Below are 211,679 nucleotides of genomic sequence, written 5' to 3' on the forward strand. Positions count from 1 at the left end.
TTTGCATGGTCTGGCTGGCTCTTTAAGTGTTTTAAATTAATGAGCTTTCTAGTGCCTTTGTGAAGGAAGGAATTAGTGCACAAAGAGTAACCATAATATACTCAAAGCTTGCTATAGCTCATTAACCATGGATGGATCTTGATGGTTACTTTCATGTTGTTACTGGTAAACCATTCTGTAAAACTACTTGGTTTTACTTTTTGCCTTCCCAGTCTGAGATCTTGCATTGTGCCAAATTTTAGAAGCTATCACCCCTTCACCTTGATGGGGTAAAAAATAAAGACTGAAAGCTTGTAATAATGGGATGTGATCTCCCAGCAATTACCTCTCCTTAAAACTGGTAATTCCCTGGGTGGTGCAGGTGCAGGTCTAGCAGTTGGTTGTCACCTTTGACTGTTGCCCGTAATATTTGACTAAATGTATTGGTTTTGCACAGCCTGGGTTTTGGTAGCGGAGGGGCCACAGGGGTGGCTCCTGTGAGGAGCTCCTGGAAGTTTCCACCATGGCCAGCAGAGCCAATGGCCGATGGCTCTAAAGATGGACATGCTGCTGGCCAAAACTGGGCCAATGAGAGAGGTTGGTAACGCGTTTGTGATGACGTATTTAAGAAGAAAACCAAAACAAAGTCATAAGATTTTGGATTCTAGTCAGAGAAGAGGAGGAGGTGAGAACATGTGAGGGAAAACAACATGGCAACACCAAGGTCAGTGCAGAAGGAGGGGGAGGAGGTGCTGCAGGTGCTGGAGCCGAGGTTCCTCTGCAGGCCGTGGTGAGGACCATGGTGCAGCAGCTGTGCACCTGCAGCCCATGGAGATCCACGGGGGATGCAGAGATCCACCCGCAGCCCGTGGGGGAGGTGCCCACGGTGGAGCGGGTGGATGCCTGGAGGAGGCTGTGATCCGGTGGAAGACCCGCTGGAGACAGAGGGCCCTGCTTCCAGGCTGGAGCAGCCTGTCCTTGGAGGACTGCACCCCGTGGAAAGAGAGACCCACGGCGCAGCAGTCTGGGAGGGCTGTGTGCCCGTGGGAGGGGCTCACGCTGCAGCAGGGGCGGGGTGGCTGCTGCCTGTGAGGGTGGACCCACGCCGGACAGGTCCTGTGGGAGGGACCCCACGGTCGCACAGGGGAAGGACTCCTCTCCCTGAGCAGCGGAAAGAGATGTCGGTGATGAAGTGACCAAACTCCCATGCCCTGTCTCCCTGTGCTGTCGGGGGGAAGGAGAGAGCGGCTGGGGGCGGGGGGGAGGAAGGTGTTCCAAGGGCTTATTTTACTTCTCATTATCCTCGTCTGATTCTGTTAGCAATAAATTCACTGTGTGACTTTAAGTTAAGCCGGTTTTGCCCTTGAAGTGTTGTTTTTTGGGTTTTTTTAATCCCGGTCCTTAACTCATGGAGCCTTTGTTAACTTTCTTTCTCTCCTCTGCCCAGCTGTGCCAGGGGAGGGTGAGCAAGTGATTCTCATGAGTGCCTGGCACTGGGCCAGTGTCAAACCTCGACACTAAAGATGAGTGAAATGTGTTCTGGCTTTCTTGAGCAGAGCTTCACTTCCAGCCTAGATATGTCATCACCGAAGTTACAACACAGCTGGCGACAAACACCCTTGCCTTCCTAACAACCTTCTAGTAAAACTAGCAAGCCTGTTCGAAGCAGGAAGAGGGAGCATTTTTGATGGAGCAACACCTCACACAGTTTGACCAGCTGGATGTGGAAGCTCTGCAAAAGGCTGTTCCTGAGCTGTTACCATCGCTATGTGAAGGGAGATGCTCTTGTTCTTGTTTATTGACAAGAAGATGCGGCTGGGAACTTGTGCTTGGAGCACTGAGAAAATGAGTACTGTTTGGTTTGATGAGTAGTGGGGAGTGATTGACACTGGAGTGTTCTGGCTTGTATTCACACTTCCATTGATCACAGACTAACCAGAGCAATGAGTTCCATGCCCAGATTGTTTTATGCATGTTTAGTGGGACTGATGTGTTCGCTTGGTGCATTCAGAAGGACAATTTCACTCTTGCTCTCAACAACAGCACACACAGCTCTTGTCCCAAAAATATTGCATCTTTCCTGAAGGAGCAGCAACCTGAATGTGCACTTCTGAGAGGCTGTGCTTCCAAGACAAGCCCAACTTACAACAGAGAAGCGTATCTGCTGGGTGACAATTATTCTCCAATGATTCAAGTGTCCCAAGGTCCACTCTCCTTTATGCAATAGTGGTTTCTTCCTGTTTCTCTTATGGTGGTTCCTGTAGCTTGGCTGGGTGGGTTTTTTCCATACAGGCTCAGGAGAGTGACAGATTGCCCATTTTCCCCCAAGTCACCCCCCCCCCCCCCCCCCCCCCCCCCCAGGAAGCAAAGTTCATCCTGTGCCTGCTCAGCTTGCAGAAGAGTGGGAGGGAGCAGCTGGATGCATGTGGTGCTTTGACCCCGGCTGAATGCCGGGCACCCACCAAAGCTGCTCTGTCACTCCCCTCTGCAACTGGACAGAGGAGAGAAAATATAACAAAAGGTTCACGAGTTGAAACAAGGACACGGGAGATCACTCACAGATTACCCTCACGGGCAGTGTGAAATGGGGGAAGATGAGGGACTTGCGAGACGACGTTGTGGCCTTTGCCACGGAATAGGGGAAGATGAGAAATTTGCACCTCAGCGTTGTGCGCTTTGCCACGGGCGGGCTCCCGGCTGGACCACGCAGGGCGGGCTCGCTCCGACCCCGCCCACGGCCGTGACTGGCCGCGGGACGGGCCAGGGCTGCCCGTGCCGTGGGTGCCCGCGGCGGGAGCAGCGCAGAGTCGGGCTGCGCTCCGCTCGGCGGGATGGGCCGGGGGCGGCGGGGCGGCTGCGGGCTGCTCCCGGTCCTGCTGCTGCTGCCGCTGCTCGGCGGGGCGGCGGGGTCCGGGTGCGGGGGCTTCCCCCGCCTGCTGCGCTTCTCCGGGCAGGTGCCCGAGAACAGCCCGGCGGGGACGCGTGTGCGGGGCTTGCGGATGCCGCTGCGGGGGCTGCTGTGCCCCGGGGAGCCGGCCGGGGAGTGGGCGCTGGAAGGCGACGGCGCCTCCCGCTTCTCCCTCCAGCGGCGGCCCGGCGGCGGCCGGGGGCTGCTGCTGCTCCACACGGCCGAGCCCCTGGACCGGGAGGCGCAGCCCGAGTACGAGCTCCGGCTGCGGCGGCGGGCGGGACGGTCCCCCCGGCAGGCGCTGCTGCGGGTCCGGGTCCTGGACCGCAACGACCACCGGCCGCGGCTGCCGCCGGCGCGGCCGCTGGAGGTGGACGAGCTGGTCCCGCTGGGCACGGAGGTGGCCCGGCTCCGCGCCTCGGACGGCGACGAGGGCGCCAACGCGCGCCTCACCTACCGCTCCTGGCCGCCGGGCGCCGGCAGCCGCCTGCTCTTCGTGGTGCCCCGCAGCGGGCAGGTGCTGACCGTGGGCTCGCTGCTGGGGCTGCGCCGGCTCCGCCTCTGCGTGGCGGCTCTGGACCACGGGCGGCCGCGGCCGCTGCGCAGCCCCGCGCGGTGCCTGCGCCTGGCCGTGCGCGGGCGGGGGGCGGCGGGCGGCGCGGGGCGGCGGCGGGGGCCGCGATCGCTGCAGCCGCCGCCCGAGCTGCCGCCGGGATCCGGGGCCCGGCGCTACACGGCCCGCCTGACCCCCGGGGTGCGGGTGGGCGACACCGTCTTCACCGTCCCGACGAGCCGAGACCGGGAGGCGGGCGGCTGGTTCGAGCTGGCCTCTCCCGGCGCCACTCCCGTGGGGGTCGACAGGACGTCGGGGCGGCTCTACCTGCGGCGGGAGCTGCGAGCGGGCGGCCGGGCGGAGGTGCTGGTCAAGGTGCACCGCGGCGGCGGAGGAGGTAGCGGTCCGGGACGGGCCGGGGAGGGTGGTCAGGATGGGGTCGGTTCTCCCCGCGGCGTTGCCCCGGGTGGGTCGGGATGACCGCGAAAGGGACGGGTGGGCATGAAGGGTTGCCCCGAAGGAGGGGGATACTAAGCAGGCACGGCCGTGCCGGGCATTTGCCATTCGAGGTAATGCTGCCCTCCGTGGAGTGCGGAAAGCCGCAGGGGGCTGCGGGAGCTGGGTGGATGGCGTGGGAATGTGCCGGCTCTTCCCCGGTACCACTCGCAGAGCTTCTGCCTCTTGCCTTTGAAGGAGCAGCTGGAAACGTAGGGAATGGTGTTTTGGTTATATTGTCTTGTAAGGAATTCTTTTCACAGTCGGTTCGCTTTTGTGGGACCAGAGGTGTCTGCTCAGGGGTTAACAAGCAGATAGGATCCGGTAAAGAAGGGGCCACACCACAGTAAACAGCTTGTCTCATAGTGGGGGCAGTTAGCAGGGAGCCTCTTCTGCTCCGGTCCTGCTGGAAGGACCTAGGAAGGAAGAGGTGACGCTGTCCTGGGTGTGGGCACTTGCAGACCTGCAGCTGCAGCCCCCTGCGCTGGGGGATCCCGCTGCACCCGCTCCCTGAGCCACGCCGAGAGAACCCTGAACCATGCTGAGAGTCAGCTACCGGACTGGCAGAGCAGCGCATGGGAAGGGAAAGAAGTCGTTGCAAAACAGATGTCAGCGAGCCTAAGACAAGCAAAAAAAAAAAAAAAAAAAAAAAAAAAAAAAAAAAAAAAAAATCAAGTCTGAATCAGGAATCCTAGGAGTTGGTGTAGAGAACTATATGGAGATACTGTAGTTATACCGCTGTGTTAAATCCTCTATACATCAAGAGCTTGTATACTGTTACAATAACACAGCAAAGAGAATGGCTAGACTTGATAAAGTTCTTAAACCACATTAAGCTTGAGGTGTGTTATGGCTACATGAGCCATCCTTTCCATGCGTTTCTTTCATCTTAGAGCAAGTTTTAGAGTGTGTTTGTAAGTGTAGCTCAGGTCTCTGATAACATCACTGGTTATTTCCTTGGGTTTGTTTTGTATTGTTTGTTTTTCTTTTTTCTTAGATGTTTGCAACTTTACTAAAGAGGGCATATTCACCAATTTCTATCAATGAATTTTACAGCCTAGTGCTCAGGAAATGTGAAACATAGAGGTGGGAGGAAAACAAACGTGTTGAAGCATGCTGGGGGCTGTGATCTTTACCAGACTGCTGTGTGCAGTCTGAGAATCCAGAGCTGCCTGCCTGAGAAATTTATTCTTGCAGGAATGGGATGTGTTGTGCAAGTGACAGACACTTAACATTTGAAAAACTCTGCACAGTATTTCTAGGCACTAACTTTAAACAAATTGCCTGATGTTTGAAGTAGAACAAGCTAAAGATGGAGTTGGAAAGGGGACACACAGCTTGACTGTCTTGCTTATTTATAGTGAAGCAAATAACCTTGTGAACAGTGTTCAACGTATGATTAATTGTGTTGTCCTCTCCAATCTGGTGGTGTACAGCATGTTTTTACCACTGTCTGTGCATTAATAATGTATTGACAAGAGATGAGCCTCAGGGAGAAAGGAATTCAATGATCAAGTGGGACAAGGTCATTTAGACACTCCTTTAAGCTACTTTGAAAATCAAAACTCTGTCATAACTTTGTACAGCAACAAATTTGGGATCTTTTTCTGTCTGCCTATTTTAAAAAATATGGTGAAAGGGTGAGACGATTTGAGCATCCATTTTTTTATCTGAAGAAACCTGGTGAACTGTCAAAAGCCAAACAGAATTAACTTTGGTCTGCTCCTCATTTCTCCTCGCATCTCTTGCTAAATGTAATTAACAGTCAGTCACAAAGTAATCAATATTATGGAATATATGTCAAACTTTTAATCACCGCTTTAACTGAAAAACAAAGCTATTGGACCTTTATTAATTGCCATCTCTTATGCAAAAGTCATGAATGGACTCAGGCATTTCACAGGTGCTGCTTCTCCAGGCAAGAGTGTGTCTTGGGGTTTTGGAAGTATTTGCCTTTTTTTTTTTTTCCCCCCAAGAAAAGAAAAGCTTTTTTAAAAAATAAGCTTTAAAAAAAAAATAAAACAGGAGGTCAGAAAGTAACTTAGAGCACTGTTTCCTGCAACAGCAGTCCTAGGAAGACAAGATATTCCTGTGCACAGTTGAAATACTGAAATAAACTGAGCGCAGAGTACAATAACCTTCTGAATCTTCCCAGTTGCTCCCTAGCACATGTAGCAGTGGTAGGGAGGGGGCTGCCATCTGTTTTGTGGGGACCCTGTAGCAGGCACTGTGAAAACACAGCTCTTCTCCCATTGAATATACACTTGGTACATGGACTGTGCATTGTAAAGATGTTTGCACAACTTCTGTGGCTTGTCTTGCTTACCTACACAGAGCAGTTTGCATCTTCTTTAGGAATCTGGCAGCCTCCATCTATCTGACAAGGCCTTGTTGTTCTGGGCTCTGTGCATACATAGTTAAGGGTTGGACCTGGAGTTCAGACAAGACTTACACAAAGGTATGAGCTGAAGACCAAACATTTCTCGTCCAGATTTTCTTTTGGAACATTTCACATCCTGGAAGCATTGGCTGCACCATCAGAACAATGTGTGGCCTGAGCATGGAAAGGCTGGGGGTAGTGAGGAAGGGTTGAAAGGGTCGAAGTTCCCTTTCTCTTCCAAGTCTGCCTCTGTTCATGCACGCTTGCAAGTACCTACACAGGTTCTCATACTTGTAACCAACTCACACAGGGTGGGACGTGCAATGGCTGTTTCCTCTTCTGCCCCCTCAGCTGCCCTCTCTGATGCTGGCAATAGGTACTGGTGTGCACTGCATAGAAGTCTGACTTTCAGGACTTTGTCTATCATGCTTCAAAAAGCAATTTCTAACCCCTGTTCTTCAACTCTTGAAGACTTTTAGCTCTCTTGGGGGTTTTGGTTTGGCCGGGGGGAGGGTTGGGGTTTTTTTATTTTTGGTTTGGGTTTTTTGTTTGTTTTGGTTTTTGTGGGTTTTTGGGTGGGTTTTTTGTTGTTGGTTGGTTGGTTGGTTTGGTTTGGATTTTTGTTTTTAATCTTAAGAGCCTGTCACAAAGGGCTTACAGAGTGTACACTGCCTTGGCTTGAAATAGTGAGACCCAGTGGGGGATGTCCATGTTCCTGCACACTCTCACACTGCAGATACACTCCACATGCTATCTAACTGAAAACAACTGTGTAAGAAGTCACTCCATAATCTACGAAGGTTAATTTTTTTTGGCAACAGTAGGAACTCAAAAAAAGCATGGCAAGACAAATCTCCTCCCCTCCCATGAGTCTGCAGAGCTCTGAAGGGTTAAAGGGTTGACGTTAGCAACCCTTTAACTCTGGGATGCCTGGAGACATCAAAGCAGGGTAAACACCAGCAGGTAGTTTAAGACTGAAGTGAATGAAACAGTTGTTCAGTATTTTCCTGGTTTTGGAATTGAGATGGATATCTCATTCCCTGTTCTCTTTCAGATGGGATAACAACTGTTTACTACTGTAAGTGAATTCCAAGGAGATAGATTATAAATCTGACTGAGGAGGCTGTAGCATAATGCAGTTCCTTCAGTGCAGTGTCTTATGGTAGAATATGATGGGTATTGAACCCTTATGACTCATTGGAAGCAAACTGCATTTTAAAAAGATGTCTGTCAAATCTTGACATTCCTGAAAATACAACATAGACTGCACATGGAAAGAATATGTGGTTTGAGTCCCTTGTACTTTCTTAAGAAACTTCCATCAGGATGCCTACTGGGAAGGGAAACCATTCAATCCATGTAATACAGCTTTTTTAAAAGCTAACAAGTAATCCATATATGTTGCTGGCCATGATTTCAAATAAAGACATAGATTAGGTTTGGGGGGTTTTCTTCTTTTTCTTTTTTTTAACAGAGCCAGAAATGGCCCACTGCTTCCTGGTACCCCCTGACATTTTTAGAAAATAAATCTCACTCCAGAAACAGAAATTTGATCTGATCAGGTATGGAGGTCATATTATATGCTGCTTTTTTTTTTTTTTTTTTTCCCCTGGGCCTGGGGGGCAGTGTTTCCTCCTGGTATCAGACTGATTAAAACCATCTGTGGATGCCATTAGTGTGCCTCCAAATTCAGGTACTGACAGAAAAAGGTTGCTTCACTTAACCCGTGAAACCACTTTAATGGCCAGGGATCATTGAACGAAAGAGCAAGCTCCGGGATGAAGGTTATTATGTTACCCTGTCTGTATCTTTGCAAAAACCTTGCTGGGGAAAAAAAAAAAAAAAAAATTAATGTAAACATATATAATGATCCAGAGGCAATAAATAAGGCTTAAGAATGCCTGATAAAGTCAGAAATTTTGAGAGGCCAACAAAAAGCTTAAAACGGAAGAGGTAAATGTAAAGCTTATGTCACAAGTACTCTTGGTAAGTTTCGCAAGCTATTTAAATGATGAGAAAACCTCTATCACAACAAGTTTGAGAGAAAAGCAGTGGGACACCTTAAAAATAGAACATTCAGCCCTTTATTCTTAAGATTAGCATCTTGAATCCTTTTATACAGACTATGATTTAGTATTTCCGAGTTTTCATTACATTTCAACAGCAGGAAGGCATTTAAAAATCTGGTTTTAGACCCAGATCAAAGCTGCACCATGCCAGAAACACCCCTGCATGCTCCTGGTGTTGTCTCACACTCCAGGAGCACTGCAGTGTGCAGCAGTGTTTGATTTTTGTGTACTGGGGCTGCCTTTACACACCTGCATTACACACGGGAGGCCCAAAATTCACACATACCATGTTTGCACAGGCAGTCTATGCATAGTAGCTCCCCTAGGCAGGTGTGCACATAGCCTTCTCTTTTGGGACTATGACTGAAGTGGAATTGAACGTGCTCCTGTTTGTGTGTCTCCCGTGGACTTGGAAAGCTGTGTCCTCCCCAGAGAGCAGTGGCTTCACAGCCGGTGTTTTGGGGCAGGCATTAGGGGTTTCCTTGCTGGAGCAGTCAGACCCTGGCTAGTGCAGAACTCAGCAGTACTGCAGTCTGAGCAGTGAGGTTGGCTTGCTGGTGGAAACTGCCCAAAATTTAAGAAAAAGTAGAGCAGAAAGTTTAAGAAAAGCCTTTAAAAACCTGACCTGAGGAAACAGGCTGACAGAAGGGGCTTGGAGTTCTGCTCCTGACATGGATGTTGCTGATGGAATGACCTAAAAGCAGTGCTTGATTATTACCGCAGGCCTAGGCCCTAGGGTATATCACCGTGTCCCACAGCTGTAGGGAGGAGGAGAGAAGATCCGGCCGACAGGAATTGTGCAGCAAGATTGATTTATTTAGTTATTTTACAAACTCTTTTATAGACTTTTTTCTTCATAGTCTAATTGGACAAAGGATCAGCCACCACCTGGGATGATTGGCTAAAATCCTAAAACATCCATTGTCAAAATATTTTTCTACTGTACCATAAACAGGACTTTTCAAGGTTGCAGGTGGTTTGGTTGTTTACATAACTGCTACCTCTTCTGTGAGAGAGAAAAGTCTCTTACGGGCTTAGAAAATAGCAAGAAAATCCTCGCTAGCAGCATATTTGTATCTGCACTTGATGACAACCAGGGTAAGGAGCTGTAAGTTCCTATGGGTGACTCAGCTTTTGCCTGAGTAAGCAACCCCTGTGTATAGCACAGACACTGCTTTGTGAAAGAGAAGTAGCAGAGTGTCAAGGGCCATGTCTGTGGAAGGGGAAGAGGATCTGTTTAGAAATTTAGTATATAAGGACAACTGGAAAGCAATCTAGCAACTTTACCTTTTCATTTCTTAGGACACAGCATAGTAGCCAGCACACGGCTCCTTTGGAGGCTGCTGCTCCAAACGCCTCTCAGTGCTGCTGCCCGGCTTTCCCAAAGGGGCCTGTGCTGCTGGGTCTGAGCTGCTTCTCACAACTGCATCCAGTGGTGCTAATGGGGTAAAGTTAATATTCCTACAATTTTTTTTTGCATATTTGTGTACACATCAAACACGTTTGCTGTTCTAAAATGATTGTATTTTGCTGGTGACGTAAACTTTTAAAGCATTTGGAAAAAAGTTAATACACTCTAAGTATGGTCATAGGAAGAGCTGTTACCGCATGAAGCCTCAGCAAGCAACTTTCTAGTTTAAAAACATTTGAACAACCTACAGGGAGAAGAGACTTAATTTTGTTAAAGGACAACACTGATAAATGGCTGTAGTTTTTCACAGAAAGTGAAAAATTGGCTGAAGATTTTTCTTTGTTGTCCATGTGTGCAGTGGCACCTGCAGTTGCCTTTTAGCTCAATGGTCCCCCTGGGTGAGTGCACAGGTAGTATTGAGAAACGCAAGACCTTGCCTCTTAAATTGGGTGAGGGTGTGTATATATAGAAAATGTGTACAGGTGCTGGTGTATATTAAGAAATATGTAATAAATATAATGCAAAATGATCTCTGCAGGCTGCTCTTTCAAGCTTGCTGATTGTGGTTAACTGAGGAGGGAAAATTGAGATTGGCATAGCTTTAGACGAGGCAGTTGGTACAGTCACATTGCCCACGTGTACTGTGGCTACTGTGTTTACCCACAAGCTGCTGTAGTGGTTTGTGGACTGCCGAGGGAGTAAACAAAGGCCTATTGCCATAACTGATGGTAAGGGTGTTCCCTTGCCTTCAAGACACTGTACTTACTGCTTGGTCCAACATGAGTCCAGCCAGTGCCCTAGTGTGTTGCAAGGGAATATGATGCTCCTGGGTGTTGTATCCAAACCTTAGGAGCATTTGTGAGACACCAAATCTGTTAATTAATAAAAACATCACACTCAGGAATCTCTCATCAGTGTTTGAAGTGGAGCTGACCCATCATGTTCATGACAGCTGACTAGCTGGACTACAGGTGCTCCCATACAACTTTCCTTAAGGGAGTTGGAGAAAAGAAATTCATAAAATTAAGCCTTCGGTTTTGAAAGGGAAATACGTTGTTGTGAAGGCTTTCCCCATTGTAAGAGCTTCTTGATGGCCCTGCACTTCTCCCAGAGGGAGTGACAGCACATGCTGTAGCTGAGGCAGAGATATGAGCATCATAGGTGTTGCTGACTGGACTAGTCCTCAGGACTAAGTTAAAGCTGCTTTCTCTTCTCCTTTACCTCAGTGAATACCTTTTTTTGGGATGCTCATCTTCTGGCCAGCTGCTGATGTTCAAGCTTGTAGGAATAATGTACCACCAGATTCAAAAGCCACCTGGGCAGGAGAGAGTGGCACAGTGGACAGCATGACTGTGTAAATATCATTAATATTGTCATTAAAATGCAAAAAAAAAAAAGCATTTCTAGAAGTGATGATGAACTCTGGTTAAAGATCAATTACTGCCACAAGAAATTTTGGTTTAAATATCCCCAAGTAGATTATGCCTATGATCCTGAAGATGACAAGGGGGTTTTAGCATGGTAGTAACCATTTCCCAGGTGTAGATTTCCTGGCGATGGTTCAATAATGAGCCAAAGCTCCTGATGTCTTGCCCTACCGCTGAGGACTAGTGGTGTGGCTGACAGCACAATGAGGGACTTTCTAGGCATTCCACCTCGGTGTCCTATTTCAAGCTGGGTACTTCAGAAACTTCTTCACTTACCACACTGTCTCTTTTCAATTCAAATGATTCTTTTTGCCTGAGGGGATAGAAACAAAACATAAACTAACATTTTTAATGCACATTTTTTACTTCTCAGTTTTCCACCATTAGTCCCCTCAAACCCACATCAATCAGTGCAGCTCTAATCGTAATCTCAGGGAAAGAGATTCTCTTCTCTTATGTTCCTTCTTCTGGTAAGGGAGGAAACTAAAGGATTAAAGGCATGAAATTGATACAGGCTTGCAAGAATAGCCACTTGCAGTTTCAAAACCCTTTCCAGTTCTTTCTTTGCTTTCATATTCCTGTCCAAGGACGGTGTGGGTGTATCTGCTCTGATCTGCTGAAGAGTGTTTAGCCCTCCAAGACACAAACTTTGCATCTCTTCATTCCCCTCATTCTTGCACTTGCTACATCCTAACATTTTTACTTAGGATGCTCTTAGGTGGTGATTGATTGACATCCCTTTTGTTTATATGCCTTTTTTAGATGTAAGCAAGAGGTAAAGCTGAAGCCTTGGGGATACACCACTATCTCCAGGAAAATCACACGTTAGTAACTCTTCCAGACTGATCATACCAAGACTCTTTCCAATATGAGGTGCAGAGGCCAGACTATCCTGTCGATAGTCTGGTTTCACAGGGTGTAGAGCCTGGTTTCCTGATTATTTCCTTCCTTGCAGTGGATGATTCATATTGACAAAATGGGTGAACTACAACATCACTAGGTGATGTTGCATTTTGATTTAATAGGATGCTGTGGTTGTGTCAGGAGCAAAATAAAACACAACTGATTTCAGAGGTTTGATCTGCTAATGCCTTTGCAGCTATGACAGTTGGAAACCCAGTGCATTCCTGGAGAAAAACTTTACTTTGTCAAGGCTGGTTTTGTTTCACTGACTTGTTTCAAGTCAGTGTGATAATTTTACACAGTGTTTGGTTGCCATGTGTCTGTAACACCTTAATATCCTTGAGGTTCTCACACCTGATGTGTGTGCAAAGGGGAGCTACCAGAACAGAAATGTCCCTACTCACAGTGCTGCTTCTGAACAGCCCTTTCTGGATGATAGGGGAAATTAGTGCTGTTTGACTGACCTCCTGTTAGTCTCCAGACCATGTTCAACACTGCTTTTTTAGGGTTTTGGACTTGATTTGACTAAAATCTGCTCTTCGTAACTATCTTTTCTTCCACTGATGCCCTGCTAGAATTAGGGCTCTGATCTATGTGGATATAACCTGGACTGTTTTGTCAGCATGCTTGCAGGTTGCTTCAATTTAAATTTTGTTTATGTGGATGGAGAAAACAGCTTCAAGTCTGAAAACCTGAAATAAATGCTGAGGGCCTGAAGGAGTGAGCCAGATCTCTGCTGCAGAAAGACATTCCACCCTATAGCTGAAGTTTATTACCCCCTGCTGCTGTACCACAGCCCTCCAGGTTTGGCCTCACCCCATGTTTTTCCTTTCATGTGTGGTGCTGGATGTTTCTAGAGTGCCATTCGCTCCTTTTTTCACTTCTTACCCTTAAGCAAACAGCAAAGATAAAACACGAAGTCCAAAGAATGTTTATGTCAGAAGTTCTTTCAAGCTGCAGGGGAATGAGTGACATGTGGACATGTATGCCTCAAAAATCAATGAGATGCAAAAGCTGTAGGGCAGGGAGATTAAGTTGTGATGGAAAGGATTTAACAGTCTTGCTGGTTCCATGCACCTGCCTAGAGGCAGGTTTTGCCACAACAAAGCGATTGCCAGCAGGTATTTGTCTAGTCAGGTCTTAAAGATCTCACTGATGGATGCTGTCTCACCTCTCTGTCCACTATCAAGGGCTCCATTATCCTTAAAATTAAAAACATGCTGAGAGATCCCACCCCCAACATCTAATGCAAGTCTTTTCCTTGGGAATGAGAGGTAGTTATATTTTGGTTTGCAGGTTATGGAACAGCTGACTGACTTCATACATCAGTCTTCAGCCTCTTAGATCACTGTTTGCATGTCTCTTGCAGTCTCCTGAAAATCTCCAGGTCTTTTCAACTCTCTTGAAGGCCATGCTTCCTGGTTTTGCTCTTGGCTTTTCTCTGGACACTTGCCAGCTGGTCCATGTCTTTCTTGAAATCCAGCCCCTAGAACTTTAGTTTAGCCCAGGGAGGTTTTGGAGTCTTGTGGACATTTTTCTGAGCAGCCAGCTCTAGGTAGCCCGGCTTGAGCAGAGCAGTCGGACCAGGTGATCTCCAGAGGTCCTGCCAACCTCACCCATCCCATGAGTCTGTGATCTGAGGCTTTGCTAAGTGTCACAGTTTTGCCAAGGTTCAGTGAGGGCTGAATATGAGCCAGTGTGCACCCAGGTGGCCAAAAAGGCCAGTGGCATCCCAGCCTGTATCAGCAGTGGTGTGGCCAGCAGGACCGGGGCAGTGATTGTCCCCCCTGTACTGGGCACTGGTGAGGCCACACCTCAAGTTCTGTGTCCAGTTCTGGGCCCCTCAGTTCAGGAAGGACATTGAGATGCTGGAGCACATCCAGAGGAGGGCAATGGAGCTGGTGAAGATTCTGGAGCACAAGTCCTGTGAGGAGCGGCTGAGGGAGCTGGGGGCATTCAGCCTGGAGAAAAGGAGGCTCAGGGGTGACTTAATCACTCTCTGCAACTGCCTGGAAGGAGGCTGTAGCCAGGAGGGGCTTGGTCTCCTCTCCCAAGTATCAAGGGATAGGACAAGAGGAAATGGCCCCAGGTTGTGCCAGGGGAGGTTTAGATTCGATATTAGGGAAAAAATTCTTCACAGAAAGGGTTGCCAAGCATTAGAACAGGCTAGAATTAGAACATCGTCCAGGGAAGTGGTGGAGTCACCATCCCTGGAGGTATCTAAAAGACATGTGGATGTGGCATTTTGGGACATGGTTTCATGGAACCATTGAATTGTTAAGGTTGGAAAAGACCTTTAAAATCATCGAGTCCAACTGTCAGCCTAACACCAGCACCATGTTCACCATTAAATCATGTCCTCAAGTGCCATATCCACATGCTTTATCAACACTTCCAGGGATGGTGAATCCCAGGTTTAGTTGTGGGGTTGGCAGTACCATGTTAATGGTTGGACTTGATGATCTTAGAGTCTTTTGCAACCTAAATTCTTCTATGTTTCAATTTAAATACACCTTTCAGAGAAGGGGAAGGTGACGTTTTTGTAAAAGCCTAGAAAATATGGTTAATTTGAACAACACAAATATTTTCTCTGGCATGCTGTCCTGAACTCAGTGAAATTTATTCCCTTGTCCTTTTTAAAACATAAAGCTCTGTTTTAGTGCTGACTTTTGGTGGGTTTTACAGTACCTACAGCAGGATTAGGACCTCGTTATTTATTGGTACTTAACACTTGGATCACCTACATGGAGCAGTATTAAGAATAATCTGTATAATTACAATTTTTGAAATCATTCTACAGGTTTCACTAAATGGGAAAAATACTTGACTAGATATTCAATCTCTGCAGAAATTAGAACTGCCTGAATTTGACCAATAAATGAACAAAAATATCTTTAAATGCTCATGCCTACAAGTTTTCATCCCTTTACTTGACCCTAGCAAAATAACACCGTCTGTAGCTGGCTGCATTCGGACATGTATTTCTCAACCCTCCTTCTTGGCTGTAGATAAATTAGTGACTGCTCCAGCTGCTCTCATGAGCCACTAGCTCATGCTGTGGGCTGTGCCTTGTCCTACACAGCAACACAGAGGAAAAAAAAGTAAACCAATGTTCCCGTGTGTGCAATAGTGGTACATGAGAAAACCAGAAACCATGTAATCTAAGAATTTCCTCTGGCTAAGGAAACCACGTCTTAAATGATCCTAAATATGTTAAAAGCCCACAAAACTTCAGTTAAGACTTTTCCTTCCTGGAAATTATTTTCTCTGGGAAATTGTCCAGCATGTATTTTTACTGCAGGGTAAGGCTGCTCTTAAGTACACGTCTGACATATCAGGGTATGTCTATCTGTGGGTGGCCTTTTGTTTAGTATCACATCCCTGAGATGTGCACTTAAAATTGTTTGGAATTTCTGGCTTACTTCTTGCCTTTGGTGCTGGTTTTGTCCACGTGCTCCTGTCTTCTTCCATCCTGTGTGAAACATGGCCTTCCTGAAGGCAGAGATGAAGGGTTTCCGTATGAGACACACATACACCTGAGTGGGTGTTTAATTTGATAGTGGTGTAGCCCTTAACAGACCTGCAACCTCAGTGCAGTTTGCTGAAGTATATGATCATATTATAACAGGCAGAAAACATGTATTTCTCATATGTACCTTTCCACATCCCCCCTTTCTACCTTTAGTTTCTCTTTTTATTCAAATTTATTCTCTAGATTCAATAACATATTCATTTTAATTTTAAGTCAAGTCTTAAGGCCATTTCTGGAACACAAATGTGCTTAGGAAAATTTTTTCAAGAAGCCCATATATACCTTTAGCATCTGTTAGTGACTTGTTGTGAGTTAAAGAGGCTTGAATATAGGTCTCTCTAGAGGTAAAAATACTGTGATTAAATCTCTACATGTCATTTGCAGTGGAAGATTCTTTCTCAGTTTGTTTACAGATGGCAGTGGATAAGATCTTAACATTCCTGACTAAAGTTTGTGACCAAGCTGTCTAGAAATGCATGTGTCTTTTGCAGATGATGACTGGTACCTCTGCCACGTGACACTCCTTGCCCCAGAAGAGGAACTTCTGTCCTGGGGCATGTACCCATACCCGTACCTGGCACGTGTCGATCCCGATGCGCGCAAAGGCACTCTCATCTACCAGCTTGTCGCACGTTACAGTAGCCATGAAAACGCCACTGCTGGCATAGCTTACACACTCATTGCAGGTAGGTCTACCCTGAAAAAAAGGTAAAATTCTGTTAAGTTGCAGATGTTTCTGAACAAGTTCCCATTTTATAATTTCATTGGTAGATTTTTCCCTTGGGCAATCCTTAAAGATACAGCAGGTACAGCAAGTAGAAGCTGGAAGTGCTGTAAGTATGTGGATGGGAATCTTTCTTGTTGCCATTTTCTTTGCTTTACTTCTATTTTGAAATTGATGGCAGCTTTACTGTTAGCTTAAGGCTCCATTTCTTACTTGTTCTTGTCTCTTTACACTGCACTGGTCAACAAAATAGTGCAAGTGAAAGATAAGGTGAACGACTGGAGAGGTAAAAAGAACTGCATACAAGGACATAGGTGGATGGGTTGAAGATAGCTTACCTTGAAATGGTGAAGGTGCAAATGTTCTTGCTGTGGGGCATGTCTCAGACTGGCTTTGTGCATGTATTGATAGGTGGTGAGGAGCGATTCCGAGTGGATAAGGATACTGGCATTATCATGACAACTGGCTTGCCTTTGACGTGGAACAAGGAGTATGTTGTTACTGTGGAAGCCTCTGATGAGTACGGCAACAAAAGCCCCTACGCCTCCGTTTCCATCCTGGCAGGCTCCCGACCTCCGCAGTTCACTAACATGTCCTACAATGTGTTTGTCCCTGAAAATACTCCAGCAGGAGAAAAGTAAGTTTTACTTCTTTAGGTGACTCGCTCCCAGCAGTCCGAGAGGACCTTCACAGAGTAGAGTGAAACTTTTGTGGTTTCGCTTCTCAGGACTATGCATATGAGTTAAAAGACTCATATATGCATTTGCATTTGCCTTACATTTGCATTACACTTTAAAAATAATGTTGTGTTTTCTAAAAGAAGTTATGCCTGTTCTGATGTTTCAGAGTCTCCAATGTAGCACATGGGATATAGTCTGGGACACTGGAATTACTTTAATATTTTTGGGGTGTTAGTGCATTGCATCATGAATTAGAACACCCAAACTACTGGCTATGGATCTCCTGGAGATTTAAACAAATGCTTGAAAAATAGTCTTTTAATTAATCAGGTTTGGAGCTGTTTGTGTCCCGTTTGACTTGTATTTAAATTTCCAGAAAGACAAGTCATTGCCAGACTCTTGAGATAGCAGCACCAGTGTGAAGTACAAAAAGATAAAGCTCAATCTCCAAGCGGCTCTGCTGTTGCATGAAGAGTAGCTAATCCCAGCCACAGTGGGGAGATGCTCCCAAGCTGGCTCTGGGTTTATTGGCACTGTGCAGCTACTTGAGAGCAGAATGGGCTTTAAGGCCTCGAAGGAGCAGGTGGAACAGTGCCATAAGGCCTCTAAGGAGCAAGAAACCTCAAAATAAACTGATGACCTAGGAAAAATTGCTGGAGATGTGCCACTAATCCTTAAGAAAGACTGAACAAGAAGGAGGAGGGAAATTTTTCTTCTTCCCTGGAGCTTTCAGTGAGATGAGCTAAAAGTATATTGTCATGCTGGTGAAAGACTGATGTGAGAGGTGGAGCTTCAAAACATAAGTCATAGTAGGGAGGCAAATATTCCTTTGATGTCCTGCCAAGGTGGACAGCAGGATCTGGAAAGCCCTGTGCTCCATGGGTTTCCCATCCATGTCTGAACCCATTTCTTTTCTGCATATACAACTTCAGAGAAACTCAGAAGTATAGTAGGTCACTTATTTCTGAAAAACTGAGAAACTGAGGGTAAACCAGTAACTGCTGTCAAGTGTTTAGAAAGGTACAGTGGGAAAGAAAAAGACGTTTTAATGTTAGTGGGGGTTGAAATGGATTATTTCATCACTGCTATGTCAGTGAGTAAGTTTGGTGACAGAAGAGAGGGTAGATGGGCTCCCTCTAGCAAAAGGGGTTTCCAGTCTGAATTTAAAGCTGAGCCAAGCATTGACACCTTTCCTCATCCTCATCTTCCTCTCCTAGGTGCTGAGGAGGCAGCTTTTGTTGTTATTGTTTTGAAGCAAAGGGTTGTTCTCTCATTCTTTGCAGAGTAGCAGTTGTTGAGGCTGTTTCCTTCCAGAGCCAGCCTCTTTCCTACACTCTCCTGACGAACCCCTCTGGGCTCTTCCGGGTGAGGCAAGAGAGCGGAGAGCTCAGCCTGACCCACGCCGTGGACTACGAGAGTGAGCACCACCTCTATCACCTCTTACTGAAAGCCATGGAAGTTGAGAGCACTCTCAGCAGTGTGACTGAGGTACACGAATCACTTCACGTCCTACCCACGGTCTGCAGTCTTGTTACCTTGCTAGAGGGACCAGTTACACAGATGGACAGCCCAGGACACTCGTGAGGATGCTGGGCAGGGAGGAGGCCTTGTAGTACAGGCAGAAAGCTGGGCTCTGACCTGGGTTCAGATCTAGGCTCTGCAAATACCTCTTGTTACTACTTTTTGGATTTGCCTCCCATCTTGGGAGTGGAGAAGGAAATACTTCTCTGTGTTACAGGAGTAGTGTGAGAAAAATAGCATCAGAGGTGTAAGTAAGGATGGGAGAGCAGCAAAAGCACTGACTGCCACTGCAGTGTCCAGAAAGAGGTGCTTTTTTTGCAGAGTGCGGGAGCTAAAATCCACTCTCAGTGTGTCCTTTTGTCTCAGGTCATGGTCCATATCACTGATGAAAACGACTGTTCTCCTGAATTCCAGCGTTCCATTTACAGCAGAGACAACGTTCCCGAAACCATTCCTGTTGGCACATCTCTACTGCAAGGTGAGGACCATCCTGTTACCTTTCATTTCAGTCTTGCCACAGACCTGCTGGTTTGTTACCTGTTTGTGTTCTGGCCATGAGGAAGTGCCCTCTTCCACAGGCGCTGCCTCTGTAAGATGTGGATGGCAGCTTTCCTGGCCGTCTGTGGATGGCTTTTAGGTATTCTGGAAGTAGAGTTGTGAGTGTCTTCAGGTGAGGATCACTGTACTGTGCCCAAGGAGAGATCTTGTGGTATCCAAGGGCAGTTAAAGCAGCTGGTAGGAGGTGACTTAATGGATTGCCATGGCTTGTTTCCTTTAAATGTTGTCTTTTAACTCATACTGGTAACCTTTTTGTGTCCCAGAAGCAGCTGCAACTAGTTTTTCTTTTCTTATTGTGTTAAGAAAAAACAGGGCTTTTAAAAATAGGCAGCTATTTTTATCAAATAGACATTAATGCTGTATAACTGACTTGCAAAGTGCTAAAGGCAAAAAATTTGGGAAGCCTGTGAACTTACATTTATGGTTGTGGCTTACCAGTCATCATCCCAAGTTTGTTGCTTTTAACATGGCTATTTGTCACTTGCATATAAACCCTGAGTGCAGAGATGACATTTTTAGAGGCTAAAATAGTATCCTGTTGAAAGAGTTCAGGGGTGATGAACCCTGAGAAATGTGTATGTGCCAATGCAAGCGTTAGCAAAAAGACAACAATGTAAATTTCCCAAAATTGGAGCTGAACTCTGCAGGTTGCAGAGGTGATAAGATGCTTAGCTTTCCTTGTGCAAGGGGGCTGCAGGGCCTGCTTTCTCTAAACACTTGCTAAGAGAGTTCAGAGCTTGTCATACTTCATTTTTAGATTTAATGGCTCTTGGGAAGAAAGAAATTGCTCAGAATAATCAACTCCTAAAATTCCTAAGCATGCGATTTTCCTTAAAGAGGTGAATGTTCTTCTCTCCAGGAGACTTGTAAAGCTCATCAAAACTCCACTTGTGGGGGAAAAAATGTATGCCCCATGTCCAAGCAAGCAGAATGTCAAAGCCGTGCAATTGCATCCCATGTTGTTGTCTTGCCACATGGGGTAGATTTCAAGGGAAAGAGCCATCTTAGAAAAGAAAATGTGAGGTGGAAGTATAGTGACGATCAGTGGAAATGGTGTGTGAAGACTCACTTGCTGTAGAAGGGCTGAGCAGAGTTGTTAGTGGCTGTAAGGGAGCTGTACCATGTGCAGGATGAGACCTGTGCCACCAACTGACTGCCAAAGCAAGTGTCATCTCAGGAAATAAAAAAGGCAAACAGCTCTACAAACGCTGTAGTTCCTTAAGGGGTGGGATGTTGCAGCCTCAGAATGACCCACAAACAAAAATAAATGTGAATATGAGACAGGCTTTGCCATTCTGAGCATGCCTGTAGCTGTTGATGGCAGTGAAAAAGGTAGCGTGATACATGCTTTTGTTAAAACTGTTGATTATGTGAATGTAGATTTCAGTTATCAGCCACTTTTATTTTAGCACACTCAAAGTCTGAAGCGTGCAGAGTGCTCTCAGCAGGGCCCTCAGCCTTCAGCTGCATGTGCCAGCAGAGCAAGTCTTGGAGTTGTAGCTGGCAACACAGTCGGCTTTTGAGCCAGAGGTAGCTTGCACTAAGCTAGCTCGGAACATGTGCAAGGCCAGCACAGAGCTGCTTGTGGCTGCCATATGATCCTTAAAATATCGTTTGCAATGCACACCAGTTTCAAGGACAGAATGAAATGGAGGGGAATAGAATTCCCTGTTGCTATTGGGAAGTAAGGCCTGTTACTGTCATGTACAGGTAAGCGCCCCATTCCCTATTTGCCTGAAAACTTCTGGGGCAAAGAAGCGTATCATTAAGCAAAGAGAATGTATTTTTGTGAGTGGTTACAATAGCTCACTAGTGACTGTAGATTAAATCAGAATTTTTCAAATCAAATATGTTTTTCACATTCTGCATGCCTTTCTAAAAACAATACTTAACCACTATATTTCACAGATTTAAATCACTGTCATTTTAGTCTTTGAGTTTTTAATATATTTTGTCTCTTAGTATAACAAGAGAGTGATTAACTTTAAATCCCCTTAATTTTGTAGTCCATAACACACACAAATGTTTATTCACAGTGGGTTTTGGAGAGATTTTAAACAAAATGTTACAACCAATCTAACTATCCTTGTAAACAAAGATGAATAACTTTCCACAGGCAGATGTAGTGGAAATTTTTTGCAACTAAGTAGAACAGTTTTTCAGTGTAGTTTTGAAATCATTCTCTGCTCCTTTCCTATTTTGAGTTAATATTCAGATAGGGATGGGTTGTTTCCACCACCCCTCTGTGGATGATGCTGCAGCTGTTTGCTGGAGTGTCCATGCACTGCAGTCACTATTCTGCTTCCAGAAGGCTGTGTGCTACCACAGTGGCTACATCTGGATCCTGTTGGTAGAATAAGGAGTTTGTTTATTACCAGTGTGGGTATGATGTGAAGCCTCATTGTTTGGCTAGAAAAATTGCAAGGTAATTGGAGAGGTGAGCTTCCTCTCTTAAAAATCACTTTTGATGCTATGCTGTGAGCTCCAGGTCTCTGTTGTGCAGGTTTGCTGCTTCTGAGCAGATGGATCACTCAACATACTGAATAAACTCTTACTGGGAAGGAATGTTTGATCACTCTTTGTACCTTGAAGCACCAGGTAATTAAAAAGTATATAACTTGCTGGGAGCTAATTAAATTTGAACATGGCATTCCTGGAAAGAGTGAGGAACCAGTTTATGACTGATAACGTTCAACCAATGTGCATACTAATTATGTGCTAATTACCAGTGTTGAGTGCTATTTGTACAAAGCATTTTGTGCAGTATTGGGATCACAGCTCTCTTGCAAATTCACCTGGTTGCGATCACTCAGGCTGGGTTGGAGCAGAGAGAAGAGTTGTTTCGACTTTTCACTCCCAGCCTCCTGCTAAGTTCCCAGACTCTAACTACAAAAAAAAAACGAAAAAACTTTTATGGATGAAACCGATTTAGGTGATGCCTGTTCTCAAAAACTAACAAAAAACCAGAGTTGACTTGTTAGGAAACAACATAATCAAACCTCCTTTGCAGTATGACTGTTCTGTTAAATATGTTCTCTAATAGTGCTTGCAACAGACTGCGACTCTGGCTCCAACTCTGAGATCTCTTACTTCATCCAGAGCACTGATTTTTCCATCACACGTCACGGGGTCATCAATTCTAACCAGAGGCTGAACTTTGAGCGAGCAAACCATATGTACGAGTTTGTGGTGATAGCTGTCGATAAAGGACATCCCCCTCGAACAGGGACGGCGTCCGTGCGCATCCGAATGGCCAATGTCAATGACGAGGCTCCTGTCTTCTCCCAGCCCGTGTAAGGCACCTTGAACACCTGCTTTGGTTTTAAAAGATGCTGTTCATACGTGTAACCTTACTAGCACTTGGCTAAATGGTCACTTGTTTAGTGCGACTGTAAGTACCAGTGAAATTGAAGGGTAATTTCTGTATAGAAAGGCTTTAGGAGTTGAACTTTCATTTCTAGATTGTATATTAAAAAAAATACATCAGTTGTGATACCAGTGTATTGACTTCATAGAGAGAGAACAGAATGAATCAAAGACCTGTCTATACAGGGGATGATTTTGACCGTATTGACTCATAGGTCTCAAAGTGATTATCCATGTATAAATAGATGACAGATAAATATGGTAGTTAGCAAACACTAAAACTTAATTTTAGCATCAACAGATTGAATTGTAAGCTAATTTCATGAGTCCCTGCTTGTTTAAGATGCCTTTTTTCTTTCCTGTCCCTGATCAATACGATTTCTATTCTTTGCACAATTTTGAAGTATGAACATGTTTTAAATACAAAACATACATATATTTATTTACAAAATTAAATACTTTTTTACATTCACCTCTGTAGTATCTGATGCTTTCCATTAATATATAGGGACATCAGAAACACTGCTTGGCAGATACTAGTCCTTTTTCTCAACTTTAGGAGATATATGATCCTGTTTTACAGTACAATGTATTATGGTGCATATTATTATGCTCCAAAAAGATCCTTTGAAATTATGCATACCAAAAGCACAGCATTACAATCCTAAAATAAGTACCCTATGCTGAACAAAGAAGACCAAAGTCCTGTTTTAAACCAATGGAAGATTCCATGGTTGCGTGCCCAAAGCTTTAAAACAAAAACATCCATAATGAATTCATAATCTTGCCTGATGGTTAACATGGTGATGGTTATTCTGGTACTTTGTATGCTGCCATTGCTCCCTTATGTCCATCAGCTACAGGACTTTCCTTTCGGAAGATGCTGGTCCCAGCACCTTGGTGGCTACTGTTCGGGCAGAGGACCCTGACGGAGATGGGCTACTTTATCTGATTACAGGAGGCAATGAGGAGGGCAACTTTGAGCTGGATAGCCAGAAAGGTAAGGTTTTAGAACACAGTTATTCACTGTCTAATCTTTACTGACCCTGCTCCACTTGTATGTCAAAAACCATAAGAAAGCACCATATCTATATAATCTGCAAACGGGGGTGCTTTGTATCAGTGAGGATTAGTTTTTTGATATGATGGTTGTTCTTCAACTATCAGCCACAACTTGGGATCCTGGTCCAAGGCTGTGCAGACTAAGATGTCAGATTCCTGTGCTTTGCAACCAAAATACAAACTGAGCCAGCAATACAGTGACAGAGAAATGTGATGCTCACTTGATGTTGTGGTTTACACAGTAAATTAACATGACACTTTATGCTTCCAAATTCAGGTATCATTAAACTCCGCAGAAACCCACCGCCCAGCCTGAAAGGGCCACAGTACACCCTGAATGTCACTGCGATAGATGACAATGCCTCAGGGGGACCCACTCCTCTCAGCAGTTTTGCTGAGGTTATTGTAGGAGTTAACGACGTTAATAACAACAAGCCTGTCTTTAGAGAGGTAAGATGTCTTTCTGCAGATATTCTTGATGTCTTTCTGCAGATATTCTTTTCCCATCTAGGCTGTAACTGGGGTTATAGAGTCTCCATGCTACTGGTGATTGCTGGTGGGCTGAAGGGTCTGTGTGTGCAGAGCAGAATGAACTTGTAAGTGGACAGTAGTCAGCTTTCTCCATACGGGAAATGTAAAGTCTTCATTCTCCTTTTTCCTTCCTCTCCCTTAGAGATTGATTTCTTTGTGTGCATAAGTAATAGTAGTGATTTTCTTACAAGCTTTTCTCAGACCTGCTGGAAAAAATATTGACACTATTGACACTGCAAATTCACGTGACTCTGTGTAATATTTAGGGTCGGATGTTTGGGTGTATTTTTAGTGTGCTTACTACAGTGGCAGCACCTGGGTTCTGGAGAATCAGCCTCCAGGCACGCACGTGCTACAGGTAGAAGCCTATGATGCAGACCTCGGCATCAATGGAGAGGTGAAGTATGGGCTCATGCACCGAGATGGAGCTTCCCTAGGCTTCAGCATTGACCCAGACACAGGTCAGTAGCTTCAGATTACTGAGGAAAAATGACAATGACATTGTATTGTAATGAAAATGCTGCTGTATCAGTGTGTCCATGTGGGCTCATGCTTTAACAATGTAACTGCAGGGTTAGCTGTGACAGTTTATAGAATAAACACTGGAAAATGCTCAGGGTATGTAGATAGCCATACACATAGATTAGAATAAATGAAGGTTGTAGGGATTCAGATCATAGAAGCAATAGAATGGTTTGGGTTGGAAGAGACTTGAAACATCATCTAGTTCAAACAGCCCTGCTGTGGGCAGGGACACCTCCACTAGACCAGGTTGCTCAATGCCCCATCCAACCTGGCCTTGAGCACTTCCAGGGATGGGGCATCCACAGCTTCCCTGGGCAACTTGTGTTGAGCAGTGTCTTACCACCCTCACAGTAAAGAATTTCTTCCTGATCTAAAGCTGTTGTCCCTCAGTTTAAAGCCATTACCACTTGTCCTATAACTACATGCCTACAGACGCTCTCCAGCTCTTGTGTAGGCTGCCTTTAGGTACTGGAAGGTGCTGTGAGGTCTTCCTGGAACTTTCTCTTCTCCAGGCTGAAAAATCCCAACTCAGTCTGTCTTCACAGGAGAGGTGTTTCAACCCTCTGATCATCTTCATATCCCTCCTCTGGATTCACTTCAACAGATCCACATCCTTATACTGGGGGCCCCAAATGCAAATTAAACAGGAAAACGAACCCCTGTACAATAAGAAGATAAAATTGTGTTCTGTATCACCTTCCTATTTGGATCAAGGGTAGCTATAAAAATGCAGAGCAGAAAGTGTGATTTTTACAGGTTAAGTTTATTCTTCCCTACAATGTGGCCACAGTTTATTTCTCATCTCATGCACAAATAGGAGATCCAGTGCACTGCAGGCAAAACCCTCATACCAGAATAGGGCAAAGATATCTTCATGTATGATTTATTTCAAATTAAGATGTTATATAGTTGTTGATGTTTCTATAGTCAAAACAGGAAAAAGGGATATTGCTATGTCTGGGACTGTGCAGGAGACTGGAAGGGACTACAACAGAGCTGACGAACTCTGAGCATAGTAGAGAAATAGGTCTAGAAGTGGCCTCAAGAAGGCCAGTTTAAAATCTGCTAACCAGAAGAAAATAGCTGAGGCGGGGAGAGACTTGATTAGTACAGACGAAAACCCAAAGATTTGAAGAAAATTGTTTGATTTATCCACTGTAAGTTTTTACCCAATTTTAATCTGTTGAATGAGGCAACCTCCATCTCCTGTAGTAGAAGTTACTTTGGTCACATCACTGGTGTCTTCTGTGGTGTCACTCTTCCTCAAAGTAATAATAAGCTGATTCAGTTACTTGGAATACCACTGGAGTAAACCTAGAGAGGCCCTTCAATAAGGAGAAAGTCCTTCTGTGCTCCATAAGCGATGAGATAACAAGGTACTCAGACTGAGCTTCTTATCAGGGCAGCAGGAAAAAAGCAGCATGTGACATACGAGGAGAGGAGAGAGGGGAGACCTGGAGTTGGTCTAGTCCAAGACATGCATTGCAGGGGCGGTGAGGACCAGCCTTGACGATTGTGTAGCATGTGGTCAGAGCTCCCTTTTGCACAGGAGATGTGCAGATTCCTCTCTGCAAATTCAGTCCTGAGGCTGTGACACGCAGAACAGGAGGTGTCTATGTTTCCAGGAGTCATCACCACCACGCAGACTTTCGACCGGGAGCAGCAGAGGGAATACACACTGTCTGTTACTGCCACTGACCAGGCGCAGGAGCCGCTGATCGGCGTGTGCCAGGTCACCGTCCTCATCGCCGATGTCAACGACAACGATCCCAAGTTTGAGAACAGTCGCTATCAGTGTGAGTGTTACTTAACTGCCTGTCCCAGTACTGACACATGAACCTGGTTAGAAGGTTATTCCTTGTAACAATGGTCAGTTCTTTAGGTGACCAATCTTCCTTTTTTGCCCACTAAGCCAATTACTGTTTAACTCATCATCAGGAGAAATGTGCAGAATTAACCAGTCCTCTTTAGTCATTGCAGTTCTCTTAAAAACATTGACATCCTTCACTGCTACAGATGAGGCTGATCTGATCCCTTCTCTTTGCAGTTTTCTCTGCCCAGCTTTCTTCCACACTGAATTTTTATTTGATGTCCCAAAACAAAACATGACATCCTAGCTGGGAATTCATCAACCCTGACTAAAAGTACAATTGTCATCTGTGTCTCTGTAGCACAGCACCTCTGTTTGAATAGACTGAAGTGGCATTTATGTCTTGTCAAACAGCACAAAATCCTTGGTTTCTAGGCTGCCTTTGGCTGGGAGCCAATGCCTGCTGTATCTGTCCTGCTGAGCTAGCTTTTCCCATTTGCCCTGGTGACATTCCCTTTTTCATCCCCACATGATATGCTTTATATCAGTCTTTTGTTTAATTTGACTTGATGCTTCTCCAGTAGAATCCTGCATTTTGTTACACTTGGACTCTCTACATTTAATGTCATCCACAAGTCATGAGCATAATCTCTAATTGTTGGACTGGAACAGGTCCTTCCTGCATAATTGCCTGAAAATGGAAAAAAAAATTGTTGCTGATGCATCTGCCAACAACTTCATTTTAGAGTTTTTTGCCACTTGTGTGGAAATGTCATGCAGGGCAAAGCAGTGAACAATGCCTTATTAAAATGAAGATGGCTTATAAGTAAATCGTCTTTAACATCACAGAGGCCAGCACTTCAAAAGGATTCAAAAATAGGTTGGATGCTTATACTTTAGGACTTTAACGAGAAGTGAGCTGCTGGGAAATAGGCTAAAAATACATCCACACTTCAGAATTATGCCCAAGGACAGAAAGAAAATTGTGTTGCACCTTTTAAAGTATCTTGTAGTGACTAACTCTAAGTGCCAAATTGGTTAAAATGTGTAGATTTGGAATAGTGCTTTCTACAGTCCTACCAGTATCTTCTGCAAACCTGGCCAAAGCAGCACTGAGAAATGGAGTAGAAATGATCCCTCTGGAGAGAAATATTTTTGAGCAGAGCAGAAAAATCCCTGAGGTAAAGGTAATGTTTGTGCAAAGATGAACCTTTCTATTCTACCATCACACATGTCCTTCAGGTGAAACTGCCCAGGATTTTTGTTTTTCAAAAGCTGTGCAGCTGAGAGGTTGCATTTGTAATTGTGGTGGCTTCAGCACTTCTGAGGAACAGGCAGATTTTTTTCTTTTTTCATGAACACAGGGTACCAGCAAAAGTTCTGAAACAAAGGCAGCTCTTTGAGATGGCAAAACTGCAGATAATGAGGTCACGTTATGCCTAGCACTTTCCCAGCATCTCTACATAAGTAATCAATGCTTGAACGTCACAGAATTAAAAATAGCTTCTTCCCCAGATAAAGATCAAATGCCATTAGTTATAGGTCTCTATTCATCCTGGAAAGTGCTGGTTCTTTACTCTCAGCACTAGGATGTTTGTCAAATCCGTGATTTAGCCATGCATCTTATCATCTGCCTGCAAAACAGACATTAAAGAAATGCTTAACTCCCTGTGGTAGGGATGGTGCAGTAAATGTTAACGTTGTGTCAGCAGCAAGAAAAGCACACGAAATGAGAGAGTACAGCCCTTCCCTGCTTTTTTTCTTACAGTGCAATTTAACAGAATTTGACTAGTAAAGGCAGCATAAATACACACAAAAAGCATAAACACAAAAAAGGAGTATTTTACAGTGTTTTTAGCAATTAATTCAATTTTCATTAATCTGTCTTAGTGCTGGTAAATCTCTTTTGAGGTTAGCTTTGTCTATTACTGACACACCAAAGACATCCTGGACAATTAAATGACACAGGGATGAGTGAAGCCAATTAAATCTCAAATTATTGTTCATGGAGCAAGTGGTTGTTGTGGTTTAAAGTTGTACTGCTCCACTGCTACAGACTGTCGACATTAAGGGAGAAGACTAAGTCAGAAAACATGACCACTCCATAGGTAGTATGCAGTTCTGATTATCTTACCTCAAAAATGCTAAAGGAGATACATACATGGGAGATCAAAGATGTGAAATAGTTTCTGAACAAGACATGAATTAATAGACTGACTGGATTGCCTAAACCCAACTGCAACAGCCTTCCCACTGTCAGAGCCATTTTAATACACTGAGCTGATGGAACTTTAGTGCAAGGAAACAGCTCAAAAGTACAATCAGGCAAGCACACATAGCTACTTGGAAGAGGAATTGGGACTGAATGGCTGAGGACAGAGGGAAGAGCTGGACCAAAAATCGGTGCAATGTAAAGATGAGTGTGGAAGAAAGGCAGCTGACAGGGATGCGGCAGCTTCATACAGAGCTGTGCCTTGCAGAGTGAAGGGGAGCAGGAAATGACTGCTCATGATTTCCCCTCATTTTGTTGGTGTCCCTTCCAGAAACCAGGCTTTAGGAAGACCAAATTTATTACTCTTCTGTGCAGTAGGCTCTTCAAATGCCTGACTCTGCCACCAGATTTTTAGATCACAATTATCCAAGCAGGTTCAAAGAAGGATTGGTCTGTCTAGAACTATGGGCAGAAAGACACGACCTCTGTCACAGGTGTATCTCTGGGAACAGGGAGTGAAACCTAAGGAAAGGGATATACATAAAATTATCATTGCCCTTGCCCTGGATAGCTTCTCCAAAACACTGGGGTGTTGGAGGCATCTTCGCTGTGACCTGAGTCTTTATGCTTTGCAATTACCTAGTGCCTCCCGCTGGCAGTGCTGCCGGCACCACTCATATTCAAGATTAATTCAATTCACACAGAATTCCCTTTGATGCCAACCTGCTTTTATCATCAGCTGAGCCCAGCAGGCTGGGCTGTGATCCAAAGCAGTGGGCATGTGAGCAGCTGTGGGGTTTGCCAGCGCCACCGTGGAGAGGCACAAGTGCTGGCGGCAGCAGCGTCAGTAAATCTGCATCGCCAGCAGCTCACTTAACAACCCAGCATGGCAGGGGCGAGGGAAGGGGAAGCTAAAAGAGTACTATAGACACTGTTGGTGGCAATACTTTATAACCTGTCTCAGTACAGAAATGTTTAATCTCCCATGAAGGGAACAATGATGTTTTACAGGGATGTTTCTTTACACATACAGCCTGATAAACCAGAGCAGACCTGCTGATAATACCTTTGTCTTTTCAAAGACTTCCTTAGTGAAGACACTCCAGTGGGGACGAGCTTCCTCAGAGTTGCAGCTCACGACAGTGACCAGGGTGTGAATGCTGCTGTCACATACTCAATGTTAGAGCATCAACTGGAATACTTCCAGATCAACCCCAGCACAGGCTGGGTGTATGTGAATTGCCCGCTACCCCAGGTAATGTAGCTTGGAACAGAGCAACATCCCACCCTTCTAACCCATTGCAGAGGGTTAATTGCAATCTCGTGGTTTGTACAAAATGGTTTTCGAGCATCCTCTGTGTTTGTTTTGTAGACAATGCTCATTAGCCGCTATATTGTGGCGAGAGATGGCGGGAACAGAAGCAGCACCGTGGAGCTGACGGTGACTGTCACTACTGCACTGAGCCAGCCACCCCGGTGGGAGCAGAGCACATACTGGGTAACCATCCCCGAAAACACCATTCGTGACACCAAGATTGTGGTATGTTAGAAGCGTGATTACTTCCCTCCCTCTTCATTTCCACTTCTTCCTCTGTTGTGCTCTGTCTCTAAGCCAGAAGTACGCGGATGCCCGCTCTGCAGCCTTACTGCGTTGCACTGTTCCCTTGTGAGCCTTCACTGCTGAGTTTGTCAGGCGTACCTGCCACGGAATAGGCTGGCATTTCAGCTGGCAACAGTTTTCCCAGTGAATTCTTACATGAATGGCCCTCAAGGTGTGCTTCCACAGGAGCAAGACTTGTGCGCTGCCAGATCGGGAAATCCTTGAGTGTTCCCACCAAGAGCCGGCTCCTCACTCCTCCATCCTCAGTGGGCTGTGCTACCTGTTTGTGTTTTTCTTACAGCTTTTCTCCGTTTAGCATGGGAACATGGAGTGATATAGTTTGCTTTGGGCTCTTCCAACTCAAACCAATTCCTTTTTAACCCATACAGACTTAGTCTTTAAGGACAGTGCCTTCCATATATTGCCACATAATTCCTGCCTTTCTCCTCCTGCATGTAATATTTGAGCACTTGCAAACAATTTAGGGTTTGTTTTTATTTTCTGTAACTTTCTGGGTAAAATGTACAACTCAGTGGAGAAATGGTCTCCTTATGGATCAGTTTTGCTTTGGAAGGAGGAGAGAGAAGGGATTTCCTTTAGCTGTGCTGCAGTTCTGGCTTGGCACATTTACAGGCAGGTAGCATCAAACCTAGATATTGTAAAATAAAACTCAGCTCTGTAAACTGTTCCTATTTTGTCTGTTACCCGAGTCGTACAGGCATGTATGTTCTTGGAGAACATACATGTGTGCATGTTTCTGCCATCAAACTCAACACGTAACACTTGCAACCCCGAGCTTCATGAATATATGTGGTGGCTCTTTTCTTCTTCAGACCATCAAAGCCACATCCCCTCTTGGTGATCCCAGGGTTACGTATAATCTGGAGGAGGGTCAAGTTCCAGAGACTAACATGCCAGTTCGTTTCTATCTGAAGCCAAACAGAGCTGATGGATCTGCTTCTCTTCTAGTCGCTGAACCACTTGACTTTGAGACAACTAAGTTTTTCACCCTGACAGTCCGGGCACAAAACGTAGCAATGACTCCTTTAGCTTCCTTTGCCACTGTTTGTGTGAATGTAACAGGTAAGCTTTGCTGCTGTTCAGAACAATATTCTTGTTACTTTTAGTATAATGCCATGAATTAAGATAACAGCTATTAAATGCCAAGCCACCTCAGAATGCTTCGTACACTTCTATACTGTAAAAAGTTGTGCAGTCATTAAAAAGGTCTGAGACAATTCCTAAGTACAGCTATCAAATGTGGAGATGTGATAGTGCAAAATGCACTGTCTGAATGTTTAGGCAGCAGTAGTGCCTGGTTCTGTAAAGGTAATTAGAAAGATTTTCTTTCGAAAGGAAGAGAAATATAGTAAATGTTCCCAAGCTATTGAAAGGAGATGAGTATTACTGGAAATAGTCTGTGCTGTAGGAAGAGAAACAGCCCAGATAGGCTGGGTTTATGTTGGGTATCTGTTCAGGGTTTTTTGTTCCATTCAGAATTTTCCATTTCACGCTGAGATTTAAACTATAGAAATGAAAGGGTCCGTATGATAGGTGCAATTTTCAAAAATTTGATCCAACCCTCCTTATCATAGGATGTTTTCATAAGGTTCTGTTCCTGTAGATCCATATAAAACTATAAATCTGATATTAATCCCTGATTTTTGCAGGATTAGTGGAGTTACTTTTGCTGGGCAGACATTTAGATGAAAATATGAGTAAGTGAAGTCTCCAGCAAAAAAATTTGTCTTGCCCACCACCATGGAAATGAGAATGGGGTAGTAATTTGAAAGGGATTCCAACTTTCTTCCTTCACTTTATCACAGCACTGTCCTGTCTTTCACAATCTACCAATGCAAAACCCCTTCAGGCTGTAAAGCAGGGTCTGAACCTTGTTGGAGGTTATGGATCCTGTCCCCAAAGGTTTTTCCTATAGTGCAGTTATTGGTACTAGAATTTGGCAGAAACTTTATTCTGCTCACAAGAAAAAATCCTTTTAGAGTAACTTAGCTGTGGATGAAAGCCCTCCTGGTCCTGGCATTCATGGACTAAGTATCTCTCTGGTCAAATCATTAGCCAGTATCTCAGTTGAGATTAGGCCACTGTCTCTCAGTGTCTATAAAATGCCTCCTGACTGCTACCCCGAGAATGGGAAAACCCAAAGCAGAATTGCTTCTTGCTATAAACAATGTAAGTTCTTCCTCCAAGCAAAATACAACTGTGGGCGGGGGGAAACCCCCACAGGAGACAAAGAAATCTTTAAATATTTTCTTACCATGATCCTCATCACCTCCTTTTTCAGATGTCAATGATAATGTTCCATTCTTCATGTCTTCTAACTATGAGGTGTCCGTGCCAGAAGGAGCTGATGTTGGCACGTCGGTGGTTCAGGTGTTAGCTATGGACTTGGATTCCGGCCTACATGGAGAGGTTTGACCTTATGTCCAATTCTTTTCCTCACAATACTCAAGTTGTAGTATTGTAGTTAGTGAGAATGTGCAGTCAGCAGATGGCAGGGTAATGAGCCACCAGCACTTCTTACAGCACTTGTCAAGCATTTGTCTATCTTAGGCCTGATGTGCATAACATGGGATGCAGGCAGAGAAGATGCTCCTCTTGATCTCAGGGTCCTGCATCATGGCAGCTCGTCCTGATCCGGCAACCACAGCAAAGCACTGCTGCATGATTCTCAGGGTTGCTCCCATGACAAGACAAGTGGATGTGGCTGCAGGACATGTTTCCAAACTCTTGCCTCTTCAACTCAGTTTTTAATTGACCATCAGTGATTATTGTCAGTTATTAACAGCCGTTTAAATATGGTCTAACTATCATTGGTTTAACCAACATTTGACCATCATAGTAATAATGACCCAACCCTAGGAAAAAGCAGAATTCTGACAGAAATTACTCATTTTCTTTGCATTTTCCTGAGCCATTTCTAAAAATCCTACTAGCTCTTCTGTGAATAAACTCTAGCTAGTGGAGATCTGCTGTTCTGGAACTGTCATTTTGCAGCTTCTGACGAGCCACCTGTGTGGTAGAACAGCCTGGTGGTGCTTGTGGCATGACTTGGGGGTGGGGATGGAAATGGGGGTTTTTTCAGAGAACGAAGGGAAAATTATTAAAGGGAAAAATGTGAACAGCTTTCATTGGTGGGTGGAGGTTTTCATTTTTTCAGTCATGTTGAACAGGACCCAAATTATTAGCTTTTTTTTTTGTTTGTTTGTTTGTTTGGTTGGTTTTTTTTTTTTTGGTGATCAGAAGCACAGTGGGTTACTAGAAGGTGAGGAGACACCAGGGAAAATGCCAGTCCATACATTTTCTCTCCTGTTATTCATGATCTTTCCTAACTGCTCCTGCTGGCCACTGTTGGAGATAAGATAAGACCGCTGTTGGACTTGATGTGCCTTGATATCACTGGTACAGATGTTCTGTTTGAGAATTCTTCACTTTTAATATCAAAATGAACAAAATACTTAGAAAAATTATGTTCAGATGATTTGTCTTCCCTCAGAGTGTTGCTACTTTGCAGGCAGAACCAGGAGGCTACTGAGGAAGGGGCAGGTCACAACACTTGGACATACAAATGAAAATTGAAAAGGTAACCTCTTTTAACTATTTCCTTTTTAGGTTCACTACTTAATATTAAAAGATGCTAACAAGGATTACCAGTTCTTCACTATTGAACCTGAGACAGGAATTATTTCCACCCAGGCATCTTTTGACAGAGAGAAAAGAGCCTCTTACTTGATTGAAGTTCAGTCTCAGGACTCATCAGAATCTGCTAGACCTGGTGTTCACGGGCAAACCAACACAGGTAAAACTAAGAAGGAATTCTATATTGGGCTCTTTAACTTTCATAGGCTTGGCAGGTTATGTGAGCTGTTTGGAATAATACAAGGTATTCCACCTCTGCCATTTCTACTCTGCATGTTCCTCCTGCATCTCCTTCTTAGACACAGCCTACATAAGGATTTTTGTCAGCGATGTGAATGACAACTCTCCGGCATTTCCTCGGTCAGTGTATGAGGTCAGCATAGACGAGGACAGGGATGTTGGAAGTCCTGTTGTGACAGCAACAGCAGATGATCAAGATGAGGGTGAGTGGACCCTGCATGTCTTTTAAAGTCCTTTTAGTGTTAACATGTGCTTGTGTATAGGGCTACTTCCTTCATGGACAAACAATTCCGTGCATTCAGGAGACAATTACACATTTCAAGCATTTGAAAGTGAGGAGAGAAGTTTTGGGCACATGTGAACATTTTCTTTAGTTAGGTGCTCAGGTCTGTAGTGCAAAGGTTAAGATAGTTGGGAATCTCTTTGGGGCAGAATGAAATCACCTGGAATCACAACACTGATGTAACTTCACACTCACTCTTTCCTGAGCACATGCTTGCTTTTTGCTGACTCCTGTGCTTTCTGGATCTCCCTAGGAATCAGTTTTATTTACCACTATTGTAAGAAAATCAAAAGTGTGCTTTTTGGTGGGTTAGTGGGTTGAATATGCTTGTGTAATAATCTGACAAACAGTGAAAAATGTGGGATGACATGGCCAGAAATAAAATCAGGAAGAAAGGGAAAGTCAGACCTTCTGTTTGGCCTCACACTGATACCAGCTCTGATGGTGTGAAGCTGCCCCTACAGTGTGGTGAGAACAGGTGGGCTGAGCCAGTCCAACAGCATGTACCAGTCAGTCTCTGTCTTGCTTTTTTGCTACTTTCATGAGCTGGTCCAGCTCAACTTGCTCAAGAGAAACAAACCTATTGAATAAAAGAAGGCAAGCTGGTGACAGAGCCCAGATGAGAACCAGAGGGACGTGCTGCTGGGAGCAGGTGAGAGCTGGCCATTCCTTTCAGTGGCAGTGCTGCAATGCCTGTGCCTCTTAGTGCCCATGAGGGAGGTGTAAAGAGGCCATTTGAAACCAGCTGCTGCACTTGGGAGAATTTGACAAAAGCTACTAGCAAGTGATGCTCAAACTCTTGCTGCAAAGGCACTCAAGTCCTTCCAAGCACTAATGTTGAGCACAGTCTTTTCACTTTCTAGCTGTCCAAGTTGCTCTAGTCTTCTCATCTACAGCTGACTCACAACTTAAAAAGCTGAATGCTCTTTTTACTCCTAGCAGTTCACCTATTTAATTTGGGAAATGACTTTGTATACTGGAATGCAATGTCATGTATTTTTTAGCTTTCAAAATAAGCAAACAGGGAACACTAAACTATTTGTTGCTGTTCCTAAAAGTTTTGCAGCAATCAAACAACTGCTGTTGTGCAGGTGGAATGTTCTAAGATGAATTCTTGCTCAAAATAGAGGACATCTGTTATATTTTAGCACCACCCAGTGGTTTAAAAGAAGTTAAGGAATATTGGCATTTGAAATGAGAGGCTTAGGAAACATAGAGTAAAAGTAGCTTCTAGTATTTTCATAGTATGTCACTTTTTTATTATTGGCAAATGAATGCTCAGTAATTTCGAGGCACACAATTCCTCCATTATTAATCAACAGGCCCTTGTCCATGTCTGTAAATTATACTTGTAAATATAAATGCAGACCTAGCCTCCCATCTATCATACACAAACCCTTCAAATGACATACACGGATCATTCTGTGTGTGTTTCTATGCTTTACCTCACACACACACACTGTAACAGTCTGGGAAAATAAGGTGTCTCTTGGATACATGTCTCTTGTGCATATCTGGATTGAGCATTCATAGAGTGAACAGTCAACAATTGTTTCTTTCTCTTATAGGTGCAAATGCCAAACTAAGGTATCAGATCACTTCAGGAAATGTGAAGGGGGTTTTTGACGTGGAACCTGAGACTGGAACTGTCTTCATTGCTCAGCCTCTGGATTATGAACAAGAACAACATTATGAGCTCCAGCTTGTAGCTTCTGATGGAAAATGGGAAAACCACACTCTTATCATCATCAATGTTGTCAATAAGAACGATGAAGCACCAGTCTTCACTCAGAATGAATACCAGGGCAGTGTCTTGGAGGAGCTCACAGATCTGCCTGTACTTGTCCTAAAGGTAAAGCAGTTTCCATGAAGCAGAACAAAACCTGGCTTTGTGTTCAGATCAATCCCATCCATTCACACAAATCCAAAAGTAGTTTATTTTGGGTGGGTGAGGGCTGGTATTAGGACTTAGCTAGCAACTGTCTATAAAGAATAGAATAAAGCAAGCCTGCTAATTTTGCGTGGTGGACTTGCTCTCTTTACCAGCATAAATAACAGTTGGATTTGATGATCTTAAGGGTCTTTTCCAAACTGATTCTAAAATTATGTGATTCTAAATATAGAAAAATGTGATGACTTTCCTTTACAAAGAGGATTTGGCACATTTTTAGTAACTGTATAAGCACAGAATGGTTGGCATGTGTACTTCATGCATGTAATGGTTAAATTTATACTACCAAATAAACATTACCAGAAATTGTTCTTTGACTCCAGCTCAGTCATCTTCACTGTTTTGTTGTTAGAGCAGTAGGCCCAACTAGCAATCTCCCAAACAATCCCTGGATGCAAATCAGTATCTGGGATTTCTCTCTGGCCTGTGCTGATCATCAGCTTGGATGTATGGCCTGTTTTCACAGCATTCTGTTCACTCAGAGAGGATCAGCCTGTGCTTGCCTTTGTGTTCCAGCTCCAAAGAATTTCACAAGAAATATTTGCTCAGCAGGACTGTTATTATTTTCACTTGATTCTTCCTACAGTTTTTTCCTTTTTCCAAAGTATACTGGGAAGTAGAATATATTAGTCTGTCAAAACGTCCTCTTTGTTTCTCTAGGCTGTGCATGATGTTTATTGAAAGAGTACTTAAATGACTCAAACCAATAGACACTTGCTGTTAAAATGCATGCTGTTCATTTAGCCTGCACTGTATCAGCTGCCATCAATAAGAGAACAGTGATTTCCCCTTTTCTTTGACATAAACACTTGCCTGCTCTGCCTTGTTCCAGGTTTCTGCAACAGATCCAGACCAGGCGGCAGATCAAAATGCCATTATCTATTCCCTGCATGGGCAGGGGGCCAGCAGCGAATTCAGCATCAATGAGAACACAGGTGAGATCAGCGCACATAAAAGGTTAGACCGTGAGAAGCGATCAACGTGGCGCTTTCTCGTTCTTGCAACGGATGAGGGCGGAGAGGGACTGACCGGCTTTGCAGATGTGATCATAGAAGTGAGGGACGTGAATGACAATGCACCCCTTTTCCTCTGTGTGTCGGATGGCTGCTTCACAGGCCACATCCCCGAGGACTCTCCGGCTGACACGCCTATCATGGAAATGACAGCAGTGGACCTTGATGACCCAAAAGCTGGTGTAAATGCTGTGCTAACATACAGCATCATTCAGAATGTCAAAAACAAAATTAATTTGAACTTGTTCTCAATTGATTCAGTTAGTGGCACCATCTCTACGGTGCTTGGGTCCCTGGATCGGGAGAAGGAAGACAAGTACCTAGTGGTGGTTGAGGCCAGAGATGGAGGAGGGTTCACTGGGACAGGCACCGCCACTATTTTGGTGACTGACGTAAATGATCATGCTCCAGTCTTCCTGCAAAGGATTTACACAGCATTTGTCTCTGAGAATGCAAGTATTAACTCTGAGGTGGTGGTGGTGTCTGCTGTGGACAGAGATGAGGGAGAAAATGCCATGATGACATTCAGCATCATTGATGGGGACAATGACCACAAGTTCTCCATAGAGACAGATGAAGTCAACAACTGTGGGTTTATCCGACTACGCAAACGGATTGACTTTGAGAAGCCTCATGAGAGGGTATTCAATTTGACTGTGAAAGCAGAGGACATGGATTTCTTCAGCATCGCTCACTGTGTGATCTATGTGGAGGACTCGAATGATCATGCTCCTGTCTTCTATCCTCAGTTCTATGAAGTGGCTGCACTGGGGGAGGATGTACCAGTTGGCACCAAAGTTATTCAGGTTTCTGCTGTTGACTTGGACTCTGGCCTGAATGGAAGGTTTTCGTTCCATCTGCTAAACAAGTCTGATCCAAGTGGGCAGTTCTCTTTGGCTAGTGATGGATGGCTGATGGTTGCAGGATTGCTGGATCATGAGACAGTGACACAGTACCAACTCATTGTCATTGCCACTGATATGGGGCAGCCCCCTCTGACTGGCAGTGCCACTGTTTCTGTGACTCTGCAGGATGTAAATGACAATGGGCCAGAGTTTGAGGCACATTATAACCCAGTGGTCTGGGAAAACACAGCATCTCCACAGGTTGTCCAAATGAATGAGACCTCCACACTGCTGTACGCCAAGGACCGAGACACTGCTGCGAATGGAGCACCTTTCTCCTTTCGCCTTCTCAGTGATTTCGATGGCCTGAGCAGCTTCAGCTTGCAGGACTTCCACAACGGAAGTGCCATGCTCACCGCACTGCATACCTTTGACAGGGAAGTGCACAAGGCGTTCTACCTGCCCATCCTGATCACAGACAGTGGGATCCCACCCATGAGCTCCACCAACACACTAACCGTGAACATCGGGGACCAAAATGACCACCCGCATTCTGCTGGCTACATGGAATGTCTCATTTACAGCTACGATGGTAAATCTCTCCCTGATGTTTGCTTCCAAGTGTGACATAAGGTCAAAAGAGGCAGCTGTGAGTTTCACAGGAGGACTCTGTCCTGTTCCACGTAAGCTGTTAGTAAAGGTGCTGCTGAAGTTTGCTTAAACCCCAACAGAGAGCAGTAGGTATGTGGGGCACAGGACTCTGGGCCACTTGATTTGTGGAAGAAAGTGAGTCAGCCTTGAAGAAAGAGCATAACTGGCTGCATTTCTTGTCACCTTTCTATCAAAGTTGAGTAATGATCTCTTGGTTTTAGATACAGTTTTTCAGCAGCATTAACATTTCAGGGGAAAAAAAGTTGCTGAAGTTCATAATGATGCTGAGAACCTTCTTTCTCCTCCTTAAACCTTTTTCCATCTCCAGACTGAATTGAGTTTTAGTGAATACACTCAAGCTGAACTCATATGTAAACTGCTGAAACATTAATCTAAATCTTCAGCTGACAAATACTGTTATGGGGGAATTTTCTGTGAATGCTGGCTGCAGGCAGTGTGAGAGCAGCCGTCTTTCCCTTCTAGCTTTAGAAATCAGGCAGCAGGATTCTTGATCTGCTTCCCCCCATAATGACCCCAACAGCAAAATAAACCACACAGCTAAAAAGATTTTGGGATGCTTGCATCCACGTTGGCTCGGGGCATTCCTTCCTCTTCTACTCTGCTCCGTGTCCTACAGTTTTGATAGCACATTAAACAGATTGTTTGTTGTGGGCACACTAGGAACTACTTCTGAGTAGATGCTGTTCACATTTATTTGTACTGAAATGTTCTGCCTGTTGCATGATTAGTCAAGTTCAGCTTATTGTTAATTTGAATAGAATTGTTTCTATTTGCTGAGAAACTCTGCCTGTAGCTTAAATACCAAACATTTTCATTAAGCCTGAATTCCATTTTCATTGTATCTTTTAAATCATTGGTACTTTGGTTAACTTCTGGGAGGGACTATTCAAGACCTCAGATCTTTGATTAATTAAAATATAAAGGAGAGACAGAATCAGAAGGCTACCATCACATTGTATATTATATTCATATACTGTGGGAATCAAACACCAGGGCATCCTGTATACTGTCTCCTGCAAAATACCCAGTGAATGTTGCCACGGTTGCCAGAGAGGTACAGTTTTCTCTCCTTGCATTCAATTCCTCAGGGTTTGTGCCGTTCCTTGTCACAAGGTGAAGTCCCACATTTATCCTCTTTGTGTATCCTTGATACTTTACACAGTAGATCTATAAATTCAGATACTTATGGACCTTTCCTTCAGAAATAAGTTTTGTAAATCCAGAAAATACTAATTTGTGAGTTTCGCTGAGAGGATACAAAAGCAGCAGAATACATGCTGCTTTCCATCTCACCCCAAAGTCCCACCATTTACTCAAAATAAGCCTGGTTACTGTATTTTGGACATCCTCTCTATCTTGCTGTAATTTCTATCTTGCTGTAATTGCTATTGGGTTTTGCCCTTTATAACCCAGTCTGCATTTTGGTTGTTTATCCTGCCGAACACCAATCCCTGTCTAAACCACATCGTAAGTTGGTTGGATAATGCAGGTAAAATAGTGAAAATTTTCAAAGGTGGCTTTTCTTTTTCCTTCCCATTGCTTTTCATTGCAACCACCTGTAGAATTAAATCTATGTGGCCAAACAGCAAACATCTGATAAGCAAGGCACCATGTGGCATTTGCAAACTGGTGCACATCTCTGGAGGACTACCACAACTATTTTTGTAGAGTTCTTAGGCTTACAACACATGTGCTTAGACCAGTACGTGTTTGTGTTCATGTGAGAGGTCTGACTGTGCCACTTGTGTGCTGTGTTGTTCTAGGTATTCTCCCCACAACTGTACTGGGCCAGGTCAGTGCCCCTGATGCTGATGACTGGGATCACAAAATCTACCATTTTGAAGGGAAAACATCAAGGTATTTGGAGAGAAAAATGGGAGTTGTGTAAATTTTATGGGAAAATTGACCACACACAAAATCATAGCAAGTATTTACACTGACTTTTTTTTGAAAACAAGACTGCAAAAGCATTTTGTTGGTTAGACACTTCTGTGTGTAGATCTCCAAAAGCCCTTCTGAGTGTGAGACTGCAGTAAATAACACTGCCTGCCAAACCAGTATGCTTCCCATTGCCTCATGGGCCAGAATTCTAAATTCCTGTTTACAGTCATACCCATAATCTGTATCAGTGAGCCGCTACAGAAATAATACCCACAAACTTCCAGATTCCTCCATACAAGCTCCTGGTGTTTCCATGTCACCACTAGTTTTAAGACCTTATACTGGATGTGTAGACTTGGGAGTGTCTGGATTGTGACTGGGGCTGAGATGTACGTGTGCCACTCAGAGGTTTTGACAGAGGTGTCACTCTCAGTGAATGTATCTACACTAGGAGTTTGCACTGTTTCCAAAGCTATGGCTATTGCAGCCTTTGTCTTCCTACACAGCAGCAGGAAGAAACCTTCATGGTATACTGGTGAAGAGTCATTAGGAGCCAACAGGGGGCAATGTAAAAAAGTTCTGTTCCGCTCTGTTCCTTCTTGAGGGAAGACATCTGCTTTCTTTGATAAGTAGAAGGTGGTTCAGAAAAACCATCAGTGATGATAATTCAGTACTTAGCTTTTGAACTTCTCATAGCTTGTTCCTTGGCTTAACTCTTATTACAGGTACTTTATCCTTAATGATAACTCAGGTTTGCTGACTATTAAAGAAGGAACTCCACCAGGAACATACAACATAAGAGTTAGAGTCATTGACGGAGTCTGGCCAGATGTTATCTCGACTGCAAAGGTTATCGTGAAGGATATCAAAGATGATGCCCTCCATAATGCTGGTTCTGTACGAATAAAAGGTAAGCAATGTGCTCAAGTATGGTCTATGTCTTTAATGTTACTGCTGTGATACTTATAATTCTGCTTAGAATGCTCTTAGATGTGTTGGAGAATTAATAGCTTTCTCGGTAAGTGTTTGAAAATGCATCTTTGCACATTCCTCTGATGCTGCATGTGAAAGAACATGTATGGAGAAAAAAAAGCAAGAAAAAGTTTGTCTGATTTCTACATCAACTTTTAAAAACCCCAGAAACTTGTATTTCAGAAGAAAACTTTCATTCGAACAAGCGTCTGCTTGAAATTCATCAAATTCTTTCAGCCTTTGTGAAAAAAGTAAAATCTTCTTAAACATGTTTCTGATTTTAAAAAATAATTTTTAAAAAATCAGAAATTAATAAAAGTCTACTAGATTCAGAACACACATGCTTAGCAGAAGCAAGCACAGAAAATTTCAGAGCCTAAAAATGAAAATACTCCTGAATTTGCAGATGAGTCCATTTTCTCCAACCTTAATATTTATGCTGTGATGCTCCTCTCTTCTATTGCTACAACAGTTGCAAGAAATATGTGTGTCAAGTTATCAACTTCTATTACAGGTACCACACCAGAGGAGTTCATATCCCAATCCCCTGAAAAACAAAGTAAATACTACCAGATGAAGAAGCTGCTTTCAGAAATTCTCTCAGTTCAACTGGAAAATGTTCACATTTTCAGTGTACTGAATAGCCCAAGTCCAACCCAAGGGATTGATGTTTGGTTTGCAGTTTATGGTCCACCTTATTATAAAGCAGAAAAACTTAATGGCAATGTAGCAGCTTCTAGAGCATGGGTAAGTGTCCATCCTGTATATGAAACCTCAGCATCTTCTTGTTGTGTCTATTCAGGTAATGCCCATTACCTAGTGAATGTGAACAATCAGAAAGATTGAGGGAGTAATGTGTGAGGAAAATAGATAGTTCTAATCAGTAAAATCAAAAAATCCTTTTGCACTTATACTAAAAGTTTCAGATAGGAATGTTTTGGAAGCCAGATTCTAAATACATATGAAGTCACCTAAACACAACATGCTTTTAGGACTGTGAACATGTTTTTCCTATTGAAAAGACTGTAAAACTCTGTATAAAGAATGTGTTTGGTTGTTGCCTTTCTACATGATGCCTTAATGTTTTAATTTTTGGTTCTCTAGTTAAAACTCAGAAACCAGTCAAACGTTTCAAGTTTCTAAACTTAAGAGAGCAAAGCAGTAAAAGAGCCACTCTTCAGTAGAAACCCAGATTGAAAATGTGTGTTTTAAATTTAGTAAAGTTCCTTCCCCTCTTGCAAAAAAAACCCCAAAACATTGAGAAGAGTTAAATTATTTGCTCTGTTGGAAACATATTATTGCAGAGCTGTACCAACTCCTTCTCGCCAGAAAAGCTATTTCTTCACTATCTGATGACAATTCCCAGTATCTTTAAGTCAGAAGTTCAAATTAAAAATATAGTTCGGATGCTGTGTAAATAATGCATCAGAAGCATTAGTGATAAAACTTTATCCACTCAGTCTCTAATGAATATTGACAGTATTTTTGCCCTCAAAATGCTTATTCAAGCTGTAATTGACTTACACCTTGGCACTAATAGATGCCAGATTGAGCTGCCTTTGGTGGTATAGGGTGAGGTAGACATTGGAAGGAATTGGCACAGCAGCCAGTTTTGAAAAGAAGTAAGACTTGGGCTTTTCATTGCTGTCATCGGTGAACTTTGTGGAAAAGTCTGGTGAATGCAACTAATTGCTCTTCACAGTTGGAAAGCATTCTGGACATAAATATCACCCAGATTGGCATTGATGAATGTGTGACTGCAGACTGCGCTCACAGCAGCGGATGTATCAGTAAGCATGAACAGAACCATGTACCAACCATAACCACAGCTGGAAGCGTTTCACTGGTGTCTGTGACAGTCCTGAGTCATGCTGTGTGTGGCTGTGCTGCTCGGGAGAATCCTCATCTTTCCTGCTCCTCATACCAGACAATCCCTTGTCTCAATGGTGGCACATGTGTGGATACTGATTTTGGGTACAGGTTGGTAAAGCTTCATCCGGTGTGCAAACAAAATGCATGTAGTGCAGTCTGTAAGGAGGATGAGTCCAAGCTTCAGGAACCATTATTGCATGTCTTCTCAATGTGGCAGATCTAAGTTTTGTTATACTTCACACACAGGTCTTGCAAAAGAACCTCTATTTTCAGGTACATATATTTTACGTTCAACATAGTCTCCAGGAAAACCTCGGGAATATTCCAGGCTGCACCAGTCCCTTTAATGCCACCCTGCAAAATGCTCTTAGTTTGTGCAGCCCGCCTTCAAAGCTTTAATGCTGTTAAACATCCAAATCACATCTCTTTAGTCACTTAATAACTTCTTTCCCACATTTCTTGCCTCATTTGTTTCTCCAAAAATGAGATCTCGTAGATAATATAGTATAAAGATAAAAAAAAGATGGGACTGTACTAGCTCAGAATCAGCGTGCTCCTCTTCCAGAATGTGGTTTTCAGCATGTTTGCTTAAAAATAATCATCCCAACATAGGAAAGCAGAAACACTGGCCAGCCTCTTCACAGCACCCTTGGTAGGGGTGACAGGACTCAGACTGAAGCTGCAGAAGATCTTGTCATGTTAAAGTTCTCAGTCTGACCTTGCTGCTCAGGTGTAATCAGACAGGGAAATTTTGCTTCCCAGATACTCTAGGTAGGCTCTGCCACCTATCATTTGTTCAGCTCCGAGGTTTCTTTGCTTCTGCTCCATTTTCAGTAGCTTTGTGTGTCATATTTTTCCTGCATCCTACCCCCGTCATTCTGCTCTCAGTAGATACTAGCAATCTATGGGAAACAGAAACTAAGAAATAGGACCCCAGATGATTTCCCTTCCTGTCTTTCTGCCCATTTCTGTTGTTCCTTCGGTTTCCCACTTGCAGGTTCTGTTACTGTCATACTGTGGTTACTCTTTTCTACAGAGTATTAAAGAAAGTACTCCAAGCATCTATTGTTTGATGGTGTAAGAGAAATAAACTAGCAAGTATCTTGCAGTAAGAGTGAAGATGTCAAGATCTATGACTACCACATCTCACTTTTTCTGGGTGATATTACCTTCCCACACCCTTCCTGTGGAGACCCTGATGGGACACAAGCAGAATTTTTTCCCAATGAGAATAATCAACCATTGTATTAATCTGCCCAGGGAGGTGGTGACTTACCCAACAATGGACACTTGAGATTCGACTACCAGGATTCTGGGCCATCTTGTCTAGATCATTCTTTTGCCAAGAAAAGTTGGACCAAATTATACTTGAGGCCCTTCCAGCCTGGCATTCTATGATTCTGTGATTCCTTTGCTTTTGCTCTCAGCATTATACAGTCTTCAAACAAGCTGATAACCAAGCCTAGTGAAAAGTGTGTTTTTCATTTTTTATGCTGAAGAGATAAGAGGTTTTCATGGGCTTTATTTATTACAATAGGTCCATCATTTATTCACAGAATATCCTTGCATAGACATATTATAATTTGGACTAAATTTATATTGTGTTTGTACAAACAAGTCAAAACATTTTTTGACAGAAGTTTTGCTAGTGCTTTACCTGTACTATGGCCTAGGGAACATGGGGTCCTGTGTTTAAAGTGGAGAGTCCTGTTGTCAGAAGAGACCTTTGCATCTTCTGTTTGCATGGTGGATATTTGCTTTTATTTTTTTATTTAATAGATGCAAATGTGCTGCAAATTTTCATGGACCAGACTGCCAGCAGACAAAACACAGCTTTAGAGGCCACGGTTATGCCTGGTTCCCTCCTCTTCAGCCTTGCTTTGAGAGCCGCATCTCCTTAGAGTTTATCACTGAAGTTGTTGATGGCCTTCTGTTGTACCATGGACCAGTGGCACAAGGGCAGCCTGGACAACAGGAAAATTTCCTCGCTTTAGGTTAGCACCTTATAAAGCATTTGTTTGTGTTTGTGTGAAGGTGAGATTCTACTTAGTTCATAGGTTTGGGGTTTTTATTTTTAAAAAGTCTCAGAAAGTTACTTTTGGAGAATAAGGAAAATGCACAATAGTTTGCCAGTATGCCTAATTCATATCCTTGTGTCACTGTTAGAAGCCGGACTTTTTTTAAGCTGTCTAAAGATCTTTTCCAACTAAAATCTAACTGCAACAGTCATTTCAACTTCAATTGAGTGGGAACATGGTTACTGCATATCCAATAAGAGTCTTTTCTTTGCAGAACTCTCTGGTGGTGTCCCATCACTGACTGTGAGACACAGCTCTGGTGAGCTTTTCCTGCAGCTGTCACAAAAAGTTAATGTTGCAGATCGCCGCTGGCACAATATTAAAATTATAAATGATGGAAAGGCAAGTGTAAATTTGGGAAGTCCTGTGTAAGCATTAATTCATGTACCTAGTTATTCCTCACAAATCCTTCCTCCCTTCTTTAGAACTCTTTTATCAATCAATCAATCAATCAATTTTCCATCATCTCTGGAAAAGCAGGGATAGAAGTTTGTCAGTTTGCACATCCTCTTAGTCTTGAAGCAATGAAGCAGAACATGGCCTGGAGAAGTTTGATCCACTTATGAAACAGGCCATGTTATTTCCTCTGTTTAGTTATCCTGCCTGCTGCTTAGACAACAGAGTTGTGATAATCCAGGGGCTAAATGCTTCCTGATGTGATTGAGTGAAATATTCATGCTTTATCTGAGTGAGAAGCCGTGCCCCACCAAGAGACTTTAGATGTGTAGCACAAAGGAGATAGATACGCTTTTGTGTAGAGGGAACATCTTGCTGATATAACACTGCTGAAGGCATCTGCTAGGTTCCCCCTTTCCCTCATAAGACAAGCTGAAGGGCATGTCAGAATCTGGGATGGGAGCCTGACAAACCTTCTGCTCTGCTAGGTTATCTCTCTGCATTCTGATTTTGCAGAAAACTCCAAGAATGTCCTATGATCCCTTTACTATGTCAATGACTCGGTACGGTCATGGCAGAGGCAGATCTTTTTTTTGTGTGGCTCTTTAGTTACACACCATGTGCAATAACCTTCCAGATTAGTATGTGGAGCATTTTATTATTTTAACTAAGTTTCCTGCACTGTAATTGTAGTTACTAGTCTACCTTCTGCTAAGTGAAAGAAAATATGTAATTAAAATATATGCACATCTCTGGATATAATTGTTTTAAATAATGCCTTTTTGTAGGAGGTGAAGCTGATTCTTGACCACTGTGTAAATGTCTCAGTTAGAGACAATGGCAGTGTCACTAAGAAGACGTCCCAAATGGATCTGTCTGCCTGTGAAGCTTCTGGAGAGATTGTGGGATCTCAAAGGTAAAAAAACAAAACCAAAAAAAAAGGAAACACAACTACTCAAAAGAGCTGCTGAAAAAGGTGGGGGTAGGGTGGTGAAATCAGCCAAGCTGCTGTATTTTGTGTGCCACTAATTCTTTCTTTCCGTCCCTCCTCTTCAGCATGGGCAAGCTCTTGAGCGGCCGTCAGCCCCTGCAGCTGGGTGGAGTTAAAAAGACCTTGCCTTACCACGACTCACAAAGGCACTTCAGAGGATTTGTGGGCTGCATACGCAATGTCATTGTTGATAGCAAGGTAGGGCCACAAAGATCAGTTTTGGGTTTGCTGCTGATAATTGTAGGCACCTGATGTGATGGTTTTCTTTGACCTTTTCCAGGTCTATGATTTAGAGCACCCTGCAGAGTCCCTCAACAGTGTTCCTGGCTGTGTCCTTACAGATGAAATGTGTCAGAGTGGTGGGATGGCCTCCTGTGGCACCCATGGCAAATGTGTTGGTGGCTGGGATTTCTTTCACTGTGATTGTTCCCCAGGATATGCTGGATTGGCATGTGAAAAAGGTATTGCAAGTTCTAGGGAGAAATTTGTGGTGAGGATCTGTGGGAACAGCATCAGATATACTGTTCTAATGTTCAAAGTCATACTGCCATGACTTCGAACTGAATAGATTAGTAAGACCATGCTGTAGTCTGAGAATGATTTAGATCTCCAAAGATGTAAAGATCCTTTTGACTCTTGTTAAATAAAGATAATGTCGCAGATGAGGGTTGTGTTGAGAGCTGCTTTATTTTGCAGGGGAGGGAAGTGGTCAGACAGGTTGTTTTGTCCTTTTTATCACCATCTTATTTCTCAGTGGTGAAAGGTGAATTATTCTGCCTTGTGCCTTTTTCCTCTGCTCATGCTGATCACAAAATGAAGTTTAATGAACATGTGAAACCTGTGGGCATAGCCCTCTTGTTATCTTCAGGCCCCATTTTGCATTTACATAATGGTGATAATTGCATTTGCATTTGTCATTAGAATGAATTGCAAGTTGAGCAATGCCCCTAGACCACAGCAGTGGGTGTATGTGGGGGCATAATATCAGGCTGGCTGCAACAAATGTGTTATCTTGTACAAAATCAGCATGAAATATGTATCAGAGAACAAAAGCTTCACATGGTGGATAACGAAAACCTCAGAGACGTTGGAACAAAGTGGGAAATTTTAGCACAATTCAAAAAGTAAGGAAATACATTATTTGACTCCTAGTAGCCCACAGCCATGTTCAGGGTACAGGGGATATACACTTGAAGTTGCCTCTATCCCCTCTATCTTAAAACCTCCATCAGCCAAGCAGAAATCAGAAGTGAGTGGCAGGTATTTATTGGGACTACCTGTCTCTAGGTACAAGGTACAAATGATGGGGTTGATCATAGAAGTCTGTAAAGAGCACTAGTGCCCCATAACTCTGTTTGTTGGAAGAGAATTATCCCACTCAGTCCTGTAGTTTGAGTGAGGGACAGGTGAGGACGAGCAGCAGTGAGCACCAGGAAAGGAGTGCTTGCAAGCTAGTGTTGGATCAATGTGTTGGAATTAATGAACAGGACAGTGGTGCATTACACATATCCTTTCAGCTCAATGCACTTAATTTTCCGTCTTGTATACAGAACAGTAATACCCTATGCAGGCAGCCAGACCCTCTCTTCTTTCTCCATCTGCCACACAAGACTTGAAAAGTGTGACAGTAAATTGCTCAGTGGAAGTTCTGTCTGTCCAACAAGGGGGAGGACTGAAATTGTAATTGCCATGGTCTAGGCCTGGAGCATTCACTGTTTAAGGTGTTCATAATGACCACAGAATTGGTTAATATAGTTCAGCTATTTGCACAGTGTTTTACAGACAGATTATAATTGTTTATAAATACCTGCCTGGATTCAAATCCTACTCTGTTTTGCATTATTATGAAATGGTGCTTCACAAGCCCAACTGCTGTATTGGTTCTACCCCTCATTACTGTGGGACAAGCCAAGGGATCAGAAAGTAATTGTTCCAAATCCATAAGTCATATCCTGATGTAACAGAACAACTTTGATTGGCATCATCTTCTTGTAATACATTGGGCTGCAAAATGCTGGTGTGCAGCTGGTGCTTTACGAATGACTGTGACACACTCACAGCAAGGAGCAGACAGCTGGGGAGAGGAGTCACTGGAGCATCCCAGGAAAACCCATGCCTGCTCATCAGCTAGAGCCTGTAGCTGCAGAGATAGAGAACGAGACAACTGGGTTAGGAAGAATAATGTGAGGGGGAAAAGCCAGAGGAAAAAAGAAAACATGCTTCAAGTAAGGAAAGAGAGAAGACAAACAGTGAGAGGAAAAGAGAGTGCAGAAATTAAGTCTCTTGATCATTTCATATTTCATGTCCTGGGAACCAAATCCCAGGATGAACTGGGTACTCTTCGGATTTCTACTTGCATGACACTGACCTCTGATGAGCTGTTGGTGACCCAGCGTCCATCCTGTCTTATTAACTAACTTGAACTATCTCTTTATTTGGTGAAAAGAAACTTCTTTTTTTCAACTAAGCTTGGCCCAAAACAGATCTATGATTGCTGTCAGCTAATGAGACTGAAATAGGTGCCTTCTCTGCAAGAGCATCAGGGCCTGAGTAGTTTAGTGGTGTTTGATTTCCACAGAAGTGTGCAGTGCAACTTCATCAAACCCTGTCCTGGACCCTGGGTTCTTCAGAGTGATAGGGAAGCAAGTAATTTCAGTGCATTTTCCCTGGTTAAAATAGTAAACACTGACTTAATCTCCCTTTGTAATTTAAAAAATCCTGTTCCTTCCCTGAGGCTTTCTCTTGTGCCAACTGAAATGGGAAGTAAAGTGCATATTTTCTAACAGTGGCAGTTTTAACCACAGGACTAAACTACTGAAAAAAACATTTGATCCTCTCTTTTCTTTGGTTGTTTTCTCCAGGGGTTCTTTGGTTTTTCTTTTTTTCAGATCAACATGAGCTACTTTACTGGAAAATATGTTTCAGATTTTAAAAAAATAAGTTATTTGGGCACAGTGTAGGAGTGATTGGTAGAACATATAGATTGTAACAGGCAGACTGAAAGAGACAGTACCTAATTGTCCGTTTCCTGCCTAAATTCTGAATGCCTTAATTTGTTGGTTTTCTCTTAATTCCCTTCAAAGTAGGGCAGGGGCTACTTTCCATGATGCTTCATTATATTGCCAAAATTCCTTAAGAACTAAAACTCTGATGTTCAGAGCTAGTAAATTCTCAAAGAGCAGAAATCTGAGGGAGAAGCCATTTCTGAGATTTTCACTTTGATTTTATGTGCTGTGCTTAGTTCTTCCAGAATGGGCTTTTGGAAGGGACAGCTGGATCCATTATGAGCCAAGAAGCATCCTCAGCACTCGAAGCACTCGGATCCAGCTGATGGTGCGCACCCGGCTCTCCCACAGCACCCTCCTCAGCTTGGCCTCTGCAGATGGGAACAGATACATGCGACTGGAGGTGAGCAGAGCTGTTCTGCTTGAGTGCTCTTATTTATCATAGAGTTCCATAGTAAGAGAAAAAGATGCAGTTTCTGATTAAAGACACCTGTTCTGTAATGTAATAAAGAGCAAGAATTTTCCATATGAGGGTAACTACTCTCATTTGTGTTGTCCTTCTCAGTATTACTCTTTCATGGCATAAATTCTAGTTTGCACTGCCTGCAAAATGTCCATGTGATGCATGTGAATGAAGAAGATTGTTCCATCCTGCTTGCTTTTTCCCTTTGCTTCTGTCTGTCCCTGTCTGTAAAACTTGTTTCTACACTTTCATTGCTGTTGAAAAAGCTGTCTGGACTATATTAGCTACAGAGAGGGTAATTATTCTAATTGAAACAGGAGGGTCAGCTGGGAAGACCTAGAGATAGATATTAGTAGGGAGAATACTGATTAAAAAGTTCACGTGAATTAGAAGAGTTGCCTGTAAAAAAAAGAGTTGGTAATTCCTGCACCTGCAGTTTTCTTGTGGTAGCCTTTATCTGGGAATAAAGCACTTAAAAACAAGAGTGCCATTTCCATTTTAAAAACTCACATCCCTTTCTTGAGGCAGAACTGTGTAATAATATTTAGAAGTGCATTTCTGTTATTAAAGGTGTTTATCATCTTCCTCTAGGTGGTTGAGGGGTTTTTTAGCGTTAACTTCAGTTTGGGGGACAAAAATCACTCCTTGAGAATGACGACATTACGTATAAACAATGGCCAGTGGGTTCTTCTGACCATGGAGCGCTACAACAATGAATTTACCCTGCGTGTTAACAGTGGTGGAGGTGATCAAGAAGTCACCTCTGTCTTGAATACGAATAGATGGCTTGAAATTGATTGGGCAAGCATCGTGCTAGGAAACCACCTTCCCAGTCATTCAGAGAGTGATTTCCAAGGTAAGTGATATGATGGATTCCTAATAGTGGGGAATTAAAGCCTGAAAGTGGCATCTTTGAGTATATTGGATAGCCTAAAACCCAGGTAACAATTCCCATTAGACTGCTATGCCCCTCCTTTACTGGGGAATTCAATGTTCAACCCTATGTGCCATTGTATCTGGTTCTAGTGAAGATGTGAGATTTCCTGTAAATATTAAGAAACAGCACTTCAGTTTTTTGTTTCATAGAATCATAGAATGGGTTGGAAGAGGTCTTAAAGATCATCTAGTTCCATACCCTCTGTCATGGGCAGGGGCACTTCCACTAGATCAGGGTTTCCCATGCCTCAAGCAGTATACTCATGGTGTGAGCTTCACTCCTGTTTTTGCCTTGGAAGGGTTTAAGGAACAGGCAAAATAACTCCTGGCAGAAGGAGAAAGAATTGCAAGGCAATTTGTGGTGCTCTCTCCATTTCCTCAGATGAAGTGCTGAGACTTTGAGATTGTGGTTCAACACGAAGACAGCTTTTTCCATTCTGTTGCTTCTTATTCAGCCCCAATTTTACGATTATATCTTAAATCTAGATTAATTTAGTGGAGCTGTTCTGGTTCATAGCACAGTTCTGCTTAATTGTGTTATTGGTACAGTGCAGCTCTCCTGGAGAAGTACTGTCAATCTGTAATTGACCAGAGCAAAATAGACATATGTTCTGTAGCTCTCCTTCTAAAATAAAACTGATAAGGGGTATAAGGATATTTTTAAACCATGTTTTAAGTTTTCAGCAATGCTCTATGTTCTCCTGCTTACGTGCTTGGGGCAAGGCTTGAGATGGGGAAGTAGCTAACTTAAGGTACTTCTCTGCATACTTCTCTGCTTGGATGCAGGTTGTATGCGTGATGTCCAGCTGGATGGTCAGCCACTCCTCGTGGAAGGCAGAAGCACAGAGTTCGGATTAATTCTGAAGCGGCAAGGAGTCACCATGGGATGCCATTCCAGTGCCTGCAGCAGCCAGCCCTGTTACAGCCCCTTCCTTTGTGTAGACCTGTGGAGAAAATATGAATGCCGGTACATGAAGCTTTTGTTTTCATCCAGGGATGGCTGGGAAGCTCTTTCTTTCCACCTTTGACCAGGCAACTTGCTCCTAACAGTGAAATTCCATGTGGCTGCTGGCCAGAGAGAGCCATTCCAAGGACAAATCCTTCTCTCCTTCTCATCTCCTGTCATGGACTAGACTTGCATTTTTCTGCAAGTCTGATATGGAGCCAAATTACTCCGCCTTTTTTTCCATGGTGAGAAGATCACCAGAAGGCCAGTGAGAAAGTGAAATGTCCTTTGATAAAAGGTGGATTGGAAAAGCTTTGGTCTGTCCTCTGTATGAAAATACTAATAAAGTATATATATACACTTACAGTGCATATATACAGCGTTGTTATGATCCAGTTTTAAGGTTATTAGAAATGCCTCTGCCCGAATTAAGGTGCAAACAAGACCATATGCGAGTGACAATAGTAGGGGTTTTATTTGATGGTAAATATGAGAGAGATAGAGAGAGAGAGAAAGAAAGAAAGAAGTAGAAAATTTGGGGCCGGGGGGGACAGAAAGAGTGACAGGGACAGAATAAGGAAAATATCATCACTGTGGATCCCAATGCTGTTTGTTGATCCTCTCCAGCTGGTCTTCCTGGTGGTGAAGGTCCCCCCAGAAGGCGCAGAGTCCCATGGGTGTACATGCTCAGGCTGGGGGGGCATGTCCAGCCATGGCCCCCTGGGGTGGGAGTCAGTCTCTCACAGCAGATTCTGGGTCTGTTGCACCACGTGCAGCCCTGTGGGGCCAAGCCTCTCACGTCAAAGTCCCGTGGATGTGCCCTGTGGGGCTGGGGGTTCCACAGCTGGGCCAGTTTGTGTAACGGAGGATGGGTGTTCACTGCCTCTGACCAGAGGTTGCACCATGCACCCAAAACCTCCTCCTCCCCCCTCGGCTGGGGGGAGTCTCTGTAAACCCGGCTTCTGTGAGCTGTACTCTCCCCCACCCCAAACTCAGCTAGGGATAGTTGCAGCTGGTGGCTTTGGCATTTTGTGGATGCATAACTTTCCCTCAGCCTGAGATGAACACTGTGTTTCCCTTTATCTAACCAATAGTTTGACTTTGAGTTCGAAGTCCCACTCTTCAGGGAAGCTTCTTCAGTTGTAGCTTCTTTAAAATGAGCAAAACTTTATATCAATGTTTGAGGCATGAACTATTTTAAGTCTCTGATAAGAGTGTGTGTGTGTGTGTGTGTGTACGTATGTATGTACACACAGATATATACATCTATGTATATAAAAGATATATATATTTCATACATATGTATGTAAGTATATTGCAAATACAATGCATATTTACATATATTTCCTGTAAAGAACTTAAAATTAATCGTAATTTGTATGAAACAATGAAACGTTCAAAATTAGATTGTCACAAAACTGGATTCTAAAATTGGCTTTCCCAGGGTCAGAGCCAAAGCCCAACAGCTGTTATCCTACACAGTTAGTTTTTTGGAGAAGATCCACTGTTTAAAGAAAAATTTCAAATTATTTATTAAAATATGCAAATCAAAATACAGGCATTTCTGTTTAAAAAACCAAAACATAAATACATGCAGGACTGGGAGGAGGAGCCACTTGAATTCTTGGAATTCAGACAAAATTTGGCACTTCTGATGTCTGGTGATTCTTTGCTAGAAGAGGCTGTGAGACGGTTTTAAGTATGCCTTGGGACACTCCTTTCTTCAGACAGCTTGTGAAAGAACAATATGAAGTCTCTGCCATTTTTTCAGTAGAATTTCTCCCTTGGATTGCAGAAAGAAGGTCTGTGACCTCACATTATACCACTAGGGCCTCTTCAATTACACGAGAAGAAATCAATCCTAAAAGACAAGACAGGTCATACTGAGGAGGTCAGTGACATTTCTCCCCAGGGTCCAAAGGAACATTACGAAGGAACATTATATCAAGTGCTTGCTAGCTCCTTTCCCATTGATCTCAGCTATCCATTTTCTTTCAGGGGCTTTGATTAGAACACGGATGTAGAAAAAGGGTTAGTCAGAAAGTGATGGCTCCTTTTTTTAAAGAAGGAGTGAAGCTCTTCTGCATATCTTCTGGATCAGGAAACCAAAGGTGTTCATGTTTTCATAAGTCTTCTAGCTCACTAAACTAGACTTTCCATGTATTTCAAACTTTCAATGTGGATTGTGGTTTGCTTGAAAATAATTAAACTTTACCTTAAAGAAACAGTAACAAACTTTGCACAAAACATATAGCTCCAGATGCTTTGCTTGCCTACAAGATATCATCTGCTTTGATCGTTCAGGTGCCCAGCTGGGAAAGTAGAAGTGACTGACACCCTTACAGGGCTCAGACACTGTACCTCATCCCCTTGTGGACACTGGACCTGTAGGAATGGGGGTACATGTGTGGCTCAAGCTCAAGACAAGACTATCTGCCAGTGCCCTGAAGGTTACAAGGGAAGATGGTGTGAAATTAGCCAGGTGAAGGCTGGAAGACCTGTTGGACTAAGCTCGGGCTCTATTCTGGCAATCAGCATGTGTCTCCTTGTCTTCCTAGGTAGGAGATCATGTCCCTTTTTTCCTTATTTTTTATCTTGTACCTTATTCCACTGAATTAAGTTTGCTTTACCTCTGAGTGTTGTGATCAGTGTTTCACCTTTTCTGGAGATTACTATTTGAGGATGCTAAGAGACAGACAATAGCACATAGTTACAGTTTGCTTGCTTTGAAGCCAATTCAAGCAAGTTTAGGACTTTTCCAGAGTCACTTACTTTCAATCCTTCTTAAGTAAGAGCTTTCCATCTTTGTGTGCAACTCTGTGTGCAGCCACATCCATTTGAAACTCCCACCTGCCCTGAGCCCTTACACTTGTAGTAGGTAGGACCTATAGCTACATATGTTCTTCACATATTAGGAAGGAAGAGATCTTCTAGAAAGCTCATGATCTTAAAAGGGAAGCCTCATTAAGAGTCTGGGGCAGAGAGAGATGTTCCTAGTGTGTCCTTTTTCAGCTGCCCTTTGGCTGACAATTTAATAACACCATAAAACTGTGTTCATGTTGATAAACTGCATACACATCTCATAATAGCAAAGACTCCATGATTATATTACACTTGTAACCTCCATTAAAACAGTGGTTTACTTACTTTGGGTATCTTATTTACTCAGGATTGGTGAAAGGCCAGAGATTGGCCAAAATGCCTTCTATTTAAATGGATTCCTTTAGGTAAGTAAAATACCCTTTTAATGAAGTTTATGATGTAATATACATAGATTATTCTTTATATTCATGAATTTAAATTGTTTATATATTAAAAATACTCATTTCTTACCTGCAAATTTAGTTGTCAAATTAAGAGTTGATATCCCAGGAATTATATAACTACTTGTTTATCATGCAACATACTTTGTCATATGTCATATAACAAATATGTGTCCTTATTTCTTCCAGCACTCTTGGTTTCCTACACAGTGTGGAGTCAGTGGGGAAGTTCAGGGTTTCGGAAAGGAGGAATTTACCACATTCCTGAAGAGCGTGAAAGCTGGGAGGATGTTAGAGAAAATGTCTTCAATTATAATGAAGAAGGAGGTGGAGAACGTGACCAGGTATGATGCAGCTTCAATCCAACCTCTCCTCACTTTCTTTTCCCAGACCTTTTAGTTAACTTATTATAAAATTGGGGTGGTTTTTTTTCTTTTTTCTTTTTTTTTTAACCTTTAGTCCTCTTAAGTGGGAAGATTCTATTTCAACCCAATTTGTACCTTTCATGATGCTGGTCATGTGTGCCCACATTCAGGGGGCTGCTGTGGACACATCATTGTTGCTTTAGCTGAAAACTATCATTTCACAAAGGGATTTGGTATGATCTGAACTTAGTCCTCTGAACTAGGCACTCTTTTCTTCAGCTTGCAGGAAACTCACAGAATTCAGTATTGTGTTGCATTCTGTTGTAAAACATTTTGTGATCTGTTTCTTTTTGAGTTGTTTCTCTCTGATATTTGCATTCTTTTTGTTTCTAGAATGCTTACAATATAGATGAACTGAAGAAACTTCTCCATAAAATTCCCCACTCCTCCTTGAGAGCAGCTGCTCCACACTCCAGGACACCAACTGGCCCAAAAAAAGACTCACTCTCAAAACATGCACATCAAAACCAATCAATATCAGCTGTTACCAGCATCCCAGACTTCAAGGAATATGTTTCTCAAATCATACGGGATGCAGACAATGATCTAAGGAGTCTTCCAGCTGACACTCTTCATTTTTACTGCTTGGAAGGGCAATGCTCTCTAGCAGGGAGCCTTAGCTCGTTAGATTCCATCAGTGGGGATGAAGATCTAAATTATGATTGCCTCCAAGAGTGGGGGTCAAAGTTTGAGAAGCTTAAAGAACTCTATGCCGTCTCAAATGAAAATCTGTAACCGGAGTTAAAGGAACTTGACACATTGTCATGACATATGGACACTATTTTTAAAAATGCCCTTTTTATATATAAGTTACATCAAGTAACTTATGTGATGCAAGTTTTTAGTTACAATAGCATGATATACTCACTTTTCCCAGGAGTGATATTCTGAATGATCTTTTTATATGCACTGTACAAAATTATTTCATTATATAAGTGCAAAGACTTTTAAAGCATGAATTTTCTTGAAAACTTTGGAAGGTAGGATATCTATAGAATAGTATTATAATATCCTTTTTTTATTTGTGTAGACCACAGTGACTTACTAGAATTATCCTGGATGCAAGAACTTGAATTATTTTCTCCCTAGTATTAATATGAAACCTATCAGGTGGGTAACAATGCATAGGGCATTCTTTGGGGTTTTTTTTTTAATTGAATTAATTTTGACTGTGAAATAATTAGTACCAATGTTAAATATAAAACATTTGCGATTTCTGGTTTCTTGTCAGCTTTTTTGTATCCTCCAAAACTCTTCTCTTCCATGACATGACACACACCACCTCACTCGCTACTACAGGCTGCCCAACTCCATGGGGCTTTTTGTCTGACCCTTTTTATAATTACGTGTTACAAGGGGGAAAGAATAGCAAGATCCCATCTGTGAACGTTACTTTGTGACAATTTTACACTCTTAAAGGCAGTTGTAAGACCTGGAAAAAGTTTCTGTTCAGTAAGCTTTTATGTCCAACTTTGCTTTTCACATGGAACCCTTTTTCAAAGTGCGCAGCTGGAAAACAGAAGAGCTGATAGCCAGTGTGAACACAAGCTAGAAGGGCATCCAGGCAAAAGTTGGAACTGAATTCTTTCCATCAGGACAGTCACTGTAAAAATTGGAATCCTCAAAACAGAAAGCATAGGAAACCTAGCCTCTACTCCTTTGCCTCCTCCTACTCCTGCTCTGGAGTAGCAGGTTTAAACGACTGGTTTTAGCATGGATAAAGGGAATCAGAAGCTTCTTAAATCTGACATTGACTTGAATACTCACTTCTGTGACCATGGGTAAATCACCTTGTTCTTGCCCTTTCTCTTAACCTTTCTGAAGTGGGGCAGCAACAATGCATGGGGTGATGTGTGAATGTTAATAGTGCTTGTAAGCTCTGAAGTGCCAAGGGTTTTTTAACTGTTTTCAACTCAGTGGGTTTTTTAAATTATCACAATACTCAACATTTGTTTTTTATTGAAGTCTTGACACTTGCTTTGATTATAAATAATGTTTTAAAATTAGATCTTTCATCACTCTTCATCATCTTACTTGGCATAAAGAATGCAAATGTAAATTAGTTTTATAGTCAGAAGGAAGATTTTGATACCATTAGAACAAATAGTTTACATCAAAAATCGATTGAATAAAAATACCATGTGAACTGAATAAAACAATCTGCATTCATTTCAAAAATTATTTGTATCAATGATACTAAATTAGCAATATTTATTAGAAAGATTTCAGAATGAGTCAGCATGAGCCACTCCTTCATGCCAAAGCCTCATGTGGCTGGGCACTGATCATTCTTACAAAAGTCATAAAAAAATAAATGGTGGCTATATTAATATATAGCCACATCTTGCTTAATGTAAATTTTCCCTCCTTTCTAAAGATGTGTGTGTAGTGTGGTAAGAAACTACAACATTTCTTACACCAAGGAATACTACATACGTTGTTGCTTCAAATGAAAACTGCAGTGCCACAGAACTTCAGTAAGGTGACTCTTCCAAGTGTTGACTTCTTACAACATTTTCATGAAGTGCATATACATTTTTGTTGTACTTTATTAAGTTGCCTCTTCTGAACTTGGTATCAAGTAAAGCTTAGCATAATTATTGGCAAACTGTCTCTTCCAAAAGAGACTAATTTGAACAATGTGCTACAAACCATGCTAACAGGCTATGAGGTCTCTGAGGATTATTTTGTAACTCATATTCTGAAAGTGAACATTTTACACATGGATGCATTAAAGAATAACTCAGGAAAGCTGAAGCAGTAGTTAATTTTTTCCCCTCAAGTATCTGAACACAAAGTAACATGCACAACAGAAGATAAATTACGTTGACTTCAGGACATGTAATGGACTTCTGTCCTCATGGAATATGAGAAAGAAGAATTTTCCTCTATCTCCTTGGGTCACTTACAGCAAAATGCAGAATGCTTATAGCTGAAAGCTGCACATGACAGCCCCAAGAGTCACACCGTTTGCCTGAAAGCATTGTCCAAACACTTCTTGAACTGGTGCTGCGACCACTTCTGAGGGTAGCCCGTTCCACTGCCCAACCACCCTCTGGGTGAAAAACTTTTCTAGTCCTGTAATATTATTGTATGTAATCATATATCTACATTGCAAACCTTGTGAACTCTTCTCTTGGTAAAATATTAGAGACATTCAGCCAAATTACTGAAATAGATAAAAGCTTCTGCTAGCCATCCTGCTGCTCTCCAGGCCATCTTCTCTCCAGGCGATTTATGTTCTAAGAACAGGGATACCTGAAAAGCTTCAGAACCAGATCCTGGCTAGTTGCAGTTGAGAGAGTGGCACAGTTGGACATGGACTATGCAAATACTGACACCTCAATAATACTGGAAGTTGTTACAGCTGAAAAAGTAGCTCTTCTGCCACTTCAGTCCTGAGATGGACATGGAGTTGTTGGAGCAAGTCCAGAGGAGGGCCATGAAGTTGATAAGAGGACAGGAGCATCCCCACTATGAAGACAGGCTGAGAAAGTTGGAGCTGTTCAGCCTAGAGAAGAGAAGGTTGTGTGGAGACCTCATAGCAGCCTTTCAGTATCTGAAGGGAGCCTACGGGGATGCTGGAGAGGGATTCTTTGTCAGGAGCTGTAGTGATAGCACAGGGAGGAGTGGGTAGAAATGGAAAGAGGGGAAAGTTAGGTTAAATATTAAGAAAAAAACTATGCTATGAAAAGCCAGTGTCCATAAAAGAGACAGAGGAGTCCTGCAACTTTATTCTAGTAAAGGGAGAGAGTCCACTAGGCCATTGCCCCATGGGGTCTCTCTCGAGGTTTTGGAGGACGCAGCCTTCTTTTATCCTAAACTCCCAACTGCACATTGCCCTCTTCCTTTACCCCTTGTCTGAGGTACTAGGAAGGTACAGCTTTCCCAAACCACCTATCACATATTCCCCCGTAAACATATATCGTGATTTCCCCCCAAAGTTCAGAAGTTCAGACTGTCTGGGTTCTGCGGATCCACCAAAAGTTCAGACCATCTGGTCTCTGCAATAGACTTTGCACAGACCCATTTCTCCTACCACCCTAAAGTTCAGGAATTAAAACTGTCTGGTCAAAATGCCTGGGTTCTGTAATGAACCCATGTGGCTTGATGTTCCTAGAGTCCCATTTCGAAAACAGTAACACCCATTTCTCCTAAAGACCCTCACCCATCAAATCATTTGTAAAGCCATTAGCACCCATCTTTCCTATCAGCTGTGAGGGTGGTGAAACACTGGAACAGGTTGTTCAGGGAGGTTGTGGATGTCCCAACCCTGGAAGTGTTCAAGGCCAGGCTGGACTGGGCTTTGAGCAACCTGGTCTGGTGGGAGGTGTCTGCCCATGGCAGGAGTGGTTGGGACTAATGATCCTTAAGGTTCATTCCAACCTCTTAACATTCTATGATTCCATGATTCAAATCTGCCTCCATGGATCAAGGTCCTAATTTCTTTACCCTTTCATGAGGCCTTAGGGTGTGCATGGGCAGGAGCATGGAGGGTGAGCCATTTACCGGCCTGAGTGCTCACAGGGGGACGCCCTGTGGGGACAGGACCGCGGCGGATGCACAGGCGGAGGGACGGCTGCGGGGCGTGGCAGGGGATATGCATCGAACTAGTGATTTCGGAAAGAAAAGCGCCAATTTCGTAAGGGAGTCAGGCTGCTCTGCCGACAGGCCCGCCCAGGCCGTGCGGGCAGCGCCCAGCCTCGAACCCGCGGCAGCTCCGCATGGCCGCACGCTGCCGCACCGGCGCCACGTTCCCCGCGCCGCGGCGGGCGGGGCCCTGCACGGGCCGCCTCCGAGGGGGCGGGGCCGGCGGCCATCTTGTGCAGCCGGCGGTGGCTGTGCGGTTGTGTGCGGGGCTCGAAGCGGAGCGGTCGGCATGAGCGCGGAGGCGGCGGACCGGGAAGCTGCCACCTCTAGCCGACCATGCACGCCGCCGCAGACGTCGTGGTTCGAGTTCGTGCTGGAGGAGGCGCTGCTGGAGCAGCATCTGCAGAAGCCCTCTCCCGGTGCGTGCCCTGCTGGCCGCCGCCTCCCTGCGGCCTCGGGTTCGGGCCGTCTCCGGTCCCCGGCCGCTCCTGGGGCAGGATCATTCGGGGGGGCTGTGAGCCGTCGGTGAGGGGGGCTCCGCTGCGGTGCTGGGGAGTCGGGGGCAGAGGGAGCCAGGCACTGCCCGCGGTTGTGCGGCGGCATTTACGCGGTTTTCTTATTTCACATTATCTTTCCTATGTAATAACTTCATTTCTCTGTCTTTCTTGTCTGGTAGATCGCTTTTTCTTTCGCATATGTGAATGTTGTGTGCGGAAGTGTTGTAAGTTGTTTGTACGGTGGGAAGTGCTGCTTGTGAGCATCATTGCAGTTCGCAGCTGGTTTTCTCCCGTTGGAGTCTTGTTAGTGTCAGGAGCTGAAGTCCTCCGAAATATTCAGTGCTGAAATTGCTCTCTGGACCTGGAATAAATAGAAATCTCGTCTGACGTACTATAAGAAAGTGACCATATTTAAAAGTAGCTGATCTTTTGATAGTCATAAGTGGTAGTCATCTTTTTCAGTACCCAAATTCTGTGGGGAGGCGGAGGAAACAGGAAAACCTGGGCCAGTGTTGCCTCTACAAAAAGTAAATTTAAGTATAATCTAGCTTAGCTCTTATGCTTAGATCTACACTTAGATTCTGTTTTGCAATTAATTAAGTAAATTGTTAGTACTTGTTTTATGTTTCACAAAGTTCAGTGCTATTCTTGGGCCTCTTTTTTCAGAAGAACTCAAAGGTATTGGCCATCTTATTTTAAGGGAGAGATTTGGGTGCTTTTTTTAATGTTGTTTTTTAACCAATCTGAAAGTGTTTTTAAAATGTATTCAGAAGTACCAGCAACTGGTTGAAAATATACTTTACATGCAGAGGAGAATTACAAGTAGATATGTAGATTTTACAATAGTTCACTTGTGATTTCATTAGGCAGCATTTATTTTCAGCAGATGCAAGTATTATAATTAATACAAAATAGTGAAAATAAATAAAGGCATGAGAGTGTGGTTACCATGGTCAAGTGAACTTTAAGGTTAAGTAAAGGTATGTTAATAATCTAATTTGAGTCAGCATATGCAGGACACCATTGGGGATTAGAACCTTACCAGGTAACAATACCAGCACTATAAACACCAAGGATAAAAACCCCTGTTCATAGCTGGAAACCCCCTCCTAATTTCTGGGCTTACATAGAATTTGAGGCGTGGCTGTGGTTTTTTGCAGATCCGCCACCTGTGCAGCTGATTGTTCAGTTCTTGGAACAAGCTTCAAAACCATCAGTGAATGAACAGAACCAAGTCCAGCCACCACCTGATAACAAAAGAAACCGCATTTTAAAACTTCTTGCTCTCAAAGTTGCTGCTCATCTGAAGTGGGATTTGGATGTATTAGAAAAAAGGTATAGTCTGTACATGTTCATGCTGAACTTACTAAATTGAAGTGGCTTGAGATACTTATTTTAAAAAATAGAAATCTGTCTTGCTCCGTTTTCTGACAGTATCTCCCTTTCATTAAGAACCGTCTTGGATGTGACAATTGAAATCAAGTTTTATTTCAGCTGTAAGTTAGGAAAGGGTTTTGATAAAGGCAGTGTGTCTGAACAAGTCAACACTATTTAGAGACAAAAAATAGCATGTCTTAGACATGGAGGTATGTACATGGAAACTGCATTAAGATGAATTGGAGGTTATGTTTTCTTCAGTGACAAAATTAGCATAAGTTTCCTCATTCTGACGCACTTGAAATTGGAGGTCTTGCTCCAGTTCTGTTGATATGAAGAACTCCATATGTCTGTGAACTAGGTCACTGAAATGACTGTGATTGAAATAGACAAACCCCACCTTTGCATCTTTCCTTTTTAAATTTTGGCTGAAGTATTGTCTGATGAGCTAGAACAGTCGGGAACTACTGCACATTAGGGAGCTGCATTTCACAGAATCACAAGATGGGTGTGGTTGGATGGGACCACAGTGGGTCACCTGATCCAACCTCCCTGCTCAAGCAGGGTCACCCCAGAGCATGAGGCACAGGATTGTGTCCACATGGTTCTTGTTTACATTTGGTTTCCTGTTTACACTTAGATAATGGCAGGAGTTCTTTATTAATTCACGCAGGTCTCTTGCCTCTTTTACCCATAATTTAATGTAAGAACTTAGGGGTGTAATAATTGCCCTGGTTCTAACTTGCATGGAATTATAGAATCATTTAGGTTGGAAAGGAGCTTTAAGATCATTGAGGCCAACCATTAACCTGACACTGCCAAGTCCACCCCTAAACCATGTCCCTAAGTGCTACATATACATGTAATTTAAGTACCTTCAGGGTATGGTGGTGACTCAACCACTTCCCTGGGTAGCCTGTTCCAGTGCCTGACCACCCATTTGGTGAAAAATTTTTCCTAAAATTCGATCTAAACCTCCCCTGACACAACTTGAGGCCATTTCCTCATGTCCTGTCACTTGTTGCCTGGGAGAAGAGACTGAGCATCCCCTTGCTACAGTCTCCTTTCGGGGAGTTGTAGAGAGTGATAAGGTCCCTTCTGAGCCTTCTTTTCTCCTGGCCAAGCACCCCCAGCTCCCTCCACCAGCCGCTCCTTATAGAACGCTCCTGATAAAACACAAGACCTAAAATTTGTTCAACAGAAATCCTGGATTTAACTGCTGAAAGTGTAGTTTCCCTGGTTGTTTTCAATACTGGTTTCAAAGAATGCAGATTTTTCACAAGATCAAAGGTACTTTGGCAGTAGCTGATCTAATTTCAAATAATGTCTAAATTTGTAATAGTATTTTAGTTCTGTTAAATTATACCACAAAAGCTTGGAGCAGTGCAGTCCAGCTTTCATGTCTTCTCATTTTATTAGAGAGTTCTGTCCCAGCTGATGTGTATTTTACTTAATCTGTGTTCATAGAGTTCCTAGTCTTCACTGTTCACTTTATGTGAGTGAAATGTCATTTGTGATGGAAATGGGGTTGTTTATGTTCGGGGAGTGTGGTCTGGGGCTGCTTTGAAATAATTTCTTATTAGCTGAGTTGTGCTGTTATAGATGACTGGATTATTCTGGTAAGGTGCCTGTGTGGGCTAGTGCAGTGGTACAGAGAAGTCCAACTGTCAGGGCAACCGTCCACTTGGGCTTAATTTGTGCAGCTAATACTGGTAACTGCTTTACATACCTGATCTCAAATGCTGAATAAACATCCGTGGGATGTTAAGTAATAATCCAGTACTGAACAGCAGTGTATATTGTTTAACATTCCATAAGTAGATTTACTCTATGAAGTATATGATTCTCTCTATTTTATTTTTTAATAGCTTGTCTGTTCCTGTGTTGAACATGCTACTGAATGAACTTCTGTGTATCAGCAAAGTTCCCCCGGGAACTAAACATGTGGATGTAGACCTGTCCAGCTTACCCCCAACCACTGCAATGGCAATACTACTCTACAACAGATGGTAAACTACTTCTAGGCAATAATATAAAATAATTATAGAAGAAAGTAGTGTTTTGTTCTATGTGTATAATCGTACATTGAAGGAGAAAGAATCCTGAAGTACTAACAATATTGTGATCTGTTGCTAGGTTATAGTGAAGGAGCTGAGTCTGAAAAGCTGCTCTAGAGCTGGTTTTCTTCCCTAAAAAAAAAGACAGTAAAGGTAGTGGTTTGAACTGTCACCTTATAAATACATGTCTTTTGGCTTTTTATGAACATAAGAGCATTTCTTAACTACTAGATGTGCTCTTGAGTAAAGGATTTATTCTGATGGTATGTTTCTGAAATGGTAAACTGCTATTATCAAAGGCCTGTACTCTGCTTATTACACTTCTGAGGCTAATACCATTCTTTGCTTAATTTTTCCCCCTATGTAGGGCCATAAGGACCATCGTTCAAAGTAGTTTTCCTGTAAAGCAAGTGAAACCTGGTCCACCTCAGTTAAATGTGTAAGTTACAGGTATAATTCATTTGGATGTCGTGGCTATTTTATAATCAGCAATGTAATTCCTAAGTTAATAACATACAGTTGCTTAGAATGTCTACTTGTAACATGGAAAACTTGGATTTATTTCAAGTATATTCTTACTTTCCTGTCAGACATGCTTGATACATATACTTGTTTTTCATTCCACTCTGTCAGTGTTATAATCTTTGTGACTTCATCGTGGCATGAAAAATCACGGAAGGAAGGGAGGTGACAATTTGCCTTGGCAGAATGCTTATGCTCTAGTTTAGATGGCATACATTTCTTGCATTCTTTTGCATCCCTAACTTAGAGTAGCTTGGTTAATATGGTTGTTGTGTTATACCAGTTTGAAGCATTGTGTATGATAAGCTAAGAAATAATGAAGTATTTTCATTTGCTTCATTAGACAATAATTTGTAATTTAAAATCAAGTTTGCATTTTGCCTTCTAGAAGCTGTGAGGCTTTAGAAACAACTTGTCCTTGGAATTGACTTTTATGTTACAGATTTCTCCAAAATTTGGAAGTATCTAAGTGGTACTTTTCGTATGTTTTATGTTAATTTTATAATTTAGCATTAGACCATACTTGCTTGAGAGAGTCTGTTAAATATGTTGATTAACCATACTCCTCTTCCTCCTCCTCATTTTACAATAAATCTTGTATTGTCCTATATGTATCAGAGTATGGTCCTGAATAAAATGAAAATCTGTGTGGGGAAAATAATTTAAAAATACTTTTAATTTTTTACATAGATGTGTGAACACGCTTCTGCCCCCGACATGTTTGAGCAGATCTAAATGTTGAAGCTTCAAGAGACTTGAGGCTGTGGAAGCTTTCTTCATGATTGTTTTGCTATTGAATTGCTATTAGCAGTCTGATCTTAAAAAAGGCAGTGATAAATTTGCAACTTTTTGTTTTATTGAGCCACATTCCCATGCAAAACTATCTTTTTATTATATAGTTCTGTGTTTCAGGTATAGATAAGAGCAGTCAGTGGGCCTGCATAATGATGTTGAAAATGTAGTCAAGCAAAACTTAGTATGAATGAATTATTGTGATCTAGAACATGAAATAAAATAACATGCAGGTCTGCCTTATAACTGAACTCTTGACCTGTTGTGTCTAACTTGCAGTATGAACCAGATTCAGCAAGAAAAGGAACTAACTGAAAATATTTTGAAAGTGGTGAGACTCTTTTCCCTTCTTATTTTTGCTCGATTTTACATGTAAATATGAATTTCCATATTTTACAAGAAATACAGAAGCCATTTCTACATGGCAATAGAACAGTTGTGTAAGGACTTTTTTTAAAACTATCCTTTTACTGAACTGTTAAAATTCTAACACTAACTTAAACCCACAGTTAAAACCAAGAGGTTAATTCTTTTAATGAATTTGAACTATTACAGTTGAAGGAGCAGGCTGCTGATTCCATCCTGGTCCTAGAAGGAGCACTTAAATTAAACAAAGATCTTTATGTCCATACTATAAGAACTCTGGATTTATTGGCCATGGAACCTGGTATGGTGAATGGAGAAACAGAGAGTTCCACAGCTGGACTGAAAATCAGTGCCGAGGAGATACAGTGCCAGGTAGCTCACATTTTGTACTAAAGCTTTCAATTAAATCTGTTTCTTTAGACAAAGTATTAAGTAATAATTTTGAGGTAAATTGCAGTATTTTTCTATTAATGTTCCCTGTGTTGTTTTGGTTTTTTTGGTAATGCAATGAGATAATACTGGCTTCATTTTACATTAATAGAACTTTTTTTATCACTGTAAATATTGTTGCTTCCCACCAACCTCTCACTTTTGCTCCCTCAATCCCCCAGAATAACCCATTATATGACAAGGACAGCTTATTGCATTGTTTTCAATGATTATAGGAAAATCATTCTTCAATTTTGTAATACTTGTGCAGAATTACTCAGACTGAGATTGCAGTTAAAGAGGAAGCAATTGAAGTATGTGGGGAAAGGTGTACTGTGTGTTTGATATCAGTGCTGTTTGCAGGTTTGTTATGATTTGGGTGCAATCTATTTCCAACAAGGATCTACAAATGCAGCTGTTCATGCAAAGGCTAAAGAAAAGTTTTTCAGAACAAAGGAGTTGATTGCAAAGGTAACAAGTGTTCTTTTAGCATGTGTATTCAACTTTTCTGTAAATAAACCTTTGTCTAAATTATTGCTTCCTTCTTTAGCAGTTTAATTACTCTTAAGGGTGCACAGAGTTTTTAAAGAAACTTCCTGAAGTTTTGACAGTAATTTTTTTTTCACATTGTGCCTGGTTTGAAATTATATTAATTGGTTGCAGTATATTGCTGCTTTGTTCTACATTTTGTAATGAATATTCTTTTACACAAATTGTATTGGTGCAAAAAATGCAGAAATAACATGTCCAGTGCTAATACTGAGTCAACTGAACACTACTTCCTGTGTCCATGGTGATGATGTGTTTTTGAGGAAGGTAACCAGAGAGCACTTCCTATTTTATTTTAATCTTAACTTTCCCTTGGAAATCAGATTGCCTATGATCTAACCTTTTTAAAAAGTACATTTTAATTTATAAGTAAGGTATGCTTCCTTTTATATTTTGCTTCATATTCATATTTCCAAAACTGCGGAACTCCAATTTTTATTTAAATGAAGTGTGTACATGCACATTCTTTTGTTCTTTTGCTGTTACTTGGGGAAATTGTAAGTCTCTGTTTCTGAATAAAACATATGTATCATAATACTTTGGCTACTAAGATCTGAATTAACTCTTACTTTTCAGAATGGCTCATCATCACTTCATTTTACCATAGATGAAGAACGGTTAGCTGGGTATTGTCAAGCTTGTGAGGTTCTTACCTCATCTTCTGATGATGCATCTCAACAGGCAACTCCATATAGTCAAATCCACAGCTGTATGAAATCTGGCAAATATCAGGTAGGATGCCTAAATAAACCCACATATATTTGAGGGGGTTTTTAATCTTTCCTTGTGGATGATTCCATTTGAACGGGTATGGATTTTAAGAAATTTTAAATGGCAATTTAACCATTAACATACTGTTTTAAATCCTATGTGTTTAGGAATATAACATAATCTGGTACATATTAAATTAAAATATCTTGTATTCTGTACAATGGTAAATAATTCCCTCCAGCTGAGATACAAGATTTTGAGGTAGATTTTAATTCTTTGAGTTTCAGGGAATATTGCTACTTAGATGTTGCAAGTTTAATTTGGTTTTTTTTGGTTTTTTTGTTTGTTTGTTCTTTGATTTTTCTGATGATAGCTTTCTTTGTTACTTGATTCCTTTTTGGTTGTTCAATGAATTTTAGTATTAAATAGAGATGCAAGCTGCTTCTCTCAGTTTGATAATTTTTACCAGATAAAATAATTTTCTGTCTGTTTATTTTGCATTATGCATTGACTATTCCAACTATGTTTTTATTACAGGACTTAGTGAAGATATTCCTTGAAGATAACCTAACCCTCAGTTTACCTGAACAGTTCAGACAATCAGTGCTGAGAGAACTCTTCCAAAAAGCTCAGCAAGGGTGAGACATTAAATAATGACCAATGTTCAGTGATAATGAAGAGCAATTTTCATTAGTTACGGTTTTTGTGGAAAGTATGTAAAATCTTTTAACAACAAACTACTTACATCCAAGGAACTTCAGCCTTCATTTCTGGTAGCAATAGTCTAAACTAAATTTTACATCACACCACAGCTCTTCGGTTGGATCTTACTGTGGCTGTATATGGAAAAAATGTAATGAACGTTAACAGTTAATTTTATCACTTTACTGATTTTTTTTTTTTTTTTATAATTTTTTTTCTAACTGCTGTGATACCACTCTTTGTTTGTCAGAGCTATCCTGTGATCTTCAGTTTTGTGTTCATGCAGGAATGATGCTCTGGATGAGGTCTGTTTCAAAGTCTGCGTGTGCAACACAGTCTGCGATGTATTACAAGGTCGAATAATTGATATTCAGTTTTGTCAACTGTTCCTGAAACCCAGCAAAGAGAAAATAGACTTCCTTCTTGAGGTAAAACATTCATCTAAAATTAGAAGTGAAAATGGTATTTAGTGAGAGATTTCTTTCCCCATATAACTATTATTGTTGCAAGTAATGCTCAGATTTCTGAAGCAGAGAAAGGTAACTTCTCAAACATTATTCAACTTGTTTGCAGTTAGTACAATTACACTCAGTTCTGCATCTGTGTTCATAGCTCTGTTTCCCTCTGTTGGGGAGGATCCAGTGGTGAGCTGTTGCTTCAGCTTGTATTTGAAATTGCTGCTATTCCTGGTATCATTAAATTATATGGAGACATTGCTGAATATTTGTTTTTGTGGAACAAAGAATCAAATTCTCCAAGACAGAGAGAATGAGTAGAAAAAGTACCTGTGGAAGAGGACCGCTTTTCCCTTACCAGCTTTGTTGTAGAAGTTAGCATGTGAAGTGATCCTGAGTTACTGTTATATGTGAGACCTACACTGTTACCCTTATTGAAGCTTTTTAGGAAACTGTTATTGCTCAAACTAAACTTAATCCTTTTATTGCTTTGCTGTTATTTTAATGTTTTTTATTAATTTGAGCCTGGTTCTTTTGTTTGTCTCTTCAAGCATGTGAGTACTCTCTACTGCAGAGCAAGTAAAACTTAAATCAGCTCTTCGTATTGGGACCAAAACATTATTAAAAAAAATTCTTGCAAGCTGGAAATTAAATTCAACTATCTAGTTATTTTTCAACTGCTGTTTTTAAAAAAACCCCAAATCCAAGTGAATCTTGTCATTTTGCACCTAGAAATATTTCATTTTTAAACTCATGTGTTAAATGATCTTGTGAGGCTGACTGATAGTGTGGCACTCAGTGTCAGTGGATCTCTATACCAGAGGAATAGGGAAAAGGAATGTGAATTATGTCTGAGGGAAGATCACAGTTGTCTGAAACATCCTGTCTTGTGTACAGGTTGAGGGAAGCTGATCCATGTGTGATAGCGACAGCTTTTATCAGGTTTCCTTCAGAGACAGTCATATTTCACACAGTTGTACTGAGATTTCTTTATCAAGCTTTGTCAGTCAAATCTCATCTTTCTTTTTTGGCTTACGAGCAACCCTTGAGAGCTGGTCTCATCTCTACAATTAGAGTAACAGAGTCATGACAGGGTTACACAGAGCAACACAGACATACTGGTTTGATTCTAGATGAATTAGGCTAACCACCCAGCAAAGCTGCACTTGGTTCCCACCCAGCAGCACTTGACCAAATTTAAAAATTACACTACAAAGCAAAAACTACAGACAGGCTGAAAGAGTTGGGGTTGTTCAGCCTGGAGAAGCAAAGGCTCCAGGGGGATCTTGGAGCACCTTCAGGTACCTGAAGGGGACTGCAAGAAAGCTGGGGAGGGATTTTTGCAGGGGCATTGAGGGACAGGACAAGGGTAATAGGTTCAAACTGAAAGTGGCAGGTTTAGATTAAACACTAGGAAGAAATTCTTTACTGTGAGGGTGGTGAGGCACTGGAACAGGTTGCCCAGAGAAGCTGTGGATGCCTCATCCCTGGAAGTGTTCAAGGCCAGGCTGCATGGGGCTTTGAGCAATCTGGTCTAGTGAAAGGTGTCCCTGCCTGTGGCAGAGTGGTTGGAACTGGATGATCTTTAAGGTGTCTTCCAACCCAAACCATTCCATGATTCCATAACTTTGTTGCCTCACTGGAGATAGAGATTTACTGACTGTTACTACTTGTGAGACAAAAAGCTGGTCAGTAACACTGGCTGTAACTAAAAATGATAAATTACAAGGGGGCTGCTTAGTTCTTTTCTGCTTTCTTTTCCAGGTTTGTTCAGGGTCAATAAACTTGGAAAATGCTTCTGAAGAACTGAAGAGAAAAATGGCAGGATTTCTCAAGTGTGTACCCATATTAAGATAACATGAATTTGCACTTTGTAAGCGATGTAATACAGCACAATAAATATTTCAAGAACTTGTAAGTGGAAAAATAAGCACCTTCTTCCTGCTTATGTACTAACATTTTTATTTGTTTAGAAACTTGTGTTTGGGCATGGAAGATCTTCAGTTTGTCTTCATGATTTCATCTCATGAGCTTTTCATAAAACTGCTGAAAGATGATGAACGGAAACTGCTCATTGAGCAAATGCGGAAGAGATCTCCTCGAATCAACCTGTGCACAAAACCTGTGACTTCTTTTTATGATATCCCAGGTAATTTTCAGAGTATTTTCATTAACTTATAAGCAGACAGTGCCCTGTTTCTGTGATGAACACCTTGAGGTTGCTAAGTGCAGGTTTGTTCTCATAAAGGTTGAAAGAATACTTTCTGTTGTTATTTGGTGCATGTCATACTTGTTCAAGAAGGTTACTTGTTTGTATCTCAAGTGAGCGTAAAAGATAAGCTCAAATGAGTGTGTCCTGGGTGACCAAGTGAGAGAGTATGGTGTTGGTTTGAACCAAGTGTGGCTGTGGCAGCTGTTCCCAGAAATGGAACCCTGCCTCTGGACTTACATACATTAATGATGATGTGACTGTGTGGTAAGCTGGCCCAGGAGTGCCATCTGAAGGAAGTTTTAAACCTACCGAAGTAAAACAGATCTTTTCAACCAGTTAATTTCCCCAGTACAGCTGGCTGGCTGTGCAGCTGCACAAGTCAAAGCTAACGAGAGGTGCCAGATGTTGGCTGGAGCTGGAAAGACCTTACCTTTTTCAGCTCTAATGCAGTCTTGCAGTAGCTTAAACCAGTTAAGAAAATGCATATTTTTACTAAAGCAGTATAGGAACATGCTTTTAATGCAATCTTGAAGCTACTGCTTTACTATAGCAAGAGCTACTGGAGTGGGAAGGGGGGTGTTGCAAGCAGCCCTTTAGGTCAGGGTGCTAGGAACGTAGCACAGGGTGTTCATGGAAGGGCACGAAAGGATGGCTGGACCTATGGAAGCATGATGTATCTGCTGCTCTTACTATGTTCCGATTAAAATGTTAAGTACTAAAGAACTGTAAGTATCTACATGGAGAAGAAGTGTGCTGGAGACCTGCTTTTCTTCTAGCTTCAGCAAGTGTCAATATTGGCCAGCTTGAACATCAGCTCATACTGTCAGTGGATCCCTGGAGGATTCGCCAGATCTTAATTGAGTTGCATGGTATGACCTCAGAACGCCAGTTCTGGACAATTTCTAATAAGGTAACTTAGTTCTTGTGGTCACAAGAGATAGTAATTCAGGGACTGGTTAGGTATCATACTGCACTGAACAATAAACATTTTCTAATAGATCCTCAGGGGGACTTATCTTTTCCCTCTCTGTGTAGTGGTGTTTTAATAAGAATGATGATACATATCTAAACTCACATTCTATGTGAAGAGTATTACAAAACTTACAACCTTTGTTTTAAGGAATTACTGGCAGTATCACAGGCTTTCCTTATAAGAAAATACGTTCTCATAGCTTTTGCTTTTAGTGTTCTGACTAGATAGCAATATTGTTTTAGCTTAAATTTCTGGAATTAGAAGGTGGGAGCAGGAGAGACAAAGATCTTTTTGTATAAGTAAAGATTTCTTGTCTTTTATTTTGATTCCTCCCCTTAATTATTGCATATTCAGAGTGTGAACAAAGGGTAGTTGGGTGTTTTTATTGTACTTGTAAATGAGCCATACATTACTTGTGATTGGATGTAAAGACAAGAGTTGGCAGTCATTTTCAATGTTTGGGGTTTGTTTAGGGTGTTTTAAGCAGTGATGTGAATTCTAAAACTTGTTTCTGTGCAAATGTCCTATGCGTTTCTCTCCCAGTGGGAAGTACCAAATGTTTACGGCAATGTTATTTTAGGAATCAAAGACAGTCTGACTAGGGATTTGGTCTACATCCTGATGGCAAAGGGATTACACTGCTGTGCCATTAAGGTGAGCAAACCATCTGAGCTTACTGGTTGGTTTGGACAATTGAATCTTAAGAAAATGGAAAATTTGGATGGCCCCTTTTGAGAAAAACAGCGGAAGAACTGGGAGGTGAGGGAGGTGTTGTAACAAGCTCCATGTGTTGTATAATGGTTCAGTATTTCTGTCTCTCAAGAGTTCCATCAGCAGAGCAAAGATAATGGCTTTCCAGTGAGTTGGGCCTGGAGATAATTTCATTCATATAAAGTTTTGATTATATGTTCTAAATTATCTGGCATCTAAATCCAGTGCTGATTTGATTTACTAATATGAAGTACTTTTCTTTTGGATGAGTGTTTTACATAAGGAATTTATTGGAATGCTGTTTTATTTTCCTTGTAATTGACAAGTTTGCTAAATTGCAGCTAAAACAAAATTGTACCAAACATACTAGTAGTTGGTTCTAGCATGTTTTTCCTTAAACTCTTTGTTTTGTTTTCAAAAAATCTGGAACTCTTAAGCTTAATAGCAAGTCCAAAGGACTCATAAGTAGACACTGTTGAGATGCTTGAGCAATGCTGGTGCTAATGGATGCTGAGGCTGGTTCAGCCAGGATAGAACTGAATGGCACTTCAGCTTGTATTATTTTCCCTTATGAATTCTTTAGGAATCATTAATGCATGTAATTTTTTTTACAGGATTTTGTCCACGCAAAACAGCTTTTTGCTGCTTGCTTGGAGCTTGTGACAGAGTTTTCTCCAAAGCTCCGTCAGGTCATGCTGAATGAAATGCTACTTTTGGACATTTACACTCATGAAGCTGGAGCTGGTGTTTCTGGAGAACGTCCTCCTTCTGATCTTATAAGCAGAGTCCGAGGATATTTGGAAATGAGAGTACCTGGTAAGTACATTGCTGTCTTTCCTAGGATGCAGTAAAGCACAAACCTTGAGAGAAGGGGGGGGGAAACACAGCAAAATAAAACAACTTTGTATTGCAGATTTACCACTTAGGTGTATAAGTAGAAAAACAGCAGTGACTTTTACACTGACCGGTTTTAGTAAGTCTTTAAAAGTTTCATTTGTTTTTAGAAGCTGGAAATGAGCTTGATGCCTACTTGTTGCTAAACATTGACAGTTTCTGTTCAGTGCCACTTAAAGGACTTGAACAGGATAAACATGTCTGCACTTCTACCTGAAAAGTTTTGCTGGTTGCTAAAAGGTTTTTCCTGGTTTTGCAGTGAGGGAGTAACTTAGTACTGTTGTAATTAGAGGAAACTCTTGTTGCTCCTAATTTCCAAAGGTGAGGTCTCTTGTATGGCTGAGCATCATATTTTCCTGTGATAGCTGTGAAACAAAACCAGCTGATTAGAGGGAATGGGATTTGCTTATTTTCATACAACACTCTTTTCTCAAAAAAAAAGGAAGTTAAACAAAGAATACCTTTTCTTTTAGATATTCCTCTTCGACAAGTTATAGCTGAAGAATGCGTTGCCTTCCTTTTAAACTGGTGTGAGAATGAGTATTTGACCATGCAGGTTCCATTACCTCTGGTTCAAACTAATCCTTATGTGAAGGTAAGGAGTGCTCAGTCTCAAAGCTTTCTCAGACTGTAATTGACTTTTTTCTGTTGCAGTCTTTCGTACTTTTCAAAGCAAGTACCTTCTGCTCAAGAGTGTGGGGCTTTGTGGCTGTAATGAATTAAGTATGGGGTAGAACATAGTAGGGCTAAGCAACAAGCATGTTTAGCAGTTCACAAAAGACAGGGAAGCTGTGCTGCAGGAATACATGAAACAAGCTGCATCTTGGCCCTTGTTGGCTGCCAGCTAAGGTGGTCCCATCAGGTGTGTGTGGTTATGAGCCACGATTGAAACCCTGTAGCACTTCCCTAAAGAACTCTTCTCTCAGCTGGAACTCAGCCTAGATTTATGTAGGAGGTATGAGAAGTGTGCAGATCTCTGATTTCATGTCTGGCTATTTTTCTGTTCCTAAGATAACTTGTGTTCCAAAGGCACTGTAATGGTTGCATTCTCTAACCTAACACCAGTGTTGAATTTTTGGAGACATTCAAGTATTTTCTTCTTTGAAATTTTGTTTTCAGAATTGTTTCACAGCAATGTTTCTACTTCACAGTTAGGCCTTGGAGCAGAAGGCAGGTGGTATTATAGGACAGGTTCATTTTTACCCTGCTCTGCTTACCTATGATACTTCCTAATTTCCCTTTTGAGGTTCAGCTTTTTTGTATAACATTGTGCCAGTTTCAGTTAAGATTAATTACTGTGTGGAAGTTAAGTGAGTTCTAAAGAGCCAATCTTTGTAAAACTGTCTTTTATGGAGTCTAGGTTTTATGCAATATGTAAGTTTGTTTTCTGGAGCTTGTAATAATGAAACACACACCAAGGAAGCTAATAAATGGAAAAATGCTCTGTTTAATTCCTATTTTCCAGCTTCGTCATCAGTGTTCTCTGCTGCAAAATTTAGTTACGTTGTTTTGTAGTTTGTAATTCAAAATCACTTGCTTAGCCATTTTAAATGCCAGTAGTTCCTTTGCTGTAGGTGATATGCAGAGAAGCCCTAGTTACTGTATTTTTTCCATTGCGTAGCTGGGCCAGTTGCTGGCTGCTACATGCAAGGAACTTCCAGGTCCCAAAGAAAGCAGACGCACAGCTAAAGATCTCTGGGAGGTTGTTGTACAAATCTGCAGTGTATCCAACCAGCACAAACGTGGGAATGATGGAAGAGTGAGTTTGATAAAACACAGGGAGTCTACACTGGGTATTATGTACAGGTATGTTTTCTAAAATTATTTTTGAAAATGGTTTGAATGGGTTTTTTGATCCCAGGTTTCTTCAAAAATTTTCTGGATTCCACTATCAGAGTGGTGGCAGCAGCTAAAGATCTGAGTAAAAATCCTGTCCACTGTGGGAGTTGGGTATTAGCAGGGATGTGTTGACTTTCCTTTTCAGAGGCAGAAAAGGTGTGGGAGGCAGCTCACCATGCAGAAACTGAAGCATATATGCCTGGGCTCCCATTATAACCAGTGCAGATCTTCCAGTAAAATCAGTGGCGTCTAGAGGGCAGTTTAGCTGGTGGGCTGGAGGTGTCTGCTTTGCATCAAATAGAATTATTCTGTATCAGTTATATACTTCTAGTTGTATCAAGCACGTAACTCACAGCATGGGTACCTATACTTAGCTTTGTCTCTGAGTCTAAAGTTAAATGTTACTCAGTTTTGAAATTCTAGTTCAGCTAAGCTCTGCAAACAGAAAGGAGCTGAAGTTACTCTGGTCAAGTATTTTCTCTGTCAGTCACCTAACTACTGGCAGCTTCAGCCTCTACTGACTGATTCAGGACTGTCTGACTTGTCCAGTGTTCTTGGCCTGTTTTGAAGTCTTAGCCTAAATATAAGTTGTCTAATATGGTACAGTTTGGCATGTGTGGCTGTATTGAGCAGCTCTCCACGTTAAACCCTTGGGAAAGGTGCCTCTGTCACACTCTTGCCTGTGTCTTTGCCTTCCTTGAGCTGATCAGGTTAACGTGTGCTAAAGGCCAGCTGCATTTGCTTACGCTGCTGTGGGCAGGCGTAAGAGGGTACAGACGTGCTGTAGCTTCCAGTTGTGTACTCTGGCAAGGAAAAGGAGTACAGGTGTGCTCCAGGTTACTGAACCTTTCCTGACCCCTCTGGTTCAAACAGTAAAGGGCAGTGACCCTGTTGTTACTACCGAAAAGAAGCAGTGAAACCTTTTCCAAAGGCTGTCCTCGTCTGGATTGTCTTAGGGTGACAATTTCTGATGTTCATGACAAGGAAATGGAAGTACGTTATAAATGATCACTGAAACCCCTCTTCAGTAAGTCTCTAGGTCATTGTTGCAAACCTAGCTTGGGGAGTTGCAGTACAGTTCAGCTGGTTTCCCTTTTAGAGTCAGTGGTTGACTTCTGTGATTTTCATGCCTTTTATAGTTTGATGAAAGAACGTACCTCTTAGTAACCTGTTTTTAGTGTAAAATTTGCTTGTAACTGTATTACAAGTGAATGGGCTGCTTGAGCATTTTCATTTACATGCCCTGCATTTGTGAACGTTTGTAAAAGGGGTATTTTGGCAGGTGAAGAATTTGCTCTACTGACTCTTCGTTTTAAGTGTGCATATATTCGTTGTGGATGATTACTTACTTAGGTATTTGTGTCCCTAATTTAGGAGTGAACTGTTGTCCTTCATCAAAAAACTTCGGGTAAGTCACAGTGGTGTTGAAAATGTGTTTGCAAAGCTTCCTTTTGGTGTAGCATTTTTTCTGGACTTTTTATGTTAAACTCCAGAAAATCTAACAGTTATATGGGTGTTTATGGCAGAAAAACATCTGAATTTGCTATACCTGGCATACAGCAGCGTGGAATAGCTTGTAAAAAAATTACACTGAATTCTGATGGAGATCTGTTGACAGTGGGAGTGTATTTTATTGCAGCTGTCACGAAGCAAAGCATTCCTTTTGGAGGGAGAAAGAAGCTGCTACATGCATCATACTAAGCAGCAGAAGTAAGAAGGAGGGAAATTGTTTATAGCTTCTGGGTTTGTAAATGCATAGAAAGTTGTAATATACCTAGCTTAAGTTTAAGGTTAGGTAGTAGTCACAGAAACAACATAAAGATGTGTAAAACCAAAGTAAAGGTTATATCCAAGGAGCTATTTGGGAAAATCTGAAGTAATTGAAAACTTTCTACAGAAACATTCTTGCAGTATCCTTGTGTTGCAGGTCTCTTAACAAAATATTGTCCTATTTCAGTAGGAAATTATAATGATGGCAGAACTTTTTACATGGTTTTAAAGCTTAGGGAAGAAAGTGGAGTTTTGTTAGTTCATGGGAATACTTTTTTTTTCCCCCCGTTACAGGAACCATTGGTTCTAACCACAATATTGTCCCTGTTTGTCAAACTTCATAATGTTCGGGTTAGTATACATCATCAAAGTATTTCTTGGTTTTCTTGAAGTGTTTCTTGTTGTGATTTCTCATACCATCTTTCTTCTCTTAGGAAGATATTGTGAATGATATTGCAGCAGAGCACATTTCTATCTGGCCCTCATCCATCCCCAAGTAAGATGATGATGAAAAACACTATTTTCAAAATACACGTGTGATAGGTTTGGTCCCAGTTACTGTGTGTGAGTGTGATTTCTCCATGTAAAGGCATCACTGCCCCCATTCTGTCTCTGGGAAGGTTGGTGTGATGGCATGGAGAGTTTTGCTCCTAATTTGATGGTCCTGATGAAGACATGGAGAAGAAGAAAGAGGAGAAGAAAAAACTGGGGTTTTTTTAGCTGTGTTCTCTATTGAGCTGTATGTAACTATGTGAACTATGTAATACATTATTATGAAATCACTAATACTTTTTGGGGTGTGTTTGAATAATAGCCAAAATCGGAAGTGGCAAATGATATGTCCTGATTTATTTTGGCTGGGTTGAGCTGTATTTCTCCACTGAAATTTAGAGGCTCTGTGGGGTGGGATCTCAAAATCAGGTTTAGATTCCATGAATGCATTGGAAGAGATGGCTCTCGTGAAAGCGTGTAATGTGTAGTGGGGTTAATCTGTCTGTGGTTGGTCTGATTAAACCAGTCTCATTACTGGTGTAGGCTTCAATGTATATTATAAGGTCAACCAGAAGAAAGTTGTTTTCATTATTACCAGAATTTAGTAGTAGGGTGAGAAAAATCCATGTTTTTGAAAATTAAAATTCCACAGAAACTTTGGGAAAGGCTGCCCAAATTGTGCCACACCATTTCCAGCCTTCCTTCCCAAGCTAGTTCCACAATTTTCCAGAGATTGCTGTCTGGCCATTCATGCAGATGCTGGGATAAATTTGTAGTGGTTTCAGATCTTGTCCTCAAATTTCTTGAAGCTGAGAATGTACATTCCTGCACAGAACCTTTTTGTGGTGTCAGCCACTTGTAAAGTTCTGGCTCTTTGTTCAAGCCTGTGAAGGATGTTTTTGTTCTGTCAGATTTACTGTACTGTAACAACAGTAGTCTTAGTCAACACGAAATCTTTTCTGGAGTTACTTATGCTTCACATATAATGCAAGGTGCTTTGGACTTAAACTAGATGGAAAATCAAATTAGTGGTTAAAAAACCAAACCAATAACTTAGGAATTATTTTTCTTTCTTTTTTCCTTTAGTCTTCAATCAGTGGACTTTGAAGCTGTAGCTATTACAGTAAAAGAGCTGGTCAGCTATGCCTTGACTATCAATGCAAACAACCACTTCTGGTTAATTATTCAGGCAGATATTTATTTTGGTAAGTGAAACCAATGTCTGTTTTTAACATGTGTGTAGAGGTACCTTGCTGCTCTGAGATTTGTTTGACATAACCCTCCTTGTAGTTCCTTTTATGAAAAGAAGTTTAAGTGATATATGAGGTTAAAATCTTCAGATGCAGTGGTGTAGATTTGTCTGGGAGGTTGTTTAAGCCCACAGATAGACTGAGCTTCGGATAGACGCCATGCAGACTTGCTTTTAGGGTAAGGGAAACTTCAGGAGTTACCCATAACTTCACTCTTCTAGTGCACTTGGTCCTTGAGTGGTGTAATTGTGTGAACCCATGACACTTGAGTATTTTTTAAGTGAATGGAAAGTTGTGAATAGTGGTTGCTTTTAAATGTGGAGATCAGCTTCACTGGAGCACAAGATGAGCAGAATGGAGAGGATCTGTATTTTATATAGGGAAGTATCTAGGGTTTCTAAATGAGGAAGCATGAACTCCTGATTTGGTATTGGTTATGATGGGAAGCTCTTTCCTGTCATTCTGTTCTCACCTGCCACTTCCCACAGTACTTGTCTTTGCTCCTCAGCTGGGAGCAACCAGCAGAACTGGGACAACACAGGGTTTCAGATTCTGGGCACCATGACACACACCCAGATCGCACCAAGGCAGTGGTTGTCTGGGGAAATCTTGTCCAGCCTATGTGATCCTATGCTTTGCTAAATTATTGCCCAATCTAGAGCTAGAGTCAGTTCCTGGGGCTTGCTTTATAGTTTGGGTAAATAGAGTGCAGAGGGGTAGGTGCAGAAGAGTAAACTGAAATACAGCCAGACAGGTAAGGTACTGCCAGGTGTGTGTGCTGGAGAAGGGTATGGCCACAGCCACACTCAAATCTAGCTGGACATTTCTTTCACTTAAATTGTCTGTTGAGACCACTTCAGTGAAATTTAGCTTTTGGGCCAGATTGTTCTTTTCTGGCCATAAAATGGTATGTTCTGTGTCTCTGGCATCTACTTGCTGGTGCTTTGGGCTATCACAGAGGCAGAGTCCATATTTCCAAATTTATTTTTGGACTGAAAGGGTATCTGTGGTGTGCAGTAAGGTGTAGTGCAGAAATGTGAGTCTATTGCTTCTAAAAGAGACGTATTTGTCTAGAAGACGCTTTATAACACTTGGGCTGATGACACTGAACCGTGCCATAAATCAGATCTCCCCTGATGGGAGAGAATTTTCTAAAAGTCCTTGCAAGGAGTTTCAAAGATAAAACGAGACTTTTCCTTGAGTTTCAATGCTGCCAGATAGTTGTTTATTAAGTCTTACCAGAAGAACAGAGCCACTAGCATGACCCAGGTACAGCATAAGAGCACAGAAAACAGGAGAGAAATCTCTAATTATCAGGATTTACACAGCCTTTTAAAGATAATTTAACCAGTAGTTACTAAAAACGTACATTATTTCCACTTTCCTACCAATTATTCAGTAACACAGGCAGGAACTGCGGAATTCTCTATCCAATCATTCCAAACCACTTTTACTGCAGAACATGGAGTAGTAGAAGAAGGAGAAGAAGGTTTAGAGAACAACAATCCTCCATTTTGATACTTTTTACTCTTACCTGTTTATTACAGAGAAGCCCAAAACCTCTAAATTTTTCACCCTGTGACAATCTTACATAGTAGTCTATCACCTAATTCACACCACTGTATTTTCTAGTTCTTGTCTGATCGTCGGTAATTTTTTCCAAGGTTGGAGGTTAAAACAGTGTTGTTCAGGGGGGTAAGAACCCTTAAAAACAGGAAGAGAAATATTCTCGGCACTCTGGGTTCCTACCGGGTGAGAGGAGGGGTCTTTATCCCGTGTTCATTGCTGTCACACTACACGTGGGAGAGTGACTCAGGGTTATAAACCTGTTTTTCAGTGTTTATTGCCTGTACAAAGTGCAGCAGCGTCCCAGAAGGAGGACATTGACATAGGGCACCTCAAAGCTGGTACTTAATGAACAGTGCTTGGAGCAGTGGCAGTGGTCTGTGTTTCAGCAGCCATGTGGGCAAGCAGGCTTCTCCTGCCGCAGAGCCCCTGGAGGCTGCTGCTTTCCCCGCAGCTCAGGAAGCTCTTACTGGGAGTAGAAGTAGTGCTGAACCATGAGAGTGCTGTTCCTCTCACTCACACCAACTAAACTCCTTCACTGCCCCATGTGTGCTAAGCTCACTGAAGACAAACTTCTTTTCCATTCTAAGGTTGATAGATTAAAGATCAACTACCTGAAAAAATAAGAAGTAATTCCCGAAAGGCAGAACTTTGCCTGTGGTGGTAGTTTTCCTGATGGTGTAGTTTTTCCATCCACCACTGTGTAACCACCTCCTATGTGTCCATGCTTTTTAAACAGGTCACACAAGTCACTTTTGCAGTAGAGTTCAGCTATGAGATACGCATCTGAATAATTTTATAAACAATTGATCTGAGTATTAAATAACTGCTGTATCTACTTTTGAGACTTTATTTTGCTTTTTTCCCATGGCAGCAACTAATCAGTATTCAGCAGCCCTTCACTATTACCTACAGGCAGGAGCCGTCTGCTCGGACTTCTTCAATAAGATGGTGCCACCAGATGTGTACACAGACCAGGTGAGCTAAAGGGGCACGTACAAAAATCTCTCCTTGGATTCACTCAACATCCTGATTCTATGTAGAGACAAAACTGTCCAGCACACACACATTCCTGTGCATGTGAGGTGTTTTATCTTGATGCATTTAGGAATGCACATCCTCGTTGGCCCTTTTTTCTTTTTTGGCTTGTTACTTGAAAGCCATAGAAAATCTGAAACTTCTTCTTTGCTGAATCACAGGCTTTTGTGTTAGTTCATAGAGCCTGCAGAGCTGTGTGATGGGAAAGCACTATGGGACACCAGTGGAGTAGAGAGCAAACAGAAAAGCCCAGAGCACAATCAGTGTGTGGTGCGACCATCCCCTGGCTCGCCCCTGCAGAGCCACCCCATGCTGGGCAGGGCTGGGGGCCAGACCGGCTCAGGACAGCACAGCAGCCCTGCCTCACCAGCAGCCCTGGAGTGCTCAGCTGCGCTCCAGCTGCTGGAAATACCTGGCTCCTACTGTGCTGGAAATCTCCAAAGTGATGAAGGCTCAGTTCATCAGTGGATGTGCTAAAGCCTGGGAGTTTTTAGGGGGTAGAAGAATGTAGATAGCTATTTAGCTGGTCCCTTGAATGAAAAAAGAAAAGAAAAATTGCAGTTTGTGTTCCAAAACGAGCATTTCAGAACGTGTTTTGCTTCTAATCTTTCTGTAGGTGATAAAAAGAATGATCAAGTGTTGCTCTTTACTCAATTGTCACACCCAGGTAAGAGGTGAAACACGGCATTAACTAAAACATTTGTTTATAAATATTTATATAGGGAATAACACTAAAAAACAACTTTCCTTGGAAATGCAATCTGCAGTAGAGTAGCTTTTGTTGCCTTTGCTTCTAAGACAGTCACAGGACTAAAATTAATGAGTAAATAAACATATACTTGGGATTGTAAGAAGTAGTAATCTAGGGGTGTTTTGTCCTACTTTCCTCTGATAATATAGATTTTATTTTTTTTTAGAGACAGTATCTGTGGGGTGGTGTTAGGAACCTGGCCTTGTTTTTTGTGATAACTGCAGGTGCTATTGCTGTTCCGTGGGATCAGTCATTCTCCAAGAAGTAACAAAGCTTTTATTGGGCTCTTCTTTAAAAGCTCATAAGTGCATCTGGAAGCCAAGTCAGTCCCTTCTGATCTGAGTAAATCCCTTTTGCTTTTAGCTGTTGCTGCTGTTGATATGTCAGAATGATCTGTGTTCAGGTGCTCAGAACTTGCTTGCCCTGGGAGTAAGGTCTACAGTAGGTCTAGAAAAGGAGTGGAATGAGCAAGGCATTGTGGGGAAGGTTGGTTTGTGGGGAATTCAGGCTGTCAGAATCACTGCAGGTCTTTCCTTACAGGTAGCTATTTTGTGCCAGTTCCTCAGAGAAGTAGACTATAAAACTGCTTTTAAGGCACTGCAGGAACAGAACAGGTAAATGTTACAACAACGTTTATAGATGCCTAAACACTGTATGTGACTGTCAGTTAACCTGCCGTGTCTTTCAGTCACGATGCCATGGATTCTTACTATGAATACATCTGGGATGTCACCATCTTAGAGTATTTGACATGTATCCTTTTGCTGGAATACCACACATCCTGGGTGTTGACAGCTGGGAAAAGTCTATTACCTACCTAGTGACTTTTCTTGACTCGTCCTCAGATCTCCACCACAAACGAGGCGAGACAGACAAGCGGCAGATAGCAGTAAGTTAACCCAGGCTGCTTGGGGGTGGTGGGATTTCTTTAGAGGGTCTTTCCCTCGCTGCCACCACCTCTGAAAAGTTGCTGCAATTCCAGTCTAATTTCATCATGCAATTCTTTTAGAATCTGGGTGCTCATGTAAAGTTGTGGTGGTTGGGCATGTTACAGAAATAAACCACCATGGAACTAGTGCTGAAAATGCCTTGAAATGAAACAGCTTTACTCGAAGACCTCATGCTGGTTGTCTCTCTTTTGTTTCAAGATAAAAGCCATTGGCCAGACAGAGCTGAATGCCAGCAATCCCGAGGAAGTCCTACAGCTTGCTGCACAGAGAAGGAAAAAGAAGTTTCTTCAAGCAATGGCGAAACTTTACTTTTAGGCTAGTGCTGGAAGACTATTACAAAATGTGTGAAAGTGAAAAAAAATCTTTCAAGACTTTATTTTTTAAAATCCACTTAAATTTTTGTACAACATTTACAGTCTAGTATCTTTCTTCTTAGAAATAGATGAAATCTTATAATAAACCCCTTATTTTTACAAACTGTACAGAAGGCTGGAAGCAACTGCAGCTAGTTCCACAATGGCTTGTTTGAAGAAGACATGAATTCAAGTTTGCCAAGTTGGTGTGAGTGTAATGCAGATGTGGGTGGCACTTGATGCTCTGGTGCAGCTTCGTGGGCTGCTCAGTGTCATGTAACACTTGTCCCTGGCTGTGGGGCACAGATAGGAGCATCGTGAAAGAGGGAGGACTGATACCCTTCTTTCCCAGTACTGCCCTTCATCACAGAAGTGACTCGGAGGTAGTGAATATTCCAAGGAAAACACAGTAGTTAATGCTGTTTATAATAAACACTGATAACATACAGCTCCACAGTTTAAAATACTGTTCCTATGACATGAGTGGTTGTAGAGTACCTGCAGCTCCCTTTATTCCATTACCTTCTCCAGTTCTTGTTGCAAGTGGGTAGCTGGGGACTGTACTTTTTCCAGTTCAAGTTACTGCAGCAGCAGGTTCTTTGCTGGTACTCTTACCTGAGGTCAGTGATGCACTAAAACTGAAGTTTATGGCAGGCCTAAAGGGCTTTAAATTTCTCAGCCTCCTGTGGAGCTGGGATTTGATACAAGGCTGGCTGCACTGTACTGCATGCGCAGAGTGGTTTCAGAGACGTGAACTGCTTACCCACGGACCTCTGTAATACTGCACCTGAGCTGGTGGGACTAACTGACACGAGTGAGCTCTGACCTTACCAAGGAAACAAAAAGAGTCAAGAAGAGGTAATACGTACAAGCTGTCAATATTCTCCTGCTCATCTAACCCAAAGTAAAGCAAGTCTGCTGTGTCAGCCCTATTAAAAATGTTCTTGAAATTCGTAAATTAAGAATTCAGTTCTCACTATTAAGTCATGTCAGAATGGACCAAAGTGGTCCAGGCTCTTGTGATAGCAGGGTGCAATGCTCAGCTGAGCTCTTTTTGTCAAGTCTGTAGGAGGATGCTGGTCTCAGTTTCCATCTGTTGCATCTTTTACTGCCCAAGTCTTGAATAGCAGTGAAGAACATGAGTCACCTTTAGTGTGGTCCTGTTCTGAAGCACCAAGTCCTGTTTCTGAATCTGTTCATGACAGTTGGCTGTATTTCATTTCTTCTCTGTGCTTTTGGGAGGGGTTATTATTCCTCCTGTTGACACAGGTGATAACTGCCCTGGGGCAGTAGACACTACTCCACTGTTCACTTCTTCCTGTGTATTGGGGGAAGAAGACAACAGTTGATATCTGTGACAAGGTCTACACTTTTTTGTGTCAGCAGGAGGCAGCAGTGCTTCCTCACACATCTCATACAATTCGAGCACTCCAGAGAGTTAGGATAGTGAGAAAACCGAACTGACATTACATAACAAAGTGAAGATTATTCTCTTACAAACACCGCTCCAATACGGCTAAGGCAAGTGTTTGCTTAAGGCCTGGGAGTGTTAGGGTAAATCACATGTTTAAAGCATCACTGGTGGTGGGGCACTCACTGGCTGAGGTGAGCCAGGCCAGGTGTGAGCAGGGAGGTGCTTTGGCTGCTCACAGCTGCCTCAGGACAAGGGATGTGTAATGTACTCTCAGCTGCCTGAACTGCACATCCACAAACCACCTACCAGCATGTCCAGATAATTGGTGTGGGTCTGGATATTGTGTCGATCTTCCGCTGCAACCTTCCTAAAGTTCTTCAGCTTCACAGGAACTTTTTTTGCCACATTTGCAAAAGGAACCATCCATTGTACACACTCTGAAATGCTGTCCCAATCTAAGCCTAAAGGGTAGAACACAGGAACATATTTAGAAAGCATGAGCGAGTTGCACAGTGTTCCAATATGGCCATGAGTTAAAAAACTCAAATAATACTGCAGATAAAAATTCAGAAACATCCCCCCAGAAACAGCCAACATTTCCTTATGCTTGTAACTTAAAAGGGTGCTGGTTGAGGAGGGTGAATGGAGGTCACAAGGGTTGCTATTGCTTTCCAGGGGAGGCTGAAGTGACTTGTGGCTTGAACACAAGATTGTGGGTCATGCTATAAAAACATACACTGGGTGCTGCTGACAGCCATGCATGACTGCTTGAGAACTGCATTTCAGGAGAAAAAGTGGCCAAATATATAGCTAATGATCCTCCAGACATCTGGAAGTCATAGAGCAAATATTAGCCCAAAAGCAAGAATGTTTTAATTCCTTAGCAAAGGCTGCACTGCTGAAGGTGTTTCCTTCTTTTGAGTCTTTGTAACATCTGAAATAGTGGTAGGAAGTGAAATTAGAAGGAAAAGAAACCCACAGAACAAATACTAGTGTCCATGTAGCCTTTGGTCTTTGGCAGCCTGGTAAACCAGTACCCTTTCAAGAGATTTGGGCCTGTGACAGCTTCTGGAATTCCCTGCCTAACAAGGCCAAGCTTTACCGAGGTATCTTACCTGAAGCTTTCTTAACTATTTCGATTGAGGTACAGTGGCAGAGCGCTGCAGCAGCTAGTGTTCTGTACTGGAAGTCCAAAGAATTCACATCCAGAATACACAGGTCTAAAAGCTAAGCACATGAAGAGTGACAGATTTTAACAAGCTGATCCTTTAGCATGATCCTGTCTCAGAGAGGGCTATGCACACAGCAGTCCTCCTACAGCCTCTGCCTCAGAACAGGGCTGAGCTCCAGGAAGGAGTTTCTTAAATTTAAATCCTACCTAGTGCAGTATTTACACCACTGAGCTACCCAGCTTCAGTTAGCCTCTCTGAGGCTGGGCACAACACATGTCCATAACAAACTGAACCACAGCACTTCCAAAATAGTCAAAACACTCCCAAGGCTGCCTTATTGGCAATTACACAGAAACACTGTTAGGGGCAACACAGGTAAAAACAGCCTGGGGTCTGAAATTATCCACCTTCCCCTCAGAGCTGGCACTGCTGTTTATAGAATGCTGGAGTGCACAGTGATTAAAGAAAGAAGATGGATTTTTTATTTTTCCATCACAAAGAAAAGTCTTAAAGAACGTGAAAGCAGGGAGACAAGGAACACAGGGGTACTTGTCCTCAAAACTGAACTTCTTTGGTGGAGTCAAACTTGCTCATTCCTTAACAAAGTAACAGGCGAGGGGAAACAAGGGAACACTTAGAACAAAGGGGCTTTCAGTATGTGATGTTCAGTTGTGATTGTCATTGTCCCAAGAACCATGTTCCAACAGTTTACTACTGACCTGGGCTATTTGAATGAATTTTTCCTGAGAATACTGAGGTAGCAGCACTTTCGAAACGTCCTTCAGAGCATCCACTTGAAGATAGAGGTTCAGCCAAGAGACAATTGTCACTGGACAGAGTTCCCATTTTAAAGCCTGCAAATATTTAACAAACAGTTAAGTGTCTTAAACCACTCAAGGACAGTTTTGTGCTCTGAGTTCTTCCTAATCCTCTCCTGAGATTATTGCATGTATCCTTAAAAGACACTAAAGATTTACAATTTCAAACACAAATATTCTTTTTAGGTTGCATTCTCACTGCTTTTTGAAAGGCTGTGCTAGAGATCAGCACAAATCTGTATCCCTTTACCTGTGCAGTTGGATTTTATGTGTCTTCTCCATTCAGAAGCTGGGAAATTAATATTATTTCCTCAAGCTTTTGGGCTAACTGCATGAATCTGCAGCTCATATCTATTAAAGAAGTATAGAGTCCTGTGCTGGTGGAGCCCTTCCAACGTGAGGAGCACTGAAGCCCCTGTTCCTGGACAGCAAGGGACATTGGCAAGTGCAGTACATTACAGTGACAGCCTTCCAACCTGCCCATGCCTGGCTGCACTGTTAAGAGCATTTACATTCACACAAGCATGAGAAACCTGCCCTTTTCTACCAGTCAGGGACGTCAGACATCCACTGCACACACAACAAAGGCTTCACTATTGTGCAGAAACAGGGACAGGTTCTTTTTCTAAGCAAAAAAGTGACATTGAAACACAAGGCTCAGCTGGAGTCTTTCACCCAGCACTTCAAAACACAGCAAATTATTACCTTTAACATAATAAGTTCCATTCTTACAATATCATCTTCACTGCAAGCACCATCAGTGACATAAGCGAATTCCTGTATTTTAGGAGCGTAGATTTCCTTTAAAGGGAGGGAAAATGAAGATTAGTGTGTCTTATAGTTCTGAGAAAGGTTGAGAAGATACTGGGAAATACTCTTCTGTCCATGTTAACATTTCTTATGCTACAACAGTGTTTTTTCATTATATGAAGTGACTTGAAACTTCGGGAAGGATAAGGAGATAAGATATAACCTACTTGGGTGTTAGTATCTACTGTATGATGCAATGGACTTACTGCAACTCTTTTAGCTTCTGGGCAAATAAATGCTGACCAAGAAATCAGAACACCCTTTCATTTATAGCTCTTTCTACTCAGCCGTTCCAATGCTGTAAAAACATGCATTATCCCAATTTTTGTAGATGGCTGTCTGGTACAGGTTACCTGCCATGTCAGTGCTGATGTAATCACATTGATTTAAAAAAAAAAAAGAGAAAAGCTAAAAAAAAAATGAGAAAAAGAATCCCACAACCAGCCACTATAACTGTCAAAATCCATGGTGCAGAGATGGTTAAGGAAATTTGCTAAGCCAGCCATGCCAGCTGGGGCCAAGCACAGTTAGGTATGTAAGTAAAGGAGAGCTTGCCAGCAAAACTGCTTCCCTACCAGCCGGCTCTGTGACCACTATGGCCCCACACTTCCTTAGGACAGGTGACTGCTCATAGTGCACAACCTTGCTTCGGGAACAACAGTGAGAGCTGGGGGTTCCAAGGTAACAGCTTAATCCCAAATCTTCCTGTCAGTCTAGCCTACTAGGCAATATACAAAATGACGCTCTTGGCCTGTGGATGTAGCACACAATGTAAGGTATCTCCCACCATCCCTGCACTTAAGACTCACACTCCACTAAATGGAGGATATCATAAGGATATCATCCTGATGTACAGGCAGTTTGAGAATTAGGCTTGGTTTTGTTCAAGTCCCACACCCATTCCTGAGATTGTTTGCCAACTGCTGTATATTTGGAAAAAGACAAGACAAAACAAAACTACTTCTAGCACATTTGCATCCCTTTTAAGTTTATGTGGTCTCCTTCCTTGCTGCTGGAGAAAGGGAGGACAAAAAGTACACTTCAGGAGACAGACAAATGCACAACTGAAGGAAGAGAAAAAAAATTTCCCCTTCTGACCTTCAGTGTTGTACATACACCATCAAGTCCAAAAATTCAGACAAGAAATAATCGTTATCACTGTCTTTTTAGTTACTCAAAATTCAACACCCTCCTCCCTGTAAGAGAGCTGCTTACCTCAAGTTTGGAGGCAATAAATAATGAGGTAATTCCTATGAGCTGAAGCATGCTCTTGTTAATGTTCTTTTGTGTCAGCATGAATCTATCAAAGAAGTCTTGAGCTAGGTAGAAGGTTTCCCGGTGGAGTGCATACACCTCGCACACCTACAACAGGGGAAAAAACAACTCAATTTTCTGTTATAAAACTGTGTACGCACATTGGAGTATTCAAGCTATAACAGCAAAATGCAGTTTCATCTTCTGCACACACAAAGCTTCACATACCTAGGTATGGTACGATGCAGTGGTTAGCATGGGATTGGAAAAGGTATTTCCCATGCTCCCATCTAAACATGAATTGCCTGTGATGTACTAACAAACTTGCAAAAAATACTTTTTCCAATTTAAATAGCAACCATTTTTCCACTGAAAGAAAAAAGCCTGTTGAGGAAAAAAACCCCGACAAAACAGCAACACCTACACATACACACACTAATTACCTTGATTAAGAATACTCTGGGCTCAAGCCTCAAGCTGAAGTCAAACCCTCACCAAATTCCCAGTAGGTCTGTCCCAGGGCAGAATCACAAAAAGAATCAAAGTCTTTGGCTCTACAGCAAGCAAGCCTGGAAGCTTCTGCTGGAGTGGGCTCTGCTGGCAGGCCAGGAGCACTGCCTGCAGCCCCTCAGGCACACCGACAGCCTCACTAAGCAGGAACAAAACTGCGGGAGCCGCCATCTGCTCCATCCCATTGCTGGTTTCCCTGGCAGGGAGAACTTTTAATACTCACATTTTATCAAAGTGTTTCAAATGCCAGTTCAACAAAAAAAGAAAGGAGTGCCAAGACCAGGAGATCTTAGGCAGAGCCCGACATTTTCACCTAATTTCTAATTGAATTGGGAGGGGCTACCACATCTCCAGCTCGTCTGCAACTCCATACCCCTTTCACAACTAGAAAGCAGTCAGATATGTATAAATTACCTACAATCTACATGCAGTAAAGAACAGGAACCAAAAAGAGTATCCAAGAAATAGATCCCGGATGCTTCATTTTTTTAGTTGGATACAAAGTCACAATAAAATCTCACTACTACAAGCTATTTTCCAAGATAAGGTTGGAAGCTCATTTGCAAATTAAGGCCCTTCCTGACCACCAAAAACACAACTGATTGGCAGAAATAGCACAGCCCCACTCTTTCAGACCCGACACATTTGCCTGATAATTGATGTGTTACTCTGATACTATTAACGACTGCTCCAAAGAAGATTCAGAACTAAAACTGTACAGACCAGGCCTACCCATAAATAAATGGCACAGTTTCTATGGAAGTGTAATTCCCAAACATAATAACACTTGGTCATGTTAAGCAGTATCTCAGTTATAATGTTACAGAAGAGTGTTAGGAGCTACTGGAGAGGTCTCAAAATTGCTGTGACTTAAATCCACTGTGGCATATAGAACCACTGAGCCGGACAACAGCAAGGCTCCTGTTGATACTTTTGTTTGGAAATTGGATTATTTCCTAATTCAAGGTTAAAAAGAACCAACAAACCAATTTAATGGGGATATGTAGATTCCGCATTAGAGGAACTAGTGAAGCACACAACTGGAATAGTTTTTTTATTCAGAGTGTATTAAAAAACCACCAGCTTTCATTGTCCTTGAAATTCCTTGCTAGTATGATTTATTTGTAAACTTTTCACATAAGAACCTGTCTCTATCAAGAACATTTCCCTGTCAGCCATTGATATATTCTGCTCTCTTCATATGATAAAATTGAAAATTCATTATGAAATCAGAAAATAGCATCATGGGCTGACACTTAAGAGCTCTTGACATAGTCAGGGTCATAAACCCTCAATACAGCTGTCTCATGGCTTAGATACAGTCTATCCTGTAAGTTAGAGATCCATAACTGGTCTGTCTATAGCAATTTCAATACAAATGTCTCAAAACTAGATTTCTCTCCCTTGCAGGAAGTAGTGTGTCAAGAGCAAAAGTTAAATTCTATTGCTCACTGTCCTGGGGGGGGAAGTTCAGCTCCTCCTGCCTGGGAAGGCCTGGATGTAGCTCACCAAGAGGATCAAAAGCAGTCACTCGTTCTGTTGCAAAACAGTTTTGCCATTTCTTCTAAGTGTGCATGTTGCTATTAGATCCTTATGTAAAAGCTGTGCTTTTACCTGCCTACTTCACAGGCACAACACACAGCAAAGTAACTAAAAGTACACACCTCTAAGAGCCAGTCTAGCAGTATCGATCTCATGTGAGGTTGCAAACTAGAATGTAGTGATGTGAAGTGTTTGCAGTGAGCATATCTGTTCTCCTTTGTCAGGATGTTGAGCCAGACATCTTTGGAATTTCCCCAGCTATGGAATAAAGTTACACAAAGCATTATTAAGTATATACACAATTCACAAAAAAAAAAAAGAATAAAAACACTATTTATGTTTACAGACATTCAGAAACAGAAAGAAAAATTCTGCATACTGTAAGATCCTTATGGTAATTGGAAAACTGCAGGAATACTCATAACGTTTTACATCACCACAACAGCAGCTTGCCAACATCATCAGCAAAGTCCCGTTCTACAGAACGGGTAGTAAAACTGAACATGTGCCTCCCAAAGTTGCACATGCAACCAGAGTTTCCTATTTTGCCTAGTTCAGTGGCTGTTCAGAGAGCAAGATAAAACCAAACCTTCCCTGTAAAAAAGGACAACATACTCCTCCCCAGGAAACACAAAGCATACCTGAAGTTGTCCAGTTTAGCTTGAGAAAAACGTTGAGATAGTGTTTAAAAGTCACTTATCCATCCTTTTATTTCCTAGCTTACTTCAAGGCTCAGAAGCAAGCTCTTTAGAGAAAAATTTAATTCTTGTTTATTGCTAACTTATAATTTATTAGTACTCCAGTCTGTTTGGGAAGATGATGCCTGTATCATCAATATGGTTTTATTTGTAATTGTTATTATTAATCCATATGGGCTTTTTCTTAGATGCACTTCTCATCCTGCAGGTAACTAAGAGGAACAGCATGTTAACCAATGAAATTATGATTTCCTACTGAAATTTTTGGAGTTATGTATTTATCTTTCCACAAGCAGAAGCAGAGAGACAGAGCTGATCACTGGTATTGCCTACAAATTCTAACCCAGGTCAATTTCATTCTGTTGCCATCATAAGTTAAAAGCTGGGGAGATATTTGCTTGTTTAATGCACAACTCTCCCCATTCAAGCAGAAAGGCATTAAGAAATCAGTTATGATCTTCCTACAGCAGTTAGGGAACAATGGAGAAGGCAGGAGAAGGAAATTATCCTCTTATTTGGCTAATCAGAAAGGATGGAGCTCAGCTTTACCAGATGCCTGTCAACAACAGGATTAAACACCTTGCATGGAACGCTGTATCTGAAAATGTCTTTGAGGCAAAGAATCACCCTGCAGCATGTCCAGTTCTGATCAAGTTTGGGGCAGAACAAAGAAAAAAAAAAACCAAGGTATATCTAGAAAGGGTTCTCTTAAAGTAATGCTTCATGTTCTGCTTCTCTTGTCATTCACCTTGGCAGAAATTTTCCTTAGCACATTGCAGTAAATTTACCACCTCTTTCATTAAACCCCAGGCTGATACAATGAGCAGCTGGGTACTTATCTAACACACCTGAATGTCTAAGAAATTCTGAAATTGAAAACTATAATTTAGTCAGCTAAGCTATCTCTCTGCAAAAGGGCAATTTTCTAGAACTGTGACTGCACCAAGCACATTGCATTGCATTAGCAAGCTACCTGCACAGTGATATTGCCACAAGTTTACTTGAACATTTTTAAGTTCTTTAAGAAAATTTTGTGTAATACTTTTTGGTCACTCAGTTCCAATAGCAGTTTAGTTTCTTTCTTTAGAAAGAAGTTTAGTTTAACCATTATGTGCCTCTTAACCACTTAGTGCCCAGTGTTAAGTCACAAAAGGACAGCTCTGAAAGGTGAAAAGTCTGGTGTGTTTATAAGATCAGGGAAAAAAAATACCCAAACAACCAAACACAAGAATTTCTATCTTTTTCTTGTACATTAAATCTTCTGTGGGATGAGGAGACAAGTAGAGATGTGTATTACGTAAGCACAACACAACAGATTTTATTAGAATAGTTCAGCATATTTCATAAGACATTAACAATTACTGCATCTGTTAAACTTACTTGAGTTCTGGCAAAGGTGATGGATTTATGAAGAGGTTCCTGAACCTGTATTTTTTGAATCTCGAGAAGTCAGTGGTTACTGATTCTTTGTGAGGTGTTTCAATAATTATGCAAGGTGAGACACCTCCTGTTATTGTGGGTGGCCAACAACTCTGCAAAATAAACAAGGTATCTTTTAAATGCTGAATTTACTATGAGAGCAAGAAAGGCAATGAGTAGATTACAGTAACAGCACCAATATATGTAATGTACAATATATGTATGTCTTTCTGGATCTCAGCATTGATTCAAGTACCAAAAACAAGAAAGATGAAAATTAAATGCCAACAAAACCTTCCATAGTCAAGACAGAACATGTATAAATAGACTGGATGCATTTGGGAACTCAGCTTTGAGGAAGATGACCGTCTTTAGTTTATGAACCCACAAGTAACCTATCCATTGCTTGAAAAGCTCAGTTACAGTACAAAAGGCAAAGATATTAATTGCTACTATAACACAAGACATTAGGTTGCTAGTCCTATCTACTTATCCATTTGGAGGGAAAAGAAAGGAGGGGGTGGAGGTTCTACTGTCTCTCAGTGGAAATTCAGCAACTTGTTATCTTCCAGTTTAGTGCTCCAGAGAGGAGCCACCCATCTCAGCTCCAGAGCTAGATACCCATTGAGCAAGCAGCAGCTGTGAACTCTCTCAGCTTGCCAATGCCAAATATAGGATGCAATGACTCAAAAGGAGAAGAGTGCAAAGGTATTCACACAGAAGGTCTCAGAGAAGGAATCCTAGATTACTGTAGTTAACTATAACTCGTTTCAGTTATGCTTATTTGGTTGTATGTAACTAATATGAGTGAGGAAGTATCAAATCCCAGGAGCACAAGCAATGCTGTAATGGCTGACAGCCTTCAAAATGGTGACACAGAACTTTAAATATTCTCTGTGAAGTTAAGGGGGAATCCCATTCACAAAGAATGGCAACAGAGGGGCAGCCTGAACACAGAAGCTTTTCCTATATAGCTGACTTGCAAGGTAAGCTACACAGGATTCCCCTAGTATATCTAAATCTATTTATAGCCAGACTGAAATATCCCAAGAGTGAAGTTACATATTCCAGCAGAATTGACCTTAATGCATGCAGCCAAGAGAAAAGGGAGGTCCTACTCCTCTTTCTCTCCTGTGATCCTCACTGCCTAAGTGCCACCCCAATGCTTGTCAGACCCTCTGCCAGGTTGATTTAACTCACTAGCCCAGCAGAACAACAACTTATTTTGTGGTGCTAAATTAGCAAGATGAACCTGCATACTGCTTCATTCAAAGAATGGAGCAAGGCAGGGGATGGAGTGCATGGCCAGCTATCAAGGAAGATGAGACAGGGAAGCAGATTTCACCCTTTCAGCAAAGTTAAGTTGTAAGACAAAGTTTCACCCCAGGTACAGCTGATGTACTTATGCAGCATTTTTTCCTACTCAAGATTTACAAAGACAACTTCACAATCAGAAGAGTTTTGCTTCACCATAGCTGTTAGACTCATTACTTTACAAACAGAATAACTGCAAACAATATTGTTTGCAAGAGAAAGTTATAATATTTCACTAATCTGCTTTAAAATAGAAAACCATAAGGCCTGTCAGTTTTAAGAGCTTCCTGTCTTAGTGACAACAGATTCCTAAATTGATTTAAATAATCAAAGGAATTGTTAAATGAAAGTAAAGATGGCCTGGCGTGGTTATGAATCTTAACTAAATGGCCGTGAAACCACACCTAAAGTTAAAACAAGTGCAGTGATCTTGTTTAGACTTGCCTCTAGGCCTTACCTGCTCTGTATATGGAACTGTTCTGAAATATCTAGGGTTATTCTCTTTTTTTCACCTACCCTTACACTGCAGTGGGTTTTACATTGAAGGATCTTTGATCTGCAACAAACTCATGCGTAAAAAAGCAAAAACATATAAAAAGGTGCTAAGCTCCCATAGTTTTTAATATCTGAAAATACAAACTTCCCCTATTCAATACTTTCTGGTGTGGAATGCATGACTTCACACCCACCAACATAAACCAGATGGACTCCCTTACCTAGTTTGAAATGGTATTCAGGATAGAATTACCTTAATTTCATATTGATGTTTTTTAGCAATTTTCCCATCTTCTCTTTTCTTAATCTCCTGCTGAGAAGAGAGACACACATCAATACACTGACAGTGACCAGCACACCCACCTAAAGGCAAACTCTTTGCTACCCCTGCCCCACTTTATAACTTGGCAGACTAAAGACTGTCCCATCCAAATGCACTGGAGAACTTTCAGAATCATTCGATTTTCCAAGTTGCTCAACTTGCTCACCTCTGTTGTTCTTCTTTTTCTGGTCTGGAGATAATCTAGTGCTTGCAGTTCTTGTGGAGCCTCTTCTTGACAGGACAGTGGCTGCTGCTGTTTGGCTTGCAAACGGCTACTGCAAATAGCAAAGAGTAAAAAGTCATTAGACATTAGGAGAGCAGCAGTTGTTAGATGGGTACAGATAATCTTAGTACAATGCTAACAGCTTACCTGCGCCTTGACATCTTCTTTGGGCTATAAGATCTCTACCTGGATCAAAGTAATAGGATAAGCTCAGTTAGTGCATCCTCACAAAACTAGAACCAGGTTCCCTGCTTTGTGTCACGAACTCATCACAAAGAGCAGCATGTTCTACACAGCTCAAATAGAAGGGCACAAGTATTCCACCGGCCTGAGGAATGCCCAAGCAGAGCATGACTGTGGTATATAAGTACACACAGCTCCATGTCCTGCTGCAGGGTGCCCAGGTATGCCAGCAGTTTAGCTCAGGCTGCCTGGGGGTGGGGGCAGGGAAGTTATAAAGGGACATTTCCCTCGCAAGAGGATGTGGGGAGTCCCTGGGGCTGTGACCCCTCTAGCCCCCCCACACCCTCCATTCCACGCACCCACACAGACACGTTTTGCTGCTGCCGGTCCCTCCGGGGCGATGCCCCCCACACCTGCCGGGATGGCCGGGCCGCGATGGGCCGGGCCAGGCGCCGCCGCCCGCGCTCCCGCCGCGCCGGTTCCGCGCCAATTTCCAGTGAGCGGGGAGGCGGCGGCGGCCTGTGCCGGGGTCAGGCTGGGCTGGGGGCACCGCCGCCGCCCGCCCTTCCCTCCCGAAGGGCCGATCAGACACCCACCCGCTCCCGAGGGTGCTGAGGGGGGCGCGGGAGGGGCAGGATCGCCGCCCCGCCCGCCCCGCGCTCCCGCCTGGCTGAGAGCGCGGCTCCCTCCAAAACCTGAGGGGGAAGGAAGGGGCTGCCGGGACGGCGCCTCACACGCGGGGAGACACCCACCCCCCGCCGGGACACCCCTCAGCGGGACCCCCCAGCGCAGGAACCGGAGCTGTGAGAGGGTGTCCCCACAGGCACCCCGCTCCCAGGGCAGGGGAGCCGGGACCCGCCGGGGTGAGGCGCAGGCGGGCGGTCGGGGTCAGCCCGCCAAGCTGCTCGGCCGGCATCCCCGCCCCCAGCGCGCCGGGCTCCCTCCAAAATCGGGCAGCCCGCCCCCCGCGGGGCTCTCCGCGGTGGGGCGGGGGGCAGCCGATGGCGGGATCCCGCCGGCACCCCGACCCGCCGAGCTGCTCCCGGCGGGGGTGCCCGTCCGGGCCATCGCCACTCTCCGCTCCCTGCGGATGGGGCTGCCCGCGGGGACATCTCCCCCTAGGCTGTCCTCAGCCACTCTCCCTCCAAAACGCTGCCCGGGCGGGCGGGCAGCCTGCCTCGCCGCTCCCGGTCACGGCTCCTGGTCACCGCTCCTGCCTCACCGCTCCAAGTCACCGCCGCCAGTGCGCCCCTCACATCCCCCACCACCGGCACCGTGTCTGCCGGTACCGCTACCACCACTACTACCATTATCACCGCCATCCTCAACACCGCCACCGCTACCATCACCACCGCTACCATCATCACTGCCGTCACCATTAACATCATAATTATTACTATTATTATCATCACCATCCCCCAGCCAGCCCCCGTCCTCACCGGCGGGACCCCCGCGCACCTCTGCCACTGCCGCCCGGGCCGCGCTGCTCAGCTGGCGCCGGCGCCAACCCGCTATATAGCGCGGCCGGGCCCGCGCTGCGCATGTGCGAGGGCGGCAGGCGGCTCCCCCGCCCGTCCGCCACCCGCGCCCCGCTCGCCCCAGCGCCGCCCCTGTGCCACGGGGCCGCGCCGAACCCCGCGCCCCGCGGGACACCCCGCGTCCCGGCCCGGCTGCCCCGGCTTCGCCGGCAGAGGACTCCGGGAGAGCGGCAGGCAGCGCCGGGAGGAGCGCTGCCATCGCTGCCGCCGCCCGCTGCCCCGGTACCTCTCCGCCGCCCGGCCCCGCTGGCGGGGGGCACCCCGGGCACCGTCACCCCGCTCCGCTCCATCGGGCCCCGGGCCCCGCCGAGACAGCGGCGGCTCCGCCGGCGGCCCCGCGCGCCCGGCGGGGCTCAGCCAGCCCGCCCCGGGGCGGGGCCGCCGGCGGGGCCGCCAATGGGAGCGCGCGGAGCCGCGGCAGCGTGCGCGGCACGGGATGTAAACACGGCCCCGCGCGCCCCGCCCCGCCCGCCAGCGCGGCTGTCAGCGCTCGGCCCCCCGAGTGTCCCCCGGCACCGGCCGGTGCGCCCCGCCGCCACCTCGCTGCGGTGAGAGCGCCAGGAGGACACCGCACCGACACCCCGCGGCATGCTCGGGGGCGGCCGCCGGCTGTCACACAGCCCACAGCACGAGGGCGGGATGAAGAGAAGGCTCAGGCCTTATCTCTCTCTACAATCACCTGAAAGAAGGTTGTCGCTGTGTAGGGGTCGTCCTCTTCTGCTGGGTAACAAGTGGCAGGACAAGAGGCCAGAGTCTCAAGCCGCGCCGGAGGAGGTTGAGGTTGGACATTACAAAGAATTTCTTGACAGAAAGGGTGATTAGGCATTGGAATGGACTGTCCAGGAAGGTGGTGGAGTCACCATCCCTGGAGGTGTTCAAGGAAAGACTGGATGTGGCACTTAGTGCCATGGTCTAGTTGACACGGTGGTGTTTATTCAGAAGTTGGACTCAGTGATTTCAGAGGTCTTTTCCAACCTAATTGTTTCTGTGATTCTGTGCTAGCAGAAGACAAGCCTCCCCCAAGCATAGCCTCCATGATATCCCGTAGACAAGCCCTGTCCCCTACGCAACAGCTTTCCACACCTGCCAGCCAGGCCCACCACTACCCCTCAGGGTCCCACCGTGTCCAAAGTGTCAGAAAAATCCACAAACACCAGAGGTTTATGTCCAAAAACGAGACAGAGGAGTCATTCAACTTTATTTGAATAAAGGGAGAGAGTTCACTGGGGCACACGCCCGCGGGGTTTTCTCTCTCAGGGTTTCAGAGGGCACAGCCTCCTTTTATTCTAAACTCCCGGCCGCATGATGCCCTCTTCCTTTCCCTGAGGTACTAGGAAGGTACAGCCTTTCCGAATCTCCTACCACATATCCCCCCTTGAACCTACTGTTTTACCCCAAAGTTCAGAAATTCAGGCTTGTGCAGACCCTTGTCTGTTTCAGCAGCCAAGCTGTCTGGGATCTGCAACAAATCCGCTGCCCAAAGTCAGTGGAGACATTAAGACCCATTTCAAAGACGTTAACACCCACACCTTCACCCATCAAATAATTTGTAAAGACATTAGCACACATCTTTCCTCTCAAAGGGCAGCAGGGCCCACTGCAGGAGCACCCACCCTGCAATCCCCTTCTCCAACAGGAGATGATGCTGAAGCTTACCCTCAGTTCCAGCACACCTCCTGCAACCAAACCCCACAGCACCACATACTTAGCAATGCTTTAAGCAGACACTTTTTTTTAAAACACCCAGTGCAGGGCACCTACAGCCATTTTGCTGATGAGGAACAACTGGCACTTTCTTGCAGCGCTGAGCACATATCAGCACAAAGAGAAGCCATGGCTGCCTTTAAGTAAATCCACATCTTTTTTTTTTTTCACTTATTTTTCTTTTCCCAAGTGTAACATTATTAAAGGGTAAACATAGGTTTTGCCTCCAAGTATGTATTATAGTAATTAAACACAGTAACCAGGTGTTTACCCTGTGGTAGCTTTGCTATTTTAAAGGGCAAGAGAAAAGCAGTGCAGCCCGCCAAGGCAGAGATGTCACAGTAGGATCCCTGACAGCAGTTTAACAGGTCACAAGTTTTGGGCACCAAGGGCCATCTCTCAGCTGTGTGTCCTTACAGCACCTGATGAAGTGGGGACAACAGTTCCTGCAAACTTCAAGTAAAGGCACTGACATGTGCAAGACAGACATTGCAGCCAAGCCAGCCTCCTCAGCTCTGCAAAATGTCTGTTCCAGACTTTGTCATGAAGCAAATCTCCTAGTTGTGGCTCAAAAGGAATGCAAAAAAGCCCAAATCTCACTGCCATTTAAACAATCTTTTGTCAACTGAATATATTGCATCAGCTCATTGCAAGAAATATAACTCATGTCATAGTTCAGGATGCCTGCAACAGACATGCAGCTATCTCTTTTAGTTGACTTCCTCCGAAATCTACCAGCAAGATGCATCCTGCTGTCTGGAAGTTCATCTCCAATTCCACTGACTACAGAGAAAAGGCGGTCCCTGAATTTGGGCAAATTTGACCTAACTGACCTCCAGCCTTTAACTGACTTGCTGAAGTTGAAATACTACCATAGCTAATTTGTTAAAAATAACTGAAACATCAGCTAGCAAGAGAAGAGAGACAAATTATCTTTTTCCACTAAAAACCCTCCACCCTTCACAGACGCCTAATTAGGGCTTGTTGGCAGGCAGGCTTAAGCAGCAAAGTGGATTTGGTACATCAGGAGTAAGTTCCATGAAGCATTGTGAAAGAAGAATACTGCAAAGCTAAAAATTGAATGGGTCAGGTTGGCCATGAATAGGTCTCAGCACAAAGACTGTAATGGCTATGCTGCTCATTTTTCTAGACCTTTTGATGTGAGCTGCTGCAGGTCACCTGCCACATTTCTGTGGTTTTGATTCAGTAGTGGAAAATGCACCAGGTCCCATGAGCATTCCCCATCCTGCCAGCAACATTTCCCACACATTTTCATCAGTAAAAAAACCCCACAAGACAACCAACCAGACCAAACCCAAACCCCAGAAGCTAATGTGTAATCAAATCCTGCAGCAGACAATGAAATTATGATTTTAATGCAAGCTTACACACTGACCTTCTGATGCAGCAATAAAATTGAAGTTAGTCAGTCCATGCTGGGATATTTCCAAGTGGATTGACACACAGTACATCCTCTTTCACTGTGTGGATGCCCCTGTAGGGAGGATGAATGTCAAAGAAGATTTTTTTAAGCTTCTAGAAACAGACTGCTGCTGAGCAGTGTTTGCGCTGGGATCCAGCAAGTCCTTTTAGATTAGTCTAGTGGGTTTTTTTCCAATTACCACTTGTAGATACGTTCCAGAGAAGGTGTTAAGGCCTTCCTTGCAAGTTTACACACCTGAGGTTGTTTTTCTTGGTTATCCTTTTATGGATCTATTTGAAGGAGCCTGGAATCTACCAAGATTTAAAGCCATGAGGATCAGTCCAGTTACTGTGTGCTCAATACTGCTATTCTCCCAGGGAGTTTCTGAATCCAGGCTAGTGTCCAGGAGCAGGCTTCAGATCTCAACTGGCAGACATGGGCTGTGCTGTAAGTCTATACTTTCTCTTGTATAGACTTCAAATTGTTGTGTCCAAGCAAGGTGACCTAGTTGGGCAGTATAATAATAAAATACCATTATGCATAAAAATACATCTATCAGAGTGCTAAAAGAATTGTAGATTCCCTGAAATGGGGCTCTACAGAGAATTAGAAGCAGAGAGAGGAGGAAAAGAGAAGGGAGGCCTCAGGCTTTTGGGATATCTGGGTATCAGCCACAAGCTGTCAATTTTTGCAAGGTAAACAAAGGAGATGAGATCTTGATTAAGAAAGGAGGGACTGACATGGGCAGAAGTATCCTCTTGTCTACTCCCAGAAGTGAATTTCAGTTCTAGCTCTTCTATCTATGGTGTGAGACTGAGGAATGATTGATGGGCCAAAGCCAGAGGTATGAGATTCAGTGAGACCAAGTGCTGGGTCCTTCACCTGGGTCACAATAACCCCATGCAGTGCTACAGGCTTGGGGAAGAGCGGCTGAAAAATGGCCCATCAGAAAAGGACCTGGGAGTGCTGGCTGACATGGTTGGATGGTTACAAGCTCTTTGTGAGGGTTAGACATGGCAGAAGAGGTGTGGGTTTGCATTGCATAGCCTGGTTTTGTTATTCTTATCTGTTTGGGGCTTTTTGTTTATTATTCCTTTTCCTTAGTTTATTCATGAAATTACAATAGTTATTTGCCTTATTAAGGTATTTGAGTGTTCAGTTATCAGTCTGCCCAGACAACTTTTGAACAAGTCAAGAGACTAACTTCTGAAGTATTAGTTATACAGCAGTAACTCCAGAACAGTATGGTCATCAAGAAAAATCTGGCCGCAAAAAAGAAATGTTAAACGTATCCTGTTAAGTCTCAGTTCAGTCTCATTCACTCTAAGACTGATACATCATGACCAGACCATGGGAACAACAGTGCCACAGCAGCATCAGCATGTTCTTTTGAAGAGTCATTCCTATGTGTTCCAAAAAACCCAAACCTTCCTTGAAAGCATCACTCAGTAACAGTCACAGTATTTTGGGGTTATAAACATGCACCAGAGGTCAATGAGACAAAGGAAGCAGATACTACACTGTTTCCTCATCAAGTCATTCAGTAATTATGGTTCTCTCTGACATTTAACACTGATGAAGACACTCTATCAGAGACATACAAGGATTTATATAGACAGAAAAACTAGAATGTAAAATGAGAACTTAAGCCAATAGTTAAATTGATACAACCCTTCATATGAACATTTTTGCTTCAGCACAGAGAAGTTTCAAAAAACACTAGTTCATGGTGTTTTGGAGACTGTCCAAGCTAAATTTTAAAAGTTGCTTTAGGTCTGAAATAAGCACCCCCAAGAGGAACACTATCAGCTTAACTATGTTAGGTTATCTGTATGGATACAATTATACAAGCATAATTGATCAAACTTTCTCCTGAAAAATACTGTACAGCTCTCAGCATAGACTTGCTGCTTTGATAAATGTACAGGATAAAATCTACATTTCAAAGGGAAAGATTTTACTCAGTTCTTGCTCTGGGAAGATGTTGCACAAATACATTTTCACTGCTGTCAGTTAAATAGATCATTTTGTCACCTGCTTGTTTGGTGGGTGAGAATTAAGTCAGGAACTACTTGTAACAATTCAGCCCATACAAATCCATGGAAGCCTGTGTCCAATGTGCTGAGAGAGCTGGCTGCTGTCATTTCAAGGCTGCTCTCCGTGATCTTTGGAAAGCCACAGAGATCAAGGATCCCCACTGACTGGAGGCAAAAACCCCACTTATTCATATAGTTTCAGAAAAAGCCAAAATAGCAACTTGGAGAAGATCACTGAGCCCATTTTTTACATTCAAGATCTCCTGTATTTCAGCTTGCACACATTGCCTTTTGTCCTTTCCCTAGGCACCACCAGAGAAGAGTCTGTTCCCCCTTCAGCTGTTTATATACCTTGACAAGACCCCCCAAGACTTTTTGTCCCCAGCCTAAACAATCTTATCTCTCATTCTCTCTTTGTAATTTTAGTCTTCAATCCTATTATTCCCTGGCCTCTTGCTGGATGCCCTATAGATGCCCTCTTGTTCTTGGAGCCCAGCACTGGACACGCCCTTCAGATGTGTCTCACTGTTCCAGGGTGGAGGGGCAGGATCACCTCCCTCCACCTTACTGGCAACACTGTGCCTGATGGAGCTCAGGAAGCTCTGAGTTTTTAAGGCCATGAGGGTGCACTGCTGGCTCATGCTCAACTTCATGTCCACCAGGACCCCCAGGGCCCTTTTCTGCCAAGATGATTTCCAATCAGTTGGCCTGGTGCCTGGGGTTTTTATTCCTCCAGGTACAAGACTTCATATTTCCCTTCTCTGAACTCCATGAGGTTCTTGTTCGCCCATTTCTCCATGTTAAGGTCCTTCTGAATAGCAGCACAGCCTCCTGGTGCATAAACAACTCTGCCCTATGACCCAGGCCATCAATGAAGGTTGCTAACAGTGTAAGGATCCTGCACTGATTGGATGCACCAGTAAAACAAGCTTTCAGCTTGGCTTCATGTCACTGATCACAGCTCTTTGAACACAGGGTCCAGCCAGCTCTCAACACACCTGCTCACCATCTGCATCACACAGTCCATAATTCATCGCTTTGGGGAGATGCTATGGAGGACAGTGTCAAAAGCCTTGATAAAGGCAAGATAAACAACATCCACTCTCCCCTCATCCACTGAGCCAGTCATCTGTAGCAGAAGGCTATCAGGTTGTCAGACATGCTTTACTTTCCATAAATCCATTCTGGCTACTACTAATCACCTTCTTGTTCATTTTGGAAATAGTTTCCAGGACTATTTGCTCCATTATCTTCCCAGACATCAAGGGAACAGTCTTGTTCCCCTGTATCTTCTTGTCTAAAGGAAGGATAGGAAGGACACTTGCTTTACTCCAGCCTTCAGGAATCCTGTCCATTGCCAAGCTCTTTCAGATAATTAAGAACAGCATCACAAACACATCAGTCAGCTCCTTCACCAGTCATGGGTGCATCCCATAAAACTGTGTATAGTCCATTTCTTTAAGCATTTCTTACCTTGAGACTTCTCATCCAAGGGTTAATCTTCATTGCCTTAGCTTTTCCCACTGGTGTCAGGGGCCTGGAACCCCAAAGGCTGGTCTTCCCAGTAGACACCAAGGCAAAAAAGACATGGAGTACCTCAGCCTTCTCCATGTCCCTTGTCACATGGATTCTGGTCCTGCTTAGCAGCAGGCTCACACTTCCTCTAATCTTCTTTTTGCAGCTGGTGTATCTGTGGAAGGCCTATTGTTCTCCACAACCCTCGCCAAATTCAGCTACAGGCGGCTTTGCCTTTCCTTCCCTAACCCCATTCCTAGGCATCTGCACAGGATCTCTGCCCCCCTCACAGGATACCTGTACCAACAGTCTTCCATACAGATGTTTTTCATGGTGGTACATGGCAGGGAAATTATAGGCTGTGGGGCATGAGTTGAAACAAGAGAGGTTCAGCCAAGATACGGAAAAAATTCCCTACCCCATGCACCTTTCATGTGTTTTTTATCTCTGTCCTGCTCGCCTATGGAGCTCCTGCATGTTGATCAGGAAAGGCAGCAGTCAGCAGGGATGTGCAACACTGCTCGGATGCACATTAGCACCTGATCAGCAATACAAACCGATTCCCAGAGGAACTGCTGCACTAAAGCAAGCACTGGGACACTCAGTACCTGCTACCTGAACAGGGTGCTCAGCATTTGGATTTTCACTAACCTGTAGCATTAAAGAACAGACTGACAATTTTTAATAGGCCATTTTTTTATTGAGAGTTAAGATCATGTTTCCCCCAGTGCGCAGAATGCACTATGAAAACAAAATACAGAAGATCACTTTAGTAAATACACACTGGTTAAGCGACGCTACTTTTTTTTTGGCAAAGTGCTGTATTTTGTCTGTTTTCAGCTTGTGTTAAACTATTAAAAATAAGAGCCACACATTCTTCCATATCAAAAGGACTGCTACAAATAGAGAAGTGGCTCTGGAGAGAAGCTGCCATATATGCATAGACTGATGTACAGTATTAATCCCAACTGAAATGTCCCTTTTGAATCTTCAAGTTTGCTGTGTAGAAGGCACAGTTTAAAATGCAAATCTGTCCATTGACCAATACATATGAAAATACAATTTCAGCAAGATTCATGAATATCAATCAGTATGAGACAGTGCAAGGCCTCCACTTTTACAAGAAAAACACACACTTTAATACAATTCAAAAAACCATATAAAAAGCCACACAGCTCACTATTAAAACAGAAAACCAAAACAAATCTAATTGCCCAATAGCTCCAGGCACAAACCAGGGCTAGATCAACATAAATACGTAAAACAAATTAATAAAAAGCCATTGATGCAGTACTATCTCACACAATAATATGGTTTCCAATATTACAAATTGAGAAGCACAGCTTTGTGCAAATAGTTTATATCCTGAAAGATATAGGTTTTCATCACCAGAAAGTCATCTAGTAATGCAGTATAAAAAGATCAGTATCTCCCAATTCTAGGAGCAGTCTAAAGTTGCATTTACTTGCCTACTGAGAAGAACAGACCAAGGCTCTCATTTTAATGCCTGGGAGCCTTATACTCTCAACTCCATCTCCCCATTCAGAGTTAAGGGATTACTTACTCCTTCCAACATAGGGAGGTGGAGACTCCATCTTCCTTCATTTCACTTTAAGAAAATTAAAGCTGAAGGAAAGTAGTTACTTTTATATAAAGAAAAGTAATACAGGAAAGTAAAGAATTTTCCTGAGCTAGAAAGATGGCAGCAAGGATAATAAAGTTTAAGCTAGACAAAGTTGGAGTGATAAAGGTAGATAATCTGAGGCAAGTAAGAGTACTTATTTGCAGATAAACCAAAGTGTTTGGACCACACGAAAATTGTTGTACGGACATGGGCACATACTACTGAAAAGAGCAGTAACAAAATACCTCTTTGGGAAATGCATGATGTTACCAATTTTGTTTTCTTTGAGTGTCCATGTGAATTCAATGTGTCAAAAAAAAAATAAAAAACAACTAACCAAAAAACTAGCGTATCCAGGAAAGCACCTCTTGCTTTTGTACATTTAATTATTTTCAACATCCCTTTGTGACAATCCTAACTAATTCCAGTGAAGCAGCACATCTGCATTGAAACAGAGGTTATAAATGCTGTTCCCTGTATGCTAAGTAGGTTCCACAACAATTCCAGCTGCAGAACATGCAACAGTACCACTACATCAAGGTCAATGTGAATTGTTGGGGTTTTGCTTCAGTGAAATTTAAGCATTTGGCTGAATTTAAATACTTCATAGGCCTGGAAAAATTCATTACTGACCTTGCCTTATTTCAAAGGCTGCTCACATGACTCCTTATACCAACTTCTATATAAGGACTACTGGAAGACACAGTTGAGCATAATGTTAACACTTTAATGCCCTAGGTACTAAACACAAGGGAAAATAGCAAGTCACATTAAGCACTGGCAGAAAGGAAGATAAACTTACATTTATTTCCCCCCTTTCTTCAGTGCAGATTTCTGCTTCCTTACCTTCACATCCATTTAATCCACTTCCCAGATCAATCTATCAGGGTTCAGTATGCTGCTGGCTGCTGTGTAACACACAGTTTTTGTTAACAGGTGAATGTTACTTTACCTGTAGTTGTAGTTGGCAGTGCCTGCCAACTTCCAAAACATCTCACACAGTGTTCTTAAGAAAACTACTTGCTAGTTTTGAATGGCTTTTCTTTCCTGTTGGCCCATGGAATTGCTATCCAGTCTTTCTGCCTCCACTGGGCTAGGAGAACAACCATGGCTGATGAATCAATTTTTATACACTCTGTTACCGCTGTGTTTAGTTCAGCACCCACTTCTCCCTGCCTCACACCGCCCTTCATTTCCAGCCCCTATTAACTCGGACTTCATTTTCTTAGAGAGAAAGAGAGAAAATTAGGAGAACTTCGAATAAAAGCTTCCTTCTAGCTACTTTTGAGCTACTCTCAATCTGTAAATATGAGACAATCTAATAGCAATTTGTAGCTCAGGAATAGCTGTCCACCAGCCTGACTTCTTTGAAGAGCAGTCAGCTACTGATGGGATTAAAAGAAGGTCAATCCACCATCTTTTTTCTTTAACTAGACTAGAGATTAAATGAGATAGGGTAGGGGAAATACATGTTTCAAAGACAGAAATAGTTAGAGAAAGGAGTTAGAGAAACTCAAACTTTACCAAGTAAAACCCAGTTCAGTTCTCTGTGTTGTGCATCTGCACATTACCCAAAGGTTCACTTTTCTTCCCACTCCACTGTGAGGTACTACACCTGTAACACCAGTGCCCTCTTGTACTGCAACAATATTGGTGGGACATCTAACCCTCTTTCAATATCCACATCAAGCATCCAGCACACCTACACAGACCCCACTAACACAAGTAAGTTCTAGGAATTTAGATGAGATGTCCTTCTTGAAACAGCCCAGCACAGCTATGTAATATCCACTGGCAGCTATAGTATTTCCTTGTTAGAAAGTAATCATATATGCTGAATACAGACAGATACACAAGCTGTCAAGTACTGGTCATTAAAGCATATGGCTAACCTCAAATTTTCTAAATCCATTTTGATTAATGCAAAATGATTTCCATCTCAGTTAAGTTTCTTTAAAATACCAACTAAGAACCCATCTATACATCATAGTTTATAAAACAGCACACAAACTATCGTACTGATAGGCTTCCAAGACATTGATATTTAACATCAACATTTAGAACTTGCTGCAAGATGTTTGGAGATTTATGTGCCTTTTGAAAATAATACAACACTAGTTATGAGTGTGTTTGAGGGATTGACAATCAGCTTCAGATTGACCACACCTACCTACACATGAAAACAAGAACAACCTAAGAAACAATTAGACCATAGATTAAAACCACCAAAAACCATCAGTAATTGAACTGACGCTGGCAAGGCTGGTGAACAAACAGTCCGTTGTGCTTGATTTGCCGAAAGTGGCAATCCCTGGTAAGGTTTTGGCGACGGAGACTGTTTCTGTTGATGTAGTGTCTTTCATTGTGTTCTTTTATCCAGTGGGTAGGACGAAAGCTCTTTTTTTTTTCCAGAAAAGTTGAACTAGTAGCAAGAGCCGTGACATAGCAGTGAACACTCTGTCCCGTTTCATTTTGGGCCTCCAGTCTAGAAGTGTAATAAGGTATCAGTCACTACTGAGGTGCATTGGAAAGACAAGCAAAATAAAGGGTAGAACATGGACATCAATATCCAGCATTTCAAAAGGGTACCCTTTGGACAGAGATTTGGGCTGAGGTGAGGTCAAGGCACTTACCCACGCCGGTAAGTAATGTGTAGTGCGGCTAATTCACTTTTTGTGTGAAGGCCCCACAACAGCCTTTGAACTTCTGGTGTCTTACTCTACTGTGCTCTTTCTTCCCCACACCAGCTCCCTAAGCCCAGGATGTAATGCAGATCAGAAATATAAGACAAGGTGTGTCACACTGCTCCAGCTTTAGAAGACTTAAGAGTTATTCACTAGGCGAAGTTTGGTTTAAAGTCATCTTGAACACAGGAGGTTCAGCCTCAAAACAGATGCACCTAACAAAAGTGCATTTCAATTGCCACCACACAAGTAAATCCAAACAACGTTCATGCAGAGGAATGGAAAGGTAGACCAGTTGTGACACACATGAGAAATAACTTAGAAGGATTGTTCCTCAATCAGCCCCCTCAATTTCACGAGCAGTGAGTCAGCATTTTTGGCAAACCCTTGCTTCATCATGCATTAGTGAAAAACAAACCAGCAGCCTACGCAAGCAGCGACTGACATATTGAAAAAGGACTTCCCCACTTGACAGAACAATCACTGGCATTTCCTGAAACTTCCAAAGCAAAGTTAAAAATACTCTAGCCATTTTAAAAGCAAAGCAAAACCCAAATCTGAGTGCTAGAGCTGTTGTGAGACCAGGGACAGCAGAGTTTCTTGCCTTCTGTCTCCCCACTCAGGGCCCAACAACCAGCTGTCAACTGGTCAGTGGTGCCCAGGAAAGATGTCTGCAAGACCAGGAACTTGCTCAGGCATGAGCAAGAGGTCTCTTGGGAAGTCTGTTTTTCAGCACTAGCATGACTTTATGATAAAGTCTCTTCTGGAAGAGCTTAACTTGCAATTATTTTATGATGTCTCTGTAGACATAAATCAGGTCTGCCATGCCCATGGTATGCCCTTTGTAGCTTTACTCTGGGAGTCTGCAAGTGCCTGACATGAAGTAAACTCTCTTGCCTCCCCCCACTCCACAAGGAAATACTCCTTGTTATCAAGGGAATACTCCCTACCTTCTACTTTTTTCTTATTTTAAATATCCTAGCCTTGCTTTTGGATCCCTGGGTAGCTTCAGACTGACTAAAGACTACAGACTGCAGAACAGTCATATGTGACATTCTGGTCTTCCCCTGTTTATTCACTGGATATTGTCCTAAACCTAGCATTTGAAATATCAAGCAAAAATTAAGTGAATAACAAGCACAAATCAATCCACAGTGCCTTGTAAATACAGTCTTTGCAGATTACACCAGTTTAATTTACATGAGGGTACCTGCAAATATGGGACTACTATTTTCTATGTGGAGTGATCCCTTAGGACATCCAACAGTGCTGGAAGTGGAACTTCAAGTGAAGCCCTTCTGGGGAAAGCTATTAAGGAGTCAGGAAGCCACACCACAGTCATTGCAACCTGTATTTCCTAGTATACCCTTAGCTAGCAAAGGGCAGCAACTGCTAATACAAACTTGTGGTTTTGTTATGGAAAAATATGACTAATCTGACAAATAGGGAGGTTTATACAACATCCTTTTGCTTTGAAAGGAATTTAAAATGAGAAAAGATATTTCCTCCACAAAAGGACAGAACGTGGTTTAAACTTGCTGGCTGAAGATACTTAAGCTTTTCCCCCCCCTCTTATCAAACACCCTTCCAGCAATGGTTTGCAAACCAACACACTTCTATTTGTCATCATAAAGTGACACTGGGATAGCAGAGGTGGTTTGAATTAACTAAAAGGCCACATACTCTTCCAAAATGTAGCATTTTGGTACCTTAGGCGCATTTGGTAGGCTGGCACTAGTGAGTTCCATGCACCAAGAGGAACAGGGTTGATAAGTCTCCATCACACTGTCAAAATGGGATTTCAGAGGGGTTGTGTCTTCAGCCAGACCATCACTACACACATTCACTGCTGCGCTTCCAGTGTCTATTTTGCTAGAAAGCAGAAGTGTCCTGCTCACTGTGCTACAGAACCACACCTCACAAGAAACATCAAAGGCTTCAGACCCCCAACCCAACTATTTCAGTAATTTTTTTGCACTTAGCATTTTGGCTTGTTAAAGCAGATGTAGTTAGGCTCGATCAAGTAATCATTTGGCACAAAGGTTAGTCCTAAAACCAGTATTGCTTTGGCAGACAAGGCTCTAGAGGAAGCAGTGTTGCTAGCAGCCTGATCAAACAAAAAGCACTGTCCCAAAACAGCAGTACTTACTGTGCCAGTGTGCCTTAAGCAGCTTTTCTTGGCCCTACAATATTAAATCGCCAACCATTAAACCACTAGAGACTTCAAAACAGCTTTTGAAACTTACTGCAATATCAGTGTAATCAATGTTCCCAAATTCTGCAGTCTACCTCAGCTTTAGACTTAAGTCTTATTCCAGTTGTCACACAAAGAACCCTGTACAAGAGCCTAGATCCTCTGACAAAGCAACAGCACAGAGTCCAGCGTGAAGAAACTTAACTACACACCAGCTGAAGAGCACACCTTTAGCTTCTCCACATATTAAAGCAGCTTAACTGTACTGTATATAATATAAGACAGGATTCTTCTCTGGAAGAATTTACATCAGTATCCCTAGTTAAAGTGACTGAAAAGTCAGTATCCAACTTTGAGTGCTACTATTCACTGCAAGTTGGTATTTTAGATAAAGTGGCTTACTGTCTTTTGCTAGGGCATGCCTTGCAGCCGACAGTACTCCTGCAGATTCCTTCAGACCCTCACTTTAAAGGTGCTGCTGCTCATAGTTTCCCCCAATTTAACTTAAGCTAGACCCCTGATGCTTAACATCATGAACTGTCCTCCCCAAATAATTACACAAATCCCACTCCAAGATCAATAGTATCAGCACTATACAATTCAACATTATACAGCAGCATGTCATCTCAAAGCCACCTGTTTCTTTGAAGTAAGAACTTAAATATGGCAAGGAGATGATCAGACAAGTCAATAGGCATCTACCTACAGCAACTCAACTGCTACACTCATTTCTTCCTGTGTATCAAAACTTAGTATACTGCGATTTTTTTCCTTAGTATTATTGTTTCTAAACTTAACTAGATGGGATGAAAAGTCAGTCTTTGTTATCAACTGGAATTAACAAAACACCCAATTATTTCAAAATCAGTGAATGCACAGTCAAGTGTGGAGTCATAATGGCCAAGAAATACTCTATTTGCATACATCCATGTATACTATACTTGTATAGCTGTATACACAAACACCAAAGAACGCCAGTGCATGGCAAATGTGCCTCTACAATAAACCCACATGGATAGATTTTTAGGACCCAAAACCAAAAAGCACAACTTCTACTTTTAGTAAGGTAAGAAGTTTGCAGCACCAATTTTTACATTAAGGCGACTAAGTCTTCTGGAATCTTTCAGTTTGCTTTTGTTCCACAAGCCACTTGTGGGAAAACTTAATCCTGTCCTTATCTATCACTAGGTTGAGGAATGAAAAAAAAGCCCTAAGAATCCTCTCACCTAGATCCCAAACCACTTCCCTGTCAGGATAATTAAAGTTCTATGTTTCATCTCACAAGGTGACTGAAAGAGTACTGACTAGCAGTTATGAAAAACACACACATCTATGGAGGGGGCAAAGTGCTTTCATATCTACATTAGTGGCTGTGCAGTTAACTGCCACCAGTTTCAACATGACTGGAACATACTCTCCAAGGGAGTAATAAGGTTCCATAAAAATATTTACGGAGTGTAGTGCCAAAATAGCACACCCAACTGTTTCCCAACACGGTCATCTTGTATAACATTTTTCTGAGCGGGCAGGCACCCGACCACTCTACACACCTTGTGTAGTGTTCATGCTTTATTCACCTCCTCTGAAATAAGATGGAAAATTCAGTATTAAGTGTCTAAGCTGAACAAGTAGAAACCAGATATTTTCAGCACCAGATGTCCTTGACAAGAGAATTCAAACATACCTGGGACTACCTGGGCTGTGAAACTCCTCATCCCCACATCCAGTCTCATTAAGGCTGTGACAGGTATTGTGGACAGCATACACAGACATGCTGGGATGCTCTATTAGGAGGTTCTCCATCGGACTGGTCTCCACTTTGATAGTGGTTAATCCACCTGCAGTAAAACATGGGGGAGGGGTAATAAACCAGCTCTCCTCCATAGGACACGATTCAAACTGGATGAAGCAAGACTCGCTGGCCTCTGGCAAGTGTTCCAAGGGAGATGATAAACAAGAGAAGACGGGTGAGCTGTCCGTGGCCGATGCTTCAACAATGTCTGCTTCCTCCACGGAGCAATTAGTGCAAGTGTCTGCTGTAGGGGACCATTTGTCAGTGGAGAGGAGCCAATGGATGTTGGTGATCGCAGGAGGTCGAAAACAACAAGGTTGCACATAGCGAGAAATGGGATATAAAAAAATAATAGTAAACAAAAAAACAAAGTAAAAAAAAAAAAAAGCCCTGTTAGCACATACACAAGTTTTTACTTTTGAAAAGCAGGGGAGGGGAAAAGGGAGTTCCCAGACAAGCCATGTTAGAAATGTGAAACAACTGTTATCAGTAAAGCTATATAATTGCAAAATAAGTCAAATATATTTTATTTGTACAAGTGGTTCTGTTGAAGCCTGTGTCAGGCTTATAAACCTGACATCAATTCTCTCACCTATTTACACAACATGTATTAGTACATTTGTTTGGAAGACACCCTACACTCTAATCCCACACTGGTTTTGCTTAGATAAAGTTTTCCCAAGCTACTGGTTTGTTCACATAGACTAAGACAAGCAAGAGCCAGAGCAAGACAAAGGCAGAGCTTATGTCTGACAGGTATCTTACCTATAAAGTCAACCAGAATCCACTCGTCATCTTCTTTCTCACTGAACTCTGGCTCTTGGCTGGACAAGCTATCAATCTCTCCCATGAGCATGTTATTTAACCTCTGGAACATTACTAAGGCAGGAACAAGACTTTGGCTGGTAGGTCTTTATATCCAAGGTTCAAGGCACAGCTCACACTGTACTAGCAGAGTGGCATAGACTTGAGATTAAAGTGCAAAGATGCTTTATCAGCTTAGGTACGGGACATGCAGAAGCATGACTTGTAAACAGTTTATGTGAAACCTGCAAAAAATGGTGACAAGGATCTTAATGACAAAGACACAAGTAACAGCCCTAGAGAACAAACTAAAAGCCCATTGTTGGTGCAGTCTGAGGTACCAGTGAACATTTTTCCCTAAAGAGGAGAGGCAGCTTCACCGGCATTCACCGTCCCCTCCCAGCTAGATACACACAAAAAACCCAGTCCTAGGCCTCTCCTGAGAGCTGATTGCCTTTATCTCAATCCTCCTCCCCAAGAAAAGGTCTGTTCAGCTTCTCCTAAGGGAGGAGAAGACTCTTGTACAGGACTCTTGCATCTACGCTCCTCCAGCTCCCTGCCTGTCTTCCTCCACGTCAGAGAGATGCCAAGGGTAAGGGCATGTTTTCTGCTCCAGACAACTCATCTCATCTGCTGACACAGAGGATCCCCTGTGAAGGCTCCCAGGGAAGCCCTAAGCAGTGTTTCTTCTCCATTCCATCACACACATTTCAGGGCCACTGACTACAAGTTAACACAGTAGCAAGGCTCATCCTGTCTTCAGGTTCAAAGTACACCACAGAGTTACCAGTGAGCTAATTTTCACAACAACCACCCAACTAATCATGTATCCTAAGTCTGAGGAACATGGAAAAATATCAGGTATGTTTAACCAAACCCAGTGCTTATTTCTCAATTCACTCCCCTAAATCTGATGGTCACCATAAGCCTGACCTCTGCATCTGGCAGTTAAGACAAAAAACCCCATTAGTACCAAGAAGCTGAATGTTTAAACACCTCAGATCAGCACACTTAACAGCCTTTGATATTTATGTATAAGCCAATAAATAGAAGCTATTAAAGCAGCTGAAAAAGTAAAAACTATGGGGAAAATAGTCACCAACTTAACTACAAATTACTTTTGCCTATAGCAATATTTGAATCATCACAGAATTATTACAGATGAAATACCTGTTTGATAATTAAATAGGAAAGAATATATCCATGTAAGACATGTATGAGTGCCTGCATTCAGAAAGGGAGTAAGACACATGAGAGTAGACAAACCCAGATATTAAAAGATACAACCCATAAAGAATATTATTTAAGGCCAGTATACCCTGCTTCACCCTAGAACTCTCAGGCCACACTAAAGAGTTGTTTGGCCCTCCTGTGTCATCTTATCCCAGGACACCAGACCCCATCACCTACTTGTTCAATTTAAGGACAAACACTTGCCCCACGCAGCACTGCTTCTGTACACATTTATGCAGCTTCCTCCCTATTCAGATAGCACAAAAGGATAGCAGCAGAATTTAAAGCAGTCTTCAGGAGCAATATGAAAAAGTATAGTGAAACTCAAGAAGTTATGCACTCTAATTCCTCAAGAGAAACAACTGACTGCAGGAAAACACGAGACTAGAAACAACAGGCTCAGCTGCAATAGTGATACAAGTCTATTTTTAAGGACTACACTTGAAAATGAAACATCAGGGCTCTCCTAAAGAGAGCTACAAAGATGATCAGAAATCTAAAGAAAATCAATAAAATTTAAAAAATGGAAAAACTTAACAGAGGGAAGGAAAAAATTACAACGGTAGTCAATTATGTGAAGAAAGAGGCAAGCATTTATTGCCTTCTTTTACCCAGAGCAAGCAGAAGTGGCTTTAAACTGCAGCAAAGTTCAACTTTCAGTGGTTACTAGCAGGAAACACTTTTAACCATTAAGGTTACTAAGCCCTGGATGGGTTACCTAAGGAAATGCCAAATGCCTACAGTGCTCCTAAGCACCTTCTTGAGGTGGTTTGAGTGCTTCAGTCATAGGCAGAGCTTGCTACAGATAAGGAAATGAACTCTAAGTGAAAGCTTGAAGCCTGTATCTTTCCAGTTACCTTCCACATCCTTCCCTAACTCTCTCCTGGCACCAGGCCTATGAAGAAATGAGTTTGTTTTTTCTTTAGGCTAACTAGCGAGCCATTGTGTGGCTGCTGATCAGCACTGGCTTTCCCTGTACTCCCACACGTGTATTGCCTCCTTCCTAGACCGAGCCTGGAGGTACCTCCAGGCAGAGGCTGTCTTTTTGTTCTGTGCACAGAGTGGAGCAAGATGAGAGCTCTGGTAAGGCTCCCGAGGCACCACAGCAACATAAAATAATTAACCTCTTAACAAATAAGAGAAAGATCACTGTTCCTGAGAACGTAAGCTAAACAAACCTCAGCTTTTGACCCACAAATGACTTTCTGTAGATCAAAAGCAGTTTGTCCCATTTTTCCCTTCCCCCACCCCAAGGAGGATGCAAAAAGACATCTGAATCATTTTGCCCTGGTCTCATCTCCAGCTGGGCTTAAAACCACGGCACATTTAGAAAGTGGTTGATGCTTTGACATCCTTTTGGCCAAGTGCCTTTAAAAAGGCCATGATTGTGTGCTATTGTGCAAGCCAGAAAGCAAAAGAGAAGTTAGGCTGTTATCAAGGGCCATCGTCCGGGGAGGAAAACAGGACAGAGGCTGAGAAAGGTTTTCGAGTTCTTAGGAACTGTCAGGAAAACACAAGCCTGGGAACAACTGACTCAGCTACAGTAATGATTAAGAGGCTGCTATAGATAACACATCCAATAAATGTCAACAATACAGTACCGCTGCATTAAAAAAAGTATTTTTTCCTTTTTTTTTTTTTTCTAACCTAGCAGAGGAGATGGGATATGTGCTAAGTAAAAAGAAAACACAACCAAAAAAAGACACCTCCCAATCCCTGTGCAGTCCTGTGTTAGAGAGCCGAGCTGGTGATCCCCCCGCGCCCGCAGCTCTGTAAGCACCACCAGGAGGCTCCACACAGCCGCCTCCAGCGGCGCCGGGGCTGACCCGGCAGAGCCCGCAGCAGCTGCGCACCTTCCCGGCTGCGCTCCGGACGCTGACCGGGGGGCGGGCGGGAGCACCGGCTGCTCGACAGCCGGGACAACGCCAAATCCCCCCGGCCTCGGCGCCCTCCCAGCGGAGAGAAGCTGGGATGCGCGCAAAGAAAAACGGGAGCTCCGCCGCTGCTGCTTTCCACCGCTCAGACCGCAGGAGACCATCACACCCGGGACACCAGCAGCGCGCTTGGTGCCCGCAGTTCCCCACAAAACGAACTCACCCAGACCACGATCACCCCAGCCCCGCACCCGCGCCGACTCCGCGGAGCCCTTTGTTGTGAGGGCCCGGCGCAGCTGACGGACCGGCCGCCGGCCACGCCCCCCCGCGCCTCCGCCAATGGGCGCCGCCGCCGCCTGTCGCTAACGCACGTGACGGGCGGGCGGGCAGCGCAGGGGGCGGGGCGGAGACCCCGGGCCCCGCCCCTCGCCCCGCCCCTCGCCCCGCCCCCGCCCCGCCCCCGCGGTGTTGGGTGGGGATGGAGCGGAGATCACCGCGTTCCACAGCCGTGCTGTGGGCAGGGACGCCTCCACTAGACCGGGCTGCTCAGAGCCCCATCCAACCTGGCCTTGAGCCCTTCCAGGGATGGGGCAACCACAGCGTGTCTGGGCAACCTGTTCCAGTGCCTCACTACTCTCATCATGAAAAACTTTATGGTCTCCCTGGAGCCTTCTCAAGGCTAAACAATCCCAACTGTCTTGTCTTTCTTCACAGGAGAGGTGCTCCATCCCTCCAATCATCTTGGTGTCACTCCTCTGAACTTGCTCCAACAGATCACAGAATCACGGAACAGGTGAGGTTGGAAGGGAGCACAGTGGGTCATCTGGTCCAACCTCCCTGCTCAAGCAGGGCCATCCCAGAGCACATGGCACAGGCTCTGTCCAAATGATTCCTGAGTATTTCCAGTGAGAGAGACTCCACAGACTCTCTGGGCAGTCTGTTCCAGTGCTTGGTCACCTGCACGGTAAAGAAGTTCTTCCTCATGTTCGGGTGGAACTTGCTGTGCATCAGTTTCTGCCCATTGCCTCTTGTCCTATTGTTGGCACCACTGACAAGAGCCTGGCTCCATCCTCTTGACACCCTCCCTTCAGAGACTGATAGACATTGATGAGGTCCCCTCTCAGGTATCTCCTCTCGAGGCTGAACAGGCCCAACTCTCTCAGCCTTTCTTCATAAGAGAGATGGGCTCCAGTCCCTTGACCAACTTTGTATCTCTCTGCTAGACTTGCTCCAGGAACTTCATCTCTCTCTTGTACTGAGGTCCATGTCCTTCCTGTGTTGAGGACTAGATGCAGGACTCCAAGTGGGGTCTTATGGGAGCAGAGTATAGGAGAAGAATCACATCCCTCAACATTTTTTAGGCTGAAGCACCTTAGCTGGGCTGTAAAGTTTCCAAGTCATAGATGTAAAGCCCTAGAAAGCTCATGCATTAGATCACTTACCCTATCCTTTTAGGAAAAAAGAAGAAGCAATGAATGTACATGCAGCACTTTTCCTTTTAGCTGCTCATCTCTCAGAAAGGAATTTCCAGACAGGGAAGTTACAGCACAGGAGAGCTGGTGTGGCTGTGCTGCACACCTTCAGTCACTTAATAGAACCGAGTATATCAGAGAGTTAATAGTCACTTCAGACTGCACCAAGTGCTGGCTGGGCAAGGATGTGTGTCCTTCAGAAGATGCTGAAATGAATCAGTGAGCTGTAGCCAAACAGCATTTTACGTGCAACATGTTTTACCAATTTAGGGGTTTTCATAGTTTTAGTAGTGCTGAGGAACTTGGTTTCTTACAAAATAATAACATTTTGTAATAAAATACTATGTGTGCAGCATGAGTGTGTCAGTTGCTAGAGTCCAGATAAACTTGATCTTTTAACCTAAATGTTTAATGATATCTTTTTTGTCTACTTTTTTGCTTTCTCTTTCTTTCGGTTGTTTTTGGGGTTTTGTTTTTGTTTGTTAGTTTGTTCTTTTTGGTTGTTGTTGTTGTTTTCTTCATTTTCTTAAATGGAGAAAGTAGATTTTGGAAAAATGCTGCAGTGCCTTCCTGTGGCTGGGAATAGGCTGTGTGAGTTGACCAAGAAAGCAGCTAGTTGTACAATCTGCAATATTTTTGCAAAAATGTCAATTTTAATTGGTATTTGATGATCCTTTTCTATGCAGAACAAGCAGTTCCTGAATTACAAGATCAACTTTATTTTTATAACATCAGCACTATCAAGGCACATAAACAAATAGCATGTTTGATTGACCTTTCAGTTTATAAGTTGAAGCAGGAAATGAGAATGCCTACAAAGTCTCTTCAATTTTCAATGATAGTGGTTTCAGGATAGAAGGGGGAGGGGAGAAGCAGCACATATCTGCAAATTCAAGATAGGCGAGACAGAAAATTAAATGTACAGAATAAATGCCCCAAAGGACTAATCTGTATTGCAAAATTACATTGTGTTAGAACACATTAATTAAGGTAATACAAACCACTTAGTGTAGACAAGAACTGTCATGTTTGGCAGCCAGGTTACCTTGGGTCAACAACAACAAAAAATGTCAAAGCCTTAGTCTTTGTTTATACTGACTGTTATATTAAGCATTACATGTTAATCAATTAACATAATGTATTTTTCCAGTGTAGGCAAGCCCTAGGAAAGCTTGGGTTGTATTTGAGACTCAGACTCCTAATGAAGATAAAAAGTCACTGTTTATATTTTTGAAAGTCCCCTGAGAAGCAGTTGAAGGAATAGAAGTGTCCTGGGGTGATGTTATGAAGCTGCTTTATTCCTTAACCATCCCCTCAATGCCCCAGGACGCTGTGCCTCTAAGATGGACCCGAGGGATGGGGCCGGAGCCACGGACCCGAGGGGGCGGTTGAACGGTTCGGCCCAACGGCTGCAGGGGCTCGGCAGGGCTCGGGAGGGAGTGTGCTGGGAGCACTGTGCTGCTTTTTGGGTTCCTTTGTGTTCCAGCTAGCTGGGAAAGGGTTCTGTTGGGGTTTTTTTTCTTATTCTTTTTTCCCTTTTCTTCCCCTTTCCTCCCTGCCTCCCTTCCCTCCTTGCTGGTCCGGGGAGCCTGCGGGGGCGACCCCAGCTGGTCCGAGCCCATGTGTCTGTTCCCTCTCCAGGAATTTGTTGTATTTTGAGGGTTTTTTTTTATCCTGTTCTACCCTGTTTTGTTCATGTGTTAATAAAGAGTTTGGTTTCTTTTTCCCACTGTCACTCCTTGTGACCCATTTGTCTCATTGATGGAGGAAAAGGGGAGGATCACTCATTCCGGAGTGTTTCCTCCTGAAGTTTTGTCTCAAAAGCCGAGACAAGAAGCTCTCCTCTTTCTGTAGTGTTGCTCTCAAATTCTTTCTTTTTCATTTCACTTATTTCTTAATTCTCTATTGTAACAAAATGGTGGAAACAACTTGCTTATTCATTCCTTCAAATATCATTGTTGTTGGCAGGAGAAAGGCAGTTCTGAAAGCTACCCTCTTCTCAGCCTGGCAGCCATCACACTTTTGTTCCATATCTGACAAGTACTTAGGTATATGAATTGTTTACAATGAAATAAATTATGTGTGTGGACTCAAATACCTGCTGAGCAAGAGCCCAGGTATTTCATCCTGCACTCATTGAGATCAACGATAAATTTTCTGGTGATTTCAGTAGTGCTGGTTGTGGCCTTAGATGCTTTATCCAAAGCCTTTCAAATCAATTAGCCTTTCTATTGATTCAAATAGCTGTTAGATCAGGCCCTCAGCAAAAGAGATACAGTCACTTACGTCTGGGGCTTGCTGGACACAAAAATTGACTCAGAAACTGGCTTTCCTTTGAGGAATTTGACGTTCATATTTGTATTACAGAAAGTATTCTGAAGAGATCTCTGGAGCAAGGGAATCATTTATATTTCCTATAACACATGCCCATGCATGATTCTGGGTTTATTGATAGGAGTTAGCAGAGATCACATTGTACTTTCTGTGTGCTCAGTGGCAGCTTAATGGCACAGCCATTGCTGTCTGTGTGTCCTGGGAATAGTAAACGACTGGGCAGCAGTCCCCTGTTGTTTGAATTGTATTGATTTTTCAAGATCCTACACATTAATGCAAGGCATGACCTATTGTCTGGGTTCCCACTGCGATGAAATACTACAGCAGTATTTAGCAGGCACAATATGTGTCTAGCCATGGAGTACAGAGTGACCTTCCTACCACAAGACCTGTGAGTTACAATGAGAGCATTGAGCTTACAACAAAGCACTGCCATGTGCTGTGCCTCTTGGAGAGGCCCTATTCCACAGTCGTGCCTGTTTCAAGGGTAGGTGAGAATGCAGATCTATCTCTGTATTAGAAACACGGAGAAGCAGGAGGGAGAACCACACCAAACAGAGCTTGCACAGACTAAAATAATAATCTCTGTCTAAACTTTCGACAAGATATATCCTCCAGACAAAGATAAATAAGAATTCTTTCCAAACAATGTGTAACAAACAGCTTGATATCACTCTGAGTGATTTGCACAAACACGTCCATCGTTCCCACACAGAAAGAACCTGGCATATCAGTACAGGAACCTCCACACCAGTCACCTTTGCTGATGTGTGCCATCGTTTTAAGGTCAGTCTAGTGCAGCTACCAAAATGGAAGTTTCAGATTAATGGTAAGTTAAAAACTGATGCTCTGAACTTAACCTTGATTAAGACAAAGTCTAAAACCTTCTGCTCAATGGCTTCCATCTGGCTGTGGCAGAAAGTCTTGTGCTGTATGGGAAGAGATTCTGTGTGATACTGCAAGATCACAGCTGTCAGATAGATCCTGGTCTGTCCTACTGCATGCATTATGCAGAAACAGCCAGGGTTTCTAATTTAAAAAATATCTCAAGTTTATGATTAACCACAACAAAATACTGTTGTGTTGGTTTGGTTGCTTTGTTTGTTTTTCCTATGGAAAAGATACTAGCTACTGTTCAAAAGAGCCCAAACTTTTCTGTCCAAATTTAGGTACAAATACTTCAAACCTGCTGTTTAAAGCATGAACAGTCTAAACAGATCCAAGCCTAAAAAAGCACAGTCTGACATTTGTGTGCTTGTACAAATGTCAATCCCATTTTTGAAGTGGACTTCTAGATTTAAACATCAGTCTCAACTAAAACAGGCACTTTCTTTACTGCTCTTCTTCCCTGACTTTATTTAGTGCAAAAATTTCTGCAACATTGGCTTCAAGATGACAGATTGATTGTTCCTGCTATGTCACAAGTTTCTAATGCTATTTTCCCAAACAGCAAATTACAATTTTGAGTAAGAGCAGGACTTTCCAGACTTTTATGCAAAACAGGTGTTAGAGACCTGTTACTGTATTTTTACAGCATGAATTCAGCAAATTCAAGAATCCAATTTTGACATGACTAGAACCCTCATGATTTGGCTGAGCAAGATCCAAGGAGGCAGAAATTACTGGATATGATCCTCTAAGATAGACTGAAAAAGTTGAAGGATTCCATTTTCTGTGGAAGAACTATTATCTTAAAACATCCAATCTGTTGCCCTTTTCAGCAGAGTGCATTTCAGAAAAAAACTAATTTTCCTTGGAAACTGTCAAAATGCAAATTCTGCTTTTTGTATTGCTTGAGAGCAAAACCAGGTATAACTCTGCCTTCAGATTGCCATTGGCAGGAAGCCATTATGAATCATAGCCAGATTGAAAAAGTAATGGTAAGCTTAAGCCACACTTTTCTTCTTGTCAAAATAAAAATCCTCTCACAAGTCAATATAGATTTCAGTGGTCTGAATAACTCTGCTTTTTTCTAGAGCACCTTCAGTGGCAGCATTTGAATTGTTAGCTTGGGCTGAAGTGTGCTGGGCATCACAGCAGGTAGTGCTGTACCGCAGTGCCAGCCAGCAGAGAGCCAGAGCCAGATGCCTCTTCTTGTCATTATGGGAATGATTTTTGTCCTGAGGCCAGAGGCATTAATGAAATATTTTCCATTGGGATTGTCTGTCCACTCTCTGATTTGTCTCTTGTACTAGAAGAAGTCCAGTGTATTTTCACTGTTCTCACCTGAACCTGTCCTCTCCTTCAGCACTCGGTAATAAAAGACCCTATTGTACCTCTGGGTACAGCCAGGAATCACTCTTCTACTGTTCTCTTCTTTGCCATGTGATTAAAGAGCCTTTCCAGAGCAAACCTTCCACCTAACCCAGCCAAACAAAGTGTTGGTAACATCCAAAGGGGAAATGACCTGTGAATTTTTGACTATGGCATTGAACATACATTTATTACATTTATGAAATTCTTGCATGCTTCAGATGTTGAAGGGTTATTACTATGGTTATTAGCCCTTCATTTTTTTCTTCTTCATTTCAGTGGTGATGTTGGAATGATCAGCACCCCACAGTCAATGTATAGGCAGGTCTGCCTGATCAGGTTGTTACTACAGGTTGTTTAGGAGGAACTTGCCTTGGTCATATAACTTATTTTCCTCTGCTGGATTTACCTTTTAAAGATTGTCAGTTAATGTTCAGTGAGAGAATAAGCAGTCTCTGTCTGTATCATATCTTTGTTTTAAATCACGTAGGAAGGACGGACAGTGTGCAAGGACACTTCCTCCTTAAATTGTCAGCTCAAAACATGTGGGTTTTTTGTGTGGCTAGCCATGCTTAAAACCCTTCCATGAATCTTTTCTGCACAACCTCAGAGTCAGCAGACACACTGTTCACATCTCTAAGGCATTTTTAGTCTCACCAGTGATCCATTTGTTTCCTTTTGGCTCTCCCACTGATTCATATGCTTCCCAAAATAGAGACCACTATCTTTGTTCTGTTGTGACAAGCTACAAAAGAATTAGCAACATCGGTTTAGCAGCAAGTAATATGAATCATATCATATGCTTAGATGTGCTTGGATTTCAACTGTAAGATTCCATCTAATTGTAAATTACCATTATTTTTGAAAGATTTCTAGTCTTTTCAGGGTACAAAGCCACACACTGTAATTCTGCTTTGTTATTCTTTTCAGCCATGGATGCTTCTTACAAATACTTACAATTGATCAAAAAAAAAAGGCCAAATGCTTCTGAGAGAATAAAAAATAATGTCAATTGCAATGGAGGCTGAGGTGATCATGGTGGATAAAAAAGATATGACCTCTCCTGCACCCAGGTCTCAGGCACTGCACTTGTATCGAAGCAATACTTCACAGTGTCCTTAGCTTGCATGTTCCAACCCCATTTTAACATGGGATATCTACAAATATATATGTGTGTCTTTGTGTATTTCATTATTTATTTATGCAGTGCATTACAGCATATATGCATGTTTATGTAGCTCACACACATGAACACCAGCACTCTGCACCAGCTGAGTGTGGCTGAATGAGTAAATAGCATGGCATGTCTTGTCTGCGGGATTAAGCATTTCACAGGAGCCAGGTGTGAGCGTCATCCTTGCATACTGAACCTCTGCAGCTCAGGATCTGGTATTACAGCCATCTTTTCAGAGAGCATTTCAAATTGGTCCTGCACAATAATGAGTTTATGAGATCTCAATCTCTTCAAGATTCGTGCTAATGAAGCCTTCAGGCAAGGGACAGATTGTCCCTTCCACATGCCCTTCCAGTTTGGAAAAGTTAGTGTTCACAGAAAGGTTTAGCTTCCCTACATAACAAACTAACTCCCCAGAAGACAGCAAAGGTTTTAGTAAAACTTGCCAGCAAGGTCATCTTGTCCAGCCATTTCAGCAACAGACCAGTAGCTCCAGATTTAGTTGTTAACCTGTTGCGTGGCTTTGGGCAGACTACGTAACTTTGCCTGAGTTCCTCATACGTAGGATGTGGTCAGGCAGTCAGGCACTCCACTGGGATGATGCAAGAGAAGTGTTTGCACTTAACCCTTTTTACTCTAGGGTGCCTAAGAACTTTTAAAATGGCTGTAAGTTGCTGGAAAGGTTCTTGGATGAGGTGAAGTAGAGCTGCTCCTGGGATATTCTTCCAGCTGATAATTCAGCAGGTGTGAGATCCAAAATATAGAGAAAGTAAGTTAGTATGCTTCAGTTCTTAAACATTTACACCAAAACAGCACATTCTTGGCCATGAATGACAGTATGACAGAATGTGACAACTTGACAATGATGCCCTCCAAGCACCTGGTATTTCCCAGGGCTCAGCCCCAACAGCTGACGTGCTGAGAACCATTTGCCTCACCTGTGCCAGTGCTTCAAGACATGCTACCTAACATGTTTTAAAGATACATCTTTCATCCTGCTGTCGTGAAAGTGCTGAAGTATAAGAAAAGGTTTTTTATGAAAAAAATTTCTGGCTGAAGCAGGGCCTTACAGTATCTTCCAGGGTTTTTGGAAAAACACAATGAGTGATTGTGGCAGAGTGTGAAATGTGTTGTGAGAAAACAGGCAGTTCAAGAGAACAGCTAAATAAAAGACTCTGAAGTTGAAAGAACCCTTTTTTTCTGTGCCTGAATTTTGGACATAATATCACTCAAATGTCAGTGTTTGAATTATTAAAATGGTGTAACGAGATGTAATGGCCAGAGCTGCAAGGACAGTAAACACAACTGCACTATTATCAGGACAAGCTGAACTTCCAATGGTGCAACAGGTCAAACAGCTATAATCATACCACTGTACCTGGAACAGGGTAAGTGGAGGGGCCACGTCCAGGCTGCACATGAACATACTGTACCTGGGCTCTGGGGCTATAATTAGAGCAAAGCTGAAGGTTTATAGATCTGAGGCATAACCAGCATGATAAAATTTAAAAAAATTTGAAAGTCAGTTGGAAGAAATATAAGCTTAGCATTCAACTAAGCAATTTCACACCAGTTAACTACATAGATGGATTGTTTGTGGAAAAAAAAAAAAGAGGCTATTTGTTGGGGTCCCTTCCCCCCTGCCATGTGGGAGAGGGGCCCTGGGGACAGACACGGGGTTTCCCTGCCCCTGGTCAGCCTTGTTCCCCATTGGTTGGTTTGTGTTCCCCTGCGCGGGCAGAAGGACCCTTGGTCCCGTGATTGAGCAGTTCCTCAGCATAGCCCCGGCCATGTGGCTAGAGAAATAAACATCTCTGAAACATCTACCAAGAATCAGTTCACAGATATTTCTTTTCCACGGGCCTCGTTGTCTGATACGTGTGTTGCAGTATCCGTACTGTAACAGCTATTTAAAAATAAGAAATCCAATATTTTATGTCTGGTCAAGAATAATCCACTGCAAAAAACAGACTGAGGAGCAAATGAGTAGGGAGCACCCTGAAGAAATATTCTGGATGTTGCATACTCTTTCAAAAAAAGCAAACTACATACTGAGAGGTACAAATATAAATAGAGGCAATAAAATACATGAAGTGATTCTTCCACTTTCCTCAGTATTGACAAAGATCAGCAGGAGCTCAGCAAGCCTGGCTTGGGCCGCCATGCTTGGGAGAGATAAAACATTCACCAGGCTACAGAAGAGAGCAATGTGTATGATCAGAGTTCTAGAAAAACACAAATTACATGGGAAGAATGGACAAACAGGGGTGCTGGCTCTAGTAAAGAGAAACCTAACAGAAATGTGAGAGCAGTCTTCAAAAATAAAGATATTGCAGATTAATAAGACATTCCATTGCAGCAGAAATAGACTTTGGTTAGACATTAGGAAAAACTTTCTAAAAATAAGGCTACTGATGCATTAAGCAAGATTGCCTGGGGATTGTAAATCTTTTTAAAAGAGATCAGATAAAACTTAGTCAGTAATGACAGAGATAAAATTTATCCATCTGTAAAGAGTGGGATGGTATAGACAACGTCTTGAGATACCTTTTCATCTTTATTTTCCATGAGTATCCACAAGATGCGTGTTTGGTTTTTTTCAGACTTGCTTGTTTATTCATGCTAGTGACTTGCTTCTTCATCTTAGAAATGGAAATCCCATTATTCAGTTCCAGTCAGGGCTCAGTTCAGGTTTTTCTTGTACTCCATAGCAACACAATGCGACTGTTCAAGGTGCAAAGACATGAACACAAAATTTAAAACTGTGTTAAATTAATAACTGTGAGCGAACAATCATACCAGACAAAATACTTATCATTGGCTTCAAGTCAAAAGAGTTCATGAAAACAACTCCTAAGTCGTGAGTCTTGGGTAATTCACGTGGTCCCTTTGACACTTCAAAGAGACTGAGATGCTTGGATGAGATGTGCAATTTTACTGGGACAGGCAAGACAGAGTCAGGAACAAACCATCTGGATCCACTCTGCAGAGCAGCTGTTCCCACTCTTTCCACATGGGAAGCAGGAGATCTGCCACCATTTCACTGTGCTACCAGCATCACTGACACTTTTATACATATCCACATCCCCTGCCAACAACATGGAGTCCCTCTCACACAAAGGAGGTGGCAGGTAGTTTAAAGTCTGCACAGAGTGCTCCCAGTGAATTACTAGGGTCTTCAGTAGGATAAACTTGAGATGAGCTCAGCAACATAGGCCTCTTCTTGCTTCCATGGATGCCTTTGGTGTTTTTTTCCCTCCAGTGCCCCTACGGCAGTGGAATCAGAGCATTGAACAGCTAATCCTTCTGCCTATATTCTGGAAGATTCGGGCAACATTTGACTATGTTTCTTTCTCCATGCAATTTTGGTTACTGCTGAGAGAATTTTAGCTTGCCTTCAAATTATTTGAACTCCATTACAGTGATCCTTGTTGTGACATGTTAAGGCACTTACCTCCTGAGCACATGCCTTACAACAAGGATAAAGTGCTCCTATCTATTATGATTAAAATTACTTTGCTAAATATGGAGGGCACTTTGGCTGCCCTCCCCCCCCCCCCCCCCCCCCCCGGTTGCTACAGCAACACACATCTGCAAGGAGTCATTCTTCTAATTGTGTCAATTAGGCTTATATAAGGGTATTTCAGTGATCCAAATGCTGTGGAAAGCACAGTCTGAGGTCTGGCTGAAGACAAATCTCATGCGCCAAATGCTAATAAAATTATTTTAAACCTCCTTCTGGTGTAACTGTGTTAGTCACAGTGAACAAGAAGCAGTGAAGTGGCTCGCTGAGCTGGGCAGGTTTGCTTTACTCTCTGAGAGAAAGAAGCACAACAGGAGACTTCTGAAATGCATCTCTGAAACAGAGAAAAAAGTGAGTTTGCATTTTGTTTGCAAACATTATTTTGCTATCAAGAAAAGGAAATGAGAATGCAAACCCAGCATGTAAAGGGTTAATGAGATTAATACTTTACATCTAAATGGTGCCAGATTAATGACTAATACTTTACAGCTATACATCACTTTTTGAATAAAGCCAACTGGTGAAGTACATAGAGGTGCACAGGTTGGCAACAGTGAAAGTGCAGCAACTGTCTGATTGACACCTTTGACTGGAGCAATGTGAAAGCTGCAGGGCCATATGGAAACTTTCCAGGCAACAGCAGAGTCTTTCTCATGCAAGAAAACTGCTGCTTTCCACACAATAAAATTAAGCAGCTAGTTATTACAAACTTCTTAATTTATTTTATTAGCTTTATCCTCCAAGGGTGTTTTTGCAACCCAGATCATTATGTGTGAATAACAAACACTTTGTGAAAACCTGGACTACTTGAGATGGTTGTCATTAAAACATTAGCAAAAGACACTGATTTGCTGTTACATGACCTTATAACACCACACTTGACATGTTTTGCCGATGATGTGACTCATCATAGGAGTTTCCTTGAGACTGGCTATTGATACACCACCCAGTTGCAGTAATTGCTCTCTGAAAACTCCTGAAACAAAGAAAATGATATCTTTAAAGTCAACTATGTCTAATTACAGCCTGTGATGGTCATAAAATAACTGTCCAAACATAACAGTACAATCATCCAAATATGTAATTCCATTAATGCAAAAGAAATTTAAAAGTTTCAAAAATCAACATGCTGACTCTTTCCAATTTTCATCTTGTGTCGCGATGGACTTACTGGTCAGGCTAGAATATTACTTATTGTGTAGAATATGGAGTGACAATCTTTGCATACAATGTTTTCAGATTATACAGTCACAGAATCATAGATTGGCTTGGGTTGGAACGGACCTTAAACATTATCTAGTTCCCCCCCCCCCGCCATGTAGGCAGGAACAACTTTCTGTAGGAAAGTATAAAAACATCACTTTGAATAAAAGTTTATTCTCACTTTATTTTTCACACAGTTACTGGAGGCCACAAAGTAACTCACGAGTGCGTATTTGTATAAAATGGACCTTGAAATGTCTTTATTTTAAAAGGTGATAGTGGCTTTGGATGACAAAAGGACCCCTTACACTCACAAAATCCTAATGCCACCTACATTTAAGAACTTCCTAACTCTAGGCTAAAGTACGAATCACCATGTTGGAGCAATTTATTTTACCCTTGCATCAGGCTGCCTAGTGCTGCAGCCTTTGGTTAGGATTAGATTGTGGAGCTGAATGTGAAATGACAACACCAAAATGCACCGGCTTCCCTTTGTCAAAGAGGGGGTGGGGAGGAGGCAACATGGTGTAAGATAGCAACCAGAGAAGTTCCCCAGCTTAGCATTTCCAGAGTCAGCGCTGACCCACATTGACCTGCCTCCTAGAACCGAAGCTTTGCCATGCTGGTGCTGAAAGGATTACTTCTCCATGGTTTTTAGTCGTCAGTCTTCCAAACTAAAGTACCTTTCTCCTTAAGATTCTCAATAATTGTTCTCTTTCAGCAACCAGAGAATCACCATAAATCACCTTTCTACAGTACTTTTTACCCTTCTGTGCTCTCTAAGGGTGTTTTGTCATTGATCTTGTCTGCTTTGCAACTCTTTTTTCTATTTTAGCTGCATTTAATTAGCATGACCATTTATAATGCTCAGAACTGGAGTGTTAGTGGATTTGAAAAGAGTTGATTTCTAAAAGGTGTTTTAGAAATGCTTTGAGACTCCACATTACCAGAAAAATGTGGGGAAGTAAAAAGCAGGGCAGTCGCTAGGCATCTCATTCTTTCCAGCAAATGCTCTACTCTGCTAGTTATTATGGTTGGCTGATAAGGAACACTTTTGAGGGTGATTGTTTCTACTACCACTGCAAATTTCAGTATCAAAATTCCTATGTATGCTTGTGCCCTGAAGCCCTCTGCAGAAGATCCTCCTGGCTTCTGCCCAAGTACGTCCCCTCTCCTAGGCCCCCCGGATCTGACAAATTACTTAGTCCAAGCAGAGCTGGGAGGGATTCTCTTCGAGGAGTAAGAACCGTCTGTAAGAATGCTCATGTGGATGGTTGAAAGAGTAGGATCCCACTGTGAGAGGGAGCAGACCAGTGTGACAGGGTGGAAGCATTCAGTGGGACCCCTGAGGAACCAGGCTGAGTTTCAGAAGGGGGTATAGTTACCTGAGAAAAGGACTAGGCAGAAAGCAGTTTGACTGGACAGTCAGGCCCAGGTTGTTGATCGGAAGAGCTGGAAGTACCCAAGTTTTTGTCAGAAGAAATACTTACGACACCCAAGATCCTGCTTCTGCATGTGGCATTATCTCGGTACAGCCGGCTGCCACAGCACCTCTGGCACATCAGCATCCCTTACTCACCTCAGGAACCAATCCCAGGAAACCTCATATTCCCTCAGCAACCGTTTTAAAATGAATAGAAATAGAACAAATGCTGCACAGTCTCAGGAGCCTAGGCAGGTGTCTCTACACTGTATTCTGTGGTACTGTCCCTACAATTGTTCCTTATGGCCTGCACTGTATAAAATTGTCAGATCATTTAATTGTACTTCAGTTGTGTTGGCAACTCTGCAGTCTTGCACAATGGGTTTCAAAAAGAAACTTTTTTCAAAAAGAAGCTTGCGGGATTTGGGGCATTCTGCTAAGCAGCTAACTCTATAGCCTGTTCTCACTGGGACTGCCAGCACCTGCCATGAGGGTCTGGGATGTAGGAAGGAGAGAGGAGGAGAGGTTAATTTCATTTCATGAGCAGAGAAGGAGACTACCGCTGGGAGGTAGAGAGCAAAAGTCAAGGTGGATTGAATCTGTCTGTGTCCTTATAGCTCTACAAGTTTTGAACATGTTGTTGCCAATCATTGCTTACAGGTGAGCTTCCCAAAGCATTGTCTCATCCCTGGCAACTGGCATACTGCCTGGTCTGCAACACCCTAGGAATGCCTGTTCTGCACAGAAAGTTTTTCTGAGCCCTTTTACAAGCTGTTACGAAGGCCTTGGAGGCAGCAAGGGTGCATGGGTTGCTGTAGAACTGCCAGCAAACCTGTAATGTTTTGCCCAGCTGCCTGGCAGCACACTCAACCCTGCAAGTTTGGAGCCTGGTTAAAGTTCTTGGACAGGTCAGGGGTTAGGCTGAACTGACCATAATAAAAAGGGATCCCCTCGGGCCACCAGTTTTTTAAACAGCAGAAGACATCAGTAGTTCCTGGCTTGTGCCTGGTGGAATGTATCCAAATGCCAAAACATGCTGTCATCTTGGACTCCACCAGGGTAACCAGTTTATGAATTATCCTTGCTGACTGACAAGGCCTGGGCAGATCAGGTAAGGGATCCTTCCTAGCTCTTGCAGATACAGACCCCATATGACAGGCAGCCAAAAGAATGTGGATCCTAATTCTGTCTCTTCTTTTGGTGAAATGGCACTAGGTAAACTCCCTTGCAGGTCGCTCCTGATGCCAAGTTCTACCCTTTACCACACTCTAACACACAAAAGTAACAAGCCCCAGCATGCCTGCACAGGGAGCACAAGGCAGAGGAAGAACAGTAGAAGAGGGAGCTATCTGTATCCAGCCACAGCAAGTGCTACTGATCTTATCCCTTCTGCCTCAGTTAGCAAAGCTGGACAAAGGCCTGGGGATCTTTCCCAAATGGGACAGCTCTCATACCACCCTGTGTCTCCATTAATATGCAGCAGTGACGTGCCCTGTGCACCGAAAAGACCCTTAGCTGTGAACACTAAAGACACAAGTCAGTTAAAGTCACCTGGCCCACAGCCCATGAAGTGTAAGCCTCTCTCAGAGGTGACCATTGCAGACAGTACGTGTTGCCACAGGAACTCAGTGACAGGATTTCAGAAGCCCAGCTGCCAAATTTGTGCTTTATTACTCAATAATGGTCCCTCCTGTATGTTCCTAAAAAAGAAAACATAGGGAAGTGCGGAGATTTCAGTAGAACATGATAAGGTTCTGGAACAAGTTGTTCTCTCTACTGTTGTTGCCTCTGCCCAAATGCCTGAGGGCTCTCTCACCATTGTGTATCTGCTGCCACTTCTTTCCAGGCTTGTCAGGGACAAGTCCGAGTGATGCAGTTTCTCATTACTCACCTTCCCTCCTTCTGGGTGCTAGTCTGGTTTGCAGGGCTCCAAGCAAAGAGATATAAAAACAGTGTACACAACAAATACACCTGCCTTCAACACAGCAGACAAAACATTTAGCTCAATTTGGTTCTGGTGAAGAAGCATTCACTTGGTGAATTCCACTGAAATTCTTGTTATATTTGCAGTTTACTTCATCTGCATGCCCCAAACAAGTTTGCACACCCTCAGCTTCCTCTCTTTCTCTCTCTCATCTCCCTCCCAACGACTTCACAAGATTTCAAAGAAAAGGTTGGCAACCTGTTGAAAGAACACAAAGACCCTGTCCTTGCTAGCCAGAGAGAAAGTGCTGGTACCTGTCTGTCAAGAACTTGTGGCTTTTCAGTTTGCATGTTTCTTGCTAACACTGTTTATCCAGGTAGCACAGATGGGGCGTATCATTTGGCAAGCTTACCCCTAAGCTTTTTACAACAAGGATGATAACAGGTGCAAGATAAGGCATACAGACAAAACCAGGAGTTCATTACAAATACATTTGCATCCAAAGCAGCAGCAGAAGGACTTGGCTTTACTTTATCTTAAAAGCACACACTTTGTGAACTTCATTCAAATACTCACTGTATTTGCATTGGATACTGTAAGTGTGTCACACCAGGCAACAACATGGAACCAAACTGTGTTTGTGTGGGCTTGCACTCCTGTGCACGGGTGGCCAATTAAGTCATCTCTTCTCATAGCAGTATGGAAGTTTTAGGATGGGTGTTGAAAAACTAGAGACGAAATTCTGAGGAGAGTACATTGTCCCACAGGAGAGCAGGATTTTTGAAGGAACTTGTTAGATTAATAGCAAAGGCTTCTTAATTCTGAAGGTCTTATTTTGATCCCAAAGTGGAAGCTAGGCAGTTATGATGCACTGAACACTTGAAAACTTGGCCCCAAGTTCTGTATCCGTGTATTTGTTTGTTCAAAGAATGTGACACAGCTGTGGAGAGGTTCCTGATCAGAAATAGTCTGTAACCTACAGCAAGGAGAGGGACTAAGTTGATTAGCTGAAGCCATTCCTTATTCTGAACTATTCTCTGTAGAAGTCCTATTTTAATCTGCTGTCTGAAAAGAGATGAGACTATCCTAACAAAAGACAGGTATCAAAAAGTTGCATGACACTGTTTCACTCAAAGTCTGCATGCAGTCTGAATCAGAAATAATTGGCAGCCAGTAATATCTGGCCTTTACTTGATGGTGTATGTAAAGTGTGGTGATAGATCCATTCATTTCATGGGAGTAAACCTGAATCCCAGGTAAAACCACAGGAGGCTTGAGAATATCAGACGAGCAGCAATTCCTATTGAGTGCAGTGGCGTACGCCCATGGTTGCCAAAGGTGCCAGTGGATAAGGAAAAATTGCTGTTTCCTTCCCTGCTGCAGGACAGTCGCTCCAGCCCAGTACCCAGCACAAAGCCAAGGAAGCTTGCAGTGGTTCTCACACTCCATAAATCACCGTGACCTTTGTCCCCCACTGCTTTTAGCATACCACCTTGTACAACCTCATTTGTGCTTGAAACTGGGCAGTGAAAGAGCACAATAGTAACAAGAAATAAACAAAAGCTTACCAGCAATTTATCTACAGAGAAACATACCAAAAATTAAAAATGCTGTAGCAAACAAAGATAGACCCCTTAACTACAATGTCCTTTGGGACCCCTTCATGGCAGCTTTTAATATACTTTGTAAAGACTGAGATGTTTAAAGCATGAAAAAATGGGAAAAATGTGTTGTAAAGTGGCCCAGTGTTTATTAGCACATGCATTAATGTATTATTCTTTGGCCAGGACTGAAATGACTGCTATTAAACTCATTTTCTTAGTGTTCTCCTTTAAACAAAGATTTTTGGTTGAATACTTTTAGTAGTTCAGGTAAAAATAACTGCATATGCCTGTTCACTGTGGCATGGAACTCAACAGGAAGTACTACTGTTAGTACACACAGATTTTTCCTTAACTCTGCTATTGGAATGAATCCAAGATTATTCAGAAAAGGAAAGTGGGAGAGGTAGAATATATCCTTGGCCATGTGAGTGTAGAGAACAGACCTGTCAGATCACTGTTCATATTTCTGCTCCTGTCGCTAGAGATGAGGAATCCCAGTGACGGTCCCCCATGTCCCTGTTAACATCCCAACCTCCAGCCACTGGATATTCTGCAGCAGGTCTCTCTCTCCCCTGCTCTGTTCTCCTCTGCATGAAGACTCTTGTGGTACAAGCATGAGTACATGTAGACTTCCCAAACTTCAGCCTCTGTTCGGCCAATGGGACAGCTGAGGGGCTCCTTTGCTTATTCCTCTGTTGACAAATAATATCTGGATGTTCTTATAACAAAGGTTGGCTATAACTGATCAGTATTTTCTTGGCACAGAACTTGTTTTTTTTCCAGAAGTGCCAGGTTAAAGTAATAACTGAACTATCTCTGCCTAAACCAGCTGTTGCTGTCACTAGCACTGCTGCCCAAGGATTTCAGTTTTGTCTGAGGAGTCAGGGGGACAAAATATTCAGTAAGAAGTACACATCAGAGAGGTGGTCACCACTCAGCTTCTGAGAGATGTATTGAAAAAGGTGATGAAACATGCTTTTTAACCCAGTGAGATAATGAAAAAAAAGTTTGTGGATGACTCTTACAAAGCTTCAATTTTCACATACAGTATTAAAGACTCACTAAAACATTAAGCCAAATCATTACTCTCACTGAGCTGATGGCACAAAGAGCTAACTTACTAGAATCTATAGTCTTGAAGAAGCTTTTCAATTAACTACACGTGACACTTGAAATATTTGTTTAAAGTAAACAGAAGTACTTTAATAAGAACAGTAAAGGTACAGAACAATAAGAAACAAATATCAGTACAATGAGAACAAGGTCAGGATATTTTATACAAACTGGTTTATTCTTTTCTTACTATGAGTTTAAATCAGTTTAGCACCCCTTTTGTTCAGGGACTAAAAAAAGTTAATATTTTTTAAGATTTATTTATAATACCCTTGAGGTTTAGAGTATGTTTATGTAACCCTTCTGCCAGGAATTGGCAGCAACTGAAAGAGCTGGATTCGTTTATCTAGGGGTTCTCCCTGAAAACTTAAACAACAGCAGTTTCAGCCTCCACCCAAAGCTAAATGACCTTCTTTGGGTGCCCTGACAAACAATAAATCCTGCTCAAGGCACAGCAAGGGTTTGAAACAAGGTTCAGAGTTTCAAGACAAAGAGAACTTTAGAGATGAGGAAAAGGGAAGAAGAAAGGCTCAGAATAAACCCACAAGGGCCACTAAACAATAAAATAAATAATGTTTAAGTGTGATCCCTAACCTCTTTCTCCTCCTTGTCTCTGTGGCACAAAATAAAGGCTTGCTCTCGTTTCCAAATAAATGCCTTGTCCCTTGAATATCACTGCCCACTCAAAACTCTCCCCATATTTGCTGCACGGCTTCACTTTGCAGCTAAGCTAACGAACGTATGTATTACTGCCCATAACCCAGGAGATCCCACTCTCTCCCCAGCCCACAGCCCCTTGCTCAGCTGACCATGTAGTGAACTAATTCAAGGCACCAAACCGGCAGGAAAGGAACTCATGAAAAACAAAAGTGAGCAGTGGACGGGTTTTTGCTGGTTTAACTCCCTGTACTATAAAAAGAAGCTCAAAGTTGGCACCAAGGAGGAGGATGGCACAGCTGGGGATAGAAAGAAGAGCCAGACTGCTGTTGTGCCTCTTTTAGCAAGAGCTAGATTGGGCTAGTTACTAATAGGTTGGGCTGGTGTCATTTTAAGATGAAACTGCTTTCAAACATGCTGGCATTTTTGTATGAATCTGCTGGCCTATCCTCATATAGGCCAAATTTTGAGGAAGCACAAGGGTCCTGTCCATGGCTAACAGAGCTATTCTGTCTTTAGATATAAAGTCCAGTCAGCCTGTACAGTGAGGAACCCCTCTGCCAACTAAGAGGAGGAAACAGGGCTTCTACTGCAAACCTTAAACACCACATTTCACCCAAGGGTGGAGCCCTGGGGCCAGTTTTGCTGCCTGGGCAGAACTACTCTGCCTTTCTCCCTCACACAGCACACCAGCCTGAGGCTTTTCCCAGTCCCACAGCCACTCCTATGCCACACTGCCCAAAACAGGGAGGCTTTTACAATTCAGTTTCCTTGAGTTTTTTGGGCACCAGGTTTAAAAAGTTAATCACAGAATCAATTAGGTTGGAAAAGACCTTTGAGATCATCAAGCCCAATCTAACCAAACACCATGTACCTTGGTACAGTACCACGTCCAGTCTTTCCTTAAATACCTCCATGGACATTGACTCTACCACTTCTGTGGGCATCCCATTCCAACGTCTAATCACTCCTTCTGTGAAGAAATTCTTCCTAATGTCCAACCTAAATCTCCTCTGTCACTGCTTATGCTGATTTCCTCATGTGTGTCACTTGTTACCTGGGAGGCCAACCCCCACCTAGTTACAGCCTCCTCTTAGGCACTTGTGTAGAGCATTAAGGTCCCCCCTGAGCTTCATTTTCTCCGGGCTAAACACCTTCAGTGCTCTCAGCTGCTCCTCATAAGGCTTGTGCTCCAGACCCTTCACCAGCTCCATTGCCCTCCTCTGGCCACGCTCCAGCACCTCAATGTCTTTGTGTAGTGAGGGGCCCAGAACCGGACAGAGCACTTGAGGCGTGGCCTCACCAGCGCTGAGTACTCTCACTGCCCTGGTCCCGCTGGCAACGCTACTGCTGATACAGCCCAGCATGCCATTGGCCTTCTTGGCCACCTGGCCACACGCTGGCTCATGTTCAGGCAGCGGCTGACCGGCACCCCGAGGTCCTTTTCCGCCGGGCCGCTTTCCAGCCACGGTGTCTGGTTTCCCGAGGAGCGGAGCGAGGCGTTCCCCCCGGGAGCCGCTGCCGGCCGGCGCCGAGCGCCGCTCGCAGCGCACAAAGCACCGCGCGCCGCCACAGCGGCCCGGCCGCGGGCGCCCCCTGCCGGCGCCCCGTGCGCGGGGCGGAGCCGCGGCCATGGCGGGCAGCATGGCGCGGGCAGCGCTGCGGCGCGGCCGGATCGGCTGCGGCCTGGTGCGGCCGTCGGCGCTCGGCGGGCGGGCCGCGGCGGCGGGCTGGAGCGGCCCGGCGGGCTGGAGCGGCCCGGCGGCCGGAGGAGCGGTGCAGTACTGCGCCGAGCTGGTGCGGTGAGTGCCCGCCGCGGGGGGCTGCAGGTGCGGGGGCGGCGAGTCCGGCCCGGGAAGGCTCGGCAGCGCTTCCCACCTGACGGGAACGCTGACGGACTCCCGGAAAGGATGGCTGGGATTGCCCAGGCTGCCCTTGGCCCTGAAATATACTGGCCCTGAAAATAACCCGTGTGGGCGGCGCCGATGGGCCGGCGGGACCACGCTATGTCGGGAGCATGGAAACCAGGCGCATATTTTAGGCTGCGTGGATGATTCGACCTGCACAAAGAATCACAGATTAGTTTGTGTTGGAAGGGACCTCTGGAGATCATCCAGTCCATCCCCCCCGCCCAGGCAGGGTCACCTAGAGCAGGTTACACAGGAACGTGTCCAGGTGGGTGTTGAATGTCTCCAGAGAGGGAGAGTCCGCGACCTTCCTGGGCAGCCTCCCACGGCAATACCCTCCCCCTCTGACAGCTGGAGCAGCTCAGTACCGTCTCTACCCTGAACCCAGGAGGAAAACTATGTTTCCAAAACATGCTTTTTTCTGGTCGAATCTAAAATGCTCCGAGAGGAGCAGGAGTGCAGCTCAGACACTTCCAGGTCAGGCCACTTTTCCTTCCTGGATTCTGGGCCGTAAACAATCTGTAGGACCCCTGTGGTGCTTTGTAGTTGCCAGGAGTACAGTTCTTTGTAAAGTAAGATGTTAAACAAGTCTCTTAGTAAAGACCTAGGTAATTTCCCTTCGGAAATTGTTCCAGATGGTTGGCAAAAGCTGGGAGAAGGGTTCCATGTGTGTATAGAAAGAGTGGAAGAGGCTTATTTTCTCCAAACTGGTGCTTTGAAAGAAAGGTGTGTGTGGTCTGCAGTAATGTCTGAGGTAGGAAAACTAAGGGAAAGGAATGGGACGATCTTAAATGTTTTGTGCAGTACCAAGCAGCTGACCTATACAGATGCACCAGAATGCACAGCCACGTTGCATTTTTCATGATTTTCAGAATCCAGCTTTCTTTTCCTAGTTATTCTACCCAGGATTTGTTTACCTGATACTCAGGAGACCAGAGGCTGTGTGTACAGGTAAAGCTAACATCTGCAGGTAAAATGTTTCCAGTAACAAGCAACTGTGAACAGAATAGTTAGGTTCCAATGACATGGTTGAATTAAAACTTTTTTTATATGTATTTTTATTAAATGATAAAAGGACGAATTAGAAAAATAAACAAGCATTCAAAATAGTAAAATGAAAGGTAGTTGTGCTTTTGGCATAATTTAATTGAAGCTGCTGTTCCCAGTAGCTTATATATTGCATGGAAATAATAAACTATTAAAAATAAGTCGAAGGAATTACTATTCAAACAGAAATAAGACACTTGGGGCTATGCAAGTGTCAGCAACTCCCTAGTTCTGAATTTGAGTCTCCAGCACATTAGGAAGTACAACTGAGTTATGCTTTAATAATGTGTATTTGTTTTTGCAGTACAGAAGATATCCTTTCTCTTGCGTCTTCCTTTTTGTGTTAAATGCCTAAATTAACTACAAGCTATTTGACTAAAAATACGTTTCCCTTATAGGTATGTTTTATGTCTCTCACTGTCTCAAAGACAAGTTTGTGGATTGATAGCTTTATTATAAATTCATTATATGGAAAGTCCAGTAATGGCCATTACTAATTTTTCTTCTGTCTTTGGGTTCATATGTAAGCTTATGCTTATTTGAAAACTATGAAAAACACTCAATACATGACTTAAGGTCATTCCCTCCTTCATTCCTTACACTAATACATGAAGAAGGTTGGGGTGGAACATGATCTATAGCAATATCAATTTTATTTTACTGAGGCTTAATGGATTTGCTACACTAAATTTTTAAGCTTGGAATAATTGAAAGAAAAAAAACAACCAAAAACCCACCATGTCAATGCCACTACCGGAGGGAAGACAATTTTCTCTATTGTGTTGCTGTGTACTTTGTGTAACGCATTTCTTCGTTTCCTTTCTGAAAGTAGAGGTGGTTCTGTGTTGTGTGAACAACACCGACAGACTGGAACTGGGAAAATGTGGCTGTAAACCTTGCAGCTCTGTCTCGGGTGGGCAATACTGGATATTTCTAAGGTTAATCTTGAAAAAAACCCTAGGTTTTGAGCTGATAAATGCTTTTCAGATAGTGTCTTAACTGAGGGAGGTTTAACGCATCTGTTCTGTAATATGAAGGTGTCCTTTAAAGCATACTAAAACTCAAAAATGTAATTATTTTGGTTGATATTTCTGGATTTGCATCAAGCTCTAAAATAGTTTGACAACAGTTGTGGAAAAGAAGCGTTTGCTAGCTTTCAGCTGCTGTGTATTGTAGGGTTAAGCACCTCTGTTAAACTTTACTTCCTTTTTGTTCGATGCTAAAAGTAGCAATCCTAATAACCCTTGGGTTTAGTTTGGCTTTGCTATTTTAAGATCATCCTCAAAAGAAATACGAGTACGTGCAAGAACAGTAAACTTAATGGAAATGAGTACACGTGTTTTCCTTGACAACCTGCTTCTTCACTCTCCAGGCCAAACTTGGGAGTTCGTCTTGTTCTAAGGAAGAATCAGGTTTCAGGCTTATCAGAAAGTACACAGAAATGTTCAATACAAGCAGTTCAGCTTTTCAGAGATGGTCAGGTGTTTTTGTTAGCTGAAGTGATTTTGTAGTTTATGATTCTGAGCACTGTTTTTAATTTCGTGGCACATCCACGTGGCCAAATGAAGGCAAGTTACCTGCAGCGAAACTGCCAGCTCCTGGAGGTTTTATGCTTTGAGTATAGTTGCCAGTAAACAAAAACTTAATGGTTAAGCAAGCACTCTTCTGCCAAGCTCCGAAGCACAATCTTTTAAAGAAACGTGGTGTCATGTTTGGAACAGAAATCTGCAAATTGGACAATCTGGATTCTTTTTGCAGTTCTGCTACAGCCTTGCTTCATGCCTTGAGATCTGGATTTCAGAGGTGCACTGAGAGTTCAGACAGCCTCCCTTCTCTCTCGGACTTGGTCTTATTTTAAAACAAGCTTAAAAGCTGCTACTTCTGCAAAGTCAGAGTTTTGAGCTATTACTTACCCCTACTCTTTCAGGAGTTCAGTGCTAAGGAATAGCACACCAATTGACTTTGAGCTATAAATAACAAATGTGCATTTTGATTCTTTTCTAGGAAGCGTGACTATGAAGGGTTTCTGTGTTCTCTGCTGTTGCCTGCAGAATCTCGAACCTCTGCTTTTGCCTTGAGAGCCTTCAATGTGGAACTGGCTCAGGCAGGTATTAAAATATATTTGTGAACTCTGGAAATTTAAAATAACAATTTTGATTATCTAAATTACACTTGTAGGTACTCTTTCTGTAGTAGGTGCTGTTTTGCCAAGATTAACTTTTATAGTGTCAAGGGCAATGAATCAATAGTGCAGTACAAACCTCCAGTTTTGAGTGGCCCGTGGAAAGTAGCCAGCCTGCCCCTATTGCTTTGTTTATGTGTATAGTTTATCTGACTTTTTAATTCGGCTTGCATTTTAAAATTGAGTTATAACAAACAGGCGGTGGTTCTTGATACTGTTATGTGATTGCATCTAAATCCTGGCTTCACATGCAGTGAATGGGTAGAGTGCAGCTAAATCCTAACTGTAGAAAGTCTGTCAAAAAATGGGATGATACAATCAGGACCAAGTCTTTGTTGGCAGAAGTGAGGTGATGAAAAGGCTGCCAGGAGGGAAGTTTGCTGTTAAGAGAGTTGTGAGAGAGGAGTGGTTGCAGTCTCTCCCCTTTGCTAGGTGGCCAGAAATTGTCAGTGCAATCGGGAAAGTTGGCAACACTTGCCAGAAAGGAGTGATCGAGGAAGTGAGCTGACGAGGCAAAACCCCTGACTGTAGGCTGTGCTTCTGGCAACCCCTGGTGTGCCCTCCCTCACTGCTGTCACCACTGCTTTTTTTCCTCCTGGGAAGAAAGCTAAGGTGAGGGTTGTCTGGCACTTAATCTTTATGGGTTTTAAAATCAGGTTGTGGTGAAGATTTCAGTTTTACTCTATGTAGTGTTCCTAAGCTTTGTGAGGAATAAATGTCAATACAGAACTGAGCTCTTTCCCTGCTGAGCTTGACTATGTCCTGTGTCTGTCTTTTCAGCATAGATAGACCAAGTGTCCTAAAGACACTGAATTTCACTCCAGATGTATCCTTTCCAGATTAAAGACTCCATAACTCAGAAGACGACAGGTTTAATGCGGATGCAGTTCTGGAGGGACGCCGTGGAAGACATATACAGCGATAACCCACCACATCAGCCTGTTGCTACAGAATTGTGGAGGGTAAAACATACTTTTCTTGTCCTAAAATTGGCTTAAATTTAATACTACTGTGGGAAATAATGTCAGGGTTTTGTCTGTTCTAACCAATGACACTGTTTCCAGCACAAATCCAGAACACAGCCCCATAAAAGTACTGTGAAGAAAATGAACTCTTTCCCAGCCCAAACCAGTACAGCATATATAAGTTATTCAGATACTGGGATACCAATTGCAACCCTTTCCAGCAGTTAAGACTGCCAGTTGTACTCCTTTCTCACAAACCAGAAAATTGATTTTGAAGAGGAAGAAGAATTGTTTTTGGTGATACTTCACCTCATGTATGATTCCTATGAAGGAATACCAATTTAATACAATCCAAACAGAATTGCTTGCAAAATAAGATGATCAGAAATAATGCAGAAAGTATTTCCAGGAGCTCTGATAGCTCTGAGCACTGCAGAGAACTAACAATTCAATGTGAGTTGGTGATCTTTGCAGTCAAGATGGGATTTTATTTCCATATTTCAGCAAATACCCCAAGAGTGACCTACTTGAAGCCCATGACTTCACAAATGCCCAAGAATGTCATTGCAATTCTTAGAAACAAGGATTTGGAAAGACACCTGAACTCACAATAATAGAATTAGCATGTCTTTCCACAGCATATTCTATGTTTAGTCTTTTGTGGCTGTTGAGTTTATATGAGGACAATGTGATTTTCCAGAATAAATTTAGTTCATGATATTAAATGTGTTCCTGAAGTTTTGTATATCCCAGAATACTTGCATTTGGATTCCAAATCTTAATACACTAGTGAAGTAGATAAATAGCCTTTAGTAGTATTTCTAATTTTTTAATAGCTCAGCTCTTGGTAACCTTAATATAAACTTACACAGCAACTATATGATGTTTGATCTTACTTTTCTGTCCATTTTGAACATTTGAAAAGTGAGGCCTAATTCTCCATTCATTTCTGTGGAAGAAGCCAATTTTTAAAACTTGGGAGAAATGAGGACCCATGTGTTAGGATGAAGGTAACTCAAAATGGATGTAATGTACAAGTTGGGTAATTTAGCATAATTAATTGAGTTTGGTCCTTTTAAGTCTTGACCCATTAGCGTTTCAAGGATTTCATTTACAAAATGGTACTCAAGGTGAACAAGTGACACTCAAACCCGACATTTGTAGTTGTAACTTAAAATTTGCCTTTTCATGTACCAAGTACTGTCTCAAGCAGAATTTATTGAATCAACAAGATCTGGTCTTGTCAAACCTTGAAAAAACATTTACTAATATGATGGATGCAAAGAAGTTGTTGAAAGTGAGCTATAAGGACTAAATTGTGAAAAATTTGCTCTGTAAGTTTTGTTTATAGATGTTTATATGTGTGATTGTAACCTTTCTGACAGTGTGTTCTGAAAAACTCAAAGGGTGTAATTAAGAGGATTGAAGGTAAGTTGATAGAATGAAGTGGCACAGGAAGGAAGTCAAGTACAAGATAAGAACCAAAAGAAGAATGCATGAATATAAGATGCTGGGAGATATTTTTTTAAACAAACCCATAATATTAATTATATTGCTTTATTAGCATTCTGTCTTTACAGTATGTATTAGTATGTTGTACTGACATTTTCTTGAAAATTTACAGGGGAAATATTTTTTTTCCTGGACTCTGGAGGAAACTCTGTTCTTTTTGGAAAGTGAACACATTTATCTGCAAATATTTTGTGGGAACATATGATTCCAAGAATAAATTAGTTTCAAAAAATATTTTTAAAGAAATGCTTTTAGTTAGCTGGCTTGATGTCTGGTATGTCATTTTTTTGTGTGCAGCAACTTGCAGTAAATGCCAGTTGAAAACTTTTGTGTTTGAAGAAGATTCTCATTTTCCAATGGCGTGCCACTTTAATTTAACCCACTGAATACAATTCTTGTAATAAATGTCTAAAATGTATTTCAGCCTTCAGAATGTAGTACTGCCATGACTTTATATACATTAACGTGGAGATTTTATTTGATACTTTTCAGGCTGTCAAGAGACATAACTTGACTAAAATGTGGTTGATGAAGATCATAGATGAAAGGGTAAGTATTTATCCTTCAGAGTCTGATTCTGGCTTTAGTCATAATTTGGTTTTCTTTTCCTTATTTTTATGTGTTCGTGTGTAAAACAAAAGCTTATGTAATTCATCTTTTCCAGACAGTAGTATTTCTCTTCAAAAATGATACTGCTATATTTCTTTTTATTCTCTCTTGATGCTACTCTTCATAGTTTCTGTTCTTTCTGCCAAAATGGCTAATAGAATCCTTAGTTTATTTTTGTCTTAAATTGATGTAGTTTGTGAGTTCATGTGGATATAAAACCTCAAAAACTAAATGACCTAACGGAACCTTTCTGCCACGCTTTCATGATACTCCTAATCATGGCTGTGGAATTTTTTCTGAGCAGTGGTGTAAATTGGAGCATTCAAATGACATGAAGTTTAAAATAGCCACCTTTTTTTTCTGGGGAAAAAACAAGATTAAGAATATCACTGGTACAGTGATGTTGCTATGAACTCTGACACAAGGACAAGAATGAAAAGCAGAGTGCAGGAATATCCTAAGCTAATTTTGTTGCTAAAGTTAGTGTCTCATGAAGCTATAGACTGAGCAGATTGATTGTCAGTTACTTGCAGAGGGTCGTTGCCATGAAAGACTTCAGAGTTTCTTAATGTTAAGACTGGTTTTTAGTCTTAAGAGTGGTATGTTTCAACCACAGAAGCCGCTAGGACAGGAAGAATGCTGGAGGATGTTACATTTTTGGGTGTATTCTATTATTTTGGGTGTATTATTTATTAGCACCACTAAGTTTTTCAGAGGGCTGGAACATTTCTCCTGTGAAGACAGGCTGAGTGGTTTGGGGCTGTTGATCCTGGAGAAGAGAAGGCTCTGGGGAGACCTTAGAGCACCTTCCGTTACCTAGAAGGGGCTTACAAGAGCTGGAGAGGGATTTTTGACAAGGACATGTAGTGATAGGACAAGGGGGAATGGCCTTGAGGTGAAGAAGGGTAGGTTTAGATTCGATCTGAGAAAAAAATTGTTTACTGTGAGGGTTGTGAGGCACTGGAACAGGTTGCCTAGAGAGGTTGTGGGCTCTCTATGAGGTCTTCAGAGTTTGGATGGGCCTCTGAGCAACCTGGTCTAGTAGAAGGTTTCCATGTCCATGGCAGGGAATTTGGAACTAGATGATCTTTAAAGTCCCTTCCAACCCAAACCACTCTATGGTTCTATGAATCTATGGTTTGCACATGACTTAGAAATTTGTGTGCATTTCATAGATCTATTTTATGTTTTTAAAAAATACGTTCCTATTTATCTAAATTTCTCTCTCCTTCAGATGCAAATTAAATATTAAAATTGACAACCCTATGGTGTAAGGATACCGTATGATGTTTTGTTTTGGCTGTCTCTTTTTTTTATGGAGAATTCTGATTTCATATTATTGCAAAAAGTTGTATTTCCTCCTGTAAGCAGACTTGGCTGCAGTTGAGCATAGCTATTTGTTAGACTTGCTGGTAAGCTTTAATGACTGCTTCTGTCTGAGTTTATACTCTCTCTGTCTCTCACTTTTGCTCTTCTTTTGTTTCTGGTAGTGCGTTGGGTTGACGTGACTGTAGTAATAAGCCTGTATGAGCAGTGTTATGTTTATGTTCTGCTGAAGTTCCGCGTTCATGTTACAGGAGAAGAATTTGGATGATAGGGCATACCATAGCATCCAGGAGCTCGAAACATACGCCGAGAACACTCAGAGTGCTCTCTTGTACCTCACCTTGGAAATGCTGGGTAGGTGTTTTCCCCTTTCTAGATTTTGCTGATGACTTATTAGTGCAGGTACAATGTTTACTGATATTTCAAAAAGCCCTTTCTTTTTCCACTGGAGTTTAATTTCAGTAAAAGTTGTCCTAGGTAGTACTTCAGATACCTTTTGAATGATGAACCATAAATGTGGAATCGTACTGCAGCTGTCCTAGAACTGTGGAAGCCTTGGAAGCTGCTCAGTGCAAAGCTCATTGAAGTGCAGTTTCCTGCTGTTCTTTGTTGCTTTGTTTTCTCTGTTCTTGCTCCTCTTGTAGAGCGAGGTAAATTCAGCTCTTCACTGTATTTGGATTGTCCTACTTGTTAGAATACAAAGTACCATAGGTATCCTGCAGCTGTTGTTCTATAATCAGTGAGAGACACTGATTATCTTGAAACAGCCAACTTCCCAAACTATAAACTTCCCTTGGTGATGTAAATTTGGGTCTGAATCCTCTCCTCTTCCTAGAAATACGTTAACTATCACTAAATGAATAGCTAGAAAAAACGTGACAAAGATGATCCTTGTGATCAAGAGCTACAATCTGTGTCATGTCTAATGTAAGAATCATAGACTGGGAAAGAACTGTTCATTTGTGCTGAAGAAAAGGATAGTTTTCATTTAGGTGTCTGTTTCGTTCTGGAAGTACTCCCTGTATGAGTTCTGATGTAAAAAAAAAAAAAGGTGAATATATATTATTATTATTATTTAGTAGTGTTTAGTATTGTAGTAGCAATATTTTCCTCTTGCTTATCAGAGTAGTCTGATGAAAGGCAAATACTGATGTTAAAAGAGTTCAAAAAAATAGAAAAAAGAGAAGTAAAAAACCAGAGATGGTGAGCATATTCTTTGGAAGAACTGAGGAACTTGCTTCTTAGCATCTGATATTTGCTTCCTCAGTAGGAAATCAGTGAAATGTTGCAAGTGTCTTTCTGAACCTCTGATTTGAAGAAATGTAGGAGTATGAGAAATACCAGTGTCTTCCATTCTAAGAAATCCTGAATAAGTTCAGTCATGCTTGGATCATTCACTCCTTGTACAAATCAGATAAAATTTTTTTTGAAAATCTGTGTGGAGACTCTGGATATTTTAAGTGTTCTATTGTCATGTTTAGCTTCTCTTAAATATAGAAATGTAACAAAATATCTAAGCAAAAGTCTCCTTCACTGCATATTAAACGGTTAACTTCTGTGATTTTTTTTCCACAGATGGAGAAAGTAATCAAACACAGCCCCTTTCTTGGGGTTGCCCATTAGCAGGGTTTTCTAGACTAGGTGGACCTGGTTTCATTCAGGTCGTGTTTGCGAAATCTCTTGTGCTTTTTAGACTCCTTATTCCTGACCAGTTAGTTTGTCTCTCTCCCAGTACTAGTGCTGTCTTATTCTTGCTGATTTCATCTTATTCCTTTCATCAAGCTCATGTTTACTGATAATTGTGTCATCCAGCATTCTGGTACTTCCTCTCAGCTCCTGTCATTTAAAAATATTAATAATTGTGCTCTCTAAATAATTGCCTAAGTAGTTAGTAAATAATATCCATTGATTCAACCAAGCCACACTTTGTTTTCTGCTGCCATTGCCAAAATCAGTCCCTGTAGTCTGGGTATAGTCACTCATTCACAGAGGCTTCTGGGACCCACTGAAGACCTAGACAGGCTTCTGCAGTGATTCTGGTACCCCCATTATCATTTCCAGATGTCAGTTTCTGATCAATTACAGTGATCTGTAATTCCTCTATCCTCATTTCTTTCTTTGTAGGATGCTGCTTCTGTTAGAGTTTTTATAAATTTTAATTTAAATTTTCATTTTATCCTGGGTTAGCTTTGTAATCAGTCTGAGCCAAACTTGGATGGTCTTGCCATGAAGAGCGATGGTGCTGCTCTGTCCCACTCATCTCCCCCTTTCCATTCTCACAGTTGTGTGACTGACTGTGCAGTAACTTACATTACTTTTCCATTGTTTTGGTGATCTGATTCACTTTGCCTCATTGCTCCTGACAGCACAGGGGAGGGGGCAGAAATATGGGTTTGGGGGGTGAAGCATAGGATCATTCTCTTTGCCTTCACTACACGGAGGAATCAGCTGCAGCTAATCATGAAACCACACTGCAAGCATTAATGCTTGTAAGGAATCTCACACTTGAATGACTTTTTCTGGCAGGAAAAGCAGTTCTTGGAATACTGCTAGCCTGGGAGAGGATATGCCAATGAAAATGAGCTTGTGTACCAGTGTGTTATATCTAAATAGGTGCTGCTCTGCTAAGTCTACCCTTTGCAGATGCTGCAGCAAGAGGCATCTTGCTCCTGAATGTGGAAATGAATGAATTTTCTTGCTGTTTTGCACCTCTGAGATGAGATTTCAAGGCAGTTTATGCACTTGGACAGTTCTGTTGTGGACCGATGCACGTAGCTTTCCTAAAGTATGACTGTGATACACACCAGAGAAGAGCATAGCCCTCAAAAGGCCTGACTGCATGTTTCTTAATATACTGTTTCTGCAATTTTAGGTGTGAGGGACATCCATGCTGACCATGCAGCCAGTCACATTGGGAAAGCACAAGGCATAGTTACCTGTTTAAGAGCAACTCCGTATCACTGTACAAGACGAAAGGTCTTTCTTCCCATGGACATTTGTATGTTGGTAAGAGAAGCAAATTTTTATTAAAAATGGAATTTTTCCATTAATGTATAAAAATGTGTGTACGGAATGGGGCATGGGGTTTTGTGTTTTGGGGTTGGGTGTGGGTTTTTTTGGTTTTTTTTCCTTTTCCTATCACCATAAAGGAAGCACTGTCAGAAATTTTACTTCCGAACAATCTTCTTGTGCTTCTCTTTATTATGTTTTCATAATGTGCTGGTGGTTTGTGGGAGTTTTTTTGTTCCATATTTGACAGTCATAGGCCTATATTCCATACATTTCTGCAGGAGATGGTATAGTCCTCCAATTTAAACTGCACACCAAATTTGCATTGGAATTTAGCAGATCTTGCAGTTTAGCTAAAATGGGATTAAAGCTCAGAATTTTTCATTAATGTTCCATGGGTTGATCTGTAGGTATGTCAGCTGTTACTCCTTCATTTCCAGTCTTTATTTGTAAATGTTAATGCTGTTCTTTTTCAACATAACCAAAATGGATGCAATTATGATGATGCCTGAGGTGGTTGTGTTAGTATTTTCTGAATATAATTTCAATACAATTAAAAGTTTGGATTGGAAATTTAGTAGTGTAAGTAGCTGCAAAAAATGTAGGTACTGATATAGGTCAGGTTTATAAGACTGCAGAAGGGAATTGCACTCTCCTTTCAGCTCTTCTGGGACTGCATGTTATGGGAGGCCTTCCAAGTTTTCAGCTTTTCAAACATAGCCTGAAAATTCAGTCATTCCTTGCCACGGAAGGTGTTCTGCAATGAAACTGTAAAAACAGCTTGTATCCCTTCTGTGCAGATAATCTTGTAAGCATTTCAGCTTCTGGCAAGAACTGCGGAGTTCCCCTGAGTCTGTACCTCCTGTGAAGCCTTTCTGCCCACCTTCATAGAGCTCTCACATGCCTGAATGTTGTTGAGAGGAGTGGGCAACTGGTGCAATTCTGAATATGCCATATTCTGTCTTAACATTGGTCACTATAGTCAAAGAATAAGTTCAGAGTTGGCTTTTTGGGGGTTTGGAAGGGTTGTTTTCCAATGGTTCTGGATTTTGTTGGTTGGTTGGTTTTTGGAGATGGGTTTGTTTGATGTTTTGTGGTTGGGGGTTGGTTGGTTGGTTTTTTGCAAGCCTGGGATGTGCACACCAATCCCAAGGTTCAAAAGCCAGCATGGCCTCTGTGTTAGCTGTTACTGGCTTCCTTCTGCTCAATATCGATTCTTGGATTAGGGTTTTAAAAATAGGGTATCTAAACTGATCTAAATCCCCCAAACTTTAAAATCTGACTTTGTTATCTTACTGACCACAAAATTTTAGGAAACAAACTCGCGCAGAGAGTCTGTACCAACTGTTCTCTTTGTTCTCTTGAATTTTTTTCCAAGTGACTGACCAAAAGAAAGGGATTAAAAGAAGAGAGAGCAATGATAGAACATTTAGGCTGTTTTAGTCTTTAGTCCTTAGCTTTGTTGCTGGGATGGCTTCTTGAGAAGCAAAAAAGGAAACTTGATATTTATAGAGGGTATTTTCTCTTTTTTAATTTTGATTTTCCTTCCTATGTCTAGCATGGAGTTTCACAAGAGGACTTCATAAGAGGCAAGCAAGACAAAAATGTGAGAGATGTAATTTATGACATCGCCAGCCAGGCCCATATTCATCTAGAACATGTGAGATTCCTTTTCTTTCATTTATCTAAATAAGCATAACTGATGCTCGTCTTCACAAAGCATTTGTTGTTAGAAGACTTAAAGCTGCATACTTAATTTCAAATATTTTGCCTTTTATTATTTTGAGAGTTTACATTAAAAAAATCCCACCACACAAAACATTCAAATATTACAACTACTTCTGTATGAGTATTGTCTTTATGTACAGGAGACAGTTTACTCACAGCCAGGTCCAATTACGTATATATAAATGCAGCCTAGAAGAATTATTACTGGAAGAGAAACTTTAAGCAGGCTTTTATAAATGCAGCTATGTACCAGCATGGGATCACCACCATAGAAAGCACATCTGCATATGGTATTTCACATGGCAGCATGTATGTGGAATGGCTGCCAGGAAAACAGAGCTTGTTGCCTTTAACTGCTGGTTAGTGTGTGCAGGAGGGGGGATTCATTCCCTAACATGACCAGCCATGCCCAAAGCTATGTTGAGAAAGGTGCTTTCTGTTTATTTCTTTCCTGGCACACAGCCAAGTCAATTAGGAAAGTCTGTTTGGTTGGAACAGTGGATGATGGGCCCTGAAGAACTGCAGAGTCCTCTGTTTTTTCTTTCATGCTTTTATTCTAGCTGCATTCTGAGACACTTGCTAGTGCGTAGTACAAAAGCACGAGAATGTTTTATTGGTGATGCTTTGTCTGCCTCTATCTGGAAAACAAAGCACTGCAAAGAGTTTCTTACAAGTACATGCATGTGTATACTTTGAGTATTGCACCCAGTGCTTCCAATCAAGGTGGTCTGCAAAGATACCACTTCAGAGCAAAGAAATGCCAGATTTATCTCTGCATTTGCACCATTAATGTAATTCTCAATTACAGCATTAAATGTGATCACAGTATCTTAGGCAATAGAAATAGAAGAGCCCTTCATCTTTTTTCTGAAGGTCAAATGTGGCATTCCTGGTTTGTTCAGTCAGTGCCTACTTAGCTGACCAATGTTTTTATTTCATGTTAGTAATGTCTATGTGTTATAACAGCCCTCCAGTACCTAAATGGGGCCTACAAGAAAGCCATAGAGGGACTTTTTACAAGGGCATTTAGAACAAGGGATAATGGCTTTAAATTGAAAGACAGCAGGTTTAGATTAGATATTAGGAAGAAATTCTTTACTGTGAGGGTGGTGAGGCACTGGAACAGGTTGCCCAGAGAAGCTGTGGTTGCCCCATCCCTGAAAGTGTCCAAGGGCAGGTTGGATGGGGCTTTGAGCAACTTGGTCTAGTGGGAAGTGTCCCTGTCCATGGCAGGAGGGTTGGAATCAGATGATCCCTTCCAACCCAAACCATTCTGTGTATCCTTTGGCTTTATTTTTCATACACTAATTATAATTTGCATTTAAGGCATTCCTGTTCATGTTGTTTAACCTGATGTCTCAGTTTTTGTGGTCACATGCCCAAGAAAACTTTATTCCATTTACAAGCAGGGAACAGAGACAAAAGTACAACATCAAAACTGTCAGTTATCTTTGTTCAAGCTGAAATATTTTGGCTTTTTAGTTTTTTTATTCTCCACCCTTCAACCCATAATGCACAGTGTTAAAACCCATTGACTTTAGTTGCAATTTTGGCTTAGAAAAATGCCAAGTGCGTGACCTGTAATGCCTCGTATCAGGGATGGGAGGCATGGAAAATGAGTAATGTGTATTTATGGTCCGCACACTTAAAATTTGGTTGCTGGTATTGTATGGAAACTTTGGGACAGAAGCAGGAAGAGAATTTGGTTCTTCAGAACCTTCCAGATAATTCAATAATTCATAGTGCATTGGTCCCCTGGCTCCCAACATGAGTCTACCAACTTCTGAATAGAACAGGCCTCCTTCCTTCCCACTTCATTCTTAGAGCCCTGCCCGTGTTAAGCACTGGGAGGGTCCTGTGGGAAATACGCAATGTGATCATGTAACTGGAGACTAAATAGAAAAGTATAAACCCAAGGAAACCAGATTAGGACAGCATTAGCATTTTATTCAACTGAATGTTGATCCTGGCCCTCCTCCCTTTTTCTCCCCCTGTGTATGTTTTTTAATGGATGGGTTATATCATCTTAATTAAAATTTTAAAAAATTCCTCTCTGAATATTTGCTTCTAGTCTCCATCATCAGTGAATAGTTGAAAGTGCAGGAACTCTATAGTGTTCAAGCCACTTGAACTGGCCATAACTGGCAGCAGTAACAGGGTGTTGGCCTCCTTCATAATCAGATGGTCTTTGTTAATGCAAGGACAAGGCTACTTTCTGCCCTAATGGACAAAATGGGCTTTTGCTGGCAGTGCTTGTGGAGTATTTCAGGACTTTAGGTGAATCTAATGGGCTGGTACCTTTAAATGCATTTGTTCTGCTGCATAAAATCACCATTTTGTTTTGCCTGAGGGTCTTTCCAGCCATTTATCCTTTGTTTTAGTTGGGATTACAGGGTAGGTAAAGTTTAAAACTGCAGAGAGGTTTCAGCCATCTCAGTATTTGTTACACAAAGCACATATTTTAGAGGATGAGGGTAACAATTACCACCCCCATTCCACAGCCAGAAGACACATAAATCTGAAATGCTGAATGGAGTTTCAGCCATGTTACATGAAGCATGTTGTAGTATGTGGCCCTTAATCTTGGGAGGAAGGTTTCTGGAGTATGGTCAGGTCTTCTGACACTGCAACTGCTGACCAGCAGATGGCAAAATATGATAACGGAGATTGCAGTTTTCCTTAGGAATTGTGTGTTTTATCAGCATGAAAGCATATAACAAATGTTCTGTCAGTCCCACAGTGTTCCCTTTGAAAGCCTACAAATACATTTACACATTCTCCCTCTTTCTCTTTAGCACCCCTTCCCTGATTCCCCTTGTTTAAAAGGGTCTCCCTTTTGGCTTTTTGCATTTGTCTCAGTTGTGCTACATCATTATGGACTCAGCTTACCAAGGGAGATAAAATGTTTTCTGCATGACATGTGACCCATTCTGGGTTAAGAAGGTCAAACAAGACTACTTTATTTTTTCATCTTGCAATTAATAATAATAGGGCAGAGCATTAGATCAGGGAAGAACATTTTTCTATGTTAGAGATACATATACACACACACACACGTGTTATTATATCTCAAAGTTTTAAAATAATTTGTCTTCTGAAAAGATTGTTAATTTTTTCCTTCTAAAGTTTCAGGCTGTTGTTTCTCAGTTGTCGGGAAGGGTCCATGAAAAACTAAGCTAACAAACTCACACATTCTTGTCAGTATTTATAGAGAGTTAGTTTGTTTTAACCTGTAAGAAAAGGCAAAACAAGGAGGAATTTTGTTTTTATAGACAGGCATTACAGGAAGACTTGTTCAGCTCTGTTAGATGTACTGAGTTGAACATGAGTTTAAATTGCAGATTTGATTCAGCCACGCTTTAGATGTTTATTGTAGATACTGGGGAACTGAGATCATTTAGATGTCTCAGAAATGTAACTAGAGCTTTTATAACTGGGCTCCTGGGACTGATGGCAACATTGAACCAAAAAGATGCACTCAGAAAAATGCATTTCTGGTCTTCCACCATTTTTATCTGTTGGGAAAAAAAAAAGGTTAAACTGTATTCACTAAACCACATTCTACTTGGGACTTTGTTGGAACAAGGAATGCTAATTCACCTTTGTTTACAGTATGTGGTCTTGGAAGTCTGTCAAATCATATAAGTATTTTAGCAAGACTCTCCCAGTTTTACATACTTTGGTGTAACTACTTTTGTACACAGCTTTCATGGAATGAAACGTTACAGTTTCAAGATGTCAAAATAAGAAGGGATAATGCTTGTTTTACAGTTTGTTGCCTCTAAGCCTTATATATAGTACTTGATGTTTAATCTGAAATGGCAAATTCTTCTGCTAAGTACTTTTTTTTTGTGTTTTGTTTTTCCCTCCCACCTTACCCCATTTACTTTTAGGCTAGATCTTTCAGTAAGAAAGTTCCTGTGAAGGCATATCCTGCTTTTTTCTGTACGGTAGGTACATATATACCTATATATGTACATATATACAAATATCACACGGTAGGTGTGATATATGCACTCTTTAAGTGATGGACTTATTACTGTGCTGATATATTTGTGAAGAGTATCAAATCAAGCATGGTTAACTACTATTTCATGTATCTGTTTTGGGAGGATGTAACACCTGAAAATCATAAAAATCGTAATGTGTGCCTGACTGTAGAACCTTACAGTTTAGATCAACACTTGTAATCCTACTCTTTTAACTACATCTTTCCAACCAAGATGTCTGTATATTCATAGACTGCTGTTCTGATGCAAGACCCCCAAATCCTGTCTATTTTCATAATTTGCTGATTGGTCTACTAAAAGATAACACTTCTCTTCACAAAAGTTGCCTTTTTTATATGCTTGAAATGTGATGATTACACTAGCATTTAATAGCACAAACTGTCAAGCCTTTTTTGCAGTTTCCCATTCAGTTTCATGTATTGCTTTCTAAACTTAATGCCTAATTATTTGTGTGCACCATCTGGATTGAGCTTTTTTTTTTCTTTTCTAGGTTGCTTTAGATGATTATTTATATAACATGCGAAAAGTGGACTTCAATATATTTCATCCAAGCTTACAAAAGAAGAGTACGTTATTACCACTGTATTTATATATTAGATCTTGGAAAAAAAACATATTAAAGTTTGCTTGGTTTTTTTAATATGGATTCAGAGTGCTGAGGTTTTTTTCTTTAATATCTTAACTTGCTAAAATTGTGAAGTGTCTGACTTCACACTTCTGCAAAATGCAGTTCCTGGGAAACAGCAGATGCACATGAACTGTAGCTGTCAGCTTGCTGGCAGTAGTTAAGTTTCTTCTTGGAATATTAGGCTGATATCTCTTTTTCATATGTCTGCCAAGTCATATGTCCTTGTCTGAGATTGCTTTTCTTGTCTTTCCTGTAATAACAGCAATATGACAGAATTCTTGGACAAACACTGTGCTAATGGATACTTCTGACAGTTCTGATTCTTTGCTGAGAGAAGGAAAAAGACTGCTTTGTTTGTGCCCAAAAGCAGTTACAGTAAATGCCCTATAAATCAGCTAAGTAGTTCTATTTAGTGCAAGGAGCAGGTTTCCTGCAAGTAGGGATGATGCTTCAAAGTTGGAAGAATGAGCAGGTATATTTGAATGCAAGAAAACTGTCAGGAAAAGCTTTAGCAGAAATTATTTAACTGTGTGTTGAGATTGAGCATTGAAGTGACTGTAGGTAGTGGGAGGATAGCTTTGCAACCAAGGAAGAGAGTCCATACATTAATATGTATGGATTAGCATGGATAAAATAAAATACATATTTTACCTCTGGAATTTTCACTCTGCTCTTAGTTTGGCTGTATCTTCCTCCTGGCCTCGTCTCTGTTGTTGCCCACAGCTGTCACTGCAATGTGGGTTTGACTGCCCCTTTGTTCAGTATCCAGCATGTCTCTCAGGACAAACTTCTACATGGCTTCCCTGAATTCCTTTTCTTTGGTACTGTGAAAACATATTCCTGAACATTTCAGATAATTTTAGTCCTCTCTCTCTAAAGATATGGATCTGGGGTTTTTTTTGTGGGAAATTACTAGGAGCTTTGTACTCAGCATCTTTTAGGGTCAAGGTAAATCTGTTTGATTTGTTGTATGGTAAAACGCTTCCTAACATTCAGCTTGATTCAATTGCACAAATCTGGTAGTTTGTTCTGCCCTCATCCTTGTTCTAGTAAATAGCTGCTTTTCCTAGAGATTTTTTTTTTTTAAATTGGGGCTAAGCTCCCCAGATGCTTAGCTGCATAACAACGTTCTGTATTTTAGTGTAAAATGCTACATAATGAATTTTTGTGAACAAGATTTGTGGCTTTTTTTATCACAAACTGTCAGCATGCAAGAAATCTTAGGAACCCAACATTACGTTCTTTATTTGGTGATTTTGCTTTACATGTTTGAAGTTGGTTTGTGATACAGGGCTTGGTAAATTCTGCAGGTTTTTATTCCCAAGTAAGACATTTCTCTTTGAGTTTGTTCAGCTCAGGTCCTAGTTTCTGTATTACTAGAGATGGAATAATCAAGGTGATACAAACCAAGAAGAATCAGTATGTACTGGATTGGGAGCATACTGGCTGTTTTCTTAATGTAAAATCTTTAACTTTTCAAATCAGCTGCGGTATCATATCGCTGGTGTTTCTGAATGTGGCAAAGAAGTCTGGTGAAAAGAAAATGGTTAATTCCTATGCAGGCACTGCAGCTCTTCCTGCCAAATGAAGAGCAGGCTTAGGCTCTGTTGCTGCTACCAGGCCAGCTGCACATTTGCTCTGTTGATTTTGTGATCTGGAGCAAGCATTACAAATGCCTCTTTCTGCACTTGGTTATGTTTTGTTCCAAACATGCTGAGTCAGGACAGTTGAGGCAGCCCTGTTCTCTCAAAAGGAATCAATCTCCTGTAGTCTTCTCCCAGGCAACTAGTGACAAGATAAGAGGACGCAGCCTCAAGCTGTGCCAGGGGAGGTTTAGGCTGGACATCAGGAGGAATTTCTTCATGGAAAGGGTTGTTAAATATTGGAACAGGCTGCCCAGGGAAGTGGTGGTGTCACCATCCCTGGAAGTGTTCAAGAAACGACTGGATGTGGCACTTAGTGCTGTGGTTTAGTTTACAAGGTGGTGATCAGTCACAGGTTTGACTGAATCTCAGAGGTCTTTTCCAACCTAAATGATTCTGTGATACTTCCTTCTCATCATGGCAGGTAAACAGCAGCCCCCTCTGCTTTGACCATTTTCCAGCACTTCAACCTAGCAATTTCCCAAATTTTCCTCACAGCAATATCCTCTGAAGGAGAGGTCCTTCTCCAACCTTCTCCAATCCATGCAAAGCTGTAGTTAGGCCCATTCTTCACCCTTTCCCCAACTGTAGCCTAGGATGGCAGCTTCTCTTCTACAAGGAACCAAGATAACCTTATAACACTGCAACTCCATGAATGCACAATTCTAACACTGGATTTTGAAAGAATTTGAGAAAAGCAGGTACTAGTATTTTATCCAGTATGAACTTCAGATCACTAAACTTCAGATTTAAAGCCATCACTGCTGAAAATCAGTCCTATTTTCTGGTTCCTATTAAATAAAAACATGCAAATAGCAGACCAAAACAACCCCACCCCAATCCATCATAAAAACTGCTAAGACATTAATAACCAACATTACTAGGAGGTTGTCAGTGGGCTATTTTAAAATGTAAAAACCCCTTTTACATTAAAAATTAGGAAGAGAAAACAGTCTCCTAAAATTTAGTACACTAAAAGCAAGAGGAACAGTCTACACCAGCTGTGGAAACAAGGTCCATTACAGGCTGAATTATTTCACAAGCTAAATATCCCTCCCCTAATTGTTTGAATTGGCATTGGTTAACAACCAACTGGATTTGTGACTGTACAGGTATCAAGAAAATGTCCCACTTTAGTGTTAACAAAATTGAAATCAGACTTACTCTGAGGTCAGGGTAATCCAAAAATACTCCCCATGTGTAAATTTTCTTTGCTTTCCCATCACATACTCGTGATTCTGTGTCCACCTGAGAACATCTTGGATGAATCATAGAGTGTATCTGCAAATCTGCAGTGACACAAATGTCTTCAGTCAGGATTTCTCTTTATTTGGAATACAGTATCAATGAAGTATCCCATACCTGGAATAGGTACCTCTCTGCAATAACAGAACTGTTACCATTTTTTCAGTAGGAAATGCTTGACTTTTACTTTCTGGCACAAGTCACTGCTCCATAAAAATGAGAAAGTTGGATACAAAAAAAACCACTAGGGAAAACAGTCATGTTGCCATTACAGCACTGTAGGATAGAACTCCAAGTAATTTAGTTTAGGAAAAACATCTTTGCACTGCAAACTTTAGGACATAATTATTCTATTCCACATGTGACTCCCAGTCCATGCTGCTTGAAGTACAGCTTTTTTAGTTTATACTGTTTATTACTGGGAAGCTACTCATAGAAGAAATGAAAGCCAAGAGATTTTTCAATTAGGTACCATTTGAAACCAAACTACAGAATCAAAAAACCAGCAGCTGCCGAAAAACATGGGTTTGGCCAGCATAACTAGAGGGGCAGCAGCATTATGCAAGAAACACTGTGTGCTGATTTGGGAGAGACAATAGAAGTAACAATGGATTCAAGAAAGCTAAAACCTAGGAAATACTGTAACCGTCCTTGGGAAGAAAAAAGGAGGTAAAGGTCTAGTTTGACTTTCACTTGCTATTTGAACCTTCGTCTTCAGAAGTTTGAGCTCTTTGGCAATCCAGCATTTCACTCTCCTCGCTTAGGTCTGACTGTTTAGGAAATATGATACTCCTGTTTCCAAAAGGAGACTTAGCCACAAGGATCACTCTCTTTAATTTTTTTTGACCCATTTTTCAGTTGTCTTTGATGTTTTAGTGTTCTGCCACAGGAATATATTGGAAGGATGCAAACTGAACTTTCCTAGGAAAAAAAGAAGGAAGAACACACAGTTACCTGAACCACTTACATTGAACTAAGAAGGAAATTCTGACACGTTAAGGCAAGTTTACACTGTAATTCTCCTGACTCAGCTAACAGCAGGTAATGAACCACTTCTACACCAAGAAGTAGCTCTCAGGAAAAAAAAAACTAAAAAACAAACCAGCTTTCACAGCTAAAGGTCCCTTCCCACATTGTTTTCTTGTGGACAACTCGAGCTCAGTCACCTTTGAAAAAATTATTGTAGCAAAGCCTTTCATAAAAACGTAGTGTTTCATGAAAAAACAAAAAACCCCTTCATTTCAAAATTAGTTCAGTGACCAGTCTCCAAAAACCCATGTATAACATGTGATGAGGAGAAAGCAGAGGTACTGTCTTTAACAGTAAGACCAGCAGTCCTCAGGGTACCCAGCCTCCTGAGTTGGAAGAAAGTAACTTCTTCCTTCTTTTCCAAGGAGTTTTCCTCTGGCAACATGTAATGTTTCACTGGACACTATCTAAGATTGATGAGAAGAAAGACCGAATGTTTATTACAGGTACTGTAAAATAGTTTAATATATCCCGATAGTGCTGATACCTCACACAGGTATTTTAGGAATCTGTTGAGAATCATCACTCTCTGTCATTTCCCCACATCCCTGAGGGCCCCAGGTCAGATTTGACACCTGAGGTGCAGAGGAACTTGAGATGGAGCATGCAGGAAGTGGAGGGGTTGGTGATTAAGTTGTTTTTATGTGCATTTGAGCATGTACTGCAGTCAGCTTTTATTTCTCGCAGGCAGTTGCCATCCATTTATATTTATAATGTGCTATGGTACTGCTGGTTGCTGCAGAAAATAGTCTTCAAGAATTGCTTCCATGGATGATTCTGTCATGGGAGTTGGTACCTAACTTTGGGATAGTCAGGGTAAGGTATATCTGAGGGAAAAGGGGAAAAAATTTGATAACACCATTGTGAATGAGACTGTTACCTGGGCTTTGAGATGAAAACTAAACTTGGTCATACTTACACAAGACTTTGCTGGAGTTGTGCCCTTCTGATTTTCCTGGGATAGAAACCTCATTAAACTGTATGAAATAATAAAATATTTGAAAGCAATCTGTCTGTTCCTTCTTGTGCCACCCATATCAAAGCACAGACATATTTTCTGCCTTTTCCCTCCCCCCCCCCCCCATTTATTTACTTTCTCTTCCTCAGTCTCTGACTGGCATTTCTCCTTTCTCCTCTGAAGACTCATTCAGGGTGTGTGTTAACCTGGACCTGCAGGCTCTCAATTTAAAGCTGCATTTCTGGCACAGTAACATAAAATACCTCTACTGGTTCACTCGAGAGAAAAAAGCATGTCCATCCTCTATCTTGCTGTTTGGCCTACTCTGATTTTGCTCATGTTTTCCAAGTGCTTCTTTCCAATGAACTCATGAACTGCCCCACATCAGACATTCATCTCCTCCTGTACCATAATGATACTCTTCTTACCACGTCCTAAATGCGTTTCAGGAAATTTGGCACCCAAACTGAAATGGTGTTGACGTCTGGCAAGATCTGACAGTTGAGTCAGGGTCTTGGCACACTTCTGGCACTCTGCTATCAGCAGACTGTGTAAAATCATGGCGAAGGACGGAACAAAGTAATAATGAAAACACCCACATAGTTTGGTTACACATAGTACTCTGATGGATTATTTTCCTGCACTTGACTAAGCCATAATGAAAACACAGTCACAGTTCTTCTGTTCAGCTGAAGTTCAGAATCTCACCTTTAGACAAAAATCCTAGAAATAAAGTACTTGGAAATAATTGGCCTCAGACCTGCAGAACAGTATCTTTATGGATTTGTTAAACAGGAATTTTAGGGTTCTTTGGTGGTTTGTCTTTGCAGACAGACTAGCTTGACTTGTTCATAAAAGCATATTTGGCCTCTGATCACAAACTGAATTGATAAAATTTCTTGCATTAATAGCAAACAAATCAAACCCTCCTATTAGAAAGCCAGTGCAATTCAGGGGAAAACAAAACATCAGAAAAATAAGAAACCAAAACAAATGCACCTTTAAGTCACAAGCCCTTGCTTTTGGCATGCTGTAGTCTTTTCAAAGTTTTCAAATGGCTGCATGTAAAGAAAGGTTTGAGCTTTCCAGTTATGTATGCTTCCTTTACTCATCTGAACTGCTGACTTTGTCTGTCCTTTCATTCACAGTAACTACTTTTTGATTACTTAAAAGCACAGAAGCTTGTCTGTCTGGTTTGTTGTGTTTAGTTGTAGCTAATTCTGTATGCTTTGTATTGTTTTACCAAGTAGGGTCTACCTACTAGGCAAAAATCACAAGAGTAGTAACAATCCCATTTTTGTTCTCAGTATTTCCTTCATGGAAATGTTCTTTGGGATGTTCTTTGCTTTTCTATTGTTAGGAACTTTTACTAAAAGCTAGCTGTTTAATGACTAAAGCTGGTGCCCTTATATGAAACTAGACTGTATAAACTGTGATACTTGGAGAATAATGCGTGTGCTGTGATGTCTGGAGAATCTCACATGCTGCAAGAGTTCTGGTGTTCTCTATGTGTGAGGCAGTGCACACGTGTGGCCAGAAAAACTGTGGTCAGTGCTTGTCTCCCTGACACCTTTATATGACTGCAGTTGTCTGGAGGAATTGATAATTTAAAACCATCCTATGTCCATTGAGCTGCATGAAGTATTAAACACCAATTGAAAAGCTTTCCTCTCAAAATACATATTTTTCTCACTGTCTCCCAAGTAAGGGAAAATGAATTTAGCAGTATGCACTTAAGTTACTTACAGGCTGCATATATGATAATTTAAATGTTATTAATGTATTTTATATAACCATAGGACTTACTTGTGTACTCACTTTCATTGGCTAGTAATTGATTAACAGAAAAAAGAAGACTGAATGTTTCTGTTGGCTTATATAATGATGTTACTACAGTTCTACAGTGAACTTTTCGCTTGGAGTGATGGTCTTTATTTCTAGTCTTTAGCTATATCAAATGCATTAGCTGAAAAGTTACTTTACATTTTCTGCTTAGGTCAGATTCAGGCCCCTTCAGTTGCTGGTCCCTGCTGAGCCTGCTGTGTCAGACTTGTAGTTACCAACACAGAAAAAGGACATAATTTTTTTTTTCCTGCTTCTGGATCCTGATGGGTCTTCTCCGCCAAAATCTGTAGATGACTGAATAAATGGTCCTAACATCACTGAGAGATGGTGGGTTCCTAGAGCCTTTGAGGCATAGGAGCCAGCCCTACCTGTAACCTTTATGACAATGACACTTTTCCAGGACTGTTAAACTTATGCAAGTAAAATAAATTATAAATTCGTTTTTAAAATGTCTGCAGTTTTAGCAAATAATAAATACGTCCCATCTCCCACCCTCTCAGAGTAGTCTCCTCCTGATGAGCCATTTTATGCCTTGGAATGTCAGTGCTACTGGCCTGCATTCCTGACCTCTCTCCCAATCAGTAATTTCCCCCGGAGAGATGTTAGTGACTGAGGTAATGTGATGGGATAGAAAATATGAACCCATTGGACTTGGACCATTTCTTTAAGCAAAGGTGTTCTAAAGACAGGTGGGGGAGGGTTAGAAATGCCAAAAGCCTCCATTTAAGTGGCAGTAGATGAGAAGGTGTTTGAGCTGCAGGGGTGAGGCAGAGATGCCACCGTCAGCTGTCTCTATATGATTTTCCAAGGATCCTCAACCAACAGCCTGGTGAGGTGTCATGAGCACACGATATTGTCCTGCAATTGAACCTGCAGGTTCAGACCAACAACAGTAACAGCAACGAAAATTCATTTCTAGCAGTCAAAAATTTATTTTTTCTAGCCTGAGACATTTTCTTAGTTGATCTAGTGATCATCTGCAGAAGGAAAATTGTTGCCTCCTCCTCCTTCTGGTGGCATGGCTATAGAAAAGAGATTTATGTCAGTGTTTAATCTGGAGTGCTTTGAAATGTGGTTTATTCATTGACCTGGAGATGGGTGACTCTTCATTTTCTAGAGAGTGGAAAAGAGACTGGTCGAAACATCAGACCCAGCCAGCTCAACATCTTCAAAGGTTACACCAGTGAAATCCCCACATCAGACAGTATTACTGTGTACCAGAAATTTCTGGTACTACTGAACATTGATAGCTTCATGCTCTCAATTCCAGATCATATTCGCCTATTAATTATAGATGGAGGTTTATAGTGGATTGTAACCCCCAAAACTTCCTTAGGTTGGCTAAAAACTATTGATGATTCTAATTATTGACAGGTATCAGAACAGTGTTACTAGAATCTGAGGAACATCTCTCTCTGCTGAAAAGACAAAGGGGCCTTTTCAGGGAGTAAATCTGCAGACTGGGAATATAACAGACACACAAATGCTGAAGTTAAAGTCTTCCTCTTGAGCTTCTATAACATTTCCATTGACAATATTCTGATCAGTCAGAGTCATCCTCAGTAACACACAGTGCAGTCAGTGAGCACACAGATTTGGACAATAAACATTAAAAATGCCTGTCAGGTACCAGTAGAGGCCAGTATACACCAGTTGAAATCCATCAATAGCTCTGGTAGATCATGGGCTAGAAGGGAGTGGAAGCAGACTGACCTTCTGGTGTGTTCTACACTCACAAAGCAGCAGCTGTTCTGCCTTCAAACAGAACGTTTCATGTGTTTTCAGGCGTTATGTTAGCAGCTGAAAGAAGCTTTGGTGTAAACATATGCAGAGGAAAAGAAAGAACCCAGACCAAATTTGGGAGGAAAAAACACGGGGAGAGGGTGACTGAATTAATGTAATTTGTTTTGTGTGTGCAGAAGTGAAAAAAGAGTCTTGAGTGTAACCTCAGCCTTTGGAGAGTCAAGCTGGAAGGCAGAGTAGCAGTACCAGCTCTGGAGAGTCAAGGCAGCAAGAAAAAGAGAAAGAAAAAGGAGCAGCAGCATGCTGTACAGGAAGCAACACATTGGAAATGGAAGAGAACTGGAAAAGAGCCAAAACCACAAACATGGGGAAAAAACAAAATAAGAGCAAAGAAAAAGATGATCAACAGGTGAAACCTTGTCACTTTACAGAATGACAGATGATAAAAAAATGACTTTGTTTCTTATTCATCAGTCCTTCCATCCCTGGAGATGTGTGCTAGTCTTGGACATGCAGATCCATAGGACACACAAACCCAACAAGACATAGATGTGTTCCAACTGGACGTGATACCAAGGGACACAGAGCCAGTGCATGGGGACACCCAGGAAACACAGAACCCTCTGGTACCAGTCCAGCATTTACTGATGAAGGCAGGGACGCAGTGGTGTAACAGTGCTGGTTGACTGGGGTGTCTCAGGAATGCTGGCGCAGCAGGCACAGGGTGCTGGGATGAGCTTGCCCAGGGTATGGTCCCCAGAGGGGTGTGTATATGGGGGGGGATGGCAGTAGGTTGGGATGTAGCATGGGATTCTAGGCATAGGCTGTTGGGGTCCCTGGGCTTGAGGTCACCCTGCTGCTGGGGCCCCTGGGTTGGAATCAACATCCTTGGAGAAGCTCCTATGTCACCTTTTGTCTCCCGTGGTTGCCTTCAGTCTCTCCCAGTCACTCCAGAACCATTCCATAGTGGCTTTTTAACACCATGCACTGTGTGGACAGGGAGGACAGGAATTGTTCCTGTCCAGAGACAGCTGGAGCACCTTGATCTAATTTCCAGCTTCTAGGTGCTGGTTTCAGAGTCTTTGCTGCGTCCTCTTGTGCTGCCTGAACACGACAGGATGGGACTGGAGCCATGAGGAGGCTGCAGGAACACCCCCCAGACTCAGACTACCCTTGTTACGGCAGACTTGCCCCCTGCAGCAGGTCCTGAATCCCAAGAGACACAGAGTGCTGGTGCAGGAAAGCTGGGCTGAGTGCAGATCTTTATGGAAGATTGTGGAATTGAGAAATCCAGAAGTTGAAAATTTGCAAGGGAGCTCCAGGAAGACATGAAGATGGGGCTCAGCAGGAAGTCCTGTGTGGCACCACTGCAGGAACAGGGTGTGCAGTAAGAAGCACTGAGGAGTGTGGGACAATAAAATTGCTTCTGATTTCTGCAGAGAGCTTGAGCATGCAAGTACGAATGGATCCAAAAACAAGGCATTGAAACCATTGCAGTGGTGGTGCTTCTCCATGAGTGTCCTCCTCCATCTTGAAATGGCTCTGCCAGAATGGGATCTTCTTCCACAGAAGAGTTCCATGGCCTGGCAGGAAAAGTGGGATGCTGAAGGTGGCCTCCAAAACCTGGGGAACACTTGTTTCATCAATTATGTCCTCCAGCACTTGACCTACAGCATGTTCCTGGCCAACCACCTGCTGTCATACAAGCACAGGTAGTCCTGTGAGTCCTTCCTGCTCCACCTTTTACATCTCTTGGGCAGCTCTGAAGGATGGAAAACCAGCAGTGATTTTGGGAACAGCTCCTAATTTCCCCCTTTAAAGCCTTCAGAGGAGGCTCAGTGTAGCGCAGAGAATGGGTTGGCTTGCTGTCACGTGCCACATTCCGACTCCCAGGGAAGATAATTTCTGTGGCTCCTGAAGTGCATCTGAAAAGTCCTGCCTGGAGTTTTATGCACCTGTCTCCTAAACATAGAATCATTTGGTGTTTGTTTTTTTTTTTCTTCCTTGAAAGTTTTTGTTAACTACACATATTTCACCAACACAGTTCTTTATAGCACAGCCAGGTCCTCAAGAAAGTTGTCCAATGGCTTCAGGGTCTAGTCTCATGTGTGACTTTTGAAAATCCCTTTTCTTGCCTGAAACCAAAATGGTTGCAACTTTAGTTTGCCCTAAGTTTCCTTTTAAAAAAACCCACAGCCCCCCAAAGCCCTCAGCCCAATACAAATACTTCTCTTCTATACGTTTAAGTATTTTAAAGGTCAGTTATTAATACGCTCTTTGTGTTTTCAAGCATGAAAGTTAATTCTCAGCTTGTTACATTAGACACTTGCTGGGGGTTGCAGTGAAATAAAAGGCACGTACATCTTCCATCAAAAATGAGTTTTTGTAAGTGATCTAATGATCCTGATGAAAAATTTGTAGTAAAAACCTTATTTGAAAACTTAGATTTTTCATTAAATTCTCTGCAATTTAGCAAAATTTCATGGTGACAGTCTCAGTTCAGTAAATTTGCTTTTCTGCCAGTTCATTTGAGGAAAACAGTCCTAGCACTCCATTCCAAATTGCTACAGTTACTATCAAAAAGAGTAAGTACAACCCAAACTACTGTCACTCATTCAGAAAATGTCAAATGTCACTTATCCTTATCTCTGATCTTAGCAAGATACTTCTTTGAAGTATTTCCTGATTAATTATGCCACGTGGTAATCTGTTTACCCACTGCTTTTCTGATCCCATATTATTTCTCCCCCACTTTCCCCTGCCCCTAGCCCTGGCCCTTCCCTCGGGTTCTCCCTATTGGTTCCTGTACCCCAACTCCGCCCATGTACTGCCCCTGAGCCCCTGAGAAAAAGCCCCTGTGCCCGGATCACCAGGTCTCTCTGCCTCTGGGGATTGCTGGGACAAGGTGTAACTTTTATTAAAAGTCCTCTGAAACACTCATGGAGAGACCCTTCTTGCCTCCTGTGCTGTCACTGTGCTGTAGAGCTGATAGCTAGCTGGAGCAAAACTGCAGAGCTGTCTGAAAAGGACTGTGGGAGGACAGAATGGCTGCCCTGCCCTAAGCTGCTCCACTGAGCTCTTAGGAAAAGCTGCAGCTTGCTAAACTAAAACTAGCACTACAACAATGGCAGATTTTTAGAATTCTTCCACAGTAGGGAATCGTGTATTAGATGTGTTTCATGGCACCTCATCTTCTGTTCCTGGAAGCAGATAAAAACTGAAGACAAATGTTTGTGCTAAATGTGCTGTTTAGTGTACTTTTACTGGCCTTCAATCCAAGAAGCCTTTTATCCTTTTTACAAAAAGTGCTAAGAAGTATCAGTGATAGAGAAAAACCACAAAACCAGGGTTCCAGTTTTGCATGCTATGACCCACTCACACCACCCCCATCCCAAAACTTTTTGGTTGCTACATACCCTTTATTTCTTTAGCTGTTGCCAATGGACTAGAAGGTTCCCAAGCCTTGCACCTGTGCAGTGTACTTTACATCTTAGTCCAAACCTCTGTTAGGAAGTATAAGTAAGAACATCACATCCCAATATAGTTTTTGCTCCAGCACTAGCCTTGATCAAAGCTTTTGTTACCAAAAAGGAATTCTTGTGTGCACACCATTTTTTTCTCTTTCAAGATGCTACAGCCGTACTTTATAATTAATTCATGTACTCATTCTTTCTTAAACATTTTGGTGTCTGGCAGCATCCCATTTCCATCACTGGTCACAGTGAAACCAAAAATTAACAGAGAATTAACTGCATGTTGAAATCATCTTACGTATTTCCAGTACCAGTGTGGATACAAATATTGTATCCACAGTGCTAGCAAGAATTTTTCCTGCTTCTTTCCAGTCCCGTGAGATATTTTTCTCTTTCATGGAAGATATTAGCAGAGTTCTATAAGCTATGAACACCTGCAACCTTGCAAAGCCTTGTTTATAGTACAGTAGGAAAATATTTTGACAATGGATGTTTTAGGATTTTTAGCCAATCACCCCAAGGGTGGCTGATCCTTTGACCAATTAGACTGCGAAGAAAAAAGTCTATAAAAGAGTTTGTAAAATAATTAAAGGAATCAATCTTGCTGCACAATTCCTGCCTGTTGGATCTCTCTTCTCCTCCCTACGACTGAGGGATACCGTGATATACCAGGTCTGGCCTCCACAAAAATGCAGTCTCCAGACAGCCCTCTTGTGTCCAGGCTGGACACTGCTGATGGAGACCTGCACTGCTCTGCGATGCTGCCTTGTTACAGGGGTTTGTTATAAAGGTGGACTTTGCCACATAAGCACTCAGGCTGAGTTGAAGTTCTGACCTCTTCGTCTGACAAGTTGAAGCGGAGTTCTCGTGCAAAGCATCCAGGTCTTTGTAAAGCAGGATCTAAGGAACCCAGTCTGCTGATGGCTCTGATTACCACAACCTCTCTGCAGGCTAAGTTATCTATTAGTGCCAGCAGTGTTCCTACAACAGAGCCAACAGAAAAATACGATTTTCATTCACTGGTTCAGTAAATTTTCTTCAGTTCCACATAACCTTCTCCACTGATCCTTCAAAAAGGACAATCTTTTAATGATGAGATGCTGGTTTGCAAAAGACTCATTTTAAGACATTAAATACAGATAAGATAACACAGACCTTAGGCTGACTTCAAGCTCAGTGAATGGTTTTCAATTCTCTTTTTAAAATAATCTGAAATTCACTTGCACTGAATTACTAGTTTTCAGGTTAAATGAAGGTGTCACATCAAGTTAAATAGGTTGTGGTCTTCTTTTCATGAAGATCAAGCACCTTCTACATAGATACAAGACATGTCCTACCTATGAACCTGGTCTTGTTTGCTGGCATGTACAGGAGCAAGAGCATCGATCTCATCAAGGAAAATAATTGAAGGTCACATCTGGTAAGCCTACAAAGAAAACACAGGAACATTGACATCAGGAAAGCAGCACTGTTTGAAAGAGAAAATACATGAAAAACATTATGGTTGCAAGAGCACTGGAACTGGTTAGTTTGGGGTTTTTTTGAGGGGGGTGGTGGTGCTTTGCAAGATTTTCTTGTTTGCTTTACTAATATTTACCAATACATCCCAAGATTTCAAGCCCCCAAAAACCCCACTAGAAAAGGAAACACTGACAATCCCATTTCAGTAGAAGGATCTGACAAAACATGAAAAAGAATTTCTTCTTGACAACAGAAAGCTAGTTACAGACAGAACACATGGCACATTTCAACCTTACCCACTCAAATAATAAATGAAACTGTCATTCATATTCTCCTACCCATTCACTCAGGCAGTTGACACCATTTCTCATAAAAAAGATTACTCTCCCATCATCCTGGCTACATTCATTAGCAAGTGCAAAAGCTACCAGTGTCTTTCCAGTCCCTGGTGTACTACAGAATAGGAAATCTCTGCAATTAAAAAAAAAAAATCACATAAGAAAAAAACATAATGGAAAAGTGCCTATTACAACCCCCATCCCTAAAACACACAGCTCTGCTCTTCTCAGCAAAACACTTCATAGATAAGACAGCAGTAACAGCTAAAGTGTGAGAAAAGTCAAAAGTGTTCCTACACAATTCAACAAGGCAGCAAATGAAATGAATGAAGAGGATAATGTGTATGTAAAAAACATTGAGAAAAGATAGTAGCATCCCAGAAGGACACTTCCAAAAACTCTGACAAACCAACAGGTGTGGTTACAACGCAGTGGAGCCAAACAAACTTCCAGTGCAGAATCTGAGACCAGGATAACATTGAAATCACCAGTTCAGCATATTCATTCTTCTTTTCACAAAAGGCAAGATTTGAGAGTAAAGCATTTAGTTCCCCCTTAAAAAGCTTTAAATTACTGGGTTGGGTCTCCCTTTGTGGGTGATAAAGAAGTAATCTAAAGCTGGGAAGGTATTCTGCACTTCTGCATTTCCGTCAGCTAGAAAAGCCAATATGCTGCTGCCTCAAAATGAATTTCAGTTAATAAAGAAGCAAAAGACATAAAGATTTTTATTTCATTGCTTGTAATGCTCTTTAAAGTTACTGAAAGCAAAGCATTTAAAGTCCTATTTCAATATACCATAACTGAATTTTGCCGACCAAGAATATATAAAGTTATTAATTAAATCTCTAATAATTTAATTTTGTAACACACAACTCAGCCGTGTGAGAAGTGGACAGATTCTTATTTTAGCCCAAGCACAATGAATGCTGCAAGATTCTAGCTGCAAGTCCTATCAGTTGTAAAACTGATACTTGGGCATTTGAAAAAGAGTTTGTGGGAGAGACAAGTGGACTTCCATGCAACAAACTACAGTTGACTACCAGTAGGTCATTCATTGTACATGGAACTCTGAAGGAAAAAATCTTCAACTCCAGCTTTTACAGGCAAGACACCTTTAAAGGATCTCGCCTCACAGTAAATCTGTGAACCTACATATATGCTGGTTTCTATCAATTTTTTAAATATTACTTTTTAATTTTCTTAAAACTGCTTTTTACTACTAAAAAACCCCCATCTACAGTGCTGAAAATTTTGGAGCATTTTTATATGTTAAAGAAAGCTGCAACCTCAATAAGGTTCCATCAGAAATTCGATGTCAGCACAAAGGAAAGGTTCATAGCAATTTTCAAATTGCTTGAGAGAAACCTGTAAGCCAAGGGAGTTGTAGACTGCCCATTACTGGAAGCTTTCGTAAATAGTGCAAATGTCTCACTGACATGATGAAGTAAAAATACTTACTGAAACATCTATTTGCATTGGCTTGACACCAGACAGATTTGCTTCAATTTCCATGTGATCCTTGTGAAGATTTGAAGTGAAAATGCAAGCTCTGAAACAGCTGTGTGTAAACAGTGTCCATTCAAAAATAATAAGGCAATTCAGGAAGCACAGTGTAAGACGTGTTGCAGCATATCACTGCTATTTCATATTTTCTGAAGAAGATAGTTCCTCCACCCTTAAAGCATAGCTCTGGCATAATCGTGACAGTAAGATTATAATTAGAGAGCAAAAATAAACATTACTTTAGACTACACTGTGCTTTGGAAGAAGTTTTTTTCAGCTAAATTAAAATTACAATTAAATAATCACTCTATGTGAAATAGTAAAATAAATTAGCGTCTACTTCTTCCAGTAGAACACCCCATGATCTCCCATCCTTTGCCTTCTATGCGTCTTCTCTGTAAAGCCAGTTTTTTGCAAGATTGCTTCTGCAGTACTAAGATACAAACTTGGCATGTAAGAGCAAAGATAGATAAATACAAAAACCCCCCATTGAAACAGGCACATATGATCAGTGTGACATTTTGATATAGTGAACACAAAGCAAGAATCATTGGTATTTAGCCAAGTTTTTCAACACTACTTAAAAAATAGGTCAAATGTTTACTTTTTTATCGAGAGACTTAGGAACAAGTGTTTGAGGATTTGCAAACATAGACCATTTTCAGGTTTATTTTTTCCTCTTGCTGAACACAGTAAAAAAAATGCCATTTAGTAGGAAAAAAAAGAATTGTGAAGATATAGGAAGATAACAGAAAAAAATTATGGCAGGCTTTCATAGCACTAAAGTTGCTTTGCATGATAACATTAAGTAATTTTTAGTTCCCAGCCTTCCTCAGACAACAAGTTACTTATTCTTCTCTTAACTGGAGTTAAGGTCTTGTGCTAATTTTCCATGACTATATATGGTACAAAAAGCATCTCACTGTTAGTTACACTTTGCAAACCTTTCAGAAAACAATGCCAATTTGGGCTTTATGAAGAGAATTAAAACACAGACACACAGCCAGAAACACTAGGACTGCTTCACTTTGCCTGTATCCAACTTCTGCTGCATCTTAACCAGGAGTTATAAAATTATTTGTAAGCATGAAAGAAAATTTAATTAACCATGAAGCTACTTCTGATGCCAAGAAAATTGATTTAGATGACAAGTGAAAATCTACAGAAGGTCACAACACAAAGTGACCATTTTGGTTCACAAGAACCAGCCCAGCCCATGCATAAAAGATGCTCTAGTGTGAAGATCTCTCTGCAACTGGCAATCCCAAAATGAAGACATTGGTGGCCAATTTAAATATTGGCTGTGCCCAAATTCTTTACACATGAAGCACCTGCCAAATACACCCTCCTGCACATACTCTCAGATTTGTGGCTTAAACAGCCACAAGCACCTGTTCCCAAAAACTCATGTTAAACAGCTTGGCCCACACCTTATATAAATCAGTACATTAAGAATAATTACATGACAGCTCAGGCTGACTGAATGGATATGAGGGAGAAATGGAAGACCAGGCTGTCATGCTGTAGGGTGCTCAGACCTCCATGTCCTGCTCCCTTTTTTGTGTCCCTTTCCCACAGCCAGAGAAACCCAGCTCAGTGATGTGGTTCTTGCCTATCTGTGTCCTTGTCTGAGCTGGGATAGAAAATTCAGCTGAAAGTCAGAAAGTTCAGCGGGTTCATGATTACTACTGGAAAGCCCCACTACCTATTTTTAATTCCCAGAAAAGCCAACCACATTATTGCTCAATAATGTGAAATTTGAAAAATGAAACTGCCATATTACATGTAAGTGAAATTTTCTTTAAAAAAAAAAAGGCCCACTGGGCCATTTTCCAGCGCAGACTTTGGCATCAGAGCAGTACCATAGAAATTAATGGCGCTGTACCCTCTTACCCTCCTTGCTCCACAGCTCTTCAGAACCTCCCCAGCAACCCTTCCCTTCTGGCAGTATGGATCAACGGATGGAAATCCTAGAGGATCAGGTTAGCTGCCGAGCAGCCGGCTGGATTTGGAAAATACTGCACTGGATGACTTGATATGCAGACACAAAAAATTTTAACACAGAAGATAGAAGTGCCTCCTTGTGTTGACAGTGTTTGTGGTGGGAACCCTTCTAGCAGACCTGCCACAGTTTCTACCGGCAGACCAGCAACTCTTCAGACTGAAACACGTTACTAATTTCTTCCGTGTGCTGTGTAGAGAGAGGTAGTTAAAAACGAGCCCATCCTGAATTACCTCTGGGCGAGTGTACTTAGAGCCACGGGCGCGCGCACAAACCCGCGATCGTCCACAGAAAATGGAAACGTTCTGTTTCTTAAAAAACCCCATGAGGCAGGTCTCGTGCCTGAAGTATCCCTCTTCCACGAGGTGCCACTCGTGGGTCGGGATCAGCCTGTGCTCCCTCCCCACCCAGGGCGGCTCTCTGGGCAGCGCGGGGCTGAGGCGCTATTCCTTCCCGCCCAAGATGGCGGCAGCCCCGCCTCACCGGGCGGTGTCCCGGAGCCCGTCCCCCGGCGCGGGGTGTGTGACCGCGGCCGTGGGGGGAGCGGGGCAGGCGGCGGCCGGAGCGGGGTGTACCGGGTGAGCAGCGCCGTTTGGCTGCGTTCTTGGCGGCCGGGGTTCGGCCCGGGTTCGGGCCGGCTTGGGAGCGGGAGGGAAACTTTCCTCGTGGAGTCCTTCTCCGCCGGGGCTCCGGCCGCTTTCCCGCGGCCATGTTGGGAGCCGGGGGCTGCCTGGGGGGGGGGGGAAGGAGCTCCCCGGCGGGAGGCGGTGCTGGGCTCCGCTGTCCCGCCGCGGGGCTGGGGCAGCGCCGCGTCCCGCCGGCAGGGAGGGAGGCGGCGGGGCGGGAAGGACTTGGGGAAGGAAGCGGCGGCGGCGGGCGCTGGGTTGTCCCAGGGCACTGAGGGAGTTGCGGGGCCTCGGAAACGAGTTCGTCTTCGGGAAGGGGGAGAAACACCGGCGGCGGCCCCGCAGCGTTACGTAAGTGCCCGAAACTCCTCGACTCGTGACTCCGCCGAGGCGCCGTGAGGCGGCGGGACGGGACGGACGGGCGGGTGGGCGGAGGGCGCTTCCTGCCCCGGCGGGCTGGCGGGGCCGCGCTCCCCCGACCCTCCGCTCGCCCGGTGAAACTCCGTGTCGTTCTCGGAGCGAGTCGTCTGAAAAGTGTTGACGCTGTGGTGAAAAACCAGCGAAACCGCGAGTCGTGCGGTTGCGAGCATAAGGTGCTATTTTTTTTTTCTATGAAATTCGCGTTTTTTGAGGGGAATGTAATTGGTCTGCCAGAGATATGTATGGCTCATAAGCTGTTTTCTGAAAGTAGCTCGGGAAAAGACAGCCGCGTGTTTTTCCTCTCGCCTCATTAGCAATACTTACGTTCGTAGGCACCGATGTTTATAAATGGCAAAACTGCTCTCATCACGGCAAGAAAGCGATGGGTGAGTCTGCTGAGCAGCACGTCCTGGCATCGGCTTTGTCCCTGCTAAGGGAAATAGCTGTAACTCGAGTTTTGACATGAAGCGTCAGTACAATAGTTGTTGATAACCAAAAGGACAGGTTGTTATATCCTTAACCAGAGATCAAGGATTGTCTTTTGCCTGAATTGATGTGAATGGTTACAGAAGCATCATTAAGCTCTAATTCAGGCTGTCCTCAAGCTGTGGTAGGAGTTACTGGAAGGGTTGATGCTTGTTTTAGAAACATTATATCTGAAGCTTCGATGTGCCTAACAGCTTAAGGTCAGATGAGGTTAATACAGTAGGCAAAGTGACTAAAACCAGACCCACAACACAGGAATCTGTTTCAGAACTGAGACTGCAAATTCCTCTTTCTCTCCTGAAATAAGGAGAACTTAAATATTCAGATCTTAAGTTTTGATACTTGTGTACTGAATCATTTTAGAGATGCCTGTCTGAAAGAAGGGAAGTATTTAAAGACAGCAGTGTAATCGGTGCTGAGATCCTGCAGATTAATTGCTTTGTGTACAGTCATCAGCATGCAGAATGGAATCAGTTCTTCAGCTCAGAAGGCAGTGCTCTTGCTTTTAGTCTCTAATTTAAATACTGTTGACTAGTCCCAGTAGGTAATAGGAATCCCAGTATTGTTAAATGCCTTTTATATCAGCTCAGTTTCTTAAATAATACTTTCCCAAGAGTTTCAGTGCCACCAGTTTTGTTGAAAAAACAGTGAAAGTGAAGTGTTGTGAGCCTGAGTCCCAAGTTCTTGCTTCTGAATGCAAATCGGCTGTGTGCCTTTTGGAGTGTCTGAGTTTTGCTCTACATAGAAGCCCACATAGAGGAAGTCCCTTAAATGCTGAATGAAAACTGATGCGTAGAAATTTTAAGCTGGAGAAGCTGGTTCGGTTTCCTCGGTTGTCCTCTGTAGAAAGAGAGTAGCATCTTTCCACCTAGAAGCAAATTTTCATTAGATGCCATGATGAAACCATTCTTCAGCTAGAGCTCTGTTCTGTTTCCCTTAAATCAAGGGCTGAGCTTTAACTGTAGTAATTAGACATGTGCCCGGGGTGGCAGAGGGATCTATCCATAGTATCAGTAAGCCCTTTAGTCTACAAAAACTGCCATTGGCAAAATGTTTGCGATATTCAAAAGGTATGGTGGCTTTTAAGTTTCACTGTCGGAGTTAGTGGATGTGGGTGGGATAGTTTCAGAGCAGTAAAGAGATGGAACTGCAATTTCAGTTGAGGCATGATATGACAGAGCATTGCCAAAAGCCCCGTGAGAGCAATTATGGCAGAGTACAAACACTGGTTTCATACACTTACAGCATTTTTAGTGCCTTGTCTTCACCAAAGAGGGCTAGAGGTGTTTAAGTAAAAGCTTAGGGTCAAGGCATGGCACATAGATAAGGCAGAGTTGAAGTTTTTAGTAGCTGCAGATATGATTTTCTGAAAATGTCTGTTAGATAAAATGTTGTAAGTGGTGTCCAAGCAAACAAATGGCATGCCAGTTTTTATTCTTAAAGTGCACTTATTAATGGGTGATGTCAAATAAGTAAATCCCAATATTAACAACTGATATGATTCTTAGAGGATGGTAGGTAAGGATTTTAAATTCTTGGTTTTGTATTAGGAAATGAAACCTTATTCTGTACAGCCTCAAATTGTAAAGGTACGTTTATGACTTATTTTAAGCTCTGTTAATATTCAAGCTTACTTTTCCATTTCATTTTTGTATTTTTTTTAAGTTATAGGTCATGCTTGTATATGTATATTTTACTACTTTCATGAATTAATTCAGTAGTTGGATGAAAGTGTGGTAATGTGGAGATTGTTCCAGAAGAGAATACATACAGGCAAATACAGACTTCTGAAACAGAAACACGTATTTAAAACTTTCTCCCTAATGCAGCAAGTGTCAAGTTTGCTGTTGTAGGATAAGTTTTGTCTTCATGATTCATTGGAGAACTTGTTTTTATAGTTGAGGGGGGTGAAAAACTATTCTATAGATAGGTGTGGTAGAATATGTTTACTAAAGATTATTTTATTGTTGTCATGAACTGTAAGATGTGATGACAGCTGTGTTAGTAAGTTGAGTCCTGCAAATTCAGGGCCACACGAGTAGTACTGTTGAAATAAATGAGTCTGTGCACATTAGAAGTGGCTTGAGAGTTGTAGGACAAAGATTCTCCTTTTATGAAAATAAATATTGTTGTGCAGAAGTGTTATTGAATAGAAGAGTACTGCATGTTTTTCAGCCTGTCATTTTAATGCTACACAGTCAAAAATGCACTCATGTTGACTTCAGTGGCATAAATAGGTAAGAGTACTGCTTCTTTGGACATAATAATGTTTGATTTTTTTTTTGGTTGGTTGGGTTTTTTAAGCTTATTAGTGATTGTAAATAATTTAAGGATTTAAAAAATGAAGTGGGAGTGACTTTCTATTTTTTCTCTTTGCATCGTTATATTTTATAGTAAAACAGTGTTAAGCATATTATGTATGTAATATAGCAGGATTTTGGCATTTTGTCAGACTGTAAAAGAAGAAAAAATACCAGCTGAAAGTTATGGATTTCAAATACAGGAGTGTTGTTGCTCCATCACCCTGCCCTCTGACCCCCAGTGTAATGGGGGTTGTAAGAATGTGGCTGAATGTAGTAAGACGACATGCAAGCTTAGTTACTGTGTTGAGAGGCAATCTCTTGAGAAATTTTACTGATTCAAACAGACACAGGAGGGCTGCTAAATAGTGATATATATGATCTTTGTATCAGCAGCTTTAGCTTTCTTTAAAGGCTTCTTGTGCCTCCAGCATATCATCCAGAGGGAGGTAACCGTTTTGCTTTTAAGTACTTGGTATGCCTTCTGAAAGAGGAAAAGTTACAGCATGTTTTTTGACATTTGCATTTCTAAAGTGTACACATAATTTGCCAACCAAATTAACAGTGTACCATACACGCAGCCGTTTGGGTTGACAGTATCTTCTTTGTGCAGGTTAACTTCAGTGCAAACCTTTGTGCAGTTTTCCAATTGTCCTCTAGATAGTCTGTACTCCAATTGCTTTCCATATAACTAAAATGAATCAAACACATTTGACAAGCAGTGAAAGGAAAAAGTGTCAGTGAATGCATTTCCCAGGAAGGCCACCACCTACAGTAAGCTGCTGTGATTAAGGGGTTCTTTCAGGAAATGACTCCTTGGTTTTACCTTTCTCCTTCTGTTTTAAATTTCTCCTGACATAGCTGTCAATACTTGGTAATGTAAAACTTCTGAGAGTGATTTTCAGTGTACTTCTATTCTGAAAGCTGTGTGTGACAGTGATTATTTCCCCCTCCATCCCTCTCTCTGATCTAGGTTAACAGCATCGAGGCAAGTGAACTGCCCTTTTAACACACAGGTTATGTTTAAAAAGCTGGTTACATTGAAGATTGACAAATTTTATTTATGGTATCATTGTTAAAGCTTTCCTTTTGGCTTTTATTAATAGCTGTCAGATGTCAGTTTTCTAGACCTTCACCATTCACCAATGTGTCGCCAGGTAGCAGCATTTGACATAAAGGTCTTGTGTCCCTTGCTCAGAAAGAGAATTCAACCCTTGGCTTATTGGCTTATGTGTTTTTAAATAGTGCTGGTTAAATACATTTTAAACATTGCTGGGGATCAGCAGTGACAGGTCCATGATTGCAGCACTTCAGTGTTGTCAAGCTTCCTGAAAATCATGTGTGGTTTGATTCCAAGCCCTAAGCTGTGTTTCAGGTTCCTGCGCCCCTAGGTTCTCTTGATGCCAGCCCTGCACGTGGTTACTGGGGTGTGAGCCATTTTAGGTACCAATTTGGGCAACTTCTTTCAGCAGTTTTAAATATTTGGAAAAGGATTCCCTGCAACCAGTCATACTTGTCCTTAGTCTGTTCTTGCTGGTGAACTAGTGGTAGAAGTTACTTGGAACTATTTTTTTTAATAAGGGGTGAAGAATTTGAATGAGTTTGTAGGTCTGTATATTCTGTTTTTCCTACTATAATATTGAAAGTGTGCTCCAGCAGTGTTTTGTGTGATCCTGTTAGGTAGTGATCAACTTCCTGGCCCCCTGAAAGTATTTCTGCAGTATAATGCATTATTAGGGTTGCCTCTTAAAGTAGAAAGTTCTTAGCTTAGGTAGGTCAGGAGCAGGAGAAAGTTGAGGTGATGGCACCTGGTCAGAGAGGAAAAGGTTGAGTGTTGTTACTTGGCTTGTGTCTTGTTTAGTTTTGTGGAAATGCTTAAAATTACCGAGCTGGTAAAAGAAACCTCTTTATTGTGCAGCTTCTTTTCCTATAACAAGATTCAAAGAACATATGTGCATGAAAAAAAATTGATATAATAAAAATGAAATAGCAATGATGTGGTTATATTGCTGTGCTTGTAAATTGTGAGACTCCATGGGAAAACTTTGCTCTGGTTTAAAACATGGCTTGCTAAAAGAGAAAGTCCTTTTGTGTTGTAGTACTTTATAGAAAATTAATGGCTCTTGTCAGGCTCTGACTACTTGGTAACTCTCTCTAGTTTGGTCTTGCTGTAAATTATTACCTGTCGTTTAGTCCTTTTTAGAGTGTTAGTGAAGTCAGTGACTTCTCTCATAATGGTAATAAAAGCGAACTGAAGAAAAAAAAAACAAACCAAGCTTTCTGTTTTAAGTTAACACTGTCTTGTTTAAGTACCTATGCATAATAAAAAGACATAAGCCAGTGAACAGGCTGGTGTGTCACAGGTTTGCCTTTGTGGAAAAAAAAAAAGGAAAAATAAATTCTGTTAACTTGAAGAAGCTCTTTGGAACATGTAGCTGTTCTGGTAGCTCTCAGGTGCTAAAACAAGCAGGTGTTCTGAGATCCAGGAGGTTCTGTTTTTAATATGTACTTGTGTCTTAGAGATGCATATAGAGATCTTTCTGTAAATGTTCTGTACTTGTCAGTTAAAGTTGTTGCAAGAAGCATGTTGAAAAATACAATTTATCTCAGTCACTGGAAACCAAATCCTTTTTTTTGCGTTGACTGAGAGACGGTCTGGGTAGCCATTAGCAAGTTGCCTCCATGTGAGCTGTAATAACCCATAACAACAACAAACCACACAGCCAATCTGGTTTTGGAAAATTGCTTGCAAGATGGATTTGGCAATACTTCTTGTAGAACAGCTGCATCTGAATCTGTTTTTTTCTATACTAATGATGCTGTGTCCCCTCCTCAAAAGAATTTAAATAGATCTTTTTCAAAATTTAAAATGTTGATGCAGTGGGTTCTCTGTGTTCTGCTGTGTTGACAAAGCTTAAGCAGGATCTAGCTTACTCTGAAATTGGTCAGATCCTTTTGACTGATTTTTTTTTTTTTTTTTGTCCCTCACCCAACGTCCATTTAATGTTAAGTGTGTATATCTGTCAAGTAATTTGCTAGCCCAGATGTCCAGAAGTGTGCCCCGGTGCTGCCGAAGTGGGCTATCTATCACCAGTTAAGCTGTCCCTTGAAAAGCAGTGTATTGGATAGGGGGAGCACACCCGGCGCCTGTCCCGGCAGTCTGGAAGGGAGGGGCAAGTAGCTGCTGCCAAACTGGAGAGTAAGTTTGCTGGGAGAGACTCTCCCAACAGCTAAACAGTTGGAGGAGGAAAACATTAAATTGTGAACAAAAATACGTTCCAGTGTTTGGTATTGCTGCCTGGTCAAGTGTTCTTTTAGGCACCGGCCCAGCAGATGGGGTTTGTATCTCCTGGAGCTTCTTGAGGTGGAGCAGGATCCCAGGCTGCTGTCCTCTGCCCTTGACTCTTCAGGCACATTTGGAAGGTGTTGATCTGTTGTTGTCTGTGTTTCTTCTGATGTCTGTTATCTACTCAGAACTGTGGAAAACTTGAGAAGGAACTTGAGCTTTTTTGGACTTCAGATCTGTGGAAATTGGTTTTGAAACTATATTCTGGTGTATGTCCCTAGTGCTTTGGTTAAGATGAAAGATGCAGTTTGCTAGTAACCAGAAGTTAAGCTAAACCACTGCTAGTGCTCCTAAATACATGCAAATGGCAAGTCAAAATACTAGGGTTTTTTCTCATGACAGCAAAGATTTGGTCTGCATACTGGGCTTTTTTAGTCAGTTGTTTGTTAATTAATTTTAAAGGGCACATGTGTGTTATGTAGTTTATTAATACATAATTTTTAGATATAAAAAATACCAGCCTTTTTACTTATCCCCATTTTAGTATGCTCAGAGCTGCAAGTATTTGCTATGCCTGTAGTTGTCTGGATCTTGCTTTCTGTGCTTTGAGAGATGACTGTGTCAAAGTTGAGCACTATGTGTGGTAGATCAGGCCTGCCTGTTCACCTCTACAGACCTCAAGCTTTCAGGGTTTTTGCCTGTGTGCTGTGGTTTGAGGTTTTCATATATGTTTTTTTGTTTGGTTGCTTTTTTAATAATTCCCTTAGTTCTAGCCATTCCACATGCTAATGCTGGCAACCTCCTCTTTCACATTGTGAACAGTGTTAAGAATTTCCTCATCTAAATGTGGCGTCACCTGAGCTCCTGAAGTGCTGCTCAAAGCCGTGTAAGCCTGTGTAGGTGCTTGGGAAATGCTCACCCTATCGGCAGATGGGTAAGGACACAGAGAAGTTAGTTTAGATAGTTGCTCTGTGTGCTCCAACCCCTGGCTACCAAGCGGGGGATGGACAATTATGTGTTTCTTCCCAGCAGCAGATCTGTCTCTTATCATGCCAGAAGACAAAAACAATACTGGCTACCATGGTTTATTGTAAATAGAAGCCTGACAGTGGTAATAAGCAACTGACTTCATTAAGAAGTTGGACCTCTTACAAGAATGTTCCTCCTGGATTTCTGCAGTGAGGTATCTTCTTCCCGAAGAGGCATTCAGGGATGACTTCCAGTGCAGCAAGGGACAGAAGGAAAATACAGCCCCTTCCAGCTGGTCTAGGAGTGCATTGAGGCCTCCTGGTCATGTACTTCCCTGTGGTACAAACCCTTTAGTACTGCTTGCATTTTCATCTTTCATGTTTTCTGTTGCTGCAAGCAGGAGAAGATAGTGGGAGCAGCTTTGGACTCAGCAATTCTGGATTTCTGCGTCTCTTTGATGGGTGCCACATGTTTCTTGCTTGGAGCAGGGGTGCTGCCATTCCTGCACGTGGCCTTATGGCCAAGGTGATTGCTCTCATCCTTCATGCAGGGCAGGTTTAAAACAGGCCAAACGTGTCTGGTGGGACAGCCCTCTTCTGCATGCCTTTATTTTCTTTGTGTCTCCTCTGTGATTACTTAGCATTATAACTCTTTGGGATGTGAGAGTTGGCCTTTCTGTTTGCAAGGAGGTTAAGTTGGCGTTCTATTTCCAGCTGAGGTTTATGGTGTTAAATACCAAACCCTGTGAGAAGCTAATGTGCAGAACTTAGATGGTTTTGCCTGCATGCAGCAGCTCAGGGAGTGTGTTAACTATTCAGAAGAGTTGCCTGGATAGTAAAACAGCATTGCTCAGGTCTTGCTGTGCTAATACATATGCTGCTTACAAAAATAAATAATCTTTTGCTAAAAGTAGCTTTCTGTACCCAAATGAGCTGCTGAGTGGGTTGGGGAATATAAAGTCATACATATTGAAAGATTTACCTAGAAATGATCTCCATCCTGAAGATAGAATTGGCCTTTCTAGGCAATCCTAACTCAAAAACTTGAAGAGCAATGCACTTGCCATGCAGGTTTGATAATAAAGTGAGGGTTTTTGTTGTTGTTACACATTTAGAATAATTTACATTATATGATCAATTCTTACACAACTGGTCAACTAAAGTGAAAGAGCAGTAAGTTGGAAATCAGATTGTACAAAAATTAACTGTAATTTATAGAAAGAATTACTAAACTATAAGATGCCAGCCAGTTAAAACAAGAATTTCTACACTGTACTCTCAAGAAGAGTTTAGTGGGATTTGACTTGTGACAGTCATGTGCAGCAGTTAAAAACAAACCAGTTCATTATAGTTCATGTGAACTATCATATGGTTCATTATAGTAGTTATAGGTTTATGATGACATCCAACTAGACAAATGCACGGATTTTGCTTTCATGACGTAGTTGGACATGACTAGATGCTGGACTGAGAAATAATCTGAAGGTTTCTAAAGTTTTGTCAAGGCAGAGTATTCACAGGTTGCACGCTGTGAAGTAATGTGGTTGCTGTTAACATATTTCTGGCATGGCTTCTGTGGTCAATGCCACAACATTGGCCAACAGGTTGAGACAAATGAAGGGTTAAGGCTGCTGGGTCATACTGGATGTACCAGTGAGGGGGTGAGTTAGCTAATCTGTTTCCCCACACTGGAGCCATTGCTCCACAGGGTTGCACAATGCAGGAAGATGTGTCTTCATGGGGGGAAGAAAAAAAATGCATTAATGTAGAAAATCGTGAAAATTATGAGAATCATAAAATGAGACTTGGGAGTGGTCCACAGTAACACCCATTTTCCTGTGGGTTTCTTTATAGTGTTTCTTTAGAGTGTTTAGATCTTTCCATCTGTAATCTGAAGCAGCCTTGGTGTTGCCATCATCTTTTCTGGTTTCTTATCTTGCAGCTTTTTTTGACTTTATTAAATGCCATTATTTATTAAGGGTTTGGAAAATGATTTGAAGATTGAACAGCTTACATTTCTGTAAGAAAATGGCTGTCTGGGTGTTTTTTTTGTCTGTAAATCAAGTCAAAGTTTCTGTCCCACTATCAGTATCTTTCTGAACGCTGCAGCCATTAACCAGGTTAGTCAGAAGTGATTATCTGGATAAAGATTTTGCTGAAGTTCAGAGGGATCTTATAGCCTCATTTCCTGCTATCTCTACCTTGATACAGTCTCTGTAATATCTCTGCTCTTCTTTCTTTTCAGTATTGCGATGAAGCTTTTTGTTGTACTTGATACATCTTTGGTATATTATCAGGGTTATCCTATATATCCTTACCAGCTGGTTATGATAGCAATAGAAAGACAGTTTGTTAAATACAACAATTTGGGGAATACTTTTTTGAAGAGAATCATTGAGAGAACTGCTTGTTAGAAGGCAGCATTTCTCTTTAAGTGACAGTTGTTGTCTTATGTTTTAAATAGCATCCAACTAGCTCTAGCACAGGACAGGCATGTACTTGTTTCTGTTGTGTCAGCTTTTAGCAGTGATAAAGACCTTTAGAAAACACTTGTCATACCCATATCTCCTATCAATATAATATTTTTGTGGGTGAAATTTCTTTTTGTGGGTAGTAACTTTTTGCTTAAATTGGTCTTTTTACTATTTAATAAAAAGCAAATGGTAAATAATCCAAATATATAACTAATACTAAAAAAACTATCAGTTAATTGTTACAGACGTATTTAAGTAACTGTAGACAATTGAATGAAATACTAATGGATTAAAACATGGATTGATGGATACTTAGCACTTTATTTTTCTCAGTATTTTATTTTACATGCTGAATGATAGAAATAAAGTTTAATTAAATGTCTCTTGCAGGTATTTCTATACTATGTTTAATCCAGCTGTTATTGGCATTACCTGTCAAGGACCATAAAAATGGCTTGTGCATGAATTCTTAGATTCTCAGTACAGCTGATGAGATCTAAGTCCATAGAAAGTGTAATTTTGCCAACCAGGATGAGCGATGGTATCATCCTTCTCTGGATTTACTGAAGGATGCAGGGTAGGAGGTATAACTAGTGAGGCCAAAGTAAGATTTAAAACATGCTCATTTGTCTTCTCACTTGTATCAGATCTGCTGTGCATGTTTTTAGTTCAGCAATTTTCCACACAAACTATTTTCAAAGCATGGATAAGTTTCCTTAAATAGGTTGCACTTCAGAAATTTACACTTGTGTTTTACTCGGCAGTGGTGTAAAATGTCAAATGTTGCTCTTAAGAGCAATATATGTAATATTCATAGAGATTAGCATACTGTATTACACTACTGAGATGCCTTTATAGCTGGAAGCTTGTCCACAAAAAGTAGTGATATTACTGTTTCAGACAGAGCTTTATGAGAACCCTATGTATGAGGGTTCTGGGTAACTTCAGTGTTGGTGTTTATGCAACTGTAACTCAAATTAGCGTGTCTTCCTTGCATAGGCAAAGTGCAAGAGGAAGACTGTATGAGTCTGATGTGATAATATATAACAATTATTTGAAACCTGCTGCTAAAAAACTCCCATGTAACTAAATGCCTGATTCTGCCTGATGAACTCTTTTTAGGGAGAGTGTGATATTTTCCTCTGTAGATCCAAATAATGATTCATCTTACAAACCAGTCATTTAATGCGCTTTAGATATCTCGTCTGCAGATAGTTCTTGTCTGTCTTTGGTTTACAATTTACTTGTTTCTGTCTTGCTCATTTTTTTTTTTTTTAATCTTCTATACCTTTCATATGTTTAATTTGTGTGGTTTAAGTATAAGGAAGCAAAGTGAATTTCTGTTCAAATTTTCCGTTTTATTCAGAGCCTTCAAGTTGTGGAGTCAAACATGATAAAACCTTTAAATTTTTGCCTGCTATTAAGTGACTAACTAGAAACTTTTATGAAGTATGTATGTTACCTTTAGGTACCAACGAAAGTTGGTTAATTTGAATGTATGTGGTGTAACATAGTTGCTGACATTGTATGTGCTGGTGTGAGAACAGGGGCTCTCTATGCGACCTGGATAATTATTTAGAAGTTTATTGGGTGGCAAGGTATAATGTGCTTTGATTTAGATCTGCTGTTTCTATCTTTTTTGTCTTTATTCCTTTTGTACTCCTCCATTTCTGACTCTTTTCTATTCTCTACATTTGCTTCAGTGTACCCATATCTAGATTCATCCATTCTGATGGTGTGGTCAGATTCTGTGTTTATTGACACTTTTTTATTGGACTTGGGTTATTGAATCTGGCTTTGAAACATTCAGGATCTGCTGCAGCTTTAGGACTGGATGGGCCAGTTCTGTGATTAGTTCTGAGCTCTTGTGCTTTTTGTGGCAGCTTAGATATGCCTTTTTTTTCTTTAAAGCTGTCACCTTAACTATGAATATTCATAGTAATGGATAAGCTGCCCACATCCTGATACCATGGCTCTGGGAAATACAGACTGCCTGGTTTGTATTGATGCAATATGTTAAATGTAGTTGTTAACAGCCTAATAGTTAATTGTAAAGATGCTGATAGATGAACTGACAATTACAACAAGGCTGGTAATATTTTTCTCCCTTGAAGGAGTGTTGAAGAAAAATAATGGTCAAAATTAGATGCTTATTAATTAACATTTGTTAGCAGGGACTGTACACTGGATTTGATTTGTTCTTGCCCAACCCAGAAGTAATGGAACACTGCCAGTTCTGCTGTCTTGCTGAAGAAACTTGGGAATTCGGGTTGTGTCCCTCTCCTGCACACCCTTTGTGCCTGTCCTGCAGCCTGAAGAGAGTGCTGGTTGAGTTGGGGCGAGGAAATGTTTTTGTGCTGAGCTGTATGCAGTCTGCATCACTGTGCTCTAACAGCTTTTTATCTCATTTCTCCCCTCCAGCACCTTTGTTATTTATGGTTCTGCTGTATGGTGCTAATGCTAACTGCTACAGTGCTAATGTAGTAGTAGAAAAGTTTTCTGTCAGTATTGAATTGGGTGTAACTATGTCAGTCAGGGTTGCATTCCTTTTTGTTGACTCCTCACGTCTGTCCTCAGTTGCAGCAATTCTGTGCAGTTCAGTCTGGCCACTATCACAAGCAGAGCTAGCATATAAAATAAACATTCTCCTGTTTTAAATAAGACCTGTAGAAGCATTGAGTCCTGGGAGATCACTGGTTTGGTCTCCAGGATTCAGTTGCAGAAAGAAACAATTATGTGGAAGGTGACTTGTCAGTGCACAGCAACCCTTATTTTCCTGCTACAGTAGTTTGGAATGTTAATAACTGTAGTAAATGTGTGACCTCCTCAACATGGATTGTCTTTTACTTTAGTGGATAACTTGTTAGTTCTTCAAAAATTTCAGTGATATGTATGTTTGATCACATTGGAGATGGTTGTTCTCACCAACAGGATACACGTGTAAAACTGGACTGGAGTAAGGGAGCAAGAAGATCTTGGTATCTTGATAACAGAATTGTTACTTCTTTAGAAGCTTCTTGGGAATAAAAATGGAAATAACTTAAGTGTCAAAGACAGTTCTGTATATTGTAGAAGAGTTGGGGCTTTCTGTGTCATGAAATACTTTATCACCTTTAAATAGCATAATATGCCATGGAAATGAACACATTTGCCCAGCATTTTCATCATGAAAGGTACTTACTAAGATCGTGTGTGTGAGAGGGACGAAGTGAAGGTATTGAAGCATTTTGAGAGTTGAGATTTATTTATTTGGAAAGCTGCTAAGCCCTGCTTATGATGTAGCTCTATGTAGCTACTTTTCTTACAAAGTGATCTGTTTGTGTTCTTTTGGTTTGTTTTGGGGGGGGGTTGTAATGTTTTGACTAGCAGCTAGTACTGTGCTGCCCTCTGGATGCAGCAAATGAATCTGATGTCTTTGAGGACCATCAGTCCAACACAAATGGAGTCCCCATTGCATAAGGGCCTCAGGACTTTTAGGAGTTTGTGTGCCACAAGTGTGAAATCAGTCAAATATGATAAAGTTTAATAATACGTTTGAGGTTTTTGATTTCACAGCATCCACAAACTGAGACTACGTATAAGATACTCTCCCCTTAAGTGGAGCTGTCTAATCTTTTATTTCGAAGCCCATGGTTCTGAATTATTCCTCACTTGCTTGGGAAGGGTTTGGGCATGTTTTCAGCAATGTGCCATCATTCAGGAGTTGCTTTGTTTGATCAGGTTTTGAGATCCTGCATCTTCAGGGCAGTAATCCAGTATCTACTTCTTATGGTGGCCAACGGCAGAAACTTCAGAAGAAAGTTTAGCTGGAAGAGAGGAGGATGTTGCCACCCAGTTTCGGGGTATGATGATCTGCTATCTCTTACAATAGGTCTGAATATGCTTTAAAACAAGATTGTAAGTTTTAAAGACTAGGTATTGATAACTTTGCTTTTGGACTGTGACATCTTGGGGTTAAAAGTTCCTTTGCATATCTGGACAATATTTTAATTTAAATCTCCTTGGTCAGTGTGCTCATGAGAGGAAGAGATGCACTTCTTGTAACTTTAGCTCCTGTGAGTTAGGGATGTCTTCTCTTGTATTTCTAGTCTATTTTTGTCATGTTCCATGATTACTTGTAATCAGGATGTATTTCGGGTAGTTTCCTACTTACTTCCTTTCTCAGAAAAGGCAAGTGAAGGTGTATGTGCATTAGTGTGCATAAGATTTCAGATGGAGTTTTAATTTTTAGTTCTTTAAAAACTCATGAGGAAAATATCTGAATGCTTATTCTAAAAAGTCTAATCTGTTAGTGTGGAAAAACACAATTAATGCCTTGGAAAGCTGGAATTGGCATCAGCAGTCTCTGGCATTTACAGCCTTGAGGCTGGCAGGTGAGAATGTTACCCATTATAGAAAAAAGTTTCAATCTAGAGAAGATGTGATTTATCTTGTCTTTCTTAATAGTCCTTAACTTTCCCAGGATTCTTGCTTAAGGTCCAGTTAGTGATTATTTTCACAAGAAGCTCAAAATACAGTCTTCAGCACAAGTTCTGGAGTCACGTGTCTTGGTTTCAAGCCATGATGATTATTAAACAATCCTGGTTAGAGTTGTTTTCCCTTAGATTGTCCTAGAGAACAGTTAATTAAAACCTTTAGCTTTTTCTCTCCTTGTTTTCATCTCCCAGTGACTTGTATTTTGAAAGCTTTTGCAGTGGCCTTGAACTGAGTTTGCAGTTTATTGGCAGGGAGTGCAGAGTAGCTGAATTGGAGCTGTGGAGCAGTGACTGCTTCCTACAGGTGGCTGTGACTTCACACCAAGAACTTGCTTCACTGAAACCCATCAGTATGGTTATGTTTGTGGGAGTGGGGTAGGAGTACTGTTCCCCCCTGTGGAATACCAAAGGCATTTACTGTGATGTAATTTGTAGATAATTTGTATAAAAGTGTAAGTTCATAATTAGTGTGTATTGATTTGTACCTGCAGAAAAGTGTATTTTCTGGGCTGTCCCCTTTGCTTTCTGATGTCCTTTCCCACTTCACAGGGAACATGGGATTACTAAGTAACTCTAGACTGAGCCTGTGACTGAGACCTTGCTTTGTAAGTTTGAAGGGCTGTTGGTTCAGTTACGATGCTTGCAAAGGCTGTTTTTTTTCTCATATATTGTTAGATGGGAATGGTTATTTGGCAGTTAATGGCAATTAAGCGTCGTTCCAGATCCTGGACTTCAGCAGTCAAGCACCTGAATTTGATTTTGGAGCCTAAGACAACAGCAAGTACACGTAAAAAAGCTCCTAGTTTATTTTCCATTCCCTTCTTACTACTTTTTACTTGGCAGTTTCTGTTTTGTCTTCACTGTCTGCAGATCAAAGTAGTTGTGGATTTGGTGGCTTTGTAATTCTCCTAACCATAAAACTAGTTAACACAATATTCATGTATTGTAACTAATGCTGTGAGGCATGTAAAGAAAATTCAAAAACTGTGCTGATAAATAACTTCTAGATATTCTTCTGTCTTGAGTGTCAGACTTTGATACAAGATAATGTGTGCAGAGCTTAAAAAAAGTAGTTATATCTGTGCAAGCTCACTTGTCAAACTACTTTAGTGTGAAACTAATTACACTTTCAAAGCAGTAACTTACAATAATAATACTTAACATTATGGGCATGTGGATTTGTGTAATCACAGGTAACATACTTATTTAGATGAGGCCTGATGAGGGGTTTCATCCCTATTTTGTAAGGAAGTATCTGTGCTTTGATTCATAGGAGGAAGATTGCCTGGATCAGGTTGTGGCAGAGCAGTGGAGTCTGAGCAGCACCAAGTCTGAGCCTTGTTTCAGCCCAGTTTCCTCTTAGTTGTAGGCTAGTGCTGTATTGATGGCAGGCAGTGTAGATTCAAGTAGGTAATGTAGAGGACTTCCCAACCTGGGATCATGTCACGAAGCACAGGTAGAAGGCACTGGAGTATTTGCTGCTCTGCTCTTCTTCACTGTTCACAGCTGTGGCTGTAGCAAAGGGTGTTGTGAGCATCAGCCCTGTGGGAGGCATGGGGGAGCGTCTTCTATGTGCTGAGAAAAAGTCTGTCCATAGTGCTTGCCTCTGCCAGATATCTCGCTGCTGCATCAAGCACAACAGTTCAGGTGCATGGCTGTACTCATGAGAGGTTTGAGGGGAGCAGATCTGGGTTGGACTGGCAAGATTTTCCTTTGCCAGACTTCTTCCTGGGAAACTCTAGGGCAAAAGAGGCTAAAGAGTGGTTTGCCAAGGTATGAATCACTATAGTGACTTCCTAATTTTAGTTCCCTGTTGGGTGTCTTAGGTATCTCACAAGAAAAAAAAAATCATATTTTCTTCTTGGGGAACAAGGTGGGTTTTCAGTCTGTAATTGGAGCATACAGTTCATCAGCACTTCCTGAAATATAAAGTTGTCGTTTTTAAAATTTGAGCTGGTGCAGGTCACTTAGTCTTTCTCAGGAACAATTTGTGAGCTGTGTGGCTTGTCCTCTGTGCAGGACTGCCAGTGTAGGCCGCCTCAGTGTGATGGATGCAGATGTGGTTTGTGTAGGTGTGGAGGGAGGGACCGTGGGACTCCTGCAAAAAGAAGGCAGCAGCAAGCAGGTGATGAGCCACCAGCCATGACTCACTCCCTGTTCCTGGCTCAAGAGTGTGCCATGAAAGCAGACGTAGTGGGGGGTGCAAGCTGTGGCCTGTACAAAATGTTTCCAGCAGGCAGGTTCATGGTTTTGGCCCATGATTTGAGGTTTACATACGGGGAAAAAAAAGTAATAGTGAACTAGCTCGTGAAGTGTGGTTTCCTATGTGAACGTCAATTATATAATTTGTTTGTTGTGTTAAAACTAGTGTGTGTTCCAGGTTGCTAAGTTAAGTTGATGTTTTTGCAGCATTAGAACTTGAAATGATGAATGATACTTTCTGTTGCTATCTGGAGTAGGTGCAGGAGGATATACAGAGAAATATGAGTATTAAACCAGGATGCAGTAGCTTTACTAGAGAGGAACTAGTTTGCTGCTGGAGGCTCTCAAAAGCAGTGCTGTAGGTGCTGTCTGTGTGATAAAGATAGCTGTCAGCTGCATAGAACATTTTTGCTTTTGGAAAAAAGACTAATCCGTTGCTAAAAATTCTTAGGTGTTAATACTTGATTTAAATCTAGCCCAAGTCAATGCCTCTCAGCCAGCAGGTCCTGTTAGATATTTTAAGAAATGCGGGGTTGGTACCTTCCTTGGGGAAGGCTGCTTGCTTGCTTGTTGAATCAGTCCTGTTCTAGTAACAAACTTTTTTTTCTTATTTTAGGATACTTGTGAAAGATGGTGGATCGCTTGGCAAACAGTGAGGCAAATACTAGAAGAATAAGTATAGTGGAAAACTGCTTTGGAGCAGCTGGTCAACCCCTGACTATTCCTGGCCGTGTTCTGATTGGAGAGGGAGTACTAACAAAACTTTGTAGGAAGAAGCCCAAAGCAAGGCAGTTCTTCCTATTCAATGACATTCTTGTTTATGGTAACATTGTCATCCAGAAGAAGAAATACAATAAACAGCACATAATCCCACTGGAAAACGTCACTATTGATTCCATCCAGGATGAGGGAGACTTACGGAATGGATGGCTTATCAAGACACCAACAAAGTCTTTTGCGGTTTATGCTGCCACTGCTACAGAGAAGTCTGAGTGGATGAACCACATAAATAAGTGTGTTTCTGATTTGCTTTCCAAAAGTGGGAAGACTCCTAGCAATGAACACGCAGCTGTGTGGGTACCGGACTCGGAAGCCACTGTGTGCATGCGCTGTCAGAAAGCCAAGTTTACACCCGTCAACCGCCGTCACCACTGTCGCAAGTGCGGCTTTGTTGTGTGCGGGCCTTGCTCGGAAAAGAGGTTTCTGCTCCCGAGCCAGTCTTCCAAGCCAGTGAGAATCTGCGACTTCTGCTATGATCTTCTTTCTACCGGGGAGATGACTGCTTGTCAGTCCTCTAGGTCAGACTCCTACAGCCAGTCACCTAAGTCATCTTTAAATGATGTATCTGATGATGATGATGATGAAGACAGTAGCGATTAAGGACCAAATGTTTTTCCGTGTGTTGCAAGCTGTGTTTTAAACCATATGGAGCTGCTTTTGGGGAAGTCTGTAGTGAGGTTCCTCAGAAAAATCCTGTTCTAGCCATGAAATACGCCTGAATATCTTCAACTGCGATGTGCCTCAATCTATGAATTCTGTAGACAATAGTTGTTTTTTTTTCTCCTCTGCAGGGATAGACTGGTGCAAATGTTATCAGAATGTTTTCCAACTTCATTTACTTGAGTTGTGTCTAGGTTAGACTTTTGTGGAAGATTGGAGAATGAAATGTACTTCCTTAATTTAACAACCCATACTTTCTAATGTTTCATATTGATATGTTATGTGGGGTTATTTTGGATCTAGGGTGGAAAACTGTGAGCATGCATGGGATGGTGATGTTTTTGTTAATCCTGTAGACTATCTTATTTTTCTAGCCATGGTATATAATACGTTGCAAGGTCATCTAATGTACAAACCTAAATGTCACAAAACTTGGAAACTCTTGTTTTGCTGTAACTTACGACTTCCTATGCCAAGCAGTGCCTTGTACCAATTGTGCTGATTCAGGAACAAAAAAACCTGTTTTATATCTGTATTTGCCTACATGCTGGTATCTGAGAGATTGTTGGTGCTATTGAAAATAACTGCTGTGTTCAAAGTGGAGCTTTTACAAGGTCATAACTGCACCCTGTGGTGGGTGATGGAGACCCAAATGGCACATCCTCACCTGTGCGGGCAGATCCAAAGACTCTGCAGATTCCCACAGGCTTCAGCAGGGTTCTCCTTGCAGAAGCTCTGTTGTGGGTTGGGATCTTGAGATGAGAAGCTTAGGGAGATTCTTCATGGGGATTTACATACACGCTTTCCAGAACAGTTTCTAAGTTTCAAATTTGGCAAGTACATACTGAAATTTTAGTTGGGTGATACAGCATTTGGGTGGGCTAGCCTATATATTTTGGAAATAATTCCCAAAAATGTCACAGATTTTTTTCTTAAAACACTGGTGAGAGTATTGGGTTTTTTCTTCCCCCCAGGAGTTTTATTGGCTTGTTTAAAGATAAACTCATATTTTGAACAAGAAGCCTGTAAGTATCCTTATAAAACTGGCTTTCCTTTTTACACAGCTGACCTCAGGATAAATGTGAGATGCAAGTTATTTCATTCTAGATGTATACCCAGGACCAAGAAAGATGTATTTAAGGACTATCATGAAATCTTCAGTGCAGAAAATGTCTCTATCATAGTGTTCATTTTAATTTCTTGAATACAGAAGTGTCATGTTCCCATATAAATGCAAAAGTTACACTTGCAAAGACATGTTAAACCCCCAAATATATGTTTCTGTATTTTTATAATGATAACCTCAATTTTGAAGCAGAAAAACCTCTTTGAAATAGTTGTATGAATATAGTAGCAACTGACTTTATACGAAAAATGTTAAACTTTTGTATCTCTAAATGACAATTTCTGCACTGTTTGCCTTGGTTGGCAATAATTGGGTTAAATATTTATTGAATAAAAAATCAATGCTGCATGTTGCACTAGTCTCCCATTCTGTACGCTGAAAGTATCAGTCATATTTTTTAATAAAAATTAGCAGAGTACTTCAGAGCTGTATCCCTCCATGAGATTTCTGGTAGCTAAAGATGCACTTAGCATCTATAGAGAGGCACTCTACATTCAAACTTTGCAAGACATTGCTTCAGGTGAAAATTGCGTCAGTATTTTTAGCTTAGACAATTTCTAAAAATAAGGCTTCCTTTAGAAGCACTGAGGAGTATTTGTTCTGTTTGGAAATAAATACACAAAGGGAAAAACACTTTCTGACGCAGACTTGGGACCAGGAAGATTGTGTAGAATTGCCAGATTGTATTTGTAGATAAGTAGTTGCATATACTTTTTCCTTGAAAGATGAGGGAGTGGTGACCTGCAGCAGGGAAAATGGGCTGTTCTGAGAAGGCACTTTGAGCTAATAGTGCTTACTTTTTGTACCTCTTGGTATTTCTATTTGAGGAGTGGAGGCTTGCTAGCTTCAGTTGTTCTATAGAATCAAAGTACAAACCTCCCTTGTACATACCTTCTAATGACTAACAATCGTTTTCTTCCTCATGCAATTGTTTCCTCTTTCTTAAGTTGTCAAATATTAACTTGTCTTATTAAAGAGTCCATCTCTTTGTGTACTTTCCCCCTGGTTTCCGTATGTTTTGCTTTTCAGCACCTTTTGGTGGTGGGAAAAGGGTTGCTGAGAGTTAGATCACATCCTGTATTTTGAGAATGTACTTGTACCTACTTCATGTATCTTTTTATCTGTGAATGAAACTTGCACTATGCTGCACTGACCCCTGAAGCTGTAACCAAACCAATGCGTGCATGTGGAATTTTTCATCTGAAATTGTTGTATATGGTCCAAGCTTTTTTTAAAAAGCATTTTAAAAAGTGTTTTATGGAAATACTCCTATTCCTCAGTGATATTTGTTTAAAACTTTACAAAATGATCTGAGCATTGACTTCTCTTGTAGTTAAAGCTTTCTGAAAGGGCTCATTTCATACTTTGTAATCTTGTTCTGTCAAATTATTTTATTTACAAATACATGGTATAGCTTCAAGCCTGTGTTTAATTTTCTTTAACTGTGGGCCTTCAAAGGTGAGAAGAGCCAGGGCAGCTGGTTTTTATATTGACAAGTAGTTTCACAGCAGGTTTATTCACTGTCAAGAGATACTAATAAATGGGGAGCATAAAACTGTAGAAGGAGTTTTAAGACTAATTTTGAAATAAATGTGGTTATGGATTTAGAAGCCCCTTGTGCATTTAAGGAATAGTTTAAAAGAAGTATGACCAAGTGCGTTGCAGAGTTTGGCTTTTTTTGGACTGATGTTGGTTGCTGGAACTGACAATTCCAGTCACTGGAAGAGGCTGGAGTGCCCTGATTTGGAGTGGCCCAGCTCCAGTGCTACAGGTCTCTGCTCTTGGTCGTGTCAGACCACCCCTGGAGACAAGACTTCTTGGGGTATCAAAGAGGAGCTTGGCACTTTTCCCAAAACTTCTGCACTCTTAAGATCTTAAAGTAGTGATTAAATATGGGCAGTCTCTGTATTTTGTGTACTTTTTGTTTGTGGTAGATTTAACCTGCTCTTTTTTTCCCCCCAAATTCAGTGAAATAAAAGCAACAGTCTGCATGTCTCTTGCAAAGCTCTGCAGTCAGTTTCTGCTCTGTTGAAGATTCTGTATTGGAAAAGTAAGTACATGTTTGCTTTAGCCGAGTTCACATTTTGCACTCTTTACCAGTACTTCCATAGTTCACTTGCTGGAAATATTAAAGGAAAAGGAAAAGTCTTTCTTTTGAAGATATTAATTGAACACTACTCATTTTAGCTTTTGCACCTAAACTGCCATTAAGATAAATTCAGCTGTTTTCCTTTCAGATTTGATGCAGCTGAATTTGCTGAAACTGTAATCTGAGGGTCAAGCACTGCTACTCAGTTGAAACAAAGTTTAACAAAATGGGCGAGTGGATTAATAAGTGCTGCGTTCGCAGTGGGGCTTTTAAGGTCCTGTCTCTTAACAGGCAGATTATAAAAATGACAGAAACCTTGTATTTATGTGAGGCTTTCCCCCAGGGGAATACGTTTTTGCTAATCTCTTAATGCAAATGAAACGGCGGTTGTAGTTGCTGGTTAATGTTTGGTGGAAGCAGATTATGGATTGTATTGTGATTTTTGTGTTTTCCTGTAATCCCTGAACTGAGAGAAGAATGCCTGGTTCTGTTAGCAGATACAGTCAGAAAAGAGTCAGAGTACTGATGTCCCCCCTTTCCCCTCCAATAGCAAATTATTGTAGTAAATATTAGAAAGTCTTTTGGGTCTTTATTTCCTTTCATTTGATGAAATCTGAGCTACTTGTTTGTGCCTGCAGCCGGTCTCTTGCCAGCGCTGGCTCCCATGACTCATCGGGTCTCTCCCGGCGCTCTCGCTGGGAAGAATCTCTGCTCTGTTCCCTTGCCGTGATGGAGTTGGGAGCTGCTCAGGAGTGCAGCACAGTGACCATGGGTCTGCTGTACAGTGATAGCTCTGCTGTACTGCATGGACCGAACATTTTCTTAAACTCATTCACGAGTAAGAAATTTGAACCTCAGTCTTCGGAATAGAGATTAATTGCTATGTAAATTTGTAATTGTCTGTGAAATACTACATGTGCCCAGAGTAAAAATCAAAATGCTGCAACTGCACTTGGACATATTTAGGATAAAAACTAACAGAGTAAATAAGTTGAGTTAACAGTGAGATAATATGCTATGGAGCAGAAAGCTTTTCATGGTCACTTAGTGCATCTAGCTGGTTCAGCCTGCCTAAGTGAACGAATCTGTCCCTTGAGATGAAGTTTTACATTTGTGAAACTTGCAGTTACTTGTACCTAGTATTTTTAAAAACTCTGTCTCACGTTAATTTCTGCAAGTGTAGAAGGCTAACACATAACAGTAACAGCAGCAGCACTAAAGGCCAAGGTGACGCCAAGAGGCCTGATTGCATTCACAGCCTCCCCCCACCCCATTCAGGGTCATTCTCAGTTACACAGAGGGTAACTGAATTAAATGGTAAGAACTTCTCTAAAAGAAGCCTCCTTTACAAATCCTTTTAGACAAGATGATATCCCCAGACTAAATAAGTGTTCAGGCAGAAAGCAAGAGCTGATTTTATTCAGATATTCTGAGGCATAATGCTAATGAGTTCAAGGGCTTAAATCTTTCAACAGTCACACCGTCAAGAGCATCTATTGACCTTTCTTAGGTAGTCTCTTTTGCTGATGAGAAGTGGATGTGGTCAGCTCTATTACAGGTGTGTCTTGCTGCTGATTCATTTTGGCATCTGGCTGCTAGACTTACTGTTTAGATTTTTCTCTCCAAAAGCTGTTGCCTTTATGCAGATGTAATCATAGGCTGTGTTGTAATAAGAGTTAGGGCTTGCTGGCTATTTTATTTATAGTGCCTGTTGAGCGCTTCTAACCTCTGGGCTTGTATCAGGTTTGCATAACGCATCAGCAGTCTGAGAAAGGTGTCCAGCAGCAAAGGGAGGGGATGTGCTTGGTCTGGTTGAAGTAGCAGTCAGTTCCTTCTGGTACCTGTTTGCCCCACTCCAGGCTTGTTCTGTCTCCAGAATGACAACTCCAAAGTGAGTTGGGATATCTGCTTCCATCTGTATAAATGTATATGTAATTTCCTTCCTTCCCCACCTGGCTTGCTGCATACTTGCTTTATCACAGTATTACCCTAGAAGATAAATAACTGAGGGCTGAGCCTGCCTCTCCGGTGTGACTGGGATGATGTGAACACTCCTGTGGTGTTGTGGGATGTGTACACTGTGCTGGGAATGAGGAAGAAAACAGAGCTAAGTGCTACCCTGAGAAAACAAACATTGTCTGTAAGGAAAGACCTGACCTCTCAGCCTACTGAGAGCATGCAAAATGTTGTGGTGCTTGCTGCCAGATGAAGAAGGAAAGGCAACCAGCTTCAATGGGAACAGGCTTTGGAGGGCCTGTAGTCTGGAAGCTAAAGTTACTATTAAAAGTGGGAAAAAAGGTCTGTAATAGGTCTCTGAAAGTATTACTCGTGCATCTGACCTGACAGTTTTATATATAACTTAACTTTTTGAATAGATGGGCTTAAAGGTTGGAAAGATCAACCTGGCTATTAAAGAAGAGCATTGTGTAATGTTCTTAACAGCGTTGAAACAACAGTGTATGAGAGGAGGAGTGCATGAAAAAGTCTATTTTGAATGTTACTCTTTGGCTTTTAGTAATGCATATAGTTTGTCTCACGTGAGACAATTGGAAGGAGAGGAAAGTTACCTTCTGTTGGGGTACTTCCTAGTTCACATGATAAAAAGGTTTGTTACTTCCCTTGATGGAACTTAAATGTGGTAAATCAAAGAAAACCTCATCTTTCTGTTAATAAACATACCTACCTGACTTGTTGCAGGAAATACTGAATGCAATTCGAATGAGCACAGTGCAGTTCTGCTCATTCCTAAAACAAAGCAGTCTCCGTGTGCTGCCTACCAGTGGCTTCAGGTTTGCGGGTGATGACAGGTCTTGAGCAGCACATGAGTACAGGGTTAACATGGTCCCTCCCTGTCACCCTTTTCCAAGGGACAGGAACAATTTGAGAAGGAAAAGGTTATTGCTGTTGCTGGTCAGCATGTAGCGATTAATGCTGGGAAGTTCAGTGTGTGATTCTTAGTGGTTGCGAATGCCTGAGGCTCCTTTGATGTAGGTTTGGAGACAAGTAACTTCCTGCCACGCTGTCCCAAAACCACACATGGGGAAGGAACATGCCTCATCTGAAGCGCCCTGTGCTTGTCTGCCCTGGAAGGGGGTACCAGCACTGCTGGGTACTCTACAGCAGCTCTTGAAAAATGCTGTGAATTCTTGCTGCCCAGCTGTGCCTCTGCAGTCCTCACCTGAATAGGCTGGGTAACTCAGAGCTGGTTAGGGGGTGTGGGGAGGATCACCCCAGGGTGCGGATGGGTTTGGTAAAGTTTGCAGTTGGTAGTAGAGTGAGTGCAGAGACTGCAATCTGCTTATAGCACGAGTGTCAGCATGTCTTGTGCTTGTTGCTTGGCTCTGTTGGGTAGGTGGGGCTCAGCAACAAATACCTGGCACCAGAGCTGCTGGCTGAGAAGCTTTATCTGCAGTTTCTGTCTTGGATCTGGTGTTCTTTGTTGGTACCCATGTTAAGAGGCTGTTTTGGTTGTCAGAAGAGCGTCAGGCATGCAGGCAGGCAGTTGTCCTGCTTGCGCAAGCGTCAGTGCTGCTGTACAGGTGACTAATGCCTGGGGCCGGCTTCTGCCCCTGCCGCCTCTCTGGCTTGTGCTGCTCACCACAGCACACAGTGGCAACCTACGTGCGGTTAAAAAGGAGCTTGCTGGTCCACGGAATAAATACAAGACAATTGCTGGCAGGAGCAAGGGACCAACAGTGCCATGCAAGGTCCCTTCTTCTCCTCTGTCTTGTGTGCTGTCAGACCAGTGACGTGAGGCCGGGGACTGACCTGACTCCTTGGCTGAAGAAAAATCTGTGACCTATTCTCTTGGTTTTGTTGTATGTGTGTAAACTGGGAGGAGAAGGAAAACGGTGTCTGTCTGCTGCTTCCTGTGTGAAGTAATGGGATGGCTGAGGCTGGTAGGACCTCTGGAGGTCGTCTGAACCAACCCCCTGCTCAAGCAGGGCCACCTAGAGCTGGTTACCCAGGAATGTGTCCAGGTGGCTTTTTAATATCTCTAAGGATGGAGACTACACCATCTCTTTGGGCAACATATTCCAGTGCTCTCACAGTGAATAACTGTCTGCTGACATTCAGAGGGAACCTCCTGTGTTTCAGGCTGTGCCCATTACCTCTGGCCGTGTCACTGGGCACCACTGAAAAGAGCCTGGCTTCCTTCTCATTGTACCCTCCTTTCAGGTATTTATATACACAGATAAGGTTCTCCTAGAGCCTACTCTTCTCCAGGCTGAACTTTTTCAGCTCGCTCAGCCTTTCTTCATAGGAGAGATGCTCTAATCCCTTCATGATCCTTCTTTGCATTCTCTCCAGTGTGTCCATGTCTCTCTTCAACTAGAGAGCCCACAGCTGGACCCAGGACTGGATTCAGTTATGGCCTCACTAGTGCCAAGTAGAGGGGAGGAATCACCTCCCTCCGTTTGCTGGCAGTTTTTTCCCTCATGAAGCTTAAGAGACTGCTGCCTTTGCTGCAAGGGTGTATTTTGCCTCATATAAATTGGATCATAAAGTGCTGGGCATATCTATAAGCTTCTGATAACTTGATTTTTATTTCAGTTTTGCTTGTCCCACCTGTGTAGTTGTGTTCCTTCTTCCCCCCCACCCCAATCGTTCAATTTTTATGTGTTTTGAATGAGGAAGGAAGAGATTTTAAAAGTTGCTGGTATCTTCTTTATTTACACTCAGGTTTTTCACGCAAGGATGTTTACCCTTTGCAGTGCTATGCATTCTCATTCATACCATGTCTCTTTCTAGGTGAGAGAACTATTACCCAACGTCTTAAATACTTCTCTGTTTTCTAGCAGAAGGGCTGACACTTTTGATTTTGATTTGGCCACCCCAACATAGTGTGAGGATTTCATTTGCTCCAGCCAGGAGTTCCCATGCCAAAAATCTTGGCTGTGTTTGGGATGGTTACATCCCAGATGACACATGGCCGCTGCCACACCTGTGGGCCTGCCTATGACTAAAATAGCACATCTGTGGGTGTTGGTTCTATGACAGCCTGTGGCAGTGGGAAGAGCACTTCCCTCACCTCTGTGTGTTTGTCCTCAATGCCCACAGCAGCGAAGTGCAGGCAGAAGTGTGGTAGCTGCTGCACTTCCAGCCATCCAGAAGGCGGGGAGAGGATGTGGTACTCAGAGCATGAAACCACCGAGCAAAGTGGGATGGGCATTTGCCTTGGCGTTAAACACTCGTGCCTGCCCTGGAGAAGAAGCATGTCCTGGTGCAGGCGTCACCCGGCTTGCGGGCAGGGAGGCTGGGGAGCAGGGACAGGGAGGTGGGGAGCCGGAAGCAGTGCTTCTCTGCCTCTGCGAGGCAACACCCCGGCTGTTACAGAAACAGCCCACATCCCTGCTGAGATATGGGCTCCTTTGTTGCTTCAGCTCCTAGGAATGCCTAAACCTGCCTCTAACAAGTTTGGAAGAAAAAAGGGCAGATAAAGGAGAAGAGGAATATGAGTCACAAAGAAACAACTGGTTCAGGGCAATTCGAGAGAAGCTCAGGGCAGGGTTTGGAGACTGCTGTGCTGTCTTCCTCTTGACTCCCTTTTCCTGCTGTGTGCAGTTTTTTCTCTTCTTTGATCAGAGATTTCATAATCAAGCCTGACCTCACATTTCCCACAGAAGCAGGACTCTCAAGGGGAGGGAGGACAGTCCTGGCGGTCTGGGTGGAAATCCATCTCACCCATAGCATGCTTGTGCACTGGGAGCACCCTTAACACTGCTGTGGCTCCAGGAAGGTTGCACCAGACTCCTCTTTGCCCCAGACCTCCACTGTACAAAGTGCATGACCCCATACAGTGGTGCTATCTGGATGTTAAGAGCTGTATTTCGTGGGTATTGGGATGTGGGGAGGAGGCAGTCGGTACCTGTTAGTGGCCAAGCAACCAGGGCTGTCTTTATGCATGGAAAAGTCAAAGCAGAATTACAGGCAAGTTTTTCATGTAAGGGCAGGAGGGGAGCTGAACCAAGGTTAAAAAATAAAGTAATGCTGCAGATCGGTTTTTCCTCTTACAATTTGTGTAACTGCTTGTGCTGGGAACTGCAGAGGCCGTGGTGGGAAGGAGAGGGTTTCCCATGCTGTGCCTGCCTTGCTGCTCGCGGCTGCCGGGGCTTTTTTAGCAGGTGGATGTAAGGGTGCAGCTTGTGCTCTGCAAAGCTCTAACTGGACTAAATCCCTACTGCGTCAGAGCCTGCCTGTCTCCAGATGGCATCTGCCTGGCTCAGCCACCCGCTCAGCAGTGGCCGTGTCACCGGGTCCAGCACGGGCCATTCCCAGTGATGTGACTGGGGTTCAGTGGAGCCCAGTTCACACTGCAGTGTGCGATGCAGCCTTCAGGGAAGCTATTCAGAGCCTTCAGAAAGCTTCCCCCAAATCTTTAAGTCCCCTGCTCTGCTCAGATCATTCATCTGTCAAAGACGCCATTGATCTCCCTTTCCCCTTGCACACGCTGCAGTTCCCTGTGCCTTTGCTCGGCACTGTCAATAGCGGGAGCTGTGCTTGGTAGATTTCCAGTGCAGCTTGATTTAAGAGCAAGGTGGGGTAGCAGGGGCTGCAAGAGCTGCTCTGGTCAGCCCCTGTGAAGGGGGGAGCTCCCTGGTGATGGCACTACAGCCTTTTTCTGTCCTGTCCTGTGCTGAGGCAGGGGCTGAGCAGAGCTCCTGCTTCGATGCACTCCACTGAGGGGGAGGAATGAAACTCCTTGTATCCATGAGGGAGGGCGACCCTTTCAACTCAGGGAAAGATAAGGGAACCCTTGAATCTGATATGAAGATGGAGGCTTCTTCCTAAGGGATTCACAGTGGAAAGAAAAGTTTCCTGTGAAAGAAAATTGGATGCTCTTTTCCCTCTCGCTAGCGTGCTGTGGTGGCAAGCAGGAAAGGTGTGGAGGTGAAGGGAACAGCAGCCAATTTCTGCTTTTTGCCTATAAACTGAGGACAAAGAGGAAAACCTCAGCTTTTAGGTGTTGCCAGTTGTTTTTGCAACACAATTCTTAGTACAAGTAACAATCAAAGCCCTGTTAGGGAACTGTTACCCTTGTGGGTCCAACAGCAAACATATGTGAACGTAGATGCACAATTCACTGGAAATCTTAGAGGTCTTTTACAACCTTAATGATTCCATGAAACTCATGAATATGAGCTCCCACCTGATAAAATGCTTAGGGCAAGTGACTGTCAGTTGTTATCTGTCCCATGGGGAAGTTGTTTGGTGACCTGGTGTTACCAGGGGAGATGCCAAGCTGTTAGTGAGAGCCGGCTGTGGGCTGTGTTACTCCACCAGAGTACAGTCGCTGTAGTCACCAACACCTGGTGGGCAGCCAAGCCTGCACTTAAGCAGCATGTGGCTACTTTTTGGTTTTTTTCTCTCAAGTCTCAACTCTTCAAAGATGAGAAGCTTTAAGAAGTCATTTGTGCTTTGGATTTGCTGCTTGCAACAAAGGACTGCTCCAAACAGAGCAGCACTGCTCAGCCCCAAACATGTGCCATTCACAGGTCTGGGTTTCTCACTCTTATAAGTAAAAGTTTCCATACCTGGAGAAAAGTCAAGTAACTTTCCAGCAGTCCCAAAGCACTTTGCAGAGTGTGCTGGGTATCATTTTGCTCAGGATGGGATGTTCAATGAAGTTACGACTTGTTGAATGTCAGGCTGAGGTTGGACACAAACCTTTTCTGCTGTTTCGCATGCAGATGTTTTACATGATGGACTGTGTCCTTCCTTCAGTGAAATAATGCCACCAGTGGGGGAAGAAGAGTTTGCCTCCCCTTACCAAGAGCCACTGCCTTGCCCTGCAGAAGGGGCTCCCAGCAAACCTGTGGTGGTTTGCAGAAACAGTTGGACATTGGCTTCTGGCTGGTCCTCACGGTGACATCCTACCCTGGGGCTGGCACTTTTTGCAGAATCCATACCTTTGCAGGATCCACAGCCAGGAAAGAGGATGAATCTCATATTCCCTCTTTCCTCCCTCTGTTTTAAGCCTGGGCTTTTCAGCCATGGTCTCTCCAGAGATTTTCTGTGGTCTGAGTCTGTATGAATGTGGCCCTTCCACTTGGTAGGGAAGGACAGGAGATGGCATCCACCTCCTCTCCTGGCCAGAGACAGCTCAGGCAGCCCATGCTGCCATGCCAATGAGCTGGGTTGGAGGGCAGAACTAAAGAGCAAGTGCAGAAGAGAAGCCAGACCTCAGCAGGCATCTGGCTCATTCCCAGCACATTACCATGGTATGCAGTGGTGCAGCTGCCTCGCCTGTTTTTTGTAAAGTACAAAACTGGTACCTGCTTATTTATCTCATGAGCTGAGGGAAGTGCTAAGAGAGCAATCTTTTCCCCTGCAGGCTGCATGTGTGGGTTTTTGCTTTTAACAGGAAAAGAAGAAAGATTTAAAGATATTTGATCTGCAATCTAGCTCTGAGTTGGTTGAATATTTACTTTATTGTACATGCAGTTAGTTATTGAAAGTCTTATCATAGAAGCAAATCAGACAGGAGGCTCATGATTCAAACCCAGGAGGCACCTGGGCATGGAGAACGTCACAGGGAGACCGTGCCACACGCAGAGAAAGCTGCTCATTGCCATAAGCTCGCCTGTGTCGGGCTCTCCATGGTGCAAAGGGCAGATCAGGGTGCAGAGTCACCGTGTCCTCCGGGGCCTTTCTGCACTGAAGCCTCCAGCCTGCGGGTACCCAGAGTGGCCGTGTGGTGCCAGAGCCCCTCTTTGCTGTGAGCAGCTGCTGCCACACAGGCCAAGAGAAATGCTGCATGTGTTTCTGAAATGCTGTAACTGTCCCAAGCAGGAGTTCTACAGAAGTCCTGTAAACAGGCAGCTGTGTGAGCCAGGAGAGATGGGGTTCTGTCGTGGGGTTCTCTGATGCCTGCTGCAAGCTGACTTCCTTTATCAGCCTATTCTGCCATGAGAGTGGTGGCAACATTTTTATTTACTATTTCTGTCTTCACAAGACTTCTGCAGGCTTCAAGGCTTCTACTTTTCTTTTTTTTTTCCTTAATATATTATGTTAAAATATGGTGGGCAGATTCAAAGCCTGTTTAAGCCTGTGCATGTGTAGGAGAGAAGGACTGCTTCCTCAGAAGACCTGGCTGGAGTTGTACTTCTGAGTCTTGTGACACAAACTGGATAAGAAACCAAGAATGAGCAGAGCTCTTGGAGAAAGCAAGAACTTGGCTGGGAGCTTTGCATGGGGAGATCCCCAGCAGCGCTGTGCATTCATTTTTGGGTACCCATACAGTGCTGTTTTCCTGACACAGAGCGGGGCTGGGTGCCTGTCTGCAGGTGGGTAGGATGGTGCTGTATTTACCCAGGGTGAGGGCAGTGTGCTGTTTCAGCAATGCCTCCCAAAAAACAGTGGGGAATGAATTATGTGGTTTGTTATTAATTTTCTTCTCAACCAGGTTCTGCTCCTCTCATGTTTTGCTGTCATTTTTTTGGGGTAGCACTCCACAGCATTCCTCTTCAGCAGAGAAGTCAGGATGGTTAATTTGCTCCAGCAGCCCACAGAAGAGGAACCATTTTGCTGGCTATTAGAGTGGTAGCTGGCTGCAGAGGGCCATGAAAAAGGTGCTGCTGGCTCTTGATGTATTTGGTGTTTTACTAAAGCTGCACCTCCCCAGAGTAATATGAAGTACATCAAAATGTCAGGTTTCATTATGCAGTTAATGGTTTGGGAGGAAAACTGAAATACAACCCTAAAGGCTCCAAATCTGAAGGAGAAGCCAAGTGCATTATATGTAAATTCTTTCTTCTCAAGCATTGAATTCTGACCTTTACAGTCTTGAGAGTAGGCAACTCTGTGCTACGCTGCTCCTGCTTTTTTATTTTTTATTTGGCAGCTTTGGGGTGTATTTCCTGGTTAAGCCACCATATATAGCTTAGTGGCTTTGATGTGCTTTCCAAAGCCTGATCCCACTGCCTTGGGTGCATCTCCACCCTCTACCCCTTGGTTCTCCCTGGACCAATTCCTCACCCTTGGCCTCCATGGCAAATAGTAAAATGGCCTAAAAGTACAAACCCTTTAAGCAAGGCAGCCCCCTCTTCTTAATAATTTATGAGGATCTTTCATTGCCAAACCTCTGTCAGTGAAGAGCTGGGGCTAGTCTGGGCAAACCCAGCCTGTCCCTTCCAGGTGGCTGCTGGTGGTGTGATTGTTGCTGGAGGCACTGCCTGGGCCCTGGCCACCATGGGTCAGGTCTTGATATGGCCTTGATCGGGACCCCAAAACCCAAATCTCTTTCTTTTCTTGTAAGCTATTAGCTATTATTAACTCATGGGTTTAGCAGAAGCTTAGCATCTTTAGCCATAAGGAGGTACTTCCAAGCTCTTTTGCATACCCTAAGGGTATGTGCCCTGTCCTTGCCCTCACTAAGATAAACACTTTCAAATTAGAGGGACTCATTGACAAACAAATTCTCTCCATGCTCCTGTAAGCAGTTTCCACTCGGTCACTGGATGAGTGCCTTCCCTTACAGGATTTGGGTGTGCTGGCAAAAGTGGGATGGAAATCTCAGCCCTGGCTTCCTCTCCCAGCCTTGCCATTTCTCTGGCTAACAAGGCAAGCCCCCTTCTCCAACATCCTGGCGTGAGTCAGCAGAGCCCACACAGCCTTCACAAGCCAGGTTTTGACTTAATTCCTGCCTTGCTGAGGGAGAGTAAGCGCAGAGCTCTCAGTGTTCTCTGACCCGGGGACCCTGCCAACTTCTTGCAGCCTTTTTTCCTCAGTTTCTCTTTTGAAATCGACTCCTGGGTCTGGGTCAGAGTCCTCAGTGCTGCTGGGCCAGTTCTTGCTGCCGGTCTGGCCTCATGGGAACCCCAGAAGCACGGGGTGCCCATGTGAGCCAGAACAGCTGTAAGCATGATGCATAAGCAAGGTCATGGTATAATTTGGTCTCCTGAGCCTGCACTGTGTTTTAGGGGAAGGCCTATGAACACATCCCTGGGCTTCAGGTGCTGTATAATGCACCTGAGCTGTACAGCGTTCAGTAGATGTTTGCTCCATCTGGTTTTTCCTTGATGAAACAAAAGGACTGCTTGTGGTGATTAGGGCTGAGTCATAATCAGCCTGGCCTATTTGTAAATTGTCATGTCTCTAACCAGAAGCATGTGCCAAGAGAAGCAGATGCTCATGGCTGCTGTGCTGGGAAGGTGGCTGGAGCTTCAGGACACCTGGCAGGGCAGCAATAAACCACCTTTTATTAGCTGCTGTGAAAACAGGTTCTCCCATCTGAATCCTGGCCAGATTACAAGCAGCATGATGAATTAGTACCAGTTAATGTGCTCATCATAACTACTTCAAGAGAAATTACTAGGAATCACAAATGCACTATTCATTTAAATATTATTCATTTATTTTAACTTGCTGCAAGTGGGCAGGTGGGAAGGAATGGAGAGAGTAAACAGTGATTAGTTCTAATTGGCAAGGCTCCATGGCTTCATGGAGCTTATGTTCAGCCAAAACTACAAATTCAGGGGGTGTCCCTGGATGTCAGGGAATGTCCTGTGTCTCAGCATGAAGGAAGTGGTAATTTTAAATATCATGGTCCTCAGGCCCGGCACGTGTGCCGTGGGGGCTGAGAGCTAGAGCTGCCTGGGCAGTTGCATGGTGCCACAGGGCAAGCCCACGCCACCCTTCTCTAAGCACTTTGGGGTGAGACCTCCCCCTTAATGAGGGAAATAAGGTCCCCCATCTTTGGCCTGCATGGATGCTCAGGCCTCTCTGGGCAGAACTCACTTTGGACCAATGTCAAAGGCTCATCTAATTTTAACTTTGTTTCCAACCATGCAGACTTTCCTCCCTGGTGTTAGCCCCTCCAAGTCACATTAGCACAACAAAAATCAATTCTGTAGCTCTCAAAGGGCAGCTCACCCGTGGCAGCACTGCTCTACAGATGCTTTGCAGAAATTCTGAGCAGGCCAAAGTGGCTCTTTTAATATTGACACTGGCAATGCCCCACACCAGCAAAGGCAGGAGCCTCATAAAAGACTTGGGGCAGCGCAGGGCGCGGGGTGAGTGGCTCACTGGTGGGGGTGAAGGGCAGGTCCTGCAAGCTCAGAGGAATGTCCCTTCTTCACCAGGTCTTTACTTACGTAGAAAATGGGAATCTAAATACAGCACCTCTCATTCCTCTTGCACCCAACACCATCCTGTCACATGCCTGTGGCTCAAGCAAAACACTGCAGAAGCTGAGGCCGTAAGAGACCTCAGAAGGGTTTGAGGCTGAAGCCACAGAAATGATGCTTTTTGAAAGTCTTCCTGAGAGAAGAAAACCAAAGAAATGCTAATTTTTTTTCTTCCAGTGCAAAGCCTTTTTTTTGGCCTTTTTAAAAGAAATTATTCAAAAATAAAGCTCTGTTCTGAGACATCAGCCTGCTGAAAAAACACCCTGAAGTCCCACAGATTGCTCACAGCCAGGCAGGTGGGTGTAAAACGACACTGTGGGGCCTGAAGAGCCTTTCTCTGGTAGATGCTGCCAGCCTGCTGGACCAAAATCCACCGTGGATGAGGTGCATGGAACTGGGGAAAACCACTTGCTGGGCTGGATCAGACCCCACTTCTGGATGGGGTTGCTCATCAATGCCTCTTTCAGAGAAGCAAGTTTACCAGGAGATACCTGAGCAAACATCCCCACATTCCCACCTTATTTTCATATTCTGGGTTTCCCGATGTCATTCCTGTGCCTCTGTGGATGCCTCCAGCTTGGCAGCTTCCCTCTGTGCACCCTGCAGAAGGAGGACACACATCTTTACCCAAATCTATGTGCTTCGGAGTGGTTTTGAAGTAGGTTTAGCCCCACGGGTACTGACTGTGCCAGTCCTTGACATTTTGGCTGCACTTCTCAGAGATATAAGCACTGCCATCAGGGAAATGGCTGTAGCAATCTCTTGACAGGTTTTTCTCTCTATATTTCCCATATTCCTTAGCTACATTTAAGCACATCAATTGATTCAGCTATAACCGATGTATCTAGGAGTGATGGTTGTTAAACGTGTTGTTAGATCACTAATTTACAAGCAGGTAAAGACAATGAAATTGTACTTGATTATTTATGCTACTTTCTTACTTCTGCAAAAACAGTCCCTTAACAAAAAGCCAAATTGAAAAAGTGGTGAGTGTACAGGAAATGAATGGACATTTCAGTGGGCAAAAGTTATCTATAATTATAGAAGTTATCTAAAAGAAATCTATTTACATTTAAAGGTTAAACACTTTAAGGAGAACAACTCTGTTGGGAATGGTTCTGCCAGTCTGGAATATGATCAGATACTGTGATTACTATAATTTAAAAATGTGGTTTAAAGGATGAAAGGAGGTGAAACCTCTGTGAGCCTTTCTCCTTCCCACCATGTGTCACTACCCCAGCATTTGCTTCTGAGGGGATTTGAAGTGTACACTTTCATACAGTAATAATAATTCTATAAAATAATCAGTGTATTTTAGTGTGGATGTGGATTTTAAACCCTTCAGCCTCAGTGCTTTGTATTTTAGCTGTGGGAACTACTGAACTAGAAATCACACAGGCAAAAATTTCCCTGAGGAGCCAGCTTGGTTCAACTCCCACCTGCCAGCAAGGCTGAGGGTTCTCTGTAAAGCCAAACTGCAGCCGTGTGGGGACATCCCTGTGTGCAGGAGCACGTCTGTTGACAGGGGACAGTGGGAAGGGCAGTGCCCTGGGTGCCTTGTGTGTGCTGGGGGTTGGTCACCCAGGTTTGCAGCTGGACAGCAATGCTCTGGGAATAACAGCAGACCTGAGCACCTGGGTTTGGCAGAGGTGATGTGGTGAGAGGCTGCGACTTTTATTTTTGAAGCACCTGGCATGGGGAAAGTAAGTGGTGGGATGGGATTCCACTTTGCAGCTACATCCCCGAGGGCCCTTCCATAGCACCTCTGCTCCGTGCTGCAGGGCAGCCAGTCAGGTCACTCCCAAGGCATCGTTGTCTGAGGGAGAGGTGGGTTCATCCCCAGGCTTTAGCTATATGCTCATTTAGCTGACTAGAGAAGACAGTAGTTTTTTTATCTTTTAAAATTTGTCATTTGCCCAGACACTTTCCAGTGCTTACCCAAGAGGAATTCAAACCTGTTGCCAAACTGCTTTACTCAGCTGTTTTCTGTGACGTGTATGAAGGTGGAGAAAGCACACACCAAAAACCACTGGAACAAGCAATGGTGGAGGCAGCTATGAATGACACTTGGTTAAAATGCAAGTGCACAGTGTTTTGCAAAAGCTTCAATTAGTTTAATTGTTTCTGTTGAATTAATGCAATCCTACATTTAGATAAACTCCCGAGATATGACTCTAGTTTTCTTAGGAGAGTATCAAACTCTGTCTGACTGACCTTATTTCTGGCTAACTCTAGACAGAGATGAAAGGGATGATGCAAAATCATCTCAGTTGATTTGATGTAACCACCACAGTCTAAACCAAGCAAAGGCACTATCACTTGTTCCCCAGCACATGTTAAACCAGTCTTAGTGAGAAGCTGTCCTAGAGCCAGCTTGCCTTGCCTAGTTGTAGCATGTTTTAGTGCTCAGACACATGATCAGTTTAGGGGAGCATACCACCCAAACATCTTCACGTTGCCTTTAATCAGTAGCAAAGGAAGATTTTTCTGGTGTGCAGTTTGACTCAGATCTTATTCTATTGCAATTTTGGGAACTAGTTTTGAGAGAAGTCCCCAGAAGCAAGCACTGGTGAGGGCTGAGGGAATACGTGTGTGCCAACCCCGCTCATCCCATCAAGATGATGTAAGTGCGAAAATCACCAGAACAAAACCATGGAGCTGCATTAATGTCAGAAGCAGGGGAAAACTGGCAGTGCAGTAAAGGAAAAAGAGTGAGCCAACACTTGGGAGCCTCAAAATCCTCATCTAGTGGGCAAGACCTTTGACTGTCACCCCTCTCTTAACTTGAGAATATACCACACACAGGGAGGAGTCTTCCCTTCACTGAAGGCTAATACTAGCCTGGTGGGCTTCCCCTGCAGAAAACCTATCTAGTGTGTTATCATGGAGATGGGAGGGTTAAGGCTGTCCTGTGTGCCATATATAAGGCAGCTTTGCAAGGGCAGAGTGTGTTACAGGCCCTATGCAGGCAGTAGCATCTTAAAATCCATTCTCAGGTTGTGAAGCACACAGAGAGGTTTGTTCCTTTGAGGTATCTCTCAAACTGAAACAAAACCAGTGGATTTAGTTCAAACAAATGGCATTTGTGAATGTGCTGTTGCCTAAATTCAGATTCAAGATCCCCAAGGAAAATCTGGAATAATCCAGTTGAAGGGCTCCGTATTTAAAGCGGAACCTCCCGTTGGTGTGTGGCCTTGCCTGTGCTCTCCCAGGACAGAAGCAATGCCTTCAGCAGGATGAGCCAGCTGTGGCAGGCATTGCCCGTGGCAGGCATGGCCTGATCCCAGCTGAAGATCAGGCTCTACGTGACTTGGGAGCACAGCACGTTTTTTTCCATGGCACGGCAGCAACTGCTGTATTTTGAAGGGCGAGTTGAAAGGATCGCTGTCAACAAGCAGCACTGCGTGGGGAGCATTCCCCTGCATGATGCAGAGGGATTTAGGTACATAACTCCTGATGCAGCTGCACAATAGACACAATAAACTGGTTTTGCATCAGTCCCTAATACTTTATCCATCTGCCTTCCCTGGAAAGCAATGCCTGGCTCTGTGGAGAGCCACTGCAACCTGTGGGGTGAGCAGGGGCAGACTGGAGCTGTGCCCTCCAAGCACTGGGTGCAGATGTGGTGAAGAGTGGATGCTGAACCCCTTCTTGAATCCCTTCCTCCACAGCAATGGCTGCCCTGAGAGCCAGTTTGACCCTTTCAAGAAAACTGCTGCACTCCTCAGTGGGAATTTCCATATTTAAATGATGATCTTGCAATTTCTCTAATCCTTCTGTCAAGGCCTCAGCAGTGTCCAGGGGTGTGCTTGATCCCTGCCCAGCCGCCCAGTCGTTTCATCCTTTAATTCAGGTTAATGCTCCAAGGAAGTACTGTACTTATCCCCATTACACAACCACAGTCTGGAGGCATTTCAGGGCTGGCATACATTATTTTAGCATCAACTCCTCTTAAAACTATTAAATTCCTGATGCTGTTGTTTGCATCACGATTTATTTTATGAATCAAAGGAAGATAATTTCTCAAGGCTGTAAGATGTAAAAATCTGTGTCATAAGGCTGTGGCTGTAGCTTATTCTCTTACCTTTATCTTTTTTTGCTTTCCTTGATAAGAGGTGTGACCTTAATTTTTTTTTTTTTTTTTAATGACTAGCAGTTTATGGAGAGATTTTAAAAAGTAAGCAATGCATGTGAGTACTCATTGTCTGAACTCCCCAAACTTCTAAAAAAGTGCAGCCTGCCTCCTCCGTCTCATCTTCCCCTGCTCTCTGGCTGCTGACAAGCCTTCCTCAAGCACAGTGCACTTGTGGCTTGACAGACTCTTTCTTCTTTCATGGTAGAGCCTCAAATCCCTACTAGTGGTGTGGGATTTAGGAGAGGAGCAGGTGTGGAAGGGCCTTCATCTCACAGGCAGCATTCTCCATCTTCTTCCCCTTTCAAACTCACTGCTACTCTTCCTGCCAGCAACCACTGAGGAGCTCCCGCTGGGAGCCCCTTCCTTTGCATTTAAGGTGCCTGGAAGAAAAATGGAGCCCTGTAGTTGGCAGGGTGAGTTGGTGCCATAAATTAAAACTTCCTAGAGTATAATTAGCAGAGCAAGGGGAGCTCCTCAGGTATGCCTTTCCAGTGAGCAGGCTCCTCAGTGCTCACTCACACCCACCTGGATGGCAGCAACTTACGTGACGATGTTTGTACACAAATAAATATATTAATGGTCTATAGTTTACACACAAGTGCTGAATCAGAATATGCTAGAGTGGAAAGATTTTACTGAAAACATCTTTGCATTTCAAGAAAAATTTGCCTTTGTATTTTGAAAAGCACAACAGCTGTGGCTGTCTCACTTGTGGCCGTACTCTCAGACCTTTCCTTCAATCTGCAAACCCACACTTTTTATTTTTTCCCCAGCAATACAGTTTCCAGCACACAAAATTTATGGCTGCTGACAACAGAACTGCTTTTCTTAGTTACCCTTCTTGGGCCTCTTAGATGAGGCCTGTGACCTTCTGGAGCCCAAGGCTATATCAGGACCCACAACTCTAGACTGCACGATCCAGAGAAGAGCTCAGTCTCCATCAAAAGTTTAGGAGGATGGCTGTCAAACACGGCAGTTGAATTGGCTAGATTCATTGAGAAACTAAATTTACTTCCTCAAAGTTTGCATTGCAAGCGTGCCCTGAGCTTTTCCCAGGCCATGCAGACAGAGATAAGGATTTTTCTGAAGGATGAATAAGCATAGTTCCAAGTCTGTAAAGAAAACAACAGCCAACAGGAACCAAAAAAAAGTGTGGGAAGCAATGTTTTATTTTAAAATGTTTGAAGTGTGAATGTGTTCAGTTAAAGTAAGACTGTCAAAACTACCACCAAGTGCCTAAATCCCACTGTGATGTTAGCGTATTGCAATTCTCCCGTGTTCTCCCACGTTCTCCCACGTATTTCTGATTTTGGCTAAGACACAGCCCAACCCATCAGTCTGCAGGGAGAGAAGGGTGTTCCTTCCGTTCCTCCTGGGACTCACTGGGCAGCTGGCATGGAAACACGTGGTGTCACTTTCTTTGATATATACTATAGCCTGCTCCCCTGCAGATTGGAGGGGGATTTCTGGTGGCAACCTGCACCTGGGTTTAGCCTTAGCTTCCTGTAGGGGTAGTCCTGTCTCAAGGCAGAAGGTGATGCCTTCCAGCCCTATGTTACTGTCATTCATTTGAGCATGGCTGTAGAAAAATGAAAATATTTAATTTCAGACAAGTTAATGAACTCTCATTTTCAGCCCTTAGTCCTTTAAATAGCAGGACAGGAAATATGAGTAACTTGCAACATCTGACAGAAAAGGAAAGTAGCTGCTTCATTCTTTTATGGCCTGTTAGCCTGTTGAACAATGACATGAGAATGTGTTGGGACAAACCTGATGAGGTGCTCTCTGCCACGAGGTGCCCATTAGGCTGTTCGTTTTTCCCATATTTAAAGGTGTCATTTGCCTTATGATGGATCCTGAAAATACCCAAGGTAACCACATGCCCAGCACTGGCTGAGAACTCGGAGTAGAAAATTGTTATTGCAAGGTCAGCCAAATGATTTGACATCTGGAAATGATCCAGTTTACAAACATATACTTTATAAAGAAGTAATGTTCTCCAGGAAGAATTTGCAATATACCACGGGGAAAAACTCTTCTGCAAAACTATAACAATTAAAGATTTTAGCTTACTCTAGCAATCCTGGTGTGGAGCACCTGGCTGG

At 42.5% G+C, this 211,679-nt stretch overlaps 8 protein-coding genes across 25 annotated transcripts; 5 read left to right on the top strand and 3 right to left on the bottom strand.

The window, feature by feature from the left end:
• Positions 1–2,810: 2,810 nt before the first annotated feature.
• LOC116444029 (cadherin EGF LAG seven-pass G-type receptor 1-like) lies at positions 2,811–3,920 on the top strand. The gene has a single exon (XM_032109104.1). It carries the CDS (start codon positions 2,811–2,813, stop codon positions 3,918–3,920), a length of 1,110 nt encoding a protein of 369 aa, XP_031964995.1.
• Positions 3,570–57,355, top strand: LOC116453781 (neural-cadherin-like). The gene is made up of 33 exons (XM_032129580.1): positions 3,570–3,837; positions 16,149–16,343; positions 16,793–17,018; positions 18,345–18,549; positions 18,949–19,060; positions 22,184–22,433; positions 23,364–23,506; positions 23,846–24,018; positions 24,392–24,560; positions 26,250–26,420; positions 29,729–29,901; positions 30,019–30,186; positions 31,080–31,329; positions 32,549–32,676; positions 33,877–34,063; positions 34,203–34,346; positions 35,995–36,278; positions 37,210–38,827; positions 40,671–40,764; positions 41,514–41,698; positions 42,275–42,507; positions 43,463–43,740; positions 45,412–45,626; positions 45,925–46,052; positions 46,895–47,022; positions 47,163–47,295; positions 47,378–47,558; positions 50,339–50,505; positions 51,157–51,421; positions 52,288–52,468; positions 54,752–55,005; positions 55,900–56,054; positions 56,469–57,355. The coding sequence occupies exons 2-33, from the start codon at positions 16,214–16,216 to the stop codon at positions 56,868–56,870; spliced, it is 7,530 nt and encodes a 2,509-aa protein (XP_031985471.1). The 5' UTR covers positions 3,570–3,837; positions 16,149–16,213; the 3' UTR covers positions 56,871–57,355.
• Positions 57,356–60,941: 3,586 nt separating this feature from the next.
• INTS8 (integrator complex subunit 8) lies at positions 60,942–84,110 on the top strand. 3 transcript variants are annotated; one of them, XM_032129594.1, is made up of 27 exons: positions 60,942–61,144; positions 62,383–62,557; positions 64,468–64,608; positions 65,024–65,095; positions 66,250–66,301; positions 66,526–66,708; positions 67,129–67,236; positions 67,891–68,046; positions 68,563–68,663; positions 69,014–69,155; positions 70,947–71,017; positions 71,156–71,331; positions 72,171–72,304; positions 72,911–73,021; positions 73,693–73,894; positions 74,446–74,567; positions 75,594–75,778; positions 77,186–77,219; positions 77,876–77,932; positions 78,016–78,077; positions 79,160–79,278; positions 81,764–81,867; positions 82,544–82,594; positions 83,219–83,292; positions 83,367–83,431; positions 83,524–83,567; positions 83,827–84,110. In XM_032129594.1, exons 1-27 carry the CDS (start codon positions 61,015–61,017, stop codon positions 83,941–83,943), a joined length of 2,988 nt encoding a protein of 995 aa, XP_031985485.1. In that variant the 5' UTR covers positions 60,942–61,014; the 3' UTR covers positions 83,944–84,110. The 3 variants fall into 3 exon arrangements, with proteins under 3 accessions (XP_031985485.1, XP_031985489.1, XP_031985498.1); XM_032129598.1 differs by lacking the exon at positions 77,876–77,932; XM_032129607.1 differs by lacking the exons at positions 83,219–83,292; positions 83,827–84,110 and having other exon boundaries at positions 83,524–83,572.
• CCNE2 (cyclin E2) lies at positions 83,983–98,022 on the bottom strand. Of its 5 annotated transcripts, none has more exons than XM_032129628.1 (12): positions 97,920–98,022; positions 96,120–96,158; positions 95,916–96,024; positions 95,681–95,740; positions 93,580–93,731; positions 91,624–91,759; positions 89,411–89,557; positions 88,091–88,186; positions 87,287–87,421; positions 86,511–86,622; positions 85,702–85,856; positions 83,983–85,299 (listed from the first exon to the last, which is right to left on the bottom strand). In XM_032129628.1, the coding sequence occupies exons 2-12, from the start codon at positions 96,131–96,133 to the stop codon at positions 85,198–85,200; spliced, it is 1,218 nt and encodes a 405-aa protein (XP_031985519.1). In that variant the 5' UTR covers positions 96,134–96,158; positions 97,920–98,022; the 3' UTR covers positions 83,983–85,197. The 5 variants fall into 5 exon arrangements, with proteins under 5 accessions (XP_031985519.1, XP_031985538.1, XP_031985528.1 ...); XM_032129647.1 differs by lacking the exon at positions 97,920–98,022 and adding an exon at positions 97,614–97,709; XM_032129637.1 differs by lacking the exon at positions 97,920–98,022 and adding an exon at positions 97,595–97,709.
• A 7,027-nt stretch (positions 98,023–105,049) lies between these two features.
• TP53INP1 (tumor protein p53 inducible nuclear protein 1) lies at positions 105,050–116,911 on the bottom strand. Of its 6 annotated transcripts, none has more exons than XM_032129693.1 (5): positions 116,800–116,911; positions 113,431–113,714; positions 112,558–112,909; positions 110,829–110,862; positions 108,402–108,480 (listed from the first exon to the last, which is right to left on the bottom strand). In XM_032129693.1, exons 2-5 carry the CDS (start codon positions 113,540–113,542, stop codon positions 108,463–108,465), a joined length of 516 nt encoding a protein of 171 aa, XP_031985584.1. In that variant the 5' UTR covers positions 113,543–113,714; positions 116,800–116,911; the 3' UTR covers positions 108,402–108,462. The 6 variants fall into 6 exon arrangements, with proteins under 6 accessions (XP_031985561.1, XP_031985592.1, XP_031985572.1 ...); XM_032129712.1 differs by having other exon boundaries at positions 112,558–112,906; positions 116,800–116,906; XM_032129670.1 differs by lacking the exon at positions 110,829–110,862 and having other exon boundaries at positions 105,050–108,480.
• A 20,181-nt stretch (positions 116,912–137,092) lies between these two features.
• NDUFAF6 (NADH:ubiquinone oxidoreductase complex assembly factor 6) lies at positions 137,093–154,524 on the top strand. Of its 4 annotated transcripts, none has more exons than XM_032129735.1 (9): positions 137,093–137,431; positions 140,215–140,318; positions 141,232–141,354; positions 143,362–143,418; positions 145,056–145,158; positions 147,677–147,810; positions 149,372–149,473; positions 153,435–153,491; positions 154,042–154,524. In XM_032129735.1, the coding sequence occupies exons 2-9, from the start codon at positions 140,298–140,300 to the stop codon at positions 154,189–154,191; spliced, it is 747 nt and encodes a 248-aa protein (XP_031985626.1). In that variant the 5' UTR covers positions 137,093–137,431; positions 140,215–140,297; the 3' UTR covers positions 154,192–154,524. The 4 variants fall into 4 exon arrangements, with proteins under 4 accessions (XP_031985626.1, XP_031985652.1, XP_031985635.1 ...); XM_032129761.1 differs by having other exon boundaries at positions 137,094–139,123; positions 153,435–153,495; positions 153,544–154,133; XM_032129744.1 differs by lacking the exon at positions 137,093–137,431 and having other exon boundaries at positions 141,173–141,354.
• Positions 154,525–161,807: 7,283 nt separating this feature from the next.
• Positions 161,808–172,635, bottom strand: LOC116444093 (basic proline-rich protein-like). The gene is made up of 6 exons (XM_032109206.1): positions 172,397–172,635; positions 171,995–172,351; positions 167,453–167,541; positions 166,951–167,096; positions 166,059–166,145; positions 161,808–164,777 (listed from the first exon to the last, which is right to left on the bottom strand). Exons 1-5 carry the CDS (start codon positions 172,633–172,635, stop codon positions 166,062–166,064), a joined length of 915 nt encoding a protein of 304 aa, XP_031965097.1. The 3' UTR covers positions 161,808–164,777; positions 166,059–166,061.
• On the top strand, positions 171,895–192,642 carry PLEKHF2 (pleckstrin homology and FYVE domain containing 2). Of its 4 annotated transcripts, XM_032129796.1 has the most exons (3): positions 171,983–171,997; positions 172,798–172,851; positions 189,273–192,642. In XM_032129796.1, exon 3 carries the CDS (start codon positions 189,287–189,289, stop codon positions 190,034–190,036), a length of 750 nt encoding a protein of 249 aa, XP_031985687.1. In that variant the 5' UTR covers positions 171,983–171,997; positions 172,798–172,851; positions 189,273–189,286; the 3' UTR covers positions 190,037–192,642. The 4 variants fall into 4 exon arrangements, with proteins under 4 accessions (XP_031985669.1, XP_031985687.1, XP_031985659.1 ...); XM_032129778.1 differs by lacking the exon at positions 172,798–172,851 and having other exon boundaries at positions 171,895–171,997; XM_032129768.1 differs by lacking the exons at positions 171,983–171,997; positions 172,798–172,851 and adding an exon at positions 172,283–172,396.
• Positions 192,643–211,679: the final 19,037 nt, after the last annotated feature.

Source organism: Corvus moneduloides, chromosome 1, assembly GCF_009650955.1.
Source record: "Corvus moneduloides isolate bCorMon1 chromosome 1, bCorMon1.pri, whole genome shotgun sequence".
NCBI classification, from domain to species: Eukaryota; Metazoa; Chordata; class Aves; order Passeriformes; family Corvidae; genus Corvus; species Corvus moneduloides.

Excerpts from the sequence above, each read along its gene's own strand:
- PLEKHF2 (XM_032129778.1), top strand. The coding sequence starts at position 189,287 with ATGGTGGATCGCTTGGCAAACAGTGAGGCAAATACTAGAAGAATAAGT.
- CCNE2 (XM_032129628.1), bottom strand. Across the intron at positions 95,741-95,915 it reads GAAAAAGAAGAACAACAGAG|CAGGAGATTAAGAAAAGAGA; the intron begins GTGAGCAAGTTG and ends CTCTCTTCTCAG. Across the intron at positions 85,857-86,510 it reads AATAGTTAAGAAAGCTTCAG|GCTTAGATTGGGACAGCATT; the intron begins GTAAGATACCTC and ends TCTACCCTTTAG.
- INTS8 (XM_032129594.1), top strand. The coding sequence starts at position 61,015 with ATGAGCGCGGAGGCGGCGGACCGGGAAGCTGCCACCTCTAGCCGACCA. Across the intron at positions 71,018-71,155 it reads AAAATGGCAGGATTTCTCAA|AAACTTGTGTTTGGGCATGG; the intron begins GTGTGTACCCAT and ends TTATTTGTTTAG. Across the intron at positions 77,933-78,015 it reads TCAAACTTCATAATGTTCGG|GAAGATATTGTGAATGATAT; the intron begins GTTAGTATACAT and ends TTCTTCTCTTAG.
- TP53INP1 (XM_032129670.1), bottom strand. The coding sequence starts at position 113,542 with ATGTTCCAGAGGTTAAATAACATGCTCATGGGAGAGATTGATAGCTTG. Across the intron at positions 112,910-113,430 it reads GATTCTGGTTGACTTTATAG|CAGACACTTGCACTAATTGC; the intron begins GTAAGATACCTG and ends GGTCCCCTACAG. Across the intron at positions 108,481-112,557 it reads CACAGCCCAGGTAGTCCCAG|ACTGGAGGCCCAAAATGAAA; the intron begins GTATGTTTGAAT and ends TTACACTTCTAG.
- NDUFAF6 (XM_032129735.1), top strand. The coding sequence starts at position 140,298 with ATGTGGAACTGGCTCAGGCAG. Across the intron at positions 140,319-141,231 it reads TGTGGAACTGGCTCAGGCAG|ATTAAAGACTCCATAACTCA; the intron begins GTATTAAAATAT and ends TATCCTTTCCAG. Across the intron at positions 143,419-145,055 it reads TGAAGATCATAGATGAAAGG|GAGAAGAATTTGGATGATAG; the intron begins GTAAGTATTTAT and ends TTCATGTTACAG.
- LOC116444093 (XM_032109206.1), bottom strand. The coding sequence starts at position 172,635 with ATGCTCGCAACCGCACGACTCGCGGTTTCGCTGGTTTTTCACCACAGC. Across the intron at positions 172,352-172,396 it reads GAGGAGTTTCGGGCACTTAC|ACGAACTCGTTTCCGAGGCC; the intron begins GTAACGCTGCGG and ends CCCTTCCCGAAG. Across the intron at positions 167,097-167,452 it reads AAACAAGACCAGGTTCATAG|GAACACTGCTGGCACTAATA; the intron begins GTAGGACATGTC and ends GCTCTGTTGTAG.
- LOC116453781 (XM_032129580.1), top strand. The coding sequence starts at position 16,214 with ATGTACCCATACCCGTACCTGGCACGTGTCGATCCCGATGCGCGCAAA. Across the intron at positions 51,422-52,287 it reads TTCAGAGAGTGATTTCCAAG|GTTGTATGCGTGATGTCCAG; the intron begins GTAAGTGATATG and ends GCTTGGATGCAG. Across the intron at positions 56,055-56,468 it reads GAGGTGGAGAACGTGACCAG|AATGCTTACAATATAGATGA; the intron begins GTATGATGCAGC and ends TTTTGTTTCTAG.
- LOC116444029 (XM_032109104.1), top strand. The coding sequence starts at position 2,811 with ATGGGCCGGGGGCGGCGGGGCGGCTGCGGGCTGCTCCCGGTCCTGCTG.